At 39.7% G+C, this 224,693-nt stretch overlaps 1 protein-coding gene and 2 long non-coding RNA genes across 9 annotated transcripts; 2 read left to right on the forward strand and 1 right to left on the reverse strand.

Annotated features, from left to right (window-relative positions):
- Positions 1-18,870: 18,870 nt before the first annotated feature.
- On the forward strand, positions 18,871-135,349 carry LOC132522215 (uncharacterized). Of its 2 annotated transcripts, none has more exons than XR_009541116.1 (4): positions 18,871-18,957; positions 106,311-106,385; positions 133,687-133,790; positions 135,153-135,349. It is a non-coding gene; the product is annotated as an uncharacterized LOC132522215 (long non-coding RNA). The 2 variants fall into 2 exon arrangements; XR_009541117.1 differs by lacking the exon at positions 18,871-18,957 and adding an exon at positions 86,907-86,997.
- NAB1 (NGFI-A binding protein 1) lies at positions 94,876-139,650 on the reverse strand. Of its 5 annotated transcripts, XM_060152433.1 has the most exons (9): positions 139,501-139,550; positions 138,573-138,676; positions 128,847-129,684; positions 117,449-117,582; positions 114,981-115,032; positions 103,536-103,625; positions 101,188-101,350; positions 98,964-99,080; positions 94,876-97,394 (listed from the first exon to the last, which is right to left on the reverse strand). In XM_060152433.1, the coding sequence occupies exons 3-9, from the start codon at positions 129,663-129,665 to the stop codon at positions 97,306-97,308; spliced, it is 1,464 nt and encodes a 487-aa protein (XP_060008416.1). In that variant the 5' UTR covers positions 129,666-129,684; positions 138,573-138,676; positions 139,501-139,550; the 3' UTR covers positions 94,876-97,305. The 5 variants fall into 5 exon arrangements, with proteins under 5 accessions (XP_060008416.1, XP_060008414.1, XP_060008413.1 ...); XM_060152431.1 differs by lacking the exon at positions 138,573-138,676 and having other exon boundaries at positions 101,188-101,347; positions 139,304-139,650; XM_060152430.1 differs by lacking the exon at positions 138,573-138,676 and having other exon boundaries at positions 139,304-139,650.
- Positions 139,359-215,695, forward strand: LOC132522216 (uncharacterized). Of its 2 annotated transcripts, XR_009541119.1 has the most exons (7): positions 139,359-139,492; positions 163,382-163,495; positions 175,912-176,061; positions 177,469-177,556; positions 207,006-207,046; positions 211,662-211,790; positions 214,802-215,695. It is a non-coding gene; the product is annotated as an uncharacterized LOC132522216 (long non-coding RNA). The 2 variants fall into 2 exon arrangements; XR_009541118.1 differs by lacking the exon at positions 207,006-207,046.
- Positions 215,696-224,693: the final 8,998 nt, after the last annotated feature.

Here is a 224,693-nt window from a genome sequence, read left to right on the forward strand (position 1 = left end):
CAACCCAGCACTGGAGCCTACCCAGGCTCTTTGGTGGGGCTAATGACGGACTCTGGGAGGGCTCATGCCAAGGAGTACTTCCCAGATCTTCTGCTGCCAGTGTCCTTGTCCTCATGGTGAGACACAGCCACCCCCCACTTCTGCAGGAGACCCTCCAACACTAGCAGGTAGGTCTGGTTCAGTCTCCTATTGGGTCACTGCTTCTTCCCCTGGGTCCCAATGCACACACTACTTTGTGTGTGCTCTCCAAGAGTGGAGTCTCTGTTTACCCCAGTCCTGTTGAAGTCCTGTAGTCAAATCCTGCTAGCCTTCAAAGACTGATTCTCTAGGAATTCCTCCTCCCATTGCTGGACCCCCAGGTTGGGAAGCCTGACATGGGGCTCAGAACCTTCACTCCAGTGGGTGGACTTCTGTGGTATAAGTGTTCTCCAGTTTATGGGTCATCCACCCAGCATTTATCGCATTTTATTTTATTGTGATTGTGCCCCTCCTACCATCTCATTGTGGCTTCTCCTTTGTCTTTGGATGTGGGATATCTTTTTTGGTGAGTTCCAGTGTCTTCCTGTCAATGATTGTTCAGCAGTTAGTTTTGATTCCGGTGCTCTCACAAGAGGGAGTGAGAGCACGTCCTTCTACTCTGCCATCTTGAACCTGGTATCTAGGCTTCCTTTTGTCTAGTGGACAAACTTGGGTTGTACTCTTAGCTTTTTTTTTTTTTTTGTCAACTAATTCCCTAATGACTTTTGGGCAAGTCATATCAGGCCTTTGGAGCTCATTTTTCTCACACAAAGTGAAGAGTTGGACCAAGTGTATGTCTTTTAATTGTAAACTTCTTAGCAAAAGGTGACCCCCTCAATGGGGCCATTGGTGATCATTTGAACTTGCCTTCCTCTTTTCTCCCATTGCTTGTTGGGGTCGCTGTGAGACCTGTGTTAGGAACCTTTGTGAGATGATGATGAGTGACCTTTCTACAGATAGGGAGAAATTTATCTACATGCATGGATACCTCCAGAAAATGTTGAGATCATTTTAAGTCAATAACACATAAAGATAAAATGTTCAGTTTTGTCTTCATGGCCTAGCCTGGTAGCAGCACATTTCTCTTGGTTGGTCAGAGCTCAGATACCTTCAAGTACCCAATCCTAAAACCCCCAACTTCCCACACTTTGTAGGAGCCTTTGGGTCAGCATTTATGCATAAGAAAAATGGTGATTTGAGAGTTAATTTGAAAGGACTTAACTGTAACATTTAAAAAAAAATAAATCAATGAGAACAGAATGTTGAAAGCAGGAATGTCAAGCTCTAGGTTGACTGTTTAAATTGCCCAGGCTTGGGATTTCCTGTGTCTCTGCCAAGGCGGAAACTTACGAAAATGACTCCATTTTCTCCTTTGTATTTTGAAGGGAAGGTGATAAATGTCCAGGGTCTCAAATCCTACTTTTCCCTAAAGTATGCAAGAATTGATGGATAGCTAATGAACACGGATTCTATGATATATTGAACACGAGTTGTCTTCAGTGATGGGAAGAAAATTCCTTAAGAGTTTTGGTTTTCTAGAATATAAAGGGGACATAATACAGAATGAAGAAAAAAGCTTCCGAAAAGTAAGAATGTCCCTCTACAAAGAGCACTGAAGTGAAAAGGAAACGGCAGTGAGAAAGGATGGGGGTGGAAGATGATTCAGCCAGAGGGGGCTGGGTGAGTACTGTGGGCTGGCCTGCCGAGGTGTGAAGTAGGCGGGCAGCTATGACTAGCATTGAATGGAAGATAATTAAGAACAAGTTGGTACCAGTAACTGCCAGGGAAGGGAAGAGAATATGTCTGAAAAAGCAGCTTTTTATTTCAATGCTGAATTAAAACACCTACCCATTAGAGGCTTGAGAATTTCATTTTGAAATGAAAAAATATTTGCTGTAAACAGAATGCAGATGATTGTGAAATTGTACATGCTTGCTTCTAATGTTGTGATGGAAAAGTTTTAAAACGGCGTAAGTGTGCTGTATGCTTTCTTAAAAAGAAACATATATGTTAAAATATCAGTCATTTTTTCAAAGGAAAAGCATTGCTGTTCAAAGCCATTCATCACACAAGTTATCAAGTTTCAGTTTGGGATCAGCTACACATACATATTTCTGAATCTTTTTCAAGAGAAAGGACTGCAAATTTAGCTTCCATTGTCCTTTAAATAGATTTCTGGATCGAAGAGCATTATAATTAAACTGCACCAAGTGTCACTGCAGAGAAGCTTCTAAATTATGGGTCTGAGGGGGGTAAGAAATGCTATTTGATTGCTTGACAATCAACATCAGAAGATGTTCAGATATGCACAACCCAGACTTACTGTAATTATATCAGATGGAGAAGTGGGAGGAATAGGTGTAGCCTTGAATTCAATAATCACTTGTTTATCTCTCTTTTGAAAAAAATTTTAAAGAAAAACTATTCATAAATACTCAAAATGCGTATTCACGAATAGTTTTTTTTTTTTTTTTTTTTGTGGTACACGGGCCTCTCACTGTTGTGGCCTCTCCCGTTGCGGAGCACAGGCTCCGGACACACACGCTCAGCGGCCATGGCTCACGGGCCCAGCCGCTCCGCGGCATGTGGGATCTTCCCCGACTGGGGCACAAACCCACATCCCCTGCATCGGCAGGTGGACTCTCAACCACTGCGCCACCAGGGAAGGCCACGAATAGTTTTGTAAAAGAAAAGACATATTAGCGAGTAATCAGTCCTTTCAGTGTGTCCCAGAAATAGGTTGTGAAAAAAATGAACATGGATATCATCAAAGTACTCTCAAAGTTTTAAATCTAGTACATTTAACTCTCCAACAATTACTTTATTTCAAATATAATGTCAGAAAGGATATTCGTAAGAGCTCTGAAATCTACTTGTCACAGTATTTTGCGCTCTATTTCACCCAGCTCTTGGTTCTCCTGAAACTGTCCTTTCTCTTAAAATGCGAAGGAATGTGTAGGAGATGCTCTCAGGACACTGCTCAGACATTTCAGAACCATTTTTGCCTCTTAAAGAAGCCCAAAAGTTGCCTCTTAGAAAGAAGCTGAGAATTTAATACTATACCAGCACCCTTACACAGTGTGTGACACCCTATTAGGTAGTACATACGAGAACAAACGTTAAACACTCGACTGGGAAATGTAGAAGCCTGAAAACTGTCAGGCTGAAAATGAAGACATAGTACATTTTTCATGATCCTTTCCCAAGTGAAAAACTAAAACCATAAATTTTCCATATAATACATATATGTGTAAACAAAATGATCCCATGTCCTTTGGATTGATCCTTTTTTTAACCTTTAACTAAAAATGGCTCTAGTTTCCATCTCACATAAAAGGGAAAGTCCAGTATCCTCCTACACCCCCCAGATTTCTGGGGGTTTTCCTTCTCCTGGGCATTTTTCATTCCAGATTCTCATTACTGGCTTTGTGTACCAGTTGACAATTTTTTTCCTAGATAAGGTAAGTGAAATGTTGGATTTATTCAAAGACTATTAAGCAGCTTAAGAATTGGGTTGAATGATTCTTTCTAAAAAGGGAGATTTCTAGACGGGTTTACACAACAGTATATGGTCCCATAGAGTGAAGCTTTAGATGACATAGAAAGACACTTTCATCTCAGTAAGGGGAAGATATTTCTGTGGGTCAGAGATTTCTCAAGATATTCTCTAGGGTTTAGGAATGCAGTAAGTCCCTCATCTCTGGCGTTATTCAAGTATTCACTGGCTTCATTAACTTGAAATCAACTCTCAGAAGCAGACCCTGAGATGAAGATTCACATACAAGTAGCTTATCTGGCAGGTGATCTCAGGAAAGACTGGTAGGAAATGAGGAGGTAAAACAAAAAAGGATGTTGGAAATAAAGGATATACTGTCACACAAGAGTCCACTGTGATAAAAGGAACTCTAATTTCACTTGGGAATTCTGGTGGCCAGTGTAAAATACTCACCTTAGTTAATCCCCCAACGAGCTGAGAGAGCTGGGGTATTTATACACGAATTTCCATCAGTGGTCGTTGAAAGCTACTCCAGGAGGGTATCATTCTCCTGCCACTTCCGGCCTGCCTGGCGGGAGGGGGGCAAAGCCAGCACTGGGGTTTCAAGAAATCCTACAGCAATTAAATGCTATGCTGGCAATTGAAAGCCAGACTGGCACGTACTGAACTGGTAAGAGTGAAAGGATGTGGATCAGGGTCTCAGGAGTATCTATTATACTAGCTAAAAACTTGGGAAGGCTATTATAGAAGAGACTGCAATGTGACCACCCAAGGACTAAAGCAAGCCCAGATATATGTACTTACTGTTTTTTCAGTATTTGTTTTTAAATTGAATTTGAGTGACTGTGGGTACTACCATGCTCTCTCCAATTTGCCTCAGGCCCCATCAGTCTCTCCTGGCTAGTTTCATACATTTACATTACTCATCTGCTCTTGGAGTTTGCCACCCCTGGAGGAAATTCAAATCTAAGATGATAGGCAGGTGTGAAGGTCACTGCCAACTGTGAAAATCTGTGATGCTATGACTAGATGATCCCTTAAACTCTTTGCAGCAATGAAAGTCTATAATTTAAGTATATGCTATCTTTTAAATTATCTCTGCAAGGCCCTTGAGGGCAGTAGCATAGGCCTGTAAATGCTCTTGATTGATTAAAATGCAATTATGCATTTCTAAATGCTAATAAACAGAGATATTCATGTATAAATTCACTGTACCACTATTACTGTTTGCACCATAAAAGTGTAGCTTGAACCAGCACATCAGAATAGATTACAAAGAGAAAATGCTTGGTATTCAGCAGGTTTGATATAGGTTCTACAGTCATACTCCAGTGAATCTGTTAAGATGAGCATGAACATTGATGCTCACCCACTTAGCCTTGGCTCACAAGGAAAGATGACCTTGGCAGACAACATTAAAGCTTTTAAAAACTGGCTTTGCATTATGTTAAGTGCAAGAAGCCTGACACACAAGACTATATACTGTATGATTCCATTTATATGACATTCTGGAAAAGGCAAAACTATAAGGATAGAAGTTGTCAGTAGTTTCCTAGAGGTGGAGGTGTTGACTACAGAGGGGCAGGAGGGGACTTTGTGGGGTGACGGAAGGGTCCTATGTCTTCCTTGTGGTGTAGTTATACTATTATACACATTTGCCAAACCTCATCAAACTGTACACCAAAAAAGGGTAAATTTTACTGTATTATATATTAAAACTCAATAAATCTGACATTTTAAAAGACTGGGAAAAAACCCTCCTAGGCCTCAGGCGAGCTCCTTACCTGCTGCTACAAGGGAAGGTTCCCAGCATCCTGGAAAAACAAGGGGAGGCTGGGTAGGACGTCTTCTGAAATGAGAAGAACATGTAGTTCCTGCTCCTAAGTTACCTCTTGTTTTTTAGCATTCAAAACGCTCTTTGCCTCTCAAATATGATAAAATAAGTCAGTGAATGAAATAAGACTCGTTCTGTTGTTGCTCTCAACTTTCTTCAACAGTCTCTGCCTTAGTCCTTTTACCTCCAGTGTTTTTCTCTAGGTCCTATTTCAGAATTCACATTTTATTATTTCGACATATTTGTTCTTTTACTTGTTTAAAGGCGATTTACAGAAGCTTTCTAATTTCCAGGTGAAATCCTAGGCTATAAGAACCATAAGTCAGGAGGAGAGTTAACATGGTTTGACAGAGCCTGTAGGCCCCAAGATTCTACTTCAAAAACTGAAGGGCTTATCCTCTCTGTCAAATCCACTTCTCTTTTCTTAAATTCCCTATGCACAGCACATTCTTAAAGGACCTTGACCTAGATTCTCCCTTGGGTAAGCCTCTCTCTGGATGTGCTTACATCTGGGGCAGCTTCCAAAGGCACTAATCCGGGGAGCAGGCCTCAGGACAGAGTGGCAGGTGCCGTTTGCATTTCCCTTCGTGACAAGGGAGAGCACTCATTCTGCTCTATTGAAGGGGGTGGGGGTGATGCAGGATGATTATAAGAACCTGGGGCGGGTACCAAGTGCTCTAGGTCTCTGTTTCCCTGTAGCATCTGGCATGTTCCTCAGCCTCACGTTAGCTATTTTGGTGATTGTCAATTATTTGACTGATTGACCTCCACTCTCTGTGTCAGAACTTCCCTCCTCTACTGCTCTTGAGTGAGACTCATACTCATCCCTCATAATCCTGCTCCTCATCTTAAACCTCCGGAACCAGCCCTCCCCTCCTGAACAGCCCTAAAGTACACTAGGCGTCCCTTCTTTGAGGTTCCCTAAGACCTTCTGCTTATACTTATCATAGCCTAACCATTCTGTATTTTAATTGTATCCTGACTTCCCCACCTTGTTCCCCACCACCTCTCCCCCTACACTAGGCTATGAGCCTATAGAAGGCAAAGATTTTTTATTTCTGGTGTTTCTTTTTTTCCTATCTGGAACATTATAGATTCCTTATAAATGTTTGCCAGTGAATAAATAAGAATATACTCATGCTGGTTTTGGAAGTCTGCTTTATCAGGTGGAAATATCAACTACAAGTAAAAGAAAAGCTAGCTAACTTGTATTGGCTTGTATAACTAGACGTTTCTTTTTCTGGTGTAAAAAAATTTTTGGAGAAAAGCAGCTGCTGACTGTGGTTTAGAGGTGCAAGTGGTCAGGGTCAGGGGCTCTGTGATTCACTTGGTCTTTCCTTTATGATCACAAGATAGTTCTTTTTTTTTTTTGCAGTACGCAGGCCTCTCACTGTTGTGGCCTCTCCCGTTGCGGAGCACAGGCTCCGGACGCGCAGGCTCAGCGGCCATGGCTCACGGGCCCAGCCGCTCCGTGGCATGTGGGACCTTCCTGGACTGGGGCACGAACCCATGTCCCCTGCACCGGCAGGTGGACTCTTAACCACTGCGCCACCTGGGAAGCCCTAAGTGCCCAACCTTTGAGATTAAGTGGAGAGAGGTTGCTTTCGTTTTCTATTACTGCGTAACAAATTACCACAAACATAGCAACTTAACACCAATTTATCTTGCAACTTCTGTATGTCAGGAGTCTGGTCACTGGTTAACTGAGTTTTCTGCTCAAGAAATCACCAGGCTGCAATCAAGGTATCAACTGGGACTGCATGTCATCTGAGGCTTAGGGTCCTCTTTCAAGCTCACTGGTGGTTGGTAGAATGCATTTCCTAGGGCTGAGGTCTTCAGCTTCTGGAGGCTGCTCCAAGGCAGTTCACAACATGGCTGTTTGCTTTCCTCTAAGAGGCCAACAGGAAATTGTCTCTCTTTTGAAAGATTCATCTGATTATGTCAGGCCCACACAGGATAATCTCCCTTTGATTGACTCAAAGCCAACTTATTAGTAACCTAATCATGGGGGCAATATCTCTTGATTCTGCCCATACTCCAAGGGAGGGGATTATACAGGGCCTGTATATCAGGAGGCCATCTGAGAAGTCTGCCTTCCACAGGAGTGATGTCAACTGTGCCTTTCTCTTTCATCTGGAAAGCAATGGCTTCCCAGAATTCCCTTTAATAGAGTTCTGCTTACATCTCATTGGTTAGAGCTATATCACATGGCCACTTCTAGCTGTAAGAAAGGCTGGCAAAGAGGATATCTGGCTCTTCCAACTTCTATAGAGAAGGCAAGGAAAGGAGAGGGGATGGAAATGGGTATTGGATTAGTCTATTAATAGACAAAATCACCCCGTCAGATCTCCTAGAGACCTTAATTATACAATGTTAGATCTAGAAAACTAGAATCTTCAGAAACTAAAGGTCATTCAGTACAACTTTCTATTGATATTTTCTAGGTAATGAAGCCAAGGTCCCGAGAACTCATGCGACTTCCTTGAAGTCATGTATTATTTCCTTTGAAGCACCAACCAAAATTAAGTAACCCTAGCATATTCAGCTTCTTCAGGAGTTTAGTTTATCAAATCTCCAGGAAAAAAGTTATACAAATTAACTGATGGTGGAATAATCTCTCCTGAAATCAATCACTGAGCCACTTTCCTGTCACATAAAACTGGTTTCTATATTCTAATCATGATTTGTGGAGCAACCAGCTTGGACAGGAGGGATGGCTGGTAAAGCATAGACGTAGAGGATAAGTCTGCATGAATTCAGAGAAAGAAGACATATTCCTGGCCTGGGAAGTCAGGGAAAACATCAAAGAAGACTGGCATTTGAGATGGGCCTTAAAGGACAGGTAAAGTATAGCATGGGGAGATCAGAGGAGGGTATTCCAGGTAGAGAGAAACATAGAAACAGGAACATATGTGTTAAACTACAAAATGTGCAAGGAGAAAAGAGATCAACTTCATTTGACCAGGCTAGCTTCAGACAAATCTATAAAAGGCTGATTTATTAGCCTAGGAAAGAGGTAATGCTGACTTGAACTTGGAGGGTGACAGTGGGAATGAAAAGGATTGACAGTGGAATGGAAGGAGAATTGTATGCAGTGATTGGACAGGACTTTTCATTGAGTCTGTAAGTAGAGTGTAGAAAGTGAGTCTTGTTGATCTCCCAGTCCCATGGCCAGTGCCTGCATATACTAAGTACTCAGTAAATGCTTTGAGTTGAATTTATGAATGATTTGGGACAGAAGATAAAGGAAAGGATGGTATCAAGGACCATTTGAAGCTGTGTTGGAGGTTGGGAGGAGGTACAGGATTGAAAAGAGGGTGTGGAATTCAGTTTTAGACATGTTGAGCTCCAGGTGCCTCCTGAAACCCAGGGGTGGCACCCAGGGGTGCCTCTCTGATGTCTAGAGAGAAACCCAAGAAGCAGATGTGTCTGGTTGTGTATACTGCAGTTTGCAGCTATGAGCACAGAAAAAGAAAGCAGTGGAAAACTTTGGTGGAATACCTGCATTGAAGAGGGAAGAAGATAAGCCAGAACACGAGAATAAGGAGCTGCGGAACTGACTGGAGGAAAAAGATTGTGGCTCCAAGAAGACAAGGGGTAAAGGTATTTAAAGATGGTAGCCAACAGTTTCTGAACAAGGAGTTTTCAGAGAGAATGGAGAGAGAAACAGCAAGAGTTTTAGGAATGAGCAGGGAGGAAAAGAGGACAGCTAGTATAACGCACTTTTGGAAGTTTAATGATAAGAGGAAAATCAGATATGACAGAGTCAGGGGAAGGTGGTTTGGTTTATTTGCGTTTTAGAATGAGAGTGACTTAGACAGAGCTTCTGTCTTGGGGAATGTATTAGAGGAAAAGGGGAGGGTGAGTATAAAGGAGATCATGCTAAGAGGGGAGTCATAGCATCTGGAGGGTGCTGAAGGCTGGATTGAGAGAGGAATTGTCTTTTGAAGCATGAGGAAGAAAAGAGGTGAGAAAAGGAAAGGAAGTCTTTCTCCATTGACCACCATGTTACCTCCCTGAATCTCAGTCTCCTCATCAGTAAAGTCAAGTCGTTGGCCTAGGTGGACACAGAGTATGACAAACTATAATTTTTTGCTCTAGACATTTTATTTGGGATTCTCTCCCCTCCCGTGCTGTCTTCAACCAGTCATTGCCAATAATGGTGATAATAGCAATAATTGCAGACACTATTTATTGCATGCCTCAAAGATCAGATCCAGTTAGGGTAAATTCTGAAAAGCTACCTGGTGAAGAAATCATTTGACTGTAACTTGAAGGATGGCATGGATATGTATGTAGGTATTTTAAATGTCTTAGTACATATTATCTAAAATCTTACAGGTAATGCAGTATAATGTTTATTTTATTGTTTCTTCTATTTCTTTCCTGAGTTTAATCAACTCTCATTTTATTTCTTCCTAGTTTTGTGTGTGTGTGTGTGTGTGTGTGTGTGTGTGTGTGTGTGACCATTTCTGTACTTAGCTTTTGAATTTGTCATTCAAAGTGTTTTTCATTATTCTCAAAAGCTTGTTTGAGGATATATAACTCAGTTTAGAGAGTTGTGTTACAGTTAGGGAGTTTTCTTCTATTGTACTCTGCCATTATTGGGGGCAAAAATTTGTATCAGTTGAACTGGATTCTTTCCTATTTCAGTAATTAAATGGAGACTAATCTGCATTTCTATGGACAGAGCTGGAGGTTTGGGGTTGTAGGATTCCTAGATCAAGAGTGCCCTCTTCTGTCAGTGTAGCAAAGTATGATTTCTTTTTTCTTTTTAAAATTTTATTTGTTTGTTTGTATGGTTTTTTCTTGTGGAAAAGAAATAATAGGGGTAGGGATTGGGTTTACCTCCATTTTGGAGGGAGAGAGGGTCTGACAGGTTCCTTAGTTCCCCCCTCAAGTTTTCACCCCCACCCTTCATGATTTCCAGAGGAACCCTCTAGACCCTTTTCCTTTGGACGCTTTTCACTTGGAAGCTTTATTTTTCCAAGACTGTCTCCTTGCACCCTGCACACACAGTTAAGTGCCTTCCATGTAGTAAGTGCTCTACTTAGATGCAGACTTTCTCCTTCTGGTAGTTTTAAATCAATCCTAAGTCCACCACCATGGTTTTTCCCAAACTGACTTTGTTTACCTGAGAGGATTCATCAGCAGTATGGAAGGCAGCTTTCTGGGATTCAATGTTTGTTTTTCTATTTACAGTTAATTTGAACTTTGGACATTCTCTGTTTTCTCGTTATGCTGAAGACATGGGTTTTATGTCATTTTATTTGATCTCTTGTTTTCTGTGTGTGTGTGATTGTGTGTTTTTACAGGGGAGGGCAGTATGTCAGGAGATTTAGATTTACGCCACCACCATTATCTTGGCTACCTAGAATTCCTCCACAATGTTCGCTGTAAGTGTCTCTAATTTGCCAACAAAATACATAGGAGTCCACTGACTCAGATTATCTCATTGAGCTTTTTAAGCTTTTATCAATTAAGAATTAAATTGGGCTGCTGGTTAAGAGACCCAGAAAACAGTGGTTTAAACTAAACAGGGTTTTTTTTTGTGTGAAACAAGAGGTAGGTGGTAGTGGGCCTTGGTTGAGCAACACAGTGATGTCAGTGTTGATATCTCTGTGACATCTTAACCTTTCCCTCATGGTTGCCATAGTTATGAGGGCTACTATACCTTCATCATACATCTAGAAGCCAGCTGGGAAGAGGCAGAGTGCAAAGGGCAAAAGGCATTTGTCAACTATCAACTCCATTTTAAAGATCTTTCCTGAAAGCCCCATGCAAAAATTTTTCCTTATGCCTGATTGTCCAGAGCTGGGCTAATGACAATCTCTAGCTGAAAGGAGAATGGGAAATGTAGGGTGCTGTATTTTTTGGTTTTTGTTTTGTTTTGTTTTTCCTAAGCACATTATTGCCCACAACAAAATTGCGGAAGTAAGGGACGTGAAGGGGATATTGGGTAGGCAATTAGCAATTCTCCTATACAGCTCCCAAATTCCAGAGTCAGAGAGTTACTGATCTCCCACCATTGACTCAGAGACAATTACTAGACTGATGATTACTGACCATCTTTGAGAGGTCCTGGGAGACGCCTATGTCAGGAAAAGGAAGAGAACGACAGAGGGACTAACCAGCTATGAAAAGGGCCAAAATAAAGCAACACTAAACCTCAGTCCCAGGCTGATTGACCCTTACCTCAGGAGGGAGCAAAAAAGAACCCAATAAGCAATTATTTTTTTAAAAAAGCACATTAAGGTATATCCCAGTTTGTAAACAAGGACACAGTTCTTTTCTCTTTTCTCCACTCTTTCTCTTAATGGAAGTAATTCTATAATGAAATTAGTTCTTTAGGAGGTAAAGCCTAGTGGAGGGTCATCTGCTGCCAGTGAGGAAAGATCTAATGGGCTAAATTTATTTCCAAAATGACACTCCTGGGAACTCCCATATATGATGCCCTCATAGATACATATCTCCAGATAATCCATTTAAATTATCCATTTGAATTTGCTGAAATATGTACACCTTTGTGTACATATTGGCTACTTTTGTAAGTATACCAATCCTCTGTGTATCCCAAGATTCGTTTGAATCCTAAATGAGCCTTAAGGTTCATTTAAATGTATACAAAACCAGATACTGAAAAAATCTCCATACCCAAAGACAAACATCCAAGTTTATAAACACACTCATTTATTTACTCCAGCAGACAGAATCTTGCCTTATAATGACTACATTTTGATCCACAGGAAAATCTTAGGAGATGTGAACTTCTGGTTCTACCACTAGCTAACTGCTGTTTGGTGCAATCCAAACAGAATTGTTATCTTCTCTGAACATTGTTACCTCATCTTTAGAAGAATAGAATTGGTATGAGTGTTTCCTCAAAGTTCTAAGAGCCTATGATTTTAGAGATTCTTTTATTCAATTAGCATTTGCTCAATGTCTTCTATGTGCTAGGCACTATTTTATGCACTATGGGCACGTTATAGTCTAGTAATTGCGGTGGAGGATTTCAAGTCAATTAAAAGGAGAGGGTAAAAAAGTACCTAGGAATATTAACCAAAAAGGTGAAAGACTTATACACTGAAAACTACAAAACATTGCTGAAAGAAATTAAAGACCTAAATAAATGAAAAGACATCCCATGTTCATGGGTGGCAAGACTTAATGTTGTGAGGATGGCAGTCATACTCAAAGCAATCTACAGATTCAACAAAATCTCTATCAAAACTCCAACGGCCCTTTTTGCAGAACTGGAAAAGCCAATCTTAAATTTCATATAGAATTGCAAGGGGCCCTGAAGAACCAAAACAATTTTAAAAAGAACAAAGACCCACATTTTCTGATTTCAAAACTTACTACAAGCCCACAGTAATCAAAACAGTGTGATTCTGGCATAAAGATAGACAAAAAAATCAACAAATAGGATTGATAGTTCAGAAATAAACCCATACATCTACAGTCAGTATTTGACAAGGGTGCCAAGTCCATTTAATGGGAAAAGAGCAGTCTCTTCAGTAAATAGTTCTGGGATAGTTCCACATGCAAAAGAATGAAGTTGGACCCCTACCTCACACAATATACAAAAATTAACTCAAAGTGAATCAGTGACCTAAATATAAGCACTGAAAACATAAATATCTTGCGAGAAAACATAGTAGAATATCTTCATGACCTTGGATATGGCAATAGATTCTTAGATATGACACCAAAAACATGAGCAACAAAAGAAAAAATAGATAAATAGGATTTCATCAAAATTAAAAACTTTTGTGCCTCAAAGGACATTATCAAGAAAGTGAGAATTCAGCCTAAAGACTGGGAGAATATATTTGCAAATCATATATATGATAAAGAATTAATATCCGGAATATATAAAGAATTCCTCTAACTCAAAAACAAACAGCCCAATTAAAAACTGGGCAAAGGACTTGAATAGACATTTCTCCAGAGATATACAGATGGCCAATAGGCACATGAAAAGATGCTCAACATCACTAATCATTAAAGAAATGCAAGTCTAAATCACAATGAGATACCACCTCAAGCCCGTTAGCGTGGTTATTATCGAAGAAGAAGAAGAAGGAGGTGGGGGGAGGCGGTGGGGAGTAAGGAGGAGGGGGAGGAAGAGGAGGAAAATAACAAATGTTGGCAAGGATGTAGAGAAATTGGATCCCTCATCCATTACTGATGGTAATGTAAAATGGTGCAGCCAATGAGGAAACAGTTTGGTGGTTCTTCAGAAAGCTAAACATAAAATTACTATATGACCTAGCAAATTCAACTCATAGTTATATACCCAAAAGAATTAAAAACAGGAACTTGAACAGATACTCGTATGCAAATGCTAATTTCAGAATTATTCACAATAGCCAAAAGGTAGAAACAACCCAAGTGTCCATTACAAATGAACAGAAATAAAATGTGGTATATACATGTAATGGAATATTATTCAGCCACATAAAGGAATAAAGTTCTGATATATGCTCCAACAAGGATGAACCTTGAAAACCTTATGCTAAGTGAAATAAGCCAGACATAAGAAGGACAATTATTATATGATTCCACTTATATGAAATATCTAGAATAGGCAAATTCATAGAGATAGAAAGTAGATTAGAGGGTACCAGGGGTTGAGAGAAGGGGAACAGGGAGTTACTGCTTAATGAATACAGAGTTTCATTTTGGGTGATGAAAAATTTTGGAAACAGATAGTGGTGATTGTTTGTCCAACATTGTGAATGTAATTAATGCCACTGAATTATACACTTAAAATTGGTTAAAATGGTAAATTTTATGTTGCATGTATTTTACCACAATAAAAATAAAAATTTTAAAAACCCAGGAGGATAGCACTGCTAGATAGGGAAATTTGGAGGCAGATGGTCATACTTTATAGGAAGCTATTGGCAGCGCCTTAAGGCACACATACAGATGAATACAGATGTGAACTTAAACTTACATAAACATAACCCAGGTACCTAAACACAGATACCCAGATAAACACAAGAGCTTATACCTCTTGGTATGCACATACCTACAAACATACAGTTTGCACTTTTATATACAGACGGTTGATTTAAACCATCATCAGGATTTAACCTTCTGCTCAGTAGAGGTGCACACATATACACATTATGTCATGAAACAATATAGCCACATATGTTAACCAAAGAACCTGTTCAACTAAAGAAAATCATGTTCTAGAGATGAAAGGAAACAAATGCCTACACATACAGAAAGATATTCCACAGAATACCCTGATGCATGATGTAACAGTAAAAGGGTTCAAGGGCATGTAAATGGGTTCACTGATTGGTAGGTGGGAGAAACAGGGTAGTAAGCAAAAAGCTAAGTGTTGTATGGAAGGGAGGATGACTGATATGGGTGAGTAGGAAAATGAGTGGGGATCATAAGAAAGCATTATGCAGCTTCTTTTCAAAGAGATTCAAGACAATAAGCTTGAGTTGCCAAATTTTACTCTTTTATTTCTTACTATCCCATCTCTGGTTATCAGAGAACAAGCTGTACACTTACTTACCTTTATAATTGCACTAGTCCCTTCAACTGGTCCCAACAACATTCCAGGAGAGCTCTCAGGTGAAATCAGTGAGCTGCTTAGTATTCTTTCTGCCCAGTACAGTAGACCCTCCTCACACATTGTCTGAGCTCAGCAGTGGAAAATCGCCATGCCCATTGGCAGCCAGTCAGGGACCCAGAGTGAGGAGGGACTATCCAGACTGACCAAGGTCTTTTTAATGATGGTCCAGCTGAGGAAGTGAGATGCTGGGAATGGTGAGTCAGGAGCGAATGATCAGCATTTACAGCTGGTGCTCAAAGGGAGTAGCCAATAAGGGGAGACAGACAAGATCCTCCAGAGCAGTAACATTGAGGTATAAGCGCAAGGCCTCCCCCAGAACACACCTTTTATGTTGATCCTGTTGTCCTTTGTGGTAGCAAAAGCTATACCTTAGAAAGGGAGTTACTTATGGCAATACTAGCTAGAGTCTTGCAGAAAATCATGAAGGAGGCAAAGGGTCCTGCCACTAGTCTGTTTCCCGGCCTTTTCACCTCAGCACTGACACTTTATTTCCTTACCCCTCAGGGAATAATTCCCTTCTACCTCCTATTAAAATCCTGAGTGATTATGATAATTAACATCTTATCCTTCTCTGTTAGGAAAGAGATTTCTTAACTCACTGCTAAGCAGTAAAATCAGAATGAGTTACATACAATTATCAGTATTTCCTCTTTTTCAACCTGCTTCCGAAAACCAAAAAACAGCCTAGGCTAGTATAGGCTAATTATAATTATAATTCAGCAAACAAAGTGACATCTTGGTGTGTTCTGCTTTTTTTTTCTGAGTTTCATAATTTTTGGAAGAGAGTATACTGATTGAATAAAAGTTGGTCTTTAATAGAAAAGCAAGACTGGCTTTGATTTTTGAGTGTAGGTGTTATCTTTTTTAAAAGTATACTACTTTGAATTAATTTTTAAATGAATATAGCTGCTATAATTTTAACAGATATTAATCAAATTTGGGATGTGTGTTTGTTTGTGTAAGTGACAGAGATATATGATTTTGCTGAGTGAAGTCTACAGGTCATAAAATCACTATTCTTAATACTGAAAGCAATTAAAAATGTTTTCATCATTGGGCTGTTATAAATCCATATTACATTATTTGAACTGTAAAGGATGTTGATTCTTGGATAAAATTATCATGTTCTGGCTCTTCACTTACTTTGAATTCAATTGTGGTGGAATTTCTTTGAAAATAATTTAACTTTTGTAAGCATGCATGCATGGATAACTCCAAAAATGAATATGAACTTGAAAAGCTGAACCTCTTCTGACAGCAGCTTGACTTATTCTGAAATGAATTAAGTAAGAGAAATATCAGAAGCATGTGCTCTCTTTTAGGTGTAACAAACTGGAGACAAATATTCTTGACTTGTGCCATTTGAGAAACGATTCTTCGTATCTTTGCATATAACTCACATGCCTACACAAAATATCACAAGCCAGCTGCCTCTGCAGGTTTCCTACTCAAAGGAAAGAAAGCAGACCATTGTCAGGGTGAGGGAGGTGAGGAATGAAGAGCAGCAGCTATGTATGGACTCCACAGTTAGCTTAAGCCAGGCGCTGAGACGAGGGCCTACCGGGAACTTGGGTCCCCCCACCTCCCCACCACCCCCACCATGATGTCTGGGGCTCCTTCAGGTGCTCAGGCAAGGGGGCTGTCTGGAAGACAGAGCCAGTGTGGGTAGCCAGGTGGTATTTTGTTTTGTTTTTTCTTTGAGATGCCTATGGATTAAAACTCTGTGTTTTTGCTTTGAACATTAGGGGTTTACGTTTTTTGCTTTAAAATAAAAAAAATAAATTTCTTTTTTTAGAAAAATATCACTTGTTTACATAGAAAAATTTTAAAACACAGGTAAATAAAAAATAGTATATGTAGGGCTTCCCAGGTGGCGCAGTGGTTGAGAGTCTGCCTGCCGGTGCAGGGGACACGGGTTCGTGCCCTGGTCCGGGAAGATCCCACATGCCGCAGAGCGGCTGGGCCCGTGAGCCATGGCCACTGTGCCTGCGCGTCCAGAGCCTGTGCTCCGCAACGGGAGAGGCCACAACAGTGAGAGGCCCGCGTACCGCAAAAAAAAAAAAAGTGTATGTGAAATATCAGTTTACAAACCTTCCATGTCTAGAATATTCCCATTTTGATTTGATATATATTATGTATATAATCTTTCTTAAAATAAAAATAGGAATATTCCAGACATAGAGATTTGTAAACTGATGTTTTTACTTAATGTATAAGGAACATTGTTCAGCATTACTGAATAGACATCCATGGCATTGTTCACGACCATATGATATTTTATTAGAAGTAACATTATTATTATTATTATTATTTTTGCTGCGTTGGGTCTTCGTTGCCGCGCATGTGCTTTCTCTAGTTGTAGGGGGCTACTCTTCGCCACGGTGCGCAGGCTTATCATTGCTGTGGCTTCTCTTGTTGCGGAGCACGGGCTCTAGGCACACAGGCTCAGTGGTTGTGGCTCACGGGCTCTAGAGCACAGGCTCAGTAGTTGTGGCTCACGGGCTTAGTTGCTCCACGGCATGTGGGATCTTCCCGGACCGGGGCACAAACCCGTGTCCCCTGCATCGGCAGGCGGACTCTCAACCACTGCGCCACCAGGGAAGCCCAAAGTGGGGTATTCTTAGAATCTCATTTTAAAAGAAAATAAAAGGAAGAACTTGCACAGGAGCAATATATAAGTATAAATGAAGGAAATAAGAACAAGGCAATAGAAATAATGCTCTTTTCCTCAGACATATCCAACTCTGTTTAGATTCCTCTTTTATTTACTTATTTACTTAGGTCATGTTAGGGACATTGTGGTAGAGACAGTCACCAAACCTGTTTTCTTTTCCTCCTGTGCACACAGCTGGACTACATTTCCCAGGAACCCTTTGGGGGAAGTGTGATCATGAGTTCCAGCCAACAGAATGTGGGTGGAAATGATATATGCTGTTTCCAAGCCTGGCCCCTGATCCTCCCAGCTGTTCTCTTCCTTTGTCTGTCTGAGGCAGGGGAACCTGCAGAGGACTCTAAAACCCTGGAAGACGTCAGTCTCAGGAAGGAGGAGCCCAGTTCCCTGAATCGCCTTGTGGAAGGCCACTCATCAAATATGTACACAGAACTGTCACATAAGCAATTAATAAATTCTATTGTCTTAACCAGTGAGATTATAGAAAAACTATAAAATTCAAGTATACAAAAGAAAAAAAGTACCCAGAATTCCAAAGACCAGCGATAACTAATTGTTACAGAAATTAGTCTACCCTGACAAATCCAAGCCTGTTGCTGCTTTTAGTCAACCCAAATTGGAACTAGTGGTTAATCATCTTCCTCCTTCTCGAATACCTGTTATGGAAAATAAAAATCTATTATATATACAGTAATTATCTTATGTATAAAAAACTGTTTATGTGTAAGGTATACTATATTCTTCTTTACATTCTTTTCACACTCAAATATTCATGTCAAAGGAGTAAAAAATAGACATAAGTAAATAATATCACTTATCTGATTTTGGATGATGTCAGCCTGTGTCAAAAATGCATACTTAGGGGCTTCCCTGGTGGCGCAGTGGTTGAGAGTCCACCTGCCGATGCAGGGGACATGGGTTCGTGCCCTGGTCCGGGGGGATCCCACATGCCACGGAGCGGCTGGGCCCGCGAGCCATGGCCGCTGAGCCTGTGCTCCGCAACGGGAGAGACCACAGCAGTGGGAGGCCCACGTACCCAAAAAAAAAAAAAAAAAGCATACTTAGGTTTAAGGGAGGGACAGCTTTAACTAATCCTTCCATCTGTTCCCCAAATTCCTCAGCTTTGAAGTTAGGAAGACCATGTGATTAGCTGTGGCCAATGAAATGTGAGCAGAAGCCGCAGGTGGTCCTTCTGGGCAGAGGTAGTGAAAAACCCATCTGAGATTCTCCTCTCTCTCTATCCCTGCTGCAGTGACCAAGGAGCTGTTGTAGCCACAGGATGGCAGAAACTCCATCAACATGGTCCTTGAATAAGATGGCCTCCCCATCTGTAATGGGTATGTAGCAAGAGCAAGAATTAAACCTTTCTTGTGTTAAGCCACTGGGATTTCAGATTAATTGGGTAACTGCAACATTAGCCTATCTTGTCCTGACTTACACAAGGCTCACACATTCTATGTATCTTGTTCATCCTCCACATCAAAAATTCCAAACGTCGTGGAGGCTCAAAGCCACCACTAATCATTCTCAGACTGGTTACATGGGATTTGACTTCCTAGCTATAAAGGTAAAGAATCAGGACTTTAGAGGAGAGACAGGTGAGAGCTCCCTTCTTGTGAGTGCAGGAGTGATATTAATGTGAATAAGAGGCAGATATAGTTTTGGATATTTCCAGGCCTAAAGTAACTTATGAAAAAAATGTATATTATGCTTACAGTATGTGAGAACCAATAATGGTATATGGACATATTGCTCTGCTAGGCAAGTACATTGTATCACTTACTGTTCACCAGTTAATCATGAAAAGCAATGTATGGCAAGGAGTGGAGAAGTTAGTTTACAAAAAGGGAATGTGAGATGAAGCACAGACCCTTTATACTCCTTCTGTATCTAATGGCTTTAAATGAATTCTCCTTAACTCATTGAATGATGCTTTTCTCTTGTATCTGAATTTTTTATAATGAGCGTGTATTTTTTAAAATATATTTTTAAATTTATTTATTTTTATTTATTATTTATTTTTGGCTGTGTTGGGTCTTTGTTGCTGCACGTGGGCTTTCTCTAGTTGCGGCGAGCGGGAGCTACTCTTTACTGAGGCACGTGTGCTTCTCACTGCGGTGGCTTCTCTTGTGGAGCATGGGCTCTAGGCGCGCAAGCTTCAGTAGTTGTGGCACGTGGGCTCAGTAGTTGTGACTTGCGGTTCTAGAGCACAGGCTCAGTAGTTGTGGCTCACGGGAGGCTTAGTTGCTCCATGGCACGTGGGACCTTCCCGGACCAGGGATCGAACCCGTAGTTCGAATAATAGGAAGTCCCTATTATTTTTATAATTAGAAAAAGGTATTTCTATTTTGGAAAAAAAAAAATCACTGTTGGTGAATGAAGAATTAATAATTGTTTCCGGGGCTTCCCTGGTGGTACAGTGGTTAAGAATCCACCTGCCAATGCAGGGGACACAGGTTCGATCCCTGGCCCGGGAAGATCCCACATGCCGGAGCAACTAAGCCCGTGCACCACAACTAGTGAGCCTGCGCTCTAGAGCCCATGTGCCACAACTACTGAAGCCCACGCACCTAGAGCCTGCGCTCTGCAACAAGAGAAGCCGTGACAATGAGAAGCCCGCGCACCACAATGAAGAGTAGCCCCGCTCACCGCAACTAGAGAGAGCCTGCGTGCAGCAACAAAGACCCAATACAGCCAAAAATAAAAACAAATAAATAAATAAATTTATTTTTAAAAAAAGAATTGTTTCCTCCATTGACCTGGCAAAAACAGTGCTTATCAGCTTCCTTAACTATAATTCAAGGGCTAAGTTCCTTGACTGGCAGATGCAGGTTGTAATTCTAGAAGCAAGCACAGCAGGGAGGCACATCATAGAGGCTCAAATATGGGAGTTGCATATTGAATGACTACCTACCCTGTGCCTACTGATCCATCATCTCTGTCATTCTGGGATTATTTCATTTAGTTTCAAATGATATTCTTAGTACCTTTTGTGGGCTCTGGACTTGTCCATGAATTCACACTTGCCAGGGTCTAGAGATGCAATCATGGAATTGCCCAAAACAGTGAAAATCTGTGAATTTCTTGTTAAGTAAAATCTCTGTGCATAGACTTCACTTCACCATCATCATTATTCTCCCAGGTAAAACAAGGCAAGCAATTACATTGCCAATTCCCTATCTTTTTACATCTTTGTATTGCCTATTTACTGCATGTAGATAAGTATATCAGAAATTATCTTGTTATAGCTGTAAATAAAATTCTTCTTATCCTATTACCCATTTAGCTCCTTTTTCTGTGGCAAGTTATTTGCTGTCATTTCTTGGTCTATGAACAGCTGAAGGTCACTTTTTAGATAAGAAGTGCAGCCAAAGTATCTCAATTTTCCCATTTTTAAAAAGTTTTGACTCACAGGAATGTAAGATAGGGTTTCACTTGTGATAATTACCAAATTTCAAGTAGGTGGTAAATGAAAATTGCCTGGTATTGTGTAAGGAGGGGGTTATTTAGAGTCTTTATGGGAAGCAATTGGTATTTTAAATAAGCCTGTCTGTAGACATCATGTGTCTAAAACTATTTTAAAGGGCTCTATGAAGCTCTATGCCTTTAAATTTATCTTACTATTATAGTCATTTTACTAGCTAAGGAACTGCAGCCATCTATCTCTGGCTGTCTCTTTCTGACACCCACAGATGTATATACACTCACCCACGCAAACCTACACTCTGACTCACATTCAAAACGATTGTCAAAAAATCCCCGCTCCTTGTCTAACTAAAGTGTTCCTTTCAAACACATGCTATTTGTTTGATCTATTTCCATGTTATCTGTGAGTCAGCTGAGTCTTGTCCGATCTACCCAGTAGACTAGAGCCTACATGTATGTTTTTTCATATGGATTTGGCAAACCCGATTCATATTCTAGCATATGGAAATCATAAAAGCCTGGTGAGCTATTTTTTTTACTGACAAGACTTCTGACACCAAATATGTGGGGTTTTTCCTCACACCAACCAATTTTCAAACTCTCCAGACACCAACTAGGTGTTCCACAATTCAGTTCTGACACTAGCTACCAGTTAGTGCAGACCCCATAGGTTAAGGACTCATTCCTACAAGACTGCCCCCACTTCAGACAACCATCTCAAGTCCCAGGCCACCTGTACTTCTGATCGACAGGCTATAAATTGGGTATTCCCATGACCTGCCTCTTCAGGTTCCATAATTTGATAGAACAGCTCACAGAACTCCGAAATAGTTTACTTGCTATTACCAGTTTATTACAAATGATGCAACTCAGGAGCAGCCAACTGGAAGGAGTGCACTGGACAAAGTATAAGGTGGTGGGGGGAAGGGGTGGCACAGAGCCCTCTGGGCATACCACCCTCCCAACACCTTGATGTGTTCACCAATTAGGAAACTCTCTGAAGTTTATCATTTAGGGGTTTTTAATGGAGGTTCCATACATGGGCATGATTGATTAAATCATTGAACATTTGTGATTAAGTCAATCTCCAGCCCCTCTCTTTCTCCTTTGGAGGTCAGTGGGGTGGGCTTAAAAGTTCTATCTCTCCAATCATAAGGTTGGTTGCACAACCAGCCCTCATCCTGAAGCTATCTAGGGGCCTACCAAGAGTCACCTCGTTAGCATATACAGCTCAGGTATGATTGAAAGGGGCTGCTATTGGTTTCTTAGATGCAAGACAAAATTCTAAAGTGCTGCTGCTTAGTTCAATGAGTTCAATCATCAGTGCTTGACTGACTCAATGTCCTTTTTAAAATATGCCAACAAACCTAGGAAGCCTAGTAGGGGTCATAGGAATAGGGCAGGCAGTTTTGCTTAGCAGGAGGGCTGGCCTCTTGGCCTGATTACCTCCTGATCCCCTGGTTCCCTTTCAATCAGGACCAAATAGAAAAACATCAACCTTCCACCATTACCATCATCTTATCTTCAGAGACAACTTCTAACAGAGCTGACTTCCTTCCCATGGTCCCCAAATCATCTGAGTCATGGGCTCTAGGGCCTGGTAAGTCTAACAGGAACCTGATGTGTATCAAAAATATCTATCAGAATGAAAACAACTTTTAATTAGATTGAGGGATAAAGAAGGGCATTTAAAACAATAGTCAACATCACGGTGCAGAATTTAAATATATGCTTACACCATTTGAGGTAAATGCTTGCTCAGCAAGAAACAGATTTCCATTTTTAACCACTCTTTTGTTGTGACCTCTGTATAGATTGCAATTGAGAGACCTATCTATAGGAACCTTAACATTTTCAGAAGTAGCACATGAATTTTCAGTGCATTCAAAATACAGGGTAGTCTGAGTTATCAAAATAGAGTCATATTTCAAAATAAGAAGTACTGTCAGTCAGGACAGCCCTACCAATTATAGCAACCCTGTTTCTGAAAGACTTAAGGCCTGGGCCAGCCTCCATGGTAGCAAAGCAATGTTTTATCAAAATGGTATAATTAAGAATGTGTGGCAGTATTTTAACCCCTCCTCCCAAGAGTTCCACCACACTTTTTTAACATGTTTATAAATATTTGCTTTTGTGCCATTTTAGGGGAGCTTTCCATACAAACATTTGGCTTCCAGTGAGTCATCCCCAGTCTGGTTCACACCCAAAAGCTGACTGCTTGGCTATCAATGAATATTGGGCTCAATAACTTGCCTTATTTTTATAATTGGCTTGAATGAAGATGGAAAAGGTGGTAGAAGGAGAAAGACATATTCAGATAAATATAAGAACACTCTTGTTTCCTTACAAGAGTTTGACAACTGTGCACCATAACCTAACTACCATTTAAGCTTAGCTCAATGCCAGACTGTGATGAATTTGTGTTTGGCCTTTAAAAAAACATCTGGATAATTTTACCTGATAGTGTTACATTTTTCTAGTCATCATGTGTATTTTCTAGCTAAGGACATCCCAGAATTCAAATTACTAACGAGAAGTTTTGCTTTTACTGTTATAATTGCAGTTATTGGATCCTAAAGCCATCAACTTAAAAAGCAACTGCAAGAATAAATTACCTTTCTGCCCATATTAAAATTGAAGAAAATAAGGGTCCTTAGATGAGATTTTAATTCTTTTCTGAACTGGAATTGCAAAACTTTTATTTTTGTAAATAAGGAAGCAACAGTTATTAAGCATATGAACTAGCAATGATTTCTATTTCCATTCCCAAAGGGCAAAATTTGGGAGTTGAAGTGGGACAGTATATATCCTGGAGGGAGGATATAGACATGGAAAGAAAAGAAACTAAAATTGCTTTGCATAATAATGTGAATTATAGAATTTCTTTTAAAGAGAAATAAGTACCTTGCAAATTAAGTGGAATATACTATTTATTCTTCTTTATTGGATTAGGAAGGATTGCAAATTCAGGCTCCCTATATCTTGAGTTGCACACTATGTTCCCAGTCATATTTTGTTTGCATATTATGTATTAAATGCTTAGGAGTGATCTTTGTGCTCTCTTACCTTCCAAAAACATTCTTCCCATTTTTCTTGAAATGTATACTTCTCTCTGTCTACATTTCATTCTTCCCAGTGTTTATATGGACTTGGATATAAAACTATATCACTTTCTTCTTTACTTTAAGAAAAATGATCCTATTCATACACTGATGAATGGCAACTCTCACTTAGCCTTAGTGTGAAAGAGACAATAAGGAGTGGTGAGGACTGTGATAAAATAGAAAAACATATGCCCATCTGAAATGAGTATCTACTTCTAAGCACCAGAAAAAATGGCAATAGCCAGATCTTCCAATTTGTCAAAAAAAAGTCTGTAAGTATTTCAATGTTTTTTTGGGTTTTTTTTTTTGCGGTACGCGGGCCTCTCACTGTTGTGGCCTCTCCCGTTGCGGAGCACAGGCTCCGGACGCGCAGGCTCAGCGGCCATGGCTCACGGGCCCAGCCGCTCCGCAGCATGTGGGATCTTCCCAGACTGGGGCACGAACCCGTGTCCCCTGCATCAGCAGGCGGACTCTCAACCACTGTGCCACCAGGGAAGCCCCAATGTTTTATGAATAATTCAGTGCTTTAAAAACAAGCAATTCCATTCTAAGAGGCTCAAAACAACAATAATTACCACTGGAAAACATGGGAGATTAAATATGTATACTTCAACTCACACTGGGGGAAGAGAGATATAGAAGGTACTGAGAAACTTGGTGTCCTTGGTGGCCTGTCTTCTACCTCTCAGCCCATTACCAATACATGTACTGTCCCACAGAACACTTGAAGGGCCAAGGGTCATCTCTGATCCTCTTGTGGAAGCCTTCCCTAATTTGCTCCAGAGTGACCACTTCACATTTGAATTCATTCTTGCTGGGAGAGATGGAAAAATCTTAGGGGCAACTATAAGAATAAGAAAAATAAACTTATATTGAGAGTCGGTCACTACTAATTCTTTCACTCAGCAAATATTTACTGACCGCCTGCTATGTGCTAGAACTATAAAGTTTCTGTGACATGTTAGGCACTATGTAGGCACAGGCAAGAAATAAGTTTAAAAAAAGACAAAAATGCCTGCCCTTGCAGAAATTATATCCATTGGGAAGATAGACAATAAAAACGAATAAGTATGATATATGTTAGGTTAGATGGTGATAAATGCTATGGAGAAAACTAGGGTAGGAAAAGGTCATTTCTCTGACTCCCCAGTGTGTAATTGGAATAGATGTATTTGGTGACTTGCAGAACTTCCACACTGATCACTTGTACTGTGGGATAAAAGCTATATTAGTGGGGAAGATCAAGTGGAATATCTGAAACATTTGCTCCCTTACCAAGATAGTAAATTAAAAATAATATCATATCCTGGGGGAAATGGCAGAGATTAGTGCTACCCTTTAAGACCTAAAGAATGTAGGGTGATAATGCTCATTTATCCCCATTTAATTCACCAGTCTTGCCCTGACAAAAATGTCTGATCCTGGGGAATACGAAACTCAACCAAATAGTTGCCCTAATTGCAGTTGCTATGCCGGATGTATCAATAATATCTCTGCTGGAACACATTAGTATGGCCTCAGGTACCTTGTGTTGATTAGCAGATGCCTTCATTTCCATTCCTATCAAGGAGAGGGAACAGATGCGTGTGAAAAACACAGACACTTACAGTCTTGACCAGGGTTAATGCTTTTGCCTTTGGTCATGATTAAGCCCTAAGGAACCTGGACTGCCTGGACATTCTGCATATCATCACAGTGATCCACTATATTGGTGATATCATGTGTGGTGATTTTCAAGTATGCCCACAAATCCTTTGGTATTTCTTCCTTCAAGAGGTGGAGCTTAATTTCTCTCCCCCTGAGTGTGGATTGGACTTAGTGGCTTGCTTCTAACAAATTGAGTAGTGCAGAAGTGATGATGTGTGACTTCTGAGACATTACAGCTTCATTCCTTGCTCTCTCTTGGGTCACTTGCTATTAGGGAAGTCAGGTACCATGTGATAAGGACACTGAAGTAGCTCTACAGAGAGGTTCATGTGGAAAGGAACTGAGGCCTCCTGCCAAAAGCCATTTAAGCCATCATAAAAGCAGATCCTCTAGCCCAGTCAAGCCTTCAGATGACTGCAGCTTTGGACAGCATCTTGCCTGTCCTCATGGGAGACGCTGAGCCAGGGTCACTCAGGTATACAACTCCTGAATTCCTGACCTACAAAAACTGTGAGATAATAAACATTTACTGTTTTAAGCTGCTATGTAATTTCAAAGAGAGCAGCAGATAACTACTACATCAGGTTAATCAGAGCAGGTGATTAAGCAGTGTCAAGAATGTTAGAGGCCTTGGCAAGAAACATGTGCTCTAGAGGGTAAAAGATATATCCTAAGAAGATTCAGAGGTTCTCCACCTCACTGCCTAGTGGAATGGGACATGCCAGGTGTCCCAGCACTAAGAAGAAGCATAGTGCCCAGTGGGGTTTTGGGGTTCTGGAGTCAGCATATTCAACCCTTGGAAATGCATTTAACCATTTCCTGAGTGATATGGAAGTCTGCCAGCTTTGAGTGGGGTCCAGAGGAAAAGCTCTGAAGAAGTCTCAGGCTATGGCACAAGGAGCACTGCTACTTGGGCCATACTGCCTACCAGACCTATTAGAGGTATCTGTGGTGGGAGAAGAAATTTTGTGGCGCTTTCAGCAAGCCCTAATAAGAGAATCACCATGTAAACTGTAGAGTTCTGGAACAATGTCATGCCATCTGCAGCAGCGACCATTCAAAAAATAGTCCCTAATGTGCTGCTGTGCCCTGGTAGAGACAGAGTACCTGATGTTGGAATATCCAGTAACCATGCAGCCAAAACTATTAATCGTAAGGTGTGTTCTGTCAGATCCACTAAGTCATAGTCATGTGAGCCCCAGCAGAAGTCCATTAAGACAGAAGTGATATATCTAGGATTGGTCCTGAGCAGGGCCAGACGACAAGTAAGCTGCCTAAGTAGATGGCTCAGATTCCTGTGTCACCCACCACTACGGCATTGTTGCCCCTTCCTCAGTTTACACATATGGTTGTTTTGGGGGGCAGGCAGGAAGATTCCCTTATGACCAGCTCTTGGAAGAGGAAAAACCTGTGCTTGGTACACAGATGGGTCAGCTTCATATGTGGTAAAGTCAGAAATGGACTGTTACACTATAACCCCATTCAAACATGGCCCTAGAAGACAGTAGTGAAAGGAAACTCTTCCAATAGGAAGAGATTTGTGGTACACCTAGTCATCTACTTTGTGTGGAAAGAAAAGTAGCCTGAAAAAAAATATATGGGACTCATATCAGTGACGAATAGTGTGGCTGCTTGCTTCAGAGTTTGGAAGGAGAAAGATTAGAAAATTGAGAAGCAGATCTAGGGAAGAGGTATGTGGATGGACCTGTAGGAGTCCATTTCTCCAGCTTCTGGAAGTATTAAAGGACTCCCATCTAGAAGATATTTTTTGAAACCTTCACATCTCAATTATAAGGAAAAATCCAATTTTTAAATGGATTTGAACAGGCACTATCAAAGAGTATACATGAATGACAAGCACATGAAAAGATGTTTAACATCATTAGTCACTAGGGAAATGCAAGTTAAAACCAAAATTTAAAACACTATTCACAGTTTTGAGGATAGCTGAAATTAAAAGACTCAGCACACTGTACACTTAAAACTAATACAATGTTGTTTACCAATTATATCAATTTTTAAAAAAATTTTTAAAGATTGAGTGCATCAAGTGTTTGTGAAGATATAGAGGAACTGGAACTCTCATACACTTCTGGTGAGAATGTAAAATACTTTGGAAAATAATGTGGCCATTTCTTTCAAAATTAAACCATTACCTACTATATATAATCCAGCCATTTCACCTTTAGTTATCTACCCAAGAGAAAAGGAAACATATGTCTACATAAAGACCCATGTATATAGTGATTTCATAGAAGTTTTATTTGTAGCAGCCCCAAACTGGAAACAACCCAAATGTCCATTAATGGGTAAATAAATAAACAAATTTGGTATACAGATACAACAGAATGTTACTCAGCAGTGAAAATAAATGAACTCTAGAGTCATACAGCAACATGTATGAATCTCAAATAAATTATGCTGAGTGAAAGTGGCCAGATTAAAAAAGAGAACATACTGTATGATTTATTTATCTAAAATTCTAGAAAATGTAAATTAACCTACAGTGACAGAAAGCAGATTAGTAGTTGCCAAGGTGGTAGGTGAGAGGGAAAGAAGAGGGTATTACAAAGGGACATAAGGAGTCTTTTGGGAATATGCTCATTAATTTACCAAATTGTACACTTGAAATATGTATAGTTATTGTATGTCATTATGCTTCAATTAAGCTGTTAAAAGAAAAAAAGATTACATCTCATGTCAATGATATCTAGTACCTCACCCTTGGTATGATCGAAGACCATGATCTGGGAATGCCATTCCCACTATAAGTCACAGGGAAGTGACCTAAGTCAAGCCAGGGAGCTTAGATTCCCTGGAGTCAGTCAGGTCAGTGTTGCAGATTGTTGAGAGTTTTAAGTCAAGAGATAAGCAGATGGTATTCACTCATTCATCTAAAAAAGTTGTGTATGTGTGTGTGTGTGTGTGTGTGTGTGTGTGTGTAAAATCTGTGTGGGGCCAGGCATTATGCTAGGATCTGGAGACACAGAGCTAAATCAGATATAAATCCTATCCTTAAGGAAGTCAAGGTTATGAACCAGGTAAATGGAGCTTCTTAAGTTTGAGACCATCCAGAAGTATGTGAGGGTCTGATAGGATGAGCTGTGAGTGTGGAAGCGTCAGACCAAGATTAGGCAGAACTAGGGTTGGGCACCGAGGTAGAGCTACACTGATCCAAGGGGATCTCTAAGGATCCAGTTTCTGGCCTTTTGACATCTAATCTTGAGCCACTCAGCAAGGGTTGTGGGCAGGGACAGACTCCCTGACAAGGAGTGGGTAGCGTAGGTGCCCCCAGATATGTCTATACAATGAGCCCAAGAATGAAAGTGCACATGTATGGTAATGGTCAAAGTGAAGAATACTAAAGAAACTGGCTGGCCTAGAGTAGAAAGTTCATAGTAGAGAAGAGAGAAAAATAATGCTCCAGGAAACAGTTTGGGGATTGGAGGAGTAGACTCAAATTGGAATCGAAGGGGCTCTTAAAATCCAGTCTGAACAAGTGGAGCTCAGTGGGTACCAGACAGGGATTAGCACAATGGAGAGCAGAGAGGCAGAGTCTTCCTCAGGGTAGTTAGGGTTGTAGCCAGATCAAAGGATGAATGGGAAGACTTCCTTGTGGCTATGAACTCAGAAAGAATAGCCAAGGACTCACAGCCAATCAGAGGAATACATTAAAAAGAGTCAGGGCCACTGTTTAACCAAATGATGGGGGAGGAGCCAGTTCTTGCTCATTAGGCAGGGCATGCATAGATGACCTTTGAGGAAGGAAGTCAAGGGGCTTTTGACAAGGAGCCTAGGAGAAGGTATTCAGATCAGGGCAGAAATAGGTGTCTGTGGGGTACTGATGGGAGATGCTCAGGTGTGGTGGGGGAGGCCAAACTAAGAGGGATAAAAGCCAAAGATTACAGCCAATTTTTAAAAAGAAGTTAGGATACACAGGGACTAGAGTGGGATAAGTGGCCCTGTGAATCTGGGTTGGCCATGCAACTTGATTTGGTCAATGGACATTAGCAAATATGACATATGCAGAGGCTTAAAAAGTGCTGGGCATTGGGACTTAACATTTTGCTGATGTTGGGAACACTGTCAGCTACCATCATATAAATGATCTTGGGCTAGTCTGTTGGATGATGATAGACATGTGGCCCAGTTACACCTATCGCTCCAACCAACAACCAGCCAACCACCAGGTGTGTTCATGGGACCATTGAGTGTCAGCTGATCACAGATGCATGACTAAGCCCTGCTGAGGGCAGAAGAGCTGCGCAGCTGAGTCCATCCCAAATTGGCAACCCAAAGAATTGTGAGCAAATAATTGACTGCTGTTTTAAGCCACTAAGTTTTGAGGAAATTTGCTGTGTAGCAAATGCTGACTGGTACATTCTACTCTGTATCCCTTTGACTTCATTCCAAGGGAGGTCTGTGCTAAGCATACCCTGTCTGTCTCTGACTGGCTCTGCAAATATTCAGGGAGAGGTCAGTGGTATCTTGGGGATAGAGAAAGATGACATGGGATGGGGACAGTGTGACATAGGAGAGGATGACATGGGGGTAGAGCCAGTGTGACATGAGGGCAAGGATCCTCACATGATAAGGGTCAGTGTGACATGGGGGAGGGCTCAGTGTGTTAGGTGAGGGGGTCTATACCTCATAGAAGAGGGAGTTTATTTTTAAGCTGAAGGCTGGTAAATGTCACACAGAGAGGTAGAGATCAGCCACACTGAGTGAGGACAGGTGAGTAAACCTAAGGGAACCAGGGGGCTGAAGTATTACTAGAGACAGTAGACTAGGGCAGACAGGATTGGCCAGTTGAGATTTCTCTTTGCTAATAAAGGAGAACAAAGTTCTTGGTTTATAGTACCTCCCCCTGGGGGTCAGGCATCTCACCCTGGATAAATTTCCCAGACTGCAGTGGGAAGGCAGACCCTCTAGAGAGATAGGGACTGTCTTTCCTCCCTCTGATGTCATCCTCCCTTAGTTCAGAGCCACTTGCTCCCTTGAACCTCCCCACCCCTTTTTGTAAGTTCTCCCCTTGCAAAGCTTCCAGAGCATCAGGCTGGTTGGTAGTTCACTCCCTTCCCAGGTCTTCTCGCTGGAAGAGGGTGTGGAGACAGCAGACATGAACAGCCTCCTCACTACTCTGACAGTGACTGGTGAGTGCAGGTTCCGACTTCGGCTTAAAATTTTGAAAAGGTCATATTGGAAGAAAGTGTAGGATCTCTTCACCCCTACATAACAGGGGTGAAGAGATCATCAGAAAGATAAGAATTCAGGACCCCAGGGATTGGTAGTTTCCTAGCACATTCAGAGATAACTAGAGTCCACTGATTCTTCCCCTGGCTCCACCAGCACAAGAGAAGATTCAGACCAAGATGAAACTTTACACAAATAGATGGTGGATATTGGCAAAAAATGTGATTTTGCTGTATAGCTGGGAAGGAAGCTTGAAGAAAAGAAGGAAGAATCAAAAGGAAGAAAGGAAGGGAGAGGAGGAGTGAGTAAGAAGGAGGACACAAATACAGAGGGAAGTCCCTCTGAAATTAACAAAAGGATTCTAAAATAGTTTAATAGTACTTTAAATACCAAAAACACATTGACCATTTCAAAGCACTTCCACATAAAACATCTCAGATGTCCATGCTCTGGAACGTCTGCCCCTGTCTCTAAGATTCTGCCTTCCTTCCCCATCTGACAGCAGTAACAGCAACAACCGTAACACCAACACCAGAGCAAGCAAAATCAGTCAGGCAATTCAGCCAGGCGAACAGCAAAATTGTATCAACTTTTCTGGTTTTCCTGAACTCAGAAAATGAGGCTTGTTTGGGGACCCCGATCCACAAACAATGGGTTCTCACTGCAGCGCACTGCTTCTTACTGTGAGTGATGGGGGTCCTGGCGGGAGAGGTGTTCCCCCTTAGTCACTGGGATTGCTCAGCCCTGAAGATACTTGCCCAGGGGACTCTCAAGCCTAAGAAGTGGTTGGAAGGAGGAAGGAAATAGTTCTAGGTGGTTATGAGTTAGATTTCTGGGTAGGATGATGTAGACGGAGGGGATTGGGGAAGCTGAGGACCAGGGAATGAACCAATAGGGAAGAAAAGACTATATGCAATGTGGTACGGATCAAAGAATTATAGAACAGCAATGGAAATTGTCATTTGCCAGGCAAGGAGATGGGGGTCTTGGCAAGTTTAGGAAGGAACTTGTGTAAAGTCACAAAGCAAGTTAGGGCGAGAAAGGATGCAAGTTGAACAATAGAATAATATCTATTTCCTCTACTAATCCTTCATGGCCTGTTCTAGATTTCTTGAGATAGAGATTGCTACTTTAAAAGGGAGTTTCCAAAACAAGATGAAGAACCTAAGACCCATGCTTGCTATCCAACATCCAAGCTTCACCTGGGATTCTGCTGAGCATGGCATCATGCTCATCAAGCTGACAGATCCCCTAAAGCTCAATGATCAGGTGAAGCTGGTGGTTCTGCCCCGTACCACGACTGACAGAAGACTGAACAATTGCACAGTCTTTGGCTGGGGCTGGTCATGGAAGAATTCCAGTGAGTGACCCTCAAGACAGACGCTTAGTGCTCCTTGAATGTCTGCTCAGTGAGGATTATCAGATAATTGTTACTATAGATCAAGAAAGCTGTTAGGGTCCTGAGAACTTATATATCTTAACTTCTAATTTTATTCGTGTGGAAATTGAGGCCCAAATTGGTGATAAGATATACCTAGGGGTAACATGACTATTTATGGCTGGAGGTCTCTAGAATCCAGTATTCTTGACTCATTTACCACTCAGATGTGGGTGAAGGGGTGTATGGGTGAGGAAGGGGTTGGAGGGTCACCCTGCTGGTAATGCTGAATGTGGCTCATTCATTAGAAACTTACAGACATGCATTTACAAGTAAAAGCATGCACGGTTACAAGCCCAAGGCATGTAGTTTACAACACTGGAACCAAATGTTGGTGTTCTCATTTTGTCTCTTTTCTTCTTCTCTGGTTCCTTTTCATTTTGGTTTTTTCTTTCATTGAATGATAGAGAGGTCAATTACACGTAAGAGGGAGGGAAGGAGAGAAGAAAGGGAGATGGATATGTGAAGGATCAAAGGAAAACAAAGTCCCTCTTTCCCCTCCCCCCCACCCCGTGTATGTGCATGTGCTCAGATGTAAAACCTGATGTCGAGATAAACCAGACTGTCTTTTGCTTCCCTAATGAATATTGCCAAGATTCCCCTATAGGAAAAATGCCTTTTAAAATCACAGAGAACATGTTCTGTGCAGGATCATCTCTGGAGAGCACACACTCATGTAAGGTAACTCTTTTCCCTTGGCCCCTTCTAAGTTTGCTCTGGGACACTGTTTTTGGGTCCACATATCTCCCTCAACCCAATCCAATTTCCTGTCTACATCCAAAAAGAGATCAAGGTAATTGCGGTCCAGGAAGGAATGTGTCCTCCTTCCAATCATGAGTGAACTTAGATGTCAAGGTGGAAACAGCTGAGTGTTCTCATTTCTCCATGGCTTCCTCTGATGTAGCCTAGGGTGAGTGATGGGATGGGCCCAAGATGGCCACCAGATATTTCTTCCAACCTTTATCACCTAAATCTTTCTGTTCTGGGCTCCTCAGATGGGGACTTGGTACTAGGTCATCTTTGTTCTGGCTACTCTTCCTGACCCATCTTTCCTCTTTCTAACAGGAAGTAGCTGCTGCCCCAATTCTGTGCCAGTATCAGCTCCAAGGGATCTTATCCTGGTCAGAAGGGTATATTCTGAGAGGTGATGTTGGCCACTACACCAAGGTTTCTCACTATACAGACTGGATCCTCAAAGTCATCAACACCTACTGAGCTCTCTCTATTCCTTCTCCCAGCAACCTCAGAATTGGGTCTACCATCCTTGACACTTTGTTCCCTCTAGCCTCAGAACAAGATGGGAATAGACTCTTTGGCTATAAGAAGTTTTCTGTTCCTTCTTTTCTCTTGACTGTTCTTCTCCTTTCTCAGTCCCAGCCTGAATGATCATCAAAGGATTTGAGCTGAATAATGTTCTGATAAATGGGATGACTTCTCACCACTCCTTTCCTCTCTTCCTACTTTCTACTTACCTGCTGTGTTTCCTCAGACTTTTCTGGAGCTGTTCTCCCCACCACAACCCTCCAGAGGACATATGGGCCTTAGGAATGTGACAGTGAGATTGTGAGCACCTGTAGGGTGACTCCTTTGTCTGACATCACTTAGTGTTGAGTCAGGCTTCAGCCTGTGCTCTCTCACTCTATCATATCTAATAAGGTGGTAGCAAATTCTGGGATGTTAAATAGGCTGCTGGCAATATTATTCTTAGAAATGGAGGGTAGAATTTTATGGCAATGAGAATTATAAAGGCTTCAAAAGGATTAGGAGATGAAGCATAAGGGGCTGAGGGAGGAGTTAAGTGGGTAGGACCACCAATAGGAAAAGATGAATAATCTGAGAGATCTTTCCTAATGTAAGCACAGAAAAATCTAAGATAGATGGCTAGAAAGAGAATAGTAGAAACAACAAGGAAATACTGAAACCTAGGTGGCTATAATTGTGTTCCTGTGTGTGCATGTGTGCGTGAGTGTGCATATGTACATATGCGTGTGTAGATTAGAGGGGGTGTGCGCAGAATGATCTCACTGAACTAAAATCTTTCCTATACCGATTGCCAGTTCAGCTGATTTTCTTCAAACTCTGCTTTCACCTGCTCTTATCCTACCTTTATAAATTATTAAATTTTTTAAAAACTAAAATATGTCCTATACTGTCATTATAACAATTTGTTCTGGAAATGTTTAAGACAAGAAGTTGCAAAAATTATTACAAGAGAGTTTCTGTGTACCTAATATTGCCCCAATGATAGTATCTCCTATAACCACAGTAACATGTCAAAACCAGGAAATTCACAGTGGTATTGTACAATGCTATTCACTCAGATACAGACCTTATTTGGATTTTGCCAGTCTTTCTTTATATACACTCTTTTTAGGGGCTAAAATTTGAAATCTTACCACGATTGTGGATTCCTGTAACCATCACCACAGTCAGAATCCAGAACTGTTCCATCACAAGAAAGAAACTTCTTTGTGTTACACTTAAATAACCACACCCTCTTCCAATCCTAACGCTTTGCAACCACTGATCTATTCTCCAATCACTATAATTTTGTCTTTGAGAGTGTTATACAATATGTAATCCATATGACTCCACTGCTCTTTTTTTCATTCATGGTGTTCCAAGTGTCCTTTCCTTATCATTTCCTTTCTGTCTGAAGAATTTCATTTAGCCATTCTTATAGAACAGGTCTGCTGGTGACAGATTCTCTTAGTGTTTCTTCACCTTCCTTCCTGAAGGATATATTTTACTGGATAAAGAATTCTGGATTGACAATGCTTTTATTTCAGGACTTGAAAAATCTTTGCCTCTTCCTTCTGTCCTTCAAGTTTCTGAGGAGAAATCTGCTGCTGTTTGAATCATTGTTCCTCAGTCGGTAATGCATTGTTTCTCTCTGACTGTGGTTGCTTACAAAAGTTTTTCTTTGTCCTTCATTTTCAGAAGTTTGATTATGATGTATCTGGGTGTGAATCCCTTAAAATTTATTCTATTTGGGGGTACACTCAATTTCTCAAATCTGGAGGTTTATATCTTTTACCGAATTTGAGCCATCGTTTCTTCAAATGTTTTTCTGCTCAGTGTTCTTTTCCTTCTTCTGAAACTGATAACATGAACGTTAGATCTTCTGTTACTACCCCACAGGTCCCCAGGGATCTATTCATTTTTTATAAATCTCTTTTCTTTCTGTTGTTTGTATTGATAATTTCTATTGCTCTATCTTTAAGTTCACTTGATTCTTCTGGCATCCCATTTCGCTATTGAGCCATTGTTTTAATTATGTTTTTTATTTTTTATACTTTATGATGCTTTCACATCTTGGGGGCCATGCCAAGCAGAGAGAGACTGGCCCTCCCAGAACTAACTAATTCCTTGAGATAGCAAATGACTCCCTACCTTGTGCTTTTTATAAGCAAGCCAACCAATCCAGAGCCCATACACCCAACAACCTCTTTTACCTAACATTCACACATCAAGCCAATATTTCCCCTGCCCTAAATCAATCCCGGGGCCAAGTACTGGACAAGTAGAGACCACCACTGTAACCCTGAGCCCCCTGAAGTCATTAAAACTATCCAATCCTAAGGTTGCTCAAACTTGCCTACCCATTCCTTCTTTTGGAAGCTAAAATGGCTTCTGCCCATGCTTTCCCCTCACACCTCCTGCCTCCTACCTGACCCTGGCACTTCTTCATCTATCCCTGCACGGCACAGCATGCCCCTTAAATGAACTCTTCCTTCAATAGCATTGACCTCTCAGTGTCCTCACTCAGTTTCCTCTATAAATTAAATCCTGGGTACTCTCAAAACACCCACCAATGAGTTTTTATTTCAGTTTTTATATTTTTAAGTTCTAAAATTCCCATTTGGTTCTTCTTTATATATTCTATAAATATTTTCTAAGATTTTCTGTGTTTTTCATTTGATTCAAGAGTATTTGTAATTGCTTATTACAACCTTTTTGTAATAGCTGCTTTAAAATCCCTGTCTGATAATTCTGACGTCTGTTGTCATCTTGGTGTTGGTAACTCTTGATTGTCTTTTCTTATTTGAGTGAAAATTTTCTGGATATAGTGAGTAATTTTGGACTATATCCTGAACATTTTATATTATAAGACTCTGGTTCTTATTTACATTTCCTAGTTTAGTATGTAGTTAAGCTGCTTATATCCAGAATGTATATCCTGGCCTGCTTTTGTGGGCTGTGGTTCAAATTTGGTTTATTAAGCCTCTACAGAGCTATTCCACATTCTAATCCTCAGAACCTATGAATATGTTACCTTACATGGTAAAAGAGACTTTCCAAATGTGATTAAATTAAGAATCTTGATTATACCGGATTATCCAGGTGGGCCCAATGTCACCACAAGTGTCTTTATAAGAGGAAGACAAAAGGGTCAAAAAAGGGAGGGGGGATGTGATCACCGTAGTAGGGGTTGGAGTGATATACTTTAAAGATGGAGGAAGGGGGCTCCCCTGGTGGCGCAGTGGTTAAGAATCCACCTGCCAATGCAGGGGACACAGGTTCGAGCCCTGGTCCGGGAAGATCCCACATGCTGTGGAACAACTAAGCCCATGTACCACAACTACTGAGCCTGTGCTCTAGAGCCTGTGCTCTAGAGCCTGTGAGCCACAACTAGTGAGCCCGTGTGCCACAACTACTGAAGCCCACATGCCTAGAGCCTGTGCTCTGCAACAAGAGAAGCCACCACAATGAGAAGCCCGTGCACCACAATGAAGAATAGCCCCCTCTCGCAGCAACTAGAGAAAGCCCGTGCACAGCAACGAAGACCCAACACAGCCAAAAATAAATAAATTTATTAAAAAAAAAAAAAAAGACGGAGGAAGGGACAATGAGCCAAAGCATGTAGGAAACTTCTAAAGGCTGGGGAAAAAAAACAAGGAAACAGACTCTCCCCACAGCCTCCAGATAGAATGCAGCTCTGTGGACACCTTGGTTTTAGCCTTGGTTTTAGATCCATTTGGCTTTCTGATCTCCAAAACTATAAGATAATAAATTTGTGTTGTTTTAAACTACCAAGATTGTGGTGATTTGTTATAGCAGCAACAGGAAACTAATACAGCAGTGGAAGTCAGAGTTCTGCCACCCAGCTCCACTACCGCAGCACCACTGGGGTGAAGGAGGGCGTGGCTTTTTCATAGTGTTTGTCTCAAGAATGGCAAGTTACCAATAACTTAGTGGTTTAAAAGAACACGAATTTATTATCTCTTAGTTTCCCTGAGTCAAGAGTCCCGTAGCTCAGGATCTCATAAGGCTAAAACCAAGTTGTGGACAAGCTATATCTCCACCTGGAAGTTCAATTACGGAAAGACCCGCTTCCAACTCCTTCACGTTGTTGGCAGAATTAATTTCCTTGTAATTCAATTAATTACATTGCAGTTGTAAGACTGAGGTCCCCATGTCTTGCTAGCTGTCAGCTGGGGACCATCCTGAGCTCCTAGAGGCCACTCTCAGGTCCTTGCCATGTGGACCCCTGCATCTTAGCAAAAGAAAACCTCCTTCATGTTGAATCCCTCTCATGTTTTGAATCTCTCTGACTTCTCGTCTCAAAAAAATTCTTGACTTTTAAAAGACTCGTGTGTAAGACCAGGACCACCTGGATAATCTCCACATCTTAAGATCAACTATACCGTATAACGTAGACTAATCACAGAGGTAAAGTCCATCAAGTTCCCAGTTCCAGGTCAGGGCATCACTGGCAGGAAATTTGGGGGGGGATGGCTTAGAATTCTGCCTACCACATACAGCTAAAAGATTTCTGTTTTCTGATTTCTGCTAAAAGGCTGCCCCTTTCCTGGTCCTTTGGCTGGAGAGGGCAGAATTTTCTTGGGGATGTTTTTGTCCTTTCCCACTAGTATTTCCAGATTGCAAACTTTTCTAACACACAGGCTTGGATATATAGAGGGCAAGAAAAATACTCAGGAAACCTATTCCTCAGGTCTCACGTTTTCTAGCTAATTCATCTTCTTTTCTCCACTTTTCAGATCTTCTGGTAAGTGATGTGTGTTTTGTTCAGGGTTTGTTTGCTGGTTTTTTTGTTGTTGTTGTTGAAGTGTAGTTAATTTACAATGTTGTGTCAGTTTCAAGTGTACAGCAAAGTCATTCAGTTTTACATACACACACACCCATAAATATATACATATATATGTATTCTTTTTCAGATTCTTTTCCACTGTAGGTCATTACAAGATATTGAGTATAGTTCCCTGTATACAGTAGGTCCTATTGTTTACCTATTTTATATATAGTAGTGTGTATATGTTAATCCCAAACTCTTAACTTATCTTTCCCCCTGTTCAGGGTTTTTTGTTATCATTACTGTTGTTATTAGCAGGAGGTATGCACTTACTCCATCTTGTCTGGAACAAAGCCTGCCTTACACTTTAGTTCCATTAGATATTAGAAAGATGAAAAGCAGTAAGTTCAGATGAAACACCTCTGAAGTCAGGAGACCTGGGTTCTGGCCCAGCTTCTCTTACTGACTGGTACAGTGGTTTAATGTAGTATGTGTATGAGCCCCAGGAGAATGTGAGAAGTGAATATTAGAACTTCTGTTTACAATTATTTTAGCTCATCCTTTAAATTTTTCTGTTTTGCTTTATGTTTTGTGACATGACACATCAGTTCATATCTATGTTAGTACATACATATATAAATAAATAAATATACATATATAGGTGGTGCATGCTCTACAATATTTTATAGGATTGGCGACAATACCAGATATCTAAAATTAGACTGCCCCAGAAAATCTGGGGCAGAAAATCTGGGGCAGTCTAATTGCCTTAAATATGTTTTATTGATTTGGGACAAATCCCTTCAACATTGAACAGACTGTAAGTATATTTATCAGTTCTTTGGCTGAAAATACAATTCTTAACTCAAATAATACTTCCTACATTCCTTAGAACTTTCATATGGAGAAATGACAAAATTAGGGTTAATCATTCCTAGAAATTAACCCTTTAAGAATAAGACCCATGTTCATGAGAGGGAAATGTATAAGAGCATCAAGATGGTGGTTCAAGATGGTTCAAGATGGTTCAAGATCGTGATGTAAGAGTATGCCGAACTCACCTCCTTCCATAAACACACCAAATCTAAAGCTATATTTGGAACAACTTTCTCTGCGAAAAAAAGAAACCAACAAACAAACCCTGAAAACTGGCTGAGTGACTCCTATGCATCAGGCAAATGAGAGAAGGCCCACATCTAAGTGGGGGACACAATCCACTTTAAGCCTCACCCCCAGCATAGCTACCCACAGTCTGGAGGGAACTCAAAACCCAGAGCTTCTCACTGAGAAGCAAAAAGTTTGAACCCCACATCGGCACCCCAACTTTTAAGACCTGCACCTGAGAGACAGCCCCAAAACATCTAGCTTTGAAAACCAACGAGACCCACAGGCTATAGCGATCTGAGGAATGGCTCTTAAAGGGCTCACCTGCCCCCAGGGCCCAGCACAGCAGTCATCCACTCTGTATGGGAGAAGCTCATCTGCTTGTCTGGGAGCACTGACCTGAGGGGCAGGCATCTGATTTGACACACATTTGGGGCCTGCTTAGGTGCTCTCCAGGGATGGAGACTGGTGAGCATCATTTTGCACTTAACCCTTGGCCTTTCTCCAGTCGGTGGATGCCATCTTTTTTTTTTTAATTTAAGGCTTTTTCTCCTTTAGCCAGTGGGTGCCATCTCTATCCTGTCTCTCTGCTTCACTTCAGCCAGTGGTCGCCATCTCTGAACCCTCTCTTTGCTGTTCTCCATAGTGCCAGTATCTCCCAGAGGGGAGTTTTTATACATGTCTGGTGCCCTGGCTTTACATCTAGTGCCCCAGTTTTTATGTCTGCCACCAGGGGATACCTCTACATAACTTGGCTCTGTTGGCTAGTGGGGCTTATAATGGAGGAAGAATTCTTAAAAGGCTACTTCCTTCAGGGCACAGCAAAAGGCAATAGACCCAGGCATTCAGTCTTTTCTGTGAAAGAGGCCTATTAGCTTATCATCATAGCTGCAGCCTGAGGGGCAGGCTTCTAGTTAAACACGTCTAAGGGCTGACTGTAATCCTTTCTAGAGACTTTGAAAGACAGGTGCTATCTTCATGCTCTCCCTCTTCCTTGCTCCAGAGTGCCAGTATCTCTGGGAGGGGAGTTTTTACACATATCTGATGCCCTGTTTTGTTTTGTTTTTTTAATTTGGTTGGGTTTTTATTTTTATTTTTATTTTTGGGTGTGTTGGGTCTTCGTTTCTGTGCGAGGGCTTTCTCTACTTGCGGCGAGTGGGGGCCACTCTTCATCGCGGTGCGCTGGCCTCTCACTGTCACGGCATCTCTTGTTGCGGAGCACAGGCTCCAGACGCACAGGCTCAGTAGTTGTGGCTCATGGGCCCAGCTGCTCCGTGGCACGTGGGATCTTCCCAGACCAGGGCTTGAACCCGTGTCCCCTGCATTGGCAGGCAGATTCTCAACCACTGCGCCACCAGGGAAGCCCTGCCCTGGTTTTTACTTCCAGTGCCCAGGTCTTTTCAGCTGCCACCCAGGGTATGTCCCTTGATTACCTGGCTCTGGTGGCCAGGGGGCTTGCATTCCCAGGTCCAACAGGTCTGTAACAATTAAAGAGACAGTTCTTGATAGGCTAACAACCCCCAGGGCACTGCACAGACAGCCCACTGAAACACACCCACCCCCGTCTCTCTGTATCACATTGCTAAAAGGAAGCTGTTTGCCCTTCAAATCTTCTTGCAGCTTCCCACGGGCTGGAACACAGTTGCAATGGTGGTTAGCCAGCTTCAACCATGCCTATGAGGAAAACAAGGAAAAGGTGGTAGAATAAAACAGAAGGAAGCTGCATGATTTACAGGAGCGGAGCTACCTTCCTACCAAAACTGCCCGGAGGCTCCAGACTGCTCTGTGAGAGAGAAATGAACGTGTATCTTGTTTGAGCCAGTATATGTTGGGGTCTCTTTGTTGCAACAGCTTATCCTATAACCTAACTAATATACCTAACACCTGTTTGTTCAACACACAGTAAATTTCTACTATATATTAGATACTATCCTAGGTTCTAGAGATTTTTTTTTTAAAAGAAGAAGAATCAGGCATACTTCCTAGTCTAAAGAACTCTCAACCTAAGAAAGGAAAATTTGACTCAAAAGGTATTTTTTAACCACCTATACTTTCACATGCATTGGTTTATTAATCCTCACCAAAAAAATGAGTTGTAAGTGGTATGATTGTCATTGTACAGCCAAGGTTCACCCATTTATTAGGCAGATATGCCACTGATCATCAGTTTCCTTGGCTATATAGTGGGTTCACTCTGCATTTTTATCATCACCTTTGATCTGAGACTACTTGTTAATTGGTCCTGACCAAACCAGTAAAACCATATCTCCATGGCCACGATTGAGTTTTCCCCCTGTAATAGATTACCCCATAAATGTGTGTTTTGTATTCCAGAATCCCATCTACTCTCCATCTTCCAGCAACAGCTCCCAATTTTCATACTGAATTTTACTCTTCCCTCACTCTTCCCCAATTTAGTAGTCCATGTGCTTGACGAAGACTACACCTTTGTCCTCACTCAGATGTAAAACATACTTCTCAGGCCTGCACCAGTCAGTACATCACATTTTCTTAGCCATGGTGATTGGCTCAGGAATGAGCACAAGACTCAAGTCAGTAACTCTGAGTTCCTGGGGAAGCTGACTTGCTCTTGCTTTTTGGTCTTGAACTTGAGAGGATGGTAGGACTGGAGCACAACTGTGTGGAGCATGATACTGAAGCCACACAGAAGGCAGAGTTAAAAGATGGAGAGCAACCAACCACTTGTGAATTGTTTAGCCTGAGTCCAGCTATGCTTGAAGTCTGGAACCTACATTTGGGCCTTTCAGTTACAGGAGACAATAAACTTCCTCTTAAGCCAGTTTGGGTCAGGTTTTCTGCTACTTGTAAACAAAAGAAGTCCATTCATTCCCTAGAGTCTTAGCCTGTGCTGAAGGTGAGCTATTTCTACTCATTAGTGGAGGAAATATACACCTTTCTAGTCCATTTTTCATAATTTTATTGATTTCCAGAACCTTAAAGATTCTTGATAAACAAAAATTTGTCATGCAAAATACAAGATGCTTTATCAGCAGTAGTAATATACAGTCAATGGCCACCACTTTTAGAGCGATTTTATAACATTCATCTTATTTGATAATTTTGAATTTGCCACAGTTCCTGGCTTGTGTATTTTTAGCAATAGCATTGTTGACTTTCCATATTTGTGTGCTTTGAAATCTAATATTTGACCTAATTGTATCCTCCTAAACCTAAATGTAGTAGAGAATCAGAAAAACTTCAGGCTTCGGGGCAAAACCCCTAATGCATTCAATTTAAAGTCTTCCTGCACCGTCATAAAAAGATAAAACTATTATTTTCCTTAGAGCTAATTTAATAGTACTGTTTTAAACCCCTTTCTCAGGAAACCATCAATTTATTATATTTGTTCAGATATATTGTTATAAAAATGGAGTGGATTAAACTGAATCACAATCTTCCCATCTAGGCTCATGAATTTGGTCTGGAGGAGCTAGCTATATTTTCATTGATTCTACTGAAAATTAATTTTTCTGAAATAAATTAAAGTTTATTTCACTGAAAGCTTTTTTCCACAGGCTTTGTGTAGTACGCACATTTATACATTATGCATCTGTGCTCGTGACTTTCATTTCTCCTTCATGCTATCTCCCATAGATGAAGAAGGTGGAACAAAGGCGTCAGAGCTGTGTGTGAGGGATGCGTGATGGCTGAAAGTGTAGGTGTGCACGTGGGGGCGTGTGTTTTAGACTGTATCTGTTGGTGTGTGGGAACAAAGGTCAAAGAGCAAGGATATGTGTTAGAATTCAGTGGCTGCTCAAAACTCTGCATAATGGCTTTATTTTTTATATCAGTCTTAAGTTAACTCTGCTTTTCTGTTTTTGAGTGTGTGTGTGTGTGTGTGTGTGTGTGTGTGTGTGCGCGCGCGTGCGCACAGATCTCAAATTAACATAAAGCAGATCTAATAGAATCCAGGAAATTTTAGGAAAGGGCTACATAGACCTTGATGTAAAGTGTCATCTGCCACCCTTAAAATGTAGCTGACATTTTACAACTCTATATTACTGTTCTCTAATGTGTTTATTTTCAAATTATTTATATCTTTTTTCCACATACTGGAACTAGAAAATGTCCTTAATACTATCACACACTCACCTCAAATACCCCTATTCTTGTAGCAGTTTTTTTAACATAAATTCTGATGCTATAATTTTTGGAAAGACTGATTTTTATAAACATAATGGGAGTATATTTTTTACCATGATTTTTTTCACAAAAATGCAATACATCAAGGGCACCTGTACAAGAATCAGTATTCTTGGATTCTACTTCTAGTCCTGACACTAACTTGGCACATAATCCTGAGTAAATAATCTTGTGATCCAAGACTCGGATTTCTCATCTAAACTGAGGTGGTTTAATTACATAATCTCCAAGGTCCTTTCAGGGTCCATGACTTCCTAAAAGAGATGTAATTTGCAAATCACAAATATTACCTGGGTGATTAATAGGAAAGAATATGAAGTACTTTAGAAGCCTTACCCAATTATTTAATCTTAATTCTGGGTAACGGATTTTTACATTTAGTTGGGAATAAAAATGTTTGAAGTTATCCGTGAATCTTGCCCTTCTTGTCTTAATTTGAGATAGCCTTAGAGTAAAAAGGATATTAAATAATTACGATGCAATAAACTTTGCAAAGGAAAGGATTTTGTTTTGGTCACTGCTAAATCCCCAGTTCCCAGAGCAACGCCTGACATATGGAAGGACTTAAAACTTGTTAAATGAATAAACAAGAAAATGCCAAGATGGAGGGACTTTAAAACCCAATGGGAAAACAGAGTGAAGGCTTTGCAGGAAGGATGATAACTGAGCTAAGCCTATAGGGGTGAACTAGAGCTTGCCAAGCAGAGAAGGAGGAAAAGACATTCTAGGCAGAGCCAAATGTGTTGTGGCAGAAACTGTGAGTTGTCTTCAATATTCATCCTTCTTCCTTTCCCAGGAACAGAATTCCTATGCCCATGACCACTGGAGTGAAGACTATATTTCCCATCTCCCTGACTAGGTTTTAGCCCACAGGGTTAAGTATCCCTTTGAAGTAGTGTCTTTAAATGGAGGAGGATGAGCTCTTCTTCCTTTCCTTCCTCCTCCTCACTGGCTGGACTGCAATGGATTATGGTGACTTAGAATGTGCCAATTTAACCAGTATGAATTACTTTCCACAGAATTCCCTTTCCTGTATGTTTCCATTTAGGGCAGGCCACAGGGAGATTTTTGTGGGAGATCTAGAGTGCTTCAGCCATTTTGTAGCTCTCACACCTTGTTGCTGATCTGCTGACTCACCTCATTGGTATGAGGCAGCAGCTGGGTGTAAGGCAGCAACAGCTCCATTTTCCCCTGGATTCTCCTTGAGTGGCTGACTCCTGGGCCAGGTGTGAGTGTTTATCTCTGTGACAATGAGCCTTGGCTTCTGCAGGATATTCACACCACCAAGGTTAGAGGCAATAAGAATTGGCAGGGGTTTCAGTCTGTCCTCATGGGGCTCAGACCTCATGCTTTTGGGTTTTAGCTTGTTCTTGATCTCCATCATCCCCTCCAGACTCTGCCTGACTGTTAGACTTCAAGCTCCAGGTTCAGATGTGAAGACAATAGGCTTAAGAGACTTCTTAACCAGCTCTCACAATTCAGGAAGATCAAATCCCTGTATATACATACATGCATACATATATCCATCCTAGTGGTTCTTCTTGTCTGATTGAACTCTGTGCTGAGAGTGGTGTGCTGCCATAACAAATGCCTAAAAGTGTGGGAATAGCTTTGGAACCAAGCAGTGGGTGGTGGAGGCTAGAAGGATTTTGAGAAGCATATTAAAGAAAACCTAAATTGCTTTGAGCAGACTGTTAGTAGAAATCTGAACTTTGAGAATGCTGGTGGTGAAGGTTTGAAGGCAAGTGAGGAACAGTGAAGGAAGGGAAATCCTAGTTATATTGTGGCAGAAATCTTAGCAACACTGTTGTCTTCAGTTAAGTGGAAAGCAGAGAATATGCCTAATGAACTTGATGATCTAGCTAAGAAGCTGTCCAAGCAAAGTGTTGAAGATACAACCTGCTTATAGTAAGATGTGAAAGGAAAGAGATAAATTGAGAGAAGGACTGTTAAACTGATGATTTAAAGAACTCTCAGCCTCTTCAGACAGCAAAAGTTGATAAAATCAAGAAATGGTTTTTCAGTAAAGTTCAGATCCAGGAGAAAAGGTCTAAAGATAAAGCCACAAGTATGACTATAAAACCCTTTGTTAAGATTTTCAAAGGTCAAAAGTAGATCCTCAGAGTACTATTCAATCACACAATGGGCCTTTAAAAAGATGAAGAATGTGCCTCACAGATCCTCTTAATCAAACACTACGGCCTCCAAGAAGTTTAAGAACTTGTCCCTCAGAAGTCTCTGCAGGACAGAAGGTAGAGAAGGGATTTTGTAGATGTTGCTTTTGTCTAATGGATGAACTGCAGTGAGATTCACAAGAGTCCCACACATTTTTTTAGAGAATTTTATCTACTAAAACACTGCCAGCTTGGACTGAAAGGAACAAAAACAGTATAAAATGATGTTGTTTTGATAGTAAAGTATTGGATGGCATGTTCCCCCAAATATCCAGAACTAATGGCTATTTTAAAAATAACTCACTATGAAGATCAAAACCTAACAAACCCAAGCCCACTTTATTAATTTGAACTTAATTTTTAATAAGGGAATTGACAATAGTTGCTGTAACAATTAAATAAAAACAGTTGTCCAATATAAAATGCTTTCTATGCAAATAATAGTCACTCAAGTCCCAAACTACTCTACCTGTCCACTCTTGAATTTACTAAAATGGTTCTGGGAAGCCTTGAATTGGGAGTCAAGAAACTAGTGTTCCAGGCCTAGAGACATCCATCAGCACTGTGACTTTGGGCACACCTATGTACCTTTCTCATCAAATGATTATCAGTCCCAATCCGAGGACCATCATCTACCTTTGCAATACAGCCTGAAATATAATTTCAAGACGAAAAATTATAAAGCTGAGTGTAGTGAGCTGCTTCATAAATGCGCCCATATATTAACATTTTAGTGGCTAAGAAGCAGTGTTACTCTCTCATTGATGTTTTTCAATTCAATTAACTGGGTAATGTAAGTTCTAAGACTTTACATTTCTCCATGAAACCTAAAAAAACTGTTTTCAGCTTGGAAGGGGAAAACTGAAACCTATAAACACTTTTATATTCCTTGATTCCAAGTAAAGTTTGCTCACGTCTGGATTGGATGCTCTCTCTGTCAATGATGCCTTTGAATTCTAATGTTACATGGCTCTCTCCCAATTTTGGCCCAAGACTGGGTCATCTTTCCTCACAGTCTAAGGCTACAGGAACTATTCTTGTCTCACCTGAACAGTTACCTTATGCTTAAACAACTTTCTGCACCTCCTACATTTACCCTTGATGTCAGCACATTCCTGGGCGATCTGGCTAATGGCTAAGTCAGGTTATCACAGTTGAACTAACCTGTCAAACTCAATGAATCTAAGCTGATAGTTAAGGAGTTCAAAAATGGATAGGGCTACTGGTAGTGAGGCAAACCCTCTCCCCTCTTCCTATCTTTCATCACCCAGTACACATAAGCGCACATACTACATAAAATGCAAAAAACACTCTTAACTCGGAAGTCCACCGTGCAAATTACCATTGGCCTTTGGGAATTTTTAACCCTTTTAAAGAAGTCTTTGGTCGTGTAGGTATACAATAGAAACCATTGGCTTTCTGAAGTGGTGTCAGATTAAGACAGATATAAATACAGAGAGGGTATATGTACATTTAACTTATGCAACTTTAGATATACATGAGAGAGGGAAAGAAAGAAAGAACAATTTACAGAGTGAGAATGATTCTGCTCTCCATTCTACTCCATATGCTTAGGCACTGAAGTGATCATCATATGAGAAATGGCTTTCATTCCATCCTTGAGATCCTCATCTTTGTGCTCTCGAGATGGTTGCCAGAGCTGGTCATTGGGTCTTCATACTTTTAACCAGGAGCAGAGGGAAAAGCAAAGAGAAAAAGTACACCTACCAATTGATTTTGCCCTTCCCCTAAAAAAGATGCTCTCCTAGATGTTCCTCCCAATCACTCTGCTGACTTCTTATTGCCTAGAATGGGATCCCATCACTCTGCTTATATGGGAGATCCAGGGATTTTTGCTGTTTTGTCTTGTTTTCTCAAACTGAGATCATTGCTACCCCAATAAAATAAGGGTTCCTGGAGCAAAAAAGAGAATATCGCAAGGCATAATGAGTAAAAAGCAGTCTCTGTCGTGCACCACTTTTTGTTTGTTTGTTTGTTTGTTTGGTACGCGGGCCTCTCCACTGTTGTGGCCTCTCCCGTTGCGGAGCACAGGCTCCGGATGCTCAGGTCCAGTGGCCATGGCTCACGGGCCTAGCCGCTCTGTGGCATGTGGGATCCTCCCGGACCGGGGCACAAACCTGTGTCCCCTGCATCGGCAGGTGGACTCTCAACCACTGCGCCACCAGGGAAGCCCCATGCACCACTTTTGTTTATTCTCACAGCTAGCTACAACTTAGTCATCCCTATATTTGTTTTTAACCCATGAGCAATAGGAAAAAAAGAATTACGCATTCTCTTTCTCACTTTCATAATATACAAAAATGAATAGAGTATAAGCAGCTAAATTAATCATAGTCCATTCATATAATGGAATATTATGTAGCCATAGAAGTTTGGAGAAAAACCTTTACTAACATATAAAATACTCATTTTATATTAAGCTGAAATAAATAAGCTTCCAAGACAAAATGGGTAGTATAATCCTATTTTGAAAAAAAAAATGTTACAAATGTATATGTTACAAAGGTGTGTTATACACACACACACACACACACACGCACGCACACACACGCATAGGAAAAAATGACTGAAAATACACACCAAAATCTTGATAGTGATTAGCTTTAGAATGTAGGATAATAAGAAATTTTAATTTTCCAATTAAATTGAAAAAAATTTTAATTTTCCAATTAATTTTCCAGTTAATTTTCCGAGAGCCCATAAAAGGGCTCTTCTGTATTTTCCAGTGTTTTAATAATAAACTTATTACTTTTGTTTTGAGTAAGCAAATGCCTTAAACTATATTTTAAAATTATTAGCTCCCTTTCAATTAGAAAATATTCTGAGATAAAACCCAGCTATCTTTTTTGCAGCAAACCAATATGAAGTTTCTGTGTATTCTTTAAGATTGTATTTGTTTGGTTATTTGTCACCAAATCTATTGCAACGCATTTTTATTTATGAATTATCAAACACAATCCTAAGTCTTTGAAGGAGATAGAAGAATCATGAGATTCAGTAAGAGTTACTGCTGGTTTCCTCTTTCAAAAATTGGCATTCTTCAAATTATCTCATTATTTGTGCAATTAGTGAGCTCCTGGTATACTGTGAAAGGCTCTCAAATGCTTTATGAATTTCATTCTGCCCATTGAAGATAACTGATGGTATTAGTTATCTATTGCTGAGGAACAAATTAGCTCAAAACTTAAAGCAGCAAATATTATCTCGCTATTTCTCTGGTTAGGAATCTGGGTACAGCTTAGCTAATGTCCTCTGGCTCAGGGTTCCCTGTAATCAAGGTGTTGACCAGGGCTGCAATGTAATAAACTATAGTCATTTTGAGGTTCAGCTGGGGAAGATCTGCTTCCAAACTCACACATAATTGTTGGCAGGATTCATTTCCTCCAGGCTGTTAGACTAAGGACCTCAGTTCTTCTCTGGCTGTTGGCTGGAGACCGCCCTCAGTTTCTTGCAATGAGGGCCTCCTTATAAGACCGTTCATAACGTGGCAACTGGCTTCAAATAGAGTGAGCAAGTGAGAGACCAAGAAAAGGTAAGCAAGATGCAAGCCTTTTGTTGCCTAATCTTGGTGGTGACATCTTATCACTGCTTCTATTCTATTCATGAGAAGCAAATCACTAAGTCCAACCCACACTCATGGGCATGAATACCAGGAGGAAAGATCCTCGGGAGCCATCTCAGAGCTGCCAACCACACTAACCAAAGCATAGTTTTCCAGCATTCTTGTTTCAAAGTTGTATGCAAAGTTCTGCTACAAAGATACAGAAATCTGTTCAGCATCTTTGTCAACATATGCCTCTGTATATTGGGGATAGGTGTAGGCTTTTACAAATCAGTGAAGAGAGTTCCAAGCAGAACTAAACTCAAACTTTTTAAACCCACAGCAAGAAAAACCATGTGGTTCTTCCTGGTCTTCAGGGTAGAGCTGCCCACAAGTGGATGTTATTGTATTCTAGATACTGATTCCCTAGTGGAATGGGGTGTGACGGTGTGCCCCAAGATTCCTGAAAATGACAAACAGGGCAATGTCCTTTACTTCCACTCTGTCAAGATGCAAGAATTGCAGTCCAGGAGGTGCTTTACCACCTGGCATCTCCTTCAGCAGGCCACTTAGAGCACACCAACACGGACTCAACATGAATGATGAGGCTATGGTACTGCTGGGGGAGTATGTGCTCTGGGTGCCCAAATTGCAGAGAGGGTGGGATTGGGGAGATTGGATGGAGGCTTCTGACCTGTGTAGCTCCTGTCCCAACATTAGCCCTAAATCTGTATTTATTTATTTATTTGCGGTACGCGGGCCTGTCACTGTTGTGGCCTCTCCCGTTGCGGAGCACAGGCTCCGGATGCACAGGCTCAGCGGCCATGGCTCATGGGCCCAGCTGCTCCGCGGCATGTGGGATCTTCCTGGACCAGGGCACAAACCCGTGTCCCCTGCATCAGCAGGCAGACTCTCAACCACTGCGCCACCAGGGAAACCCCCTAAATCTCTATTTTTCATATTTATTCAATGTTCCCATCCATTTGCAGTCAATATTTTTTTTTAGGGATATCTAAGCTAGCTGCACGGTAACTACACTACAGTGCATGCATGATAGTAACACACTAAGTGAATTTGTAAATTTTTAATAAAATTCAAAACCATTCATAGTATCACAACAAATGTCAACATTATATTTGTCAGTGAAGGAAAGGAAGAGCTATTAGTCTTTAAATATGTTTTCAACCGCAGTGAATTTTTGAATTGCTATTTTTGAAAGGTTTTACTTTTTCTCTCACCTATTTGTGAACAGTTTCTCATTAATAGAGACTATCAAGAATCAGAAGAGCTCTTAATTGAAGAGCATTGATAAGAATTACATGTAGCTATCTCAAGCATAAATTGCAACAAAAAATGAGTCGTGTATGGAAGCAAGATCAAATTTATCATTAAAATTTCAAAATATTTTATTTGGAAATTTCAGATAAATTCAAGATCTAATAGCTTCCCTTATACTTTGTATTGTACTTCTTTATCATAATTATAGTATAAATAAAATGTGATAGGTGGTTTTACCAAGTCCAACATAGAGGTCCCCAAATCTCCTCTGGTTTATCCCAATTTTAATATATGCTATGACCTTAAAAAAAGTTTGCTTCTCAGCTTTTTACTTAACATTTTATAATCTGCTCTGTGTTGCTTAGATCTGGAGGTCTGCAAATTACATTTCTCAGGCTCTTTGCCAGTGGCTTTCTGTTAGTATCTGCCAATGGCAGGCATTGGGAAAGATCAGAAGGTTGGAGCAAGGGAGAAATGTTCTACTTCGAAATTCAACAGCAGCAGCTACTATGGCAGCAGAGGGGCTGTTCAGCTACAGACTCCAGCAGCCAGGCAGCAGCAGAATCTCTTTGTTGATTACAGCCCTAGCCCTTAATTGATTACAGGGACAACCGTGACAATTCCAGTCCCCAAAGTGGCAGCATCCTGAACTGCCCAGTGGCTGGAACAGGTTCATGGGGTCCAAATAAGAAGAATCAGGAGTTTTCAGATCTTTGTGTATCACATTTTCCTCCTTTTGCTCCTTCAGCCCTTCTGATACTTTGTATTAAATCCCTCATGTTTGAAATACCTACCATGGTTTCCATTTTCCTGACTGAATGCAGAATAGTATATTGAGTTTTATGTGAAGAGGAATTATTTTTCTACTCTGAAAGGCCCTGACAGCTCCTTGGAAAGGAGACATGAAGGTTGGGTTAAATCTGGGTCCATGGGGAGTATTTGAAGACATGTCTCTCCAGGTTGTCCCCTTTTTCCTGAAGCATGGAGAGAGGGCACTGAGGATAGGCTGTGGACAAAGAAAGAAGGATAGTAGCAGCAAATGACTTGCAAATCTACTGAGTGGACCCTTAAAAGCCACTGGCAAGTTCTGATTATCTGGATGGGGACTTCTCCTTCAAAATTGACCTTGGTGTCAAAAAAATATTCCTGTATTGCTGATCTCTCATAGTTGCAATCTCATCTGTTAGTTACAGTCTATACTTTTCTTTGGTGTTTTCTTACTTGGTATTATTAGCAGCTTTGCATCCCATTAGAAAATTATTACCTCTAAAGAGCATGTTGAATCAATTTATCCAGATGGCCTGAATTACAAACATCAAATATTATTATTTCCCCAGAATTAGAGAAAAACTTATATATATTGGTGTGGCCCTTCTCTTGGCTCACCAGCTATTGAATAAGCGAGGTGCTTTCTTCATTCCTTATTTGATCTAAGGTCAGAATAAAAGTTCTTAAAATACACACTATAACTCTAGAGAGAGATAAAAATCACTTCATTTTAATTTATTTATTACTTTTTTTGGTTTTGCTTTTATTTATTTATTTGTTTGTTTATTTTTGGCCGCTCTGGGTCTTCGTTGCTGCGTGCAGGCTTTCTCTAGTTGCAGCGAGCAGGGGATACTCTTCGTTGCAGTGTGCGGGCTTCTCAATGTGGTAGCTTCTCTTGTTGTGGAGCACAGGCTCTAGGCGCGCGGGCCTCAGTAGTTGTGGCACACGGGCTTAGTTGCCCCACCAGCATGTGGGATCTTCCCAGACCAGGGATCAAACCTGTGTCCCCTACATTGGCAGGTGGATTCTTAACCACTGGACCACCAAGGAAGTCCCAAAATCACTTCATTTTTAGACTCTTTCTGTATCAACTGATTAATTGCATTCCAAGATATTTTGTAGCATTTCCAGAAATGTCAGCTATTGGTTAAGATATCATGTGAATTATATTTCACTCTTAAATTCCTCATATAGGGACTTCCCTGGTGGCGCAATAGATAGGACTCTATGCTCCCCATGCCGGGGCCTGGGTTCTATCCCTGGTCAGGGAACTAGATCCCACATGCATGCCGCAACTAAGAGTTCACATGCCACAGATGGGGAGCCCATGTGCCGCAACAAAGGAGCACGCGAGCTGTGACTAAGGAGGCTGCGAGCCGCAACCAGGGAGCCCACCTGCTGCAACTAAGACCCAGCACAAATAAATAAATATTTAAATATATATTTTTAAATTCCTCAAATACTTGCAGAAAAGGCAAATATGCCTATATTAATTACCTTCACAACTTAATGTACATTTGCTTATGTGCAAACAAGGTTTGCTGTGCAAGAACACAACAACACAGCAGACTCAAACTGCAGCCTCATGCCCTGCATCTGCTTCATAATGCCCTGGAGTGATTGCTAGAGAGTATCACAGGTTTTCTCCACTTCCTCTTTGCCTCTACCTCCCCTGGAGCCATGTGAGAATGGAGAAGTGTTCAAGGTAAAGGCTTATTCCTGGAGAACCAGGGTAGGCATAGAATATATCAGCATGGCTGAGAAGAAGAAAGCAATTAATTATATATCCTTTCTCCCCATTTATTTTGACTTTCATTGAAATGAAATTTCCACAGGGGAAAGTGCATTTTGCTTTAAACCCCAAACTGTCCATTCCTAGTAGTGGGCTGGTGATTGGATATGAAACATTATACTCAGAGCTAGCATGTGAACTGCAGCCCTTCTTTACCTCTGTTTTGTGGGGTGTGTGGGATGTATGTGAAATAGCAATTAATGATGCTCAGCTTGCCTTTTGGAGTCATGGTATCTATATGTTTTTAATGGCTTTCAATGTAGTGATTTCCAGTAAGGCTTGTTTGCAGAAGTAGAAAGAGAATCCATTGTAAACACAAAGGTCTCAGTTGATGTTAATCTTAATGCAATCATATTAAAGTTATGCAGGGAAAGTTTACAGAATACTAGCCCAAAGATTTATCGTATAACATCAAATCTCTATCTTCCTGGGCTCTCTTTCTTTACTAATTCAAGTTCAAAGATCTTATTTAATCCAAAATTGTATAAATATCCTTTTGCAATATGCTTTCTTTCTGAGACTTACTCTGTGTCCTATTCTTAAATTTATGCTTGATGCTAATATGCATTTGACCATATTTCCCGAAAATCTTTCTATAGTTATTTTTATGCCACCACCCACCACCTTCCTTTATGTATTTCTTGTACTCCTGTTTTTCTGCTTGGATTGCTCAAGAGTCTGTTGTGACAGCAGAAATGAGCTGAGAACTTCACATACTTAAGGTCACTGCCACTGAAAGTTCTGCATTATCAAACTGGATCTGTCATCACTAGGGGAAAAATATTTTGCCTCAACCTGCCTGCAGCCCAGCCTAGACTTTGAAGTGTCTTTCTAATCATATAGGATCTCAGAAGGTGTGGTTTGAATGTACAACCAGCAAATAATAACAAAAGTCTTCAGGGCCTATCTAAATATGCTGCCTTCTTTAATGAAAATGATTGATTCCCTCTGGAGAATCTCTAGGCTAGAGGGGCAGCTAAACTACCAGGACCTTGCCCTGCTCATGAAATTCACCTTTCAGCACAACTGAAAAAGTCTTTTGATTCAAGGCAGGGATATCACAAAGGGGAAACAAAAGGGAGATCAAAGAGGGGAAACGAAACACACAGTCCTGAAAGGAGCTCACACACCTCAGTGTAAGGGGACTTGCTGGGGCATAGGATGAAAATATTAAGATGTTCTACATCTATTTTTTTACCTCATCCTTTGAACATCTTGTGTATGTTCTGTGATGTACAGAAAATGTCAGTGTAATGTACATGTATGTAATATATACATTAGTACACGCAGAGTTGAAGATACATGTTCAAATTTGTTTTGTGGTACATAATCCAGAACATTTGGAGACCACTGGTCCAGAGTATACAGCTTATAAACCATGGATGGTTTTCTATCCCATAAAGAATAAAAATTCTTGCTTAAGAATTTCCTTTCCCTTAGTCAAATCTGTTGATCCAGGTCAAAGGAGAAAGGAGGGGAAGGCTTGTTATTATTTTTGGAGTCACACATCAGAGGGAGGTAGGAGACACAGTAATCTATTTTCGCTGTAGAAAAGAAGACGGCAAAATTTTAATTCTGCCTTGAGAGAGATTGGGAAGGTTTTATGGAAACGGATTCTCAAAAGAAGTTTAGCATTGAAAATGGTAATAGAATCTTGATAAGAGAAGATGAGCAAGGGACTTTTTGAGAGGGAATTAACAGCATAGACAAAGGAAAAAGGAGATAAAAATGCAAGACTTTTTCAGCGAGCAGTGTGAGGTTCCATATGGCTAACAATTATAGTACAATAAGTGAGAGAGAATCAGACAGGCATGTGGCTGAGGTCAGTTCATGGAGGCCTTGAAAGCCTTGCTAAGCAGTTTAACATTATTCTGAAATCAATGAGAAAAAAACCTGAAATTGTTTTGATTTTAAAAGTAGAAACTCATTTATTCCAAGATTTACATTAGGAAGATGAAGTTGGCAGCACTGTGTATCAGTGTGACTGGGAAAAGAACAGTTAGGGGAACGATTGTCCGGAGGAAAGTATGATGGCCTAAATTATAAAAATAATGGTGGTGAGAATGCAGAGCACACATTCAGGAGATGTTATAGAGATATATTTGGAAGCACTATCAGCCAACTGGATGGGAGAATTTTGATTCTGAGATTATAAGATTAGGGGACGGGAAGAATGGTGGTACCATTGACTGAAATCGAGCTTCAAGGAAGAGTAGTTCTTGGGTTAGCGGTGAGGAGGGGGGTGACTTAGGTTTTCTGAATGATGGAGATTTGCATGCAGGAAGTTTGGGGGATTTTGGTGATTTTCTAGGAGGACTAACAGGACTTGGTATATAGTTATACTCACAGATATAATTAATCACAGTAAAAGGATATAAGAAAAAATTAGCAAAGGGAAAAAGGTACGTGGGACAAAGCCTGGAGGAAATCAGGCACAAGTTTCCAAGAGTGTTCTCCCAGCGGAGTCACACAGGAGTTGTGAGGCAACATGCATGCAATGTTGCCTACCAGGGAAGCTCATTAGAGACTCAATGCCCAGGGTTTTATTTGTGGCTGGTCACATAGGTATTCTTGACCTAGCACGTACAAAATTTCAGAGTCCCAGAAGGAAAACAGGTGTTTAGCATAAACCACCTCGTCTTTACAAACAGTCTGGGCACTGTGAGCTGCTCCTGTCAGTTCTGGGAATGGTATAAACCCAAGTTCCCAGGTACCAGCCAAGGGCCAAACTTCTAAGCAGATGTTTTGAAGGATAGCAGCCTCAGGCTGCTATGCCAGCTCTTTTCTGCACAGGTGGAATATCACCTATGTAGAGGAAAGGGAAGCAGGACTGGGAAGAGAGAAAATTTAAACCATGAAGCAGTTGCATCAAAGGCCTCAGCCAATCCCAAAGGTAGCTCTGAAGCTGGGTGACCCTTCAGATCTATCCTAAATCAAGCCCAGGGTGCCAGAGTTTCCTGCCCCAACATTGACCAGGCATTGTGAGCTCCCTTCGGCTGAGAGCAGTTCTTAGAGAAGGAAGGAAGGGAGGGAGGAGGGGAGGGAGGAGGAAGGAAGGAAAAAATTGAGCCCTCTGTAGGCAATCTCCCAGAAAGCTGGGTCAGTGAGTGTTCTGTCCTATGGTCAGCACACACCAGCATCCACCTCAGAGGACAGGATGAATTGAGTGCTCTTGGTTGTATAAATGGCACCATTCCTTTTTTGCTCATGGGATCTAGCCACTTTGAAAATGTTAGAATTCTAATAGCAGAAACTGAGTTCCAGGGGGTCTAAATACAAGCATATAATGGTATATAGGTATATAAGACAAGCTATAAGCATATGTAGAACAGAATGTTTCTAAAACATCTTGGCACCTAAGAGCCCTCAGAACAGCCCTGACTTTTCTCTAGAAAATTGTATGAGTAACTTTACCAATAAGGTACTGGCATTTGCCTAAATTCTATTAACAACCCCCCATTAGCCACTTAGAGGAATGCTGCATTGGAATGCTTTCCCCAGGACAAAGGAATCTGCTCCACTGGCAGACAGAAGTAGCATCCTATCCTTTTTTTTAAAATAAATTTATTTATTTATTTATTTATTTTTGGCTGCGTTGGGTCTTCGTTGCTGCGTGCGGGCTTTCTCTAGTTGCAGCGAGCAGGGGCTACTCTTCATTGTGGTGCGCAGGTTTCTCATTGCAGTGGCTTCTCTTGTTGCAGACCACGGGCTCTACACGCGTGGCCTTCCATAGTGGTGGCTCGCGGGCTTCAGTATTTGTGGCTTGTGGGCTCTAGAGCACAGGCTCAGTTATTGTGGTGCATGGGCTTAGTTGCTCTGCGGCATGTGGGATCTTCCCAGGCTGGGGCTCGAACCCATGTCCCCTGCATAGGCAGGCAGATTCTCAACCATTGCTCCACCAGTGAAGTCCCAGCATCCTGTCCTTTAAATGAGAAAGAAAGAACCCAGTTTCCAAGTAATTATACTCACGATGATAATCACACATCATTTTGCTTGACATCTTGGTTTTCACATCTCTTTTACAGATTTTAGGTCTTCTGATCTCATGTAAATTTCAGCAGGCAGTGTTACAGTTCTTATAACTGAGGAAATTGAGACTTAGGGGTTACACAGGATGAGCCCAACATTCCACTACCAGTAAGTAATAGATGCGGGCCTGAGATCTGATTAGCCTGATCTCCAGCATTCTTTCCACTACCCCACATCTCTGCATTATCATCAGATCCCTGTCCTAGAAGACAGAACCAGGGTACTGCATGTGCTTTAAAAATAAATAAATAAATAAAATAAAATAAACAGGAAAAAAATTTTTAATTAAAATAATTAACATTAAAAAAAATTCTACTTTGTTTTATTTGGGGCCAAATTGCCGGAATTACTAGCAAATGAGAGACTAACGGACATAAACTTAATGAACAAGGAGATTGTGGAGGTCTGTAAACAGCAATTCCTGCTTTGGGAATTCAAATATTCTGCTGTATGAGAAAGATTCTGTTGGTTTTGGAAAGACCATGAATCATTTCCTGAAAGAGCAAAATAATGGAAGCTTTTCATTCCAAGTTTCCAAGAAGTGTTGTCTAAAAGCAGAAGACACTTGGAACGCCACGCCATTTGTAGAGAGGCCTTAGCTGTGTCCTGGTCAGGATTGGACCCTTCCTCTTAAACCCTGGGCAACCACTTAAGAAGCATCTATGTACTGGCAGGGTCTTCTTCCTCCCAAGTGGTCATGCAGTTAAGGGAGAAGATTCATTTCTTTTTGTTCTCACAGGTAATACTGGTTGGGAATGCATTACTTGGATAGTCAATGGGAGGTATCAGAGCCTGGATATCCAATTTTCAAAATGGTAGTAAGTGTCCTTTTACCAGGGAATTTCCAGTGAAGTCAGCATGTCTGCTGTCTTTCTCACTGATAACCCCACAAGAAACTCAGAAGTGCAAGATTCATGTTTGCATCTGTGAGATTTAAGTGGAGTAGATGCTTGTTAGCACCAATAAGCCAGAAAGCAGTCAGCATTTCCACTGTAAACCTCTCATGTTCTCCCTCAGTCTTTAGCCCTTTGTAAGTCAACCATAAAAATTCACCACAAGTTGAAACTTGAGTATATTTTTTTTAGGCTGGGAACCTTTTTTCTCAAATGATAGAGTGGAGATCACTCTGACCTTTCCCAGTGAGCTGCAGGGAAGGAGAGTGGCTGTGAGATGTACAACACAATAAAGGGTTCTGTCTCCAAGACTGAAGTTGGGTATGAATTGTGTCCTACAGGAACCATCTCTTTGAGTTTCACCCAGAAGACAGAGAAAATTATGAGGATTCTGTAGATCCCAGAACAATCTTTTTCCCAGAAGCTCTGGAGCTGTGTAGAAGTGGGTAGCAGTTGACAAAGACAGTCTCTGATTTGTTAAAGACAATCTCCAATTTCTGTCACATTACCTTTGCTGATAATCAAAAATAGCTTTCTCAGTTTGACTCAAATGATCTATTTGTATTTTTGTGTTATTTTCTTACTGGGGAGAAGCAAAAGCTCAAGCTGTATTGATTACAATTGGCAAGTTAATTGAGCTTCTTAACATTGTTGAGATCTTCCTTGCTTTTTTGAACAAAAGAATAGCAGGATGTAATAGGTGATCACGTGACAAAAAGTCACGTGCTCCATAGGGTCAGTTGTTCAAAGGCAAAAACATAGACTAAAGCGTTCAGATGTGCTCTGTTTATGTAACCATGTTCAGCTGTGTCTTTTTATACTGATAGTTGTCTCCTGTGCCTCACACACCAAGACGATGCCTAATGAGAGGAAGAATGGGACTCCAGATCCTCTCAAGATTTCTACATCAAATACACCTCTAAGTGGCTGGTAAGGCTTTAAGAGCCTTCTGGCTAAGCTGCCTGCCTGTATCCTTAAAGCTAGATAGACCATTTGTTTCTTATGGTGATACATATACAAGCTTGATCAGTTGCCTGCAAACCAATGAAGTGAAGCTGTATGTTTTCATTGCACCAGGTTATGGGGCATTAGAGTCACAAACACTCTGTCCACACATCCCAAAACTGAAATGCTTAATTTAGTACTATTACAAAAATCACAGGCTTTGATCGTAACACCCTGGCAGTGTATTTGTGAAAGCTGAGTAAAATAGCAACTTTTAATTTGGCAACCAGCTTTTGTATAATGACACTAAAGCATTTTACAAGTTCACTCATTTCAAGAAAAGCTTGATACTTAATAAGTTATAGATTCTTAGAGTTGTAAGGAATCTATTTAGCCTAAAAATGTTGGGATGTTCTTCAAACTCTAATGACTTTCACCACCTGTTCATTTCAGCCAACCCACCCAGGGTGACCCTATGCATCGTCTCATCATCTGGGAGTGCTCCAACTCAGAAACCTTAAGAGTCCAAATCTTCTCTCAGAAAACAACCTTCAAACATTTCCGCTGGCCTACAGCTGCTTTTTCTTTGTTTTGTTTTGTTTTTACCATCTGGCTCTTGGCCTTCCATGATATCTGCTACCTTATCAGCACTCCCTGCCTTGCCCTTTACATTCCATGCTGACATGCTTGGAATCCCCACCCCACCCCCATCCCCCCAAAGCAATGTTTTGTCTTGACTAGATGACTTTGCCCCTGCGGTCATTCAACTACTCAACGGGTATTTATTGAACTACCTCTCTGTGAGTTGTTGGCCGCTCTGTCTAGAACGTCAGCCTCTTCTCCCACCCGATGGTGCTTCTTCCTTGTAATTCCTACACATCATTTAAGAAACAGTCTTGGAGACACATCCTCTAAGAAGCCTCTCCTGACCGTCTCCTCCATTCCACTCTTCCCCTGTCATTATGCTAAGTCACGTGTCCCCTAACAATTTGTGCATATCTGCATCAATGAATCAGTCTGTAATTGTTTGTTTCAACTTCCCCCACTAGACTAGCATACTTACCTTTGGGGTGAATACAAGGCAGTGGTTAGAGTTAGACAACCTATTGTCACACCCTATCTCTACTGCTTATTAGCTGTTAAGATCTTAAGCAACTTCTAAGCCTCAGTTTCCCCATCTATAAAATTGAGTTACTAATAGGGATTGTATGTAAAGCACTTAAGCACAGTAATGCAAAATATTGGATTGGCCAAAAATTCGTTCGGGTTTTTCCATAAGATGTTATATGCAACATCTTTCCATAAGATGTTGAATAAATAAATGTCATAGGAACACCCTTAGAAGACTCACTAAAAGGAAAATATTTATCCTTTAAACACTTGTAGTGATAAGGAGCTTGTTCCATTTCTAGGTAACTCTAATCATAGTGTAACTCAAACTATATGGCTTGACTCACACTAGTTTTATTGGCATAAATTAGCCCCTCACCCCAAGGGTCCCCTGCTATGCTTAAGAATTTTGACACTCAGGCTCCCCTGTCGTGTGTTTCAGCAGCCAGTCCCTCAAGTACTCCCATTTTGGCCACTACCTCTGATGTAATCGGCTATTGTGAGATGGTCACTCTTGGGCAAAGCTCTTCTCAGCTAGTGCCCAAGGCTGGCCACTACCAACATCACTGCAGCCTCAGGACAGCAGTCAAGACCCTCCTCTGTACGGCTTTGCCCCACATGTAGTTGTGGACTTTTCTCTTTAATTTTCTCCAGTACATCAGAAGTCAAAATATACGAGATGTTGATCAAATCTTAGGAAGGCTCAGGGACAATGAAAGGAAAGGGCACACAGAGAATGAGTCGATTCCCGAGCATAGGCTCAGTCACTCCCAGGAGGAAGCTCGCCATTCCTGGGGGCCCACATGCTCCGGGAAGCACTTCAGGGCCTCAGGAGGTGCCCTTCCTGGGAGATCTACTCAGACTGACTCCAGATCCCAGAGTTCTAATTTCCTGCCCCACTGCTGACCTCTTCTGAGGACAGCTGGCAGTGAGCAATTCCAGCCCCTTCAGAGGAAACCCCACCCACATTACACAGTGATTCATCACCGGTGCATTTCCCCAAAGCTGTATCGTTCAGTCTTGCCTGCTGCCACTTTGTTGTTAATGAAAATAGTAGCTACCAAGTCTAGTGTATCAAGCAATCCTAGTGCACAGGAGAGTCAAACATGAAATGCTTTTACATTTCTGTAGTCACTGCCTTTAACTCTGCAATGTTCACAATCTCCTAGTTGTGCCCACCCCACCCCACCCGCCAAGAACATCTCAGGCAGATCTCTCAGAGGGTTCCCATCACTCTCAGGAATACAAAGCCCATTCAGCCTAATACGATTTAAAATGTCAACCTTGCTTCAATACAATGACCACATCCCCTCTCTCCCAGCCCTGGCCAGTCGCCGCACCAGAGAGACTTAGAGCGCAGAGGTGCTTACCAGCTCCTGGGCATTCCTACTCTCTGTGTGGAGACAAGGAAGAGGGACAGGAGAGACAAACAAGTGTTCCTTATCTGCCTGGGGTGTTGAAGGCCTCTCTGGCCAGTGCTGGCTGGCTGTTGGCTCTCTCTCTGCGGCAGACATCCAAATCTGCCTCCTTTGTTGGTGCTTTCGTGAATTTTCCAGAGGCCTCATAGAAGACCTCCTACTTCACCATCTTCACCATCTGCTCCTACCCTTGGTGATTCACCCCACTGCTTCTTGTTACCAGGTCTACTTTCCTGGCAACCAGTTATCTTGGATGGTATGGTATACTGGTGAGACAGCCTCAAGCCTGGCTGCCTTCCACAGCATCCCTTTGATCTGCAATAAAATCCCATATTCGTCACCAAATGCTAAATGTGGGACATGAAGTGGCTTCACTCTACCCCTTCTCTCTGCTCTGCCTTCTCCTTCTAATTGTCTGTTCCACTTATTAAATTGGACAGAGGTAAACCAGCCCATCTGTGGTATAAGCAGACACCCAATTGGTGAATGAGGAGGGAGCAAGAAAAGCATCTCATCACAATGCAGCCCCTCAAGGATGCAGATGACTTCCCGGAATTCTCTCCTCCTGATTCCTGTCTACTTATCTAGACTGGAAGCAGGTGGCAGATATGAAGGCTGCAGAAGCAAAGCAAGTTCAGCTACTTCTTGATAAGCCCTGAAAAGAATGTCTGATCCCTGGTCATTTATTATTTATTTTTTGGTCCTTGATACTTTGCTCTCAGTTTTGGATTCCAGTTGCTAATTCTGCAGCAACAGGAAACCTTCCCATGAACATTCCAGGCATTGTATTAGGGCCTTTATATATATGATCTCATGTAAGCCTCAAAACTCTATATTATTACCTATATTTTATTGGTGAAGAAATAGTAACTCAGAGAGGATAAGTACATTTCTCAAGATCACACAGCTAATAGTGGTAGATCCAGAACTTAGACCCAGTGCATCAGACTCTAAAGCCCTGGTTCTTCTTCCTTTAGGCCAATGGCCCACAATCTCCTGGGAAGATTTTAAACTAAAATACCTGGGCTCACTCCCAGTTGATAATGATTTAATATGCCTGAGGTTGTCCCCAGGCAAAGATAGGGTTGTAAGGCTCCTCAAGTGAATCTAAGATGCACCCAGCATAGAGAACTACTGCTTTAGGTGAAGTGCAGCTTCTTAGCCTTGTTCCACCCACTGCTGTGTTGCACTGATGATGGTTATCTATTCTGCAAGCTCGTCTGCTCTTATAAATCACCACAGTGGATCTCAAGCATTTTATTTTTCAGCCCCCTCTTGAACTGCCCACTATTTTCCAGTTGGAGAGAGATCCTAGTTCTCCATCAATTTTGAGGGCATTTGTGATTGGCTTACTCTGAGTCCATGGAATAATCAAATTCTTCCTGACTTGGGTCACCAGCTTTGTTTACTCTCTCAGATTTTCTCTGGTGATCCTTTCAGGCAACTATACCCCCTGCCTCTGTTCTCTGGAAGGGTCTCTCTGAATGTCCTCATTAGTAATAAAACTAACATGCCTAAAGCCCCAAAAGGCCAAGTGGCAGTATTCACACCTCCGTACCTCCCACAATCATTCTAGAGAGTGCTATCAATCAGGCAATGGATTCACCTGAGCTAAGATATGGCCTTGGCATTCTCCTCAATGCAGTGCCACTCAATGCAGGTGGCCACTACTAACCAACTGGAACTGGCATGGAAAATAAAACCTACCAGGCTTAAACTCACAGTGTAAATGGCTGCAATAATGTCCAATGAGGGAAGATGAAGAGCATCATTCTTAATACCTCAGATCCTATTTTTTTACACCTTCCTTATAAGGGGCCCTCAAAACAGAGAGATAACATGCCTTGTGATAATTAAGTTCAGATGTGATGCAACCAGTGACTGTTTTCCATCACCCAGGTCATTCACTAACCTTGCAATAACACTGACCCTCATATTACTTGATTAAACTTTTTGGACTCTGCTTATAACATAAAAGTGGGGTTTTGCTCTACATTAAACTATGGTTTGCCTATTGTTTTTGGCTGAACGTTTTTGTCCCCCACCAAATTCATATGCCCCTAACATCCAAGCAGTGGTATTTGAAAATGGAGTCTTTGAGAGGTAATTAGGTTTAGATGAGGCCATGAGGGTGGGGCCTCTATGATGAGATTAGTGCCCTTCAAAGAAGAGAAAGACAGAGCTCTCTTTCCATGTAGATGCACAAGGAAAGGCCATGTGAGCACACAGTGAAACAGTGGAGGTCTGCCACCTAGGAAGTGTGCTCTCACCAGACACAGAATCAGCTGGCACCTTGATCTTGGACTTACTGCCTCTAGAACTATGAGAAATAAATGTCTGTTGTTTAAGCCACTCAGTCTATGGTATCTTGTTATAGCCGTCCAAGCTAACTAAGATATTTTTGCCCACTTACACAATACTTGAGAATGGGTTAAGACCCCAAAATAAAATTTAACAAATTAAGGGCTGAAGGAAGCTTTTATCCATCCTTTTTGTTCTTTCTCTTTCTACCCATCTCTTTCTAGTCTTATTTTCTTTAACAGAAGAATTGATATTAAATTCTCAATTCTTGTATATTAAGGTTAAGAGGTGAAAAGTTATATTCTCTATTCATAATATATTCAGCTTTAAAAAATATGCATAAGAAAAAAAAAACTATGAAATTTAAAAGTCACACCAGCATGCAAGCAGTTGCCTTTTTAGGCTGATGGAGTTAGAATTGATTTCTTTCATCTCTAGTTCCTACATTTTAAAAATATAATGTGGGTCTATTATTTGATAATGAGAAAATTGATGATTCATGTTTTGAAATGTCAAAAGTTTAAATTAATAAAATTAGTATTATCTTTAAAAAGAAGACAGATTAAGTTACTTTTTATAGATGTTCTCTCCTTGTAGGGTTTTATATAAAATAATCTCTGTGTGATATTGAGACAACAGGAATATTGAATTTCAATTTACAAGGAATGATTAGATTAGTTTACCAGGGTTTCCTTTTTTTTTGGTGAGGGGGTGGCTGCGTTGTGTCTTCGTTGCTGCACACGAGCTTTCTCTAGTTGCAGCTATTGGGGACTGCTCTTTGTTGTGGTGCGCAGGCTTCCCATTGCAGTGGCTTCTCTTGTTACGGAGCATGGGCTCTAGGCGTGGGCTTCAGTAGTTGCAGCATGCAGGCTCAGTAGTTGCGGCACGTGGGCTCTAGAGTCCAGGCTCAGTTGTTCTGGCGCATGGGCTTAGTTGCTCCAGGGCATGTGGGATCTTCCCAGACCAGGGCTCGAACCCATGTCCCCTGCATTGGCAGGGAGATTCTTAACCACTGCACCACCAGGGAAGTCCCTACCAGGGTTTCATTTTGAGGATTCTGAAGATGCTGCTGAAGAGCTTAAAAAATAAGTAAATAAAAAGATTTTCTTTTAAAATAACATGAGTATAAAAGTTGAAGAAACAACTATTTCTACCAAAATTTTTTCTTGGCTTTACAGTAGGTCAGATCTGGTTTAAATCTTTGCTTGGCCAATATCTGCTATATTTCACCACAGGCAGATTATACCTACTCTGGACTTCTATGTCTCCATTGCTAAAATAATCTCTATCTTGCAAGCCTATTGCACAGTGGAAAAAAATATGTATTTAAAAGCACAAACTGTCTCATTTAAACATGTGCCTGAATATAGTTCATTACAGTTGAGATTCTTAGATTAAAATCTAATGTTCTGGGCTTCCCTGGTGGCGCAGTGGTTGAGAGTCCGCCTGCCGATGCAGGGGACACAGGTTCGTGCCCCGGTCCGGGAAGATCCCACATGCCGCGGAGCGGCTGTGCCCGTGAGCCATGGCCGCTGAGCCTGCGTGTCCGGAGCCTGTGCTCCACAACGGGAGAGGCCACAACAGTGAGAGGCCCGCGTACCGCAAAAAAAAAAAAAAAAATCTAATGTTCTTCTAATTTTCTAGCACGGTTCACTGATGAAAAATCCTTTTAGCATGTATCATGAAGAGCTGTCTGCTGTACTTCCTCATCAAATTTATTCATTTTAATTTATTTTAACTTTTTATTTATTTATTTATTGGCTGCGTTTGATCTTCATTGTTGCATACAGGCTTTCTCTAGTTGCAGTGAGTGGGGGCTACCCTTCGTTGCGGTGCGCAGGCTTCTCATTGCGGTGGCTTCTCTTGTTGTGGAGCACGGGCTCTAGGCATGCGGGCTTCAGTAGTGTGGCTTGTGGGCTCAGTAATTGTGGCTCATGGGCTCTAGAGCACAGGCTCAGCAGTTGTGGTGCACGGGCTTCACACAACTCCACAGCATGTGGGATTTTCCTGGACCAGGGATTGAACCCGTGTCCCCTGCATTGGCAGGTGGATTCTTTACCACTGTGCCACCAGGGAAGTCCCCTCATCAGATTTTTAAACTATCAGAATTGTACTGAAACATTTCTCAAAGAAATATACAAAATTTAGGTTGCAAAAACACATCATTGAAGGAAATGGCATTTACACATGAAGTTGGTGAATATATCTTTTCTGAGAATCCTAACTTCAGTATAATTAAATCTTTAGTGTAGTAAAGATTGGCTTCTCTATAGTACTAGATGAAACAAGCAAGGAGGCTCTTCCCCCTTCTGACTCCACCTCTGAAATGTCCTGGAGAATCTCCTTGCCCAAATTTTACCCAATATTGGCAGTTCCTGCCCAAGCTCTCAGTGACCCCCAGCATTCCCTTGACTCATGATTTATTATATTTCATACATTAGTCTCTCTCTGGTTATTATTATTCTAAAGGTACATTAGAGGACAGTAGAAACCAGAGGATTTCTGGGTTTATTTTCATCTCTAAGACTTGATGACTTCTTAAGAAAATTGTGGTTGATTGAATAGCTGGAGAAATGGGCAGGTCTCATCTAAACTGGATTATAAGTCCTTGGGGATGTGTTTTCCTAGATACACTTCTTGTCATTTTCTGTGTTTTTGAAATGAATGGTATTAAATTTAAAGCAAAGAAATGTAAATGAAAATGTCTATTCTGGGACTTCTCTGGTGGTCCAGTGGCTAAGACTCCACGTTCCCAATGCAGGGGACCCAGATTCTATCCCTGGTCAGGGAATTAGAGCCCACATGCTGCAACTAAGAGATCACATGCCGCAACTAAAAAATCCCACACGCGGCAACTAAGACCCAGTGCAGACAAATAAATTAATTAATTTAAAAAAAAAAGTCTTTTCTGCCATAGTGCAAAAATTGTACTCCTATGGAAAGCTTATGTTACCAAAAATTTTGTCATAAACTTAATTGTTTCCATGTGAGGTGAGGTTAGGATCTAGAGAGTCTCTTATACACAATTCTTATCACTTTCATTGTTATTACAAGCTAAACAAAATTGGTGTAAGTGATCAACAAAAGACAGCAGAGTTAAATGAGGAGCCAGCCACACAAAGCAGCAATGTATTCCTAGACTGTGTGAGCCACAGCATTTTCATTTTTCTTATTTTGGTGCCAGTTCTTGATTGAAATTGTTATAATCAAAGGAAACCTGTGTCAAGCAAAACATGTTCCCTAATCAGTCAATTGTCTTTCAAGCAATTCATGTTAACAAAACTTGCTCTGAGGAAGACATGTCTGTACTTAATACCCTGAGTGGAGTTACTGTCTACCTCATTCCAATCTTTTAAAAGAACCCAACCCATTCACTGAAGCTCTTCAGAATTCTTGATTTTGACTCTGCCCTATTTTTGTTCCACACCTTCACCCTCAGTCTCCCCTCAGGCCCCCACGCTGGCATCCCAATTTTGGATTTAGCATGTCAGAAACCTCTTCAGGACAGAATTCTCAGCTCCTACAACCTGGTCTCAACCATCCCAGCCATGGCTAAGATGAGATGCTTTGCCCCAGAGCACTGGCCACAGTATGTGAGATCTGCCCAGCTGTGCCCAGTTCTCACCTCCTAGGGGAAGGATGCTGTATAGGGGTGACCAGTAAGTAAGAAACACACAAGCAACCTCACTTCTTTTTTAGTGTATCCTGTGGATACTCATTGATGCGGATGAGCAGAGCAAGACAAGATTCTTGTACCTCTGGGAGGTTTGACATAATCTAGTTTGGAAGAAAAGGTTTGCACTAGACTAAGATTTCTTCTCATCTGGTGATTTCGTAACTTATTCTTATCAATGCTTGCAGCTACAGAACAGAGTTATTTTGAGCGAGGAGTTGTAGTTTACAGCTCAATTCCTTCAGTGTGAGCAAGCAGTGCTATTTATAGTTATCTCATTTTATTGCTTTAATTTCTGTATCTGAAAGAATCTGCTCTAATTGTGGGCAATTATCAGGAGGGAAATGTGCTCTCATGCTCCTCAGGAGATTTGTTTGTGGCCTATGATTTTCAATAGCCCATTTATTCCTCAGTGGGTAGAAAATCAATTTTATGGATCTTCAAACATACATAATAACCATCATAAATAATAAAATTAAATATTAAGGTGGCATTAGCACTTTATACATTTGCTTTAATGACTTTTCTTTTTTATCTATAAAAGTTACCCATGTTTGTACTATGTACATACTTCCAAGGGTATTTCTAGTATAACACAATACAAAGAAGAGCGTTGACCCACTCTATGGATTACTAGGAGTAACCAAGACTGGTTAATGGCACGGATGGGAGACACAAGGCCTCAAGCAACAGAGAAGACCCTCTAAGGCATAAGAAATGGAAGAACTGAATTTCTTCTGACCTCAGACGACCTTAAGGAAGCATGATCTGTCTAAGCAAAGTTTACCAGCTCTATCAAGTATTTGATATGTATCTTTCCAATCTAGCTTTCTCACTGACATATAGTTATATTTCTCAACCGAAAGTTGAATGAGAATATCATCTTCTCAAAAACTGGAAGTGCATTTTTGTTGCTTATAGAATAAAGTTAGGAATCCCTAGCTGGCTTCTTTACCCATATTGTTTTTCCGGCAATGCCATATTCTCTAACATTTTAGGCCTTGCTTTTGTAATTTCATCTGACCCTAATGCATTGTCCGCCTATCAAAACCCTGCCTCACATTGAAGGATATTAAATGACACCACTCCCAAGAAACCTTTTCTGATCAAAATCAACCTCCTCAATTAAAATCAACACCCCTCCAACCTTTCAAAGTAGTTATTTGATACAGTATATCATGACTAGTTACTGATATACTTATATCTCCCATTAACATCTATACTCCTGGATTTCAGATTGTCTCATTTATCTGTGCATATCCCACAAATTCCACATGTATCTACTATGCATAAGAAGAAGTTATGTAATTGCTATGTGAGCACAATACTGAGAGATGGAATAAACTAGAATATCCCTATCATTGTCCCAATCCTATCAAGGGGAAACTTGGAATCCAAAGAATCTGATCAAAGCCTGAGCCACCCCTCTTAGACAGCTGGTGTGGTGGCTCATATCTTCAGTCCAGGTCCAGTAAAGAAACAATCGTTCCTTGGCACAAAAAAACAGCAGGTTCCATTTTTTTAAAAAAAGGATAAGAAAAATAGTGGTAACAGGAGAAATATACTTTCTTCAGTGTGAGTTTAGATTATGTTGTCTCAGACAAAAAGTAATGCTTGCATTGGTGAGGTGTGATTACTTGCTGGCTAACCAGTGGGAAAATCTACTGCGGTTCTCATGGTCAGGAGACTGAACTGGGATTACAACAGCCACTTTCACTCTCATTTAGGGGTCTGGATCCTGTCCCTTCCCTCCAGAGCTGACTGAATCAGAATTAGTACCACAAAGAACACGTTGTCAAAGCCTGAGGATGTCAAGTTTTCAAGATTTAAAAAAGTTTCTCTGGACAGAGCTTCCTCTTCCTCATTGGAAAGAATTTCTCCAGAGAGAGGATGGGGACTTTAATGGGGAGTAGGGGAAGATGAAGGGAAAAAGACATAAGGGTGCACCTACAAATGATATCTTCCCTTTAAAGCCCATGCTGGGAAGGACCTTTGCTTGGATGGGACAAGGGAATGCCTTGGATGGAGCCACAATCAATGTTTTTTTCACACTGCCCTACTACACTGAGATCTGACACAACCATGGAAAACAACAACAACACACTTCACAGACTTGGACTGAGGCTCTGTTTGATCAGGTACAGACTGGCAGGCCAGGGGGTCAGGCAGAGACAGAGCTGGAGGGGACTTTGTCCCCAAGTGAATTACTAGAAGTAGTCATACCTGGTTAATGGCAGTGATAAGGAGACCCACTGTCTTCAGAAACGGAGACCATGATGAAACATAGAGATGGTAACACTAGACTTCCAGGTGATTGTATCCATATGTCAGCAGGGAACATCCTAAAAACCAACAGGAGTGGCCTCACTCTGGTGATGAGTAATAGGGATTCTGATAAGGGAAAATTTCTTTTGGACTCTCATTGTTGGGGGCTTAGTACGGATGAGTAGAGATTTAGAGAACTATAGGTGGACTCTTTGCTGAAATAAATCATTTGCATAGAGAGAGAAGGCAAATAATACATGTGGAGGCCATACTTAAGAGAGCATTAAAGGCTATCTGATCTCCCTTTCCCAGCTGGTGAATGCCAGCGTTTTGCTTCCCAGCTGAGTCAAGTTTGTCAGAGGACCTCATTGGCTGCACTATATGGAGCTAGATCCCAGAGGCACCTTTTGGGAAGAAGCTCAGTCGAAAGCCAAGCAGGTATCCAAACTCACTATCAATAGAATGGGGTAGGGCAATGGCAAGTCTGGTGATAGGGCACGGGATAGGTTTAAAGTGCCAGGTAGAAGGGTCCTCTGAGCCAAAGCACGTACTTTGCTTTTTCTAGTGAGCCAGGGGCACTGATATCTGGATAGGGAGAAAACTCAATGGTACTGACTGCCCCCCAAAAAATGTTTGCCTAAGGAATTTGGATTTTATGCTATTAGCAATAGAGAATCATGGAAATTTTTTGTAGTGCTATGTTTTGATTTTCTTTAGCAGGGCAATGAATGAGTAAAGTAGTGTTGAGGGGAATTATTCTGGAAACAATATTCAGAATGAATTGGAGGATAGAAAAAAATAGAGGTTGAGACTGCATGAGATGATAAGGGACTGAACTAAAGGATGACAACGAGACTAGAAAGAAATGGATGTATGTATGAGAAGATACAAATGAAGAATCAACAGGACTTGGTATCTGGCTGAATAGAGAAGGATAATTTTCAAAGATGATTCAAGTTTTGAATCTAGGTGAAGAGGAAAATGTTGGTACCAATCAGGAATAAGAGCAGTTGGCCTTTCCTTTGTCTCCCCTTCAAGTTTTCCCTGAGCATATTTTGGTGGAAATAGCTCATTTTAGGAAAGTTAATACAGCTAAAAATATTTGTATCAGGTAATTTGAGCAGAGAAAGAGAAAGAATAAACCTCCTTCCTGATTACAGAATTCTTCCAGCTAGATAGGAAGATAATATAAGCAGAGTCCAACAAAGATATAAATTCAAGCTAATACTCTTTATTCTTTTTTTTTTTTTTTTTTTGCGGTACGCGGGCCTCTCACTGTTGTGGCCTCTCCCGTTGCGGAGCACAGCCTCCAGAAGCGCAGGCTCAGTGGCCATGGCTCATGGGCCCAGCCGCTCCGCGGCATGTGGGATCTTCCCAGACCGGGGCACAAACCCGTGTCCCCTGCATCGGCAGGCGGACTCTTAACCACTGCGCCACCAGGGAAGCCCAAGCTAATATTCTTTAAATATTGTTCCACATGTGTTTAGTAGGGGTGTAAATAAACTGATATTTTTATTAACAAAAGTTATATGTCTTTTTATGTTAAAAAGAATTGATTTATTACATGACCTGAATGTAGCATAGTATTTTCACATTTCATAGTTTTTAAATAATTCCTGACAATAATATCATTCAAATTTTATTGGAATTTGCTTCACTTGGAAAAGCACACTGTTTCAATTTCAATCAGCTTTCAGTTATAGAATCTTAAAAGTAATCATCTGACACAGAAGACATCCAACACTGTTTTATTTGCTTTCTCCATATCATATCTTTTCCATAAAAAGAAATTTATTCTGCACGAGAAATGTCTACAGAAGCAAGAGAAAAACGCATTCATTTAGGGAGTTACTCCCGTAGCCGAAAATCAAGACTGGAAAAATTTGGCCAAAAGATCCCACTTTTCTGTGCTTTTTTGTCCCTCTCTCTTCAGTTTTCTTTTGCAGTTTTTTGAATAGGAAACTTCTTGGGAGTCTATTAAAGGTTCAAAATTTAGACAATAAAACAAATCACTTGTTCCCAGTAAACAGCACCATGCCTTGCAGTAGTAAGTGTCATAATTTTAGCTGACTGAGACTTCAGGAGACTGTCAGCTAATCTCATGGTTGATATCCAACTTATAATTGCACAGTGCAGTGTGCATTTATGTGTTGCAAGATTCTCACCAGAGATTGTTGTTTGGTATTTCTACTCAAGAACACCAAAGGAACAAGACAGCTTACATTTAGCCTATTATTCAAGGAGTTACTTAATTAACCAGCATGATATTCCCAATTAATTCCAGTGTGTCCACATGAATTCCTGTAGACTGGAGTCCCAAGATGGTCAACAAGCTAGTTACCTTTTAAACCAGCTCTGAATTTAAAATAATTTCTGTTGTGGGAAATCATGTAGGATTTAATCATTAAACAGCTAATTGGTTTGTTTCAGAGAACACTGTTGCAAAATCACTTGAAAATGTGGCCATTTTGCTACCTACCAGGCCATCAGTCACTAGCTGGGCTGAAGGTGTACCTTTTCTTCTATTCTATAGCAATGTGCTTAGCTTTACATGGATAATACCAATGTGTTCTCCCTGTTGCTAAAAAACCACAGTTATAAGTCAATGAATCTTTTAATCTGTGATATTAGGAAATCCATAAAATTCAGAAGCCAAGAAATTTCCTTTGGAAAACAATGTTCTGGTGTTTTAGTTTTCCAGGGATGCTGTAACAACGTACCACAGACTCAGTGGCTTAAAAAACAGAAACCTATTTTCTCACAATTCTAGAGGCTATTAGTCCACGATCAAAGTGTCAGCAGGGTTGGTTCCTTCTGAGGGCTGTGAGGGAGGGACCTGTTTCAGACCTCTCTCCTTGCCTTGTAGATAGTCACCTTCTCCCTAAATCTTCACATTGTCTTTCCTCTGTACACTGTGTCTTCTGTCTAAATTTCCTTATCTATATAAGGACAACAGTGATATTAGGTTAAGGCCCACCCATAAGACCTTATTTCAATTTAATTACCTCTTTCAAGACCCTATCTCCAAATATGATTACATTCTGAAGTACTAGGGTGGTTAAAACTTCAATACACAAATTTTTAGGGGAACATGATTCACCCCATAACATCTGGAGACAAGGTTTTATGGATCTTAAAGGTCTTTAGCCCCTATTTGAGTCAGTGTAGACACTGGCTCTCAGGCAAAGTGAGTCCCAAATGCGTCCCCAAGCCACACCAGTACTGCCCGACATGCACCCTGGGCTTGCTTTCTTCTATTTTTTTACTTCAGCTCCAGCTTCATCACATCTGCTCCTCAGAAGGCTGCTGGGAGAAGGCTCACTGTGGTCACCAGCCTGTGAGATCTCCAGAGTCTTTGTCCAGGGTGCAGGGTCTACTCTCACAGCTGCCAGTCCTTGGGGTGCCACAGCCATGCTCCCAACCACACTTGTCATCTGGGCTCCTGAAGCAGCCCTGCCTGTACTCAAAGTCTCACAAAGTCTTCTTGACTAACTCACTCAGCTCCAGCCTCCAAACCTCACCACACAGAGGACCCCAAATCAGTCCAAGGGATTTGGAGGAGAGACTTCATTCTGCCCTCTCCAGCCTTCTCCCCACTCCACCTCAGCCCATAAAACCTACAAAATGTCCTCATGGTTTCAAGACAGGGACTTTAACTCTGAGGAATGGAAACAAGCAACCTCTGGCTTACAAATGTATGTGGGGTGGTGAGGGTGGGCAGTGTGGGTGGGTGGGTGGTAAAGTGCTGTGCAGGTGGGGAGAAGGTGTGTGGTGTGTTTGTATGTATAGGCAGTATTGGTATTTTAGCACAGAAGTTGATTTTTCAGTCCTAGCTCTGAATGATCAGCCTGTCTACAGACGTTTACAGATGTGTTAAGATAATCATAGAATCTTAAAGAGTCTTAAGAAATCTTACAGATCCTTAAAATATTATCTTTAGAGTTTATGTGAAAAAACTGGGGCACAGAAATATTAAATGTCCAAGATTACATAATAGTTCATAAAAGATTAAATTTTATATGTCTGAATGCTAACATATTGTCTAATGATCTGATACTGAGTTATAACTGTGTAAAGAGTTTCATATGAAAGCACTTTGGAGTGTCTGCCCAGTTCATGGCATCCCCCTAAAATATTCCCCGCCCCCCACCCCCCCTCCCCACCTAAATTGGATGAATCTCCACTCTCTTTTCCACAGTTGGTTGGACTGGAGTGGACACCTGACCCAGGCTATGCCAATCAGAATTCCTCCCCTGGGAATTTGGAATTAACTTGGAGATAGAAAGCAGCCATGTGTGTGATCTTATGATGAGGTAAGGTTCTCCACTGCCCAGTAGTATCCAAGTAAAGGGAGAGTGGCATCTTGCTCCCACAATCACTACCCCCCTTTGCGGTCAGGGCCCACCCTCTGTGGTGAAAAACTTAGGAATGTCCCACTCTGTTGAAATGGCTGATAGTTCACATGGGCAGATCAGTTGGAGATCCTTAACTTCTTAAGTCTAGGAGGCCCCCTTCTGCTGGATGGGCCAAGGTGATGTGATGTGCTAGCTGCCGTCAGTGGAAGGACCCCTACAGGTAGCAAAGCACAGAGCCCAGCTAATTGTGGCTCCCTTACACAAGGACCAGGGCAAGTGTAGCCTCGCTCCAGTGGTGACCCAAGGTCTGCAGGCCTGGCTGGGCTCCCCCATGTGGCTCCCAGCCCTGCTGAGTAAGGTACTCACATCTTCTCCAGGCAAACTCTGCCTCCATCCATGTGGCTCCCCCAAGGTCCTGGTCCCTCATCCCCGGCTCCACTGACCTGCCTCCCTTCTCCCTGGGGGTAGGGGGTAGTTACATTCAGCATCTTCTTCCAGCCTCTTTCCAAGGTATTGTTGTTAGGATATAAATTCTATACCCTGCTTCCTTCAAGGCCTTTTCTTTCATTTCTCACAATGTTTTCTTCTCTCAACAAAACCTACCTCATTCAAATCAAAATCTTTGGCTTCTGTACATGTCTTCGTGAAGACTTTGGCTTTTATGCAAGACTTCTATGAAGTCTTCAGGGGAATTTGTCTACTGTGGGCAGGTATTCCAGAAATAACCCTTATGGGTGAAGAACTTCGGTATCTGGCTGCGCTATGACTCCCAGAGCGGTACCCACCACTATACCGAGAGTTCAGGGACCTGACCACCGCGGGTGCCATCACCCAGTGCTACCGAGATGTGGCACCTGGCACCGCACCCAGGCCCACTGGATCCAGATCTCTGATGCTGCCCAGCAGTGGTCAAGTGGTTCCACGACTCCAAGGTCAAGTTCCCACTGCCTTATTGGGTCCTGAGTCACTAGAATGAACCACGCTTCACCATCAAGAGGCTCAACACCCTCCTGGTTTTCTTTCTTTTCCATTATGGGTTATTACAGGATATTGAATATAGTTCCCTGTGCTATACAGTAGGACCTTGTTGTTTATCCATTCTACATAATAGTTTTTATCTGCTAATCCCAAACACCCAGTCCATCCTTCTCCCACCTCCCCTCCCCTTTGGCAACCACAAGTCTGTTCTCTATGCCTGTCTACACCTCTTTTAGATGCAGAGCCTCCCCACCCAAGTCTGCCCAAATAAACTCCTTGGGAAGGTGGGGGGGAGAAGGGCAGAGAATAATAGGAAATATCTGTACCTTCCTCTCAATTTTACTGTGAATCTTAAACTATTCTAAAATGTAAAGACTTGCCAAAAAAATGAAGAAAAAAAAAAGTTGCTGCTTCCAGTACTATTGTTGCTGACAGACTCTTACAAAAGAGCTTATTTTGTTAAAAAACAAAACAAACATTGACTGTTTCTTTATCTTTGCATACTGGCTGGAACATTCTTAATTCTCTTTCAGTCAGTGTGGATGGCTCTGGAGGAGCAGAAAGAACTACAAAACAGAAACACACACACAAATTCTTATTTCAAAAACTCACCTCCTAAGTGGGTAAACTCACTATTGCTGGCAGTCATATTCCACTTCATGAATTAAGGAACAGGTAAAAGCCAGGTGGCAGGGATAAAAAGGAAGTAGACTTAGAGAAGCAGAGAAGACAGTGGGAACAGAACTATGTGGGTTCCTGATAGTGTCAGTTTCCTAGTTTCTGCCCAACAGAGCTGTCCTTTTATCCTCATATTCTTAAACATCACTATATTTTTTAAATAAATTTCTAATTTTTCTTAAGCTAGCTCAAATGAGCTTACATATTTAGCAATCAGAGCAGTGCTAATGAATACAGTTTTAAAGTTTCAAAGCTAATCTACATTTTCCCAACTGTCTTAAAAAAAAACACTTTAAAATACATTAATAGATGGTTAAATGGTCCTACAATTTTTATTGTGAAAATCTGTGTTATTGACTGCAACTCTATGGTTAACATTTTCTTGATGAAGAGTTCAGAATGCAGTTGTCACATAAAATCTTAAGTGTTGGTATCCATCTGGAAAGAGATACAGGCAAGAGAGTAGACTAGCTCCCTGATGCTAACTGGTAGCTGCTGGGCTATGGATGTCTTCTCCAGATAAAGCCTCCCTCTGAGCATGAGGAGTAGCAGGAAGAGACTGGACTTTGGGAGCAAGCGTCAGTGCTCCAACCTCAGTCACTACCAACAAGTAGTTGATTCCCTTGCCTCGACTTGAGATCTGCCATATGCTAGGGATGAAAGTCATTTACTTTCCCTATTATTTTCACTCTTCCTGACACCCTCTTTTAAGGAAAGCTTACGGAAAATTTTGCTCCCATGACTCTTCCTGCCTTAAGCTGGAGCAATCAAATCCCCCCTGGAGGAAATTTGGAATTGGGCTTTCAATCTTAGTTGGGATCTGGACAGAAAGTTGTGCTTAGCTGGGCAGCCATGAGTATTCTGAAGCAGACACTGCTAGTGGGACAGATGAAGCACATGTGCAGAGGGAAGGGAAAACTAGGAAACATTTAGCTTCTCTGAGACAGTGGAAACAAATAAACATCACTTCTGAATTCCCAGCTTCTTGGGCATTGGTTCTTCCTGAGGCTGTACCGATATCCTGCCCTGGATTCCTTGCGATATACTTGTATTCTTCCAAAAAACTTCCCTGTGTGCCTAAACTGATTTGAATGGACTCTTTTGCAGTCAACCAAGAGCTCACACTAGTCATTATGTAATTGACAGAGTATGTAGTCTGTCACTTATTCACCTGATTCTCAGAACAGGTTAATATCAAAAAAAAAAAAAAAAGAAGAGCATAATCCAAGTTTATTTCTTCCCTTTCCATGTATCTTTTCAAGGAAAGAAGGGTTTTTCAATTTCTCAAATTTCTTTTTAATATGAGCAAAGATTTAAGAACTTGTTATATAAAGTGCCATTGTATTTTAGTTGTTGGCCTAGATATGAGAACCAAAAATTACCTATGCTTAAGATATGGGATGACAGATTCAGGAGTTCCTATTTTAAATAATACTGAGGCCATCAGATCCTTTTCCTCACAAATTTCAACTACTTATGGGGTGATGTTGTGCCAGAAATCTCCTACCATCTGTAGGATCCAGGTTGAACTCTAATGAATAAAAAAAGCTAACTGAACATGGAATGCTATCTTTGTCCAAAATAGACATAGACAGCTTGGTTGTAGCTTTCCTAGACAGTTAAATCCAGAAGAGACCAATGAGGTCAGGGATTCCTAACCTGGAGTCCATTCTATATTGGGTGAGTCTATGAGTCCATTGAAATTTATGCAAAAGTTAAGGCCTGGGTGCATTATGAGGAGAGGATCAATATACTTCATCAGATTATCAGAAGGACATGAGTGGACAACCAGTGAAAACCCAACCTTCTTTTTACTGAAGAGGAAATTAAAGTACAGCAAAGATGTGATCTGATAAGTCACACATTAAGACAATGGCAGAGCCAAGGACTGGAATCCAGCATCCCGAACCTCAGTCAGTGTTCTTTTGCTGCAGGACAGCACCTCCCATGTGCTTGAATAAAACCCTTTTTGTTTTTTAAATCGGATTGTAACAAATAAGCAAAGCATGTTCTTTAAGGAAAGAAAGGTTGCAGACTCCAATAATTTTTTTTCTTCAGTTACTATTAGCAATAACTTAAACATTATAAGGATAGCCTCTTGGATTCTTGGGGATACCCATGGAATCAGGTAAGACAATATCTGTACCTCATAAAAGACTGTGACTGTTTACAACACTTTTATGTCTTTTATATGCCGTAATTCCACTGCAGTCCTGGGATCTGGAGAGCATCTCTTATGATCCACATCTTACAAATGAGAGAACTGAAGGTCAAAAAGTTTTAATGACTTGTTTAAAAGTCTCGTCACCTGAAGATAAAACCAGTTATAAAACAGAGGCTTTCTGGGGACTACCCTGGTGGCAAAGTGGTTAAGAATCCGCCTGCCAATGCAGGGGTCACAGGTTTGAGCCCTGGTCTGTGAAGATCCCACATGCCGCGGAGCAACTAAGCCTGTGCACCACAACTACTGAGCCTGCACTCTAGAGCCTGCGAGCCACAAGTACTGAGCCCTAATGCCACAACTACTGAAGCCCGCACACCTCAATGAAGAGTAGCCCCCGCTCACCGCAACTAGATAAAGCCCGTGCGCAGCAACAAAGACCCAACACAGCCAAAAATTGATTAATTAATTAATTAATTTTAAAAAAACAGAGGCTTTCTGACCCCCAGTCCTTAACCTATATAGCACATGTCTTTGAATTACCAAAGTGTACTTCTCTGGTTAAAGGAAATGCAGCTATAGATGTAGAGATATAAGTGACTTGTTGATGGCAAATAAATGGTAGATGAGCCAGAACTCAAATTCATGTTTCCTGAATTTTCTCTGACCACTAATAGTAAAGTGTTTTGTTTTGTTTAGGGGTACACTCTTCACCTAGTGGAGAGGCAGGATGGTGCAGGAGAGAGAGCACTGGACTAGGGAGACAGGGACCTAGGGTCTCACCGTGGGTCTATCACCTCTCAGTTGTGAGACCTTTGACAAGTCACTTAACAGCTGGGCCCAGGTTCGTTTAGGGAATTGGGCAGATGATTTTAACATTCTACCCTCTTTCAATAGAAACAGTTCCTTAGATTCTTCCATCTATATGTGTGTATATATGTATCACTACCCATGTTATAAATTCTACCTCAGAATTCTCGTGCCCCATCTGCAGTTAGAACAAACATAAAATGGACATCTTGTGAGAGATTTTGAGAGAATAAAGTGACTTTCAAAAGCTACTTTTATTAAGTTAAAAATAGCAAATTACAAAGAATGAGGCTAGTGTAATTTTCTAACTCAAAGATTTTTACGAAAGCTAATGACCTTGTACTTTAAGAATAGTGGATTGTAGGCTACTACATAGAATAGTTCAAGAATAGCAGATTGTAGGCTACTAAAATATTAGTTTTTATAGCTCTTTACTCCCAATTCCAATGTTGAGTTTGGGCAGATCCTATCTTCCCAAAGCTGCCAGGATGTGGTTGGGCACATATTCCTTCTTAGGCTCTGCTATGTATACATTCACTCCCTTTGGTGGCAGAAGCAAAGAGCAGATGTATCCAGTTTCCCTTCATAGAATTAAAGTCACCAAGTTCATCATTTCTGTGAGATCAGGGAGAATATGTTTTGGCTAAACTACAGCTATTAGAGTGTTTTAATCATAACTCAAAGCTGCCCTTAGCATGAGGAAAACAAGTACATTCTAGAGGTTAAAATGCATTTTAAATCTTTAAAAATACATATACATTGGTGAACTTTTACTGTTTTCTTCTAAACATTCTCTTCATTCTTGTTTTTTACTACCTATTTTTGAAGACATAAAAACTGCAAATAAGCAGTGATAAAATAAATGAAGTGTTTTAGAACAAATAAACACAGATTATTATAAACAGCCAGATGTTTACTTTGGTAGCCTGGCATCATGGGTCGAGTCATTAGTATTTTACAGTTAAAAGCTCATTTTACTGAGATGCATAGAAAAACAAAAAACCCAAATGTTTTCTTTTACACAAATTTGTTCTGCTGTGAAGTTTGGTGTTCCTGATCAGTTGTTGTGGGATTCTACTTCAGCCTTTTGAGATGCAGACTGTGTGACAGGGGCTGAGCTGAGGAGCTTAAGGGATCCAGATGCACTGAATTCTGGCTTGCATCGTGAGCTGGGGTGTGTCAAATAGCTCTAAGTAAATCTGTCTAATCTGTGATGAAGGAGGGATGTGGTGTTTATCAAGGAATAGGCCACCCTTAGATTTGCATAAAAGATGCCCTATATCAAGGCCATTACTAATTTTCATACTCTATTTACTTTTATCAGTATGTTGTATTTTACTTTAGCGAATTGCATTAGACAGTTGCACCAATTCTTTTCCCCAATTACCCTGTTTGGTAGCACACTCTTAAAGGTTAACAATGCCCTACTTAATAATCACATCCAACAGCCTGTTCTCATCCTAAGTGACTCTTGTCTAATTTGACATTACTGATCACCTCTACTCTGTAGCTTCCAGGATGTTACTCTCTCTCTCTGTTCTTCTCTCTAACTGCCCTTTCTTTTGTATCTCTGGCGGTTCTTCTCATTCCACATGCTCCATATGAGTTAATATTTCCCAGGATTCTATGTTTAACTTTCTCCTATTTCTACCCTCTCTCATTCACTCCCATTTATAAGGCTTCAACTACCATTTATAAGACACATTACCATTTATAACCCCCCAATCCATGACCCCAGTCTTGACCTGAGCTCCAGGCTTTCCTCATCTCCAGACTTTTGTTTCCAAGTAAATCCTAAATAGCTCCACTAAGATAAACTGATGGCCTCTCAAACTCAGCATGTCAAACAGAGCTCATTGTCCCCTCCTCCCTGTGGAAGGCAGCCTTCAAGATGGCCCACAATGATACCCATTTCTGGTGTGCACATCCTTGAGTGAAGGCAGAGTATGGGTCTGGATGGTGGGCACAGTTTGTAATTTTTTCTCTTATTCTTTAAATTTGTTCAGAATAATGTCGTCTGTTTTATATTATAAATGTTTCAAGTTCAGAAATCATACCTTAATTTGTTCTTAACGTCACCTTGTCCTTAGATGCATGCCTAAAAAATGTTCGTGATAATTTTTGTTGGATTTAGAAAACCCTTGAGTTTTAAGAAAATATTTAACAAAACAACACACGATTTCTCTATCTTAAAAAAAGACTCTCCATTTAAGAAACAAAGTAACAATCTTTACATTTGACTTTGAATTTATCTTAAGCCGTCAGTGCCTATGCTGCTTCTTCCTCAACCTTTTGTAATTGTCTCATTGGAGCCCTCACATTGGTCCACATAAAGGGGCTGGAGGCAACCTATATTTTTTAAATACACAGTCTGATTTTCTTTCCTCATTAAAGACAGAAATCAAAGCAGAAACAATTGTCACCTGCAAACTAATTCCTTCTCAAAGTATCAGTGAGCTCCTAAACCTCTCAGTGCAGTTTTTCTTTCATAGAATGAGAAAAATAATGCCAAATTTGCTGGTTTGTGGAAAGGATTAATTTGGTCACAATTATAATGATAAAGATAGCCTTGCAAGCTTTAAATAAAGGTGCTATTTCTAGAATTTTTCCACTCATTTCAGGAAAGGATAATAAACTAGATTTCACAATTGTAAAATTAGCTTTTTCCCTTTGTAATAAATAATTTGTGGGTGAAATTTGGAGGCGCAAATGAAGTGAGACATGGTTTGAAATCTAGCTAATTTTTTCCGTCACTCAGTCCCTCCTTCCTCTCTTCCCTCTAAACGACACACGCAAAACACACCTAAACCTTTATTCGGGGGTCTTTTTAGGTTTATTTGTGGATTATCAGTTTATCTATAATTAACTTTGCTCTTGGTGGAGTCTCTCTAGGAAAATGACTTCAAATTCTCAAAAATCAACTCCAGCTTAGACCATCATTATCATTGGTTTGATATTTCTTGCTGCCTGCAGGGCAGCGCTCTCACATATACCAACAACTTCCAAATTGAACCTGTCTGAAACGAAATATTATTGAACACCAAAACTCACTCTCCTTCCTAAATTCCTCTGTAAAGTGGTGCTACTATTCCCTCCTTTTCCCAGGGCCACAAACATGGATAATTTTTTATCCAGTTGACCAATATGTTCCCTTCACATGAGCCAGACATTTATTTTAGTCTATTATCAAGTCCTGCCAATTCATCAACAACAACAATCACTGTCTTCCTCTGCTAGACAGTGAATATCTCTCAAGGGGGGGGACCATGTCTTATGATCTTTTCATCCCCAGTTCCTAACACTGTACCTGGATATTTTTAAGCAGGTGGCTTAACAGATGTTTGCTGAATTAATGAATTATTGAATGATTGGACAGCCTTAACTATTATTCCCCTTGCTCCTTATTCTCACTGCTCAAGTCTAGTTTGACCACCTGAAGGTTGAACACTGCAACAGCATCCTAGTCAGTCTTTCCACATGTCAGAGCCAGAATCAAGCTTTTTGGAGGCTCCTTGGAATACCTTATATGAAGAATCTGATATATATTACTTTTTTCCTATTTCAAACATTTTTGGACTGTTTCACTCCCCTCCTCAAACACTCCTAATTGCTTCCCAAATTAAATGAGAACTTTGTATGAGTTTCAGAAGACTCCATTTAGTGAGCATTTTTTTTTCTAGATGTTTCATCTCTAAATTTTTATCTAAATTCTCTGCTCCAGTGCATTACATTTCCCAGTGGTACCTGAATGTGACTTTTCTGCTCCCCAACCTGGGCCTTTCATACGTGCTAGCCCTAAAGCAGCGTAATGCCCCTTAAATTCTCTGCTGTCTTCAGAATGGCTTGACACTTACTTCCTTTAGGAAACTTTTGCTGGAATCTAGACACCACTAACAACTAACCAGTGGATCTATACTCATGTGCATATAGCCCAATAGTTCCTTTTTTAAAAAAAATATAACATAAACAATATTTTACTAACATTACTGTTACATCTGAGAATTTACCAGTATTTTAAGATAACTATTTTTAAAATTTTATTTTATTTATTTTTTATACAGCAGGTTCTTATTAGTTATCTATTTTATATATATTAGTGTATATATGTCAATCCCAATCTCCCAATTCATCCCACCACCACCCCGCCCCCAACTTTCCATCCTTGGTGTCCATACATTTGTTCTCTACATGTGTCTCTTATTTCTGCCTTGCAAACCGGTTCATCTGCACCATTTTTCTAGATTCCACATATATGCGTTAATACACGATATTTGTTTTTCTCTTTCTGACTTCACTCTCTATGACAGTCTCTAGGTCCATCCATGTCTCGACAAATGACCCAGTTTCGTTCCTTTTTAGGGCTGAGTAATATTCCATTGTATATATGTACCACATCTTCTTTATCCATTTGTCTGTCGATGGGCATTTAGGTTGCTTCCATGACCTGGCTATTGTAAATGGTGCTGCAGTGAACACTGGGGTGCATGTGTTTTTTTGAATTATGGTTTTCTCTGGGTATATGCCCAGTAGTGGGATTGCTGGGTCATAGGGTAATTCTATTTTTAGTTTTTTAAGGAATCTCCATACTGTTTTCCATAGTGTCTGTATCAATTTATATTCCCACCAACAGTGCCAGAGGGTTCCCTTTTCCCCACACCCTCTCCAGCAATTGTTGTTTGTAGATTGCCTGATGATGGCCATTCTGACTGGTGTGAGGTGATACCTCATTGTAGTTTTGATTTGCATTTCTCTAATAATTAGTGATGTTGAGCAGCTTTTCATGTGCTTCTTGGCCATTTGTATGACTTCTTTGGAGAAATGTCTATTTAGGTCTTCTGCCCAGGTTTGGATTGAGTTGTTTGTCTTTTTTAAATTGAGCTGCATGAACTGTTTATATATTTTGGAGATTAATCCTTTGTTTGTTGATTCATTTGCAACTATTTTCTCCCATTTTGAAGGTTGTCTTTTCATCTTGTTTATAGTTTCCTTGGCTGTGCAAAAGCTTTTTTTTTTTTTTTTTTTTTCTTTTTTTTTTTGCGGTACGCGGGCCTCTCACTGCTGTGGCCTCCCCCGTTGCAGAGCACAGGCTCTGGAGGCGCAGGCTCAGCGGCCATGGCTTATGGGCCCAGCCACTCCGCGGCATGTGGGATCCTCCCAGACCAGGGCACGAACCTGCATCCCCTGCATCGGCAGGCGGACTCTCAACCACTGCGCCACTTGGAAGCCCTGTGCAAAAGCTTTTAAGTTTCATTAGGTCCCATTCTTTTATTTTTGTTTTTATTTCCATTACTCTAGGAGGTGGGTCAAAAAAGATCTTGCTGTGATTTATGTCAAAGAGTGTTCTGCCTATGTTTTCCTCTAAGAGTTTTATAGTGTCTGGCCTTACATTTAGGGCTTTAATCCATTTTGAGTTTATTTCTCTGTATGGTGTTAGGGAGTGTACTAATTTCATTCTTTTACATGTAGCTGTCCAGTTTTCCCAGCACCACTTTTCTTTTTTTAATAAATTTATTTATTTATTCATTTATTTAATTTTTGTCTGCCTTGTGTCTTTGCTGCTGCACGCGGGCCCTCTCTAGTTGCTGAGAGCGGGGGCCACTCTTCACTGTGGTGCACGGGCTTCTCACTGCGGTGGCCTCTCCTGTTGCAGAGCATGGGCTCTAGGTGTGCAGGCTTCAGCAGCTGTGGCATATGGGCTTCAGTAGTTGTGGCTCGCGGGCTCTAGAGCACAGGCTCAGTAGTTGTGACACACGGGCTCAGTTGCTCCGTGGCATGTGGGATCTCAGACCAGGGCTCGAACCCATGCCCCCTGCATTGCCAGGCAGACTCCCAACCACTGTGCCACCAGGGAAGCCCCCCAGCACCACTTATTGAAGAGACTGTCTTTTCTCCATTGTATATCCTTGCCTCCTTTGTCATAGATTAGTTGACCATGGGTGCGTGGGTTTATCTCTGGGCTTTCTATCCTGTTACATTCATCTATATTTCTGTTTTTGTGCCAGTACCATATTGTCTTGATTACTGGAGCTTTGTAGTATAGTCTGAAGTCAGGGAGTCTGATTCCTCCAGCTCCATTTTTTCCCCTCAAGATTGCTTTGGTTATTTGGGGTCTTTTGTGTCTCCATACAAATTTTAAGGTTTTTTGTTCTAGTTCTGTAAAAAATGCCATTGGTAATTTAACAGGGATTGCATTGAATCTGTAGATTGCTTTGGGTAGTATAGTCATTTTCACAATGTTGATTCTTCCAATCCAAGAACATGGAATATCTCTCCATCTCTTTGTGTCATCTTTGATTTCTTTCATCAGTGTCTTACAGTTTTCTGAGTACAGGTCTTTTACCTCCTTAGGTGAGTTTATTCCTAGGTATTTTATTCTTTTTGTTGCAGTGGTGAATGGGATTGTTTCCTTAATTTCTTTCTGATCTTTTGTTGTTAGTGTATAGGAATGCAAGAGATTTCTATGCATTAATTTTGTATCCTGCAACTTTACCAAATTCACTGATTAGCTCTAGTAGTTTTCTGGTGGCATCTTTAGGATTCTCTATGTATAGTATCATGTCATCTGCAAACAGTGACAGTTTTACTTCTTCTTTTCCAATTTGTATTCCTGTTACTTCTTTTTCTTCTCTGATTGCTGTGGCTAGGACTTCCAAAACTATGTTGAATAATAGTGGCGAGAGTGGACTTCCTTGTCTTGTTCCTGATCTTAGAGGAAATGCTTTCAGTTTTTCACCATTGAGAATGATGTTTGCTATGGGTTTATCATATATGGCCTTTATTATGTTGAGGTAGGTTCCCTCTATGCCAACTTTCTGGAGAGTTTTTATCATAAATGAGTGTTGAATTTTGTCAAAAGCTTTTTCTGCATGTATTGAGATGATCATATGGTTTTTCTTCTTCACTTTGTTAATATGGTGTATCACATTGATTGATTTGCGTATATTGAAGAATCCTTGCATCCCTGGGATAAATCCCACTTGATCATGGTGTCTGATCCTTTTAATGTGTTGTTGGATTCTGTTTGCTAGTATTTTGTTGAGGATTTTTGCATCTGTATTCATGGGTGATATTGGTCTGTAATTTTCTTTTTCTGTAGTATCTCTGCCTGGTTTTGGTATCAGGGTGATGGTGGCCTCATAGAATGAGTTTAGGAGTGTTCCTTCCTCTGCAATTTTTTGAAAGATTTGAGAAGGGTGGGTGTTAGCTCTTGTCTAAATGTTTGATAGAATTCACCTGTGAAGCCATCTGGTCCTGAACTTTTGTTTGTTGGAAGACTTTTAATCACAGTTTCAATATCATTACTTGTGATCGGTCTGTTCATATTTTCTATTTCTTCTTGGTTCAGTCTTGGAAGGTTATATCTTTCCAAGAATTTGCCCATTTCTTTCAGGTTGTCCATTTTACTGGCATAGAGTTGCTTGTAGTAGTCTCTTAGGATGCTTTGTATTTCTGCAGTGTCTGTTGTAACTTCTCCTTTTTCATTTCTAATTTTATTGATTTGAGTCCTCTCCCTCTTTTTCTTGATGAGTCTGGCTAAAGATTTATCAATTTTGTTTATCTTCTCAAAGAACCAGCTTTTAGTTTTATATTCATCTTTGCTATTGTTTTCTTTGTTTCTATTTCATTTATTTCTGCCCTGATCTATATGATTTCTTTCCTCCTGCTAACTTTGGGCTTATTCTTCTTTCTCTAGTTCCTTTAGGTGTAAGGTTAGATTGTTTATTTGGGATTTTTCTAGTTCCTTGAGGTACGATTGTATTGCTATAAACTTCCCTCTTAGAACTACTTTTGTTGCATCCCATAGGTTTTGGATTGTCATGTTTTCGTTGTCATTTGTCTCTAGGTTTTTCTGTTTTTTTTGTTGTTTTTTTTTTTTTTTTTGCGGTACGCAGGCCTCTCACTGTTGTGGCCTCTCCCGTTGCAGAGCACAGGCTCCAGACGCGCAGGCTCAGCGGCCATGGCTCACGGGCCCAGCCGCTGCATGGCATGTGGGATCTTCCCGGACCGGGGTACAAACCCGTGTCCCTGCATCAGCAGGCGGACTCTCAACCATTGCGCCACCAGGGAAGCCCTCTAGGTATTTTTTGATATACCCTTTGATTTCTTCAGTGATCTCTTGGTTATTTAGTAACGTATTGTTTAGTCTCCATGTGTTTATGTTTTCTTTGGTTTTTTCCCTGTAATTGATTTCTAATCTCATAGCGTTGTGGTCGGAAAAGATGCTTGATATGATTTCAGTTTTCTTAAATTTACTGAGGCTTGATTTGTGACCCAAGATGTGATCTATCCTGGAGAATGTTCTGTGCACACTTGAGAAGAAAGTGTAATCTGCTGTTTTGGGATGGAATGTCCTATAAATATCAATTAAATCTATCTGGTCTATTGTGTCATTCAAAGCTTGTGTTTCCTCAGTAATTTTCTGTTTGGATGATCTGTCCATTGGTGTAAGTGAGGTGTTAAAGTCCCCCACTATCATTGTGTTACTGTTGATTTCCTCTTTTATAGCTGTTAGCAGTTGCCTTATGTATTGAGGTGCTCCTATGTTGGGTGCATATATATTTATAATTGTTTTATCTTCTTCTTGGACTGACCCCTTGATCATTATGTAGTGTCTTGTACTACAAGTACTCTTGTACTACAATGTACTCTTGTAACATTCTTTATTTTAAAGTCGATTTTATCTGATATGAGTACTGCTACTCCAGCTTTCTTTTGATTTCCATTTGCATGGAATATCTTTTTCCATCCCCTCACTTTCAGGCTGTATGTGTCCCTAGGTCTGAAGTGGGTCTCTTGTAGACAGCATATATATGGGTCTTGTTTTTGTATCCATTCAGCAAGCCTGTGTCTTTTGGTTGGAGCATTTAATCCATTCACGGTTAAGGTAATTATCGATATGTATGTTCATATGACCATTTTCTTAATTGTTTTGGGTTTGTTTTGTAGGTCCGTTTCTTCTCTTGCGTTTCCCACTTAGAGAAGTTCCTTTAGCGTTTGTTGTAGAGCTCGTTTGGTGGTGCTGAATTCTCTTAGCTTTTGCTTGTCTGTAAAGCTTTTGATTTCTGCATCGAATCTGAATGAGATCCTTGCCAGGCAGAGTAATCTTGGTTGTAGGTTCTTCCCTTTCATCCCTTTACACGTATTGTGCCACTCCCTTCTGGCTTGTAGAGTTTGTGCTGAGAAATCACCTGTTAACTGTATGGGAGTTCCCTTGTATGTTATTTGTTGCTTTTCCTTTGTCGCTTTTAATAATTTTTGTCTTTAATTTTTGTCAATTTGATTACTATGTGTCTCAGCGTTTTTCTCCTTGGGTTTATCCTGCCTGGGACTCTCTGCACTTCCTGGACTTGGGTGGCTATTTCCTTTCCCATGTTAGGGAAGTTTTCGACTATAATCTCTTCAAATATTTTCTCGGGTCCTTTCTCTCTCTTGTCTCCTTCTGGGACCCCTATAATGCAAATATTGTTGCATTTAATGTTGTCCCAGAGGTCTCTTAGGCTGTCGTCATTTCTTTTAATTCTTTTTTCTTTATTCTGTTCCACAGCTGTGAGTTCCACCATATTGTCTTCCCGGTCACTTATCCATTCTTCTGCCTCAGTTATTCTGCTATTGATTCCTTCTAGTGTACTTTTCATTTCAGTTATTATATTGTTCATCTCTGTCTGTTTGTTCTTTAATTCTTCTAGGTCTTTGTTAAACATTTCTTGCATCTTCTCAATCTTTGCCTCCATTCTTTTTCCGAGGTCCTGGATCATCTTCACTATCATCATTCCGAATTCTTTTTCTGGAAGGTTGCCTATCTCCACTTCATTTAATTGTTTTTCTGGGGTTTTATCTTGTTCCTTCATCTGGTACATAGTCTTCTGCCTTTTCATTTTGTCTGTCTTTCTGTGAATGTGGTTTTCATTCCACAGGCTGCAGAATTGTAGTTCTTCTTGCTTCTGCTGTCTGCCCTCTGGTGCATGAGGCTATGCAAGCTTCCTGATGGGAGGGTCTGGTGGTGTGTACAGCTGGGTATTGCTCTGGTGGGCAGAACTCAGTAAATATTTAATCTGCTTGTCTGCTGATGAGTGGGGCTGGGTTCCCTCTCTGTTTGGCTTGAGGTGACCCAGCACTGCAGCCTACCTGGCTCTTTGGTGGGGCTAATGGCAGACTCTGGGAGGGCTCACACCAAGGAGTACTTCCCAGAACTTCTGCTGCCAGTGTCCTTGTCCCTGCAGTGAGCCACAGCCACCCCCCCACCTCGGCAGGAGACCCTCCAACACTAGCAGGTAGGTCTGATTCAGTCTCCTATGGGGTCACTGCTCTTTCCCCTGGGTCCTGATGTGCACACTATTTGTGTGTGCCCTCCAAGAGTGAAGTCTCTGTTTCCCCCAGTCCTGTCGAAGTCCTGCAATCAAATCCCCTAGACTTCAAAGTCTGATTCTCTAGGAATTCCTCCTCCTGTTGCTGGACCCCCAGGTTGGGAAGCCTGACATGGGGCTCAGAACCTTCATTCCAGTGGGTGGACTTCTGTGGTATAAGAGTTCCCCAGTTTGTGAGTCACCCACCCAGCAGTTATGGGATTCAATTTTATTGTGATTGCGCCCCTCCTACTGTCTCATTGTGGTTTCTCCTGTGTCTGTATGTGGGGTATCTTTTTTGGTGAGTTATAGTGTCTTCCTATCAATGACTGTTCAGCAGTTATTTGTGATTCCAGTGCTCTCACAAGAGGGAGTGAGGGCACGTCCTTCTACTCTGCCCAAGATAACTATTGATAATTTTTTCCAGTTTTTAAAAAAAGGTTTTTATTGAAGTATAGTTGATTTACAGTGTTGAGTGAATTTCTGCTGTACAGCAAAGTGATTCAGTTATACATTTATATATTTTTCATATTTGTTTCCATTATGGTTTATCACAGGATACTGAATATAATTTCCTGTGCTATACAGTAGGACCTTGTGGTTTATCCATCCTAGACATACTAGATTGCATCTGCTAATCCCAAACTCCCAATCCTTCCCTCCCCTACCTCCCCTCCCCCTTGGCAACCACACATCTGTTCTCTATATCTGTGAGTCTGTTTCTGTTTTGTAGATATGTTCATTTGTGTCATATTTGTTTTAAACTTATTTATTTATTTATTTTTATTTTTGGCTGCATTGGGTCTTCGTTGCTGCGCACAGGCTTCTTTAGTTGTGGTGAGTGGGGGCTACTCTTCATTGCAGTGTGCAGGCTTCTCGTTGTGGTGGCTTCTCTTGTTGCAGAGCACGGGTTCTAGGCGCACGGGCTTCAGCAGTTGTGACTTGTGGGCTCTAGAGCGCAGGCTCAGTAGTTGTGGTACACGGGCTTGGTTGCTCCATGGCATGTGGGATCTTCCCAGACCAGGGCTTGAACCCGTGTCCCCTGCCTTGGCAGGCGGATTCTTAACGACTGTGCCACCAGGGAAGCCCATTTGTGTTGTATCTTAGATTCCACATATAAGTGATACCATATGGTATTTGTCTTTCTGACTTACTTCACTTAGTATGATAATCTCTAGGTCCATCCATGTTGCTGCAAATGGCATTAGTTCTTTTTTTTTTTTTTTTTTTTTTTGCGGTACGCGGGCCTCTCACTATTGTGGCCTCTCCCATTGCAGAGCACAGGCTCCGGATGCGCAGGCTCAGTGGCCATGGCTCATGGTCCTAGCTGCTCCACCGCATGTGGGATCTTCCCGGACCGGGGCACGAACCCGCGTCCCCTGCATTGGCAGGTGGACTCTCAACCACTGCGCCACCAGGGAAGCCCTAGTTCATTCTTTTTTATGGCTTAGTAATATTCCATTGTATATAAACACCACATCTTTATCCATTGCTCTGTCAAGGGACATTTAGGTTCTTTCCATGTCTTGGCCCAGTAGTTTCTATACATGTGTATATTTAAGCTGTATCTGCATTTCAAAGTGTTTATACAGTATAGGCCACTCAGTTGAGAGGAAATTTGACAGGTTAGTGTGCACAGGGACTGGCATCCAACAAGTGGACTGGCCCAAGTTACTACTTACTAGGGGTGTGATAACTAATTACCTAATCTGGAGACCTCTGTTTCCTCATCTGTAAAATGAGGGTAATAATAATTACCTCCTGGAGTTGCAGAGAGGATTAAATGTACAGCAGTTAGCCCAGTGCTAGAAAATGGTAAATTTGATATATGGCACTACTACAACTGTCACTAGAAATATAAGCCTGTTTTAGATCATGTGCTTTGCAAAGCAGAACTAGTTGTCTTTTTAATAAAGGAGCATACAAGTGACATATTTTTCCTATAAACTATTATATACATAATAGTTAAAATCTTGGGAAATTAGATCTCTCTCCTCACTTTTAAATATTACAATATATTATTTTTTTTCTTCTCTTTGAATAAGTTAGGTAACCTAAAATTTACTTCCCCTTCCATGTTAATCTTTTTAACAAGTGGATATTGCTTTTTAATATTCTAAGAATTGGAGTTAAGTACCTGGTTATATCTGTGATATGTCTGTCTTATTTTACACAAGCTGTCTTCCCATAAGTAAAACTCAGAAAGATGTGCTCCAATTTGAGAATTAGCTGACGCATGCAGAAGAAATTCACTCATCAATGTATGGGCATGTTCTGATGATAGAATAACTGGCTGATTTCAGAAAGGAAAAAGATGACCTAGTCCATTTTAACTGCTGATGGAAAACATCCTTACATTATGTTGTCAGAGACCTGAGGGTAGAAAGTGTGTACTCCTTTTTGGAATTATAACTAAAATGATGTGACTCTGGAGGACCCACAGTATGAGAACATGCTACCAAAATATCACTTTGTCTTCTGGGAAGGATACTAAATGGCAGGGCATGGGGCTAGACCACAGATGTTTGGCTTAACAGTTCACAGTTGAGGATGGTAGGTAGTCTCAGAAAATTATAAAATGCCTCTGCTGAGCCGGTTACCACTAAGATTCCACCTACGTGTGCACTACTTAAATACCTTCCTACATACTTGAGCCTTAGTGACCTGTCAGCAGAGGGTGTCTGTGACAGTTACATGAGAATGGCCTTATTTGCTTAGGATTGTGTGTGGGTGTTGAACACGGCACTTTTAGCATAAATTTATGAGGTGCAAGCTTTTAATGCAAAGATGACTCATAAGGTTTCAGAATGTGTAAATATGAAGCACAATCTAACTTATACCGTCACTGGTACTCACCCACAGCAAAACTAGCCTGGGTTGATTACCAAATTGTTTGGACTACCAGGAAATTCACAAAGTTTGTCACTCTTAATAGGCTGATGACAAAAATTCTTGGGTTGATTGTAACACTTGTTTGGCGCTACCATCTTAAACCAGTGTTATATGTACTTAATCTGCATTTTGCAATATTATGTTTGATGGCAGCATTCAATTAACTCTATTTCCGAGATTCTGAAGAAGTCAATTCTTTTGAGAAGTTACACTGGAAAACTTAAACAGACAGCAATTGTATAATACAGTACAAAAAAATTAGAGGCAACAGAAAAAGGATCATAACTAAACATTTGATATGGATGTTGAAATAAAACTAAGATCAGCATTTTTTGTGATTCGTTTCTGATGAATCACAGAATTCGCATTTCTCTTGCGAGTTTTATGCAATTGCTACAAAAATGTCATAAAAATTTCCTTTAACTGAAGATGAACTGGTAAAGAATAGACCTTTAACCTTATTGGGAGCAATACTTGGAAGTAGATTATTTAGCTGTCAGAACAATAAAACCTTGGAAACTGTGACCAAACAGATACATCCAGGAGACCCAGAATTCAATAGGATATTGTTTTAATACTTCAAAATGTTGTGGCCCTTAGAAGACAGGCAGAATATGAAAGAATAAAAATATAAAGGATCTTAACCAATTTTGTAAATGGAATCAACCATTATTCATAGTTCCCGTAAAATTGCTATTGATACTATGTATAAAATAGATAACTAATGAGAACCTACTGTATAGCACAGGGAACTCTACTCAGTGCTCTGTGGTGACCTAAATGGGAAGGAAATCCAAAAAAGAGGGGATAGATGTATACATATAGCTGATTCACTTTGTTGTGCAGTAGAAACTAACACAATGTTGTAAAGCAACTATAATAAAAATTTTAAAATAAATAAACATGGATAGAAAAAGATTTATGTTGAACTTAAAAAGTTAAACACAGTAAGTTTTTGGATTCTAACTTTATCAGTTGATTGTGAACTTACAAAATAAATTTCTGATTAGCTCTGCATAAAAAGTTTAAAACACCATAGAGGTGTTTTTTTCCTTTTTAAAAAAATTTCGTAGGTCAGTAGAAACAAAGGCCAGAGAAGAGGTTTTAAAGCTTTAACTACTGCATACTGAGAAAGTAAGAAAAACACTGGCATTTAGCTTTTGATCACTCCTATGTAAAATAAGAATCATAGAGTCACTAAAGAAACAGTCAACAGGAAGGATTTTTGAGATTAAACATATTTACAATAAAAACAAATTTCTGGACATTGGATCATTCTTTTATTAACTTTGGAGGCCCACTTGAGAATCTCATTTATGAGAACACCCACAGATAACAAATAAATAAGCCTGTATTCCCTGAAATGCCACCCATGCACACAGCTGGGCCATAAGTTGGTTTTTATTTAAATAGCAGCTACCATATTTGGTCTTATGCTTCAAGCTGTTACAAACACAACACGTTTGCTCAATTCTAACTTCAGCTTTTTACTAACTGAATTCATTTCCTATAAGAGACAGACCTCCTAGTTTCATTAGGTTAATGTCTTGTTGATTTTCTTTTGAAGACTCAGTGCAGTATTAAGTGAAGTCATCAGCAAAATGGGTACTGTGTCAGTAATACTTAAAACATTTGAGTAGCCAAGTGAGCAGACCATGTGTTAGGAAATTCCTTGCATGCTTATTTAGGTTTCAAGTCTTTCAATACCATCAACTATAATTGTAAAGGCACACTAGGTGCTCATAGTCACCAAATCTTAAAGCTTTTACCCAAGTGGTTTTACTAATTAAGGACAGGAAAAAGCACTTTTTCCCCCTGCTTTCTGATAGGTTCAACGGGACTGTCAAAAGAATGATTATTCATGGCAAGCGTTATTTTCAAGCATTCAGCTTAATAATTTTTTAAAAAGTGACCTCAAGTTGAAATGTACTACCATTATGACTTTATAAGCACACCCCATCTCTTTCTGTTAACTATTCCAGTCCTGGCTGATCTCGAGTCTCACTCACTAAATGTGCTTTCTTTCACCTGTAAAGTATCTACTACCATAATACCTACTGAACACAGAATGCAGTTAAATGTCAGTTCCTTATTCATCCCTCTGTAACACACTGAAAGTTGGATTTTATCTGAGTGGTAATAGTTCCCATTCAACTAGGTACTGGGTTCCCAAAGGGCAAAGACCATGTCTTATATTTCTTCTGTGGCCTCCACCCTCACCTGAGTGTGTGGCTCAGCACTATTTTTGAAGCTGAGCCATCAGCTCAGTGAGCGTGTGGCTTCAGCACTATTTTTGCACTTTGTTGCAAAGCTTCTGCTAATTCTCTACCACAGGTTAGTTGAATTTCATATAATTAGCCCTTAATACTGAGACCAAATCACATTAAGACTTTGCAAATATTAGCATATCATGAATGTTAAATCCTAATGTTCCCCCTTTTATTTATTAATTTAGTTGGTTAGACATGGTGGGTAGTTTTCAAAATGTCTTTGTAACATTCTCTTAAGTGAGAACAAAATAAACCAAATTCTCTCTCTGACAGACCAGAGTACCTGTCTGCCAAATAACTTTATAAAAATGAAGGTAGCTGACAATAATATTTAGTCTTAAGGTATAATAAGCCCCTGGCCCCTAACACTCAAGCCCAGACCAAATGAGAGAGGGGAGACAGGTAGGCTGTGAGGAGTGCTATGCAGAAAGCTCTATAAACAGAGATACGTGGGGCACACAAAGTCTTTATTGCCACAGGAAGCAACTGCACTCATCCCACGTCACCAACAGCTTTAATAGTCACAGAAACGCAGACTTCACGTAATAAAGTACAAAACAGACTTGGGGAGAAATGGTCCCTTGGACTATATTGGTTGTAATACTGAGGTAACCAATTGACCTTGTTCAGTGAAAATACCTCTAACACAATGAAAAAAATCAACTAGTTATAACATCCAATTCATATATACAATTCAAATAAAAATATATTATTTGCTTCAATGTATAGCAATTTTAATACATTAGTGTTTACAAAATAAAAACTGTATTCTACTGAAATTTTTCTTGTGCTTCCCCCTTATCACTAAGCATGAAAGACCAGAAAAGTATGATACTTAAGGAAACTTATTTATGGATTTAAAGATGCAGTTTGTGCGGTCATGAAAGACAGATAAATATTAGTTGTAAGATTACCACATCTTTAAAAATTTTTGCTTATTAAAATCTACAAACTTGAACCATAAGACACAATTAAAAAAAACCCACAGAATTTCTCAAAATAGATTAGAATACAGGAAACGTTTCATGAAACTACTGAGATACTAACCAGTTCTATGGCTAATATTAAAAACTGAACAATCTATGTAAATCGTATTCATACTATTTCTATGCACAGTGAACAATACAATCACAATAATCAACCTCAAGCTAGCAACAAAGTTGCAAAGTCCATAAAAAGCTTCTTCAGTGGGCAAAACACTATGGTACAATTAAAACATTTAGGAAGGAAAAAAAGCCTTTTAATAGTATAAAAGTTGTTTACTGGTGTTTCTACTGTAAAGCTATTCTACAAATCAAAATGAAAAAGGAATTATATATGTGACAGTGATCAGAGACTACAGTGCAGACATTTCATCTAACATTTGGCTGATGAATTTTAGTATAATAGATTATAACTTAATATTTTTTACATAGTTATGACCTAGAGCAGAACCGAAAACAACACAAAAAACACATATTCCAAGTCAATACACTCTTCTCAGCAATATCTGGGTTTAGATGAATCTGGAGGAAGTAGGTAAAGCTGTCAAACATCTTCTCTTAAACCAACAGAAAGAATGTAAATTGGTAGAAGTAGTATTTGTTTTTCACTATGGATTCCAATGTGAAATTCTAGTAAGTATGCAAGTATGTTATTAACATTTAAGCACACCCTCATATATAGGCATACAACCCATTAATTAAATAGGGGGAATTAAAACAGATTTTCAAGTTAAAATGAGTTTTAAGAAAAAACTGCATTCATAAATCTGAAAAGTATACGAAAATGAAATTGTAAAATAAATAATATGTGTCAACTAAACCTCCATAGAAATATGCCTGCAAATGTGGATGCACTGATTGTCTAAACTTGTGATGGTCTGCATGGGAAGACATTCCCCAGGGAGAGCCATCTAGCTTCTCTGACTCTGGTGCGTAGAGAAGAATTTCTGGATATAAAACAGTACTTACTCTACTATATATTATAGCCTTTGTTAACAGTCACCATCCTTATCACATTTAGGGTTAACTTACTATGTCTTAATCTATATAACACATTCTGAAATAATAATTTTAAGTCAAGGCTTTTACACATCTGTCCACTTGTTTCTAGTTCTCTGTCCAACTAATAGCTTCCTATTTTTGTTATACCTTAAGTAGCTATCATAAAATGCAACCTGGGTCAACTAGGTAAGAGAGGTTTTTCTACTCTATTGCTCATTTTTTTGACCTTACTCCAGTATTTATTGACTATGTGCCTAATTAAGCCAGTAAAAATGACATGTGACTACTATGAAATGACACATTTCCTATTAAACAAAATCAGTTTTATCAGATATTAAATCTACAACATTTTCCTGACTTAAATTGAGTATTTGCTTTCCATTTTTCCAAAGTCATTACAACTTTGCCAATAACTACATCACTTAAACTTTCTTTTTTACGACTGCAAAGATTCTAAACTCTGACATACAATATTTACGCAAAACACACTTAAAGTAGACAATGAAATTTCAAGTAAGATAAACTGTATCCACACCTATTGGCCCAAACAGGTCTCAACATCTAGATTTTACTTCTATAAATTATACAAATACATTGTACATTCTTAAATAATTAATGCTTACAATATTAATTTGTAAGACTTTCCACATAAAATGACTTACAGAGGAATGTGGATCAGTATTTCTGTTACAGATTGTAACATTCTCTTAATTTTCTTTTGTGGCTGTAGTTCTGTCTTCCTGGTTTCCACAGATTACCGTATCAGTCCTTAAGCTTTGGCTATGAAATCTGTTTGTGCTGAATGAGGCAACATTGGTTATTAAGGCTTATTTCTATGATGGAGCATTATCCTTAAATCTGATGCCATTTCCAGAGAACAGTGGGGGAATCATAGCTATCTTGAATCTTCAGGCTCTGTTTTGATGACTTTCTTTTCTAAAGTAAAAGCTGAGTGAGGGTAGTCTTTTAAAATCCCCAGGCTCTCTGTATAAAAAGAGAAACACAAAATGTATTGATATTTTAAATCAATGGATACAAAAAAACAAACTTAAAAACAAACCCCCAGACTCCAAAGCAGGCAGTATCAATTATTCATGACTCTGCAATTCCATATAAAATTTTTATGTTTACAGAGTGGAGGTTAAGAGTTCGGATTCTGGATTTATATTCCATTTCTGCCAATTACTAGCTGTATACATCTCTGGGCAAGTCACACACCTCTCTGAGCCTTAGTGTCTTCATCTATAAAATGGGGATAGTATCTACACAGGGTGATATGAGACTTAAATCATAAAATGTATATAAAGCACACAGCATATAGAACCTACTGGTTTTTATTTAATGCTTGGTCCAAAGTGATACATAAAATATATAAAATAAAACTGGTCACTCGTATACAACAAAGTTATTGTCTAAAATATTTACTATCAATGAAGACATGAGGCAGAAAAACAACTTCTATGTTTAAACATGGAACTATTTTTAAAAGTTTCTCTAGCCATGAAACCTTAAGGTGGGAGAAATAGGGATAAAAGAATGAAGATTCTATTTTCACAGGACTCATTCCTTGGAGTTACATGAATAATTATTTCAACCTCAAACAAATACTACAGAATGCCAATAAAATGTAATATTTACATGAAGTACTAATACTGGGGGATACACACACACACACACACACACACACACACACACACACACTCTTTAAAAAGGATTCTAGAAAAGTAACCAACATTAATAGCTTATCTGAAATTAGGCAGTTCACTTCATGAATTTCCCTCTCTATACAGAAATTCAGCATAAGAAGAAGAATAAAAATAGTAGCTACCATTTACTGAGTTCCTATCAGCCAGGCAATGCCTATAGGCTATCTTGTTTAATCCTCATAACTATTCTATGAGGCAGAAATTATTTCTATTTTACAGATGAAACAAGTGACTTCAAGTAACTCCTAAAGTTACTTTAGCTCAAAGATTGAATGATACCAGATTCTTTCAAATGGTGTTGGTGTCTAATACTTTAAGTCTGTATAACTCACTTTACTTGGATAAAAACATGAAAACACCAAACTATAATAAGGAACAGCTTGTCCTTTTATGGAGCTCAGTTTACTTCTGAAATACAAATATCATCCCCCAAATGCAGCTGCATGAAAAGTTTAGATTTTGGTACACAAGGTTTTCTTAGCAGGACAGCAAACATATAGTCCATCAATTTCATATTATGAAAGGCTGGAAAAGGGAATTATATAACTGAAACCAGCCATTTATTATCTGGTTCAGAATTGTGTATAAAGTCACCATTCATGTAATAGCTAATCAAAATAATCTCAATCTTCAAGAGCTTTTCCCTGTCAGTCCTTTGGAATATCATGTTCTCAAAAAGACTGGCTATTAATATAGCAATCTGTTACTTCCAAGGGGAGAAAATGGACTAGTAACATCATTAGTAATGACCCTTTTTTAAGGAGGGGGACAGTGGAAGTTAGGAGATTAGAATGGAAAGATGCTTTATTCAAATATTACTCCCTCTAAGCACATCCCACATTCTCACCTGATGAGTGGGACTTCGCCTCACTGGAGTAATGTCTACTCAGCTCCCCATCCACCACAAAATGATGGAGTTGTCTGTTCTGTAAATTAGGCATTCGGAGGTTCAAAGGTCTTTCGCCTAATGAAAAGAAAAAAAAAGCAATATGAGTAATTAAAGACGCATCATGGTTTTTCTTAAAAATAAGTTTTCACAAATCGCCTGAACACTCCTTAGGAAATAAGTAAGGAAAGTCGACAGGCACTGGAAGAATTTAAATAGCTGGAGAAATATCTAAAATAATAGTTTAGGAGGAAAATGGCAACTCATGCTAGTCTCAAGATCTACCATTCTGCCAGGACATTTTGAAGAGCTAATCACAAACTAAAGAAAAGACTGAGATTTCCAGTATGCACCCCAGCTCTGGCAGATAATGCATCACCTCTGTGGGGCATTTTCTTACTAGTGCAACCATTTTACCAAGGCAGGTCACTAACCACATAACAACAAATACCACAGAGACAGAGATGGCTTCAAGCCAATTACCCATTACTAGAACAACAACAACAACAAAACCTATGGCAAATCCACGAAAAAATATAATTAGAACAGATATGGTAAAAAAGGTTTCATATGCCAAATCATACTCTATCATAAACCTAAATCCATCATACTTAGCAAATTGTTGCCCTACACTGGATTATCCTGGGGTCACAAATTAGAGTCATCAAATCTTTCATTAATGCCTTTGCATCTTAACTCCAGTCTTTTTTTTAAAAAATTAACTAATTAATTAATTAATTTTTGGCTGTGTTGGGTCTTCGTTGTTGCGCGCGGGCTTTCTTTAGTTGTGGCGAGCAGGGGCTACTCTTCATTGCAGTGCGCGGGCTTCTCGTGGTGGCTTCTCTTGTTGCAGAGCACAGGCTCCAGGCGCAAGGGCCTCAGTAGTTGTGGCTCGCAGGCTCTAGAGCCCAGGCTCAGCAGTTGTGGCGCACGGGCTTAGCTGCTCCACGGCATGTGGGATCTTCCCGGACCAGGGCTCGAACCCGTGTCCCCTGCACTGGCAGGCGGATTCTTAACCACTGCGACACCAGGGAAGTCCCTTAACTCCAGTCTTAACTGTCAAGGATGACCAGAGAAGTTAAACAAGACCTCTACTAAAAAGTTTCTGTAATATTTTAAAAAGGAAGAACGTTCTTTGCCAGTACTCTGATCTGCTGATGTGTAATGTTTTACTCTATAGTTAAAGAATGCGGGTTAAGATGGTATTCTTACTTAGAAAGAAAACTTATTTTTTTGACGACAGTAACCACTCTCTGAAAAAAGTATAATAATACATAAAAAAAAAAGTCCTACAAAATTGTTTTTCTTCAAACACTATCACTACTTGAAACTAGAGGATCTAGTTCTATACCTATATGCTATACATCTCCCTCCACTCAAGTGCAAGCTCCAAGGGAGCAGGGAGCTTTATCTTATTCACTGCTGCATTTTCAGTGCCTAGAAGTGTGCCTGGCACATAGGAGATACTAAAAAAATATTTGTTGAATGAGTGAATGACAATGACTTGGGATTTTCTTCACATGTGGATACAAAAAAAATGAAATAATTTTTAAAATGGTAAAAATGCTCATGAATCAAAACTTTCTACACCTGTGTTTAAGAGAACAATTTCCAAAGTATACACCACACAAAATATTTTCGTAGGGACTACAGGCCAATGTGAAGCCTGAAAGAAGACAAAATTTCTACAAGTCTCTCCATTCTTATATTGTCCTTCAAATCTCTGTACTCTGTCATAGTACTTTAGAAGCAGTCACCACATTCTCTTAGGAACCAAATGTTATAAATTTCAGACAAATCTGTTTATGAAGTCTAAAAAAATCCAAAGTTTTAATCTTTTAAAAAATGATAAACATCTCCCATGGAATCCATTTCTTCAGGAAAAATGATCTGTACTGTTTACATCTCCCATTCCCATCCACCCTCTACAAAATATATGTCAATCACATGTGCCAGCTATTATTTAGGGATAATAAGGTTAAAAAAAAACTCTACAAGTTATATTTGCAGGAAGAATTCTTTCCTTTTTATAAAAAGGGACAATTTAAAAATTAATTTTGATAGAGAACCTATAAAATAATCTTCTCCATAAAATATCAAGTTTTAAAAAATCAGCAATTTTTGTTTCCCTTTGAAGTGCACAGAGTAGCTGGCTCTAAAGGTGTGGGTCACTCTAAAGATGTACCTTGTCCATCAGTGTTATCAGAAGTCAAGCCATTAGGGCTGTGCTCTTCTGAGCTTTGCCTGTAAAGTCCTGCACACAGTCTTCTTTCAGCATGCTGCAGTCTGTCATAGCCAGTTTGGGTGCAAAGGAACTCCATCTGCTTTGCCATCACCTTTTCAGGCTGCTAGTAAGTAAAGTGAAAATAAAGTAACTAAAACATTCTAGATTTTTTAATGGTTTAAAGATGCCAATTTCAGACTGCAGCAAATATATTTAGTAGTCATTAAAATTAGTTCATACTTCATGTGGTATACACGTTCCATAAATATGCACTGATGTCTATATCATCATGTTAAAACACAGAATGTTAGATTTTGTACGAAAGGAAAAAAGCTTTCTGCTCAATTCTGTAAAGAGAATTCCATTCTAGCTCAAAAGCAAAATAACCTTAGCTTTGTTTTCTAAGATACCAAGTCCTTTTAAAGATTTTTTATTAAAGGAACCTCAGAGCAACAGCAACATCTGTTATAAACTGCTTCTAAAACACAGGGCGAAGTCTTGGCATTTTTATTTTAGGATCTGGCACTACACAAACTCTGATATGATGACAGTATATTTGGGGGAGAAAAGGTGTAAAACGGCTGTCTAGAAGAACAAGACAAACACACCTCCCTCTAAAATTAAGCAATGCAAATTATGCAGAAAAACATCAGTGCCAACGAGGATCTTCACCTTCATCATGGAATGAAACTGCAGTATTTTCCAACCCATCATAAAAAGACATGTTTTAAAGTACACAATTAGTTGGCTGACATATAAATTTATCTCTGCATGTGTTCTCTAAGTCCCTTCTCTATGCACTGCTCTAAATTACCTATGTGTGATAATACCTATGACAGTCAAAGCAGTGATATTCTGCCAAGGAGGTAAGAGTCAAAATACACAGATAGGAATCACTGCCATGCTATATAGAAGAGCAATACAAGGCATCTACTATATAAAGTTATATATATGTTACAAACAATCCTGATTCACAGTAGTAAAAATCAATAGGTGAAATATATTAACTCACAGAATAGGATGAAAGCTTATACTATTATTCTGAATCAAATAAACGAATGGATAAAGAAGATGTGACACATATATACAATGGAATATTACTCAGCCATAAAAAGAAACGAAATTGAGTTATTTGTAGTGAGGTGGATGGACCTAGAGTCTGTCATACAGAGTGAAGTCAGAAAGAGAAAAACAAATACCGTATGCTAACACATATATATGGAATCTAAAAAAAAAAAAAAGGTTTTGAAGAACCTAGGGGCAGGACAGGAATAAAGACGCAGACGTAGAGAATGGACTTGAGGCTATGGGGAGGGGGAAGGGTAAGCTGGGACAAAGTGAGAGAGTGGCACAGACATATATACACTACCAAATGTAAAACCGATAGCTAGTGGGAAGCAGCCGCATAGCACAGGGAGTTCAGCTCGGTGCTTTGTGACCACCTAGACGGTTGGGATAGGGAGGGTTGGAGGGAGACGCAAGAGGGAGGAGATATGGGGATATATGTATACATATAGCTGATTCACTTTGTTATAAAGCAGAAACTAACACACCATTGTAAAGCAATTATACTCCAATACAGATGTTAAAAATAAATAAATAAACGAGATCAAAAGGAACCATAACTTCAATTCATTTAAATTTGTAACTAATTAATTAATAAAATTTCAATAAGATTTCTGAGGGGGAAATGTATTTTTCATCCTCTTAACATGAAAACACAAAACTTGGCACTACTAAATCTGACCAAAAGCAGTCACTAGTGAGAAGATCAACAGGAATAAAACTTACAGTACTTTCTAAAAGGCAAAAATGACTTTTTAAAATGTTAATTTCTGTGTACACGATTAAATAACTTAGCAGCAAAAGCATCTGAAGCTACATATTAATTAATTTTGCATTATACATGAATTGAAATGATTCAACAATAGTTACAATGTTGACTATTAATATATTATTGAGAACTAGAACTATTTTATCTCAGAGTTGTATTACACACATAATCAACATGGCTGTTTTCCTGGTATCAAGTTGCTTCTTTCTTAAGTAGAGAATCTGTATTAATTCCTACAAAACTTCAAAGAATAAATAAGTAGCAGATGTCAGGTTCTGCTCACAAAGCAAACTAAACCTAGCTGATACTGCTATCTCACGGATACAGCTGTGGATCAGGTGACATTGTAAAAACAACCAGAAATAAATTCAGTCTTTGGATGAAAGTGAATTTAAAACTGAAGCTAGTCGAAGCAGCCATTTATTTTTTAACCTACAGATGCTGTTATGAAATAGTAACTGGTGGTTGACGTTACCTGTGAACTAAGAGCAGCGAGTTCCTCACTCTTAGCTTTAGCCTGCTGGAAGAGTGTCTGCACAGAGTCCTGGAAATCTGGAAACCCATCCTGTGGGTCAAAGAATATGTCCTTTTTACTTTAAAATAACCATATTATCAAAAACTCAGAAAATGAAGTAAAGAAATCCACCTTAATCCTATTACCTGAATAATCATGATTAAGATTTTAATGTACAATACTTGATTTCAGTCTCTCAAGGTACAATTACCTTATTTCTACAGTTGTAACCTCAATAAAAACATAAATGAAAAAGATTAAAAGTTTATACATCCACAGTGTTTTACGCTGGAACATAGATTTTATGATCATTGATAATAATGATTATATAACATTTCATCTGGTGGTTTGACAGTTTAATCACTATCTTCATATTGGACATTTAGATTATTTGCCTTATTTTTGGTTTTATGAAAAACACTGCAAAAATATTTTCATGGAGACAGCATTTTCCATAGTTTAGATGATCTAATACAATAGGTTCCCAGAAGTAGAATTAGTACAAAGGGATGAATATTTTTATGTCCTTTACATATGTTACTCAAGGGCCTTTATTGCTTTATTGTATCATAAGCAATATATGACAGTTTTCCTTGCCAGTACTGGGTGTTGTTTTCTTAATTGTAGCCAATTTATACTTTTGTTTTGATAATCAAAAAATTTTTTAGGACTTCCCTGGTGGCGCAGTGGTTGAGAGTCCGCCTGCCGATGCAGGGGACGCGGGTTCGTGCCCAGGTCTGGGAAGATCCCACATGCCTTGGAGCGGCTGGGCCCGTGAGCCATGGCCGCTGAGCCTGCGCATCCGGAGCCTGTTGCTCCGCGACAGGAGAGGCCACAACAGTGAGAGGCCCGCATACCGCAAAAAAAAAAAAAGTTTTAATTTTGTATACTATAGTTGTATATTACTTATATTTTACTTTGTGACTTCTTCTATTACTATACTATTCAAAAAGACATTCTCCTTTAGAGATTTGAGAAGTACTCAAATCTACCCTCTAGTTTTCTAAAGCTTTATTTTATTGCTTCTTTTGTTTTTAAAATTTAACTCTCTATCCCATCTGGAATTTATTTTGTTATATGTAATGTGGTAAAAATCCAAAGTAAATTCCCAACCTGAATTTCTGCAGAATTCTTCCATGCTGACTTGTGATTTCTCCTTTACCAGTTCAAAGGACAGGTGATAGGGCTTTGGAATTAGAAAGACCTGCACTTGTGTTCCGATTCCACCACCACTTACTAGCTACATGACACTGGATGAGTAACTTAACCTTTCTGAACTTTAGTTCCTTCATATGAATAATAAGGATAAGAGAACCTATCTATTAGGGTTGTTGTGAGATAAAGTAAATGAGATATTGCCTTTAGCATACAATAACTGCTGAGTATCAGTGTGTATTCTTATATATTCTTATTTATATGTATTCTTATATTAAATAGTACATTCTTATATTAAACATAAGTATATCCTTTTTTTTTTTTTTTTTTTTTTACGGTACACAGGCCTCTCACTGCCGTGGCCTGTCCCGCTGCGGAGCACAGGCTCCAGATGCGCAGCCTCAGCGGCCATGGCTCATGGGCGCAGCCGCTCCACGGCATGTGGGATCTTCCTGGACCGGGGCATGAACCCATGTCCCCTGCATTAGCAGGCGGACTCTCAACCACTGCGCCACCAGCGAAGCCCCTAAGTATATTCTTATATTAAGTAGAGTGTACTTGGGGCACTGTACTCCTGCACAACACTGCAACTTAAATTATTTCCGTTTTATACCATACACACACACACACACACACACACACACACACACGCAAATACGTTTACTAATTTTATCAAGGTTTTTTTTGGCCTGTTTAGTGCTCCACATGAAATTTATAACTACAAACATCATGACAGCATGGTTTTACTAACTTTACTGAAAACTACTCAAGGAACCCTCAAAGACATTGTCATTAACTTCCAAAACGTTTCTCTCCTTGTTTGATAAAGCTGTATATTTGTAGCAAAGGGTGAATAATGAAAAACTGAAGTTGTTATATAATAACAGAGCAGAAAAAGTTGTAATAATAACAAAATATGTACCTTATTTGAAATATGAAACACTGGTTCAAAGATATTCCCCATTGGGGTCTTTTCAAAAAATTATTTCTCCACTGCAAATCTCATGTTTTCAAATACTTCATCTACCAAAGTTCATTTCCTAGGTAATAATTAATTTCCCATTTTTTAAAATCCAAAGACATGAAATAAAATAATTAGAATCAAGAACAAATAAATTTAACATCTTGAAATAGTCTTATGTAGCTCCATGGTGGGTTATACAATCAGCCTTTTTAAATTATTAAAAATAGCCACCTTTCTAGGCCCCTACAAGACCAAGGACCCTGGGCTTAGAGGAATGTATAGAATATAATCATTAACTGAGCTAGAATAAATTTTATACAAGTATATATACTTGAAATCTAAATGAAAAGTTCACTTTTCTTAGTCATTCCATTTTTCTCCTAAGAATTTATTTAGGCCTAAAAATCCAGCTTTATCTTTAACAAACTCTCCTTTAATTTAAGTTCTGAAGTTCAGTGAGGTAAGCTAGTAGGAGATTTGGAAAACAACATCAGTAAGAGGAGCTATCATTTTTCAGGTGCCTACAATGAACCAATTCCTGACTATGTTCTGTAATTTACTTATATTGTCTCATTTAATCCTCACACAAACAACCCTGGGTTTCCCTCATTTTACAGCTACAGAGATTAGCTTCAAAGCCTATGCTAAAATCACAAAATCCCTGAGTTGCCACCTTTATGAGACTCACAACAGTAAGTAGAGGCATTTCTTTTATTTCCTTTACTTTAGAAGACAGATCCAAAAAAATATTGCTGTGATTTATGTCAAGGAGTGTTCTGCCTGTGTTTCCTTCTAGGAATTTTATAGTATCCGGTCTTACATTTAGGTCTTTAATCCATTTTGAGCTTATTGTTGTATATGGTGTTAGAAAATGTTCTGATTTCATTCTTTTACATGTAGTTGTCCAGTTTTCCCAGCACCACTTACTGAAGAGACTGTCTTTCTCCACTGTATAGTCTTGCCTCCTTTCTCGTAAATTAATTGGCCATAACTGTGTGGGTTTATTTCTGGGCTCTCTATCCTATTCCATTGATCTGTGTGTCTATTTTTGTGCCAATACCATACTGTTTTGATTACTGCAGCTTTGTAGTATAGAACTATCATATGACCCAGCACTTCCACTCCTGCTTATACATTCGAAAGAAACAAAAACACTAATTCAAAAAGATACATGCACCCCAATGTTCATAGCAGCATTATTTACAATTGCCAAGATATAGAAGCAACCTAAGTGTCTACCAACAGATGAATGGATAAAGAAGATGTGGTATATATATACAATGGAATATTACTCAGCCATAAAAAAGAATGAAATTTTGCCATTTGCAGCAACATGGATGGATGTGGAGAGCATTATGCTAAGTAAGTCAGACAGAGAAAGACAAATACTGTGTATCACTTATATGTGGAATCTAAGAAAATATAACAAACTAGTGAATATAACAAAAAAGAAGCAGATTCATAGATATAGAGAACAAATTAGTGGTTACCAGTTGGTGGGGGCATAATATAGGGGTGGGGAGTAAAGGTACAAACTCTCAGGTATAAGACAGACTCAAGGATGTATTATAAAACACGGGGATATAGCCAATATTTTATAATAACTCTAAATGGAAAGCAACCTTTAAAAACTGTATAAAAAATTATTTTTAAATAAATAAAAAAAAATTCTTTAAGAAAATTTTTTAAAATGCAGATAACCACAGTACCCAGCTAACTTCACAACAATTTTAAAGAAGCAAAAAATTCTTGAAAAACACTCAGCACAATGCGTGGCATGCAGAAATTAACCCAATAAATGTTTGTTACAGATACTTATTAAGTTAACCCAAAAAGCCAACAGATTTAATCAGAGTAAAACAATAGCATGCTGTGATATTACTATATCTCTGTGATACAGGGGGAATAAGGTAAATTTTAGAAATATTTACATAGTATAGATATCTTAGAGAATGAGCTAGGCATTTAACACTAAAACCACCAAGAGAATATTGACTATATTGGTGGGGAACTATTTTAGTGAAAAAACAATGGAAATCTAGAAACACTTGTTTATTCACTCAATCTTGTTTGCCTAACAGGTTCTATCCTCTGAACTCAGTGATGGGGATACAATGACTCCTGCCTTCCTGACAAATACAGTGTAGAAAGGGAAATGGACAAAGAGATCCAGAGCACAGGGGAGTCACTGTGTCAGGGAAGGCTTCCCAGAGGGCATGATGTCTTGGCTGAGACTTGAAAGAAAAGAGATCTCTAGGGAAAGAGAACAGCTTTATATAAAGGCCTAGAGGCAAAAAGAACAAGATACCCTTGAGAAACTGGAAAATACTTAATACGGTAATATAGGTAACACAGGGAATACACTAAGAGGGAGTGGTCTGAGAAGCTGGAAACCCAGGGCCAAATTCTATGAGGCCTTGTAAGTCATGTTAAGAATTTAAAATTTTATCCTAAATGCAAACAGAAGCCCTTGAAGGTCTAGGGAAAAGACTAATCAGATCTGCATTAGAAAACCCAATCAGAATGAGATGGGGATAATGTACTGGGGGAGGGGGGTCCAGGATGGTGGTTAGAGGGCTGTAGTGAAGACAGAGACTAGTGGCCTAGTCCCACACAATGGCAGATGCAACAGAGAAACACATGAATTCCTGAGATATGGCTTAGGCAACTGGGAGTTTGGTGATAACATTCACTAGAATCAGAAACTCAAGACCAGGAGGTTTGAGGAGAGAGCAGAAAGTTGATGAATTTCGTTGGGGACATATTGAGTCTGATCTGCTGCTGGTGAGACCTCTGGTAGGCAGATGCACTGATTCTGGAACCTGGGGTAAGGTCAGGGCTGGAGAGTTCCAGCCCATCAGGCCCTGAGTGGAGTGAGCCCAGGCCAGAACCCCCAGGAGCTCGAATATCTCAATCTTATCTTTGATGGAGCTTGCAGAAGGAGAAAGGAGTGATCTAATCTTCTCATGTTAGGAACCAGAAGTGTAATCTCAGGCAAGAAAGTTAACCTCATTATTTCCAGTGTTCCCAGTTTTTAAATGGAGATTAAAACATAGCTTAACTGCCCAACGGAGATTTGTGGGGATAAAATAAAGTAATGCAAATAATAAAGCTTGAAAAAGTATACACTGCTATACAAATATATGGCGGCACCATTATTAGGATTATTAACCATGAGAATATTGAAAAGCCGGAAGGGGGAACTTCAAGCTCTACATGCGAAAGTTTTTAGAAAATGGACACTGCTCCATCATTAATAAAGAGAAATACAAGCATGCAATAAGAAATAAATAACAACAAATAACACAGATCAGTGGTCTCTCTGCAACTGGGAACATTACTATTCCGATTTTCTCTCAATCTTTGACAGTTCATCGTGGATGGGAAGACTACTGGACTAAGTAGCTATCACTTCATGACATATAAAGTAGGTTTGTACCCCAAAATATATGACTTAGAAATAAAAGTGAGAACATTCCCAAGAAAATGGTCTCTTTCACATTATGTTTGCTACAGGACTCTTTTGATATGTCTCTGAAGCTTTTTTCCCAGGAACCAGCTGTACCATGCTATGAGCAATTTATCTTCTTGTCATATTCTTGGCTGCTGCCATTAATCACAGTGTTCCCTTACGAGACTCTGAGTCTAAGCACTGAGAAAATAAAAGATATAGGGTGGGATGCTGTTCATGACCTAATTAATTACTCTCATCGCATTGGTCTCCACCCCCATTCCTCCTCATCCTTTCCACCAAACACTATCAAGTTGCTTTAAAACCACTGCTTAGCTATCTTTAAAACAACTTGTTCCAACAGATGTTCTCGGCCTCACACGTGCATTTTCCCTTTCTCTACTCACACTTTCTATATGAATAGCAGATTGTAATGCTTCTGTTTTTCTGATCCAGAGGGGAAGAGTCTACATCAAATTAGACCAGCTTTCTTTTCAACAAGCTTAGTAACAGCGTAGGTGGGTATTCTGACCCTCTTCCCTCCCCCTTCCTCACTCTGCCACCCTCAACCCACTGGAACTGCTAGCAGATGTTTCCTCTAAGTCTTTCTTTTTCAAGCCCCGATTCTCTGACTTTCTGGTCTCTATTAACAAACTTCATTTCTTTCATCCAGTTATCTCTGATTGCTTTGCACTCCCAGCCCACACAGGATGAAGAATGTTGTCACCTCTCATCTCTTTACCTAGTCTCCAGCAATTTCAGTGAACGAAGAAAACTGACAGACGAGAAATGAACAGTAACCGTCCATTTAGTCAGCTACCATCGCCAGGGCTGAGACTGGTTGTTTTACACACCCTTCCTCTCTTCTAATACTTATTATACTGGAGGCAATGACAGGGTTTATTCATAGGAGATGTTCTTGATGAAAAAGAAAAAATATCAACTGAATCCACTTATAACTAATTTTAAAAAAACTGAGAGGAAGACAAGAGAGCCAGGGACTTTGGCTCTTGATTTTTCATCTCCTTTAGTAGTCAAACCATCTTAAATATGTTCTGTCACAGGTAGAGTATAAATAAGTCAAACTAATTTTTCTTGATTTACTGTTTATCTTCCCAACAAACTGTTTTGCTTCATTGTAAAAAATAAGTATGTCAAATGGTGATATCTTATATTTAAATACATTTTGTCACTTATATTGTTAAATTTTCTACTCAAAATGTATAATCGTTGGGCTTCCCCGGTGGCGCAGTGGTTGAGAGTCCGCCTGCCAATGCAGGGGACACGGGTTCATGCCCCGGTCCGGGAAGATCCCACATGCCACGGAGCGGCTGGGCCCGTGAGCCATGGCCGCTGAGCCTGTGCGTCCGGAGCCTGTGCTCTGCAACGGGAGAGGCCACAACAGTGAGAGGCCCCGCGTACCGCAAAAAAAAAAAAAACAAAAAAAAAAACACAGTATAATTGTTAAACTTCCTTGCATTAGAAAATAACTGTGATTCTTTCCCCCTTCTTCAAAGACTACCAATCCTGTGCACACTTTGCCCTTCTTACCATACTAGCAGGAGGAAAGGTATAATCTGGAGCGTTTTTCACACCTAAGATGCTCTGTGAATGCTCATGAGCACCCAGGAGAGTGGTATTGCTTTGAAGTTTAGAAGTCAGACCTAGATTTGAAGCCCTGGCTCTGCCACTGCAATGTAGAAAGTTGGGCAGGTTGCCAAGCCCTTTCTGAGTCTCTCCTTGGCTGTAAATGGAAATCATAAAGCCTCCATATAGAGTAGACAAGGTCTGTGATAATTTCAAATGCCTAGCATGGACAGGCATACAACAGGTTCAATAAAAACAGTTATTTCAAAAAAAAAAAGTTATTTCTACAACTGACCCAGAGCTGGATTTGAGGCCTCTGATCAAAAAGAAAAGAATAAGCATAATCCATTTGCAGTTTAGCTGAAAGCAGATTCACACAGAAGTTTGTATTCCAGGTGGACAAGCTATTCATCTAGCCTCAGTAGGATATTCCCAAACCTCACGTACTGACATATAGGGCTAAAGAGGCTTTCCTTAGAGGCGGCATTCCAAATGACAGGCTACCCTAATAAGGCCTCCCAAAGCTAGCAGGCTATTTCCTCTGTGACTATCTCATATATTCTAGGAACTATAAAGTTCAAAATCTCTATGTCTTTTAATGTCTTACATGCCCTGTAGGAAGGAGCACTATTCAAGGACAAGAGATTATCCTGAGTACTTCACAACATATATACTGATATTAAACAACGACAACAATGACAGTCAAATAAATAGTTAACTATCCTTAGGGCAGGAACAACCTACTATATAATAAGAAGAGAAAAATATGACAAGGATTTTAAAATTTCATTCCACCCAACCCTTCACAAACATCAGGAAAATACATCATTTAGCAATAAGTAAACAACTACTGAGCTTGAACAAAGCACTAATTTTTTAGTGTATACTCATGCACTGAAAATGGCATACAAGAAAACGTTTCTCTTTCCTTTACACATCTCTTTTGAGTTATTTCTATTTCATCTACTGGACATAACATTTCTTTTTGTTCTCTGATCTTAAAAATGATCTGTTTAAGATTGAAAAAACTTAGCAACTTGGCATGTATGCTCATTGGTTGCTGTCAAGGATTTTGGAAAAATAAAGATGAAAAGGAAGAGAAAAAAGGACTCATTAATTTGAGCCTAGTAATTAGGAATCTTATACTGCTTTACAATGGGTTAAGTTTATTTTTATATTACTTTTTCTTAATAGAGAGTTAATAAGCTAAGAATCACAAAACAATCAAATAAGACAAACAGTATGTTCAAAGAATTCTAAAATCTTTGTAGTTTTACTTATGACTGTCTTTTGTGTCAGCCACATATTCTGGACAAACTGGTCTCATTGTTCTCTAAACACACAGCGTATTTTCTTACCTCTGTGTCTTTGCCCATGCTAGTCTTTCTTTGCAACTCCCCTCCGCCCTCCACCCCACATCCCTACCTTCTGAAATCCTATCCTTCTTTTAAAACCCAGCTCAGATGGTATCTCCTCAATAAAGCCTCCTCTAATCTCTCCTCATGCCAGAAATTCTCCTCCTCCCCAGTAGACACACAGAAGGTAGACATAAATAAAGCACTAACGCTTGGTGAAAAATCTTCTTAGGGGAGTAGTAACCCTATACGACCCATACTAACTACCTCAGTATCAGCTTCCACAACCAAATGAACAGCTCCAGTATCTCGAATTTGACTTAGAGTATACCACAAGGGAATTTAGACAGCATTTATGCCAATATTGTGTATTTTGCAAAGGATTACACAATACACTATATACATGTGTAGGTATACACACATGTATAACACACACATTTTGCAGATATTGATGCTCTGCAAAACACAAACTTTTTAAAAAACTAAGCAAAAACAAGACAAAATTAAAACAAACCAACAAAAGTAAACTACTGTCCTAAATTCAAAGCTAAAGTCCGCTATTCATTCCTGGGAAACAAAATCAAGAGTTTAGTATAAGAACATTTACAGACACCTGGGGTTGATTAGTCACTTGTCTATTTAGGAAAGGTTAGAATTGTTATTCACAGAAAAAGAAAACACTGATTATCTTAATTCTAAATCTGCAACTGTTCAAATGGCTTTGTGATGTCTATTAAAGTAACAAACTAATCATATAGAACTATAATTCAGTTATCTCTAGTGGAATATAAAGGACTAGAAGGGTCACATCTAATGCTATAACCTAACATTGTGAGCTCCTAAAAAGAAACTCACAACACTGTAACTGGATACAAGAAACAACTTGTTTACATTTCAGATCAGGGCCATTGAGAGGGTCAGAAAGACTTATCAACACAGCCTAACAAGAAAACACTATAGCTCCAAGAGTCCATGAGATTCATGATTTCAAACTTCAATGTTCACTAGTGACCTCTGAAGCTAGACAAACCAGGGCTTGAGTCATGATGACATAGAGAGCCAATGGTGAGAAAGAGAGGCGAACGTAATTTCTAACCTAGTAGCTGCCTGCCTTTACTGGACATTGTGTAGGTTTTGTACCTTCTTTCCTCTAAATCCTCCAATGGCACAATGCCTTCTAGCAGTTTCTTTGTTTATCCAATTTCCCTTTCAGTGGTAGAGTCACTAACAGCTAAATCCACAGGGATACTCTCTTACTTATTATCTTGAGATGCAACAGGAGAAAACTATTTCACTAGTTAGCTCTTTCAATGGCCTTAGATCATTTCAATAAATTTTCTGAGTGGTATCTGAGGCTAACCCATCTTAAACATTATTCCAGAGCTAACAGTGAGAAAGATTACAAATATAAGCACAATTTTTAAAAAGGTGCTCGTTTTGGACATTTTTCTCTTCTTTGAGAACCACTGCTTGGGGCTAAAGCTTTCAGAAGTCAAAGATGTTTACCCATGGCCATTCATCATTTCACCTAACAGATTTTATTAAGTTCTATTAAGTGCAAGGCACTATTATAAACTAAGTAAAAGTAGTAGATAGACAGATAAGAGCTCTATTGTCATCTAATGGGGCAGACCAATAATAAATTGAAAATAAATACATAATAGTTTCAGAAACTGGTAAGTGCTATGAAAACAAAACAAGCCAGGACAAAGAGCCTTAATGTGATGTTGGGGTAACAGTGCCTCTTTAGAAAGGGAAGCAGGGAAGTCAGAGAAAACTCTCTGCTATGAGCTGAAGCCATGTGAAGATCTACAGAAAGATCTACAGCGGAGGAACAAACAGAGAGGGCTGAGGCACAAATGAGTTTGACGTGTTCCAGGAACAGAAAGTCGGTCAGTGGAGCTGGGACACAGTAAGAATGGGGAAGTGTGGTAGCAGATGGGGTTAGATGCAAGCCAGAGTCAGATCATGCAGGGTCTTAGATGCCTCAGGAAAAAGCGTAGATTTTATTCTAGGCACAGTAGAAAGCCACTGGAAAGACTGAAGCAAGAAAAGGGATTTATGTTTTTAAAAGATTAACTCTGGCTTTGGTATAAATGAAAGATTATTACATACAAACAGATGCTACTAACAAATTACTAGTAAGAATAATTTGATGATGGAAATTTAGGGTAGTTAAACATAGCTTGTTTTCTTTAACTTGAAATTAAATAATGAATGGCTAAGAGCACCGACCGCTATCCCCTGCACAAGAAAAAAAGGAAGGAGTTTCCTGACTTCAAATTTCTGCTCTGTTGCAGACTGGCCTTTAAAAAAGTATTCAATCCAAATTAAGGAGCAGTCATTCTGAAACCAGTTCTGAGAGCCCTAAGAAAAACACATTTTTCTTGCTCAACTCACCTTACGACTCGCAGGTCTGAAATCAGGACTGCCTCAACCATGATCCCCTAAAAGAGGCTTTTAATTACAGTAAAGTCCCCATAACTTGCAGCTACTAAATTGTCAACTTCTCTCAGATATTTAATATAAAGAAATTAAACCTTAGCTCCTCTCAGTCTATTTGATAAGATGACTAATGATGTAAATAAAAAATTATAAAAGGAATAGTTTAACCAGTAAAGAGTTTTAAATCTGTAAGAAACATCTATTTACAAATCAACCTTTGATAAACTGACTGGACATCAAGCTTATCATTCATTGTTGTTTCCTTCTAAGAACTTTCTGAGTATCTTAGTTCAAATTACTATAGATACTTCAAAGCAACCAAATTCTATATAATTTTTAAGATTCTACAATTCACATTTTCTCACTAGTTGATGGGACCATTCTTTTTTTTTAGTTTGAACTAGTAAGCAAACAGTATTAGCATAAGAAAATACAATACATAATCATACCTCCACTTTAATTCTCTTCGGGGATAATTCATCTCTTTCTCCACATTTTGATCTGAGGGGAATGGGGGAGAGAGAAAAACTTGAGAAGGTAACCAATTTTTTCTAAAGGCACCTCAATCTATAAGCTTCCACCAAAACATATAACCCTGGAGCCCTGCCACCAGAAATGACTTCATAATGAACATTAAAATAGTGAAAAAGAGACTTTTTATCATTTCTAAGTTAACGTTGGGGAAAAATAGGCAGACACAGTTATATTACACATTTTAAAATTATTGCACACTACCTAAGAATGCCTCACACAGAAAGTACTCAATAAGTATTAATGAGTACCACATAATGAAAAAGGAAAAAAATCAAGGAGGACTGTATTCCATGACACCCTTCATGGATCAGTATAATTTAGGATAAAATGAAAAACAAAATGGCCATTTAAGACAAATGCTTAAGGCTACAGGGAGATTAAGGAGATTAAAATGCATTTTGTCTATCAGAACTATAAATGCATTTTCCCTGGACCTAGGGATCCCTCTGCTGGGAATCTCTCCCACAGAAGCACCTACATATACATGAAATATAACTGCCAATTAAACAATGGCAAGTCATAAATTTTAAGTTATACCTCAACTTGAAAGATGTTAAAATGTGGAAAAATACACCTCAGAATCAACAAAATATGATATGTATGATGTTATTTACTGTGGTATTACTTATAACGGCAAAAGACTAGAAACAACTCAAGTATCCATCAACAGGGGACTAGTTAAATGAATCATGGTATATCCACACAAGGCAGTATCATGCAGCTGTATAAAATAATGAGGAAGATGTATATGTACTAATATAGCAAGATCTCCAAGACACGTTAAACTAAAAGCAAAATACAGAATAATATAGACACATGCTACTTATTGTTTTTTCAAAAAAAGGTATAAGTGAGAAAACATATTTATATTTATTTACATGTGCATAGACAAACACTAGAAGGATGAAAAAGAAATTAATAAAAACTACCTACAATGAGAAGAGGAACAGAGTAAAAAGAGACAGAAATGAGAGTGCAACTTTTTTGCATTAGCTTTATACATAGTTTTGGCTTATAAATAATGTAAAAGTCTTGTGTATTTTAAAATGATTTAACCTTAAAAACATATAAATGTAAATAAACACTACAAAAAATAACTAAAAGTTGTTGAAAGCAGTCGCCTCTGGGTCGTAGTATTCAGAAAGAAGGGGGATGGAGCAGGGGAATTGCTGAGTTTCGTGATAAGCCTTGTGTACTATGTGACTTCATAAATCATGTACATGTACTACTTTGATTAAAGAAAATTATTTAAGTAAAGCAGTCAGAAAGAAAATATTGTATAATACAGTGAAGAAAACAAAGTCACAAAAATCAGCTCTTGATCACTCAACTCAAAAAGAATCTTGTAAATAATCCTATACTATTGCTGTGTATTCTTATCCTGTTCATTTATTTTGCATAATTTTACTTGTTCCCAGTTTGTAAGTATATGGGCTCTTGAGATAGGACAGACAACAAAGCTGCTGTGAGCTGGGGAAAATAATGGTGATGACAGCAAGTGCCTGTATCAGTGGTTTTCAAACTTGAATATACACAAGAATCATAGGAAATGCTTGTGAATGTTTGGACTCTAAGGCTCCATCCCCAGAAAATGTGATTTATTAGAGCTGGAAAGGGTGCTCAGGATGTGGTTTTTTTTTTTTTAAACGCACACTCAGTCACACTAATGCATCTCCTCCGAGAAGCAGTGGCAAGCACAACCAATGGTGCACTGGAAATCAGGGTCCATGTGGAATAAGTGAACAAAATCAAAATGGTCTGCTATCTATAGATAATGCTTAGGCTTCAAGTGAGGATAAGATGAAAAATAATAAGGTATGTTTACATTAAATTTTAAAATCACCACTGCTTTTCAACATGGGTTTTTTTATTTCAAACACATGTTCCATATTGCCCTTGCTAGTAACCTAGTATTTTCCAATTTTCTTTTAAATACTGGGCAATGGAGTCTTTTTATCTATTCAGCTAATCTCATTAGATCGCAGACACCTTGCAAAAGGAAACACGTTGCTTCCACAGAGAGTTCAACAAGTTCATGTAGTTGGTAGGGTATACAAATAGGTCTATAAATGATGACTAACTAAATCCCATCATCACACTCAAAACCAAAGAAAGCATCTGTGTGAGAGAAGAATGTCGAGAACCACACCAAACCAATGCTATAGTCCTAGGGAACTATCTTTCAAAAGACAATAAAAGAGGATTCAACAAATCAATGAAAACCACTTCAGCAATAATGTTTTGAACTTCACTGTTTAATCTTATAGAACTATAATCACACTTCAACTTTTTCAGATATGCTTATATTCTATCAACGGATGGTGTTTCAAGCTCTACTTCTAACAAACAATGCAAAAATACTGCCAATTAGTTAAACACTTACTTGGTGGTTCTGTAAGTATATTTATAGGTGACTTCTCGAGAAATCTGCCTAGCCAGGGCAAAAAGTTCATCTCTTCTTGTCAGTAGAGCGTTATCCTTCACACAAAGCTGAGCAGCCGCTTCATTAACGGTGAGCTGCATGTTCAAAACAAAGTTTCGAAAATTATAAACATTTTTATTTCATCAATACAGAAAATGTTTCACTTAAGAATATAAGAAGTCACATCATTATATAATGAAATCATAATTTACGAAAATCACGTTAGCCTTTACTCCTAATTAGTCCTACTGCCTAATTTCAGAAGCAAATCAAGTTATCTACATCTCTCAGAACTTGAACTAATCAAAATAGTCATCTTGGTTTTATTTATTTATATGCTTTATTTATTTTTGTTTAAGTAGGAGAGTTTATAGAAAATAAGCAAAATAAAAAGTTAAAAAATGTTCTGCATCTTATTTTGCTTATGAGAAACCAAGGGATATGATTTTATGATATGCTGATAATATTTCCTTAACTACAAGTGAGTATACATGGTCTTACAGATTTTTTTTTTTTTTTTTTTTTTTTGCGGTACACAGGCCTCTCACTGTTGTGGCCTCTCTCGTTGTGGAGCACAGGCTCCGGATGCGCAGGCTCAGCGGCCATGGCTCACGAGCCCAGCCGCTCCGCGGCATGTGGGATCTTCCCGGACCGGGGCACGAACCCATGTCCCCTGCATCGGCAGGCGGACTCTCAACCACTGCGCCACCAGGGAAGCCCCAGGTATTTTTTTTAAGGTGAACTGACATGAAAATTCTTAGGAAGAAATAAAAAACGATTTTAGTTAAGTATTTATAAAATCAGTAAAAGATAGCATTATCACAAATGAGGGTTATAATGGAAAATCAAGGTCTTGGAGTCACTAAATCTCTAAGATTCATCTAATTCAACTCTTTCACCTAAGTGCTAAATATTGCCAATATAGAGTTGCTAGTTGACCAAACACCTGTACTAAAATTTAAAATATCAAAGGTTATCCTAAACTGAAAATCTGTAATTTGTTTACTAGACTACAAAATGTTTTTCACATAATTTTGTCAACTTAAATAGATGTAAGTAAGGAACTGCCAAGAGGTATATCAGGCTTCTTTAAAAAGCAAGAAACATACTCATTCCAGGCATGATTGACGGCAAACTGATGGGATGTGATGGCAGAGAGACCTAGGATGAGTCTTGCTCTGTCACTTACCAGCTGTGTGATTTTGGACATGTAAAGACTTCTCAGAGCCTCAGTTTTCTCAGAGGCAAAATGGGATAATATCACTACCTCCAAGGACTGTAACAAGAAGTAAGTGAGAAGACAGCTGGCACAAAGTTGTTGTTAGTATTAGTTCTCGTTTTCCTTTGACAAAGAATCAGGCATTTACCTTTCTCCCTAACCAGTTATCCCACTTTATTCACAGTTTTTCTTACTTAAAATTTTTGAAAATACAGAGAAGCAAAAGAAAATGAATGCAGCATGCAGTCCTTCCATCCAGAATGACTATTAATATTTTAATGCATATTATTCCAGTATTTCTCTGTGTACATATATACATGTGAATGTAGATGTGTAACTTCCTTTCCTTCACTTACGTATGCTGCATTTTTTACTTTTTCATATATTAAGGCAGAGACTTGGCTTGTTTACAACAGTATCTGGCATGGTTAGTAAGCTTAATAAACACTGATTGACTGATGAATGAATTTAAATATCCTGTACAATGTAATTTTTACTACCTAGACATGTAATATTACATTGTAGAAAATAGCAATATATTATTTAAATCAACCTCACTCTGGACATTACCCTCATTTTTCATGTACTACAAAGAAAGCTGCAAAGAGCATTCTTTGTGCATCTTTACACACATATTCAGTTATTTACTTGGAATAAATTAGTACAAAGAGACTTCTTGGTCACAGAATATACTAAATTTTAAGAGATTTACATATTTCATCAAATTTCTCTCCAAAAAAATTGTTTCAAATCTTAATGCTACCAACAATTATATGAAGAGTTCATTTCCCAGAATCTTGACCAACACTGGCTGTTATCTAAAAGCTTTACCAATCTGATGTATTTTCAATGACTTTTGGTTATAATTTGCATTTCTTTGGCTATAACACTGAAATTTTTATGTTTTTGACTTATTTTAAAATCTGCTTGCTCATGGTAGCTGCTTGTTTCTTCTATTGCACTATTTTGTTTCTTAGGGACTTAAGGAATTCGTTATGTATGAAGAGCATTAACTCTTCATATGTAGTGGTTTTGATTTTTTTATTTTTTCATAGTTTGTCATTAGCCCTATAGTTTTGTCTTGAGTGCTATGCACAGAAGCTCCCTTCTTACCCTAATACATATAAATGTTCTCCTATAATTTAGTCTAATGGTTTTATTTTTTTCCACATATTTACTCCATCTAGAATGTGTTATGGTATGCAGTATATGGTATGATATAGGTATCTAATATCCTCCTCCCCAGATTTCCAACTGTAGGTTACACTGGCTTATTCTCAAATACAGGCATACCTCATTTTATTGTGCTTCGCTTTATTGCACTTTGCAGATACTAATTTTTTACAAATTCAAGGTCCGTGGTGACCCTGTGTTATCAGATGATGGCTAGCATTTTTTAGCAATAAAGTATTTTTTAATTAAGGTATGTACATTTTTTTAGACATAATGCTGCTGCACACAATACACTACAGTATAGTGTAAATATAACTTTTATATGCACTGGGAAACCAAAAAAAATTTGTGTGTCTCACTTTATTGTGGTGGCTTGGAACCAAACCTGCAATATCACCAATATGCTTGTAATGCGGCTACTGGCAACAAGGTTACAATAAGCCCAGGCTTCTTATTTTAAACCCATAACTGAAAATAAAAACATAACAGGAGGAATTTATTTTCAGCTTTCTCCCCTCCTCCTAAAGAATCCTCAGTAGATCAATTTCTTCCCTAAGTGCTTTTGACAGGCACAATGTTATAGGAGTTAAAAGTAAAACATACTTCAAAGAATAATCTCCTAAATAAATTAACTTCAATTTCAGCTTAGCAGTAGCTACAATGACCTTGAAAGATCCTTCTCAAGTTGCTTTTTATGTAGCTGTTTCTCTTTTGTACTCATAAATCTAAATTAGTATGGAGAAATTCTGATTGTCAGTAAGATATTTGAATTGACAACATTCAGAGGTACCAGCTCATTCAAAACTGCAGAAAATAAAACAATATTCTAAGATTCCTTCCATCATCCTACCAGAAACCAAGAAAAAAAAACATAACACAATCTTTGTGACTGAATTCAGGCTCCAACAGACCGAAAAACTATACTGAACTCTCCAGGCCCTCAGAGAGCCTTCTGGTAGAAAAACTGAGGCTGGAGAAATAATTATAGCTCACTCCAAGTTGTAACATGAAGCTGATTCATCAAGCTTTCCCCTCAGAAATGTATTTTCTCGATTTCATGCTCCCAGTTGTTAATAATTAAATCAATAACTATTATGATATATTTTAAATAGAAAAATGATACAAATACTCCAAAACCAGTAGTCATTCACTGCAGCACCAAGCTAGCTTTTTAAAAGTAAGTTTCTAATTTTGTTAAAAGTATAAAATAAGATATTCTCCCTCATTGGTTTACTTACTTCCTCCACTTCCTCCTTTCATGGCTAAAAATACCAAAATTCCATTCATATCTTCATGTAAAAGATTTCTTAAAGTTAGCTTTCTATTATTTTTAACTAGATTTTAAAACTTTCTCTACTGGTAGTTATAATCTTTAACAATCAAATGATTGTAACTTTCAATTAAGTTTCAAGTAAGTGTTAGCATAAAAATACTACATGAATGCTGTGTGATAGGGATGTGTGATAGGGAGGCTCTAAAGGCAATCAAGACTTTCATTTCTAGCACAGGGAGGGCTAGGTACCATGACCGGCCCCTCTCACATTTCTCACAGGAAAAATGTTGGCTAAAATAGAAGGAAAAAAATATCTTAAATGCATCAATAAGCCAGCAAGACAGTAAGAACGATTCAGGCCAAAATGAATGAAGACAGTATCTCAAAGGAGTAAGTTGAGGACAGCTGCTAAACCAGATGAACTTCAATCTTTACACCCTCATTGGGCTGGTGAGTGTGGGAAGAGAATAACAGGAAAAGCCGAGTATCCATCAAAGGTGAGGCTGAGGAGTCTACGAAAAACAATACGAAAGTACTACAGCCTGATGTAAGACAGAATTAGAAATATACCCATACCCCACAGGAGAATGCAAGGAGAATTACCTGTCTTTAACCTTGTTACTAAATGGGAGAGAACAGAAGATACTCTCCTGAGATTTCATAACCCCAAATCAGCTCTTCACATGGATTTTCAGCCCTAATTCACACTAAACAGCCTGAGAATTAATTTTCATAGGGTCCCAGAGTTATTATGTGCAGAGTACAGGTACCTGGTAGAAGCAAAAACAGCCTCTAGGAGAATCCATTTTCTTCCTAGGCCTCAAAACATTTTCACAGTTCCAAGAAATATGAGTTCATAGACAGAAATCATAAAACATCCAAAGAAACAAGGAATCAAAAGTAAAAACCAGCAGAAACAACAGACAGCAGAAACAGACCCTCAAAGATTTCATTTAAAGAAATAAAAGGAGTTGAAAATATGACTAAAGAGTAATATAGTAAAAATGACTAAGAAAAATTGAGAAGTCAGAAGGAGAGAAGAAATTGGGGCACGGTAAAACAGAAGATTTCAAAAGCAGACAGTAGTCAGATAACCACTGGCTTCTAAACACAACAATGAAAGCTGAAGGCCAAGGAAATGATATCTTCAATTACTAACAGAAAATAACTGACAATATAGAATTTGATACCCAGAATAAGTAGCAATTAAGAATGAGGGCAAATAAAGATATTTTCCAATGGGGTGAGGAAGGAGAGAGTTTGCTATCAGTAGGCCTTCATTAAGAAAATTCTACATAATGCACTTCAGGCTAAAGGACACTAATTCCAGATGGTAAATCTGAGATATAAAGAGGAGGAAGGGAAGAAATACAAAATAAAATAAAGGAAATAAATTCAAAACATCAGTCATTATAATAAATGTAAATGGACCAAATGTTGCAGTTAAAAGACAAGGAATGTAAGAGAATTTTTTAAAAATCCAATTATTGCTATTTACAAGAGATGTATCTAAAACATGGATTCAGAAAGACTAAAAGTAAAAGGATGGAAAAAAGAAGTAACACGAAATTACTAACAAGAAGAAAGCATATGTACTTATATTAATATCAAACAAAAAAGTTTTTTAAAACTAAATGCATTATTAAAGATTAATAAGGTTGCTGCACAGTACATAGAGAAATAGACAACTCCACAATCAGAGTAGGTGATTTTAACACACAACTCTTAGCTACTGATAGAGCAAGCAGACAAAAAAAAAAAAAAAAAAGTCTATAGAAGGTTTGAAAAACAGTTAATAAGCTTGTTAAAACAGACACATACAGAACACTCTACCAACAACTGCAGAAGCACATTAAAAACACTGACCACATACTGGGCCATAACTCATATCTCAACAAATTTTAAAGGGCTGGCATCATACAAACCATGTTCTCTGACCACAATGTAATTCAGTTAGAAATCACTGGGAAAAAGAATAAAGGAAAAACCCCCTCATATTAGGAAATGAAAAAAACTTCTTAATAACTCAGGGATTAGAAAAGAAATCATAAATAAAAAGAGAAATAATCAGAATTTAAAAATAATAAAATAACCACATATCAAAACTTTGGGAATAATGCTAATTCAATACATAGTGACAATTTATGGCCTTCACTCCTTACATGAGAAAAGAAGAACAGCTGAACATTAATGAACTCAGGATGAAATATAAGTTAGAACAATAAAATAAACTGTAAGAAAGCAGATGTAAACACAAACACAGCACAACTAAAAATATCAATTAAGCCAAAAGTGCTTCCTCAAAAAGAAGTTGGAAAAGCTTTTCTGTAAAAGGTCAGATAGTAAATATTTTAGGCTTTATAGGCCAGTCTGTGTTACAACTACCCAATGCTACATCATAGCTCAAAAGTAGCCATAGATAATACATAAACAAATAGGCATGGCTGTATTCCGATAAAAGTTTATGTGCAAAATCAGGAGGTGGGCTAGATTTTGCTCACAGGCTCTAGTTTTCAGATCCCTGAAAAGATTAATATAGTTGACAAACCTCTGGCAAGACTTGATCAGGGAAAAAGAGACAAATGTACAAACAATATTAGGTCTTAAAAACGATAAACGACTTTATGCCAATATGTTTGAAAACTTAGATGAAATGGACAAATTCTCAGAAAAATGTGACTTATCAAAAGTGACTCAAGAAGAAAGACTACCCTAATAGTCCTATAATCCACTTTTTTAAATAATCAAAAGGGAATGTCCAACATTTCTTTTCAAGTATTAGACGTTGCAATTGATCCACTCAAGCTGAGAGTTCGGAATTCAGCATCATAACTCACTAGTAATATGTTCAGGTCTAAGAGGTTCCCGGATTTGGCATTCCCCCTCTCTCAGAACTAAGACTGTTGGGCTTCTCTGAAACACTCAGCCTTGCCTTCTCAACACTACAGTGGTAACTGACCTAAACTTGGCATCACCATGTATTCTGTGGGCCGAGGTCCTTATGTTAGTAACCTGCTTAGCACTCCAGTTCCTGTAGCATTTCCACTAGCTCTACAACTTACCCACTAACTCCACATTCTCCTCTTCTTCCCCTTCCTATCCTTGAGTTCCAGAGCTCTTCAGCTGGACGTTGCTATCTGCTGACAAATATTCTATTGATATAATGCCAACTTGTCTATGTGCTTTTATTTCTGAATATTACAAGCCCCTACATTCTCCACGGCCTTGCTATTCTCAACTTTCAGTTTCTCTCTCTTTATCCATTCATTTCTGTAAGATTTGATGCATACTGCTTACCTAGTTTACCAAATACTCTGCCAACACACCTTTGGACAGATGGAACTCTGCCTGCCTGGACTTCCTTCTAGTACTGCTTCTGGGTTTGTCCCTTAGCACCTGTCCCACACCAGTAACTAGGCCTCAGCCCCTCACACCATCTTCATGGTCTGACTCCTATGGCCAGGCCATACTGAGCCATGTCCTAAGACCATCACTGATTCTCTAGCTTAAAAACAGTGTGTGTAACAATGATTCATTCTACAATTCTTTACTGTAAAATGTAAAGAATTATATATTTACAACGTATACTTGGAAACAAGTATAAAAATGCATGTAAGAATAAGAGGGCTTCCCTGGTGGCACAGTGGTTGAGAGTCCGCCTGCCGATGCAGGGGACGCGGGTTCGTGCCCTGGTCCGGGAAGATCCCACATGTCGTGGAGCGGCTGGGCCTGTGAGCCATGGCCGCGGAGCCTGCGCGTCCGGAGCCTGTGCTCCGCAACGGGAGAGGCCACAACAGTGAGAGGCCCGCGTACCGCAAAAAAAAAAAAAGAATAAGAATTTTATATGCTTGTGAGTTGAAAAAATTTTTTCAGGTATAGGTAACTTCCTGATTTTCATCTGCTCGTGACGTACTTATATGTCTTGAAAGAGAGTGAGTGTTCAGTGTTTATATGAAGAAAACTCTCAGAAATACTACCAAAAGTGAATTAAGAATAAGTCACGTATTTCCTTATTTAGAAACTGAGGACAAATTAGTAACATTCTTTAATCTTAGGAATTTGGAAAAACTCAAAAATCTTGCTCTCATTGTAAACAGTCAAATGAAAACATGTGAAATTATCACAAGTGTACCTAAAAGGTACACTTGACAGTACCTTCTTTCTTTTAATTCCCTCAGGATTTTGTGATTTCTACCAAACTCTTGAATGGTTACTAGTTTGAAGCAACTGTCCTGATACATAAACTTCTATCCTAAACTATATTATTAGACCAGACTCACATACTTGAGTTACAAATAATAAGTGGTCTAAGTTAAGCTTCACAAGCCACACTTTCCAAAACCCCCAACCCCACATCTCAGCCACTGGCATTCATTTTGACTGTTCCCTTATTTTGGGAAACCCACAATGGTCTCATTACGTAAATACCACCTGTGCCTATTTATCCAAAGAAGCAAAGAGCCCCTTAGCAAAAGCAAAGTGTGAAATAATTCACTTTGCATTTTTTTGAAGTAGGTTGGGATTTTTTTAAGTGAGGTTGACAGGCTTTATTAAAGTCATCTCTTTAACATACTTTTGCTTTAATAAAAAGACAGGCCCTTGACTGTGTTTCATCTGCTCTGTTTTAAAAATTATATGAAAACTGGATTATAGCATGAACCTAAAACTGCCAACATGTTTTGCCCTTTGTTTCCTATTACTGATGACCTTGTAGTAGATTTCTCTATTGGTTCATAGGTAATGAAAGTGTCAAAGTGTATCCGAATTATAATGCTACCTGAATTTTCTAGATCAACTCACAAGTTCTTGTGAGTCCATTATTGTATGGCAACAATATATAACAATTACAAAAGGATATGCCCAAAATAGATCAAATCACAGAATCCCCTGTGACTAATTTTGCTAACCACTTCTGATATTAAGCACCAGTATCCATTCATATCTAAAATAATTTATTTTGTTTTTTTTGTTTGTTTCTTGTTTTTGTTTTTGTTGCTTGCGGTACGCGGGCCTCTCACTGTTGTGGCCTCTCCCGTTGCGGAGCACAGGCTCCGGACGCGCAGGCTCAGCGGCCATGGCTCACAGGCCCAGCCGCTCCGCGGGATGTGGGATCTTCCCAGACCGGGGCACGAACCCGTGTCCCCTGCATCGGCAGGCGGACTCTCAACCACTGCGCCACCAGGGAAGCCCTAAAATAATTTATTTTAAAATATCAGATGGTGAAATTGCTGAAGACAAGATTAATATACAAAAATCGGCCAGTGATAGTAATTTTAAAAAGCAGGAAAAAATTTCATTTACGATTATACACTTTTATATCTTATATACCTGTATATATATGCAAAATAAATGTATGTTTATGATACAGACATTTAATATACATATATAATACACAGTATTTGACCTAACAAGAAATGTGCAACACCTATGAATAAAGAACTAAGAAATTACTGAGGAATATAAAAGATCTAAGTAAACACATATAGTATATTACTGTACGGGAGTTTTCATTATTGTAAATATATCATTTTTGTCCAAATTAATCTATACCTTTAAGGCATTTCTAATCAAAACACCAACAGAAATTTTGGGGAAATTTGACAAATGCATTAAAAATTTCATTTGGAAGGAGAAATGTGTAAGATTACCTAAAAAAACAGAGGCTGCAGAACAGTACTATAGAAGGGGCACTTGCCTTTCCATATATTAAAGTACATTATTTAGCTACAGTAATTAACCTAACTCTATACTGGTGAAGGAATAGAGAATTAGACAAATGAAATCACACAGGACAAGATCAATAAATATTACTATATAAAATTAAACTTCCACATGGCAACCAGTCTGAAAGGTCAAAGGACAAATGATAATCTGGGAAAATGTTTACAACATAAGACAAAGGTTAATATCCTTAAAATATAAAAAGTTCTTACCAATATTTTAAAGGTTAGACAAAACAACCAAACAACTCCAACATTAAAACAAAGGATATGAATATAAAATTGGATGTCTGTTAAACATAAGACACTCACACTCACTAAGGAAAGTTAATTTGAGCAATGATAATTTTTTCATCTCTTAGACTGACAAAGATTAAAAATGATAAATGCAAGAGAGTGGAAAAATGGACACCTGCGTACAACGACTGTGAAAATATAAATTGCTGCAGCTTTTTTAGAAGGCAATTTAGCAGTATCTACTAAAATATTAAATCTACTTATTCTTTGATCCCAATTTTACATGTTGGGACTCTATTCTATAGGAAAACATGCACAAGTCTGTAAAGATATATATGTGTAATGTTCACATCCTACCATATATAAAATTTTAAAAATGGAAACAACTTAAGTGACATCAAAAAGTGAATGGTTAAGATAAATAACAGCACATTCATATTGTGAAATATAATATAACCCATAAATGAATAAGGTAGCTCTATATGTAATCACTTAAAAAATATATCTAATAGTACACTGTACTTTGAGTATATTGTTAAGTTTAAAAAAAAGGATTTGGAGGAAGAGTGTACAAAATATGATCCCACATTTGTATAGGTAAATAAAGAATCTGAATGTTTACAGATTCAATCACTTCACATCCTTTTGTAATGACTGAATACTTTTTCAATAAATATATAATATTTTTTGTGTTAAAGTATAAGTCTGGGGGGAAGATCTAATGTTTCTAACATGAAATACTGCATTCAACTGAACATTTTTTTCAAGGAGAGTTTCTCTTTCTTCTAATGGATAAATGGCTATAAATTTTAGCTATGAAATCGTTTTTTAACTTTTGAAATGCATTTATTTTTCAAGCATTTGTTGGGTGCATTAGATTCTGAAGATATAAAAATGAATGAGACATTTTCTCTGCCTTGAAGAATCCCAAAGTATACTGTGAGGGATAGACCAGTATATATATAAGTACAATAAAGTGTTGAAGTTACTGTGACAGAAGTGTATATTATACAGGGATAAAAATGGAAAGGAAAGGTCACTTGGGGGAAAACATATCAAAAAAGACTTAAGCTTATGCTTGAGTCTTAAGGTCTTAAAGATGCTTGAGTCTTAAATATGATGTGTTGGCCAGATAGACAAGAAAAAGGGAGTAAATGAGAAAGACACATACGTATATGCATTCTTCTGCTTAAGCAAAGTATTTCTGGATAGAGTGCTACAAAAATAAAATGAGAATTTTTAATGCCAAATGTCAAACCAAAACAATATTCAAAGCTATAATAATTCTTCTAACATTCATCTAAAATAATTTTGTTTTCTATGCTAGCCGAAAATCACTTTAAGTTGTGGTTATTGTTTACAAATTTTTTTTCTAAAAAAAGTCTACAAAAATGATTTTTGTTCTACTTAAAATCTCATTTTATTTCTTAATTAAAAGACAAACTGCCTGGTACATGCAAAGACTTTATGCTCTCACTGCTTAAATTCTGATATTTTTCTAAAAGTCACCCTACACTGTAGTTCCAAAGCTCAACGTGTTTGAATTCAACACAAAAATACCCTAACACACACAATAGATATGGTCTATTTTCACTAAAGAGTTACATTTTGCTAAACCTAAATGTCTTTAATACTGCTTTCAGGTAATGTATCTCCTTAGCTGTAAACTATTACCAGATTAATCTCTAAGAGACACAACACACCACATATGCACAAAGAAAAATGTGGGCTTTTTACCTCATGAAGCGTGAGATGTTTCCCGTCCTTTCTCTTGGAGTCAAATCTGCCATATATTGCACTATATTTTCGAATTTCCTCCTCTTTGTGTGGATCATCATCACTCATCTCAAAGATGTGACCAATCATTTTGGCCAACTTCTTGTTGGTTTTTAGCAGCTCTTTCACTTCGTTTAAGTCACTTTTCGGCAGCGTGGGGGCCATTCGTTCCACACACTCGGCTACAGAGAGCGCGGCAGCAGCATCCAGCGCCTCGCTACTTTCTTTTGGGGAAGCTGGAGAGCCAAGGTCAGCTGGGGAGAGGCTGTGCTCGCTCTCAGTGGCATGGTGGCCTTGCCAGAGTCGGGACTCACTGATACTCTGCAGCGCTAAGCTCCCCACCACGTCTGATTTCCCCTGTCCCAAGCTCTGCACACAGGTGGTGGCAGCACACTTGGGGATTTTTAAGTGAGGTTCCCGGGCATTGCTGTTCCTTTCATAACTGCTGCAGGATATTCCCAGCCAGGTTGGTGATCCCTCTGGTAATTTATAGATGGGTATGCTACTGACAGGCAGGGACGTCAGCGGCTGATTGAAAAGGCCAGGGTTTGTAACCCAGTCTCTCAAAGCCTTCTGTAGCCTCCTAACATGAAGGGGCTTGCTAGCCATGCCCACGAGTGCCATGATTTCCAAGAATTCCTCTTCTCCAGCTTCACAGAGTTGCTGGACATCATCACCACCTTGTTGGATAAAGGCATCAAAATAAGAAAGCAGATTGGCTTTTTGTAATATTCTGTACAGCTGCAACTCCCCCAGGGTCCTGGGTAGGGCCGCGGCCATTACTGTGGATGGGCTTAACCTGCAAAAAGAAGAGGAAATACTCATCACACTTGCTCCAAACTTCTTAAGCCTATCTGTTAGACACTATAGGATTTAAGAGTTCAGTATGGGAAGAATAGAAAACAAGCAGCATTTGCATAGCAACTGACTGTTAAGGAAGCATTCTCTCTATGCCTAAGTTATCTTATTTTACTCTCCTATCAACCTTAATGGTCAATATTCAGTAATAGTTTCCATTTTAAACAAAAAATTATAAAGGCTCAAAGAATATAAGTAATTTGCCTGAGATCTCACAAATAGCTAAGCAGAAGTCTAGGGACTGAAACCAAGGCTCACAGGGCTCTATATCCCATATTTTTGACTATTCACTTTGCTGCTTCCATGGTGTGGACACAGAGGCAAAGTGAAGGATAATCAAATTCAGAAGGGGGTAAGAAGTATACTATGCTACCATGCACTGAATACTTATTTTGTGTCACACTGTATGACAAACACTTTATATTATGTCTAATCCTCACAACAGCCCTGTGAGATAGGTAGAGTTAATTCCCATTTTATAAAAAAAAAGTAGCAAGATTAGTCTGGCAGGCAGAGGATGAGAGATTTCAGTATGAACTGGAGTTGATAAGATAGAAGGTGGTATATTTAGGAACTGAGAAAAAAGAGGCAGGAAAAATTCAGACAAGACTTGGTGATCACTTAGATGTAAGTGATGAAAAGGAGAGGAAATGTCTAGAACTGCAACAGGCATTGGGGATACAGAAAATCAGGGATGATGGAATTCCCTTTCAAACACATGGCACCTGAACATGGCACAAGGTAGAATGCTTAAGTAGAACTGTCCTGTGTGCAAAATAACAGACTGGAGCCTAAGTGCGTCTCAGGGTTAGAGACACAGGATGAAGCCAAGGAGGGTGGAAGATCTCTCCAAAGAAGCAGCAGAGAGCCTAAGACAGAGACAAGGAACCAATACTTTTAGAGCTCAAGCGAGGCAGAGAAGTCTGCCTTTAAAGAGACAGAACAAGACCCAGCAAAGCACTGCTTGACCTCTTAGCAGCCTTTTAAAGTTATTCACAGTTGCCTGGAGACCTTCCACAGGCAAAGAGGCGTTGGCCAAGTACTTCCATTTAAGAGAAACAAACTTGTAATCAATGCACCTTTAGGATTAAAAGGACCCTATAGCCCTCTAAGGGCAAAAATTATAGTAGGCTAAAAGAATACATACACCAAAGGAAAGTGAAAGCTCCACTCTCAACTCAGAAAGTAAGGAGCAATTGTTAACTGGGAGATAAGACAAGCAGAGGAATATTAGGAACACCAGATCACCACATTTGGGACTTCTGCTTTATGCCATCAACCAGAATTCTACCCAGAATTCCAGTTTCAGTCATCCCATCCAAGGAGAATGCATTTCCCTACCACCTAAGGACTGACTCCTGGGAAGCCCCCATCTCCTGGAACCTCTGTGTCATCCACAATCTGCTCTAATCAATTACTGACCTCCTCAAATTTTATGGTTCTTTATTTTATAAGGGCATTGCCAGGTGACCTGATGACTTCCCAAGATACATAAAAAAAGACTGCATCTGAGCACCACTAAACGTCTGCTGACAGCCAAGAAATCATGTGGGGTGCTTCTGAAAAAATATAATTTCCTAGGTCCTTGGGTTGCATCTCAGCAGACTCTCATGATTTGGCAAATCTGGCAAACTACACTAGAGGATCCCTATTTAGTGCACTCTCTGGGCACCATGAACTCCTACAGGTTTTGAGACCACCGTCATGTTCATGCCACCTCAGTTCTCTGGAAAAAACATTCCTGCATCTTCTGAATCACCCATAGGAGGATCTGCTTTGTCCTCCCACTCCAGGGGAGACTTTTTGGGGAGAGAATCTATCATCCAGCTGGACACTAACCCACAAAAACAAGCTCTTGGGAGTTACAGACACAAGTTAAAGTCTGTATTGAACATTATACCAAATGGAAGGGTTTCTAGAAAGTGTCTGAGGTAGAGGAAAGGAAACCTACTTTCCCTTCATACACCTAATGCAATAGCTCCACGGGCTTTCAACTCAAGAGGATACACACAAAAAAATATCCATACACACGCATAAATATATATGTATGCACATACACACACAAAATCATTTTTATAAGAGGACTGTAACCTTGCAAGATTTATGGTGTCATCAATTATCTCACCATAAATACTCCCCCAAATTATGGAATAAAGTAAAAATTACATGAGAAAATCTAGAACAGATTTCTTGAATCTTTTTATGAGCAACAAGAGAACAAAGAATATATGATGGACAAATGTAAAAGAGAAACTAAAGGAGAACTAAAAACCCAAACTTAGGTTTTATTCTTCTGAGATAAGCCAAAGATTTTAGAAAATATTAATTTTCAACTTTTATCCTTTCTCATCTTTACCCAGAAAGAAAGGAAACCCACTAGTTCCTAAGAGAAATCCCTTATGTTCCGGTAAGAAAGTAGTTATGATTATAATATCCCCATAAGGACTGATAGGACCCAGTGTACATTTCCAAAGTCAAGACACCAGATGAAAGATAAATAAGTGAACTATTTAGACTCCCAGGAGGCTTTCTAAAGGCCCACACTTACTGCTGGGAAAGGAGTTTTCTCCCTAAGCTTTTTGCTTTAAGAGAATGTTTCAGTTTCCTACAAAGCCTGTTGGGATAATTTAAACAACCACCACTTCATGCATTAACTTGATTTGATTTAAAAGAAAATTTTTATGAGATTTTCTGTTTTTACAAACCCTGTATCTATTCGTGTTTCGACATGCAGGTCAAATAAATCAAAAGAAAACTTCATCTCTCCAATCTAAAGTAAACATGAAAGGATCCTAACACAATGCTATATAATATAGGAAGCTGCGAGTAGAGTGAATCTACTCAGCTGCAAACTCCAGTTACCTCGCCTGTTCAAGAGATGCTGGAACAATCATGCTGAGTGTGACCTTTTCATAAATTCCACAATTAAGAGAAACCGGTTACCCATTTTTTAACTTCACTCAAAAGCTAAACCAAGGGCCTATATACAGCAAACCTCCACTTGCACCAGCTTAAATGTTCCTCAGCCTGGTCAGCTCCAGAGGAAGAGGAATTAAACAATGGACTCATTTAAGGCCATTTGTTGTTGTTTGTTATTCAATGATCTATTTTAAATGGTAATGATTTGTTCCTGAAGCTTTTAAAAACAAACTCACTTTGGCTCCTTATGGGGTAGGATCAGTCATCTGCCAGATTTAAACTATGCTAAGTGAAATAAGGAGCTGGTTTGGCTCAGAAAACTTGACTGGTCAACTCCAGCTTTGTCCTCGAACCACAACACAGCACTTAATATGAATATGGGAAACAAAACTTCTCTGACTTTCTCCAAGCTGGGACGTGGGGATTTAGAGTAAGGCAGAGTCTTTAATGGTCACAAGGGAAAAGAAGAACTATTCCTTCAAACCTGCCTCAATCTGTTCCAAGAAGCTTCAGCCTGCCTTCTGTCCTGGCTCCTCGATCAAAACTCTCGAGGAACTCCTGAGTGATCACCAGCTTTTCTCTTTAACCTCTCTGCAGCTTGACATCACTCCTTGAAACACTCTTCACCTGACTTTTTGCTATATTATGTTGCCTTCCCTTACTCTATTGTAAGTGCAGGAATTTTCCAACGTTTTATATTAGATCCCATTTCTACTGTCTTTCCATATTCTCCCATGATGATCTCGTCCACTCCCAGGCTTCAATATCACCTATAGCAGACTGACCTCCAAACTGCTATCTGTAGCTTGGACCAGTGGTTCGTGGAGTTCCTGCAAAGTGTTCTCAAATCCAAACATACACCAAGCACTGTCTCACACATAGGCATCTACTTTGCAAATAAAAGTAAATAAATACTTTGCGATTTAATACAAACTCATTTAAAAGTGTAACTGAATTCACAGTTGTTGCCATTATATCAACAAACACTAAGCAAAATTAATGAGTACTTGTTTTTTTTTTTTAGTTTAAAAAGTGATCTTCATACCCGAAAAGTTTGAGAACCCAAACTTTTTCTGATAATTCAGCATTTCAACTACCATGTGGAGATTGTCAAACATCTCAAATTTGGTAAGTCCAAAAGCAAGTGTGTTATCTCATTTTCCTCCCTTCTTCCAGATTCCCAAATCTACTCTTCCCAACTCTCATTTCTTTTAGTTGCACCACTACTCTTCCAGTTTCCTGGATTAATAAAAGTAGAGATTCCTTTTTTTTTCTAATTTTATTGAGGTATAGTTGATGTACAATATTATATAAGTTTCAGGTGTACAACATAATGATTCACAATTTTTAAAGGTCATATTCCATTTATAGTCATTATAAAATATTGGCTATATTTCCTGTGCTGTACAATATATCCTTGTAGCTTATTTATTTTATACATAGTAGTTTGTACCTCTTAATCCCCTTCCCCTTCCCCACTGGTAATTACTTGTTTGTTCTATATCTGTGAGTCTGTTTCTTTTTTGTCATATTCACTAGTTTTATTTTTAAGATTCCACATATAAGTGATATTAATCAGTGTCTTTCTCTGACTTATTTCACTTAGCAAAATACCCTTCAATTCCATCCATGTTGTTGCAAATAGCAGAATTTCATTCTTTTTTATGGCTGAGTAATATTCCATTGCATGTATATACCATATTTTCTTTATCCGTTCATGTTTCTGTTTTCCTCTTCCTTCCTCCAATCTACATGTCCTTAGGCCACATCACCACCCTTTTTCTTTCTCTGCCTCAAAAGCACCTAATTCTAATTTTCCCCTTGCTTCTTGCCCCAACTTTGAAAACAGCTACCTCACCTTCAATACTTCCCATACTGCAATGCCAACTTTATCTTCCTAAAGTACAGGTGTGGCTCTTTACTCATCTATGCAAATCTCCCCACTTCATGGAGAAAAAAATCCAAACTACTCATATAGGCATCCCAGACCTGTCCAGCCTCCTCTGTGGTCCTTAACCTGCCCCTATGCTCATGCCAAACACTGGACTTTCCTCAAATGGTTCTTCACAGAGAAACTGTTAAGAATCAGGATACAGACGAGTAAACACACACTTAACCACTCTGATAAATGCTATGCCAAATGTTATCTTCAATACATAAGGAGCCATGGAACAGAGAAGCAGACTGCCATGGTCCTGTAGAACAGGTTACCTTAGGCTACAGGCTCCTTGATGGTAGGGACTAGTTCTCATTCATCTTTTATCCCCCTCTACTCCCAGCAAAGCGTTCAAGGTAGAACAACATCTCTATAAAGGCTTCTGTTGAATGAAACCCAACATTTGAGTCAGAATCTGATCAGCAGCCTCCTTTTATATTCCAAAAGGAATAACCTCTGTGTAAATTAGGGTCCAATCTAACAAAAGCACATCCTGCTACTTTACCTACAATCTTTCTCATTCTCTCATCCTCAATACTTCCCCTTTTTTATAGCCTGTGTGTTGGATTCCCATAAGATGGCCGGATGCTCTCCCTTTACAGGAACACACGTGGTTGCAGCGACAACAGACATCATGTTAGCCCAGCCCCAAAAGCAGCCTTTTAAGTCAATTTCAGGCACGAGAGATCCCAGGTCTCTTTCCTCTTGGTTTCAACAAATTAAAATGTTATCCCCTAATAAACATCAATCCTATAAATGATCATTAGACTCAAATGCATTCATGAACACTACACTTGAATCTTCCTCTTCGTGATGCAGGAAATATATATGAATACACACACTTTTATGAAGTCCATGGCATTCCAAAGAAGAGAGACTCTGCCAGGAGTGGGGAGAAACCAAGGGAAAAATCCTAGTAAAATCTGACTTATTTATGCAGAGGACTGTAAATTCCTGCCTCCCAACACAGCCTGAAATTTTTACTTTAAAATGATCTAAGTTAACAGCAAGCTCTTAACAGACTTCTAAAAAAATGTGAAAAAACTTGGGAAGCGTTAGCTCACGAGTCACTTACAGATTAAGGTGAATTAGTTCCACCAGACTGTTTTCCTCTAACACCTCTAACACCTAGATGAGATTCAGTACATGCTAAGGGAATGAAAGCTAGAGATGGGAAAAGGCAAGGAAGGAGATAGGAAATCTGAGGCGAGTGACCGCGTTTAAAGCCTCGGAAGTATTGCCAAGGTTGGGAGAATGTAGCCTGAAGGTATAGGAGCCTGGGGAAAGGGTACAATGGGTACACTACAGGTTGAGACTGGAAAGGTTTATGACAAGCCAGAATTTGGCTTAGGGAAGGATAAGCCTTAAGCCTAGGAAATGAATTCTTCTCATTTTTGTCCCAGTCCTAGAACTCAACCTAAAATACTTAAATGTAGTTTAGTTACATGATGGGTTATTTAAGATAGCAGGTCGACCCAGGTCCTCACTCCTGTGTATGTGTTTTAAGTACCAAACAATTTAACTAGGCATATTTATTAATAAGCATGCAGGGATATATCCTAAGTCAAGATATTTTTGGATCTTATTACTGTAATAGCTATGAATTAAACATATAGCTTCTAATGAATTAACAGTAATTTAGGAAACTTAAAATGTTCTCTCCTACTGATTTTTTCTGAATTCTGAATGAAGCTGGAAAAAATTTCTTATAGACCTCAAAATTTTAATTAAAGTTTCAGTGTATAACCCTAAATTTATCAAAGTTAGAAAAAAATCAGATTTATTTTGCAATTAAACAATAACTTAGCTGTGATACCAACAGGTAAACACTAGTATTTCATATAATATGGCTGGAAATTCTTCAATCAACTAACAGTCAAGTTATTCAACATACATTAAGTGCCATTTGAGCATGTAGTATGCACACAGTACATATAAATTTTTTCATTTTTTTCCCAGAAATTTATCTTTAAAAATTATTAAATTAACATACTGTACAAGTTAAGGTGCAACTCTCTAAATACAATGTATTGAGAAATGACAAAACTATTTGAAAGCTTAATGGTATGTTTTAGCTGTGAGAATTCTGACGAGGATTGCTACTTTTTCCCCCAAAATCAACTTCTCTAATTTCCCACTTGTTCCATTGTTAAGTTTAAGGGAGTATATTCTACTACTGCACTAGTTTTTGAAAATGTCAGATCAAAAAGGAAATTTGCATTTAATATAAAAACTGTACTGTTTTTCATTCTACTAAAAAGAATGAACGAAGCAGTTAAAATAAAACTAAATCCAAAGCAAAGGGGCTAGGAACCTTGTATTATGCTTAAGTGGGCATTATTTATTCCTTATTATTTTTAATAAACTCCACATGAAATATGCATACACAAGATGATTATACAAGCAAGATCTTAACCTGTTCAAAACATATTAAAAAATGGTCATTTCCATGAAAGTAACATAAAATATATCATGCTTCTGTGGTATCCAGAATACAGCTTCACACTTAAAGGTAAATTGTACAAAGCTTTTATTTCCAATAATGCACATGAGTAGCACCAACAAAAACAACCTGACTTACCATAATGGAATAGATGAACCCCAAGTCTTAGGACAGAGTCTAGATCAACGGACACAAAAACCTGACATACTTCTGTTTCCATGCAACCATCTTTTACTTTAAATTTTTAAAGTTCATGCAATAAATTCTTCAAAGGTCTCCCCCACTTTGTCATACATTATAATTTCTTTCAAAGCAGCCACGGTACAAACACCCAAAATCTTTAATAAGAAATCAATATGCTCTTAATATGTGATTAAAAGAAAATATCTAATACTTTAACTGATTCTCCAAATAGCAACAAGGAGAATGAAAATATATTAACTTTTCTACAGGGCAATGGATATTTACTAGTCATCAAAAAAGAAAATTTTTAAATTAATTTAGCTGAGATTATTCAATTTTATTAATAATTCTGAAACAAGACAAGATGTATTCACCAGATATATCAAATTATTTATTAGCTATATAAGCTCACTAAATTTCCTTGTATCAGCTATAGTATTCCTAAGGATTTCTGTCATGTTCATTACATCCACAATTAGCAGGAAGAATGAAATAAAAATCTACACTGCCTCCATGTTTTTATTATTATTATTGATTTATTCACATATAATAGGAAATCACCAGAGCCAAGGAAAACGAAATTTTTCCAACACCAGGATGGCATATTAACTTTTGTGCAAGATGTTAAAAATAGTAAAATTAAAACAAGAAAGCTTCCAATGGTTCCTTAACATTTTCTTTCAAGACTTGATTTTCCAATAACTAATAGTCAAACAGGAATAAAGAAAGCTGACCTTGCCAGACATCTATAAATTCTCAAGAGAACACTTACATGCAAGGTAATACCTATAAGGACAACATAATTTTTAAAACTTAACGAAAATACTAAATGTTTCAAATGCTGGAAAATGGAGGAAAAAAGGATATCCCCTGAATCTAAGCCACCTTTACTGGCACTTAGACTAGACTAGAGGCAGCTTTTTAGGTCTTCTGGAAAATATCAGTCCCCACCCGAAATAGAGAAAGTAAATCCTCTGCATCCTTTCTCCCAATATTCCTTCTTAAAACCCACACATAAATCAGGACGTGTCATAATCTGGTATGTTTTAGAGGAGAAATTTTTCAAAAAAGTGAAAATCTAAGAAGGTATTTCATGGCGTGCGCACTTCTCTAACAAAACAGCCTAGCATTTCCTACGTGACTAATCTTTTTAAAATTCAGTTCCTATGCAATCTAATATTATCTATTAAAACTGCCAAAATATTTTTAAACAAGATCCGAGTATCTCCCTCTCAGCTCTGATCTTTGCACTCCTTAAGTTTGCAGACACGTCACTGGCAAACCAATTGGTAGTGACAGGTTACTCCAAATCAACTCTTTCGGAAGGAAATTTTAAATTGACATCTACCCCCAAATTTTCCATGCCTCCCGGATCTCACGTAGTGAGGAATTAAGTATATGCAAGTCAAGGATTCCTCCTGATCACCTGCTGCAAAACGTGGTCTGCGGAACCTATAAATGCAAATATATTCCAATTCAATTATCCTTTCCCCCAAGATCTTACAACAATTAGGCTCACTCGAAGTGTCGTTTCATATCTTGCGCCTTGTGAACCCTGACAATGCAGCCCATAAGCATTTGATTGCACTTGCAACGTTTCTCCATGAATAAGGTCACAGACTACTGCATCCAAAGCTTGTATGTGCCACATGTGTTTGCAAATCCCACACTCGGCCTTAACGAGCACGAGTCTCTCGCTTCCATCGCACCTCAGTGCCAAGTTTCTGTAAGCCACTTCCAAACAAAACTCTCCTTCCGCTTTCCAAAAGAAAACTACATTCCAAAGGAGAGGATACCCAGGACGAAAATTAAGGCTCTAAGTGCAACACTCTTACAAAGTAAACAAACCAACAAAAAGATTCTGCCCCTGCGGAAGGTGGCTGCAAAACTCTGGGGCCGGCGCGCGCACCCACCGCGCACCACAGACCACGCAACCCACCACCGCTCCGCGCTCCGCGTCCCGCGCGACGGCCCCAGCCAGGTCAGGAGAATGGACGCTGCGCCCCCGGCTTTCTGGGAGGAGAATGCACAGGTCGGCCCCGCTGACTCGCTCGCCCTCTTCTCGCTGCCCCTGCGCACCGAATTTCTCCGGGAATCGCCCACACGAGCCCGATGCCGCCCTCTCCTTCCGGCGGCGGCCGCGCGGGGCCAGCTGCCCTGGACGCCCGCCTCCCCAGGTGCCGGCGCGGCCCGGAGACTCCGCCGCTCCAAGTTCGCCCGCGGTCGCACGAGCTTGAACGCATCCCGCAGTTGGCGGACAGCCAGTTGGTACGTACTAGGCCAGTGGCTGCAGCAGTCTTGGCGCGCTCTCCCCCAGGACGCCTTAGCAACTCCGAAGTGACGGCCCCCGGCTCTCTCTCATTCGGCTGCTGCGGCCGGGACGCCCCCGCTCCCATCGATGGGGGAAGGAAAGGTGGTGGGCGCTCTCTCCCTGCTCCCCCCACCCCCAGCTAGGGCCCGCCACTCCTTCCCGCCCGCCAGCCCCGACGGCGCTCGCTCGGCCGCGGTGGCGGTGGCGGCGGCTCCTCCCGGCGCGGGCGGCGGCGGCACCTCCCCCGCCGCGTCCTCCCCCCTGCTCCCCGCCTCCCTTCCCTCCCCGCGCGCGCTGCCCGTCCCCTCCCCCTCCCCCGCCCGCCTCCGCCGCCTCTACCCCCCCCACCCCGCCCGCTGTCACATTGGGAGATTCCGCTCTTGGTACATTCGCCGCTCTGGCTCCCGCCCACGCGCGGCCGAGTGACGCAGATCCCGGCGTGGGCAGCCGCTGGGCGGGGGCGGGGGCGGGGGCGGCGGCCGCCGGGGCCCGGGCTCGGCCTCGGCCTCGGCCTCTTCCCGCCGCCCCCTCCGCGGAACCCGGAGGGCGGCCCATTCACTCGGCAGCTGGGAGGAACCAAGTGGGCGCCCGGGAGGGGGCGGCTCCCGCGAATCCTGCTCCCGGCGGGGGGAGGGGGCGGGAAGGAGGAAAACGGGGGTGGCGGGAGGGAGGGAGGGGACGTCGCCTCGGGCCTGCTCTCCAGCTGCCGAGGGAACTGGGAAGGTTTGCAATTTAAAAAAAATTTTTTTTTTTAAATGTGTGAGGTTCCCAATATAGTGTTTCAAAGAGCACGCCCCGCCAAATCCAACATCCCCCGGGAGGCTGATTTAAAAAAAAAATAGCACGCTCAGCCCACTAATCTGGGCGCCCGTCTCGCCTCTGCTCCCGCCCGAGCCGGCTTGAGGCTGGTGGGCCAGGTGCGCCCCTCCCGGCCGGCCCAGGCATCCTGCGGGAAGTGGGCTGCGACCGCAGGGAGTGGGGGTGGCAGGTGCGCGGCGCTGGGAGGAAAACTGGCAGTTCCAGAGCATCTCAGCCCCGCCCATCTTGCCCCGTGCCCACCACCGTCCTGGCGTAGGGAGGAGGGGAGGAGTGGGAACCCACAAACCCGAAGTGAGGCGTTGACAACCGTCTTGTTTGCTGGGTAACTTAATTCCAACCTTCTCAACCCTCCGGAAAACCTGCTTGTTACTTTACTGGCTAATATTTTCTATTTCCACGGTGTAAAAATCCGACAGCGCTAGAACAGTCCTGGCGTGTGTTCGAATAGAGTTCCCAAGGCACGCTGTAGAATTTTTGAGTTTGGGTTGCATGAACTTTTTCTAACCAAAGAAAGTATTAAAACACCTCCAAAAATGTACTTAAACGATTGCCAAAAAATTTGGAAATTTGTTTTAGGGTCTATTTTTCCTTTCTTTGCAAAAACGGGAAAAGGGAAGAATTCCTCGAATTTTAGCATTGTGTTCTTGAAGTGTAGAGAGCATCTAGTAAATCTAAAACTACTGCAAATACAGGTAAAATTCCGTTTAAACGTACATATACAAACAGCTTTATAGGAGGCCAGTCCCACATCCTGGCTGGCCTCCCAGAGTGTGCCTACTTTGCTGATGGGGATACAAGGCATTCTTTGAGATGGGAAATTCTTCATACCACATCTTTATGTTGCAGCAATGGATGGGGATGATAACATTGAAAGAAAAAAAACCTTATTAAAGTACTGAATCTTTCTTTTTCTTTTTGCAAAAACATGTTATAGGAATGAGTAATGCCACAATGGAATATATATAATTAAACCTCTTTCTCCAGTATTAGTGAAAGGTTCTGTCTGGAATAGTTGTGTTGATTTTCATATGAATAAGCATGCTTACTTCCTTGAATTTTTTTTCAGCGGAAGAATCACTACTGGAAGCGTATCTTAGCCTAATTGTCTCGGTTTTGCAGCTGTGACCCTATTCTGCTAAAGAGAAAGTTAACTTCGGTTGTAATAAAATAAAGACAGCTTTTTTGGAAAGATATAGGTTAACAGATTTTCAAATGAACAAATGAAATCTGCAGAATTATTTTCTTCCGGTTCCTCTCTGGAATCCTGATGTTTTGCAAACATTGTTTGTTCTGAACAGCTAGAGAAAGATAATTTTCTTCCATAAAGATGTACAATCAGTGATTCATAAGTCATGAAATGAGTAGTCTTACCTGGACTTTTGAGCCTCCCAGTAAAATTGTTTCCAGAGTTGGAGGAAATGACATTAAATCCTCTTCCCAAACTTGTATCTGTCTGACCAGCACTGAACATAATGCTGAAAAGGAAATGTGTCAGGGCAGATAGTTTTTTTTCTGACTTGTAACTGGTTATTTCTACAGTTAAGCACTGAAATCTCTCCTTGTTTGTTTTCTGAGCACATTTAGGTAGTATATTTTTCCCACATTAAGAATGGCATTTTTGGCCCACTTTGCATTGCCTTAAACACCCATGGTACTGGGGGAAATGGGAGGAAGCAAAATGAAGGAAAGATAAAATTTTAAGCTTTTAGTATCTAATTCTGTATGTCTGTATGACAACAGTGTAGTTAATATGGCTGCTCAAAAAGAGAATGGAGGCATTCACCTGTATCTGAGACAGCTCAGATAAAGAAACATTGATTCTTATTTACCTCCTTACCACTTACTTTCATAGCCAGTGCTACCCCTGAACACCACCTCCTCTGCAACACACACACAGTCTTCTGCCATTCCCAGGCCCTGGTGGTTTGTTAAGGAACAGCATTCCATCCTGTAAGGTAACAGTTATGGTTTCTGATTATTCTATATTCCATTCTATCCTGTAAGTATGTCTTACACTTCCCTTGAATTCAGTAAATTCTTAAAATTCAGTAAAATTCTTAAAAAAAATAATTATTAAAAATACTTCGGTGATTAGTGCATTTGCAAAAATAAGGGGTTTTTGGACAAAAAAAAAATTTCCACATTGTGAAACTAAAAATAAAGTTTTTAATAAAAAAAAAAATGTAGGGCTTCCCTGGTGGCGCAGTGGTTGAGAGTCCGCCTGCCAATGCAGGGGACACGGGTTCGTGCCCCGGCCCGGGAAGATACCACATGATGCGGAGCAGCTGGGCCCATGAGCCATGGCTGTACCGCAAAAAAAAAAAAAAAAAAAAAAAAAATGTAGAAAGTTGATAGTGGTTCTGACATTAGAGTGAAAGTTTCCCTGAAAGAGCATTAGTTTATTACTTTTAGAAAGATTTCTTTAAAATGCTTCAGTGATTCAAAACAAAAGAACAAATGATTTTAAATATTCTTAGAGTAGAGAAGGAATAACACTATGGCTTGTAACCTACAAGATCTAAGATATAGTATAATTCTATCCTGTTGTTCTTCTGTTGCCTTAGAACAATTCCATACTTAACGAATTTTCCACTCTATGTGGTGGTGGTCCTAGAGTTAACTGAGTCCTGTGTAATATTCATAATATCAGAAATATAATTTAAATTTCACTTATTTTACAATATGAAATTTAAAGTTTTAGATGTATATGTAGATTAAATAGATTTTTTAGTGTATAGAGATTTGACTATTTTAAAATATAGGGAGATTATAAACAAGTTTCTTAAAGGTATGCTAATAGGAATATATATAACTGATCATTCCAAGAGCCGTGACTTTAAAAACATTTGCTCTTCTAAAAAAATAAACAAATCTTCATACATTGCATTTTATTACAAGACACTATAGAATTTTTTTTTAACATCTTTATTGGAGTATAATTGCTGTACAATGGTATGTTAGTTTCTGCTGTGTAACAAAGTGAATCAGCTATACGTATACATACATCCCCATATCCCCTCCCTCTTGCATCTCCCTGCCACCCTCCCTATCCCACCCCTCTAGGTGGACACAAAGCACCAAGCTGATCTCCCTGTGCTATGCGGCTGCTTCCCACTAGCTATCTATTTTACATTTGGTAGTATATATAAGTCCATGCCACTCTCTTGACACTATAGAATTTTAAGAGGTAAAGGATTGTGAAGTTCACCTAGTTCAACCTCCTTCGTATATTCAAAGTATTTTCAAATAATTTTCAGAAATTCAGCATACAACTAATCTAGCTTCCAGTAAGTTGGTTATTTGGAACTTGTATTGCAATCCCTGGTGGGAAAAGAAAGGAAATTGTTATATTCCCAAGATGGACTATAAATCCTTATAAAATGCAAGTGAAAATACACAATTACAGACTTAGTGGGGAGCTAGGTAGGATCTTAGGAATCATCTAATCCAGTTGACTTCTACACATAAGGACATTTATACTATACCTTCCTGATATAAAGAGAAGAAAAATACTAATATAGTATTAGGCAGTAACTATAGCCAAACATTTAGTTGAATGAAGAGTAATTCTCGTTTCAATAACTGCTCCAATATAAAATAAAAATTTCTTAAAAAACTGGCATTCAGGGACAATAATCCTCTCATTTTTCAAATAAAGATTCTTGGAATTTGAGAGAAAAATAAATAATGTTAAATGGTTAAAAAATAATTAATTAAAAAAATAAAAGTTTGTCTTCAAGACAGAAGAGAATGTAAATGGAAACTTTTGAAAAGACTATCTTAAGAGAATTTCTGGACATTTTTTAGGGATAATGCCTTGTTTTTCTTCCTCCTCTATCCTCTCTGGCAGCAGTGGTTACAACTCAGCTACTCTTTCTCTTTTCTTCCCACCTTTTCCCATTTTTCTGGCATTCACTGTGCAGGACCTGTATAGTTAACTGTTCCATGACACTATTTCAGGCCTCAACAACACTAACTACTGTCCACTCATTCCTGGCTGTTACAAACTGAATGTCTGTGTCCCCACCAAATTCATATATTGAAATGCAAACCTCCAATGTGATGCTATTAGAAGTGAGCTGTTGGGAGACAATTAGGTCATGAGGTCGAAGCCCTCATTAATGGGATTAGTGTTCTTATAAGCGAGACCCCACAGAGCTCTTTTGACCATTCTGATATGTGAGGACATAGCAAGAATACAGCCATCTATAAACCAGGAGGTGGCCCCTCACCAGATACAGAATCATCTTCCAGTGCCTTGATCCCAGACTTCCAGATTCCAGACTGTGAGAAGTAAATATTTGTTGCTTAAGCCATCAGCTGTATGGTACTTTTTTTAAAAAATAAATTTATTTAGTTATTTTTGGCTGCATTGGGTCTTTGCTGCTGCGCGCAGGCTTTCTCTAGTTGCAGTGCGCGGGCTTCTCATTGGGGTGGCTTTTCTTGTTGCCACCGCACGGGCTCTAGGGGTGCAGGCTTCAGTAGTTGTGGCACGTGGGCTCAGTAGTTGTGGCTCATGGGCTCTAGAGCACAGGCTCAGTAGTTGTGGCACACGGACTTAGTTGCTCTGCAGCATGTGGCATCTTCCCGGACCAGGGATCGAACCTGTGTCCCCTACATTTAGCAGGTGGATTCCTAACCACTGTGCCACCAGTGAAGCCCCATATGGTACTTTTTGTTATAGCAGCCTGAGTGGACTAAGGCACTGGCCATTAATAATTCTCAGCTAACTACACAAGGCACAGTGGAGAGTAGGTTAAAAAAAAAATACTCTGCTCAGCCTCTGGAATCTATCTAAACCGTCTTCCATTTGCACACTTCATTCTTGGCTTTCTTTCTTATTCCTCACAATCCCATGTTTAGCTTTTGCTTTTCTCCACCCAATTTGCTGGATTGACAGTAAGTCTGTGCTCACTCTCCCACCTTGTCTCCGTGCTTGTCTTTTTCTTCATATCTACACTCTGCCGGCAGAGGACCCACCAGCTCAAGTCCCCCTTTTAAGCATTCCACATGAGAGTGGATGGAAGATTTTGTTTGTTTCCTTAACAAAGGTTTATGACTTGTTAACCAAGATGTGAGAAAAGGAGTAAGAAAAGAGCATGTGAAGGAAGAGAACCTTTCTTGAAGTAAATGGGCAAGAGTTGGAAGAAAGAGGGAAGAGATGAAGAGACAAAAAGAAGATAACTGCATTTGTGAGAAGCTGACTAAAGTGGTCATAACTCTTCTGGAAGAAGTGAAAAACCAAAGAAAAAGTACCTGAGTCCATGGCTCTCCTGAAGGAGAAAAAAGAAGAGTCAGAGATCATCCCAACATAAATTCCTCTAAGCTCGCCACAAAAGTGTGCTCTTGACCTGGGACAGATGGCAGTGATGGAATGGAGTATTGGGGATAGATGTGCAGGAAGAAGGGACAGAGAAACAGCGGGCATCCTGCTCTCTTCACTTGCAGAGAGCCTGTATATTATCTTTAAGTTGGATTGGAAGAGGTGGTGAATGTATCAGGTACAAGTGTGTATCAGGAAAAGGAAAGAAAAGCAGAATGGGTTCAAAAAACACCCTCTGCACCAAGTGCTTTCACCACACTATGGTTCACATATGAAGAAATTGAGTGTGTTAATATTAATGATTGGGCTAATTGTCACAACAAATTACTCAATACTGCCTTCTAGGAGCAGACACTTGGAAAGGACAATGCATGTATTGTACAATAAGAGACTTGGAACTACTGAGATAAAAGTAAGTCAAACATGGTTCTGTTCACATATAATTGCCAAGTTACAGTTTGGATTGGATTGTTGTGCTTACCCAGATTTACACATCGTGACTCATCAGCCTGCCCAGGACTGGCAATAATATATGGTAGTCAAAAATTTTAAGGACCTTGATTTCTTAATAATAGAAACTATTGCTGCATTTTTTTTTCTCTTTCTACTGTAACAACAGTCGTGACAGAAAGAGAGTTTTTTCCAACTACAAATATATTCCTCAAATAAAATTTTCCAAATCTGGTGTCGGGGCTCTTATGCAAATTGCTGGTCAAAGGGTAAATAACCTTTAGAAGGGTAATTTGACAAATTGAGCCAGGAGTTTCAAAAGTGTTCATACAATTTTTTTTTTGTTTTGCGGTACGCGGGCCTCTCACTGTTGTGGCCTCTCCCATTGCGGAGCACAGGCTCCGGACGCGCTCAGCGGCCATGGCTCATGGGCCCAGCCACTCCGCGGCATGTGGGATCTTCCCGGACCGGACCGGGGCACGAACCTGTATCTCCTGCATCGGTAGGCGGACTCTCAACCACTGCACCACCAGGGAAGCCCAAAAAGTGTTCATACAATTTGATCCAACAGATTCACTTCTAGGTTATTCTAAGTTTATAAACATTAAGAGGAAGATATTTATTACAACATTATTTACAAAATTGAAAAAGCAAAACATCCGAGATGATGAATTGGTTAAGTTATAGCACATCGATATAACGGAATACATTTAATAACATTGGGAAATGCTCATGATACAATAATAGTGGTCAAAATAGGACAGAGCAGAACAAACTATAATCACTCTACCTAAATATGAAAGGAAATTTACCAAATGTTAGCAGTAGTTATCTCTAGATGATGGTATTATAATTTTTTTTGCTTCTTTTAGTTTTCAAAACTTTAACAACAAACATGCATTACTTTAAAAATCGGGGGAATTTTAAATGTTATTTTAAAGAAAGATCCTGCTTCAAAAGCAGTTTACAATGAAATAAAAATGAAAACAAAGTTGTATGTTTATCTGTTTGAAGACAGCAACAAAAATCAGGAACTTATCCAACAAATATGTATGTATGGAGCCCTTCGTACGTTATTAGTCCTGTATAACTCTGTGTGTTGTGAGCCTACCATGTGTGAGATGTGAATATATGTGTGTGTGTATATATATATATCATTATATATGTGTATATATATATCATTATATGTGTGTATATATCATTATATATATCTGTATATATATATATATAATGTTACAAATATAGTCATCCTTCTTTTATTTTTCTGATTAATCATTCAGGCAGGTATAAACTTGTATCTTCTTGAAGGTGCCCCTACTCCAGGGACGTATGCAGTCCCTGGGCTTTTGTAATTCTTTCATTGGGCTTCCACAGGCAAACAGTGACAGAATTGGCTTCTGGGCAGCCCCTGGTGTCACTGTTTCTCACTGCCCCTGTTTTGCCGCAGTAAACTTGGGCCCACCAGATGCAGTGCTGGCCCACCAGGTCCAGTACTGCTGAGACCCTTCTGCAGCCTGCGTGGTTCTTTAGGGGAGGACAGAGGAGCCCACTCTCTATCTCCAAGACTGCCCTTGGCAGGGCTCTGCTCTTCCTTCATTTCACAAACACAACCATCTCCCAAGAGTGTTGGCTCCATGCTGGCCTTGGTCAGCTCCAGACTCAAAGCCACTCCTATCCGCATCCCAGAATCAAACTACCAGCAGCGGCTCTCTTCAGACTACTTTCTGATAGATTTTAAATTTGTCTTACAGTATCTTTTCTGGATTATATAAATTTTGAGTCATTCTTCTCAGTCCTGTTCTTCCAACCTCTCAGCTTGCCTAACAGTCGAGGTTCATTTGCGTAAGGACTATTTACATTGCTGAGAAGGTTCCCGTGGCAGGCTGCCCAGATGCTTACGATCCAGATCCTCTGAGCACCAGGGTAGTTGCACAAGGCCCCTCTGTGTGCCTGGTTGTCGCCCTCCACTCCTACTCACACATACTATAGAGGAGTAGGAGTTTTGAAGAACTGAACGCTCCACCTTCCTTGTATGCTAAGGTCAAGAAATAGGCAGGTTACTTATAAGGTGGCATTTTTCAAACAAGAATGGACATCCAGAAACAGATGGACAGTGGGACAGCCATTAGAGGCAGGACAAGATGTTATAAAGAAGTAAGAAATGTCTAGGCTTTCCACTCAGCACAGCAGTCTGACAGCTATGTGTCCTGTCTGAGAAAGAAAGGGGGACTCAGGTGAGGCAGGTCCCCAGTGCTGCCGGGAACAATGTGGTTGCTCCTTTCTCTGCAGGGCTGCACAGAGATCTAGGCAACATCACTTTGGATTTCATCCTACTTCCTTCACTAGCTTTCACCCCACCCCCACCCCCGTCAGGCACCCAGTGTTCTTCTGATGTCTGAGTTTGGTTTGTTTCCTGAGAAGGAAGAATATGATCTGATCCAGATATACCTGGAGGTGTTAATGTTGCAGTGTGCTACTTTTCCAAAGATGTGCATACCTGGAGATTGTTTGAGCAACAACTAAACACCTACTGAAGGACACACACACTGTACTATACTCAAGAGAATTTAAAAAATAAATAGACAAGCCTCTGCCCTAATTCCTGGTCTAGAAAGGGGAATAGACATGTGAAAGAATAGTTGCTCCACGTTGTAAGATGTTCTTAGTCACACAGTGGAAAAGGTGATGATTCTGCCTTGGATGGGGCACAGGGGTGAAAGTCATGAGGCTTACAAGAAAGTGACAGTTGGACAGGTCTTGAAGGATGAATTTAATAGAAAGACTCAGGAAGTACGGGCACTCCCCAGCAAGTACAGAGGCAGTGAAACAGCATGAAGCAAGAGCAGTGAGTTAGGGCAATAATTGTAAAATGAAACCTAACTGGTTCCAAATGACTTCAGAATGAAATGTGAGGAGGGCAGAGGCAGAAGAAAAGAACAAATTATGTAGCATCCTCATATGATACTCTAAGCAGTTGTGGGTTTTATCCTGCTGGTATAGCCCTCATCTTCAGTGAGTCCAAGAATCAAACTGGTAGTGCTAGACATGAGAATAGTAGTTAAAATTAGGGAAGAAGGAGGTGATTGGAAGGGGAACAATCAGGACTTCTGAAGTGTTGGCAAGGCTCTCTTTCTTGTTTTAGGCTGTGCTTATATGGCTGTTCACGTTGTAAGAATTTATTGAACTGCATGTTTATGATTTCAGTACTTTTCTTAATGCATGTTACACTTATCGATTGTAAAAAAGTTTTCTTTTTAATCAAACTGGGTAATTTGTTCAAAACACAGATTCCAGGGCCTCACACTCAGACATTCTGAGTGTAGGCCTGGGCTGGGACTCAGGAATCTGCATTTTTTAAACAATTACCTTGGAGAATCTAAAGCCAAAAGGGACCCCTAGACCACACTTTGAGAACACTGTTAGGGCTGTTGGGGAGTCACCCAAAAGGTTTAAGCAAGAAATTAAGAACAACAATTTGCCTGTCTGAATGTGCTGGATTAGGGAGAGGAATAAGTTGAGGATGGCTTCCATCTTATACCCAATAGCACTTGCAGGTCCTATATCCCATTCCCTCTTTGCTTTTGAAAGAGATGTGACAAACAAGGTGCTAATGTATTTTTTGAGATGTGTTTTCTTTTGGGGGTTTCTTAAATATGAAAAAATTTGACCCCAGTACAATAATTTCTAATAGTCAAATTTAAGCCATGGAACAAGCCTGTGGGATAGATATTCTGGGGCAAGGAGCAACTTTCTAGAATTTTTTAAATGAGTGCATGCTTATCCTATGAGTGATAGTTGTTCAGCTACTGACCCACCACTGTTATGTCATGTACTTAAGGATAAGTGATTTACATGGATGCAGCTAAATTCTTTTTCTTGCGCCCCTTTATAATCAGAGGGATATTGTTGTGACATAAAGCAGCCAACATGGTATTCTTCCAAACCATAATCCCTATGGGAAAAAAAAAGACAAATTTCGTTTTTCCTTTGGTGTTCACAGAGTTGGAAAAAGAAAGGGGAAACTTTACTTGGCCTTAAACAGAGAATGGGAAAGTCCAAAAATATGACGCAAAATATGCACAGATTTTTCTCCTCATGACTGAAATACTGAGGAAATGCCACAAGGTTTTTTAATTGCCAAAATTATTACTTTGTAACCAGAGTCTGTCAGTCCATTCATTAGATCAGCAAAAATGTTTAAGTCTGACAACACCAAGTGTTGGCTAGGATTAAGAGCATAAGGACTCATATGCGTATAAATTGATGTAATCACTTTGGAGAGCAATTTGGCAATATTTAGTCAAGTTAAAGGTGTGCATACTCTTTGACCCAGAAATTGCACTCCCAAGTATATTCTCAGAGAAACTCTCTTACCTATGCCCAAGAATAGTCACAGCATCACTGGTTGCAGTACTTAAAACTTGGAAACAACCTGTTGATATATTATATCAATAGGAGAATTTATGAGTAAATTGTGATATATTCATACAGTGGATATAGCTGTGAAAATAAATGAAATAGATCTACATATCTTCCATGGGAGCATCTCACAAATATGATGTTGGATAAAAGAGCAAGTGGCAGGGCTTCCCTGGTGACGCAGTGGTTGAGAATCTGCCTGCTAATGCAAGGGGACACGGGTTCGAGCCCTGGTCTGGGAGGATCCCACATGCTGCAGAGCAACTAGGCCCGTGAGCCACAACTACTAAGCCTGCGCATCTGGAGCCTGTGCACCACAACAAGAGAGGCCGCAATAGTGAGAGGCCCGCGAACCGCAATGAAGAGTGGCCCCCGCTTGCCACAACTAGAGAAAGCCCTCGCATAGAAACAAAGACCTAACACAGCAAAAATAAATAAATTAATTAATAAACTCCTACCCCCAACATCTTCTTTAAAAAAAAAAAAAGAGCAAGTGGCAGATAAATGTGTACAATATGATGACATTTATATCTAGGTTAAAAATTGTAAATACTATTCTTGTGTGGGAAATTACCTTGCTGCTACGGAAGCCTGTTAAGTATAACAACAGGCAAGCTATCCAAGAGATCACAGAACAGAAGGGCTTACGGACCAAAATGAGGTGCTTAAATCTCATGGTTTATTAAATGAATTGAAAACACACAGCAAGAAGCAAGGTGAAAGAACTGGGGTGGTTTAAGATGACACAACCTGAATCCTCAGCCCTGTCCCTATCTTCCTCGATAAGGATATGCCAACAAGGACCAGAGTTGAGATTTGAGCAAAGCGACCCAACACATAGAAGGTGCCTAGTGTCAAAATGCACACTTGCTCTGCAGGTTTGGGAGCAAGTGCATCTGGCTGATAGCTGTATTGTAATTAGCCTGATGAGCAGTTATGGATTTTATTTTGCATTAGTTGTGCAGAGGACGTGAGGAGCCAATGGTCAGCCGAAGTAAGAGCTCGTAAATAGTGAATGCCTCGTGTGCCCCTGTATCTTCAGTGTGTCATGAGTATTTGATGATTCATGGCCTCATATATGTCTAGTGTATCATGACTATTAGGTATTTCTTGGTCTTTCCATCCATTTCTAATTATGTTCATTATAGTTCTTTATTCAAATGCTCTACTTTATCTATGTCTAACATGTCTCAGAAGTTACTGACTAAAAAAAAAAAAAAAGAAGTTACTGACTTATCGTACGTATTTTACAAAATTTGCCTGTCTCATAAGCTATTTGCTTTAATTCTAGTTTCATTTTCTCCCTATGTATTCATTTCTCTTATTTTTTAAAGCAGAATTGAATATTCTTTGTTAATTGAAATATAGTTAACATATAATATCATGGTAGTTTTAGATGTACTACATGGTGATTTGACATTTGCATACATTGCAAAATGATCACCTTGATAAATCTAGTAACCATCTGTCTTCATATGAAGTTATTACAGTATTATTGACCATACTCCTTATGCTGTATATTACATCTCTGTTACTTATTTATTTTATAACCAGAAGCTGTTACTGCTTAATCCCCTTCACCTATATTGCCCATTCCCACCCCCCTCCCTTCTGGCAACAACCTGTTTGTTCTCTGTATCTATGAATCTGTTTTCATTTTGTTTTGTTTGTTTTGTTTTTTAGATTACATGTAAAAGTGAGATCATATGGTATTTATCTTTGTCTGACGCATTTCACTTAGCATGATACCCTCTAGATCCATCCATGTTGTCACAAATGATTTCATTTTTTATGGCTAAGTAGTATTCCATTATATATATATATACCACATCTTTATCTATTCAACTGTCAATGGATACTTAGGTTGCTTCCATATCTTGACTGTTTTAAATAATGCCACTATGAACATTAGTGTGTATATTTCTTATAGAATTAGTATTTTTGTTTTCTTTGGGTAAATGCCCAGTGGAGTTGCTGGATTGTGTGGTAGTTCTATGTTTAATTTTTTGAGGCATCTCCTTACTGTGTTCCACAGTGGCTGCGCCAGTTTACAAGCCCACCAGCAGCACACAAGGGTTCCCTTTTCTCCACATCTTCATCAATGCTTGTTATTTGTTGCCTTTTTCATAATAGCCATTTTGACAGGTGTGAGGTAGTATCTCATTGTGGTTTTTTGCATTTCCCTCATCATTAGTGATGTTGAGCATCTTTTCATGTGACTGTTGGCCATCTGTATGTCTTCTTTGGAAAAATGTCAACTCAGATTCTTTGCCCAGTCTGGTGCTTGTTTTTTTGATGTTGAGTTATATGAGCTATTTATTTTACATAGTATCCCCTTACTGGATATATTGTTTGCAATTATCTTGTCCCATTCAGTAGGCTGCCTTTTTGTTTTGTTGGTGGTTTCCTTTGCTGTGCAAAAGCACTTTAATTTGATATGGTCCTATTTGTTTATTTTTGGTTTTATTTCCCTTGCCTAAGGAGATCCAAAAAATATTGCTAAGACTGATGTCAAAGAGCATACTGCCTATATTTTCTTCTGGGAGTTTTATGGTTTCAGGTCTTATATTTAAGTCTTTAATCCATTTTGAATTTATTGTTATATATGATGTGAGAAAGTAGTACAGTTTGATCCTTTTGCATGTAGCTGTCCAGTTTTCCCAGCACCATTTATCAAAAAGGCTGTCTTCCCCATTGTATATTCTTGCCTCCTTTGTCATAGATTAATTGACCATATAAGTGTGGGTTCATTTCTGGGCTCTCTATTCTGTTCCATTGATCTGTGTCTGTTTTTGTGCCAGTACCATACTGTTTTGATTACCATAGCTTTGTAGTATAATTTTAGGATACTTGATACCTCCAGTTTTGTTCTTCTTTCCCAAGATTGCTTTGGCTATTCTGGGTCTTTTACGGTTCCAATACAAATTTTAGAATTATTTGTTCTAGCTCTGTGAAAAATGTCATGAGTATTTTGGTAGAGATTGCATTGAATCTGTAGATTGCCTTGGGTAGTATGGTCATTTTAACAATATTAATTCTTCTAATTCATAAGCATGGTATATCTTTCCATTTGTTTTTGTCTTCTTCAATTTCTTTCATCAGTGTCTTATAGTTTTCAGAGGACAAGTCTTTCAGAATTGAATACTTATAAATAATTCAGTAAACAGACATTGTAAATATATGCGTAACATGGTTAAAGTATAAATAAATGCTTGGAAAGAGTAATCCCCAAGTTCAGCATTTGGCTCAAGATGGTGGAGAGGGAAAAAAAATGTATTCAGATGGAGTTCACAGGGCTTTAATTACATTAGTAATGTTTTATTTTTCAATATGGATGGTAGATGTATGAGTATTTATTATATTATTCTTTAAATTTTTCACATCTGGACTTTTTCAAAATAAATTTAAGAAAATTTTGAAATAGTAAATATCTGGTGCCTTACATGTAATAGGCATTTAATACATATCATTTTGATCTTAATAAAGTTAAAGAATTTGACTGGGCTAACTAAGTTGATATGTCATCCTTCTATTGCTGGTACATACATATATTTTTCAATAAATATTTGCTGAGTACCTACTATTTACAAGGAAAGCATTGCACCAGTTGATATGGACGATGAAAAGTTGAGTGAAAGAAAATTCTTACTCTCAAGAGTTACTCTCAAGGTTGCAATTTAATCAGAGTTGAGACTACTGAAAAAATAAGAACAATACCAGAGCATAATATAAGTGCCTTTAGAGATGTACAGATTGTGGCTAGTCAGTCAGTCTAGGATGAGATCAAAATGCCTTTGAGAAGTGGCATTCAATCTGGGCCTTGAAAGAAGTACATGTCAACAGGTGAAAACAGTGAGGAAAGCATTCCAGGAAAAGGAAATACAATGGACAGAGAAGTAAAGTGTAGGGCATGCTCACTCCGTGTCAAGGGTGGGTATGGGAGAGTGGCACAGAGGGTGTTAATAAGTTCAGTCAGGACAAGAATCCTTCTATACAACATTAGCAGTGGTTACCTATGGTTGAGATTACAGGTAATTTCAATTTTTTTCTTTGTAATATTTTGTATAGTCAACATATTCTACAGTGACCATATATTACCATATATTACAGTGACCACAAAATTGATTTTTGCTGAAATAGCTGGACAATTTGCGTATGGAGCTCTGACCATCTGGAAAGGCAGGGACAAATACTCTATTTTGCTCTTTTTGAGATTTATCAGGATCGCCTGGCTAAAGCCCATTAACAGAGAACAGTAATGAGGCCCTGAAATAAAGTTATCTTTAGGAATGGGCAGACTTAGGTGTCCTGTCATAAACATAAGAGCCTAGGCATTCTTGGAGGAAGCATAGCACATGGCTAAGCTGGAAGTTCCTTGGGACCCAGCCACCCTGGCCCAATGCTGTGCATTAGGGGAAAATGGTAACTATTGCTGAGTATGTGAAGGACTTGAAGAGAGCTGTAACTGCAGATCCACAGGTCAGGGCCCTACCATAGCTGGGCAGGGGCCAAAACCAGCAAAGGCATTTTCACAGAATGGACTATGTACTGATGAAAGGACCTAGATCTTTCCCTCTAGACCTGGCATTGAAAACACGACTCACACTTGTCCTTTGGACTAAACCCCTGAGGTCTTTAGACAGTTTGAGGAGAGTCTATGTTAGACTTTCTGCTGATAGGGCAAGTAAAGGTCTAAGAAATTTATTATAAAAATAAAGATATGGGGCTTCCCTGGTTGCGCAGTGGTTGAGAGTCCGCCTGCCGATGCAGGGGACACGGGTTCATGCCCCGGTCCGGGAAGATCCCACATGCCGTGGAGCGGCTAGGCCCATGAGCCATGGCCGCTGAGCCTGCGCGTCCGGAGCCTGTGCTCCGCAACGGGAGAGGCCACAACAGTGAGAGGCCCACATACTGCAAAAAAAAAATAAATAAAAAAATAAAGATATGACTATAGCAATAAAATGGCTTTCTGAGTTAGGCCAGAAAATATTGGTCTATGTTATGCAAATATTCTGCATTAAATATGTGTTAATTTATAATCAGATAGATGTTACTTTTATGAGTCCTATTCTAAACACAAAATTAACTTAAAAATACAGCATGAACTTTGACCCATAATAAATATAAAAGTGGCAAAAATATTAATATAAAGATTCCTATACTTTAATCTCTTAAAATGACTTGATATTATAACTGGTCTCTGACAGTGTCTAAATAAGGTTTGTTACCTTGACGAAAAGGACTTTTCTGTACTGTCAACATAGATAGCCTGGTTCAAAATTCAACATGATCATATCAAAGTTGGTGGTTCTACACAACCAGAGGAGGGAAGTTAAATCGTGTGTAATCTGCTTCATCTGGCTGGACATGTAAGCATCTTGGAAGATACTGTTTCTTCCTCATCTAGAACTCTGCAACACTCATCCAACACCTTTGAAAGAATTTTCGTTAGTCAAACCTTAAAAATTGTTGAGATTTTTGTAGCTGAGGCTCATGCTTGGCTTCTTGAAATATGAAACAAATAAAATCTGCAAAGTAGTAGTATAATTTCTTAACACGGAGATTTTCATTGAGAGCAGTGTTAAAGGAGATTGAATCCTTTCACCAGTGTACATTAGGGAAATATGGTACACTCTTCTTGTTTAACTTCCACTAGATAGAGAGCTCCTAGGAGGCAGGGGCTGTGTCTTAATGGTTTTTAAACCTTCAGTATTTGACCTGGAATAGAGCCTATAGCAGCTGCCCTATATATATATATATATATATATATATATATATATATATATATATATATGGTGAATTACTGTCTTTTTGAGGAAGGATAGTTGGCAGGGTTATGTGCAGCTGCAAGTGATGCTCTGTATCATTCTGGACCGAAAACATACATTTTACTATTTGGATATGTCGTAGGATTACTTCTGTGTTCTAAAGTTCTTGAGAGTTTGGATAATTGAACTTGATAAAAGGACTACGACTGTGCTTTGTTGTCATATAACCTGTGGAGTCAATGTTTTAGAAAAGACTTTTTAACGTTGCACAGAAGAGAAGCGAACTTCAGGCCAAGGGTGGAGGCAGCTCTGTCTCCTGGGGGACTAGAACCAAGAGTCAGGAAGCCTGCAGGAAGCAGGGAAGCATGCTCTCTTTCTCCTCTCTGCTTTTCTCTCTGTAGATTTCTTTCCTCTTTCTCTGCAGGTGTTTTTACTTTCTCAGGGCGCATAGCCCCAAGCACTGCTGATCCACAGCTCCCCATCTCTCATCTTTTCTGTTGGAGAAATCAGGACAGACTGAAATGAGCATTTTTGTCTCAATTTCAGACTCCAGTGAGAAAGACTGATCTGCCCAGCTCAGGCCAGGGGGATACTCTTCACTCAATAATTTGTGTGATAACAGAGACTGAAGTTACAGGCATTACAGAACTGATTTTATATTTTCTAAGGAAAAATGTGCATCGTATATATCGCTAGTTAAAATCACGTTACACTGTTGGGCTCTAAATTCTCAGAAGCCTGGGAGGTTTCCTTCCTTGAAGGGTGAAAAAGTAGTGAACAGATGGGCCTCCCACCATCAGGCCCATTTCCCTGGGGGCCTAGAACACATCTTTGGACCTCTGCTTTCAGAGGAGACTGACCAACCATGCCCAGGATGTCAGAGCTGACAGTCAGCTGGCCCCAGTGCCTCCCCCAGTCCATTCCCGATGGCTAAGTGTGAAGAGTAAAGAATCTGCAGAAATTCAGTGGTGTCAAAGGAGCTAGTCCAAAGTCATGCCGTGATGCTCTGATTTAATGACGCCCAGGAACAGCCCCAGAGGCGAGTATGCAGCTGCCAGGGGAGCAGCTGGTGGGCTCGCGGCTGGGCTACGGGAGGCTGGGCCCTGGGGGGGCGGGGAGGGGTGGAGAGGAAGAGCTTGGCAGGGGCGCGCGGAGGCGGCCCTCCGCGCCGCAGCCTGTTTCGCTCGGCTTGTTAGGTTGGCACGCGGATTGAAAAATGTACGTCTAAATCTATTTCTGGCTTTTAAATGTGTGAAGGAAACACATAACTTTATTATTTTATTTTTGTCAAGTTAAAGACAGAGCCAGATGCCCCTAAAGCTTATGCATTCTGTAAGGAGTTTCTATTCTCTGGTGGAGCATCTTTGGAAGCAAAAACTCAAAGACAAATAGGTCATCTCTTCTAAGTTTTCTGGAGGAATATTGGCAATAAAAAGAATAGAGTCAGCACTGGTAACTAATGGAGATGAAGGAAATAAAACCAGGGAAGATGTTGAAATTTTTTTAAAAGAACTTGTAAAGGAAAAACAATGAAGTAAGTATTGATGTAACATGAACATATTATTATTTGTTAAAATGCCAAAAATACTGCAGATATACATAACCTTTTAAAATTTAGTGAGAAACATATGAACAGTTGCAGAAATTCCCTCGCCAGAGGAGTTTGGAAATCTTCAAAGCTTAATATCCTTTTGTGAATGGTCAGAGTGATTAGGAATGAAAGAAATCTGGAAAAATAAAAGCACATTAGCAATACAACAGATATATTCCTGGGAGGGGTTGTTATGATCAATTTAACTTCAACTGTAGTGCTTCACAGTCAAAGAAAATCTTATAAAACAAAATACTGTAGATGTGTGTTTATTTTGTTCAATAACAAATGAACTGTAACATCAGGGGAGCAGCTGGTGGGCTGCTCCCCTGATAGATATTTTTTGAGCATATGCTATGTTCCAGGCACTGTGCTAAGCATAGGGAATATACTGGTAAATAAGTTGGATTCTGTTCCTACACACATATCCCTGCCTAAGCTTTGAGTTGATCAAAGAAAATATCATAATCACCAAATCAAATAGCTGCATGGGACCTAAGACATCAGTTAGTCCAAACTTTTATTTTACACAGGAAACTGAGGCCTAAAATATTGTATAAGTGAAACTGGCTGTGCTCTTGGCCTCTCTATTTTTGCTCTCAAAAAGAAGCATTTCTTGTCCTATAGGTCCTTCTCAAATCTCCAAATTGTATGCCATGTAACAAATGTAGACATTAATCTATTTCTATTATAGACTTTCAATATTCCTATGCTTTTCTGGAAATGAAACAGCAAATCAAATTAAAAAAAAAACCCTAAAGTCCAATTTTCAATATCTAATCCAGTTTTTTCAGGAGGTGTTAGCCATGTGATTTCTATTGCCATCAAAAACAGTCATGTCGTGTGATACTGACCATCTGTTTAGGAAATGGCAGATACGCTTGGAAAATCCAGAGTAATAAGAACTCAAAACCGTCATTGGTTAGAGAGGTTATCAGTCCAAGAAGATGCCACTTCAGTCAGATGTGGATGAAGCATTATTAGATGGACCATCTGGATTTCACGCCTACCTGTGCTCTAGACTTGTGTGATAACTGTGTGTCCCTTGGTTGTCTGACCTGCAGTTGTACTGCACTGTTAGCACAATGCTTGCCAGCCACAAGGATGTTGTGACAATTGTTCAAGTAAATGCTATAAAGCAGTCTGAGCAATTCAAAAGAAGGGTGCTGGGCTTCCCTGGTGGCGCAGTGGTTGAGAGTCCACCTGCTGATGCAGGGGACACGGGTTCGTGCCCCGGTCCGGGAAGATCCCACATGCCGTGGAGCGGCTGGGCCCGTGGGCCATAGCCGCTGAGCCTGCGCGTCCAGAGCCTGTGCTCCGCAATGGGACAGGCCACAACAATGAGAGGCCCGCGTACCGCAAAAAAAAAAAAAAAAAAAAAAAAAAAAGAAGGGTGCTGCAAAACCACCCAAAATCATTATACAGGTACAGCTCTTTTTTTATATTTATGTAGTCTTAATACAGTAATATAAAAGATTCCTCAAGATATGTTTGAATGTCTGTGTGTGTTTCATTCCATTTATTATTCATTCTAACTTTTAAATTGATTATTATTATTAACCTGGCACTAAAGGGAACCTATTCTCTAGAGCCCCACCCCCCACCCCCACCTGTTAATCTATAACATAATGAATTAGGTCGTGATTTCCTAGCTGAATCTGGATCATTTGGCCATGGACTCCGATATGTTGGAAACACATGTTTGAGAATCTATTTGGTTGGATGACTTGGACTGAAGCCTCAATGTAAAAAAAAGCACAACTAAATACAAGCTAATAAATCCAAATACCTGACAGCATTGACGCTGTCAGGGATGATGGTGACCTAACCATCACGGATGAGTTTCTATACAGCCCTCTTTGTTTTTCTTCCCCCCCTTCCCTCCTTCCATCCTTCCCTTCTCTTTCTTTCTTTTTCTTTCTTTCTTACAATAGGTTTATTGAGATGTAACGCACCTACCAAAAAATTTACCCTTTCAAAGTGTGCAATTCAGTGTTTTTAGTATATTCACAGAGTTGTACAATTATCAGCCAAAATTCCACAACATTTTCATCAGCCCCCAAAGAAACCCCATACCCATTAACAGTCACTCCCCAGTGCCCCTCCCCCAACAACTACTAATCAACTTTCTGTCTCTATGGATTTGCCTACTTTGGACATTTTATGTAAATGGAATCATACAATAAATGGCCTTCAGCATCTGACTTCTTTCACCCAGAATAATGCTTTCAAGGTTCATTCATATTCATTCCTTTTTATGGCCAAATAATATTCCATTTATGGATATGCCACATATTGTTATCCATTCATCAGGACATTTAGGTTATTTACACTTTTTAGCTATTATGAATAATGCTATTATGAATATTAGTGTACAAGTTTTTGTGTGAACATATATCGATATTTTTAACTAGAATTGCTAGATTATATGGTAACTCTATGTTTAACTTTTTAAGGAACTAAAACTACCTTTCAAAGTGACTGCATCATTTTACATTCCCACCAACAAATAATAAGGGTTGAAATTTGTCCACATCCTTGTTGGCACTTGTTATTGTCCAAATTTTTGCTTATAGCCATCTTGGAGGGTGTAAAGTGGTTTCTCATTATGATTTTGATTTGCATTTCCTTAATGACTAATAACATTGAGCATCTTTTCATGCATTTGTTGGTCATTTATATATCTTCTTTGAAGAAATATCTAAGTCCTTTGCCTATTTTTAATTGGGTTATTTCTTTTTTATTGTTAAATTTTAAGAATTCTTTGTATATTCTGGTACAAGTCCCTTAACAGATAAGTGACTTACAAATATTTTGTCCCATTCTGTGTGTTGTCTTTTCATTTTCTTAAAATGAAGCACAAAATTTTTAATTTTGATGATGTCCAATTTACCTTCTTTTGTTGTTGCTTGTGCTTTTGGTGTCATATTTAAGAAACCATTCCTAATCCAAGGTCACAAAGATTTCTTCCTATATTTTCTTCTAAGAGTTTCGTAATTTTAACATTTACATTTAGGTCTGACTCATTTTGAGGTAATTATTTTATATGATGCAAGGTCAGAATCCAACTTCATTCTTTTGTGTGTAGATATCTAGTTGTTCCCGTGAATTGTCTTGGTTAGCCTCCTTGTAGAAGATCAGTTGACCATAAATATGAGGGTTTGTTTTTGGATTCTCAGTTCTGTTCGGTTGATCTGAATGTCTATCCTTATGCCACTACCACCCTGTCTTGATTGCCATAACTTTGTAGTAAGGTCTGAAATGGGGAAGTGTGAGAAAATTTCTGCAAAAAAGCCAGCTGAAATTTTGATACGTATTATATCGAATCTGTAGACCAATTTAAGGAGTACCACTACTTTAACAATATTAAGTCTTCCAATCCATGAACCTGGGGTGTCTTTTCCATTTATTTAGATCTTCTTTAATTTCTTCCAGTGATGTTTTAAGAGTTTTCAGTGTGCAAATCTTTTATTTACTTTACTCAATTTATTCCTATTTTTTTCTTTTTGATGTTACTGTAAGTGAAATTGTTTTCTTAGTTTCGCTTTCACCTTGTTCATTGCTAGCGTATAGAAATATACTGACATTTGTATATTGATCTTGTATCCTGCAACCTTAGACGTTGTTTGTTAGTTCTAGCATTTTTTTAGTAAATTCCTTAGGATTTTCTATATACAAAAGCATGTCATTTACAACTAGAGATAATTTAACTTTTTTCTTTCCAATTTAGATGCCTTCTATTTCTTTTTCTTGCCTAGTTTCCCTGTCTAGAGCCTCTAGTACAGTATTGAACAGAAGAGGCAAGAATGGATATCCTTGTCTGTTTCCTAATCTTAGGGGGAAAGCATCTGGTCTTTCACTATCATGTACGATCTAAGTTGTGGACTTTCTGTAGGTGACCTTTATCAGGTTCAGGAAGTTCCCTGTGTAGCTCTCTTTAAATGCCATTGATGGGCAGGGCTGAATTGTTCAAACTAATGATATCTAAAAGTTCATTTGGTACTTTATATCCTTTTCAATGTTGTAATAAGATATGGAAACAATATGCCCACTAGAGCCAGATTTTATTTTTTTTTTCTGGAAAAGGCTGCATGTTGCAGAAGGAACTTTTCTGTATTTCTCTTTTTCTATCCCCCAAGCATTATTCCTTATCTCCCACCACATGAGAGCAAACAACTGATTGTGGCAGGTAAATATAATAGCTTCTCTCCATACTCTCCTTATGCTTGTAGGATGCAGTATATTTGTACACAAATTTCAATAGCACATATTCTATGGGTGATATATAAAATAAGCTGCAGGAAGTCAGTAAAGGTGTCAACTCCAGAAAACCATCTCAACAGACTGCTAAGAAGACAAGACATTATCAAATCCAACTTAAATTTTAGTTCTCAGAGGACCTGGCAAATTAGGACTTGCTCCGCATCCTGGAAAAAGAATTGCTGATTTGATGGTGATTGTGACAATGATAAAGATGATGATGATGCAGCCTCATCAGTTTAATGTATAAGAACTACCAGGTGCTAAGTGGTACCTTTAAGAGGCGGAAGTCAAAGAGCCAATGCAGGACTGGCCACCCAGGTAAAAACAATCCCAGCCAGGGAAGACACAGTATGGCAGAATTAATTGAATGGCTTTGGTTCTATTCTCTAACTGCTATTCTCAATTTTCCAACTTTCTATTGCAATTAGACTGCCATTTTCCCTAGTGGCCAGTATTCATCTCTCACTCTCAACTTTTAGCACTTTGCCTTTTGCTCTGTGTAGTGTCTAGGGACAATAAGTACTGCCTTTGGCTGCCCCATGAACCTCTCCCTTAAATGGCAGAATAGAAACACTGCATGTCTCTTCTGTCTGGAACTGACCCTGCACGCACCCCAGGTTTGACTTTGCTTAGCCTTGCATTATTTATGTACGACAATTATAATCTGAAAAGCAAACCATAACATTAAAAAAAAAACTTTGAAGTCCACATTATGTGCTTTCAGAGCCAAGTAACAAATGTGTAGTACTCTAAGTCTTAATAGCAAGACCAGTTCTGCTCTTTGAATTGAGAGCCAGCTTCGCTACCTCTGATAGAAGAGAGATTATTCTTTGCTTATTTCCATTCTTTTTTTTTGGCATTCTCACGCATTTTATTTTATTTATTTGTTATTTTATTGGATTATAGTTGATTTACGATGTTGTGTTATGCATATTTCCATTCTGCCAACTCCCAATATTTTAGGCAAGAATTGTCAGGATAAAAAGAACTTTAAAAGAACAGAGAATCTTCCTTTGCTTTCAGCTGAAACTACAACCCAATCACAGAGTAAGTTAGAAGTTAGGTAATTGGGAATTATTTCTTCTGTATAAGGCTGACATCATTTACCCCTATCTAATAACTTCGGTTTGGTGGAGGGGAAGGACGAAGGAATGATGGAAGAAAAGGGGGTTGGGATACATGAAAACTCACAACAGTACTATACCTTTTTCAGGTCTCAGTGAAGGAGTTTGGGTGTTTCTCATGAAGTACCACCGATCCCTATGAGAAATATGTTTGTAGTGCTCCACGCCTGCTTGGAGAGTCCAAGAACTGCTGAAAACTGATGGTAAGAACTAAGGAACAACCTAGAACAGCTGGCCAAGGGTGAAGAACCGATAGACAAGAGGAGATGAGATTTGATTTGTACTTTGGATCACACTAAGTAAACAGTGAGGCAAAACAGTGGAAAGGCAGGATTATTTTTGCTAAAGCCTTGATGAGTTATCACACTAAGTTGTGAGCAAAGTGGAGAACAAGCTCAGGTCTTAGGCTCTGACTTAGCTCTACGATGAGACATCATGTCCTTCGGAGCTTCTCGTGTGGCCTCACTAAGAATCCCAGGAGAGGGATTTTCCATTCAGCTACTTGATAATAAAATTTAAGTCCTGATTTTCAGGCAGTTAAAAGAAAGGACAAAGCTAATGTCCTCGTAAAAGCCTGAAAAACGGAAACAATTAAGGAAATGATCATGAAACTCTAAGAACCATTTCCAAGATTGAATCATAAAAAATGTAGACTAAAAACTTATTAGCGGTAATCATGGTGATGAGGATAAAGAAGACTGTACTGCAAGCAGAGAAATCATTCAGTTCCCACATGGCTGTCCTAAGAGAAAAGAGACTCTGGCCTAAAGGAAATATCAAAACTTATTTTTTAAAATATATGATCCTGTTGTTTTTTTCAGAGAATTTGCATTTGGAGGTTTATTCTGAGTAAATTTCCCCAGAGAAACGTTATGCTCTCTTACTCTGATACAGAGAGTACAGATAGTGTCAGAACAAGAAATGGAAATGACACTCAGAAATTAAATAGGGGCCAAATGGAAATACTGTGCAGGTGAAATGTTTTTCAATCATTAGTGTATTTTCCCAATCTCTCTGATAGGGGTAATTTAGTTTTGGGTGAGAGTGGGGATAGGATGGGTGGGGTGGAGCTGGGGGGAAATTGTGGTACCCTTAGAACCACAGGGCTAGAAAGGGAAAGGAAGAGTATAAAATCCACCTTTGGTTCCTCCATCTGGATTACCCTAAACAATTTCCAAGTAAATAATACCTTCTCAGGAATACTTCTCAGGAAAAAAAAAAGAAAAGATTACTGAGCCTCCAAGTGGAGTCTAACTTCAGATGACATAAAGGCCTTGGGAAGACCCTAGGGTAGTGGACATTAATTAAAACTGAAGAGGAGTGGGTTACCTTAGGGCTAGGAATTGAAATGTTCATAAATCAAATTATTCAAATAGTCTAGAAACTATTTTTAGGAAAAACGTCACAAAATGTATTTACAGTGCACAGGTAAGATGATTAAGGAGAAATTTGTCTGAGAAACAAGTCTCAGAGTTTAGAATTAGGAACTCGGCACATGGGTTCTGCATCTGTGAGAGCCAAGGGGGCTGCAGGAGGGATCCAAAAGTACAGTTTCCTTCAACCCCAAAGAGGATGCACCGCAGTGAACATTTGCTCTGATGTTTTGAGGTTGTGAGAAGATCTCCAAGATACGTATCTACGTGTTATCTTACAGTTTATGAAGTCCCTTATTTGTATGTAAGAGTTTACTGTTCAGGTGCAACTTGCGATAGGATTTGATTTTAACACATTTAAGTTTTAACACATTTTACTATATACTGAATTATTGCTCTGCATAATAATTAGACATAAATACTAACTTTTATTTTTCTTCTTCTCATTTTGCCATTTCTTCAACACGCAAAACTAAGGTCAGTGTTTATGTCCCTAATGCCAAGTACAATTTAACTATCATACTCTTTGGTCCTAACTTTCTCATCACGTACCTACTTATTTGATTCAGTATCTGCCCCTCAGTACCTGAGTCCATGCTCCTGGCCTGGTATTCTCCGTGCCTAAGTATTTTATCCCAGCATCCCTCTGCCCCATCTACCCATATTCCAGGATTTGGGCAAGTGCTTTCTGCTCCCATTCCTGCTCATTGTGTCTTGGGCAATGAAAGGCTTGAGGTGGCAGGAACTCTGGGCCATGACTTAAACTGCAGTCTTCAACAGAAGGGCAACAGTAATGTTTCTATGTTGTGGGTGAGGAAGAGAAGGACCAGGGATGGCAAAGTAGAGAGTAAAGAAGGGAAGGGATGGGGTGGGCCTAGAGAGAATAGGCTGGGGATTCCTGGATCCCTTAGATTCCTCTCTAAATTATAGTGAAATGCCAGTGGCACCCCAGCACCACGAGGCCAAAGCAAGCAAGAGGAGACCTCTTTGCGATGTGTTAGTTGATGCGATGTGTCACTCAGGTCTCCTTCTAGGCATGAAGGCTTTATTTCTCCAAATGCCAGAAGTGCTGGTAGCCGACAGCCTTCAGCTGTCTGCCTTCTTTAGAACTGCTTGGGCTGAAGAGAGCTGCCTCGCGCTCAGTCACAGCCCCGTCTTGAAGCACCCTTGTGTCCAATGACTGGTCAAAATCAAAGGCCATTCCCTTCACCCCCAACAAAGAACACCTCTGAAAGTCCATCTCAGCCTCACTGTGGTGAGGAATGGGGAATTAGTGTTTAGTGGACATAGAGTTTCACTTGGAGATAATGAAAAACTCTGGAGATGGATGGTGATGAAGATGGTTGCACGATAATGTGAGTGTACTTAATGCCACTAAACTCTACACCTGAAAATGGTTAAGATGATCAATTTTATGTTATGTGTATTTTACCACAATAAGAAATTCATAAATTAATTAAGAAAATACAGGGGTAGGATCAGATGTGCTTTCAGTTTCCCTCCAGTTCTAAAGGTCCATAATTACATTAAGTTACCCTTTGCAGCCAAGTTTGGGTTGGTGTGATTTCAGGGGCCAGATTATACAGCAGTTCTCAATTTTGGCTGCACACTAGAATCACTTTGGGAGCTTTAAAAAAATGATGCTTCAGTACCCCCATACTGATTTATATGTAATTGTCTAGGGACCCGGGTTTTGGTATTTGTAAAAGCTCCCAGTGATTCCAGTATGCAAAACACAGTGGAGATTTACTGGGCTAGAAGAACGCCAACCCACACCTTCCCCACCCACTTGCTCTTACTGCTGAGGATTTGGCCACTTGCTTATGTTTCTAGACTCATCTTTCCAGCTCACCCCCTCCTACACATACCCAAGGTACAGCTGAACCAAATGACTTGTCATGTATCCTCTCCCATCAAACCCTGTCTGACTCTGTCCCTTTGCTCCTGTTTCCTCTAACAAGATTGCCCCCATCTGACTGATGTCAGCCCCAGTGGACCACTTCTTTGAGCCCTCAGCACCCCTCGCTAGGCTGTGCCAGGTACCCTCCTCTAAACTCTGGAAGCGCTTCATGTGTAGACCCTTATACTGCTGCCCTTATCACAGAGGTGGGAAATCCAGCTCCCCAGTGCTGGAATCCAGTCTTTCTTCCTGAGTTCCCAGGTCTGAAGAAAGACACTAAGGAAGTTACCAGTAGATATAGTTGAACAAGTAGGTTTCTTTAATTAGAGATAATTCATCCCACAATTGAATAGCATTTTTTGAAGTAAATGCATTAGGAAGGACTAGCATATCAGTGTAAATAAGACAGTTTTTCATTTAACATTAATTGAGCTATTATTATGTGTCTGGGATTGTCCTAATACTTAGAATTTCTTACTGCATCTCTGTGGCAACCATAGGAGGCAGGTACTATCATCTCCATGTTGTAAATGAGGAACCAATTTCAGGCAGGTTAAGAACTTGCCCAGGATCCCAGCTAGTGTGTAGCAGAGCTGGGAGTTGCCGTTGGTATACAAGTGATGATTCTAGATCCTTCCTGATTTGGGGAAAGGGACAGAGCAAAAAATGTATGAGGTCACTGGGAATCTAAAATGGGAAGAGAGGAACTTCCCTGGTGGCGCAGTGGTTGAGAATCTGCCTGCCAATGCAGGGGACACGGATTCGATCCCTGGTCCGGGAAGATCCCATATGCTGCAGAGCAACTAAGCCCATGTGCCACGACTACTGAACCTGCGCTCTAGAGCCCGTGAGCCATAACTACGGAGCCCACTCGCCACAAATACTGAAGCCAGCGCGCCTAGAGCCCGTGTTCCGCAACAAGAGAAGCCACCGCAACAAGAAGCCCGCGCACCGCAATGAAGAGTAGCCCCCGCTCGCTGCAACTAGGGAAAGACCGTGTGCAGCAACGAAGACCCAACGCAGCCAAAAAAAAAAGAAAAGTTTTTTTAAAAAATGGGAATAGAGGCTGTTACTGGTAGGAAAAGGGAACCAAAAAAAGGTGAGGTCGCAGACAGAAAAGACAAATGTTGAAATCTTGCTTATTTTACTCAGGCCTCAGCTTAATTGTGAGTAGGTATTTAAATCACATTCTCAGTCTGGAAGGTAGGTGCTGTGAGCCCCTCATTCCTCAGATACACTTCAGTTAAGCCCAGCCCAACGATATTTACTGAGGATCTATTACACGCCAGAAACGGTGCGAGATATCTGCATTCCAAGCACAGATGATACTAGATCTCTGCCCAGATAGAATTCTCCTTCTAGTGGGGGCAAGAGGTACACTGTCAGCAGACATCACAAGTACAAAGGTATGTGTTCTTATCATCAAGGTATGTATCGGCAGCTGTAGAAGTGCAAGAGGACCAAGTATCCCAGAGAAGTTAGGGAGGGCTTTACAGCATTTGAACTTGGGTTTGGTGGGTGTATAGGAATGACATTTGAGCTTGGGGTTGGTGTGTGAATAGGGGTGGCCACATGGAAAAAGAAGATGAAAGTTCAGCAGGTGTGAAAGCATGGATTCAAAGGACGTAGTAGTTTAGGAATGGGCCAAGGAGTCAGGGTTGTGATAGGGAATAGGGATGGGAGGGAGACAGGGCCATCTATGCCAGGCTAAGGAATTCTGACCAAATACATATTTTAGAAAAAAAATATTTTGATGGCAACATGGAGGTTTGAAAGAGAGAACAGTTAGAACTCTTACAAAATGAAAAATGAGAGTCCAGGAGTAGGTCTACACTGTATGTGTATGTATGTATGTGTTTGTGGGAGAAAGAATCTGTAGGACTTGGTGACCAGTTTTTTAAAAAGAGAGTGAGAAAAAGGGAAAAGTCAAGGGTCCTAGGTTTCTAGTTTAAGCATCTGAGTTGATTGAATTGAAGACTGGGAACATAGGAGCAGTTTTGAATTCGGTTTTGATCAGGTGGAATGTGAAGTACCCCAGAGACATTCAAGTGAGGGCAGAAATAACATAGGAGGCATGAGGCTGTGATCCAAGATGTCAGGTTAGGGAGGCAGCAGAATAAAAATACCGTCAGTTTTTTAAAAATGAATGCCAGACTGCCAGATGACATTAAAGCACATCTGGGAGCAGACATGGGCTTTGGAGCTGCAAGACTCAAGCTTCTAGACTTGGCCACTTAGTGCTGTGATCTTGGGATGTTTCCAGCTTCTGGGACTCTCAAATGTAAAATGGAAACAATATTAACCTATCTTGCAGGGTTGTATTCAGATTAGCAATAAAGTTTGCAAACTCCTAACAATGCAGGTCCAACTGAGTTGGCCCATGGTAGTTTTTGTTAAAGTTCATGGATGGAAGGAGTAGGGTTAAATTTGGGAGAGGGGACTGTCCTGTGTTCAAAAGAAAGAAAAAGAGTCCAGGGAAGGGACTATTTGCCTAAAGTGGCTAGGGTACAAGGTGGGGACTATTTGTACCCAGGGAAGGGACTATCTGCCTGAAGTGGCTAGGGTACAAGATGGACTTACCCTCTGTAGAGAAACGGATCATCATCATCCATGGCCCTGTTCAGGTCCCGGAAGTAGGTGTTTGAGGTAGAAAAAGACCATAACCACCTTTTCTATTTGATTCCCTCTAGTCACCCTCAAAGAATTAAAATCAGTGTACTGGGGACTTCCCTGGTGGTGCCGTGGTTAAGAATCTGCCTGCCAATGCAGGGGACACGGGTTCGAGCCCTGGTCTGGGAAGATCCCACATGCCACAGAGCAACTAAGCCCGTGTGCCACAACTACTGAGCCTGTGCTCTAGAGCCCGCGAGCCACAGCTACTGAGCCCATGTGCCACGACTACTGAAGCCCATGCGCCTAGAGCCCATGCTCCGCAGCAAGGGAAGCCACCGCAATGAGAGGCCCGTGCTCCGCAACGAAGTGTAGCCCCCGCTCGCCACAACTAGAGAAAGCCTGCGTGCGGCAACGAAGACCCAACACAGCCCAAAATTAAATAAATAAATTTATTGAAAAAAAGAAAATCAGTGTACTGCTAGGATTGGTCTTCAGAGTAACCCTGTCTGTGCCCACCCTTTCCCCAAGAAGGAAAGCAGAAAGAAAGGGAGAGAAGAAAGGAGGCACCTGTAGATGGACGGGAGAACTGTTGCCATCTGCTTATTCATACCTGGCTTTCCTTTCAGAGTGTAACACATTCTTTCATTTTATAATAGAGAAAAAATTCAAATGAAATTCATTAATTCCGAATTATAATCAGTTGATTAATTTACAAGTAAAAATGATTAAAGTGAGGTCCTTTCCTATTTCGATAGGAGGAGGGAATGAAGAGGGTAGGGAAGATTTGAACATGGAAAAGAGAAGGATGGTTGGGAGAGTTGTTTAAAAAGAGAAGTTTTTTTTTAAAGGTGAAGAGTGAGGGTATAGAAAACATACTTCAGATTTTGCCTACAGTTGGTTTCCAATATTTGACAGACATTAGCTGCATGTAAGATTTTTGTCGTACGCAGCTGCCAACAGTTGCAGCTGTGCATGTAGAAATTTGTAGAGCTGTCGTTGTTATAATGTTGTTGACTTTTGTTCTAAAGGAGCTTTGTTCACTGAGAATCCACAGAACTCTCTACCTTCCTAAGAGCCCAGGCTCCCCGAATACCAATGTTTAGTGCAACTCAACACACACTGATGCAGTAAACTCCATATGTCAGAGACCACACCGGGAGTGAGATAAATAAAGGTAGTTTTTGTCCTCAAGGAGCGTCCAGTGTGGAGAGGAGTAGGGGTAGCAGCCATTGGTGGTGGAAGCAGATGAGGGTGGGGGGAGGCAGATGAATAATGGCCACATAAACAGATACGTTTATTAATTCCCCGATGTGACTGGGACCTTGACCCATTTGCAAACATTATGTAATCACTGAAACAAGTCCAGCTAAATTATTCAAAAATCTCTAAATGCCAATTCCATTTAATTTTAAATAACAAGCATCCCTGAGAGGGATGATTTTCGGAACGGTGACTAAGGGAAAATATTTTTCCAGCAGGGTTTCTGCACAGGAAAAAATTCATTGCTTCCATCCCCACATCCCACACCCTGCATTCCACACCCCTTGGTGTAAAAATATTTGTATTTAAATAATTTTAAATGTCATACATTTATAATTAAAAGCAATTCCGTGCTCAGAGGAACAGAAATTACTGACTTTAAATCAATGAGAAAAACTAAATTTTCCTCAAAGGAAAATTTCATGAGATTCAAAGGTAGTGTAGATCAAGCTAATGTGATATAAGCCTATTCGTTGCATGTGGTCTGTGGTGTGACCACTGATATAACGGCCCACCTCCAGTGGCAGGAACGTAGAGGACATTCCAGCAAGAACACTTCGTGTCTCCCAAAGGGTCTCTTCTCTCTCCCTTCTCCTTCCCATCTTTAAGTACCCAAGGACTGGATTTGCCCAGAATGTTTCCTTTTCCTTCAAAACCACACTCCCCTACCCCATACCCTTTGGTTGGTGAGATCCTTCTAGTTAAACAGCTCCTGATGCCTTCTCAGCATCCCTTCTGAAACACAACAGCCTCTCTCCCCATTCTTGACCCTAGTCAGGGCATTGCATTCCCTCAGCCACAGTGATTGATTCAGCAGGGCATGAACTGGAAGATGAGCCAGCCAAAGCCTTCACTAAGGAAGATGGGGAGGGGTGGGTTCCTGATAACTTTGGGGCACTCCATGGATTCTACTCCGCCTGTGGTGGTTAACTTTATGTGTCAACTTGCCTAAGCTGCGGTGCCCAGTTGTTTAGTCAGACACCCGTCTAGGCATTTATGTGAATGTATTTTTTAGATGTGATCAACATTTAAATCACCAGACTTTGGGTAAAGCAGATTACCCTCCATAATGTAGGTAGGCCTCATCCAATCAGCTGAAAGCCTTAAGAACAAAGATAGATTTCCCAAGAAGGAATTCTCCTCAAGACTACAACATAGAAACACTGCTTGAGTTTCCAGACTGCTGCCCTGCCCTAAAAATTACCCTCACAATCACGTGAGCAAAGTCCTTAAAGAAATCTCTTCTCTCTGTCTGTCTCTCCTTCCCTTCCTCCACCCTTCCCCTACCTTTTCTCTCTCATTTTCTCTGTCTTCTGTTGATTCTGTTTCTCTGGAGAACCCTGACTAATACACTGACTAAGTCATATTTTCACCCTCAAAAAACACAGGGTTTTATTTGTGTGTTTGTTTAAGCCAGCTTGAGTTGTGTTCCCATCACCTGTACTAAGAGTCTTGAACATTCCTGGGTGTAAATGGACAGAATGCCCTATAGGTTCATAGATGAAAGATTCTTCCAGAAATCTGCCTTATTAGTTACTATACAATAAGCTGCCTAAGGACTGGGATTGTGTCTGATGCTTTATTCAACTGCCATTGCTTAGAATTCTTATTACATAGTCATATTAATAAATGTTGGTTGAGCCAAATTATAGAAGGAGGTGACCAGGAGTGCTCAGCTCCTGGAATTGCCCTGGTAGGTGGAGATACAGATCTGCTGACATTTAAGAAGCCCAAGAGTGACCACAGGTTTTTATAATTTGGTTATGATAACCATAACAAGTAGCCTCAGCAATTATTATTTTCATGGAGTTTCTTAGAAATTGTTGCAGTGTGTTTTCATTTGTGTCCTTACACGTATATGTCTATTATCAATACACATGGGTTCCATTCTAGGTGTTTGGATTGGATGGTGCACATTTCTTAGCCACATCAAAGCTGCACCCCTCCAGGGAGATTCTAGTCAAGAGCAGGACAGCTCCATCATTGCTACATTGTTGTATTAGTTTGCTTGGCCTGTCTTTTAACAAATTACCACAGACTGAGTGGTTTAAACAACAAAAATCTATTGTCTCATGGTTCTTGAAACTGGCAGTCTGAGATCAAGGTGTGAGCAGGACCTTAATTCCTCTGAAGGCACAGGGAAGGATTGTTCCAAGCCTCTCTTCTGGCTTCTGATAGTTCCTTGGCTTATAACAGCGAAACTCCAAACTTCATGTGATATTCTTCGTGGCTGTGTGTGTTCATACACAAATTTCCCCTTTTAATAAGAACGCCAGTTATATTGGATTACAGGTCCACCCTAATCCAGTATGAGCTCATCTTAACTAATTACATCTGCAGTGACCCTATTTCTAAATAAGGTCGTATTCTGAGATATTGGGGGTTAGGACTTCAACATATTTCAACCCATAACAATTGCCTGTACTTCTTCAACTCATTTCTGAGCAGCCTTCATATGAAGGCACTAGAGCTGTGAGTGACAGAAGGACAGGAGAGCTGGCTGCCAGAGCTAGGAAGCACATTGTTAAGATTCTGGCCACTTGGTGGCTCCGTGATTGCAGCTACACATCCCTACACCAAACAAATCATTTCTAACTAGAAGCAGCAGCCTTGTTCCAAAACTAATACTGATCATCTTCCTCTTGTACCCTCCTCTAGCGGGTCTCCTTTCCTTCTCCAGTATCTTCTAGTTGGTTTTCAACCCACTTCTTCTCCCTTCTTGAAAAGAATAACCAAGAAACAAGAATTAGAAACAACATAAAAAGAAAAGAATGAGAGGAAGAGCAAGAGAGGTTTTAAAAATAACACTGTTAAAAGATGGCAAACGTACTATTTTCTGTGACGTATAGAGCTGAGGTTGGAAAGCTTCGGAAAGTCATTTTCTGAGGTTCTAGGTGCTTTGTACCGCTCAGACTAGCTAGAGATGTAGGAGGTGACAGATGCAGAAGCAGCACGGATTGCACTCGTGGAAGAGCGTGAGGCCATTGTGCTGCTGCAAACTCTCCATTTCAATGCAGGAAGGGGTCAAAGACAGTTCTTTCAGGTGACTGGGGAGAGGGAATGTGACTAGGATGGGGGGCAGGGAGCTTGGAGGAGGTTGGTGAGTTTGTGGATAAAACTTGCCTAAGGGACACTGCAAATAGGCCCAGGTGCTGTCTTTGTCATGCTTGCTATAGGTCACGGCCACCTACTCTTGGAAAGCTTTCAGTGTAGTCCCTGATGCATAAAGAGCTGTGAACACCTGGCCTATATCAGTTGGATAATTTTACATAACTCCTCAGCCAAGTAAATCGACACCAGATTAGGGGCCGGCACCTAACACAGAAGATCGCATCTAAAAGCAAGTAAGAATTGAAGTTAAAATTAAAACTCTTAAATGTATTGGCAATATTTATGCTATTCCTATTTACTTACATTTAACACATTACTAGTAAATCAGTAGCAAATATGGAAAAATATGATGAATAATTTATAGGCCAGAAAGTATATATTTTTTCCAGAAATTGTCTGAAACAGATGTTTCAAGAGTTTTACCTGTGATGTTCTTCTGGGCCTGCCATCCATCTAGCCAAAAATAAAAATTTAGCCCAAGAGCATTTTTTTGTTTGTTTACTTGTCTACAAGTAGTAAAACAATAGGAAACAGAATTTTCACCACATAGTGTAATCTTATAAAGCTAGATGTTTGGCTTTATAAAAACCCAGCCTATCTTGTGTAGAGTCCCTCTCTCCTATTCATTGATTTCTGTCCTACATTTACAGCTGGAAAAGCCAGTAGTTTTTGTGGTAATCTTCATTAATATCAAAATAATGGAGAAAAGATTAATTACAGCACAGTTTTAAAAGAAATATATCTGATTTTTCTGTGAAAATAAAATCTGCTTAAAATTGGTACAAATCCTGGTCCACAGTCAGTGTTCAATAAGTGATAGTTGAAATAAATTATAGAAGGAAGGGGCCTGGAATGCTACTACCAATAAACACACACATACATACACACACACACACACACACACACAAAACCTTACCATTTGTGGTTGTTTTCTATTCTTTAGGAGCAAAATACAAGGTAAGATGTAAACACTGAAGAAGGGTGTATCCTGAAGCTTCAGATTAAGGTATATCAATTTTTAGTCTCTCTGAAGATAATGAGGTTTGGTCATAAGGTTATTCAGTAAGGTCAGTGTTGTCTGCAAATTACAATTTTGCTGGTAACAAAATATTTTAAGTCTGTGTGGCAACATGGTAAAATGGATCTAGATAACTATGTCTCAGTTATGTTAAGAATAAAGATAGTTGCTCTCCTAGCTAGTAGACACAGTGGGTTCTTAGAGAATCACAGTAAAAAATAAGTTATTCTGCTAAAATGTGTTTTCGGCAGTGTTTCAAAGTAATTTGCAAAGTTTGGGGGAAGAAAGGAAAGCACCACTTGATGCTCTTCCATGGGGAAGGCCACAGCGCCACAAGTGATGAAACAGTGACTGAATCGATAGCATTCTTCAAGGCAAATGCTTGAATCCAGTAAGACATTCTGTTGAAAAGCAGTTATAAGTTACAGTTTAAAATAGTATTTGTAATATTGGCTTGCTTGGAATAAAATCAGGTTCCTCAAAACACTTGTAGGCATCTTTGAATAACTTTTCCATAAACAGAATAACTTTAAGACTAAATATCTGAATCTTTCCTCACTCTCTTGGAATCTTCTCTTCCCCTTCACTAAAAGTCCTCATCTCAGCCTAAAGCAGTGATTTTCAACTAAGGGAGATTCTGTCCCCCAGGAGACTCTTGGCAATGTTTGGAGACGTTATTGGTTGTCACATCTGGTGGGGGGGGGGCGGCGGGAGGAGGGGGGGCCCCTGGCATCTGGCGGATGAGGCCAGGGCTGCTGCCGAACATCCTACAGTGCACAGGACAGCCCCACAGCAAAGAATTATCTGGCCCAAAATATCGATAGTTCTGAGACTGAGAAACACTAGCCTGGAGGTATAAATGAGGCAGGTGCGTGTGTGTGTGTGTGTGTGTGTGTGCGTGTGCGTGTGTGTGTGTATGTGCAGCGTTGTCACACAAACAAGTAGACTATACACATGCTTGAGCTCTAAAAGCCCACTGAAACCCACATAAACTCGTAGCCTTACAGATCAGCAGTTCCAGTAAAGAAATTCTACTTTCAAGCTAGATGTGAGGCAAGCTCAGAAAGGGTTTTTTTATTCGTTGCTCCACCCCAACTCCTCAAATAGAAGTTCTAAAGGAGGCATTGTTGTAAACAATCAGAGGGACCGTTGACTTTATTCTAAGGTTTTAGAATTGTGGCTGGGCCTTAGCCTGAGAGTCTCCACTACTGGATGGGGCGCCTCCATGAGTCTGTTCCTTCTATCCTGAAAGTTTTAACTGTGTATTTTAACAGTGACTGCCATGTGAGCATTCTTTATGTCATCCCTTTTGGTTACATGTTGTTTTCTCTTCTCACCCTCCAGGCCCTTGTCCAAGACAACAGGAAATTTTCAGGTCACGTGTTTCCTTTCCAGAGAGTTGTTTTGTGGATACAATGGAGTCTTTAGCATTCACAAGATTTAGAGGACTTCAGCATAATTTTATTTTCACATACCAACAATCACTTACGGCAAGTACCTTTTCTCTCCTGACCACCATAGAGCACACTTTTGTTTCCCCATCCAGTCCCCTGTCTCACTGGCCACAGCTCTGAAACGGCTGTGTTCTTTACCACAGTCTTCCTGAGACAGGTTGCTGCCTCCTTTTAGGAATAGCCATGGTAAACCCACCTGAGGAGGGTTTTGACTCAACTAAAACTTCAACCACCATCAGAGGCTTTCGAAGTATAACTGATAGGTACTAAAAATGTCAGTAATGTTGGTAGATACCACACAAGAAATTTTAAGCAGATAAAGCACCGTTTAGCAAAATTACCTACCAACATCCTTTTTTTTTGTGTGTGTGTGGTACGCGGGCCTCTCACTCTTATGGCCTCCCCCGCTGTGGGATCTTCCCAGACAGGGGCACGAACCCGCGTCCCCTGCATCGGCAGGCGGACTCTCAACCACTGCACCACCAGGGAAGCCCTTAAGGTCCCTTTTTTTTTCCCCAACATCCTTTTAACAGACAAAAAAAGGCAAGAGGAAAAAAAAAAGCAATAACTTATATAATTAATCTGTACAAAATAACACAATTGATATATTTTTTAACAGTAATAATCACGGAATGCTAAAGCTGGATGGGACATTCTGTACTGCTTAGGTGGGCTGCCTGGTGTAACAAGTGCTGGCTTCTTTCCTTTTCTCTCTCTTGTTTTACTTTGGTGATGAAGACACGAAAGCTCAGGGAGGGGAACTGACCTGGCCAAAGTCACACAGGCAGCTGGGCAAAGTCAGAATCGGAAACACAATGGCACTTTCTTCCACATATATAAAAGGCTGAAAACACAGAAGACTGTGATATTTATATGCATACTTTTCCAATTTTTTTCCAGTGTTTCCTTTTTTCCCTGTTATCTTTTAACCCAAATTTCCCAACTCCTTACACAGACTATTTTGGAAATTAGAAGACATAGTTTTAATGCAAATAATGCCTTTTTAAAAGAAGTTGTAAGCACCCACAACATTTTTATGCTTAGTGACTTGATGCCAACTATATATATTCATGGGTGGATGGGTATATCTGGATCTATAAATGTCATTTGTATATTCATATACATTCGTACACCAGATTTCCAAATCTAGTTGTTTCCCCTCACCTCCAAGGAACACACCGCTCCTGACATTTCGATAGCATAGCCTAACTATACAGTTCCATCGTGGGAGTTTGTATTATATATAAGTTTATGGTAAAGGTAAAAATACGGGTCTTGATAGTTTTCTTCCAGTGATATTCATTATCTTTTGCTAGGAAAGGTGAAAATATAAGCAATCAGTGCATTTCTGTCGAAAGGAAGGAGAATTAGATCTAAATAAGAATAAGCAGCATCTCAGGCTTGACAAACTTTTCCGGAAATTTTTTTTTCCCTGCTCTGCAGAGAGCCCTCAGCATGGGACATGGGTCTGGCTGCTGAAAGAAGTGTCCATGCAAATCTCATTCTCTATTTTCTGTAATCACCACCTGAAATACGTAAGTAAAACACACAGTCTAATGTACCTTAATGTTCATCCTCATACTTTAAAATAAGCATTATTTCTTGATGACTATACTTGAGAAGTTTTCTATTTAAACTGCGTATACATATGATGCCAATTTTTAAAAATCTTGTGTGTATTCACATATATAGGAACAAAAATCTATATGTATATTTACCAAGATGTCGACGATGGTTTTCTTTCAGAGTTATGACTTTTCTTTATACTTATCTCTATTTTTTACAACGATTATTGATTTCTTTAATGTTCAGAAAATTATTAATTTAGCACAAAATATTACGTAAAGCCTTTTCAAATGGCATCCTTTGTCTCTCTGATTCACTGGAGTTTGTAGCTACTTCTATTCATTCAATAAATATTTAATGAATACCTACTATGTGCAAGGTCCTGTGCTAATGGCTGTCAGATAAATAGTTTTACTATTTTACAAAGCTCAAGCCTATCAGCTAACAGATATTCACGGAGTGCCTGCTCTGTGTTCACAGCTGCCCAGTAGGAGTTCTGGATACAGTGGTGAACAAGATAGTGTTCTGCCTCCAGGAGCTTATATGCTATAAACACGTAAACAATAAATAACAGTGGTCAAGACGCATGTTATGAAGGACATTTTGAGGTAATGTCACAGATAGTAACTGGGAGGATGAGGCTGCTTTAGCTGAGAGTTTGTGGAAGCCCTCGCTGAATAGGTCACATTTGGATTGAAGACTGAATATTAGAAGGAGACACTTTGTGAAGATATGGCCTCGAGCAGGAGGAACAGCAGGAGGGAAAGACCCAAGATGAGAGCAAGCTTGGTATATTCAGGGAAAACAGCAAAAACTGGCAGAGTACAGAGAAGGAAGAGAAGGAAGCAGAAGCCAGTAGGGCAGCCTTCCAGGCCACAGTACAGAATTTAGATTTGATTCTCTGTTGCAAAGAGAGGTCTTTGGTGAGTTCCAAGCAGAGAAGTGATGTTGCCTAGTTTACATTCGAAAAAGATCCTGCTGGCTTCTGTGTCAACAATGGATTTGGGGGAGGCAAGTGCAGTGACAGGGTGCTGTTGAGGACATAGCGAGAAGCTGCCACATAAGGATAGTTGTGGAGGAGAGATACTGAAAACTTTAAAATGGGAGAATACCTCTTGGTTGGGGCAAAAAAAAAAAAATGTGTTCTACCATTGTATAGGTACTCTTCTCTCTCTCTCTTTTTTTTTTTTAAATAAATTTATTTATTTATTTTTGGCTGCATTGGGCCTTGTTGCTGTGCATGGGCTTTCTCTAGTTGCGGCGAGCGGGGGCTACTCTTTGTTGCGGTGCGGGGGCTTCTCATTGCGGTGGCTTCTCTTGTTGCGGAGCACAGGCTCTAGGCTCACAGGCTCAGTAGTTGTGGCGCACAGGCTTGGTTGCTCCGCCGCATGTGGGATCTTCCTGGACCAGGGCTTGAACCCATGTCCCCTGCATTGGCAGGTGGATTCTTAACCACTGCGCCACCAGGGAAGTCCACTACTCTTCTCTTTTAACTTTTGTCTTTTAGAGTGTGGCTGAGATTACTCTCATCTCTCGGTATCCTTTCTCCTCTATTTTTATAATAGAACTCCCTGAGTTCTAGCTAGACACATGGGCATTAGGTCGTCAACTACATTTCCCAGCTTTCCTTGCTACTGGGAGTGACCTTATGACTAAATTTAGACCACTGGGAAATGAAGTAATGTGTGCTCAGTCTAGATTATCTCCTTAAGGACATAGTCACTTGGTAAACTTTCTTCATTCTTCCCTTGGGCTGAAACTCAGCCATGCATCAGCCCATCTTTGACCCCGGGGTGTGAGAACATCACCCTAGGGCATGGTGGAGCACCAGATGGAAGGACCGACTTCCCTGAATGACCTCACGGGACAGCCCTCCGGCTGGCCCTCAATGCTCCTGTTCAATCTATATCACGTGAGAAAAAGAAAGTTCTTTCTTTTTTAGAGCTGTGCTGTATTCTAGGGTGTTTTGGTTAGAACCGCTTATCCCATACCTTAAGGAAATGAGGAGCTTTGGGGAAGCCAAAAGAAGCATTTACAGCAGAGAAACCAGGGCATGGCAGATGTCTTTGAGCCCATCAGTACCCCCTTGTCTGGAATAGGAAGAAAGCATAGCCAAATGAGAGAAAAACTATCTGGATACTAATCTGCTCCAAAGCTATCTGGATACTAATCTGCTCCAAAGCCCTAGGGCCATACCCAAGGACTTGGGAGAGTCCTGACCGCCAGCCAAGATTTAGGGTGAGTAATAAAGGAACATTCCAATCATGAACTCTGTATAACATCAAGTTGTGATAAGCTGATAAAAAAGAAACTGAAAAATAACATAGACTCGTTTTCTCTACCAGTTATTTTAAAGAAACTTTACATTTTGAATTAATTACCCCTAGTGAAGAAGTATGTATATGCTACACACAAATGGAAAATACACCAAGTTCCATATCAGTGGAGCACATTTGCACACGAGGCCGTGTTCCTCCATCTGTACTGGGTGGTTACAGCTGACTCTCCTCTGGTTGCAGTGTGCCTTAATTTGGAACCTTACTCATGTTTTTAAAAAGCCCATCTCAAGGTTATGGAGGTTTACCCACACACAAACCAAGATGAATTAAGTAATACTAATATTATGTTAGGTAAGAAAATAATCTTCAATATGGAAGAAACCCAAGCTCCCTTAGAGAGTTTTTTTTTTTTTGAGGATTAAAAAAGAGAATGTATGTAAAGCAACCAGCAAAAAATATTATTGTTGTTGTTAGTTTCTCCCTTTCCTATACTCACTCAATTATTTGTCTTTCAAATTCCAAAATACTCAGAAATCTGCCATGAGTCCCTGAAAGAATGACTAAATGATCATCCTCAGTAAGCTGGTAATTTGGGTTTTCTACATCCCTCAATATAGGATTGAAGTGAAAGGTGGGAGGGAAGGGACACTAATATTTACGGAGCATCTACCATGTGTGCACTTTAGGTTGGTTATTTCCTCTGATCTTAATAATTCAATGTGGTGATACCATCATTCTTTTTTTTTTAATTATTGCAGTAGTTAATTTACAATATTGTGTTAGTTTCAGGTGTCCAGCAAAGTGATTCGTTTATATTGTTTTCCACATTATATTCCGTTAAAGGTTATTACAAGTTTATAGTTCCCTGTGCTATACAGTAAATCTTTGTTGCTTATCTATTTTATGTATAGTAGTTTGTATCTGTTAATCCAATACTTTTTTTAAATTTTTAAAAAATTTTATTGGAGTATAGTTGATTTACAACATGTTAGTTTCAGGTGTACAGCAAAATGAATCAGCTATACATATACATATATCCACTCTTCTTTTAGATTCTTTTCCCATATAGGCCATTACAGAGTACTGAGTAGAGTTCCCAGTGCTATATAATAGGTCCTTATTAGTTATCTATTTTATATATAGTAGTGTGTTTATGTCAACCCCAATCTCCCAATTTATCCCTCCCCCCCCACCCCCACTTACTCCCTGGTGACCATAAGTTTGTTTTCTACATCTGTAACTTTGTTTCTGTTTCGTATATAGGTTCATTTGTACCTTTTTTTAGTTTTCATATATAAGTGATATAATATCCCATACTCTTAATTTGTCCCTCACTCCCTCCCTCTCTCCCTCTCCCCTTTGGTAACCATAAGTTTGTTCTCTATGTCTGTGAGTCTGTTTCTGTTTTGTATATACATTCATTTGTATTATTTTTTTAGATTCCATGTATGTGATGTCATATAGTGTTTATCTTTCTCTGTCTGACTTACTTCACTAAATATAATATCCTCTAGGTCCATCCATGTTGCTGCAAATGGCAATATTTCATTCTTTTTTATGGCTGAGTAATATTCCATTGTGTGTGTGTGTGTGTGTGTGTGTGTGTGTGTGTGTGTGTACACATACACATACACATACTTGGGTTGTTTCCATGTCTTGGCTATTGTAAATAGTGCTGCTATAAACATTGGTGTGCATTTATCTTTTCAAATTAGAGTTTTTGTTTTTTCCAGATACGTACCCAGGAGTGGGATTGCTGGTCATGTGGCAGCTCTACTTTAGTTTTTTAAGGAGCCTCCATACTGTTCTCCATAGTGGCTGCACTAATTTACATTCCCACCAACAGTGCAGGAGGGTTCCCTTTTCTCCACACCCTCTCCAGCATTTATTGTTTAGAGATTTTTTTGATGATGATCATTCTGACCGGTGTGAGGTGACACCTCATTGTAGTTTTGATTTGCATTTCTCTAATGCTAAGTGATGTCGAGCATCTTTTCGTGTGCCTGTTGGCCATCTGTAAGTCTTCTTTGGAAAAATGTCTATTTAGGTCTTCTGCCCACTTTTTGTTTGGGTTGTTTGTATTTTCAATATTGAGCTATATGAGCTGTTTGTATATTTTGGATACTAACTTCTTGTTGGTCACATCATTTGCAAATATTTTCTCCCATTCCATAGGTTGTCTTTTCAGTTTGTTGATAGTTTCCTTTGCTGTGCAAAAGCTTTTTTTTTTTTTTTTTTTTTTTGTGGTACACGGGCCTCTCACTGTTGTGGCCTCTCCCGTTGCGGAGCACACGCTCTGGACGCGCAGGCTCAGCGGCCATGGCTAATGAGCCTAGCCGCTCCATGGCATGTGGGATCTTCCTGGACCGGGAGACGAACCCGTGTCCCCTGCATCGGCAGGCGGACTCTCAACCACTGCACCACCAGGGAAGCCCAGTGCAAAAGCTTTTGAGTTTGATTAGGTCCCATTTGCTTAATTTTGCTTTTATTTCTTTTGCCTTGGGAAACTGATCTAAGAAAATATTGCTACGATTTATGTTGGAGAATGTTAAACATCATTCCTATTTTAACAATAAAGAAACCACGTTTGACAGAGGTTAAAGTCCTTACTCAGTCACATAACTAATAAGTGGTTGTTAACGGTTGAGCTGCAGTTCAAACTCAGAGCTGTGTGACTCCAAAGCTTCCCATTCTGGCTGTACCTCTGGAGTGGTCTAAGCCTCATGGTACATAGGATGCAAGGTTGTATGTGAGAGTCCCAAACATAGTAGTGGACCCCAAAACCACTTCCTACTCTCAATTTTCTTTTTTAATCCCAGGCAGAATTAATCATTTCCTCCTCTGTATTCCCATTTAACATCTTGTATATACATCCATATATAGAGTAACTATTGGTTTACAGACCTATTCATGGTTGCCTTCACTAGACTGACAGCTTTTCATCAAACATTTAGGCAAACATTTTGGCATCTGTGTACGCTTCGTGTCTAGTATAATACCTGCAGGTAGCAGACACCTAATGAATGTTTATTGAATCATCCACAGATTCCCAAACAGCAATAACATATCATTATCCAATTGCCCATGACCATCGCCAGGACTGTCTCTGAGTTATCTTCAGTCTAGGCCCCCAAGCCTTGTGAGGTTTCCATGAGCAGCAGGTATCACATGTGTGTGAAGACACGTGAAGCACTGCCTGTCAGAACTGTCACACATTGACTAATATAAACAAAAACCTTTTGAAGTTGTGCTTTATGGTAACTGCAGAAACCTTTCTTAGTAAATGAGAAAACAGCTTTTTCACTCTGCCTTGGTTTGCTGCATTAAAATGTTCTGAAGGGCAGCACATGTACACACACAGACACACAGACACACAGACACACACACACCTACCCACACAGTGAGAGCTAGCATTATCCCTACAGTATCAGGGACCTCCTGGACTGTAATCTCACTGCATGGGGGCTGAATCACAATAGTAAACATAAGAGGAACTTTCACAACAAATTCTTTAAACATATTCATAGCTGTCAGCAGCGATATTAGATTTAGTTAGGCAACCCTGATTTGTGCCGCATACAATCTTTACTGTAATTAGATTCTTTGTTGTACACATTTTGTCACCACTGAGGAAAGGTCATTAAGAGGCGCACTCTCCTATAGGTAATCGCACCCTGGACCCTATAAGCGTGACAGTAACTGGCAAAGAAAATGCACAGCTTCTTCCCCTGCATGGTAATACGAAGGGAACAAACAGTGCCTGAATCTTACTCATTTCCATTTTCTGTCAAAATGTTCTTTGTATAATCTTGCTGAGTCCATAAGAGCATGTAACAGAATTATCACTATCATTTTGACAACACTAGGCAGAAAGGTAAAAAGCAAGCGTCATTTCTATAGAGCTCTGTGCTGTGATTGTTGTTTCACAATCCAGACTGTTGTTCAATTTGGGGATAGTGTCAAGAACTATGGAAAAGTCTGATATTGTACTCTACTTGCAAGCTGCCGAGTTAGCCTGCCATAGTTTCATGTATTCTGGTAGAAGAAATAAGAAAATAAGAAGAAATCAGAGACAAAGGACAGCTTATTATTCACAACAATAGTAGTAGGTGAACCAACTGTGCTGGCCTGGGGTTGCCATTAGGAGAAAAGTTAAAGCATCTTACCTGGGAATGGTCAGAGAAGAATCCTAAATTTTGTAATTAGGATTATAGAACTTCCTACCCCTTTCATCCTAATCATTACCCAGGAAGCAGCTGAGAGAAACTGATCCCCTTCTGGGGAGAGTTGCATTCAATGATCTAATTGTCTGAGTAAGGTGTGTGGACCAGGAGGAGGTGAGGGAGGTAGAGTTGGAAACATTGTTGAATCAATTATCGAGGACACCATTCCAAAGCTCAATAATACCAGATGCCCGTGGGTGTCAGGAGGCATGGACGGTCCATCAGATAGCTTGACTATAAGTCCACTGCTGAGTAGCTTGTGATAAAAAGCACACCATCGTCAGACGGTAAGTGTCCAGACAGCCAAAAACTTGACCTGGATTAGTTTCAAGGACCACAATAGTGTTGCCAGAGTTGGCAGATCAGACTGGAACAGAAATAGCATAACCTGAAAAAGTATTAACAGCCTTGAGACCCCATGGATAGCCCTGGGAAGGGACCAAAGGTCAAATGTAGTTCTTCTGCCAGGAGTCGGTAGGGTTGATGGCCCACATGATGTGTCCTGCCTTGTGCAAGACAGATGGGTCAACTTTTGGCAGGTGTTCCAAGTCTGGCATGCAGCAGTAATCTCTGTGCCAGTAACTAGAGGCCTTGACTTTGTGCCCAGCCTACGATGCTTCCATAGTAAGTGTTTCCATGTCTGGTACAGTGATGGATCCAGGCAAGGATGGTGAGAATCTGGACAGTAACAGCTTAATGAGCAGCTTGAGTCAAGTCAGCATCGTCAGAGAACAGACTCTTAGCATGGGCTTGATCCAGACGGTTCTGTCGGCAGCCGCAATTTATTCCCACAGTTTGCAGCCCCAAAGAGGGTGTCTCCAACCTGCCGTTCTTTAGTTTCTAAGAGGCAGATCAAATAGCTAGGCCACTGGCAACAGCCCAAGAGTCGGTAAAAAATATAACAAGGTTCTTCAAGGATAGTATTATCTAGAACTATGAGGACAGCCTTGAGTTCTGCCCACTGAGTGGAGCAACTTCATTGTCATTTGGTTTTTGCATCACAGCACTGAAGTTGAACAGCCATAGCAGCCCAGTGAATACCACCAGGTTTCAGATAAATGGAATAAGTAGACCCAGGCATTTAGGGAAACTGCGGTGAATTGACAGCCCTGTAAGGGCCAGTGAGTTTGCTTCAGTTGACCTAATGGGGCATGGAGTTTCCCCCAAAGGAATAGGTACCACTTTTACATGTAAAGCCTAGATGCTGAGGCCAAGCTGGCTGTGTTTTTGAATATGCCATTTTCATTTGACAAGTGAAGCTTGTTGGGACTGTCCCCCTTTGTTAGTCCTTGAATCTGAGTTGACTCACCCAAAAATAGAAATATCATATCAGAGAGTCACAAGGTTTCCATGGGTTAGGCATTCAGTTTTGATAGGAGCACAGTAGCAAGCTAATAGCTACTTTTCAAAAAGAATGTTTCTGGTAGTTGCATCAGGGAAGTAATGAATCCAAAACCCCAAGGGAGCATCCCTGGGTGGAGACAGCCGCCTTTTGCTAGAGGCACCAATCAAAAAATCATCAGTCACAGAGGACAGGGAAATATTGACCTCCATCTCTAACTGTTTCTCCATAATGTGGCTGAGGTCAGAAGGGTAGAAGGACATCATTTCCTCATTCTCATTCATCAGCATTGTAAACCCAATCCAGAGTGGTGAGAGCCTGGATCCTAGTCAATGCCACATCTGTGGTCTCCCACAGGAGTTTTTCTGTCTCAGAAAAATCTTTCCATGAAGGCCAATGCTTGCTTATAGAAGCCAGGACCCACTGCAAAAGAAGTTGAGAACTTTTACTGTCATCTCCAAGTGGATCTAAAGTTAGCACTGTAGATTGCAGGAGGATTTGAACTATGAGAAAGCCCAGCTGTTGTCATTCTTTCTTGATAAGCATTACACACTCCATTCCCTCAACTCCCAGGCAAATCAGCCAAAGCTCTATTGATTTGTCTGGTTTTTGCCTACAACAATAGCAATTTTCCTTCCTTTCATGCTCAGTGTGGATTTGGGTCTTTGTAACTTGTCTGAATGGAAGTGGAACCTTCTGCCCACCCGAGATGAATCTTAGTACCTACTAGCTGTTACAATGGGGCAGATTTGAGGCTGACCCCTGGGTCGATGAGGAAGTTCCCCCACCTGGAGGAGAGTTAGCACTAAGCAGGGCACTGGACAGGCAACTGTCTCTGAAACTCCTTCCTGACAACTCAGCCTGCAACCACCTTCCCAATTCCTTCTCTTTAACAGGCAATAAAGTAAAAAACAAACAGACAAACAAAAGCATTTATTTTCCAATTGGCCATAACATTTGGTCAACTCCCTACTGATTCCCTTGAACTTTCCTCAAACCCTGTTAATTGGCCTGGGAGGCACTCATGCTTTCTCTTTCAGAAAGCCATGTCTTTGTCAGCATCTCGCCATCATTGTCCAAACTGCCAAGAACTGTGAAGGGTCTGACATTTACCCTACTTGCAAACTAAAAAGTTAGCCTGCCATAGTGTCATGTATGCTAATAGAAAGCCTGCGATTCCTAGGCCAGAGATGCGGTTTATTACAGCACTAACAACAACCTGAGAATCAGCATTTTTATATCCGTTCCTAATTCCCACGGAATGCAGATAGGATCAGGTAACATCCGCCCATGCAGTAGGTTGCGTTACAGAAGGACCCCAAGCTCAGGGAACCAGGATCTTTATATAATGGCCCATAAGTATGCCTGCCCTTTGTTCCAGAGACACTACCTCTCACTTCCAAGGCTCTTGGCTATACAAACATCCTTTTAAAGGAACAAAGGGCAAGTCAGTGCTTTGGCTCACAGGTGTGCAGAAATATGAGAAAACCTCAGAGAATTGCCTCCATTAGCAAAAAGCAATAGCTAGCAACAACAGTATGGGAGTGGCACTCAAACGCCCGTGACTAGGAATTGAGTCCACAGCTCATGTCATTCTGTGGATAATATACCTGGAGGTATTGGGAGCTTGTGATTACACAGATAAATTTTCAACCTTCTGCAAGAAGTTAAAATAAAAATCCTCACAAAAAGTGGAAGAATCTGAGAATTTCAGGTATCTAAGTGACAGTAGAAGTCAAGGCATTTTTTTAATACTAGATTAAATTCAAGAGCTACTGAAAATTTGTTGAAGCAGTATGATGGGTATCTGGGGGTGCTTTTTACTGTTCACTCTATTTCTATGTGTTTAAAATTTTTTGTAATAATTTAAACTGTTTTTAATTAAACAATGTGAAAATAACAAAATTCTCTGTTGAAGAGAAAGTGCTTAGGATAAAAACTTCTAATGGTTGAAGTTGGTATAGAATGTTTCTCCCCCAGAAAACCTGTGGTAGGAAGAAGAAAAATATTCTAGTATTTCATCTATAGATATTACTGAAATTGACATTTAGTTTTAGAAATACTTGATATATTTTAAATATGGGGACAAAGACCTGGGGTGAAAGAAAGTTGAACAACTGAATTTTACCGGATGATTAACTGCTGAGGATCTAATATATAACCCAAACATCACTAAGATTCCAGTGTTCACTGAGCAGAACAAAAAGGAGGGACTTGCAAATGTTTACAGCAGAGGCTGCTTCTATATAGCAAATGGAATCAAAACAAACGGTAAGGGGAGTCTAGTCATTCATTCTTGCGTTGTGTATCAACCAAGTGTCAGCACTGGGCCAGGTGAGTGCATCTAAAAAGAGAACAGGTTTAAAGATTTTTTTTTAAGAGAGGGGGAATAAACTCATGATCGTCAGTATTTTTCTTAAAATTGTATTAACCTTATATTGTGATAGTTCTTGTATTATTTAGGATTTGAACATATTTGGGGAAAGGAAATAGAGAATGAAATCTGAAAGGGGACAGGTACAGGTGATACGGATCTGAACTGACGAAGATAAAATGCAAAGATACCTCATCAAGCTTGGAAAATGGATAGAAAAGTATGCAGTGACTCTCTGCACGGGCCACAAGATGACAGTGAGTGAGTCTTGGGCAAATTAACCTAAACTATGATTATAAGATGATCATCTCTGACTTATTTGACTCATTAGAAACCTTGGCAATAGAATCCGTTATTGTCTTGTTCCTCTGGCCCCTGTTCTATAGCTGCCTCAACCCCACATCCCGAGAAGGGTCAGTAGACTCTAAATTAAGAATTAATAGGAAGATTAAAATCCCTTAGGAAGATAATTGCTGAGAAAGGATATTATCAAAATATGTAAAACCTTGGTGAAGCCCAGGAGTGCTGTATAACACTGTACCAGTTGCACCCAGCAGGGGCACCAGGCAAGAGCATGGTGAGGGGGAGGGAGTCGGGAGGGGACCAAGCTGGGAGTGAAACCTAGCCATGCTCTGCTCACGGAATCGTGCACCTGGCACAAGACTGCATCTGCCTGAAAGAGGGAGCACCCTTTCCTCAACTGAGTGCCCAGAGCGGGTGCTTTTTTCTTATGTGCATAAAGCTCTGTCTGTGCTAGCTACGGCTCAGTGTGAGAACATCCTCAAATCCTGGAATGTTTCAGGGCATCCACTGAAATTCTATGAAAGTAGTTTAAAGATAAATAAAAGATGGCATTACTTTATACAGTGGGTAGTAAACATATGGAACTCATTATCCTCAAGATGTTGCGTAGTCCACAAATATAAATAGGATAAAGAAAGATTTAGATAAATTCATGCTTGTTAGAGTCATATGAGCTGCTAGAGCGTTGTTAGAAACACACAGGGAACGTCTCCAAATGCTTTCAGGGAAAACACCATGTTTATCTTCAAAATGTCCTGTAGTGCCAGTGCCATGAATTGAACAGGCAGATCTCTGGCTCTCCAGGTTTCTCAGCATCCGTAATACTCAAGTTTTCCAAATAACTGAGGGCTGAGCTTCTGTATCATAAGGATTTTCTTTACATTAACAAATTGTGTACACATTTTTTCTCAGTGGTGGTACGAAGTTTTATGTGATCTTAAACTGAGTTTGCCAAACTTAACCTTTTCTTGAGAACTTGGAAATGTCATGACAAATGTGCATTTTTGTACTGGGCTGTAAGAGTGATATTTTTGTACTGGGCTGTAAGTGTACCCAGGGCATCAACTCAGATGTGTGGCACTATTTGACTCTCACCTATTCCCACAGAGTTACTGTGGTTGGTTCTTTTCATTTCTTTCCGTATTTGTGCTTACTTTACATACAAATTTTCATCTTCTCTCCTGTTCTTCAAGCTTCTGTTTTCACTCTTGTCAGTGGGCTTGCAGGGAAAACCCTTTCACTCCTAATATGCTGCTCCCACCTCTTTGACTTTGGAGGAAAAGCATCCTACTCTCCTCTGTGTCATGTCACCTCAGCTGTGAAACAGACCTTACCTTAATTCACTACAGCTCTCAGAAACCAGGCTGCACTTTTAACAACCTTAACTGAAGGTTGGGGAGTAACAGAGGAGAAGTACATTTTAGTACTGCTGCTGGATTTGGTTACCAGATGAGCTTACTCTGAACCCAGCAAGGTTCAAACCCATTCTGAGTCTTCCACAAAGATATGCCTGTTTAGTTCCCATCCCTGTCCAGCTCCATCCAACACCAGAAGCAGGTCAAAGGTATCCACAACTCCAAGCACAAGCCCACTGCCAAGCTCCAGACATGGGAAGGAGATGTTTCCTCCCTCCAGTTCAAGGCCTGTTTCTCCAATCATCATTCATTGGGGCCAGCATCTTATTACTTTCCTAAGATGACAGACCAACAGAATCATGAACTTGTCCCATGGTTCCCAGTAGGATAATGCATCAAAACACAACAATGCAACATCAGTACTTTCTAGATTATTTGACCTTATGTAGCCCACAGACATGAGCCCTACCAAGTGCAATTCTGTCCTTGGTGTAGTCTGTCCACTAGTGTGAGATGCATGTCTTGTCTACTCATCCTTCATGCAATCTCCAGATTTTGCTTCTGAGCAAGGGTGCACACAAATCTCCAAATGAATAAGGGGTACTTTTCAGGCACGGTTTAGTCTAAATTCACTCTTTGAAGATAATAAATATTTATCAAAGGGAAAATACAATGTGCAGAGATGCAATTCTGCATATTACAAAACAGGCATTTGTTGTTAGGTTATAAAACAAAGATGTTTAACAACTCAGAGTCACCCTGATTGAAAGTCAACAGCTCAGAACAAGGCCTTTGCTTAGGTTTGACACCTAAATGACTCATTCTGATGATTTTCCCAAAATAAGAGAACAGTCTACCCTGAAGGTGAATTCTAGCTGCCATCTCTAGGGAGGCAAAAACTGTCTATAGCGTTTAAATCACAGAGCTTTCTCCCTCCTTCTGTCCATCAAGTTTTCAAAGATCTTTAAGCCTGAGTTTCAGTGCAGTTTCCTCCATAGGTAAGCATGCTATTTAATAGATTCTAAAACACCCTTATTTTATTTTATTCATTTAAATTTTTACATTTCAACATCTCTGAAATCAGGACACATAATCTGTGACAATCACATTTTGCCAAGCGGCACTCATGACATAGTTGCCTACATCGTGAGAAATTAGTCCATTAAAAAATGAACTTGCTGAAAATATAGTGACTTGGTTGTTCCCATCACGGCCTGACTGGACAACTGCACAGCTTCAGACAGCAAATCATTCGAGGTTATCTGAGTTAGGAGTATAAACCTGTTGTCTGAACACCTTCCAGCAACTTCCAGGAGGATTCATAAAGCTCCAGATTTAAAACTTGCATAATGGGTGTTACTGGCTTGGGGAAAAGTCGTTGAGATAATAATGAACACTCTCTTAAGAAATGCTGCCTCAGCCATGCTCCTGGTGGCACAGTGTCTATAGAAAACCACAGATAGCAGTGATTCTGAATTCAAAAGTGATTCAGAAGCACAAGCCTCTAAATGTGCAGAAGTTTTAGAGAGTACTTTTTTTTTTACTGAAATATAGTTTATTTACAATGTTGTGTTAATTTCTGCTATACTGCAAAGTGATTTAGTTATGGATGTATATACATTCTTTTTCATATTCACTTCCATTATGGTTTATCACAGGATATTAAATATAGTTCCTCATGCTATATGGTAGGACCTTACTGTTTATCCATTCCGCATATAAGAGTTTGCATCTGCTAATCCCGAACTCCCAGTCCACCCCTCCCTCGCCCTCCCCCTTGGCAACCACAAGTCTGTTCTCTATGTCTGTGAGTCTGTTTCTGTTTCGTAGATATATTCGTTTGTGTCATATTTTAGATTCCACATATAAGTGATATCATATGGTAATTATCTTTCTCTTTCTGACTTACTTCACTTAGCATGATAATCTTTAGGTCCATCCATGTTGCTGCCTTATTGCAGTATGGCATTATTGCATTCTTTTTTACGGCTGAGTAGTATTCCATTGTATATATGTACCACACCTTCTTTACCATTCATCTGTCAATGGACATTTAGGTTGTTTCCATGGCTTGGCTATTGTTAATAGTGCTGCTATGAACATTGGGGTGCACGTATCTTTTTGAATTAGAGTTTTATCCAGATGTATGCCCAGGAGTGGGATTGCTGGATCATATGGCAACTCTATTTTTAGTTTCTTGAGGAACCTCCGTACTGTTTTCCACAGTGGCTGCACCAGCTTACATTGCTACCAACAGTGTACGAGGGTTCCCTTTTCTCCACACCCTCTCCAGGATTTGTTATTTGTAGACATTTTAACGAGGGTCATTCTGACTGGTGTGAAGTGGTACCTCACTGTAATTTTGATTTGCATTTCTTTTAGAGATTACCTTAACCAATTTATTCTGATTAATTTACCTCTTCGTTATGCAAAAGAGTGATAAATGATTTTTTTAATCTGTTGTCCAAATAACTCATTCTGTGTTATAAGAAAGCCTCAAGTCATAGTTGGACAGTGTTTTCTTTTTTCCTTAGAGACATGTAAACGAATGGTTTATGTGACTGAACAGTGTACTCACCCAATCTGTCCCCCAGACTTCCTTGTGCTCTTTTAAGTAGGCTGTGCATGTGACTAATTCTGGCCAGAGGATATGGATGGAAAGTGACTTGTGTTATTTCTCAATCTAAGCATGGAAACACTAGGTCTTGACTTCCAGTCACTTTTCTCTCACCATAGTAAACCCTGAAACTTCTTATAGAGATGATGGAGCCTTCATCAGCATGTGTCTCCTGAGTGACTAAGTAGAACAGAAGCCTCAAGTGACCTTCACTGTAGCATGAAACGAACTTTTGTTGCGTAAGGCCCTGATGTGTGGGGTTTGTTTTCACTACACCCTGAGTCTAGCATATCCTTACTGTAATATTATAATGCACAACAACAACCAATGATATCTTACATTTGGTGAAATACAGTACAGGCCTACTCAGTGATGTGCTAGTAAGTGCCCAACCACCAGCTCTTATGGGGGTGGAAGGAGTCCCTGACTTGTAATATTTGCTTATTTTTGCAGTGTAAATACTCCATCATAGCCGATTTTGAGTTATCAATGTGACATCCACCAGCTTGCTAAATTCCAGAAAATTTAACAATTGGCTCTTGTGAACCAGTATAAGTGAGCTCCAGCATACCACCAGACATATGCTATAAACCTCCCCAGTTTACTTCTCATACAGCATCTCTTGGTTTTTGACAGCCAAATTCACAGAACATATATCGCTCTCAGTATACCATTTTGGGGCTGACATTTTTATGGGGAAAATATACATTTACATACTCAAAACTCAGTAGAACATTTTTAAAAAGCAATACGTGGGGAAAATAACTGATAGAAAGTTAGAATCATGCACGGACTTTAAAAAGTGCACGTTGTCAATGAAGGTGAGTCTCTGCGTCACTGGTACCAAGACATCGAAGCATTCAGAGCAGCTGTTAACTTCTGTGTCCATTCTTTCATAATCAGTAAGCTTGCTTAGTCATTTTACATCATCATAAGTCATTTGTTACTTACATATACACATCTTAACTATGGTTTCATTACCTTTTTAGAAATTTGTCGGTGGTTTGGGGCTGATGTGTGACACATTATAATTTTTCCCATTTGAAATAATGGGAAACAGGCATCCAGACAGTTTGTTTCAAGTAGAACAGCTGATTTTCAGTAATGGATTACTGACATGAGGTAGGAGATGTGGATTCTATAAATTCTAAGACCTTTAGTTCTTACGAGCGTGAGCATATGAATTTAATGACATCTATTTTGCCTGCTCAGGGAACTTTTTGCATAATTCTTGGTTTGTAGTTGTGTTCCAGACAGACAATACTTCTGGGGAGCTAAGCTGTGGATGGCTGAAGCAAAGAATTCCTACATTTCTAATATAGTTAAAAATATATGGAACATCATTCGTTATTATCTATTCTGAGGTGAGAAACAAAGTGGAATCGAATTATTTCTGATTCATTGATGCAAAATAAATCAGTAACCATTCAGAGAATGGTTAACAACCTTAGCTAATTCATGCGCTCAAATGTCTTTCCTCTGGACCAGAACTTTCATCCTTTGACCTTCTCAATCCTGATGAGTCAGAATGAGACTGAGACCCTTCTTAAGACTTTTCCCAGCACTATCACTTTTCCCCACTCCTTTTATCCTGGGCAAGGTCAGTCTGTGGAGGAATGAAAAGGCCATTTAAGCAAGTCCACCTATTAAAATATACTTTTCTGCTTGTCACAGGGTCTGACATTTTCCTGATAGAGCTTTATCCTTTTGTGTCTTGAAAATCTGGAGTCTTAAAATAAAGAGTCCCCTGGGAAAGGTCACACCTTAAATTCTTTACTGTCTGTTTCCTTGGAGGAGATTAAGACAATTAGTTGAGGTCAAAGTCCTGAGAAAAAGAGATCAAAGTAGCCTCTTAGGGAAAAGTGTGTTCTAAGAAGGGAAAAGACAAGCAGGTAAGAAAGGACTAAAACAAACTTCATTTCCTTGACAGTGTAGTTTGGAATTCCCAAGAAGTCCCAGACATTTACCCTAATAGGCCGTATTATCACCACCCTAAGGAGACACCAATCCAGCTCCACACAGATTTCACACTCCCTCACATAATAAATTCTGGCCAGTGAAAACGGCCAAATTATGCTTTTCAGATTGCATCACAAGGCTCCTTTCCTTTTATACTATTAATTTTGTGATTCCATGGATAGGATAGTATTGAATCTTATCCTCCTAATGCAGTGTGTGTCCTTGCCTAGGAAAATAGGTGAGTACCTGAAACTCCCTCAATGCTTTCATCTACAGCCTTGCTTCTTTTTTTTTTTTTTAGCATCTTTATTGGAGTATAATTACTTTACAAAAGTGTGTTAGTTTCTGCTTTATAACAAAGTGAATCAGCTATACATATACATATATCCCCATATCTCCTCCCTCTTGCGTCTCCCTCCCTCCCACCCTCCCTATCCCTCCCCTCTAGGTGGTCACAGAGCACCGAGCTGACCTTCCTGTGCTATGCGGCTGCTTCCCACTAGCTATCTATTTTACATTTGGTAGTGTGTATATGTCCATGCCATTCTCTCACTTCGTCCCAGCTTACCCTTCCCCCTCCCCGTGTCCTCAAGTCCATTCTCTATGTCTGCGTCTTTATTCCTGTCCTGCCCCTAGGTTCTTCAGAACCTTTTTTTTTTTTTAGATTCCATATATATGTGTCAGCATACAGCATTTGTTTTTCTCTTTCTGGCTTACTTCACTCTGTATGACAGACTCTAGGTCCATCCACCTCACTACAAATAACTCAATTTCGTTTCTTTTTATGGCTGAGTAATATTCCATTGTATATATGTGCCACATCTTCTATATCCATTCATCTGTCGATGGACACTTAGGTTGCTTCCATGTCCTGGCTATTATAAAGAGAGCTGCAGTGAACACTGTGGTACATGACTCTTTTTGAATTATGGTCTTCTCAGGGTATATGCCCAGTAGTGGGATTGCTGGGTCGTATGGTAGTTCTATTTTTAGTTTTTTAAGGAACCTCCATACTGTTCTCCATAGTGGCTGTATCAATTTACATTCCCACCAACAGTGCAAGAGGGTTCCCTTTTCTCCACACCCTCTCCAGCATGTATTGTTTGTAGATTTTCTGATGATCAGCCTTGCTTCTTTGAGTGGCCTGTGGACAAGCATGATTAGCATCTCTTAGAAATATAGAATCTTAGGCCCACCCCGTACCTACTAAATCAGAATCTGTGTTTTGATAGATCCCCAAGTGATTAAAATGCACGTTAACATTTGAGAAGACTGATCAACAGTACTTGGAAAGCTAAGGAAGCTCTAAGGACTTCTGAACCATCTCTCAAACGAGTACCGCATATGAATCCGAACTTGGTGCTTAGCAAACATCTGAAAGTTTTTATCACTGAGGAGAACACTTCTGGTCTTCTTTCAGTACTACACGAAGTTGGACTGGCTGGCTTATAGGAATGGAGGCTATTCAGAAATGACTGATAAGCATTCCAGCCTGTTTTTATTAAATAATTCTCCCTAGTACATAGCAGGGCCTTCTTCTCTATATTCAGTTTGCTTTAGCGTTACTGTGGAGGACCTGGGCCTCAAATTCTCTCTGCATTTATATGTTTTACATACAGCCTGTCCAATAATAGTGCTAATCATACAGAGACATTCTTTTGTTAGCTGATCATTTAATACCTTGATCATTTCATATCTAAGGCACTTTAATATTTGAAATAATTCTGTATTGCTTAAAGCACTGTATAGTCCTAGAATCATAACGTCTTAGGGTTTTTGCATAACTCTTCAGGGTATCTTTAGTACACCTCTCATTTGTTGCTGGACAGCCAACAACTGGTCATCTTCCCTTTGTTTGGACATTTCTAATGACACGACACATACCACTGAAACCACACAACTCAGATTGGGACCTGAACCCACCGTCCTTTAATTTAAATCACACACCTGGTCTCGGGACTTAATGAAGCTCAGGTTCTTTATGTCTCAATGAAGAAAGAATTCAGTGAGAGACGAAGTGATAGGTAAGAAGTGGATTTATTTAGAGAGATACACATTCCTTAGACACAATGCAGTCTGTGGCAGAAGGTGAGAGTGGCCCGAAATACAGGGTGGTTAGTTTTTATGAGCTAGTTAATTTCATAGGCTAATGAGTGGAAGGATTGTGCCAACTATTTTGGAGAAGGGGCAGGGATTTCCAGGAATTGGGCCACCGCCCACCTTTTGGCCTTTTATGGTCAGCCTCAGAACTGTCATGGAGCCTATGGGTGGGTTATTTAGCATATGTTAGTGTATTACAATGAGCATATAATGAGGCTCAAGATCTACAAGAAACCGAATCTTCCGCCATCTTGGGCCTAGTAGGTTCTGCCCAATTTATGTCATATCCTCAATAACTATGTCATTCTTCTAAAGGTTGTGCCCTGCCCCCTTCCCTCCTGTTTCGCTTCCTCCTAGTGTTGAACAATTCTAATTAGTAGAAGTTCTTTCTCATACTGGATTAAAACTTATTGTCCATTTGTCTTGATAATCATTTATTCATTGCAGTTATTAATTCTACATCATAGTTTCCTTAGCTGAAATTCTTGTTACTAGGAAAATTGGGAACCAAGACACAGAAATATTATAGCACAGTTCCATCAAAAAGCACATGAAGAAACCAAGACACTAGGCTTTCTTTCTAATTTATAGTTCTGTTCACTAGACTGTGCCAGGAAATGCTGCTCTGTGACCAACACTGTGATAACACGCAAGCAAAAACATCAGTCCCTGGGAAAGATCATGGATCAGGGTGTGGTAAAAATCCAGAAACTCTGTCCCTCCCTTTTGGGATCAAAAAATCTGGCAGACATCCTGGGGTAGGATCTGTGGCCAGAATCCACCATGGGGAGCTGATTTGTTCCCACAGGGAGATCTGAGTCTCTGGCAACTGGCAGTCTCCCTTTGTGAAATGGGTGTTCCTGGCACTCCATAAAAGTCCTCCCTCCCTCCACACTCTTTCTTCTCTCCACCCCTGCACTCCACACCCTACTGCACACACCCTCCCACTCCTACATCAATGAAACCCCTCCCTAACATACATTCTGCACACACACACATGCCCCCAGAGCTTCCTCTGCAAACACACCCGCACCTCTCTCAGACACACACCAGGCAGCACAAGGCTTTCTGTCGCACGCCCTCATCCTTGCCTCCACTCAGCCTCCTCAGAGCACCTTATACCATATCTACCAGCCCTACTTCCTGTTCTCATCATCTCTTCTATTTGACTTTATTTTGTGATTTTCCTTCACCTCATCCCAGCTCACCCCGCTTTGCTCCCGGGGCCTGGGAACGCTGGCACTGTAATTTTGTTCTGCACATGTGTAATCTGGAGCTGTGACAGGCAGGAAAGTAGTCAGCCTGCCTGTGCCTGCCTGTCCTTCTCCCACAGCTAGTCTAAGACGGAGGATGGGAAGGAGCTGGCAGTCACTCCTATTTCTGGAAACTACAAAAACTCTTGTTTTCCCTCTTCAAATTCCTGGAAGAACCAATACTGTCTCTACTATAGTCATTCCTCCTTCCCTCTAACTCTGTTGCAGGCTTTCCCATCCTTTCTTCAGATGCCCTTCCAATATGAAGCTGGGGGTGGCATCCCTCACATCCTGTCCATTACAACCAGTCACTCAGGGCTAGGAGACCCCACAGAGGATATAAAGGACAATGAAAGAGGGCAATTAGTTTGATCATGTTTAACCAGAACCTTAGATAATTTAAATATATGCTAGTCTTCTGGAATCTACCTACAGATATAGCATTGAAAAACATGCTGAATCAGTGAAATACAGAACATATCAGTTTATAGAACTTCTGTGCTCATAGTACCCGATAACTTTGCTAGGATTTAACAGTGGTCGTCGGGCTTCCCTGGTGGTGCAGTGGTTGAGAGTCCGCCTGCTGATGCAGGGGACACAGGTTCGTGCCCCGGTCTGGGAGGATCCCACATGCCACGGAGCGGCTGGGCCCGTGAGCCATGGCCTCTGAGCCTGCGCGTCCGGAGCCTGCGCTCCGCAACGGGAGAGGCCACAACAGTGAGAGGCCTGCGTACCACAAAAAAAAAAAAAAAAAAAAAAAAAAAAAGTGGTCTTCTTGGGCAAATGATTTGCCACAGTTGCCTAGGTTTCTTATTTTTCCTTGGCGAGGTAGATGGTAGTTTAGCTAAATAAATGTTCAGAACAAAGGAGGTCCTTTATTCCTTTCATACTAATAATTCTTGAATTTTTAATAACAGCTGTTTACATCAACTAAATATTAAGCATAGCTAACACATTGCATTGGACATTAAAAGCAAGTAAAATAGATATTGTTTTTGTTCACTGAAAATTTACCATCCAGAAAAAGATCATATCAATAGGACAAAAAATATGTGAATAAATAGCCACAAACAGCTTTGGTCACTTTCTTTTCACATTAAAAGGAAAATAAATTAATGAGTCCCTGCTTTCCAAAGAATAAAGTCCTAACATAAATTTGGTATTCAGGAACCTACTGATTGGAGTCCTACACTCCTCTTCAACTCTGTCTTTCTTCCATTTTCCCCACCAATGTAGTAGTCTACGCACGCGACTCATTGATTCGCAAATATCTTCTGTGCTTTCCCACATGATCCAGGGGTCCTGTTATTTCTACATTGTATCCCTCATAGTTCCTAGCCATTGAGTTATGCATAATTTTATAGTTGTTGAATAAACATTTGCTGAAAGCAAGCTTCATGAGAACAGGGCAGTTGCAAATAGAGCAGAAGTAGAATTTGGAAAGCTCATTGAATAAAAGAAAGGAATGTCATGTCCTCTTAGCCTTCATAGTGCTTGCTGTTCCCTTACATTAAGCCATTGCCCTTTAAGCATTCTTATTCATCAACACTGTTTTTCTGTTGCCATAACTGCCCAACAATGTTAATACATTTCATAGCTTTAGGATGTGCTTATTCAGTCTCACATATCCAGGCTTCGCTTATCTTTGGACTGGTTTTACCAGAAACTAACAAGTTGCTATCACCACATGTATCCAAAACACACAGAAAACAAGTCAGCACAGCACAAGTAGAGACTAGAACCAGACCCCCATAAACTAGTTAATTCATCCTCAATTCAGTACATCGTTGAAGTACTGTCTTCAGGGGTATATAAGCATTCACATGTTTCATTAATTTCTTCCCTCCTAGGGAACAGTTCATCTCTTGCATCCTCTTAATGCTTTGGTGCATTTTGTTGCTTCCTATTTTATTTAATATCAATACCTATGATAAAGTTTAATTTATAAACTAGGCACAGTAAGAGATCAACGATAATTTAATAATAAAATAGAACAATTACAACAAAATATTGTCGGGACTTCCCTGGTGGCACAGTAAAGAATCTGCTTGCCAATGCAGGGGGCACGGGTTCGAGCCCTGGTCTGGGAAGATCCCACATGCCGTGGAGCAACTAAGCCCGTGTGCCACAACTGAGGCTGCGCTCCAGAGCCCGCAAGCCATGACTACTGAGCCCCTGTGCCACAACTACTGAAGCCCACGTGCCTAGAGCCCGTGCTCCCCAACAAGAGAAGCCACCGCAATGAGAAGCCCGCGCACCGCAACGAAGACCCAACGCGGCCAAAAATACATAAATTTAAAAACCCAACAATATATTGTAGTAAAAGTTGTGTGAATGTGGTCTTTCTCTCTCAAATATCTTACTGTACAAATTTTTCCATCTTAACTAAGCACTTACCATGTACGGTGACCGTCACTTTTGCAGTTTGAGGTGCAACAGCAAAACTAGCATGAATTTCTTTTTCCTTCTTCACAATTTCGCGGGTAGAAGATTCATTCTTACCATAGATCTTAGCACCCTTGGCATATGGTTTTTTTCTTTCCTTTTTAAGTAGAGAACTCTCACCTTTTCACTTAAAAGGAGCACTTTACAGCTTCTCTTTGGCATTTTCGAATTGCTGGTATCACTACTTTCGCGCTTTGGGGCCATTAAGTAAATAAAGGCTTACTTGAACACAAGCACTGCGGTACCGCAGCTGTTGACCTGATAACCCAGATGGCTACTAAGTGACTAACGGGAGGGATGCGCTGAACAAAGGGATGATTCACATCCCGGGCAGGATGGAGCTGGACGATGAGAGATTGTGTCACACTACTCAGAATGGCACACAATTGAAAACTAATGAATTGTTTATTTCTGGAATTTGCCATTTAATATTTTTGGACATGGTTGACTGCCGGTAACCACAGAAAGCATAACCGTGGGTAAGGGGGACTACTGTTCCCTTTTGAACTGTTGATTTCAATTTCTGCCTTCTCCTAACTAACACTTTAAAAATAGCAGAGTCATAGGAGAGCAATTTTAATTTAATCTCACCTATTTGACCACTTTATATAATGAGTCAGAGGTACTAACAAGCTGTGAAATGTCTCATAAGAGAACAATGGAAGAGAAGAAAAAGTTTGAAACCTCTACAAACTAGATAATCAGGTCATGAACAGATGAGAGCTTTAAAAAAAAAATCATATATTTTTTAAACCTCTAGTAATATTGATACATTGCAAGGAAATTCTAAGTTTTTAGTAAAGTAAAAAAGAAATTAGTTTCTTACACCAGATACTTTAGAATTTAAGCTTTGAATTAAAAATAATTGAACAAAGCTTTGCAAAGTTGGGCATGGGGCTAGAGTGGTGGGATGGGGGGAGAACCATTTGTTGGGGATGGAGGGAAACTGAAATTCTGGGAGCCACTGTAAAAAAGAGACAAGAGTCCAGAAATTAAATTAGTAATTGTCTAGGCCTGGGGGGTGAGGTGAGGGGTGGATGGAGAGATTCAAGTGTGGCTAAGGGGTGTGGGATTTCTCTTTGAGGTAATGAAAATACTCTAAAATTGACTCAAATTGATTGGGGTGATGAATACACAACTCTGTGACAATACTAAAAGCCACTGAATTGTAACTTTAAGTGGTTGAATTGAATGGTATGTGAATTATATCCTAATAAAGTTGTTAAAAGACAGAGAGAGAGAGAGAATCAGTAAGTGTTTGGTTTGAGAATTTACTTAATCTGACTCATTCTAATCTGACTCATTCCACTCCAATTTTGAAACCATTTTTTACTTTTTATAAGCATATATATCTTAACTGCTCTCAGGTATATTCAAGCCGAGAAAAACGTAAAAGATACCTGAGTTCATGTGGTTTCTTCTGCGGAACAAGCAGGGGCTTGAATAGCAAGCTGCTGTACCTTTGAGTCAATTTCTGTTTATCTTCCAGCAAGTTTGAGAAAATAGAGGTTTTACCGCAGGAATAAATATGAAGTTTAGAAAACAAATGTTAAAAAATTCACATAATGATGTAAATAATGCCATAAACTTCCAAAAACAAAGAAAAAAGATAAAGATGGAAAGAAACACACCAGGTTTGAATCCCAGCTCTGCTGGATGATGTTAGGCAAAATACTAATCATTCCGAGCTTTGCTTTTCTCCTTTATAAATAGAGGGTTTTATAATATGCAAGGTTGTGCTGAAGATTAGAGACAATATATAAAAATACCTGGCAAGGAGAGGGCATTGAATGAATGGTAGTAATTATTACCATAAAGGATATATATTGAGCCTCTACCATTTGTCCAACATCTCATTCATATTATGTTATTAATCCTGAGAAAACTTTCAGCAATCAGGATAGGCTAGGTTATGCTGCAATAAAAGACAATGTCAAAGTCTCAGTGGCTTAAAAACAAACCTGAAGATTTATTTCTTACTAAATTCACACATCCATCACAGGTTGGCTTAATGCTTCGCTCTGTGCCGTCCTTACTCTAAGACATTTAAAGAGCTGGTATGATCTGAAGTATTTCCGATCCCACGGCATAGGGAAAAAAGAATGTGGCACATAACACACAGATCCTTAAAATGTATGCCTGGAGATGACACATGTTACTTTTGCTTCCATTTCACTGGCTAAAGCAAGTCACTTGGCCATATCTCTCGTCAGTGGAGCATGAAATTGCATTTTCACCTGTGCATGATGATAAAACAGATAAAGCAGATGATAAAACAATATTTGTCAACAACCTTAAAGATCACCACACAACCTTACGAGGGGATTTTTATCCTCAATTTTAAAATAAGGAATCTGAGGCACAGGGAGAGTAAGAACTTGCCTACAGCTATATAACTAGGAAGTGGCAGCATAAGACTCAAACCCAAGTCTTGTGTTTCCTGATCATTCCAGCCAGACCCTGAAAATGGAAAATATTCTACCTATGAGGATATGTGAATATGTCTTCCTCCCCACATTCATAGAAAAATATGCAGATTTCCTTTGGGAACAAACTGGTACTGCCTTCTCAGAAACCAATTTGGAACAAAAACATTAAGAATCATAAACTGTTCACACACCCTTTGACCTAGTAATCCTAGTTCTGGGAATTTATCCTAAGGGAATCATCCCAAGATTAAAAAAATAATGCTTATGGAAAGATCTATTGTGACATTGTAAAGAACTGAAAAGAATCTTCATTTTCAATAATAGGAAGGGTCAAAGAATTTATTGATTATACACACAATTATTATAAAGCCATTGCTTTATAATTATGAAGACCATGTAGTAACACGAAGAAAAAAGCTTTTGATATAATGTTAAGTAAAAAGCAAAATAAAATTGCTTTTACTATATTGCAACTATGTGATCAACATTTGTGTGGCAAAGAGTGCTAACACTCTGCACATTTGTTCTCTCTTTTCTCCTTTTGATAGTAGAAACCCCACCTCCAGTTTTAGTTGGTCCCAGCTACGGAACACACTTCCCAGCCTCCCTTGAAGCTAGGTATTGCCATGTGACTAGGTTCTTACCAATAGAATATGAGCAGAAGAATGTGTACAACTTCCAAATTTTGCCCAGAAATGTGATGAGACACATGTTCTCCATCCCTTATTTACCCTCTCCCTAGAAAGGAAATGGTGACAACTGAAGCAGTTGCCTTAGGTCCAAAGATGAACGCCACATGTTAATGGAAATGTGAATTTTTTATTTTTTCTAAAACTTCCTTAATGTAAATTTTGTTATTTTTAAAAGGTGTGAAAGTCTTTTAGCTATAGTTGTAATGCCATTAATAATCGAAATTTCACTTAAATATTGCTTTTCTAAAAGGAAAATAGATTCTCTCATACTTGCAGAGATGTTTGAGGAAAACCTGGAAAAGAAACAACAGAAAATAATAGAGAAACACATGAAAATGACATTTTTTCCCCCAATCTGGGCAGTTTATAATTTTGAACCACCAGAAATGATTAGGGAACATGACTGGTAATGACTGTGGATGGGCAAGGCATGCTGCAGTGCTAGGGGTAAAGATACCAAGAATCTGTATAGCCTGGGGCAACAGGAGACTGTCAGGCTGTGGCAGGGAGAGGAGAGGCAGTGATATCATCAGTACAGTCTATTAAAGGAGGAAGTGGGAGAAAGAGAGAGAAAAAGAGACAAACTAGTTATTGTTCAGTTTCACCAGTGTCTAACTCCTTTCCTTTCATAATGCTACTGTGGAACAGAACATTTATTAGCTCAAGTAAAGCCCTGTGGTTTGACTCCACGGATCAGCATTTTAAAGGTATCTACCAATACAAAACCAGGAAAATATTGCATACCTGGAAATTCTTAATAGAGAATCAGATTGTCACAGCTACCTATGATTTTAAAGGAAAAGATTTTAATTTAAGTAAAAGATATATTAATAGCTAATATTTATTGAGAACTTATTATATATGCCAGACACTATTTTAAGTACATTACATGTATTAGCTCATTTAATCTTCCAAAACCCTATTAAATAGGTACTATTATTTTTATCTCCACTTTACGAAAAAGCAAACTAAGGCACAGAGCACTGAAGCAGTTTTCTTAAGGTCACACAATAATAAATAATAATAAGTGGAAGCCAGCAGTCTGCTTCAGAATCTGAATTTTACCTCCTAGCTACACTCCCTTAATCATGAATTATTAAATCCAACAAAAATATGTAATCAAAACTTCAGATAATGAATTTGCTAATTAGTCTTACTTAATGCTTATGTCAGCTTTTCCGGCAGTGTATATAAAATAACAAATCGATAGATTATTTTTGTTTGAAATGAATTACACGGCAGTTACTAAAACATGTAAAGATTGCTTTTTGCCTATCAAATATTCATTCTCCTCTGTCAAAGTAATGAAACTCCTGTCTCAAGCTGGACATATTGTTACCTACCTAAAAGACCACAACTTGCTACCAAGCTTGCAGCTATTGGTCATGTGACTAAATTCCTCACAAAGAGACCTAAATGGGAGTAGGATAGTGACTTCTGGAAAGTCTTCCCTTCTCCTCCTCCATCCTGCTCTTCGGGGTGTGGATGTACTGGCTTACATTCCCTGAGCCTTAGCAATAAAGCAGCAGGGTTTTTGATGATTATGAAGCCACCATGCCAGGCCTGGGCTACTTTCTCCAGATTTCTTTTTACAGGAGGGAGTAATCTAATTGTTAAACAACCATCTTGGGTCTCTGTTAAGTTACTTGAAGCTGAATTTAGTAATCCAAAGTAATACATAAACCTAATGTTACATCATTTCCATTCAGATTTGGGAGACATCAAAAAATCATCTAAAGGCATGCAAATTTAACTATTCTTATAAATTTAATAAGGAAGCAACTTTTTTCAGACTTTATCTAAATAGCTGTCATTCCTTATAATGGATTTTTATGGCACCTGGGTAAGGCATTGCTTCCCAACCTTTTTCATGACCGGGCACTCAAAGAAAACTCATAATAATCATACCGTACGGTATAAAACAGTTAGGCTGTTCTTGGCCAGAGGCTGCTGATTCAGGGGGTCCGCCTACCCTAAGAAATGAGGGGATCAATTTCTCCACCCCCCATTCCTGACCCATTCCCCACAGCCCAGCTTTAATGGGATTCCACAATGGATAGATTGGTTCTAATTACTATTAGATAAAATTTGAATCTGGAACTTATTCAAAAATCAGTAAGGCTTGAGAAAAGTCAAGTGAGTAAACTATGTATTGCACTTTATTGTTGAAAAAAATAGATTCATTGCAAAGCTAGCCAGACTACACAAAGGGCATTTCTTATTTCACATAGGATACTTTTTTTAATGCCTTCATTATATATGTGCACACTAAGTATTCCTTTTATATCCAAAGTGTAACGGGAGGGTCCTTGTGAGTCCAAGCAAAGAGGGGTTTCAAAGAATGAGTTTATACTACTGAAAACTAGTGTCTTGGTTTTTTATCTGTAAGAGGAAAGAAGGGAACCTATATTGATCATTTTCTTTTAATCTTTTCTTTCTTTTAATTTTATTTATTTATTTTTGCCTGCATTGGGTCTTCGTTGCTGCGCTCGGGCTTTCTCTGGTTGCGGCAAGCGGGGGCTACTCTTCATTGCAGTGCGTGGGCTTCTCGTTGCGGTGGCTTCTCTTGTTGTGGAGCACAGGCTCTAGAGCGCAGGCTTCAGTAGTTGTGGCTCACGGGCTTAGTTTCTCTGCAGCATGTGGGATCTTTCTGGACCAGGGCTCGAACCCATGTCCCCTGCAATGGCAGGTGGATTCTTAACCACTGCGCCACCAGGGAGGCCCTATATTGATCATTTTCAACCCACCAGGAGCTTCCAGATGTTTTTTTCTCACCAACTGCTTACACTTTGTAAGGAATATGTTAAGGATTTTAAAGATTAGGAACCTGCAAGCAGCAGAGCTAAAATTCAAAGCCCTTCCTAAGTGTCTATGTGACTGAATTAATTCCTGCAAATTCATGGTTTTTATCTTTCATTTTAAAAATTTATTCAATGTTAGATCATCACAAGTCTACAAAATCAAATGGTTTAATAGTGCTTACAGTGAAGCTCAACTCCAGTCCCGTTCCACCCCCAACCCCCAGAAAAAACTTTCAAAATTTTCCCTTTAACTTTTATTAAGTTATACTTAACATTCAATATTATTTGATATTTTATACATTTTGAAATAATCACCACAATAAGTCCAGTTACCATCCATCACCAAAGTTGTTAAAATATTATTACTATATTCCCTACATGTTCATTACATCCCTGTGACTTCCTGTAGCTTTAAAGATGTTTGCCTCCATATCTGAAAAATGATATGCCTATATTATCATTTTTCTTTCTGAAATTGTTTATATTTTCATCTAAGTTATAAATGTACAGAGTTTAAAAAGCCAAATCTCTCTTGAAAATCCAAAAGAAAAAGAGCAGCCCCTTTCCCTGCACAATCTGCAAGTTCTAGTTCTAATTCCATCCCCAAAGCAACCACACTCAACTTTCAGCCGTTTCTTATGGTATTTATCTCCACATTTCTAATGCTATTTCTTGGTTTTTCAAAGTTCCAGATATTATCTAGGACTCTCTTCTATGGAAGATATGGATTTAGCTTCTTATACCCTCCTCTCATTCTCCCAATATAGTTATATCACAATGCTTTTTTCAGGTCACTATTCGGTTTTATATAATTAAGATAATGTAAATATTATTTAAGGCTGAGGCATGTAATATACTATGATTATATTACCTCTCTCAGGACAAATTTGTTTTCCCTGGAATTGATCATCTCATTTTATTTGTATGCTTGCTTTTCTATGTACCTGTCAAAAAATTCCCTATTCTCTTCCAGAAATGCAGATCGCTCAATACATTCAAATTCATGACGCATTCTGTAAATTTCTCAATTTTCTTGGAGACCTGCTTCCTGAAGCCCTGCATCCTCTTGCATCAGTCTGAACTTGCTGCTCTCTAGGCTTCTTGCAGAGCTGCTGTGCTGAAATCACCTTCACAATGACACAATCAATGATCATGTGGATTCCCAATGCGATGGCGCTCCTTTTTTTTTTTTTTTTTTTGCATCCGATGTCTTTCTCTTTCTTGTCTTCCCCCCTTATTTTTCTAGATCATATCCTGCAGTAGCTTCCTACAAAAGACACATGAGAGGTAAATTTTCTGAATTATTCTATGTTTGAAATATCTTTATTCTGCCCTCACACTTTATTGATAATTTGGCTGGGTGTTACATTCTAGGTTAAAAAATTATCCTTCATAATTCATAAAGCATTGCTCCTTTGCTTTTTTGAGTCCATTGCTATTGTAGTTGTGAAACCTGATGCATTCTGATTCCTACTTTTTAGTATAAGACTCATTTCTTTTCTTTTTCTGGACGTTTTTCAGAATCTTTCATTATTCCCAGTGGTCTGACACTTATTTCTCAATGATGTGCCCTTTTTTACTTGTGCTGAGTAGTTGGTAGGCACTTTCAATTTTCAGACTTATGCCTTCCTGTTCTGGAAACTTTTCTTGGATAATTTTCCCTTCATTTCTTCTCTTTCTAGAGCTCCTTCTAGTCAGATATTGTACCTACTGGGTTGAGTCTCTAAATCTCATATCTTTTCTTTCTTATTGTTCATCTATTGATCTTTTGGTTCTATTTTCAGATTTCCTTGATTTTATCTTCCAATTCTTCTACTGAAGTTTTATTATTATATTTTTAATTTCCAAGAGCCCTCTCTTGTTTCTTTCTTAACGTTCATTTTATCATAGCATTCTGCCTTTATCTTACATATACAAATCTTCTCATAATTTTTTGAGGCTATAAATTAGCATATAAACAGTATTTTTCTGTTCTCTATCGTTTTCTCTTGTATTCTATTTTCTGCTTATCATAATGAGTCCTCTTTTTTAGGTTAGAGTTTGCCTTATATACCTGGTGGTCTTTTTTTGTCTGTTCATATTTAAGAACAGCATGCTAAAAAAGCTGATGAGGAACTCTGTGAGTGTGGATGGTGTTTACAAGGTGACAGTTCACTTTTGGATGGTGGAGAAAACATTTTGTTTCTTCTCTGAGTCAGTTTAGCTTTTTTGAAAAACATTCCTCTAATCTCTTGCCTAGGGAAGTGACTTTTAAACATTTTTGACAGAAAGAAATTATTTTTCATCATGTCCAGTCCACACACACACACACACACACACACACACACACATATGTACATATATGTATATGCAAAAAAGTTTCATGAAACAATATTTAACTTTTCTAAATATAATGCGCTCAGATATTTTCTATTTAGTCTATTGAATTTTATTTTTTTAAATGTTTGTGACAGACCTTGTGATGTACCAGTCATATTCTCTGCAATGAAAGTCTGGTTGCCCCAGTCGCTGAGCACTGCTGGTGGGCAGTCTTCAGCTGTCAGCCCCTCCAGGGATTCCCTCAGTTCAGAGAGTTGACATGCCCAAGGTCACACTTCCTAGGATGGCCACATCCAATGAGGGAGGATGTATTAATTTCCTAGGGCTGCCACAATAAAATACTGTGGACCGGGTGACTTAAACAACAGAAATTTATTTTCTCTCTGTTCTGGAGGCTAGAAGTCCAAGATTAAGATGTCAGCAGTTTGTTTTCTCCTGAGGCTTCTCTCCTTGGCTTGCAGATGGCCATCTTCTCACTGTGTCCTCACATGGCCTCTTCTTTATGCAATGCCCCTGATGTTTCTTTCTCTTCTTATAAGAACGCCAGTCACATTGGATTAGGGCTCTACCCTGAGGACCTCATTTAACTTAATCATCTCTTTAAAGACCTCATCACCAAATCAAAGATAAAGGGGATAAAGGCCTGGCTACCTTGGCCTGACTTGGGACAATTCTGAAGAGCCATTCTAGCTTCAGTATTCCCCATGGGCTTGGCCAAAGAGCTCATTGGGCCTTGAATCACAGCTCTACTTCATCTTTTGTCCAATTCTGTTTCCTTCTACAGGTTTTGATCCCAAAGTCTCACCCTAATGAATATCCTCAACTCTCAGTTCTGTCTCAGAATCTGCTTCCTAGGGAACCCAACCAATGACAGTGTTCCTTATGACCCATTAAAGTGATTTCATAACCCACAGTTTGAAAAAGCCTGGCCTAGGGGTTAGTTTCCTGATTAACAGTGCTTTGATTGTGTGGCAGTGGAGAGGGCACGGATGATCCGGCCAATGCAGATCTCGAATTCATTTTGCTGTTTATATCCCCATGCCTCATCCATGTCTTCCCTTTTCTTTTTTAAGACGTTTTTTATTTATTTATTTTTGTGGCTGCATTGGGTCTTCGTTGCTGTGCGCGAGCTTCCTCTAGTTGCAGTGAGTGGGGGCTACTCTTCGTTGCGGTGCGTGGGCTTCTCATTGCGGGGGCTTCTCTTGTTGCGGAGCACAGGCTTCTAGGTGCGCGGGCTTCAGTAGTTGTGGCTCGTGGGCTCTAGAGCGCAGGCTCAGTAGTTGTGGCGCATAGGCTTTGATGCTCCGTGGCATGTGGGATCTTCCCAGACCAGAGATCAAACCCGTGTCCCCTGCATTGGTCGGCAGATTCTTAACCACTGCGCCACCAGGGAAGTCCCTCCATGTCTTCTGTAGACCTGATTTCTCTGATGCCCAGGCCTTTCCTGCTGAGTATCTCCAGGAATAAATCTCCCTCCTCACCCTCCAAAAAGGAGTAGGCTGGCTGCTGATTTTCTGTGCCTGGGGGTATAAGAGTAGGTGACTGTTCCATATATAAGCTTTCAACTTTTGCTTTACACCGCACACCTTACCCTCACTTTCTGCCAAATGTGGTGACTCCAAGTCCTGAGCCTCTTTCAGGTTCTTCAAGGTGAAGTATCTTCCTTATCTTCAGCATGCCCCACTGCACACACTTTAGATTGTGACTTCGTCTCCCATTGGGACACTTAACATTCCCCCATTCTCTTTCCACCAAATATTTATTGAAATCTTGCATCTATTCATAACTCCTCTTCTCATCTCTACTAAGAGGAGATATATGCCTCTGTTCGTTGCACCATCTTTAGCTAGAAGTTCACAGCTAGAAACTTGGTGGCAGTCATATCACCACTGTAACTGTGGAATGAGCTAGGAGGTATTTGTTTCTTATTTTTTATACTTTGCTTGCATCTTTCTATGTGAGGTCTTTTTTAAAAAATATTTATTTATTTATTTATTTTGGGTGTGCCGGGTCTTAGTTGCTGCATGCAGGATCTTCATTGCAGCATGCGGGATCTTTTAGTTGCAGCATGCGCGCTCTTAGTTGCAGCACGCGGGCTTCTTAGTTGCAGCATGCGGGCTTCTTAGTTGCAGCATGCAGACTTCTTACTTGCAGCATGCATGTGGGACCTAGTTCCCTGACCAAATCCCGGCCCCCTGCATTGGGAGCTCAGAATCTTACCCATTGGACCACCAGGGAAGTCCCGAGGAGTTTTTTTATGTAAGGGTCTTTGCTTAGTGTGAGGACATAAAGTTAAATCATATACTTAAAAGTCCTTATGAGCTCTAAGATTAAATATGATACAGGAGAGAAAGTGATAAATGCATAAGAGAGTAGAGCCAGCATTGTGGAAATTTAAAGGAGAAAGTAGTTATATTCAAAATAAAGAGTAAAATACTGGTGGATAAAAAGTAGAATAAAATTGGCCCTAAGGTTTAGTGCTGACAAGAGAAATTACCAGCCTTGTTAGGCATGTTACTACACCTCAGAGAGATAAATGAGGAGAAATGGTCCCAGCCTTCCTTCAAGGAGTGCACATCAATTTAATATAGAGAAAGCCAAATGACAAAACCAAATAAAAATATACCAACACAAATTCAATTGTGCACTTCTTAAAACCCATCATTATGCTCTTATTTCCTATTAACGAGTGGACTTGTAATATTGCAGAATAGATTCTCTTCACAACATGTGGTGTATTATCTGAGCTCCTTGAAAAGATGAAAATAGTTACCACAAATGGGAAGAAACTCCAGCAATATCTTTCTAATTCTTCATACTTTAAATACTGAGAAGGTTCAGGAATGACTCTCTAATGCTGGAGTTTTAGGCAAAGCAACATCAGGTTAAGGGTGATTTGGGGAAGGCCTTTCTGGTAGCCTTAAAAATACACACAAGGAGCAAAGACTGGCCTCCCCGCCTCCTCGGGGGCCAGCCTCCCCAAGAGGAGGCCTTGGCAGGGCTTTGATGAGTGGGCTGACCCTTGTGTTGGCTCTGGAGTTGCTCTGGCGTAATTCACAGCCAATTTAAGAATAAAAGAACTGTTTATTGACTATTTATGTGTGGATAGAGCTTGTTAATTAAAAAACACATGACGGTCGTTGGAAAAATTATTCTCTCCCCACCCTTAAGCCATTATTGTGTTTTGGCTGCTGAGCAGTAGGAGTACGAATATGTCCACCTGTGTAAAGGAGAGCAGATGAGTGGGTGGGTTTGTGGGAGAACAAAGGAGAGGGTCGATAGTAGGTGCCAGGTCGCTGAGTGTGTGTGTGTGGGCAGAGGCTGGACCCATGAGTTAGCAGGGAGTAGGAGGCCAGGTATGTGTGGGCAGTGAGTGGGGGTGAGAGGAGAAAACAGTACAAAGGCATTTTGCAAATGTGAATATCTTAAGAAAATATCCATAGGACAGTACAAAAGAGCATTAGAAAACCATTCATTAGCAATTCCAATTTTAAAAAGCAAAGCATTGCTGATAATGCCATCTTACAGATAGTCATTTCTAATTTTTAACTATGTCATTCAGAATTATATGTGTGTTATTTAGCCGGATAATTGGTGGTGAACCTGCCAACGTCACTGAGGAGAATGTTTCAGAAGTGATCTCAGAGTTGCCTCCATAAACAAGAGTGGCTCAAGACAGAGCAGAGGAGCAAGCTGCAGAACCATAGTTGAGGTAAGCTTAAATTTTCTATCTAAAATAAGCTTAAAATCCCAGGAAGAAAGGGGTACCTTTTCTCCCTCTGTCCGTTAGGCACAGGCATCTATATTAAGTTTCTTTTGTAACTATACATGGGATTTTTTAAAAAATCTGCATTAAAGTCTGAAACTTAAGAATAGACTCATATAATATTAGGGTGAAGAGGAATCAAAGAGATCATCTTGATGAACAATCACATTTATAGAATGAATTACAGACTCAGAGAGCTGAAAAGGACTCAGCCAAGAAGTAGTGTGGGGAGTCTATAAAGTCTGATAACTCAATCAACTAACTGGAAACAAGGACACTGCCCCCACCCCGCACCCCCGCAGCAGCCTCCTGAAATAGATATAAAATGAGAAACTCCGAAGCAGAAGCTGGAGAGTGTTCACTCCACGGAGAGGTAAGAGGCAGGAGATGAGGCATGTGGACTGGCACAGCAGGATGCAGACTAGGAAGAGCCCTGCTCTGATGCTATAGGGCAAGTCTATGCGTAACCGAGTGGGGGACTGGAGACGCCCAGTCCGTCTGTAACCATATGAGCTTCCTGGCTGGGAAGTGGCCTTATCAGACCAGAGCTTAGCTAAGGAGTTCTTGTCCCCTTTCTGCTGGTCTTAGCCTGTGTTTTTCCTTTGAGCTAATTCAGATCCGCTGGGCTTGCTTCTTGCAGAACTTCCCAAAGAGAGAAAAGGCTGTTTGGGTTTTCTCTTTTCAGTCAGCCCAGTGAATCCCAAACCACAGATTTCTTCTCTTTCTCTTCTCTTTTACTGAAGTGCTTTAATTACCATTTACCAGCTTTTCGTGCAAACTTTTCTATGTGTTGAGAACGTCCAGTCAAGGGCAGGATGAAGCAGTGGGGCAGCAGTTAAGTACACAGTAAAATAAAAACTAAGACCTCCTTATTAAAAAAAAAATTAAGACTTTCCAAGAGGACCACTAAAATGGAAGCTCTGTCTATCCATAATAGAATTAAGTAACTGAATTCATTATATCATGAAAATAAAGCTGTGATGTGATTTGTAATGCTGGTATTTTGGCATTTATTTTGTATCACATAAAAATGGCTGTATTTGATTTTTTTAAAATAAACATAAATGGTGCTATGGACTGTTGACCTAAAACAAATAGACTGCTAGTTATTTCTCCAGCACAAATGGATTTATATGGGATCAACAAAGAATTGCAATTCACAGTGTGCAACCATGGTGAGCCCAGGTGCAAGTGCCCACAAAACTGGAGCGAACTCTTTTACAGAGTGGAAAAAGAAACTGGGGGAGGTATAGTAAACAAAGAGCCCATGGCTTTTCATTGGCTGAGTCATGACTGTCTCTCATAGGCTGGGGGCTTACCCGGAAAGAAGGAGTCTTTCTTCTTCCTGTTGGGCTCATGGTAGGGCATGAGAGCTCCCTCTTCTGGTCTCCTGACTGTATTTAATTGAGATTTCTGTTTATTAGTTTTTTACAGGGCTGAATTTTGTCCCCCTGCCAAAAAAATTTGTACGTTGAAGTCCTAAACCCTAGTACCTCAAAATGTGAGTGTATTTGGAGATAGGGCCTTTAAAGAGGTAATTAAGTGAAAATGAGGTCTTACAGGTGGGCCCTAATTCAATCCGATTAGTCTCCTTATAAGAAGAGATTAAGACACAGACACACAGAAGGAAGATCATGTGAAGACACAGGGAGAAGTTAGCCATCTGCAAGCCAAGGAGAGAGGCCTCAGAAGAAACCACCCCTGTTAACATCTTGATCTTAACTTTGTAGCCTCCAGAACTGTGAGAAAATCAATTTCTGTTATTCAAGCCACCCAGTCTGTGGTACTTTGTTATGCAGCCTTAGGAAACTAATACATATAGTCTTCATTATGTGCTACATTTTACCCTCAGTGTTCTCTATCTGAGACAGAGAGTTAAAGTTCAATACAGAGATTACCCTCTCCCACTTCTCGGGTCTTCTCAAGTAGGATGACTAGAGAAGGTTCTGTTTGAAGTCAATTATCCTAGGAGAGAAGGGGGCAGGCTACAAGAGAATGAATGATACAGAGGAGAGCAGAGAGAATCTGGCCCCAGGGAAAGGGTGTGCAGGCTGCCAGGAAAATCATGGTAATAGGGCCTGGGAACCTTCCCTCCTCTTCCTTCCCAATAACATCTCCTAAACCTCCTGGAAGAAGCATTGAAGTGTTTCTTAATGAGTACAACTTTGTTCCATTCAAAATGTTAATGAAGTGTATAAATTCTCTGGTTACCTGAGGTGCACTCCATCAGGGGTTGTGCAACCAACTTAGTGGATTGCATTAACTTTTCCTAGATGAAATTGGTTAGGGTGGAAAATATATAAATATCAGTCAAGTTTCAACAAAATTTTATTTTACATATATACATATGTAATCACATACATGCATATGCATGTATATTATGTATAATATATATAATCTGCATATATTGGCATGTAAAATGTTTTGTTTTGGTTTGGTTTTGGCTGCGTTGGGTCTTCCTTGCTGTGTGTGGGCTTTCTCTAGTTGCGGCAAGCAGGGCTGCCCTTTGTTGCAGTGCACGGACTTTTCATTGTGGTGTCTTCTCTTGTTGCAGAGCACGGGCTCTAGGTGCACGGGCTTCAGTAGTTGTGGCTCGTGGGCTCAGTAGTTGTAGCTCTTGGGCTCTAGAGCACAGGCTTAGCAGTTGTGGTGCACGGGCTTAGTTGCTCCGCGGCGTGTGGGATCTTCCCGGAGCAGGGCTCAAACCCGTGCATTGGCAGGCGGATTCTTAACCACTGCGCCACCAGGGAAGCCCTGTATTTCTTACGATAGATGATGATCAAAGAAATTTAAAGCCATTCCTCTAAAACACGAAACTGATCAGGTCACTTTCTTTTTTGAAATGCTTCATTGGTTCCTCAATGTCTACAGAACAAAGTCCAAAGATTTAGCAAAACCTTCAAACTCCTAAGATGGAGCCCCAGTCTACTTCTCTGTATTTCTTCTTATGCTTTCAGACTGAGGAACACTTCAGGAGTACATGGTAACGTGCCAGGAGGCACCAAGAGCCACCAGAGGAACAGTCTACATTTTCCTATAACGAAAATTTTACTTGCTCTCATGTATGGAAAACACGCTCTTTGTATTCAATAGCACAGATATATTGCGAAGTAGAATTTAAACGTTGCATGAATTTTAAGGTAAGATATTAGAATGCAATGAGAGGCTGCCTGGAGGTTGGGACAGGATTCTCCCCTCCGCTGCTCAGGGTACTCGGGAGTAAACACTGGAGAAGCAGTGCCGCAAGCACCAGAGATGCTGACACTGTCCTTTCACATCTACCATGAAGCAAAGCTACTCATGTCCAGCAACAAGAAGGTATAGCGATGCCACATGGAGCCACTCCGAGTACTGCAGGTCACACAAAGCACACTGCTGACGCTGACCTTAGCCAGTGGGAAAAGCAAACCGCAGGGGCTAGAGTCCAAAAACCCGGGTTCAAGTGCTACTCTGTCTCCTCCAGGCTCTAAGGTGCTAGACGAAGCTCTTAACCAGACTGTGAGAGAGATCTCCCTGCAGCACCTGTCACCCCGTGGGTCCTCAAGAAATATTTGACTGTAGAGCTGGCCAGGCAGGTTCCACTTCCACCCACGTGCTGCACAAGGATCTCTTCAAAGCTGAGCCCTGGGCGGAAGAGTAAAACCTTTTCACATAAAGGTGGGAAGAGTCCTTTCTGCTAATGGCTTAGAACAAGTCATTTATGTCCTCTAAGCTCAACTTCTTCTGAAGAGTGGGACTCATAATAACAATACCTCCCTAAGAGGGTTATTCTGAGGATGAAATGAGACGTGAGAATCCTGGATAAACACACCTCCTCTTATGTAACAATGAGAATGATCATTTTTATAATCGTCAGCTTATATTTGCCTTATGTCAAAGGTTTATATAAAGTTGGTTTCCAATAATACATGGAGCACCTAATTTTTTTTTTAATTTGGTTCAGGGACACCGAAATTTTCTCTCTTTAATTGTACCAGAAGTAAAACAAAAATTACACTGCTCCAAAGTTGTCAGAGGATTTTATAACATGGAGAACACATTTCCCAAACCCTTCTGAAGTTATAATAAAATCATCAAAGCTTAGGAAGTTATTAGAAATGTACTATTTCTAACTCTTGTGAAAATGAGGGTTCTGCTTAAAGAAGAGAGTAGTTTAAATCTATTTAGTGGGTTCAGGGAAGATGACTACAGTGGCAGTGTAATTTTGAATCCAAATCTTAACATAAAAACATATGGGGCTTCTCTGGTGGCGCAGTGGTTAAGAATCCACCTGCCAATGCAGGGCACATGGGTTCAAGTCCTGGTCGGGGAAGATCCCACATGCCGTGGAGCAACTAAGCCCATGCGCCACAACTGCTGAGCCTGTGCTCTAGAGCCCACGAGCCACAACTAGTGAATCCCACGAGCCACAACTACTGAAGCCTGTGCACTCTAGGGCCCACGTGCCGCAACTGCTGAGCCTGTGCTCTAGAGCCCGCGAGCCACAACTACTGAAGCCCACGTGCCGCAACTACTGAAGCCCGCGTGCCTAGAGCTGTGCTCTGCAACAAGAGAAGCCACCGCAATGAGAAGCCCCTGCACGACAACGAAGGGTAGCCCCCGCTCGCCGCAACTAGAGAAAGCCCACGCACAGCAACGAAGACCCAACGCAGCCAAAAGTAAATAAATAAAACATTAAAAAAGAAAACATATAGAACAACAACTTAGCAAAATCAAAATCCCATGGACAACATTTACATGGACGCTAGGCGGCAAGGCACCCACACAAACTTCAAAATACATGTGAATGAGAACAAACCACCCACAGCCATAAGACCTGGATCCTATCAGCATGTGAGCAGGAAAAGGAGAGAGAAGCAGTGAAACTTGACAGACTTTGACAGACTTGAGAAGAGAAGCCCTAGATAGCAAGGACTATTTGCTGGAAAGCATGTAGTCAGGTTTTGCCCAATCGGGTAGGTGGTGAGTGCAAGGGGTCTGCTACAAAGACTGAAGGTGCTTAAGCAGCCCTAGAGACTGACTTGCCAGAGCTTCCTTTCAGGACAGAGTGTCACACTGAAGAGAAATGCTGAGAGTGGAATAAAAATTAAGCTGGACAGAGACAGATAGAACAACAGATAGAGGAGGCCCAGATAAAAGGGCCGGGGAAGGGAACAGAACCAGGAAATCTCGTAAAGCAAGCTGACCCTTCTTAGCACTACCTGAAAACAACAGAAGAGGGAGTTTATGAAGCTAGAAAAGCTATTCAAAGCTGTGTCTCCTACTAAAAGTTCTGGAAAGCCATTTTAACATAAAAATGAGAAACAGAAAAGTGTTGAGGCCAAATGCCTTGCAAAGTTATTTCTAAGAAAAACAATGAGCACAATAAATATCCCTACACCAGAAAGACATGCTCACAGAACAAATCAAAACTATTATCTTCTATCTCAAAAGAAGCGAAAATACATTAAGAAAGCGATAAAGACATGAAGTGAAAACATTATTAAAATACGCTGCCACTAAGGTGGTAAAAGCCAGGAGACAATTAGAAATTTTCTAAAAAATTATTTCAGAAGTGACACTAAAATGAAGGAATGCAGAGCAAACATAATAAAACAGATTAAGCCTTAAAAGAAATAAAATATTAAAAGGAGGACATTTTTTATTTTTTCCCAACAAAATTTTTTTTGATATTTATTTATTTTTATTTATTTATTTTGTCTGTGCCAGGTCTTAGTTGCGGCATGCAGGATCTTTTTTAGTTGCCCCAGGCAGGCTCATAGTTGTGGCATGTGGGCTTCTTAGTTGCGGCATGTGGACTTCTTAGTTGTGGCATGCGAACTCTTAGTTGCAGCATGCATGTGGGATCTAGTTCCCTGACCAGGGATCGAATCCCTGCCCCCTTCAGTGGAAGGGGACCACCAGGGAAGTCCCAAAGGAGGAAATTTTTTAAATAAAAAGTAAAGAAAAAGATAAGAAACATTTGACAGAAAATGACAAATATTGGGACTCTAGAGCCTGCGTGCCACAACTACTGAAGCCCGCGCGCCTAGAGCCCGTGCTCTGCAACAAGAGAAGCCACTGCAATGAGAAGCCCGCAAACCACAACAAAGAGTAGCCCCCGCTCACCGCAACTAGAGAAAGCCTGCATGCAGCAACGAAGACCCAGCGCAGCCAAAAAGAAAAAAGAAAAAAAAAACCAAATATTAAAGATGGACAAAGAAGATTCAACCTCAAATAACTGAAATCTTTGAAGACATGTAAACCAAGGGGACAAAACATATACTAAAAAATATAATTAAAGAGAAATTTTCTTTATAAAAAACAATATGAAGCTACATATTGAAAAAATATACTGTGTAGCTGAGACTCTTGACCCAGAATTATCAACACCAAGACAAATTTCTAACAAAATAGATGAACTTTAAAGAAAAAAAAATTCCATTGAGTATCCAATCAAAACCAAAAGTGACTTAAAAGGTAAAAAAGTAGATTATCATCAGGGTTTTTTTGACAGCTATACTTTATGCCAGAAGAAAACGGAATAACATATTTAACAGATACAAGGAATAAAATGTAAACCAAGGATTTTATATTCTGCGAAACTGACTTTCAACTATAAAAGGCACAAAACAACAGTTATCAATATGCAAGGACTCAGAGAATATTGTTCTCAAGAATCTAGAGAAGGACGAGTATTAGACAATCAACATGATTAAAGAGACATCATCAGTAAAGAGACATCAGGTAGTAGACGGTAAAACATAGTTATCTGAAGAACTAATAATAAGTGAGAGTTAAATGAAAGTATAACATATAAAAGCTATATTCTCACATAATGTAGATACAGTATAACTATAAAAAATGGGATGAGGGTGAGGAGAGCATATAAAAAAATTCAGCTGTTCTTTGTAATTATATTGGTGGTGGTAATATGTGTATTGTTATTCTAAGCCTGTCATGTGTACAATGTAGAATAATGTAAATGAGTAATTATGAGATACAATTCCATCATCTACTGTACACTTGGGAACCAGAAATCTTGTTATGGAGGAAGGGAGATATAGATGCAGTAAAAGTATAAAAAAGTCTAGGTTAAAATCCCATAGTACTGATTTTTAATTGGAAATATCAGCATAATCATTAGGTATTTTATCTGTAAAATTATATCTATATGTATATTTATCAATAGATAGATTTCCTAGCTCTGCCGCTGAAAAGGTCAAGTAGCAATAAGTAACCAACCCAGGAGCAATAAGCATTAGCACTCAGATTGTGGTCTTGAAATCGTAGAAGAAATAAGGCTTTTGGAAACATGACTGATTTCCTATCTGGGGTAGGATGCATACAAGATGAATGTGAACATCTGTTATTAAAAATCAGGGAAGTGGGCTTCCCTGGTGGCGCAGTGGTTGAGAGTCCGCCTGCCAATGCAGGGGACACGGGTTCGTGCCCCGGTCTGGGAAGATCCCACATGCCATGGAGCGGCTAGGTCCGTGAGCCATGGCTGCTGAGCCTGCGCATCCGGAGCCTGTGCTCTGCAACGGGAGAGGCCACAACAGTGAGAGGCCCGCGTACCGCAAAAAAAAAAATCAGGGAAGTTATCAAAAATTACTAGGGTGTGTCAAAAGGGCTCAGACCAACCTGAAGAGAATCCTACTGGCCAAAGATAGGACAATTTGAGCTTCAAAAAAAAAAGTTATAATTGCTATTGATTGAAATTTTATCAAATATGTTGAAATCATGAGTTCATGACAATGTTTTTTGTGTGTGTGTGTGTTTTTTTTTTTTTTTTGCGGTATGCGGTCCACATGGAGGACTTCTGCAATAGCTGGAAAATTCTATTTCTTGACTTGGGTCTTGGCTACAAGAGCGTTTGCCTTATAACAACTCATTGGGGTATATGTTTATTTTGCATTGCCTTTTAAGTCTTTTATTTTACAATAGATATAAGGATTAAAAGTAATAAAAACCTATTTAACGTAAAGGATACCTATTCCACGAAAGGGAGAATTTCAACAAAATCCTCTCATATATGTTATTCAACATTGATAAAGTATCAAAGAGAACCTATTATATTTCCAGTGATTATTATATCTGGCAAAGAGTGGAATGAGGAAAAACGAGGAAAAGTCAGTAAAGAACCAGGTGAGATGGTGAAATGAAAGGCAGGGACAGTAACCTCTTAATCCTAAAACAATCCAAGCAATATTGGTAGGTTTAGGTGAGCTGTTTTCTCTGAAGTGGGTTTAGATTGTACATAGAGGAATAAATCTTTATAAAGCCCCAATCATTTGGAAAGTCTGGCCCTTTGAAACTTAGAGCCTAAATATTTCCTTGTTTTAATTATTGCTGAGACAAGTTAAGAGCCTTAAATATTTAGATGGATTATTTTAAACATCATTGTTAGGCAAATTATCTTTAAATGAAAAAAAACAGGAGTGCCATCAGAACACAACTGCCAAGCCACATTAACATGAAATGAACATGAACATGAGTTTCCAGGGACACACCCGAAGTGTGGTTAGGACCAACAAATTCTAACCTGCAAAATGCATGCCTGAAGAGTCGGCTTCCTCCTCCTTTTCTTCTATTTGCTCCAATGTCTTAATGGCTTATCCTGCCCATCATTTCAAGGGGAAAGTGACCTAGTTAACTGAACTCTGTCACATTAGATCATCCAGATTAGTCATTGCTCATTCTACTCTATCCCTCCTTTTTTTTCCCCCTGCCTTTTTTGTTTTCTACCATTCCTATTATCTTCTCCTCATTTTCCCCATTATAACCCACACTCCTTTGTCTAATTTTTCTTCTTTCATTATTCTAATAGAAAATATATGCTATTTTGGAAATTGAATGCTTTAGAATGAGGATATGTAAATCCACTAAACAAGACCGATAGAAGGAAAAACATATGATTTGTGTAGAAGTAACTCCCATTTTGAGTCAATGTGTAAATTTCAAAAAGAAAACATTTATCGAAGTTGAGAATAATGCATAAAACTCATTCTTTAAGTCAGCATAAAGTTTCAGACTACCATTTTCAGACACTTATGAGGGCTTTCGGAAGCTGTCAAAAATATCACCATAATAAATTTTTCCCTATCTGTTGTTCTTCCAGTTTTTGTCTTCTGTGATACCACTTCCCACCATCGAGGCTGGAAATGCCCAACATTCACTCCACACAGTTTAACAAGGGCATGGGCCAGTCACTTGCTAATGGGACTAGCAAGAGAGTTAGCTGAGAGGGTGAAGGTGAGAGCTTCTAAGAAAGGCTTTATTTCTCTCTTCAAACGATGGAAGGGAAAATAGTGCTCCTGCTTTTGGTTACAGTTGTGTGAGGGAGGACCCAATATCAGTGGCAATGGCAGCTTTTTTCAATTATGAGGAGAAAAGCTTGAAAACAAGTCCCAACAAGCTGAGAGTGGTGGAGTAGAGAACTGAAAACAGCCTGAGACCTTGATAGGATGGTTCAGCTGCTGAATCAACCTGCTGGGACTTCCATGGGACATAATAATTGTCTTCATTGTTTTACTTGGAAATTCTGTTACTTGTAGTTGGAAGCATCCTAATACATTCTCTGATAATATAGGTAGACTTCTTGACCCAGTCAAAAGGGACAGGGTATAAATCAAAGCAAACAAATGTAATTGAGTTGGGCAGAATGTTACTGAAATGTCCTAAATAATTATTTTTTTCATCCAGCTTTACAGACTTTGCTTAATGCAAGCAAAAATATATCTAATTTCTGTCAGATAGACTCTATCGGCAAAATAGGATTCATAGTATTAGCAAAACAGAAGTACATTAGTTGAATTATTTATACTTGCCACAATCTCTATTGAAACATGACTAATCTAGAAATTATGATTTGGTTATAGAAACTGCTCAGAACAGATAGACTTTCTTGTGTCAATTTTCTTCAAAAAATAAAGTATTATTTTATTATAAATAAAACATTATAAATTTCTTCCTAACAGTTAGTAGCTTACACTGTCTTTCCACACCCATGGTCACAATAACATCCTGGAAAAATAAGGGAGTCAAAAATCTGTGTAACAACTCCATAATACACTTGGGTCAAGCCAGATATAGAATACAAAGAGACAGCAATATTGGAAATAGAGGCTATTGAGATCTGACTTACAGAAGCAAAGGGGGAGAGAAACAGCAGAAGAACAAAACCTGAGACATATTTATCTCCATCTCCCAGCCTCCACATACCCTTTTAAAAAAAGATTTCTTTCTAAAAACACTTGAAAGAATATAGGTTGAAGAATTTTTCTGAGTAGACTGTGACCACTGGGGACATCCTGAAGTAGCTGGTGGGAAACTGAAAGCAAGAAGAGAAAATCTCTATTTTAACTGAATTGAAGGGCTCCTTAAATTACACACAGTTCTTTTACATTGTCAATAAATGACTAATAAAGGCAGTTAAAGAACTTAACTAAAAGGATATCTGCAGTTTATAGCTTCCCCTGAAGGAAGAAAAGACTTTCAAATATAATTATCTCACTATAAATTATTTTTTGGAGAGATTACTCCAGTGGGGCAGGGGGCAGGGTGGGAGGATCAAGATTGTAGAGAATGGCCAATTAAGAAAAATGCTCCCTAAGGGTGAGTTGGCAGAAAAGAAGACTTTGGCAGAGCTTCTTTAGGAATCAAGTCAAGTGGAGTGGCAGGATTGGATGGTGTCCAGGTAAGAAATAAACTAGAATCCCAGTGCTGGGAAAATGTATGCATTTTACATGCAATCCTGAGCTTACTCACTGCAATTTAAACCTATTTCATTTTTGCTCTTAAGAAAACATAACAAATAATTGGTGACTATTTTTCTGTATCCTAGTTCCTTAAATTAGCTCTTAGAAAGCTGCAACTTTTCAACCTTCTTTTCCTCAGATTAACCAAGAACATCCATCTTTTCCCATAGATACAGTACTATTTTCCAGCCATCATCAACTAATCATCAATCACTTTTGAATATTTTTTCCCCACCAGTTTTATCACATGGTCAAAAGACTATTTGCCTCAGAATTGTAAATGTGGATTCCCAGGCCATACACTGTACCTACTGAATATGAGTCTTTGGAGATGGGACTCTTATCCACACCAAAATTTGAGAACCACTACTTTAAAGGATTCCACAGCTCTCAATTTGAATGGAAAGATCTGAATTGAATTTGACCAATTATCTTTTATCAAGGACTTTAGCAATTGAGTTTAGAGAACATTTGATGTATTTCTTAATAAATTATATTCTAATCCCTCCCAACATCATTTATTCATACTGAAAAGCTACCTATCTTTTACTTCTGACATGAATTATTAAAATTACTGAACTAGTATATGGCAAGTCAATTTCAAAGTATTTCTTAAATGAAATATGCTAAGAAAATCATGATCCAACAAGTCAACATCTATTTTTATTCTTTTCTTTTATGGAGACGTCTTGAACAGCCTGTTTTTTTCTCTTGATATATAAAATTCTAAAAATGGGAATTTTTAAAAGGAAGAAATGATGGCATATAACCTCTATAATCTTTGCGGCATTGGTGGATATCATTACAGTCTTTCTAAATCTTTCTTTATGAAAGAACCCAAAGTAGTAGAACTGCCTATTTCTTCTAATACATTTAATTAAATGTTCTACCTACCTAGAAACCAAGTGAAAGCTCCTAAATAATTTCTGACATGAGCTAAATTTTACTTCTGATTCATAATGACTGATTATAACCCTATGACAGTTACAGAAAATTAATTAGTTATGAAGAGCAAGAACTCTAGAAATAAAAATGCAGAGGCAGAAATTTGAATTGTAATCTTTTTCACACCATGTGGAAATAGTCATATGGAATTAAAGAACTTGGCTCATTAAAATAATATTAAGGAAGCTCTTTATTATACATTTTTTAAAAATAAGTATAAGTCATATTCTAACAATATGAATTACATAAAATGCACACACAGTATTTTAGCTGTGATTATAAACTTGCCCAAAATTCTACTTACTGTCAAGCGTGAAACTTGTAAAACTCAAAATTTAGTCCTAATACTCTTGATTCACTTGGGTTACATGTTAAGAAGAGACATTTGGGGCTCTATGCCCGATGGACTGAATCAGTCTCTGGAGGGTATGTCCTGGGAATCTGCATTTACAATGCTAAACATTTACATATTACCCACACAACTAGCATTCTGGCAAGAGTTCCAACTTCTTCCCTATCTATGAGATCCAGATCCCCCAAGTGGCAGTGCTTCGTTTTGTCTTAGAGACGGACGTGGGGTGTTTACCAGAAATCCATAGCTGAGGGACTTCCCTGGTGGCACAGTGGTTAAGAATCCGCCTGCCAGTGCAGGGGTCACGGGTTCGATCCCTGGACTGGGAGGATTCCACATGCCAAGGAGCAACGAAGCCCGTGTGCCACAACTACTAAGCCTACGCTCTAGAGCCTGCGAGCCACAACTGCTGAGTCTGTGTGCCACCACTATTGAAGCCCATGCACCCAGAGCCCGTGCTCTGCAACGAGAGAAGCCACAGCAATGAGAAGCCCGCGCACCGCAACGAAGAGCAGCACCCACTTGCCGCAGCTAGAGAAAGCCTGCGTGCAGCAACGGAGACCCAATGCAGCCAAAAATAAATAAATAAACAAATTTAAAAAATTGTTTCCAAAGCAAAAGCATCAGTGACAATACTCAAAGTATTGCCAATGTTGTTATTAAAAAAAGAAAAATCCATAGCTGAAATCTGTAGGCAATACAATTGGGCAACTTCTTCAAAGAGATAATGAATTTTGTCCTTTTTCAAGCATCTCTTTTGGTGTAGAAATGTATGGGCTGGTGTTAAAATCCAGTTACAATTAATCGTTTTAC

This window comes from Lagenorhynchus albirostris, chromosome 6, assembly GCF_949774975.1.
Source record: "Lagenorhynchus albirostris chromosome 6, mLagAlb1.1, whole genome shotgun sequence".
Taxonomy (NCBI): Eukaryota; Metazoa; Chordata; class Mammalia; order Artiodactyla; family Delphinidae; genus Lagenorhynchus; species Lagenorhynchus albirostris.

Excerpts from the sequence above, each read along its gene's own strand:
- NAB1 (XM_060152430.1), bottom strand. The coding sequence starts at position 139,620 with ATGGGAGCGGGGGCGTCCCGGCCGCAGCAGCCGAATGAGAGAGAGCCG. Across the intron at positions 115,033-117,448 it reads TATACTTACAGAACCACCAA|ATCAAAATGTGGAGAAAGAG; the intron begins GTAAGTGTTTAA and ends CATTCCCCTCAG. Across the intron at positions 97,395-98,963 it reads GGCGAAGTCCCACTCATCAG|AGAGCCTGGGGATTTTAAAA; the intron begins GTGAGAATGTGG and ends CTTTTTATACAG.